This window comes from Trachinotus anak, unplaced genomic scaffold (genome assembly GCF_046630095.1).
Source record: "Trachinotus anak isolate AG129_WGS33_773 ecotype Australia unplaced genomic scaffold, CSIRO_AGI_Tana_v1 ptg000028l, whole genome shotgun sequence".
Lineage (NCBI taxonomy): Eukaryota > Metazoa > Chordata > Actinopteri > Carangiformes > Carangidae > Trachinotus > Trachinotus anak.
The window spans coordinates 17,068,910-17,287,825 of record NW_027273879.1 but is presented as its reverse complement, the minus strand read 5'-3'; the positions used below and the strand labels follow the sequence as shown (position 1 = coordinate 17,287,825).

The following is a 218,916-nucleotide window of genomic DNA, read 5'->3' as shown; positions in this document are numbered from 1 at the left end:
ACATGGGACAGAGAGAAAGAGTGACCTCTTACTGTAACCTGGTGGACTTTTACTTCAAATTTTCCCTCAAGTCCTCAAGTCTTGGTGGCCCTCTAGTGGACAGCAGACCAAAAAGCAGGGTAGTTTTGACTCTTCCTTATCAGACTGGCATAGCTGGATGAATACGATACGGTTGACTGAGCAGGAAAAACAATGTCAGAGGATGAAGAAGGTAGCCTTGTGAGCTGTTTACCTTAACAGGAAATTTGAATGCTGTTTGCTGAATGATGTTTGAATGATTAATTTGATGATGTTGATGATGATGATGATGATGAGAAATTTGAAATCAATCTCCTTTACCCTCTATCTTCTATATATTTACCCTTAAACATGATTATCTGACAATGACAAGGAGCCGTTGTAAAGAAAGTAGAGTGATTTCTTACTCTGTGTTGTTGTTGACAGTATCTTATTATGATCCATGGTAACATCATGTTGCATTAGGACAGCAGGAACATAGTTTAGTCCCAACATAGTCCCAAGGGAGGCTTGGGAACAAAATGTTACTGACAGCTTTATGGAAATTACATGTTGCCTTAAACAGACTCTGTATATTGAATTACTCTCACTGATGTATTGTCTACCAGTTTCTAAAACTAGGGGATGTAATTCATGCAAACATTGCACGGCTTCAGTCATGGATGAAAACATCCCAACAAGAAAGTCTTGTTTTTGTGCCTTCCTGCCTCAGACAGCAACACATGCTGCATTCAGCCTCAGAGGAAGTCAAGTTCGCCTCAACAGACTGAACCCTTGAGACTTAAAGGGTGAGTTCACCCAAAATGACCTTCCCATCAGCCTCAGCTGTGGATCTGCGTTTAAGACCATGCTAATTAGCATGCTAACACTCCAAACTAAAATAATGACCATGGTAAACATTATACCAGCTAAACATGCATGTTAGCATTGTCACTGTGAGCATGTTAGCATTAACTTTTATAGCTCAAAGCAGCACTGTGTATGCCTCACTAGCATGGCTGTAGTCTCGTTATTCTGCTGAACTGACATGGACAAGCGGCATTTGTGTTGCCCCAAAAGAACAGAAGGATATAAGGGAGGCACTCCAGTAGTAAGAGGACAAAAACCTTCAAATTTGCATTTTCTGAAGACTGTGTCCTGGTTATTCTGAATGATCCACAGACCTCAGTGTGAACAGGCGTCATTAGAAACTAGTCCCACAGACATGGTCCTAGTGAAAAAAAAGTTGACAGTGAGATCTGCAGATTACCCTCAAAGATGGATCGACATGGAAATCGAGCTGCCAGCTGGTCACTGCAGCTCTGAGGCTTTCAACACAGATGTCCATCACCCTCTCTGCTGAGAGTTTTTTGTGCTGTCCGTCTTTATGATGAGGAGCAGGTGCTGGGCCAGCAGACGAGTACAGTGCTGCTGCATGTGAGAGGAAGAATGAGGGGAAACTTGTGGCTGGGTACGTCAATTTAAGGGTTTGAAATCACTGAGAGGTGAAGTGGGTCAGAAAGCAGTGCCGGGGAGTGAACTGACAGCTTCGGTGAGACTTCACTGACTCTGGCAGGATATTGCAGCTGGCAGTTTACTGCAGCTAAACATGTTTCTGGTTTCTTTTCTTGTGGGCTCAGCCATTTGATGGTGTTCCTCACATTCCTGCATTTCTTAGCAAGCCACTGCTTAGGAATGCTGAATTTCTCTTTTCTTCAGTGGGCATACTCACTCTGAAAAAGATAAAGGATGTGAAGTGTCTATGTGGGTGGTGAAACTATCACTTACACATCTGAAGGCCTCTTTTGTGCCAAGGAGTCTTCAATCCTCTACAGAGTCCACCAACAGACTGTGTTTCCTTCACAGTGACTTACTGAAAATAAGATGAGGCAAAGACAGATGTATTGTTTAGAAATTTTGACAGGCAGTAAATGACAGATTTAAATTGTGGATTGCATGTAAATAACTTCCGAATGTGAATAGGCTTACACCATAATAATGCTGTTATATGGTGATCTGTGCACATAAAGTCCACACCGAACACATTGAACAATGACAGATAGATTTATTGTCAGATTTTAGTTTACTAATCAAGAAAGTACCAACAGGCTCCATGGAATAAGAATCAATCCATGTCTCCTCTCTTAGACTATGTCATTTCTCCTCTTTCTCTCTATGTCAGCTCACCAACTCAAATCCAGAGGAACCAGAGTCATTATGTCATTATCATTATGTCCATTGTGTCCATAATTGCTTGTTTTGCAACACTGGCATTTGCAAAATATCAAGTTGGATCTCACTGTCAGAGAAAAGCTAATGATAATACAAGGAGAAACAGGTAAGCTTTTCACAACCACACTTTTTTGTCTGAGATAAACCACCAAAACAGTCCATACTGTATCTTTAACACACTGTATGTGCTCTGTGATTTATTGTACAAAGACAAGACTGTTCAGTCCCACTGAACGAAATCTCTTATTGCTCTGTGTCACTTGTGTGTTTCTGATCCTCTCCCAAGAAACTTGAAAGGTTACGTTCTTCGTAAGATCATAAAAACGTCGGTAGCTTAACAACTATGATGGTGATGACGACTGGGCTCACACATTCATTTTGCTAAATGACTTTTCCCCTGGTTTTGTCCAATCGAAAATCAGTAAATCAATTTATTCATGAAGTACTTTTCAGCCACTTCTGGGAAGTCAAGAATCCTTCAGTCAGGTAGACTTTCTATTTAAATTAGTTTTGAATATCCTGCTCTTTCTTGTCATGAGGAAATGATTCAGAATCAAAATAAACTTTGTTAAATAATTTGTCCCTGGCTCTCAGTTGCTCTTTGACAGATTGTGACACAGGGATTAGTGACAGGCTGCAGGGCAAACGGGAATCAATGTCTGGGTACACAGAGGTGACTTATGGGTGGATTCTGGATACAAATTGAGAAAGCTTTCACATGAAAATATTATGACTATAGCTTTGGAAAACGTAACGAGCATATTGTACATTTTATTTACTACTTCTCAGCACAATGTGAAGTTTGGATGAAGTAACAGTGCTGCTGCTCCAGCAGGACAGTCCATGACACCATTATACTAAATCACACTGTTTCCATCCTCAGCCAGGTGTCCGTCGCCGTGAACGCGCCTGGGCTGTGTGTGCGCGCATTATAAAAGCCCTGTGGTTCACGGGCAGGGAGGCTGGTGAGGGAGGGGGAGAAGACACTCGTGGGATGTGAAGTAGCCGGCGGCAAGAGACACAGAGGGGGAGACGGCAGAGAGAGGAGCGGGAAAGCAAAGAGGACGGGAGTCATCAAACAACGGGTGTTACGGGTAATTAAGCGCCTGACGTCCAGGTCTGCGCAGACACTTCGGCGGAAGAAGAAAAAGTTCACATCCCACGAACCAGTGCGGGGGAGTGGGAAGCAGGATCGTGACTGACTGAGGCAAGCTCCACTGTCTGTCTCGTCATGGCAGGTAATTCAGTTCAACCGATACACGCGTAAACACCAGCGACAGGCCGGCGTGTTCGCAGCCCGACTGAGTCCCACCAAGCTTTCTGCCCTGACGGTTGCAGGGCTTCGCTAACACTAGCTACCGTGAGTGTCAGTTTAGCTAACCGCAGCTAGCTAGCAAAACTTAGCTAGTGCTATCGTTAGCTGGCTAGCGAACAGGAGTGTCGTCGCCCATCTGGCCTGTCTTTGCCGACCGAAGCTAGCTAGCTAGTTAGCTAGCTAGCTAGCCAGTTGCTGCTAGCAGACGATAGCTGTTTACCATTATCACTGACCCGGCACCAGTCTTGCAAGCTAACTCTCATTTCATGCTAGTCAAAAACAGCTATCCGTGACTCTCTAGGCTAACTTCTCCTAGCCGTAACGGCTGATTGTCAGACTTGTGCACGACTCTTAAAAACCGCTAATTTAAAGGATGTAGCCTTTTGTTAAGATTGGAAAGAGCTTGTGTTAAAACTGACGGCTTCCACTCCTGTGTACATATTTTTCAAACATGCCAGGACTGGCTTGACAAGCCAGGCGAGCTAACGTTAGCTCAAACTTTGACATTGCCCACATGCAGGCTAGCTCTCCGGGCCTGCTGCAGGTTGATCAAGCTGTTAAATATTATATGCAAGGAAAGAGAGGACTGAAGAGTCAGAGAGCGAGTATTGGGGACACAAATATAGTTAAGTGGGAAAATCTTCCCCTTAAATAAGACTCAAATAATCAAGGGAATTGTTTAGCTCAACGTAGCAATTCAAATTTCATTCATCAGCTGATACGAGAGCGGTGAATGTAGAAAATTATACTTCCTAAAATCATGGACGACTTAAGTCCCATTTCGCCAATTGACATTAATGGCTGTTTACTCATACATCGAAAATAGGTTACTAGTCATATATTTAGTACATGCGTTCCCTCAGTTTGGGCGGGGAAATGACACGGCTCTTCAGGCATTGCACATTATCCCCTTTTTGAAACTGATTGGTGAGATGATTTTCACATTGAAACACCTGTTTGCTTTATGCATTTTCCTCTGCAAGGGATACTGGCAACCTGAGAAGGCTACATTTTTCTTGATCAGTACCAACCATATCCTGGTAGTTTGTTTTAAATCATGATTCATTTCAGAGTACGTGTATGATGAAGCCTCCGTGACTCATAAATGTCCTTGATTATTCTGCAGAGCTTTTCCACTTTGTGCAGACATTGTTATTGACAAATCAGACCAGTTTCAATTGTGTAATAACAGAAATGATCGTGTGTTAAATATGCAGAATTCAACTACCTTCCCTATGCAATGATATATGTTGATGGAGAACCTGTTGAGGCGAGTGATGGAGGTCATTATCAATCAATGCCGCATGATTTGTCTTGTTGATGTTTAACACAGGAGAAACTCCTACTGATATAACAGTTGTCCTGGCCTTAAAAAAAGGATGCTTCAAGACTGAATTTACCTGTTGCTGCTATAATCTGGAGTGAAATCATTATTTATGAACAGAATTTGTAATCTACTTTTAATCTCAAAGTGAGAACCACAGTACAAAGGCAAGGCTCTGCAGTAAGGATTTGATGGATGCATTTATACACTCACTGAATGGTAAACATGTTTAACATCCAAATGGTCTGTGTGTTGTTGGCTACTTAACACTTAACATAACTAGCCTATCATGTATGCAGCAATATCTGAAGCTAGATTATAGTTTTAGGAGAGATTGAAAGGTCTCATGTGAGACTAATTTCATTTTTGTTTGGAGGCTAGACTTGCAGAAGTTGTGAGAGGATATGTGTACATGTGTGACCACACAAATTTTCACAACAGGTCTGCCATCTGTAGTTCCGACGTCTTTTCCTTTATCCTACGCTGCCTGAGAGTGACAATGAGCTGAAACAAAATCTTTTTTTTTTTTTTGAAGAGGTGCTTCTTTTGAACTGTTTGCATCTACTTGCAAGAAAGGTCCAAACACACGTATGTTTTGACATACCACCTCAAATGTTGCAGAGGAACCCTCTCTCATTATCGACCAAACATTTGAAACCTGGCCATCTTTATCTCAACCAATTGTACATCATAGTTCACCCTCACAGCAATAGTTAAAAGGTGACAATTGAAACACTTAAAATGAAAGTATTTGTATTAAACTTGAAATTAGCCTGAATTTTACTTAATTTTGTTTTTAATCTCCGCAGGACCTGGAGGTGACATGCAGTGGTGCTTCTCTCAGGTGAAAGGAGCCATTGATGACGACGTAGCTGAGGGTATGAGCTCTACCAAAAATGGAGTATTTATAAATGTAAAGTATGGATGTGAAAATAGGGAAAATGTTATTGGTAATACACAGCATCTTGCAGTGACTGAGCAGTTAGCAGCTCAACATCATGCTAATTTTTTCCATATCCACTAGCTAGATAGAGCATGATTTAGCTATGTTGTGATGTGAGGAGCTGTGATGCTGTGCATTTCAACTGCACGTTCCCTGCAGTTGGACAGTGAGTTGGAGGGTGTTAACCCTAACTGTAACCATGCTTCATGACTGCATTAAATTGACTCACTGTCCGTGTGTGGTCGTAAAGCAGATTACTAGAGAGAAAGGAGTGGTTGTAATTCCTGTTTTAAAGTAGTGCTAATACAAACCAAACACACACTCGTTACCAGTCAAGTTTTAGAACACCCTAGTTTTTTTATTTTTATTAAAATTTAAAAGTACAGTATATAAGTTGGTTTCTCAATCAAAACAATGATAAAAGATGGAGTTTGGTGACATTGTGAAGTAGCATGGGATCATTGCTGTCATTTTAGGCTGCTACTCCTGGTTAGGATTTGGAGCTGAATTATCTGCAGAAGTCCTCTTCAAAACAGATGGCCTCTCCTGCCATTTCATCTTTACTTGTTAATGATAGCTAGGTAGAAAAAATATTTTTATTCACTCTGCTGCTCAGAGGCTGTTGGCAGCTACTGGTAACTTTTTAAGGTGGAATGTTTTTGTTGTACCTGGGTGTTGCACTGGGGTTGTGGGTTTGAGATTTGCTGGAAACATTTGGGATAAAGTAAGTACACAGCTCAACAAAATATGGAGGAGGTGCACACATATAGTCATTCATATACCAGGGCGTTTACTGATCAGTGATGATTCAAATTGATCATGTGACTTTTGACATGTGGCAAACTCTTTCCTGCTAGACGAGGCACTGACCAAAACACAAAACCTCTAAACCCTCACTTTTTTTAAAATCATTTGTCATATACTTGATTAATTGATTTCATTGAATTATTAAAAATACAGTTTAACTTATTTCCACAAATCACAGTAAAGTTAATATTTATAGTTAGTGAGTCATGCATGGGGCTGCATAAGATCATTTTTTATCCATAAATCTTATTATTTTCTTTGTTTGTTTTTTTTTTTAATGTAAAATTTCAAAAATTGTGGAAAATGGCCACTATAATTTCTCATAGCTCAAAGTGATGACATCACTTGTCCTATTTTGTAGAACAACAGTCCAAAACCCAAAGATAATTAGTTTTCATGACATTAAGTCCCACAATTAAGAAGCTGGAAACAATATTTTTTGGCATTTCTGCATGAAAAAAATGAACACTGAGTTGATTATAACAAAGTTGGTGATTTTTTTTTTTTTTTCCCCCTCCTTCAGCTGCAGGATGACATTTTCGCTCTGGTGGAGCTGCTCCATCACTTCATTCACCTACTGCTGGTTCTTGTGCCTCGGTAGTCAGTGTTGTTGTTGTTACATGGTGTTCAGTAGGGCTAGGTTGAAAAAATAGATTTACTAATTCAAATCGAACTTCATTTGAATAATCTGATATTGATTAATAAAATCCAGAGATCAAACTTATATATGCTTTGTACAGTCTCCCATGGATGTGTGAAACTGTAACCCCATTAGTCTTGCGTGCTCAGCCTTCTTGCACAATGACATCTGGCCACATGAGAGACTAAAACACAGCAAACGTGGCTCCACTGAAGGCACCGGCAGATCGTGTTAAATAAAAAGTGTATTAATGTAACTGCTTTGGGGTCCATTCGTAATGGCAGCATAGATATTTTTAATAATGCACCAGATTAGAGGTACACTTTACAGCATTAGTTTTCTTAGAATCTCATTCATATCCAAGGAAAATTGGTATTGTAACTGAAATATCTCTATCGGGAATCACATTGAATTGGGACCTTGGGAATCAGAGTTAAATCAGTTTGGGGAAACACTGATTACATAACTTGCCTACAAGCTCTACTGTCTGTTTTCAGCTTTTCTACAAACTTATATTAAACCTATTTGGTTTACAGGTATCAGCGGTAGTGCCCATGTTCATCAAATAAAAAACAGTAATTTGTTATATACTAGTCATCAACACTTGGTCAGTAAAACCAGTGTTGTCAGGAGTTTATTCTCCAGTGGGTGGGAACGTATCCACACCCTGGCATCCCTAATTAATACGTCTTCATGTGTATTTGCGTGCATGTGCCTGCGTGTACGAATGTCAACTGCAAATATAACTTTTTCAATGACAAAAATTATGACCTGATTCTATTTACATTTTCCTTTCTAAAAATCTACACATTCCCCTTTAATTTTAACATGTTCTAACCAAACAATATATTCTCACATTCAGCAACCCCTGCTGATACAGCTAAAATAGACAGTCTATGGGAAATCACACTTCTCAAGACAATGAACATGAGACAAACTTGACATGTCATTTTCTCTTGAGTTGACTCGCTGGTTACCACTGCAGTCCCATAATGAGAAGTTGGAGACTTCAATCTTTGCTAAGGGTAGATAGCTCTTGGCTGGTTATCATTAACATTTTATAGGCTAAATTGTTGAGATAATAGAAACATTTAACAATAGCTGATAGAGATTAAATGGTTACTGGTTTCAGGCTAAATCATGGTGAAAATGCCGGACAGTTAGTATTACCATTTATATTTTAAATAAGACATTTACCATGGTCAATTACTGTGGTTAATTTAACTCATGTTAGGTACTGTGCGCCATCAACCAGCAACAGTCTCCTAGTCGTATGTGCAGCAAGCAATGTGGGTTTCTTTTGTGTTTCTGGACATTTCTCAGCCTTCTAATACTCTTCTTACACCAAAATTAGCTTTTTTAAAACGTGGGTAAACCTGCTAAAAAGGCGATTGACTCCGTTTACACTGCCAGATGAGTTTGCCTTTCTGTTCAGAGAGGATGCACACAAATCCAGGGAGAAATGTCATCACACACAAACAGATTCAGGAGAGAAAGATTATGCTGCTAGTTGCAGTGCAGACTGGATAAAATGGAGCTGTCTCGTCTCATCCCTGCGTTGGTGCTCCTGTCAGTGTTGGAGCCTCTGTGTGCTTCTATCGGTGATTGTGAGAGTCTGAAACTTATTTCAGGGCTGCGCTCCCTGTTTCATCCCTGAGTGCAGTCTAGCTGCAGTTTTTCTGGTTTAACAGCAGTGCCGGGCAGATGACAGGTCTTTTTATAGTGTCTGTGTGCTCTGAAAGATGTTACAGCAGACATGATTATAATAATAATACTAATATTAATTGATAATAATTATGATAGTATTTTCTATTCCATTGTTCACAAAGTGGGTCTTCAGCAGGCAATCCCAATACTGCTACTGGTCCCTTGTTCTCATCTGAGACACAGATGTGTCAGCGATGTTGTTATTTTTTAATGTTTAAATGCAAACAAAAAGTACTGCTAATGATTTATTTTTGGTTTCCATTATAAAACTTGGTGAAATTATTTCAGTCTGTGTGTTTTTACTTTTTGAACACTTTTGAACAAGCACATTTTAACTTAAATTTAAATACCACAATAATACTGATAACCGTGATAATTTTGGTCTCTATAATTGTGATATTAAATTTTTATACCACTTCATCTCTAATGACGATAAATCAGTCAGTTCCTGCCCTAATTTAAAAGCAGTTCTAAGTATGTCCCCCTAAGTATTCTAGCTACTAACTGTATATGTATTAGTGTTTGCATTGGGCCTCGAGGAATACAACGTTCACAAAGACCTCCTCCTACAACCTTTTGCAGCATTGTCTTTCTGCTTCAATGGGCGACAAAGGGTTGTGTGTGTGCATGCACACGTGTGTGAGTGAGAGAGAACAAGCGTGCTGCGTTTTATAAAGCAACACACTGCTGCTGGCGGACATATGTAATGCTGTCTGAGTGAGGGGGGAGAGAAAAGAGAGAAACTAGGTTACTGATCGTTTTCCGTCTGCTCTACATGCTCTGACATCCATCTGCATCTCTGGGCCTACACACTCATCCATCTAGTGTGTTCTGATTCCCAGACAGTTAAACACAGGGTTAGTTGGGATTAACTAAGATGTTCTTCATTGCCTTTAGTATTGGAATTTACGTATACCAATTTGAAAATAACTTTGATAAGAATGTAAGTTTAATGTCATATTTGTGTTTCTTCTGCAGCGGACATCATATCCACAGTTGAATTTAACCACACAGGGGAGCTGCTGGCCACAGGAGACAAGGGTGGGCGTGTAGTCATTTTCCAGCAGGAAATAGAGGTACAGCTGCATGTTTGTCTTCTCTTGAGTTTTATTCCCACACACTATCCATTTTAGAAGAGGCTAACCTCATCTAACATATGATTTTATTCTGCAAACCATTCTGTAAGCAAAAACTTAAGGAGTACGGGTTTTAGATTTTAATTAGTGATACCTTTATGTCCAATGCTTGTGGTTGTCAGTGTTATTTAAATATTGATAATGTTTTTGAAATGAAACTGATTGAAATAAATCAAAGGTGAAATAAAAATCATCACACTGGCTATTGCTTGTCTAACGTCACCTCCTTTTATTTTTGTCTGACACTTTGCATGGCTCCTGGCAGAATAAGAATCAGCCTCAGTTCCGGAGCGAATACAATGTTTACAGCACTTTCCAGAGCCATGAGCCAGAGTTTGACTACTTGAAGAGTTTGGAAATAGAAGAGAAGATCAACAAGATTCGTTGGCTTCCTCAGAAGAATGCCGCTCAGTTCCTGTTGTCAACTAATGGTGAGTTTGTCATTAAACAGCTTATTTAGTGTAGTAAAATGACTAACTGGTGACTACTGTCAAATGCACATTGGTGTAATTAAAACCATTTCTAGAGAAACTAATTATCTCTTCACCCTTGACAGCCAAATAAGAAAAATAACTTAAAAATTAATATTGCAGAAAATATGACGCAGCAATTTCCTCTCTTTTTCCACCTTGGGCAGATAAGACAATTAAGTTGTGGAAAATCAGTGAACGAGACAAGAGACCAGAGGGCTACAATCTCAAAGAGGAGGATGGACGCTACAAAGACCCCAACACTATCACGTCACTGCGGGTAAGTGCGTAGATCAAACACAACCTGAGGGGCATTTTTAAAAATGGGATTATTCATAAACAACCATCGTGATCCAAGTTGACTCTTTCCTGTGTTTGTATGTTAAAAGGCATCCATTATAGTCCATGTGACCTTTTCAAAACATGATGGAGTAGAATAAGATGACAACATGGGGATTCAAATAGCTGGTTTTAGTTTATACTGAGACAGTATTCAATCTGTTTGTGTGTCCCTGCCCTAACAGGTGTGACAAAACAAGTCTGTATATGACTAACTGACATGAGAAGATGTCTCATCAGCCGAAATAACTGAATGTCTGTGTGGGTGTAATATAGGTGTGGTCAAGCTTTACCTGTGGGTACTGTTTATTTATCACAGTGCATCCTCAGAGGTCATAGCTTTTAATTATGTGCAAGATATAAACATATAGATAAACATATTGGTTGGATGTCTAACTTGTAGGAGCAGCTACAACTTGTTATCTTAAATTGTTATTATTGAATACCATTATTTCAAAATCTTATGACAACCTTGGATGCAAAAGGCCTAAACATGGGTGTGTTAACAGTCAGGAAGGGCTACCAGTTTGGCTACTTTTTCTATTGTTAATGACAAAGCTAACTGCAACTCCCAACCTGTGTTACTACAGTTTACCTTTGAGCTTATTTAGGACTCCTGCCAGAACCAGACACCTTCTGGGTGCATAGTTATTAAGGCATTTAGCTGAAAAAACTCACATTTTACATTTGTGTGGGAAGAAAATTTAAAGAAGGCAATTAAGGTTTAAATAAAGGTAAGATGAAAGATTCCCACAGTGGGTCTTCTTCACCATGGATTTATCAGTTCTCATGCTGCACCCAACAACGGCTGCACAGACTGTCTCACATCTGTTATTCTCTTACGGCCTGTGTTGACAGCTGCATTGATTAAAAAGAAGCAAATATGTTTGTCAGAGTCACATGAAGCAGCTGACATGCATCTTGATAAAGAGGGTGTTAGTGCTTCCTTTTTCGCCCAGCTAATTGAATACTTGAAATACTGTGTTATACACTGGTTGCATGCTGTGGTAATTATAGTCTCTGAAAATTTTGTAACAGACAAAAAATGTGCCACAAATGTCTTTCAGAGCATCAAAATTCATCCTCGTGTTTGCTGTCAGTTTCAAGTTATGTCCTGTTTGTTCTTATCTCAGGTACCAGTTTTAATACCCATGGACCTCATGGTGGAAGCCAGTCCACGGAGGGTGTTCGCCAATGCCCACACCTACCATATCAACTCTATCTCAGTCAACAGTGACAATGAGACTTACCTGTCTGCAGATGACCTCCGCATCAACCTCTGGCACCTCGAGATCACTGACCGCAGCTTCAGTATCCTCAAATGCACTTGGGCGTGTTTGTCTATGCACCTGCCTAATCCATGAAACTCATTATTTAGCAATATTAATTAATGCATGGGGTAGCATAATACTGTCATACCAGACAAAGAAGACCTTTATGTCTAGCTAACTAATTTTCATCCCCGTTTCTTTTCTCTCCAGACTTCTTAAGTCTTTTGGACTGGTCCATTATAGTCTGATAATTTTGTATGCTTTTTTTTCCTGTGCAAAAGACCTGTTAAAGAGATTTCTATGATTTTTAGAGCACAACTTGGGAAGATTTTTGGTGCTGAAAAAATGCCCTGTACACACCATCATGCATACTTAAACCAGCTGTTTTGTGGTCCTATTCTCTTGAAAGTGTCATTCCTCTTAACTCAGTGCTCTTCAGATATTGTTGACATTAAACCGGCCAACATGGAGGAGCTAACAGAGGTGATCACAGCAGCAGAGTTCCATCCTCATCAGTGTAACACCTTTGTCTACAGCAGCAGCAAAGGAACCATCCGTCTATGTGACATGAGGGCTTCAGCACTATGTGACAAGCACTCCAAATGTGAGAACCCACTTGGTTCATTTTGAATCACCATATTTCTACCCCAACAGGTGGCTTAAGCAGTAGATTCATTATGCTAAGCCCCTTTAAATACACCTTCTCAGACTGGGCCTTTGGAGAATACAGCAGTTTTACTTGATGCCTTTTTACTTATGTTTGTATCATTCTCCATTCTCTTGACCAGTATTTGAAGAGCCAGAAGATCCCAGTAATCGGTCCTTCTTCTCTGAGATCATATCCTCAATCTCAGATGTTAAGTTTAGCCACAACGGACGCTACATGATGACCAGAGACTACTTGTCTGTGAAGATCTGGGACCTGAACATGGAGAACAGGCCAGTGGAGACCTACCAGGTGAGAAACAGATGCACAGTTACAATGTGTGTTGTCAAGCTACACGCTTGTAAACAGATTATGAGAGACCTATCATAAGGTCTGAATTAACAAACTGTGATGGCCCCATCGCCACAGACCCTATAAAATGTAGAGCAGCAGATATAGTCCAACACTTTAAATGACAGTTCCTGTTTATTCTCTGTCTGTGCTTTACCAGTCTCTTGTGAGTTGTATTTTAATGTCAGCTTTAGATACTGGTAATTTCCTGTCATTTTAGTGCCCCACTGCACAGACAGTGTCCGTGCATTACACCACTTGAATTGAACTAAAACATTTTTTGATTGTCTTTAAATTCATGTGGCTAAACATTTACATTCTCAGGAAAGTATGTTACCTTGTTTGAACCAGTTTCTGAAGTTAGCATTGTTCAGAATCAGATCATTTGTTCTCCTACAGTCTTAATAAAAATGACATCAATTTAAATCTAATACTACTGATAGGCCTATATATTTTTCTTTTCTTAACAGTTGCCACACCTTTTTTTAATTTATTTTTTTAAAATATATAATTCCTTGTAATTTCACATAGTGAACACTAGGAGGTGCCCTATATGTGTAGTTTTGCTGTGCACTGGCTTTTCTGTAGAAATAATTTAGTTCCATTATGGTAATCTTATAGATGATCTGATAAACAGGCCATCTACATAATTAAGGCTTTGCCTCTGATCATTACAGGTCCATGAGTACCTGAGGAGCAAGCTGTGCTCGCTCTATGAGAATGACTGCATCTTTGACAAGTTTGAATGCTGCTGGAATGGCAATGACAGGTGAGGACATGCAGGTGGTAGACAATTAACCTCGTGAAAAATACTTTTGTTGAAGGCACATATGTGTTTAGACTGCTGCCCTTGTATTAAATGTAGCCTTTTTGTTTGACTGATGCACCTGCAAATGAGGACAAAGATGCTTTAACTCTGAATCTCAGGCCAGTTCTTTGTACTCTGACACTTTCAGTTTAAGCCTACTACACTGAAAACACACATTTTTTGATCGGGACATTATCCTAAAAACAATTGTGTTCAATGCTCACAAACCTTTCCTATATCCTCCCATCAGTGTGGTGATGACTGGCTCATACAACAACTTCTTCCGGATGTTTGACCGCGGCCATAGGCGGGATGTAACCTTGGAGGCATCCCGAGAAAACAGCAAGCCAATGCAGGTCCTCAAGCCCCGCAAGGTGTGCGCAGGTGGCAAGCGCAAGAAGGATGAAATCAGCGTGGACAGTTTGGACTTCAACAAGAAGATCCTTCACACTGCCTGGCATCCCCAGGACAACATCATCGCAGTGGCGACGACCAACAACCTCTACATATTCCAGGATAAAGTAAACTAACTACAGGGGTGAGCTTGTATGAAATGTGGTGTGGGTGATGTCATGTGTACCACCTGCAGCCTCACAGCCTCATCCAGAGTGATCTGTGGTAACACCAATGACCAGCATCCCTGTCTGTTGCTACTTGGTGACCAGACTTTGCCACTTTGTTCTAGATGTGGACAGAGGAAACCTCGCTCTTGCCCATCATCAGCCTGTTTGTGGCAGAGTGACACCTGCCTTGTTGTTTAAGTGATGTTGTGCCAATTTTTTTTCCTTTGGTATGTTTTTTTTTTTTTTTTTTTTTTGTTGCCAGCCCATCTGCCCTTTTCTTCCCCTGGGGTAACATGGGTAAACCAGTTTAATTTACTTAAAATTCTGAACACAGACACACTTATTTTTATAACTTTTCCCCCAATGGCTCTGTGGTAGAAAATAAAAAAACACTTATATAGTATGTCCCCTTATTGTCCTGTGCCATTGTAGTGTTTATTTTTCTAAGAAAAATTTTGCCAGTCTTTTTTTTTTTGTGTGTGTGTACACATTTTATTAATTCATCCGTTATACTGTCATAGTATTCTTTGATTCTCTTCACATGTCTCCTCTTTCATTAAACCATGCATACTCAACAGTCACAAAAGTATGCTCAGTTTCTTTACACACTTGCTGCTCAAACTGGACAGCAACACCTCTGCTTGCCTCCAGGAGTTTGAGAAGTACAGTGTATTTCCACAGATTCAAAGCCCAGTCCAGTGAGACATCATCCCATTTACTGTCGCTGTGCTTTAGACTCTGGCTGGCCAGATAGGTCTAGTCTCCAGAAGAGTTTTTTTTTTTTTTTTTTTTTGGATTGGCTCTGTCTTGACATCTTTGTGCATTGGTTCCTCTTTCTCCTTTTGTTTTCTATTCTACAATAGTCAGGTATAAGAGATAGCCTATTCAAAGATAATTATTATGATTGTCATATTTATATTAAAAAAGTTAAAATGTCTCCAGATTTGTTCCGTCCTATTTTGTGAAATGAAGCTGGACCTCACATCTTTTTGAGTGATCTTAAGTATTGTCTTCCCATGGTGTACCACAGCTCTGAAGCAGTACTTCACAACAGGGAAAACTTTTGATTTGACACTGGACTCTCTTACTGCACCAATTAAAGTACTTGGATTTCTGTGTTGTAAGACTACAGTTTAAAAGAAAACATTATTTGAGGCATTAAGTCACTTAAAATGTTTGTTTTAACTACTGCAGACATTATTACTGCTACTGTATGTGATGGTACAATAAGCTGCACAAGGATTTGCAGCAGTTGATGTCTCCACACCGTATTTAAAATGTGGACAGTTCAGACTATATTGATGCCTCCAGTAATGTATAACTACAATTTTAATCTATGACAGTGAAGATAATAAAGGAACTACTTTTTGCATTCTTGTGATTGCCTGATCGTTCCTGGGATTTCATCAGTATTAAGCTCTCATTTTATGTGGTGTTACCCATGTTGATGCATCTCAAGGTTGTACATGAGCTGCTGAATCAATTATAAACTATCAGATCAATCTTTACACTATCAGGAACAGCTGATATCACTGATTTGGACACCTTCAGATGGAGAAGCGCGTTTTAAGGCTATAGCACAGTGATTCTCAATTCAGGTACCTGCTAGTTTTAGAAAAATAAATTGTCTGCACTTGGCATTTCAGGTGTACATCCAGCTGTGACTGTTACAACTGACCTGGTCAAAGGACATAATGAAAACCAGCCGCTTTCTGGTGCTTGGCGAACCACTGAAGGTTAATTGAGATCAGCTGGTGTGCTGTCTTGTTGCTGAAAACTAGGCTTGGGCAATGGGCACACATCTGCCTCATGTCTCCACTGGCGTGTTCCCATGTAGCCTACGTGTGTGCAAGCACGCCTCCTCCGGAGTGGGCGAACTGAGCTGGCACTGATCATCAGAAACCATACTCTCCGAATCTCCCGTTAATAATTGATGCTACTGGTACATGCATGTCGTCGCCTGTGCGGGTGTTTTTGTTTTGTTTTTCCATCTCATTATGTAACGCGACTCCCTCTCCCCCCTCTCTGTTGTCAACCGGACGGTGTGACGTCATCACCCAGCTCCGGGAAGGTCTGAGCGGCTCGCTGCTGCTGTCGTCACACCAGCTAACGGGCGAAAACAACCTGCGGCGGCGCTTCAGCTCAGCTAGCCGCTCACCGAAGAGACCGGGCGGCGGGCGACACGGCTCAGTTGTGCTATCGCAGGGTCTGAATGTGTGCAGATAAGGTAGTGCGCGTTTTTGCACTGACTTGAGCCTTTTATGCTACCCGCCCTGCTCACCAGGCACGACGATGTCCACCGCTGCTAACAGCGCTTCTACAGACAACAACGGAGACTCCGGGCTAAACGGTAAGCTAAACGTTTCCAAATTTCTTTACCGCACCAGCCTGTCAGTGTGAGTCAAGTGTCGGGGTACGCCGCTGTAAATTTACGTTAAGTTTATTGTGGGCTTTTAATCATTAAAGGTAGTTAAATTTGCTTGTTAATGTTTTTTTTCCCCACCGAAGCTACATTGAAGGGGGAGGAGTGAGAACGCTATGTTCCGTGTTTATTGACAGTGTGAGCACCAATGGCGTCTCGACCAGGTTGACTGACAGACGAGTAAGCCAATCAGCGATTCACGCGAAGGGGTGGAGGAGGGTCTAAGAGTCGTCAACAAGCCGAGATGGTCGAAGTCGTCAGAACTGACAGAAATGGGAACAGAAATGTTGACAATTTACACAAAGCCTAGTCGCAGTACTTTAGTCTGTAAAATCCCTGTAAACAACAAATACCAGCATAGATAGCTAAACATTATGTCTGCACAATCCCTTTCAAAGTAATTACGGTTTATTTCTAAATAGATTATTAATTCATTTAGCAATTGGCAAATGGCATTTTTACACTGTGCTTTCACGGCCTAATTCCATGTCTGTGGAAATATATTACCTGCAGTCCCTCAGTTATGTAAGTGGGATAGGATACACGTAAGACCTCGGCTTTCATAGGCCATAGAGACGTAAACAAAGGCATGTTTGTTACATTGACTCAGGGGTCTCAGAAAGCTGTTGTGGTTTAACTTTTACCACACTATGGGGGGCCGTGACTTGGCATGCTATTTATGGCCACAGTGACAAGGGGACAGACGTTTTGGACGTGCAGAGGGTGGGGAAAGTGTTAAAGCACAAGGCAGTGAAGGAACACGGAGGCTGGTCGAGTGGAAGCCAAAACCTAGACAGGAATCAACATTTCCAGCCACTGTTCTTACTGAAGAGACAGGATTTTTAATAGCATTGGAAAGCCAGCAATGGATAGGATCTTTTTAAAGATGAAGCTAGCAAGTTGCCAGCATTTGGCTGGTGGTTGGTGATGATGTTCTGCCCTGGTTTATGAATATGTGCACTCAACAGCATGTTGAGCTTTATCACCCTCCTTTTGTATGAGATGGAAAGCAACAAGTGTTGCTTTTATTCTGCTAAAACCTGGTTGTCCTGTTGTGTAGAGCAGTCTAACTCACTGGTTCTCAACCCTATCCATTGTCTAGCCCCTTACTGCCCCCCCAACAAATGAAATTCAGGCTAATTGTCTTCCCTAAGTATTAATGTTGATTATTATACTGTATGTAATATCTTCTGATTATTCTCCTCATTATGTTATACAGTGTATTTATTATTATTATATTTGGCATGGCAGTCAACTTCTGCCTCTTTTCTTTATTACAACTATTATTCTGTGTTAGATCATGAAACAGATAACAGATTTTATTTAAGTGGACAGTTGGTATATCATTGTCATTAGTTTCCCAAGGCACAAAAACGGCTTTCGGCTTTCAGGCTTCAAAACACCTGTTCCCACAATAAACACATTGGAAGTCGTGCATGAGTAGGAGAAGGTGTGAATCCATGGCCATTATATAGAGTGCTGGTGACAGTTTTTCTTGTTTTGTGTCATGTCATTTTGTTGTTATGTTGCTCTGTTACAAAAAGCAAAAAAAAAAAATTCACAAACATGTCCGACATGCCACATATTATACAGCATGTAACTTAATGGCAACTGAATTATGTGTGTTTGTGTGTGTGTGTGTGTGTGTGTTGGTTGTCTTGAAAATTGTAAATTTGTAACCACAGCAATAACACAGCGTTTACAATGTATTCTCTGGAGATACAAATGCTTTTAAGAGAAAGAAACTCTTAATTTCCTCCACAGGGAATACCAATGAAGGGAGCGTCGGTTTTCCGAGTTGACATGGTAAACACCATTTTGGTGAATTTCATAGACAATACTCTACTTGTCCCACTCCCCTGAAGGCAGCATGGAACTGCGCTTCAGAAAGCTGACAGAAACTCTGAAGTAAAGAGTCGTTACTACGGAAACCACACAATTATCATTGTCTAGTTGCATAAACTGGCAGGTTTAAATGTTGCAGATCACATTCTTTTGCAAATAGTTGAAAGTTTCAGCTCATCTCGTCCGTGAATATTGCTTGTAAACTGGCCCTTAGCAAATGCTCCGGAAGAACAACTCAATACCCCGTTTGAAAAATATTGCTTTCAGCACCCCCCAACGTTTATTGAAAGTCCTCTAGTGGGCAGAAACTCCCCCGCTGAGAAATGTTAATGTGACGTTTTGTATTCTGAGAAGACCTGTAAGCATTGCAGAAGTATCAGCCACCATTTTAATTTGTCAGGGGTCCCATAATCCCTTGCTACGACCTTAACCCAATACCATGATGAACTCACTTTTTGCATTTGGCTAAACTTAGTGGTTGGTATTACATCTGACTGAGCCAGAATAACTTGACCTATAAAATTCACAGCAGATTTTGTTGGTGGTGTTGGTGCACCACAGTATCTATAGGGACAATAAGACCTTGCACTTATCAGATGGAGTGGCCAGCAGTGAGCTCTGTTATCTGAGACTGTGTTATTTTTGGCATTTCCTGGAGCTCTAACACCAGTGTCATAAACATTTTTATCTAATACCTGGATCTTCAGGGGAGAAGCAGTCTCAGCCCTCCTCCCTCCTGTCTGAGCCTCAGCATCAGTGGATCAGAGAGGTCACATCACGTCTGCCTCCTCTACACCACCCAGCAGCTGATAGCGGCTCTGTGGCCAGAATGTTCGGAAGCGTCAGCTCCATGGTAACGTGGTTTTAGTCCACAGAGCGGAGACAATGGGCTGTCGACAGCAGCTTGGCTCGCGGTCCGCCGTGTAATCCGCGGGATGAGTGTGAGTGCTGAGTTGGTGGGGGGGGGGGGGGGGGTGCACCGCTTGGGTGGTGGGTATAGCTGGCCTGATGCCTGTGAAATGTCAGCCCTTGAAAGCTCTTGTAAACATGGTGTTTACTTACTGTTATGGGGTCATGTGCCCTGCTCAGGAGGCCATCCTCTTTTTATAAGGAGAAAGTGTTTTTAAGGCTGCATGAGGACGGATATTAAATAACTTTTCCCCCCATTCTCCAAATTCTTGCCCTGGCTACCCGGCCCCTCCTCTGTATTTCTAACCCAGCACTGGCATGTTGTGCCTCCTCAGCTGCCAGTCCATGCCAGAGCTGAAGTACAAACAAGGAGAGCGTCATATATCACAGTCAAGGTCTACAAGAAACCACAGCACATACATGGGCAGGCACTTTTACTGCCCTTTCATCACACAGCAGTAAACAGAGCTCTCTTGAACTTCTTTGACTGACAGTCTCAGGCTGTCCATCTTGTTATTCCCTCCCAGCATCGGATCAGGAAATCATTTTGACATTTCTTTCTTTGGTCTTTTTGCTCCACTTTGTGGCAGTGCTCTGGCTTCTATGACACCCCGAAGTGGAGAGGTAGATAACTTGACATGTCATTGCAGGGAACACACAGGCACAATTAACATGAATGATGGCTGTAAATCCATTTAAGTGTGCCAGTTCCCAGGCCCTTGTATTGTGCACACTGGCTCACCAGGACACTAACAATTGGGAGAGCCATCATTAATCTTACCCGTTTCACCTGTGCTTGTGAAATGCCTGCTGTGGAAAAGGTCTTTCCAGGCTCCAGCTACATCTTTCTGCTCTCATTGGTAGTTCAGACTGTCAGAAATCTGGACTAAAGAAAAGAAGGCTGACACTGGCACTAACACAAAAATGTTAATTCTGTTTGTTCTGGTTCTTCAACAAGAAGACAGGAGATCTTTTCATCTTAACATGTCATAGCAGCAAAAGCACAGGTGTAATTAATGTGATGGTAGCAGGTGTGTCCTCAGGCTCACTGTCATGATGGCCTATTGGGCCCATTAAATGTAACAGACCCATCAATAATTGTATTATTAGTTCCATCTGTGATTCTCCTGCCATGGCAAGTCAGAATATGCAGTAAACAATTGTCTATTGGAAGGTCAGTGCTATCTCAAAGTGAAATTATTTGTCAAAGCTTCTGATATGTGAACATAGTGAAAAATCAGTGGTTGTACCACAGCTTAAGAAGAGGTGAGCAATCTGCTGTAGAGGCACAGGCAGGTTATTATCCTGATATGCCCCTGCTCCTAGGGGCATATCAGGATATTAGCTTATTGGTTTATTGCCATTACTCTGCTCTGTCTTGTTGGACAATCCTGACACTTGTATCCAGACATGTTAAAACAGAGAAACTCTTTAAAAACAATACAAAATTTTATGATCTCTAATCTTTGTGTTGTAACATACTCAAACAGTCTGGATGCATCAATCGAAACATCACTTTACAAAGAAGTTGACTGCCATGCCAAATACTTAAGAGTTTTATCTTCTATATAATACAATATATACTCCTAATTTTGGAGCATAAACAATGTGGGCAAAGCAATCATACAAGATAGGATTTAAATAATGTCACTTGGTATGGAAACTCTGGTTGTAAATGTTTCTTTGTGTGAATTCTGGTTAATAGTCAAACTCCTGAATTTCACCCCAGTTTTCTATCCACTTGTTGCAAGGCTATTTTGTGTGATAGTGGTCAGTTTTTTTTGGAGCAGGGCACAACTTTTGGGATGAAAAATGGTATAAACTGATCTCCTCCTTTCAAAGAAAAAAAGTGTGTCTGAAAAGAATTAAAACCTGAAAACATTTAGCTGCCATGTTGGAGTTTGTTTCACTGCACAAACAGAGATGAGCGACTGAAGCTTATGTGTTTATCTGTTTCTCTCCACAGGGTCCTGGGTGGAGTTGGAGATGAACAGAGGTGCAGCTGGCTCGGCCCAGTCATCCTCCACAGGCGGTCCGGCCTCAGGCCTGCTGCCCCTTCCTCAGGTGGAGGAAGAGGAGGCCATGGTAGGGGGGCTGGAGCATGTCCCGTCCTCGTCCTCAATCCACAACGGAGACATGGAGAAGATCCTGTTGGATGCCCAGCACGAGTCAAGCCGCAGCAACTCCTCCTGCGACAGGTAATGTTAAAAATCCTGAAGGTTTTTCAACAGTTCTTCAACATTGACCCTAATCTGCCCTGATCTGCCCCGCTGAAGGGACCCAGAGAAGATGCTGAGTCCCCAGTTCCTCCAGGGGTGCGATTACATATCTGCATCTGATCCCTTACTGCAGTTAATGGGAAAATAATTTAAATGCCACCCATGTATTTAAAATCCATTAACAACACATGGAAAAACATGAGGGATGTTCATGTAAGTGCAGATGAGTACACAAGATTTTCCACCACAACAGAAAACTTCAAAGAAAGTCACGAGTTCTTGGATTCATACGAGCCTGTGTTTATAGCTGCGGCAGATTAGTCCACGTGGTGAAGTTGGTTCTCGTCTGAGGTTCCTCTTGACTTTCACTCAGTGTGGAGCAGCCTGTTTCAGGAGACGCAGCGCTGTTGATTTTAGAGCTAAAGCCAAAACAAAATCACTTAATTATAACCCTGGATCTGATGTGAAGCTCCTCTTTACAGTCTCCATTTGTTAACAAGTCTCAAAATGACACCCTGCCGCTCTATCCCCATGGATGGAGTTATAGAAGAAAAACAGTAAAAAAAATAGTAGAACTGAAAAAATGTAGTCATAATCACATGTATTTTTCACATGATATGTCTTAGCAGCAATATAATGATTGCATTCTGTGTAGGCTGTGTCTGAACTATATTTCGATATAAAGTCAACTTTCGCTTGACATTTCAAGTTAATTTTCTGCTCTTAATCACATGATCTACTGTGTCTGCTGTGTCTTAACTTATTTATACATAAAAACTGCATACTTTTTAAAAAAATTGTTTAATTGTTTTAATGTTCTCTTAACTTTCTGTGACTATTTGAACTACAAATGGCATCGTCTTGCAAGAGGAACCACAACCTTAATGAAAATGATGATCCTTCAAACGCAGAGAAAACAAGGGTGTTGAGTAGCTCTCCTGAGATAACTCTTATGCTCTCATCCTGGTTGCCTAGATGGCTGTTCATCTGCTAATAACCCAATAAAAGCTAAGTGGGGAAGCTGTAGCGTAAAAACCTTTTTATGGGAGATGTTTAATATTGGAGTTAAAGCTTTTCAACATCCTCAACTTTCCTTAGGCTTCCAGTGGAAAAAAGAAATGACCTCATAGACCACAAGTGGCGTCTCTGTCATAATTACACTCTCAACATGTTGAGTCAGCTTCGACTCTGACTTGACAGCTGCTCAGAAGTTGAGTTGGCCACTGAAAATAAAATGACGTCTTCTGTCACAGCATGCCTCCCATTTTATTGAGCATGTTAGAAAAATCCTGACTCTGTAGGTCGCAGCCATATCATGTGCTTGCGTGTAATCAGCGGGGCTGCGATAAAGCTGAGCTTATCAGGGAGCCGGGCAGTCAGCTGTCAGTGAGTCACCTAAGGATGTTTTCAAGCATTTGAGCCAAGAGCACTGAATCAACAAGCTGCTCTGGAATAAGCAGGAACACAAACACCAGCATGGCACTGTGATCCAGGTGTCGTATGGCACAGAGTAAATAAATGTTTCCTTTACTCATCCCTCTGAGACACACACCTTAGGACCCGTTTCATCAGAGGTCAGAGCACAGGAGAAGCTGGTCTTTACTTACTGTGACTAACCACTAAAAACCTGCGTTTAATGATGTGAGAGATGGTGGATTTATATTTATTGATTAATCTAATGTTCACTCATTAATAATAATAATAATAATAATAATAATAATAATAATAATAATAATAATGATGATAATAATAATAATCTTTATTTACATAGCACTTTTCTTTACAAAGTTATGAAGTACTTAACAGAAGAAACACAGAATTAGAAACAGCAATTATACACAAAAGAAAAACAAACAGATCAAATAACAAAGAATGATGAAATTCATATAAAAAAATATGAATCCTCCATATAGAGGGAAAATAAAACACACAGAGTTTTAAAAGACACTAATTTCGATAGATAGACTGTCTGATCTCAATAGGTAGACTGTTATACAGGCTGGGATTAAGGGACTAGTCCTGACTATTACTGACTATACTTTTGGCTACATTATTTACCTTATTTAGTAAAATAATAAAGATTTTATAGTTAAATTTTATGTCAAGTGTTTTTGGACATCTTTATATAACCGTGGGACCATGCTGGAAAACAAGTGTTCTTACTTTAACCTGTTGTCTTTTGAATTCAGGATATTTTGATGATTATTATATATAAAATGGTAATTCAAATATCAGTTACAGTATTTTCTACATCCTCAGTGTGCTTTCAAACTGTTATGTATTGTTAAGTACTCTAATAAACCTTAATGACTTAACTGGCAACAGAGATGTACCCAAGGCACTGTTGCCATGGCTACCTGTCATTTAACATCCTTTGTGCACTGATTTGGATTGGTTGTTAAACCTTTGATCTGAACTATGTTTGAGGTGTTCAGTCAGGTGATTGCATCGTACATCTGTCATTCAGTCAGCAACAAATATTCTCCATATTATAAAACCTATAAACTCCCACATGATCATTTTCATAAGGAACGTTTTGAATCATAACTTATTGTTTTTGACTTCACCTGCAGCCCTCCTCGGCCCCACACTCCACAGGATGACGGACAGATCATCTTCGACGTGGATGTGACCGGCAGAAGAGACAGCCAAGTAAGAGCGTGTGCGCCCCTCAGGTTCTCCATCCGTCTGTTGCCATGGCAACCTTGACTACTAGCCCCGAAGTGGTGTGTGTACATATGAATGACAGAGGCTGTCTGCCTTTAGTTTCCATGGCAATCACTGTTGCATGCAGTGTGGAGTACCGTTTCCTTGGCACAGCTCTCTTTGTCACCATGACTTTCACTTTTTTTCTTCTGACAGTTTTCTCTAGTGAAAAGCTGCTTTGAGAGTCTTTGCCATGAGTCTCTGTGTCGGTGACACACACATGCACAAATATACTGTACAGAAAATGTCCAGAAAGAATGGTCATAGACATAATCTTCGAAGGCCAAGGTTGCTAAACTATGGGTGTGTGTGTTTCTGTGTGTGTGTATGTTTGTGTGTGTGTGTGTCTTCAGTCAGAGGAGGACGTCTTGGACAAGGAGAGGGACATGGACATCTTAATGAAGGACGCAGACTGGGTTGCTGACTGGTCTAGTCGACCGGAAAACATTCCCCCCAAGTAAGTTACAACTCAGTAAACATCAGCATAGTGTTTCCATAGCGACTGAACGCACACAGCTGCTTGTTTGTCCTGTGACAGTAGTTAGTCATTACGGTAATAAAGTTGGTCTAATGTACAAATATAAAGCCAACTGGCCAGAGATTGTCTTTGAAACTTTGATGCTAATGTAACTTCTGAGGAGTTGAAGGTGAATAAATTCATAAAAGGTTATATCACAAAAATCTGGGGAAAGTTATTCACATTTTATCTTGTGCAGACCATTTTTTCTCTTGACAAAACAAAAAAAATCTGTTTTATTATACTCATAGCTCAGTATTGTTCTTGAGGTATATAGGAATCAAGTCAATGTACCAAGAGCTAACAGCAACAACATGGGTCATGGGTGTGTTTGGGTGTCAGTTTGCAACTACATAATCAGCAGCGCTGCTAAAGGCTCAAACATATATGGCCTGAGGCCTGGAATAAGAGCAGGTTCGGCTCCCTCATTCTCCTCAAGCAGCAGCCTCAATAACCACCAGCTGAAGTGTCTAAAGATGTAGCTGCTAAAGTATGACCTCAATTAAAAGACTGACTGTGAGGAAATGAGAGGAACCCTTCCCCCAGCATCTCTCTAGAAACCCAAATTCAATATGTTTTTCCTCCCCTAGATGGTGAGACTTAATAGCTACTTTCAGCTATTGTAATTGGTGTCTTGCTGGAAGCTTTAAAAAACTGCTGTAAGGTTACAATTAATTCATATTTTCATCACTGATTAATCAGTTGATTATTTGTCTGTTACATTTTCCCAAGGTGATGTCTTCAAATTTCTTGTTTTTTCAGATGATCTATCACACAAAATATAAAACGTTTTCAATGTACAATTATAGAAAACAGAGAAAAGAATCAAATTTTAACCACAGAATATTTGTTGTCTTTGCTTCATAAATCACTTCACAGTGAGATGTCTGTGGGTATGTTTACCCTGATTGTCGGGTTGTTTGTCACCTGCTCTGTGACTGAAGTGACTGATTTGTGCAGGGAGTTTCATTTCCGTCACCCTCGACGCTCAGTAACGCTCAGCATGAGGAAGACCGGGGCCATGAAGAAAGGAGGCATCTTCTCTGCCGAGTTCCTCAAAGTCTTCATCCCCTCGCTGCTACTATCACACATCCTCGCTCTGGGGCTGGGGTAAGAAGCAAACACCACAGATCACCTCAGACTGCCAGTAGTTTAATGAGCTGATTTCCATTTTGTTCAATCAAAACCAAAAGATTTTCAGATGACAGAAATGTATTCTTGTCAGAGAAGGAAACCAGTATCAACACAGAACAATAAACTGTGCACTGAGGCGGAAACTTCAGAATGAGCATTTAATTTTGTTAAAGAGCTGGGTATTTAGCTCCACTAATCAGAACGTTGGAGGTTTGAACCCCCTTTGAATACCCGGCTTTTCCAGTCCTAAGTGTCCTTGGGCACTGACACTGAACCTCAAATTACACCTAATGTAATATCAGTGTGTGAGTGTGTATATGGTAGAAAGGGCGCTTTATGTCCAGAAGAAAGTGCTGTGTGAATGTTGCTTGTTGTGTAGGGCACTTAGAGTGGTCGAAATGATAAGACTAGAAAAGCACAGTTTAAGTGCAGTCATTTACCATTTATTAAACATGATTTTAATTTAATTTTGACCAATATTTCCTAGTTGTTCATAGACCCCAGCAGGGGGAGCTGCAGAGCTGCAGACACATCAGCTATGTCCCTGTCTGACAAACTGAGCAGCTGCTGACTGAAAGGCTGCACACCTGCTGTCTCATAGTGAGCCCCGACACTCCCTGGAGCACTCTATGTTTGTAATAACCCATTTTAACAATAATCCCGGCTCCTCAGTCAGATAATGTCACAGCAGTGATATCTGAGACAGCCGATGCAATGTGCAATGCAATGACTTGATGCAATGTGCTCAGAGTGTCATTAGCAAACCTGTCACAATCACGTTGTCCCTGTTGGCCATTTGCAGGTTTATATGGTGACATAATGAGTCACTGTTGTGTTTTTTACAGAAATGTAAATGTGTTTTTATGTTTTTAAGTTGATAAAAATGGCAAAATGTTTATATATTATGTTTTATAATCTAATCTTATAATTCTTTTTTTATATGAAATTTTATAATTTAGCAGTATAGTTTTTCTTTTTCTTAATGTTACCTGTCTAAACCTCTGTAGTGTTGGATTTTAGTTATTTTAGTTTCTGTGTAGACAGGCTGATATAATAGCTTGTATATTAGTTCTGGCTGATACCAGCTGTCAAAAGCTATATGACTAATTATCCAATATCATTTTTACTCATGATACTAAAACCACTGAATTTATTTAATAGAAAAATTGGCGTATTAGGGATTTATTGGTATTTCCCCTCATACTACTGTTAAGTTACAAACACACAATGAAAGAGTCATTAACATTTCAAAGGAAAAAAAAAATATTTGTACAAAGAATTTAGACAAAGAAAACCACGATTGTGTTAAATCAGTGTTATGAGTGAACAACTGGGATTATAAACTGGCTTTAACCACAGAAACTATATCTGTTCCCCTGTTAGCATATCAAGATGTAATGAAAGAAAGACATTTTATAACATGTTGTTTTTATAAGTGGGATACAGTATATAGCATGTTAGCCTCACTCACATCAGAGCGCTCTGTTTTTTTTTCTGTATTGTTTCCAGAGGAAATGAATTGACATTGCATTTTTCGCTGCAGACATTTTGACATGTCAAAGCAAAGCACCAGTGTAACCAGCAACATTAATGAAGGCTGTACTCCATGACGGGTGGTTACTTCATCTTGTTGCACCCTCGTCTGCTGCAGTGGTTTAATGGCAGCCAACTGGAAAATAAGCTGTTGTGGAGCTAATATTTGCATAAGAGTAGTGGGGTGGAAGTGGCCTTTGACACAAATTTGCTGCTGCTGATTGCGAACGCATGTGTAGGACAAGTCCAAATCAATGCAGTGGAAAACGTCCCACAGTTTGGAAACCACTGGCTTGACATCCAGTTATTTTTAAGGAATCCACTGAAAGGTGAAAACCGAATAATGAATGCAACTTCAGATGATTCATAGTCTCAGATCAGGGTATTGGCAAGAGGTGAAGCTTTTTTCTTTTCCTTCACTGTAGACAAGGAAATGCCTTGCATGCCTTGTTGATCAACCTCCATGTTTTTCACTATAGTAGTAGTTTTACCAGTCAAATTCCCACACTGCTACGTTTGACAGTGATTAGTAACTGCTCTGTGTCTGTGTGCCTTCTTTTCAGAGTCTATATCGGAAAGAGGTTGACCACGCCACCCGCCAGCTCCTTCTGAAGCTGAAACTGAAGAAAAGTGCCTGAGAAGTGGCCATGAGTTGTTGGAGAAAGCTTTGCTGACGTGAGAAGAACGAACGCCCGTCTCTCCTCCCTCTGTCCCCGCCTGCCCCTGCTTCCCCTCCTCGTCCCTGAGATATGACATGTTCTCAGGAGAAATGCATCTGCCTTCTCCCCCCACCCCCACCCACCCACCCTTCCCTGTCCCTTTTTTTTCTTGATTGGCTGTTCTCTGGCTGTCTGTGAATACCCCCCCCCTCTCCCTCCTTATATCCTTCACTCATTTGTAAAAGCTTTTCAAAGAATGAATAAGGTCATGTTTCCCTTTCCTCAGTGACTGTGTTCAAATGTTTATATTGGGTGGGTTTTCAGGGTGGGTCGCAGCATGAAACCAAACTCTTCTATTACACACACTGTCCCATCGTCCTTTGATTGTCCGACAAAAGGGAGGACTGTCCAGTTTTAGAACTGACCACAGATTGTGCCACCTACACAAGTAGCCCAACACTCGACCCCGAAAGGGTTCGACCAAATTCAGAGTCAGCTACGCGAACTGAAAATGTGATCATGCCTTTTTGAAAGTAGCCATTTTGTTCATCTTCTTTAGGTAGGATTGCCTTTTTTAAAAATTTATTTCATAACTTTGGTGGTTTATTGAGGAGTTGTAATGAAAGGAGTTACCATAGTGGCCATCCCAAACCACAAGCGCTCATGAATTGCACTGGAGGAGTCTGTTTGCCAGAAGAGAGAGAGATACGTGACACTTTATCACCTTTTCTGTGACCGAAACTAGAAATTAAAATCAATTCAATTCTGCAGCTGAATGAATATTTTGCAAAGTGACAATAACTGGAAACCAGGGTGTAGGTGTGTGTTGTGCAAGCAGGCACTGTGTCCCTCTCTGTGTGTACACTAACAGTATTTTGTGGTTGGGTCAACAGCGCTGTACAGTCCAGAAACGTCTGTCCAAACTGTCTGTGTCCATGTTGTCCTTCCAGTGAGCCTCCTGGTCTGTCTGCAGCATATCCTAGAGCTGGTTTGGTCTTGACTGGTCGGTTCCCGCTTACCTTTACTCCAGACTGGGCTGGATATTACATGGGACTGTCCTGATTTGTTTCTCATTAGTGTGGATTTTATGTAATCAGAAAGGATTTATTACCAAAAAGCTCAAAAACGCGAGAGATAGATTGGTACAGACATTTGTTTTCATGATGTTTGAATGATTTTATTTAAAAAAGTAAAAATTATGAGTTAAATATTGAACTTGAAAGAATTAAAGAATTATACAATTTTACTTTCATGATGATAGGAGTTGTTTTTAGAGCCATTATTATTGTCCAGTAGTAGCCAGCCCTGGATCTGAACACTCCATTACATTTGCCAAAATTTCAAAACAAAACAGGTAGAAATTCTTCATCACGCTGCTGATGATGGGAACTGACTCCAGGGTCAGTCTGCGTTTGGACAGGCAGAAGGTACCTGGTGATCTTTTCTACGTATGTTTGTCTTCCTTGAGTGACGCCTCAGACGTGCAGCAACTTGTAATTGACTGAAGGGAGGGCGGTCTAAGCACAGGTACTTGGCTAGCATGTCCAGTAAGGTCCTGTACTCACACAGCATGTTTGAAAAGCTCGATATCAGACATCGGCTTCACTGCAGTATCTCTGAGGTTGGACTGTGGTCGGTTTTGCACAAGTGGACCTTCTGTAGCCAGACCTGGTTCAAATAATATTCTATTTAGAAGTTCTCATCGAAGCCCGATCTCCAGAAGTTTATGCATGACATATTATTTTTTTGCAGCAGACTTATTCAATGCAGAAGTAATTCTTAGAGATCTGGTTTGTGGTGAGGGAACTGGGGATTTCTCCTGAATTCCACCAGCTCTCTGTGACAGAAATATTTTCAGTCATTCAGGAGTAAACGGCTTGTAGAAGTTTTGAGGTACAGAACGATACAAATTTCAGGCTGACTCAGGGTGTGCCGTCTTCTTTTTTTAACTTCTCACAACAAGCTCATTATCGACCAGCACTGACCATGTTGGCGCATCGACTCTGCTCTCGTCGTCCATTTCGGCCACAGAGATACTGCACTGTTACTTTGTGCAACAGCCATGTTTTTGCCTGTGTTTGTACATGCAGCATTTTGAAATGGTGGATTGTTCTTTCCTGGCTGTTTCTTGTTTTTTCCTGATGTTGGAGGAAGATTGTGAACGCACAGAGCGGGAGTCAAGTCATGTTTAAAAAGTGTGAAAATAAAAACCCTATTGTTGATGGCAGGGCCTGATGTGAATAGGAAATGGAAAGTGTGGAAAGAGACCCCCCCCCCCCCTCAGATTGCTATGGTCTAACAGTAGTTATTGTAATGATGCATTTGCTTTAATTTTCTTTTTCCCACTACATTGGAAAAATTGATAAACATTTTGTCATTAAACATTACCTGAATGAAGCTATTCTGAGTGGGCCTTTTTAATTTTGACACCTGCCGGGAAACTCCCACGGGAAACATTCCATCTGATGATTATTGTTACTGAATAGCTTTTAAATGATTAGTAAAAAAAAAAAAAAGGAGAAATTAAACTATGCTGTTTAATAATTGTGTATGTAAAACTGTGAAGAATCAAATTTTGCTAAATGACTTTAAATTCCTAATTTAACAACTTTTTAAATTTCCTTTTGTTGATGTTCAAATGTGTGTTCCTTAAGACCTTCAACTTTTCTTTTTTTCTATTTAATCGTGATTTTTAAATTAACCATTTTGTCTATGAAATAATGATAGAAATTAATGATGCAAGTTATCAGCGCACAAAGTGATTAAGTCCTAAAAACTCATTAATTGGACAGGAAAACAGAAACTTATACACTTATCAATTCATAATATGTGACAAACTCCATCTGCTGAGGAACAATTTAAGGTAAAAGTCATAAAAAGATTTGCTGTAAAACACCAAAGCATGGTTTTAATTCTGTATCATCTTGTCATTTGCATGTGCTGTCATTGTTTTTAAGTGTTACAAGTGTTTTGTTTTTTCCGTCCACTCGCCTCCACACCCTGTCGCCCTCAGCAGCTGGCATAGTCCACAGCCCGTTGTTTTGGATGTGGCTCAAGTCCACAGCAGCAGAAGCTCTGTGCATGCCTGGTCAGTTAGCGCACGCAGCTGAGGACTGACGCAGTGGGCTTCACAGGAAGTCACAAGATGTTTCCTAACTCGCTGGAAATTCCTCGGAGATCTGCTTTACAGTTACAGCATGAAGACAGTGGGATCAGCCTGAGAAAAGCAGCTGAGGTGAGAAGAGGCTCTGGTTTGAGATTATTTGTCATCATTTGCCGTGACATCACTAAATTGTTTGTTCAAAGCTCTTCCTGTCTGTATCAACATAATGTTTCCAGAAGCAGCGAGTTGCTCCCAGCTGAACCCTCATCCATCAAACCTTTGACCCTGTGTGACCTGGATGTTTTAGCTGCAGAAACCAGAGCAGGGAGACCCCCAGGAAGACATCATGTCAGTACTGATTTTAGCCATTTGAAACTGCTCTGTGAGGCCCCTGAAGAAAACGGCTTCAATTCCCCCCTGTACACACCCTACTGTCACAGTAGCTGATCAGCTGTACAGAGTTGTTCTGGGGAAGCACTGCACTCCAGTGGTGGAGAGACTGCAGTGCTGACTTCTGTTATTTTCTTTTAGATGTTCATTTAAATAATCCATTTGTGTGTTTTTTTTCAATCGGGTCATAGCACTTCCTTCAGAAATGACACCAAGACAGGTACATCTGTGTCAAATCCTACCTGTAAAAGAACGAGGGGTGGTTACTGCTGATCTTTGTCAGAACCGGTAACTGCCATGATCTGTGTTTTTGTGAGCTTTGATTTCTACAATAGACTTAGAGGTGTTTGTAATTCATTTTTCTCTTGTTGCCCAAATGTCAGTGTCATCCATTATCATTCAAATATGAAGCCATTTCAGAAACCATCTTTTTCACATTCTCCTTCACTCATTCCACTGTCTATAGTGTGTCTACACAAAGACCTGGTTATTATTCAGTGATTTCACTGTGGTTTGTTTGCAGGTTTTCCTGTCAACCACTGATCAGCCCAGATGATGGATATTCGAGATACTTACTTACTTTGACCCTCCACCTCCCTCCTTTCTCTAGGGTTAACATCACATTTGTAATTCTCCCTAAATAACATTATTTGGATTTTATTTGCCAAAATCCCAAAGCTGATGTATCAAAATGAAGCATTTGCATCTTGATCACCTGAGTTGTCATTACTGAATGACATATACCTCTGCTGCTCTCTATTTTCAAGAGAATATTTGTAACTTTGTAACATTTCTTTGATGACTCTGGTTGCCTCACACATAGAAATTGCTTACAGAACATACAATGAGTGTATGGTTTGCTTTAAACTGCCCTAATCAATATAAAGTAGTTAAACCTATACAGTATACAGTAAAACATCTCTATCAGAAACCCTCTGTGGCTGCTGGTTCTCTAGATACACATACAAAACACAGTACAATCAGGCAAAGCACAAAGCAAAATATAGGCTGTTTGCTAGTGTGCTTGCTAAATATAAAACAAGAGGCAGCAGGTTAGCTGGTTAGCTTAGCTTAGCACAGCCTGGAAACAGGCAAGTTAAAGACTCCAAGAAATCCCTGCTCCCACCCACTTTCCCAGCTTAAAACCTCAGTTTGCTGTTGTTATACTTTCTGTTTCTGTACAGATAAAACAAACTAGTGAGCTGCAGAGGTGCTTTCATGAGGATTTTTTCAAACTTTGGAGTGAGCCTGGCTAGTTGTGTTGTGCCTCCAGTGTTTATGCTAAGCTAAACCAACATAGTGCTAACTGTAGCTCCATATTTAATGACCAGACATGAAAATGGGATCAGTCTTCTCATCTAACTCTTGACAAGAAAGTGAGGAGGTGTATTTCCCAAAATATCAAGCTATTCTTTCGAGCTTCTAATAAATCATTTCAAGATGTGTGATAAGACCAAAGGAAACTGGAACAATGTTCTTAAAAAAAAAACCCCAAACTGTTCCTGAGGTTAAACTTGTTGTTATTCTCATTAGAAAGAGAGTAGACAGCTCTGTGAGAAACAAAAATAATGAGCTATGACTGTGTGTATGTGTTCAATGGATATTCTAGTTAATCTAATTGATACAAAAGATATAAGGGTCAAAAGTTCACATAATTCAAGGTAGAAAAAAAGAATCTGAATACCATGTCAGTGTTGAATTATGTCACTGCTTATAGTTTTAATCAGGTAAACAAAGAGTGATCTGAAGGGACCCCCCCCCCCCTCACATTCCTCCCCACCCCAAACAATGCCTCCTCCAGTCCTCCTCCATCTTCCCTATATGGAACCTCAGAACACCTGTTCCCAACCAATCCAGACACAGAGAGACATGTAGCTCCTCCCACTGCAGCTGATGGCGTTACCATGGGTTACAGGGTGGTGGCCAGCTCCGTCTCCATCCCTCTGGTGAGGAGAGCTACCTCCTCATCTCCTCAGGATTCAGCAGCACTACGCTACACTGCAGCAGCCTCCACTGCCAGATAAAGATGAAGTGAGAGGAAGCAACCTGAACGCCGACAGTCTGTTCATCAGTAAAAATTCACTGTGACAGATCTGCTCCTTTAGATGCTGTGTCTGCAAATCAAGACAACTATTGTGTGTAGTCGGTGTGACACATCAGCTCTGTGCATGCTTTATTTATAAGGTCAGATAACAGCTGATCAAACAGCTTTAATATCTAAAATGAAATATGGAAATTCTAGACACAATTATAGCCATAAAATACAGAGAAAGCAGTTTCTCGTGATGCATATGTGTTTGACATCAGTGTCATATGGACAGGTCAGGTGTGTTTCTTTCCTCCTGCTCCACCTGGAAGCAACTCAGACTGAAGCCCGACTCAAATCACACGATCAAAACTCTGTGTCAAGGTCGTTATTTCAGATCCAGTATTAATAAATCAATCATTGCTGACAGAAAGAAAAAGATCTTTGTGGAAATATCAGAAAGGCTGCTGTTTTGTTCTCAGCCTGGGAGGACAGTGTAGCCACATGTTTGACTGACAGCTGAGTCAGCGAACACACCAAGATGCAATGTAAACCACCATGCTGGTATTTGTAGTTTATAAGTCGAGAACAGACGGTGTTTTGTTAGCAGAGGTGTTGAATTGTAAAGAACATAACCTTTAGTATCTAAACTGACCAGTGTTGATATTTGCAGGTACATTTTTAAGCTCTTCAGTGTACGTCAGCTTACTAGCTAATTAGCCATGTAGCCTGCAAGATGATGTTAGCAGGGGACTTTTTTTGGGCGTTGGACAGCTACGTTAGCGGCTCTGTCAGGCATGGTGGTGCTTCAGCTAAATGCTAACGTCAGCATGCTGACCGCTCACAGCATCAATGCTAATGTGGTGATTTTGAGATGATTAGCAGGTGTATTGTTTCCCATGTTCACCACATTACTGTGTCAGCTTGCTAACATTTGCTAATTACTACTAAACACAGCTCAGTCTAATGAGAGTGTCTTTAGTTCAGAGACAGGTCTGCATTATCTGCCATGCAAACAGGGCAGCTGCACCAGGGCCTGAGACAACAACCAGAGGTCCCCAAAGCTTCTTCTCCATCTCTCTGTCCCAATTCAGGGGCTGCATCTGAAGACCGACTGCGTCACAGCAGCACGACTAGGGTAACCTATTTCGAAGGCTCCTTCAAGTGTGGCCTTTTTTTCCTGGGCAACAAAGGCTCCAACAGGTGGATCCTTCATGGCTCAACCTACCCCAAGATTCATTGTGCACTGGTAATGAAATTAATATGCAGGAAACAATGTCGACAGAGAGCCATAAGATTACACTTTTAAATGTAAGAACTGGATTTCAGCTCAGCTGAACAGCTAATAGTACAACTGTTAAATAACCAAATGCCTTAAAACCTCAAGTTTTTGCAAAACAAAAAGTCTCAAGGTTGCTTGGTGACAGGAGTGGCACTTTGTGAAGCAACAGCAACGGCGAAAAGCAAAGTGGAAATACTTCCTAGGCCAGACTGTCTCATTTCAGTTCGGCCTTTGCAGTCTATGACACTACAAGGGCTACACCTTTGTAGAACTGCATCCCTGAATTTGGGAAACAGCTTGTGTGCCAGTCAGCCTGTTGTAATTTTAACAGCAGCAACAGTGGAGCTGGTATTGTTTTCATGTTGTGAGTCTATGTTTGTGTGTGTGTCATCATGGTAAAATGTTGTCCTGGAGACACCGACTGCAAGACAGAGGTGGTTTTGAGAAGCCTGCTTTGACAGGTATTTATATGTCTGTGCGGACAGATTTTGTCACCATGATAGTGTAGCAACTGTGCATCAAATCTTTACAGGTGTGTAGTTCAGATCAAAATGAAGGCCCAGTTCAAATACTTGTGTGCGCTGACACATGAGTACTGAGCGTTCATGTAATAATGTAGTAATGACATTAATATTGACAAGATATTGACAGGTGTTGCAGCTTGGTCTCTGTAGTTGTTTTATATATATTTAGTTTTATAGTTTTTTATTTTTATTTATTTTATTTAACTTTTATCCAAGCCAGTAAATAGTCTCGTTGAGGTTGGAAACTCCTTTTGCAAGGCAGACTTGGCCAACATAACAGCATTCAAGGTTGCAGACAATTCAGTGGGGGCCCACATCTCATGTTTGCCCCAGGGCCCCTAAGTAGGTTAATCTGTCTGTGTTCAGGCAGGAAACATTTCTTGGTTTTGGTTTCTTTTGAAACTTCAGCAGCAGCTTCATGATGCCTGCTGACTGATTTCACATTCTTACATATTTGGATCTGTTTTCCTGCATAATCCGCTGAAGTGGTGATATACAATGAATTCATATTAAATGGGCTTATCTCAGATTGACAAACTGTTGTGTAAACTGAGCTGCACAGAGCTAATAATGTAATGTCACAACCAGCTCCAGTAACCGATGTTTTCGGGAGGAGCAGCCGATTAGAGAATCCACACATACTGCTGATCTTGCTACTTGTTCTACATCTGTTCCTGGATGCCAGGACCGTGCCCTTCCTGTCCAGAGACCAGACTCCCCCTCCATCTCTTACAACTGTTTATCTGGCACGTTGCCAACTTTCCCTTCTAATTATCTAACACTCCCCCCTGTCTCTGCTCTCAGTGGGGGATGTTTGTTTTGTTTTGTGGAACGACAGTTCGGCAAGAAGCAGGGGTTGGGGGTGGAGGGGGTGTCAGTGCACTGTGTGGGCCTCTGGGCGTGGCTGCGCCTTCGACATTCACTTTTCAGAATCCACCTCTGACATTCAGACACACCAGACTGTGTTGACCTCTCCTGCAGACATGACCACCCACCCACCCACACACACACACATGCAGCAGCCCTCACAGCCCTCTGGGAGAGGAAATAGTAGCAGCAAAGCCATTTGCTGCCCACTACGTTGTTATGGAAACTGGGCTGACATGGACTCAGTGTTAAAATGTTTTCCATGGCCACTTGTGCAAGAGAGCTTTTGTCTGTTATAACGTGAGTCAGGAATTAACAATGTGTGTTAGAGTAAGCTGTTGCTGCCTGTTCTTATTGATCACCATGCAGCACTGATTTATTTATATCTCACAGCCATCTATTATAAAGCTCAGCTGTATATAAAAAAAACATCCATTACAAAGTATAATTAATGTAGATGCCTATGGCTTAAGATGATTATCTAACTTTACTCTGTGCAACATGGTAAGTTCATGAAGGTAAATGTGAATAGGACAGAGGATTTTACTGGTTGAGAGAGCTTTTCTAAATCCATCTGTCCATGTCATGTGATGATATTCTAACGTCAAAGGACTTTTGAGGACAGTTAAAAGCAAAGAAACACAGTAATGAGACCCCAGTGACAGTCACATGACATTTTCACAAAGGTTCATTATGCATGTTGATATATTGTGATATTTTCTGATTCGGCTATGATGCGTTGATAATGTGCTTACAGTGTGTGCTTAATATCTTGAAGGGCGTTAAAAACAATCATTCAAGTGCCGTTACAGAGGAAGTAAGAATGACAAGCTTTAAGAAAGCTTTAAGGATGGATTTGTAGTTGAAAACACAGACATGTGTGCAGAAAGTTTTTTTAAAAAGCTGTAAAAAAAAAACCAGCCTCTCTATATACTGAATGTACAGTATAGTCAGCATTTAGTTAGTATACTGTAACTGTGTGGAATAGGGAGAACACAATCTGGGGGTAAAAAGTGTCAAGTTGGCAAAGACTAAAAACACTGGATTTTGCAGGAGGAACAATCAGGATCAAAGTGGGTATAGTGAGGTTTATAGTTCTACTGGATTGTTAGAACTTGAACTATTATGCTGACAAATGTGCTGATTACTACCCCCCCCCCCCCCCCCCCCCCCCCCCCCCAAAGATATCCTTATAGCCTTATATTCCATAGTATTGGTCAAATTCCAAAAACACTGGATGCTACATTTCAAACCAAAGCATCATTTAATTTGACTGTTCCTGCCTGGTAAACGCACGTCCTTCAAACTCCATGCTTTCTCTTTTTTATTGTCCAAGGCCAAACAGAGATTAACCCTGATGGTTCCACAGTTTAACTTGTGATGAGAAACTTCACTTATACAACAATTTTTTATTTCATTTCATGGTGTAATGTTACAGTTCACTGCCATTTTACACACAATTTTCTGTCCATTATAATCATATGTTATTACCATGACATACTCTAATTTGTTTATGATTCAGCATTTTCTGTGTCTGTTCTCTGTGTGCTATATGGCTGCTGAGGCATTTGAGTTTCCCAGTGGGGATAATCTTATACAGTAAACTGGTCTGATACTGCACATACAGATACATACACACACATACTGTATCAACTTAATGAGTGTATTTTGAGTATTAACACTACAGACTAAAATTGAGAAATAATAGGTTTTGAAGCCAAGTTTTCAGGGACTGCAATGATTTACTAGATTTTGCTACTGCAGTCATGATGTCCTATTAATGCTAACTAAACTAAAATAATTTATACATTAAATAAATAAATAATAGACTAAAAATGCTAACTGCATATAAAGAATTTACTATTATACAGAGCTATTACACCTTCAAATAAGAGAACAGAAACCCATTCTGTTGCCAAGTGACTGACTAAACCTTAAGATTTCAACTCCTAGTAGATACTTATGATATTGGCTGTTATCGAGCCATGGAGCTCAAACTAAACTAAGTGTAAAACATGAATATGTGGAGTATGTGAATGTGGGAGAACAGGGTGTGGTGCTGAAGGGACAGCGCCTTTCATTGTTGGACTGGGTGTGACTTTGGGGAACTCTCCGTGGTGCTGATCGCCTATTGACCCCAAACTTCTGCCAGGAACGCCCTTCAGAGACACATAGGCTACAGACACGACATGTTTAAGTTATTAGATTACACAGCTTTTAAACTCACTGGCTGGCAGGTCACTGTACCCTGAAGCATTGGAGCTCCAGAGAACGAGTCTTTACTTTGGACAAGAAAGGACCGATCATTTCCGGACAGTCAGATCTGATGCGCTCCTGGCACAGCCAGTCTCTGAACGGGTTCACACAGGCTACAGGTAATCCCTCATCGGGAAACATCCTCCTCCCATAACCCACTGGAGCTGTATTTTGACAAAGCTAGGCTGTAGGTCTCTTCCTCATATGCTGACAAGGATATTGGCTGTAGGCTAGAAGCTAATTTAGACTCATGAGTAAGCAATTCAAAACTGTTTGCTGATCATAGACCAGGGGAAAAGAAGAAGATTTTCTCATATCGCAGACCTGATATCAGACAACATCGCGCAGATTTAGAGTGCATTCTCTCTCTCTACGGTGGGAGTGTTTTCATGCAGCATTAGCCTTACAGATTTGTTTGCGCTTTTGTCACAGTGCGACCACCTGCGCTTGAAAACCGGCAAAGGCGGTGGCTGTCCGGGCGTGCGGAGCTGGAGAAGAAGAAAAAAAAAGACACAAGAAGCTGAGACTCTGAGCATCTGTGCAGCTACACCCCGAGGAACCTCACAGCTCCCCCCGCCTGCGATAGGCATGTCGACCGCCGGGGAAGTGCCAGCCTTCTTCAAGAGCATGGGCTCTGACAGCCCCGCCAGGCCCAGGCAGAAATTCTGTGGCATGTTCTGCCCGGTGGAAGGCTCCTCGGACAGCAAGACGCTGGACTTTGATGCGCTCTCGGCGTGCAGGGGCAAGAGTGACCGGCGAGTCATTGACCGGCAGACCGACATCTCCCAGCCGAGGAAGGTGGAGATAAGGGAGAGCACGGGCAAAGAAGCTCTACAGAATCTGGATGATAAAAGGGTAATTTTCTTGTATTTTGCATGCGTGTTGCGTATATTTTTTTATACCCCACCTTGTCAGTCTGTCTCTTTTTGTCTCTCTGTCTCCGTCTTTCTCTCCATCTCTGATTGAAATCATCCATCATTCAGATGTTTGCACAAACCTGCGCCACTCATTTGAGTTTGTTTAAGCTTACAGCCTGTGTATACCAGACAACTTGCCTCGACTACATTTCCCAGAAAGCACTGTGATGTAAAGAGTCGATGGAGGGCCCATCATGCAGAGCTGCCAGAGGGAGTGGCTCCTGTTAGTTACCTAGGCCTTGTGGTGTTGATTTTTCCTCCTTCTGCTGCACAGCACCTACAGTTGTCTATGTGCTGAATGTATGTCCGTGAGTTTGTGGAATGTCCTTCTAAACACCTGCCGACTCAGCAACAAGGCGACTGTGTCATCCACCCAGGCCTGCTCATAAGTGAGACACACACATGTGAACACGTAAGACTGGATGCTGACGTGATGTAATGCATGGGTGCAGCATTATCATGCTTGTGCATTTGTGCTCAGGACTGAGGGTGTGGAGCTGATGGACAAGCGATGGCAGCTGTGACTTGCATGACTTGCAGGAAAATCTTCCAACTTTTAACCTGCTGGTTCACGTTATTGTCCAGGCTCTGCAGCTGGGCAGTAAACCATGGCACCAGTGCCTCCTTTACTTAATATTTAAGCACACAGGATGCTGTTAAAAGCTTTTGGTTGTGGTGTTGAGCCCTGGTATCATGTTACATATTGATTGGAAGCATTAGCCACACAATCCACTCCTTACTCTCTTACCTCTTATGTCTATTTAACAGCTCACTCTCTTCTTCTCTGATACAAGAATATACACATGGAATCAATGGTTTGTTCTTGTGTATCAAAAATAAAACAGATACAATTAAATGGTGGGATGTTTAAATGCTAGCTGACATCTTAGGACCATGCTTGAAAAAGACAAATGTGTCATTAGCAGACTGCAGTGGTGGAAAGTAACTGAGTACATTTACTCAAGTACTTAAGTACAACTTTCAGGTAATCGTAATTTCTTCAAGTACTTTTATTTCCTGCTGCTCTATACCTCTGCTCCACTACAGCAAAGAGACATTAACAAGACAGAATACAGTCAACAATAAATTATGTTTTATTAAAGGTTACAAAGAGAGCCACGCCTTTACTCATTAATGAGTCTATAATTAGAATACAATAACGAGTACTTTTACTTTTGGTAAGTATATTTAACTAGTACTTCTTTACTCTTAAAAATATTTATTGCGATGCTTTTTTATTACACAAATACAAGAAAAAAATAAGAAAAAGTACATAGTGTCACTTAAAATAATAAAATAAAACATTGCTGTTGTACATAATCTGCTATTTGGGTAAAGATGAAATTCATTAAACATTAGGATATAAAATTTAATTCACAGAATCATCTTGTTATTCATCGAACCAGATTTCACTCTGGGTTCTTACATCTGTCTTCGGTAGCGTAAGGAAAACAGTTTTCGTCACAGCAAGTCAGTTGGATATGATATTTATTCAAATTTCATTTTCTTCAAACACAGGAAAAGAAAAAACTCTTTATTTCCACACACTGATCCAAACAAGTGTCACTCATTGTTTCTGCTCACATCCTGAAACTACCCTGGGTCTCTTTGAATCACCAGTATCAGGGGTGGCTTTATTAGAGCTGGACACAGGTGAAATGATGAGGTTTTACTTGCTCTGGTAAGAATTCAGATTCTTTCCAGAGACAGCAGATAAAGTGAGCGCAGTTAAGATGGCTGCTGGTGTTTCTTCATTTGTTCAGCCGGTGCACTCTGCCTTCACTAATCCAAAGAGAGCAATTGATGGCATTAGTGGCTCTCTCCTGTCAATGGAGCAGGGCGAGGCTCTGCGCATGCTCCGTGGGGTTCTTTTATGGGGAAGAGGCTCACGAGTGGTCCCTCCCTCCCCTCTTGTCTGACTCCGTCTGGGAAGGAAAGCTTTGGTGCATCGGCGGAGACCGGGAGGCTGCCAGGACGCGATCTGGAGTTGAGAGATAGTTTGATTCTGTACATTTGTGGCCTCCCAAGGATCGGCTGCTTCCTCTTCTTCATCACCACCATCACCATCCTCGGTTCAACCAGCGGTAATCCCGCACATCCCGTTGCATTGATAGCGGTCCACGGCGCGGCGCAAGACGAAACACCGGTGAAAGATGTCTGGCTACCAGGGCAAGAAGAACATCCCCCGCATCACAGTGAGTGTTGGGACGTTTTGATTGTTGAAGTAGCCGCGGCTGAATCCAGCCTGGAGCCCCGTGTCGGGTCGTGTGGGCCTGCGGGTGTGGGTGCAGGATGTCACCGGGGCGGCATGGTCCCTGCGCCGCTGCGCTCCTCCGACAAATCTGAGCTGGAGGATCTGACCGCGTGAGTCGCTTCCGTGAATGCATTTTGCAGATGCACATCGGTGGTTTCGTGAAATCCGATCCACGGGGACTGACTGCACGTCAGGATCGGTGAATCACAGAGGCCCCCCCGGTAGTGTGGCGAGGCTGACAAAATGTGGTTTTTTTTGCAGCATCTTTGCGACAAGTGCTCATCTCCAAATGAACCCAGCTCTCGCTTCAGCTTGAAATATTCATTTCTGCTGCAGATTCACACTCAGGCCACCGTTCCTTTGTCCAGGGCATGCATGACAGTTGAGATTTCACGCCGGTGGTCTTTGTTAGGCGGTGTGTCTGGTGGCCGGGTATCAGTGCACACCAACTGGTGGGGCAAATGCTTCCCTGCATCTGTAACGCTCAGTTCCCGGCTGGATTTTCCCCCAAGCTCTCCTTTCACTTTGTTAAAAACAGGATTAATTTTTTGTTCCATTTTTAGAGGTGCAGAAACATTTAAGGACTCTTTAACTGTGTCACTGTGGGGCAGAGTGTTTCCCTGAATTCATAGCGGAGCTGCAGGGATGGTGGAGGTGGTTCAATGGAAAGTGGAGAATAGGGAGGGGAAGGGAGGGGAGCCAGGGGAAGGGAGGGGACAGTGGGTCCCATTTCCTTCCATGTTTCTCAGCTGTGTAATGAAGGGAAGATGCAGAGCTGATCAGGAAGGAGGTCACTGTCTTGCCGGTAAAGTGAAATAATTGGGTTAAAATGTCCAGAATGACTCAGAACGTGTAGATAGACTCATGGATGGAGCTGAGTGCTTCTTTTAATCAGATCCCAAATGTTGCATGTGAATATTTCAGGCTTTCAGTCTGATATGAGTAAATGCTTTGTGCGGATAAAAAGATGCATTACCAAATTAATCATTGGCTCATACTCATTATATAAGGGAGCAGGCTCAAGGGCCCAAGGGGTCAGGTGGCTCTTAAACCAGAGGTTCATGTGTGAAGTGGCTGATGTTACATTTGAGTCACCTCAGTTTAAACTACTTCTGAAAAACATCCTCACTTTGATGAGATCAGGACAAAGAAGCAACCAGGACACGGGCATGATGTGGGTGGGGTTGGCTGTTGGGCAGGATGAGGGGCCTTTTAAGGGCCCATCATCTTTAAATCCATTCATTCTTGTTCTTATTATATTAGGGGAGGCCTTAACCTCCGTCCATCCTGCACCTTATAGACAGAGTGGTCAGAGTCAACCATGACTGACGTGACCAACAACTTATCCCACATCAGACAGGACAGACGTCTTTACTGGGCATTAGTGCTGAAAGGATTGAAAGGCTGATTAATTGATTAGTCGACTGATAGAAAATCAATTGGCAACAATTTTGATAATTGGCTAAGAGGCTTGATTAAGCAAATAATCCAAACATTCGAGCTCCAGCCTCTCAGATGTGAAGATTTGCTGCTTTTCTCTGTTGTAAATTGAAAATCTTTATATTTTGGACTGTTGGTCGGAGACAACGTGTCATTTGTAGCTGTTACTCCAGGCTCTGGGAAGTTGTAGTGGGAATTATCCACTAAACAACTAATCAGTTAGGCAGAAAATAATCAACTGATGACTCTAGTCACTAGTTGGAGCCCTGTTTGGAGAAGAGATGTTGAAACGCACACTGTGTATATTTCCACATTTATCTCAATATGGAAAGATACTAAAGGAGGAGGGAAACAGATAAACTAAAGTTTTTCATGTAACAGAATCAGTCTGAAACTATTGTTTATAATGATAATAATTGGAAACATATTTTGGTCTGTGTTGACCATGGTGGTGAAAACCTCTCAGGTGAATTATTTTCTCTTCAGAGTGCTGACGATGCAGCAGCCAGTTGGTGGAGAGATCAGAGGATTAGTTGGAGTTGTAGTCCCAGCAGCGATTAAGTCAGACCTAAATGGATAGACTACCTATTCCTGAACAGTGCGTGGAAAAGAAAGCAGGTCAGAGACACAATCGACTTCTCTCTAAAACATCTTTTTTTCTGAAGAGTTTAGGATCTGCATGCTGTTTTCTCACAGGGTCTCAGTCATGCACTAGTGCACAATCACATCAGCGAGGAGCGTGATAAATGTGGTGCATGAGACTCCGGCTGCTGAACAGGAGGGTGTCTTTTAGTCACTTTATGGATTTCATTTGTCCAGCCTGTCCTGGGTCTCGACCCTGTGAGCTTCAGGTAACAAACCCACTTCAGTAGCAGCTGTGCTGCCTCACAGAGCAGGAGTCAGTGTGAGGGGTGGACGTGTTTGTTAAACCAACAGAAGCCGGAGAGGAAATGAATGAGGTTAAATTGAATAAGAATTAAACAGGAAAGGCTGCAGCGCTGACAAAGAAACGCTGTGTGTCCCCTGCCTTTTCATATGGACCCATCAAATTATCAGTTTAGATTGAATATAACGCAGAATTGATGCATTCTACTTCTTCCGCATTTGCCAACGCTGGACCATGATGTCCACACAACATTAGGGCCGACTGGTCTGTCTCGGCCAGATGGAGCCCGGTCAGCTGCACAGGCAGGGACGTACTTAAGGCAGCCCTCATCAAATATGAATGAACCTCTGCAAGTTCACCACCTGGGACTGCAGCTTCTCTGTGACTTTCTGATTCATACAGATTAACCAGAGCAGAGAAAGGGATGAAGTAGGTCTGCAACTAAAGATTATTGCATCTCAGTCTCCCAGAGTTGTTGTCTTCAAACCAGTCCAAAACCCAAAAATATACAGTTTACAGTTACTCAAATAAACATTTGATCAAATCAGCCATTTATCAAGCAAAAAAGTCAAATATTCTCTGGCTGTAGCTTTTCAAATTTCCAAATTGTAAATTGAATATCTCTGTTTTTTGGCCTCATGCTTGGACATAATAGACAATTGGACTCTGGAAACATGTGATGGCGATTTTTCACCAATATTTTTGACTTTTTAAATGATTTAATTAATTAAATTAAGAAATTAACTGCAGCATGATATAAAGGTGGGCCATCCCTCACATTTGAGAAGCTGGAACTAGAGAATACTTGGCAGTTTTGCCTGAAGTGATGAATGGATTATCAAAAATGTGGTCAAAAAAAGTTTCCTTCCATGAATCAATCAGCGAATCAAGTTATTTTTTCTCCCAGCAACAAGAGCAGTTTGTCTTCGCTTGCTTGGCAGCAACAAGAACAAAGTTGATGTTTTAGTAAAATCAAGGCCCAAAGTACAAAGTTAAAGGAAGGTAAAAATAGACTGAGGCTATAATAAGACTGTCCTGGATTACAGTCTCTGTGACTACAATCCTCAGAGGATGAGAGATCATTAGGCAGTCTGCTAGTATACCTGTAGTACAGTATTGTCCCTGGTAGCAGCTCAGTGTGTGTGTGTGTGTGTGTGTGTGTGTTACTGTTAAGGTCACGTCAGCCTGTTCATGCTGTTATCTCACAGTACACAGCAGCCCGGGGCGCTGTCTCTTCACACATCACACGCAGCGTGCTGGTGTCCAAATCACCCACCCACTGGCTCAGCCTCGTTCACGCTCAGTATCATCCCGAATTCCCCCATTCATAAAGCCAGAAGTCAGTGTGTGTGTGTGTGTGTTTGTCTGTGTTTGTGCAGAAAGTGAACTTTTTTTTTCATGAATCAGCACCTGAACAAAGGAGAACACTGTTGAGTAAAAGTCTGTAACAGGATCGTGGTGCCTCCAGCTGCACCACGTCCTCGACAGACTCCAGCGAGAGGTCAGTGAGTGGTTTCTCCACAGGATTTAAATATCCAAACGCCAGAGACAGACTTTAAGGGATTTTCTTCAGTGTCACAGCGAGAGTTGAATGTGATAATGACAGTTGTGATGAGGTGAATTTTTTTTTTTTTTTTTTTTTTACAGTAAATGACAGAATTTAGGGAAGTTTCTCACAGACAAACACAGAATTTAAGTTAAAATTGTATTTAAGTGAATTTTAATACTCAAAGACAAAATTTAAGGGAATTATTCAGTTCTAGAGAACAGCCAATGACACAATTTAATGTAGTCAATGAGAGAATGTAAGGGACATTTCCATAGTAAAAAAAATATTAAAGAGGATTTTTATCCATTTATATCAACTTTTTGCTGACAGAGGTAGAAAACAGAAAGGAATAGATAATTTTTCATTGATAAAGAGAAAATTTTGGTGAAAGATTCAGTCTAAATGATTATCTGAGTCAGTATTTCAGTCACAGAGAGATTATGAGGAAATTGTTTCAGGGTAAAAGAGAGAATTTAGATGAATATTATATAATAATACATTTTCAAATTAAGAGAATCTAAGTTGATAAAGTTCATACTCAAAGTGGAATTTTAGGTGAATCTTTCAGAATAAAAGAGAGACTGAATTCCTCTGGTGATGTGAACCAATATAAGAAGGTAATATTGATCCAAAGCTCAGAATCTGTTTTATATCAACTGTTTTATAAACATACAGACACAAACACAAAAAAAACACTGTTTTTATATATATATATATATATATATATATACATCTGTTCTGTATTTTTCAACCATGGTATTAAGTGAGAGATTTCCCCTTTGGGAACCTGTTTGATTCCTGTATTGAAAAAGCAAGCGTACTGTTTAGAAAAAAAAACAAAAAACAGTGAACATGTGTTTTTACAGCATTTGTCTGAACATGTATGGAGATGATTTTAGTAGCAGGCTGGTTTTTCAATAATCCAGGTCCCACATAAATAATAGTGCTGACTGTCTGACCTGGCAGCATTCTCCACCTGACTTCACAAATGTTCCCAGGATATTTTCCATTTGGACAACAACACACCACGTTGCCGGGTTACGTCTAACACTGGCAGACGTTTTCACAGCGCCCGAGCTGATTTTGTTCTGATTTCACAAAACTCTGTCCTCTCGGTTACCAGGCGCCTCGTCTCTTCTCTGGAGCATTTCAGTTTTCACCTGTGGTTCTGAGTCTTTGTTTGTATGTTTTTAATAATGGTAGCTTGCAGCAGTCATATGATACAACAGATTGATCTGACTGGCTGTAACAGAGGAATAATCATTATTCCCAGACTACATTATTGGCACTCTGTTTCTTTTTATGCTAAGCCGCCTTCAGCATTAGCACTAATGCTAATAGATGTATGTTTAAAGCTGCTATAATCAATATTTTTATACTCACAGTGGATCAGATGACTAAACATAATGTGAAGGGGTAACTTGTAATAGTGAATCCACAGAGAATTATCACCTTAATCTGCACCTCTCCTTAGCTCTATGGAGCATTTTAGTGTTTTTGACTCGTTTTGTTTGGTTTTGCAGCCCACAACTTGTTCTGGTTCACTCTCAGTTATGTTTAGGTCACCGGGACCCGAACAGCTGCCTGCTGCAGTTGTTCAGGTCCCGGTGACCTACCCAGCACCAAACAACAGTAAATGAACTAGGTAGTGAGCATGGTGGGGCAGCTACAGAGCCTGATATTTCCCCTAGGATGGCAGAAACAGAGCTAAAAGGAGAGGGATGTTGCTCTGTGTGTGCTGGATGTGTAAACTGGCAACTTCTTACTAATCAGAATCAGAATCAGAATAAGAATCAGTTTTATTGCCAAGTATGTTTTCACATACGAGGAATTTTTTCAGGTGATTGGTGCAATTGAATTGAGGATCAGGGGGATCAGCAACAGTGGGGCTCTCTAGCCTTGTTGATGAGGCTGATAGCAGATGGGAAGAAGCTATTTTTGTGGCACCTTAACCGTAGGAGTTTTAAAAGAGGATATAATGCCAATATTTTGTTTACATCTTATTATGCTGCCTCCCAGTGGCCAAACTATTATATCAAGTCAGTTTGAAGGATTAGAGCAGTGGTTCTTCAACTTTTACCCAACCCTGACATTAGCAACAAAACAAACTAAACTGAACGCTATTTAATTACAATAACATTGTCATAATGTAGCTTAAGCTGCCAGAGTTAGCTTGCTAACCTTGCTAGTATTGGTGCACTCACATTTTTTTTAAATTTATTGCTCACACATAAAACAAATTCATCCAGCTTTATTTCCTCATTCCACATTTTGACTTGAAGTTGTGCAGACACCTCCTTGCACAGCCTAAGCTGGAGTTTCCCGCCAAGTTTCAGAAGAACCAGGATGTTTTGTTTGATAAAACGTAGATGAAGGAGATTGAGATTGAGGGTAAAGGGAAGTTACTTCCTTCGACGGATTACTCAGTGAAGGATCCATTGTGCTAATTGTTTGGAAGACAGTGGCTTCTGCACTGTGCTGCCATGGCATGTACATTAGTGCGGTTAAGTTTTGTAGTCTGGAATGAAAACACAGCTCTATAGCAACAGTGAGCCCATTGAGCTTAGTCCACATCCTGTTTGTGAGGCTGTAAGAGGTTCCCATGATGAAAAGGTCACTGTCATGTTTGGCAATGATCCAGTTCAATCAGACACACTCTCTAACCCCTGTGAGCTCCAAAACAATTAGGTGATTATACTGTACACGTCTGGATTCAAGGCAAGTAATTGTTCCGCTAATTTCCCAATTTTTCTTTAAAGTGTTCTGCAGCTGGAACTAAGAAACTGAACCTTTTAAGACAAATCACCTCTTTAGCATGATTTCTTTCTAAATGATCTGCCTCTCCCTCACTGAGTAACCCCCAAAACCAGCCCTTCTTTAGAAAATGAGTAATTGTTTCTGAAAAGATAATTTTGCCTCCCAGTCTTGGCTCGCCTGACCTTGAGTCTGTGTGAAAATGTGTGTCGACTCAAGAACCGTAGTCTGTTGGCGAACTCCAGTACGTAATGTGATAATGACAGTCATGATGAGGCACATGATGTAACGGCAATATTTCAAAGCAGTTGTTGGGATGAAAGCAGGCCAGCTGTGGGCTGGAGCGAGGCCAGTCGCTCCACCAGAGCAGTCTGCTCTGCATAGATCGAAGATTACCACATGATCTATTCGCATTAGTTCCATCAGCGCTGTCAGAGCATCGCCACACCTTTCAGATGACAACTGCAAGGCATTTTCCAGACCGGCTGCAGTCAGCTGAAGTCCTTAAGTGTGTGTCTATGGCATGCATGCACTAGAGGTTAAGTAGCAGTTTCTCTCTAAAAGCAAAGAGGATGAGGCTTTATGAGATACATACGTCCTGAATGTGTTTGTCTTGTTACTCCACAGCTGTAATAGGAACAGATGGGATAGGATAAGATATAAGATAAGATATAAGATAAGATATCCTTTTGTGGCTTCAGAGTCTGATAAACCGCCCCCAAAAAATCCTGGGGGAGTAGAGTTAGAAAGACGTGCGCTTACCACTTCTCATCTCTGTTTGAGGCTAGCAGCTCCATTAGCCGCTACACACGCCACAGCACACCTGATTCTCTGACTGGACTGTCCGTGGTCGAGTTGAATTGTGGGTAATGTAGGCACCAGATTTTGAAAGACATCCATCATGAGTGACAGTAATGCTTAGTTGGTGGGGTGCTCTTTGAAGATTACTGCAACTAAGATGAAATGGCCAAGTTCACAGTGTTTATGATGAAAACACAGAAACAGAAAAAAACTGCCGCATGTCGTATGTTTGCGTGGTTTCTGTCTAAAGCAGAGTTTGCATCATGTTCCAAAATCAAATTCCACCTGCTCCTGGTTTTGCACCAATAAAGATGTATTTTGTTCTGCATCAGCTCCCTGATTATGGAAACAGTAGACTTGAAAACTGAAGAAAAAAAAAAATCATCATGTAAAAAAGAGCTGAGTCCTGCAATGCAGAGTTGTACATGTGCAGGGCGGGGCTCTGACTGGGAGCCTTTGCGAAGCGGCAGTTGTGCTCATGGCCAGAGCTGCTGGCCAGGCAGCAGCTAGTGGCAGTGGCTCAGACAGAGCAGCCTTTGTTAGCCGGGGATGCTGGAGTCCTTGTGACCAGGGCTGCCACTCCCTTTTTGGACAGAGGGCCCAAGCTGCTGGGGTGACTCGAGGGGAGGGACATGGGTTGAGGGGCTCAGGGAGGGAGGCCTTCCCCTCTCTCTCCCCTGCAAAGAGACAAGTGGCAGAGCAGCAGCAGGCATCGATGATTGATTACACAGTCTGCGCTCTGATTGGTTCTCTCATACGCCCGTTACCAAAACAGCTCAAACACATGAAGTGGACAGAGGGGTGTGTCTGGAGGCAGGCTGTTGTCTTTATTGTTGTACCACTGAATCGCTCCCCTAATTTTGTCACAGACGATGGTTATTTACATTTTAATAGCTACTGAAGAACTGCACTACTGAACTGCTGCTGTTACTAAGCAGAAAACACTTTGGTGACCATTTTCTCAAACTGTTAACATTTGTTTTAACACTCCCAACAACCCACCATAGGTAACTCACAGGGGGATTTTTGTTTCATGAATAAAAGATTAAAAATGAAAATAATTTTTCACGTCCTTTACAAAAAACTCAAAGATGCTGCTTCTAAAAGTACAAAAACACATCTTTTGTAAACTTATACATGTGTCTAATGTAGAATCCATCCGGCACTAGTATAAGTTGTTTATGTTTTGACACTGTCCTAAATTATCAGTTTTGTAGCATGAATATGTAAATGTGAAGCTACCTCCCTCAGCATGCTAACCTAGCTTAGCACAAAGTCTGGAAACAGGGGAAACAGCTAGCCTGGCCCTACGCCTTATCAAACTGTGCCTCCCAGCACCGTTTAAGCTAACTAATTAACACATAATAACATATTATTATTATACTATGTAGCAAAAATTTAACCAATAACCTCCTGTAGTTGCAGAAGAACTGGTGAGCTAAGTAGTTAGCGTTAGAGGTGATGGGAGGCTGTTTCCCCATGTTTCCAGTCTTTATGCCTTGCTTAGTTAGTTGCTGGCGGTAGTGTCAAATTTAGCATAAAGATGAGAGTGGGATCAGTCTTCTCATTTAACTCTTGACAAGAGAGGAGACGAGAGTGTTTCTCAAGAGGTTTTCCTTTAAATTAGAGAAGCTCAGGTTTATGCCTCTCCTAAGAAAATCAACTAAGGCTCAATGTTCAGTGACTTTATAAATGTGAGATGATTTTTTTTAAGATGGCCTGGGGTGGATTGCAGGGTGAATCAGACACTGTTTGTATATACACTTCACTTCTGTCTTAATACACTCATTCGTTCCAGGCCCCTCCTCACATCCTTCCCCATGTTTCTACTGTATCTAGACTTCCCCCCCCCGACATTATAAACAGAGTCACTGTTAAAACATCCACACATAAGCCTGGTACTGATCCAAATATCACAACTCTTTGTTCTCTGTGTCATCACGTGCTTTCTCCCCTCTGTACATAGATTATTGAGTACTGAGAGTGTGTTTTAGGTGTGTGTGTGCAGAGTGTTTGTGGGTAGCTGTTTGTGTGTGCATAAGAAGAAAGCAGAAGAAAGCCAGTATCAGTTGAAAGACATTGCACAGCCATGAGGTCCTTATCAGACTGCATCCTAAAAAGGTCAGACAAAGACTGCTGTGTAAACCGGACAGGTTCTGAGTATTTATATTTTGGTGGGAGGGCCAATGCACTGCTTTATGTGACATTTCCCAAAATGTCTTTTATCAAATGCACTTAATCCCACATCCAATCAAGCCAAGTCAGATACTCACCCTCATAAGTCTATTTTTATAGGCATCTATAAAATCCCAGAGCGCTCTGTATGTGTTCACATCTGCAGTGTCGGGTTCCCACTGCTGTTCTTGAGCTTTTCCTGATGAATCATTTAAAGTGTTTAAGGTGCAGTGACTAATCATCTTTATTGTTTTGCAGAGTGACCGTCTCCTGATCAAAGGAGCGAAGATCGTGAACGATGACCAGTCCTTCTGCGCTGACATCTATATGGAGGATGGAGTCATCAAGTGAGTTACTAGTTTTTCTTCAAGCTGCTGACAACTGAATAAAAATCCTCCTTTTATTATGGCTATATATATATATATGGTTATAATTGGTATATGTCTCTCTTCGTACAAGTGTTGATAGTGAAAATACAATGGTTTGTCTACTCTCACATGCAGTGCAGCTCCACAATAGACAATCAACTGAAATTAAAATTTAGTCTGTGAGTAAAGACCACAAAATATGGAGTTGGACAAGTTAATGTCAAGGTCTATTTAGTAGCTTTCCTGGCCCTTTTAATCATATCACACAGTCTTCCTCAGCAGAATAAGCTTGCCCAGTTGTTATGGAAATGTAAACATCTGAATTTCCATTTTCTGGGCACATTAATCCACATTTTCTTACTAAATTGGCCTTAAGACAAGAATCTGCTTGGAAAAAAAGGGTTCTTCATGCATCTATCAGCAGTATGCAGCTGAGTCAGGAGCTTCACGGATTGAAGACTGCAAAGTAAGAAAAAGGGGCTGGAGCACACTTTAATAAGGCAAACAGACCAACGTTTTGACACTACTGTGTCTTCATCAGAGTCAAAATGGACAAAAACATGCAGCGAACACATTTATTGTCAACCTGGGATAGATGTACATTTGTCACTGGATATTGGTTGGGCAGGATTTCAAATCTGTTAGATAATGGATCAATAGATCAATGGATCCCAGATTGGGAGTTGTCATAGCCAGTATCCAAGTGCCACACCCCATGCACTATAATCACAATAGAAACAAAAGAAAACACACGTATCTTGAAGTTACAGAAATAAAGTGCAAAAACTATAAAAAGTGCTGCATCAGTTAAAGGAAACGTGACAAATTTTGTCCTTAATTTCGGTCAAAAGGCTCAACTCTCTTAAGCATAAGAGCCCAACATGGCCTCTCTTTGGAGGGGTCAGTAATGAGGACACAGTGGTGTCAAAACATTGGTCTGTTTGCACTATCAAAGGCTACAAATCAATTGGTGAAATATTTTTTGTCAGCAGTTGTTTTCAAGTGCAAGAATGAACTGAATCTCAGAAAAATATGCAGTTACTACAGGTTTTGGATACATTCCGTTTATTATATGTTTAATTTGTCCATGATTTGTACAGTTATATCTTAAATCTACTAAGTTTTGTATCAAATATATAAAAATACCTGTTACGCAGAGTCTTTTTCTAACTATATTAATAAACCATGAATACAAATGTATAGCCTGGAGTAGTTAAATATAAAAGCTCAGATCTCTGTTATGTTGGCATTTAATTAAATAATTAAAGTTATTTTGTGTAACATACAGTATGTTCATTTTGTTCCAGGTTTTTCTTAGTTTATTTTTTGTTTATTTATTTCATTTATTTTGTGATTGTAAATTAAACCTGGGAAGAAAACATAACAACAAATTCTGATAAAAAAAAACCCAAAACAAACAACTAATAAAACCAAATCGATATTCATACATTCTAAAAAAACCCCAATATATATCCATTTGAATGAACACCCAAAGAACAGCCTGACTTCTCTTTAGGGTTAAATTAATACAAAATGAATCTATATTCCTGCTAATGTTTTAACTTTCAAGAGACCAATGAAAAAACTGTAAAAACATTTGATAATTACTTTTTTCCTTTTTATGCTTTTGTCTCTGTTTTTTTTAATTATAATTCATTACATTCTGTTTCTCAGACAAATTGGGGAAAACCTCATCGTGCCCGGCGGGGTGAAAACCATCGACGCCCACGGCCGCATGTTGATGCCGGGCGGCATCGACGTGCACACGCGTTTCCAGATGCCCGATCGAGGTATGACGTCTGCAGATGACTTCTACCAGGGGACCAAGGCTGCGCTGGCTGGAGGCACCACCATGATCAGTAAGTCACCGACCGGAAGGATCCTGCTGTTGTTTCTGAGTCCTCTCTGTGATCGAATCAAAGCTGAGCGTGGTGTCTGCAGAGCATCTTTCCCCACAGTGATCCTTCATTCCCTGATTGGCTTTAATTGAAAATTTCTTAATGAGAACAGGAAGGGTGCCAGGCCTCTTCATGACTGAGCCAAAATATAAAACTGTCCATCTGCTCTGAGGACTCAGAGCCACGAGGTGCTGACTGCTGCTGTTCAGACGGAGCCAGGAAGTGAATTACTTTCCCTTTGGACACAGATACTGCAGATTAGTCACTGTTATTTTACAAACCCTGCATGGAGTCTGTTGTTGATATATTTTAGGCTTTTTATTCTTGTACATCTAGAATAAAACAGGGCCCAGATGTGTTTAATACAGATCTCAGCCCTGTTTTCCTTTGTGCTGTTTACAGTTTGTTAAGGTTTCCTCTTATGTTGTGACATAGTTGTCTCTGTTAGTTCTGATGTAAAAGATAACAAAACTAAATGAAATTTTCCCTCTAACTGTCACACTGGCCCTCCCTCTGACTCAGCAGATGCAGCCTCTCCCTGACAGCAGAACAAACACACCCAGATTGTCGTGTCTCCCTGTCACCTCAGCCGAACACTGACTGCTGCAGCCTCAGACTGGTCTGAGGCTGGGAGCTAATGTGTGGCAGCCTGGTGACTGGAGCGCACACCACAAGTGGGCAGATATGATTGCACCAAAAATGGAAAGTGACAGAGGAACTGTTTGAAATGTAGTTTGAGTCAGATTTAAAACCACAGATGAGAAATCAAGATTAGAAGCTCATGGTCCAGACTTAACACAATACATCTGATGGGACACTTGTGACCACATGTATGACACAAATTAGTGCTCGGTCGATGGATGATTACACAATAAAAGCTCTGGGAAACTATGACAGGCCTTTTTAACTGCTCTGTCATTTTACAGACTAAATGATCAATTCATTGTTTTTAAAATTACAGTTGACAGATTCATTTAATGAAAGTAATCGTTAGTTGCAGACATAATGTGAACACATGCTTTCCTGACTGCACTCAAGGACCATTTAATCAACTGGGTCCTCTGTTTAAAGTCTTGCTATTGCTACATAGCTAACATTAGCATTAACAGCTGTTTACTCACCAGTCTATGAGAAACATTGTGAGTTCAGCATCAAACTTTATTCCTTTACTTTACCAAGAGCTGTCTTCAGCTGTGGAAAGCAACGCCAATGTTAACTCTTGTCTCTATCACGTCTTTTCTTCTACTGAAGTCCGCAGGCTAACCAGCTAGCTACCATCACTTTTGTCATGATAGCAACTTGCTGTGGCCTCCAATCTGCTCAGAGGACGTATTATAACCTCTTGTCTTGTAAACACAACAATGGCTTAAGCTTTTGTCAAGCAACAATCGCCACCACCTGGTCTAGGCAAGAAACCACGTTTGGCAGCAGAGAAAACTTAAATACAAAAAACTTTTAAAAATGGCCCCTTTAAATACATTTCGGTCATTATTTTCATTCATACAGTATGTGTCTGAAAACTCCAGATGTAATATCTCAGATATATATTTTTTTTCTTTTGGTGGTGGAATCCATAAACCGAGGATGCGTTTACTTTGAGTGAAGGCTGTGGTTTGGAAAAAAGACAGGAGTCATGTATCTGTGTCTTGTTTTCAAAGATCAATTCGATTCACAAGTGGTCACTTGAGACAAATTTGTGACACATTTGGCTGCCAAGTGTGAATCAGTCTCATTTGGGTCTCAACTCAACATCAGTAGAACTGGATAACAGATAATATCAAATATCAGATCACAGGGTCTAAGTCACTGTGTTTGTGCTTGACTGTCTTTTTGTGTGTGTGTGTGTGTGTGTGTGTCTAGTTGACCATGTGGTACCTGAGCCCGGCGTCAGCCTCATCTCAGCCTTCGAGCAGTGGCGCGAGTGGGCCGACAGCAAATCCTGCTGCGACTACTCGCTGCACGTCGACGTCAGCGAGTGGCACAAGGGCATCCAGGAAGAGATGGAGACACTCGTGAAGGATCACGGTGCGACCACACCCATCGCAAAGTCACATCACAGTTCCTCAGAACATTATGTTAAATATGACTCATGGTTTTTAAAACATAAAACATATTGAGCTGTAACTTTGGTCATCTTGTTCTGGCAGCAACAGAGTTTTGAAAACGTTTAATATCAGTTCACATCAGTCAGATCACGCGTGGCACACTCTCGTTTAAGAGCCAATTTTGCATTCAAGGATTCAAATTATTTTAGCAGGAAAACAGAAGAGCAGGAGAGAAACAACACTAAAGACCCTGCCAGCAGCCTCTAGAGGCTTCTATGTTCACTACAGCCCACAGTACAAAGACAACAACAAGTAGCCAACTTACACCAGTTTGTTTTGTACAAAGTTATAGTATTTGACCAGCCAGTTTGTTATCGCAACTTTACAGTCGGCTTGGTATATTATCTTTAAATAAATCCTTTTCACTTTCTGCTTTAAACTTACTTTTTCCTTGCAGATTTACATTGACATCTTTTATTTGTATTTTTTTAAGGTGTCAACTCCTTCCTGGTCTACCTGGCTTATAAAGATATTTTCCAGCTCACTGACGCTCAGGTGCGGCTTCCCCTCTTCTCGCTTTCATCTCATTGTGTCATGCAATATGTTATTGAGGAACAGAGGAGGCTTGAGGTTTACAACTATTGAATAATATTCATGTTATAGTGAAGTTAGAAGCAAAATCACACTTAATATCTTGGTTCAATTTAAATGAAACTCAATGACACCATCTGGCTGTGTAGAGGTGCAGCTTCTCCTTCACCAAACCTCATTAAGCTTGAATTATCCTTTAACATGAAACCTGCTGCTGCTCATGAATCTATACAAATACAATACTGCACACTTTGCTTCATGGTATGAGACATCACAGCACGCTGCGGCAGTAAGAGCACAGACAAAGATGACACTGGTTACTGTTAGAGCATTAGTTGGATTAGCCAACATAGCATCTAAATCATAATGTGTTTATTATTCCACACTGAGGGCTCAGCTAGAGGAGTAACAGATGTAAAACAAAAAAAAAGAAAAAGTATTTTAGATATTTTTGTCAGCCTGCCAAGATGTTCACCACATTTATATTTGCATTTGTTTTATCTGGCAATGCACTGTTCTGTGGCATGAAGTTATAACTTGAGACAAAGATTGGTAGCCTACAATAAGTCTGACATTATGATATAATAAAAGTCATATCTCCGTCCTGCTTTTGGCTCCTGCACCCGTCCTACAGTGTGAGTTACAGTTGCAGTCTGTTTGTCTTGGCGAGGTGACATTTCATAACGGTCATCTGTGTAATGAAAGCCACATCTCCATCTGAGTGTCCTTCTGAGTCATGGTTAAAATGAATTAATCCCGCTTGAAAGTTGTGTTGAAACAGATCTGTGTTGGTCCCTGCACCTGTGTGAGGAATGTTTGCAGGCCGGTGCAACCAGAGTTTATCATTCTCTCTCCCATGTCAAACTTTGATGGCTCTTTATTGCAGCATGTTTGGCAGCCGGGACATGATGACTCATTCAACACGTCAGTTTTCCTTCAGTCTGTGAAGTCATCTTATCGCTTAAACAATCAGAGTGTGGGACACTCACATACTGTTTCAAATTTTGGACCAGTGTGTTTCATTTCACCACAGATTTGGAGTCATTAGGGTTTGTTATTGTTGTCATACATCATTTTTTGGGCTTAACATTTCACTGTAATTAGAGAATTAGTGTAAACACAGTAGATCAGATTGTAACTGCAGTCTCCATTATTCAGAATTGATACTGGATAAAAGAGCATGTTTTTGCTAAAACCATCAATTGATAACCTGATTTGCAAAATGACTGAAAATTTACTGACAGTTTTGCTGACTGATCAATAGTCTTTAAAATGCCAAACCCTCTCTGGTTCCAGTTTCTCATATGTGCAGATTTGCTGCTTTCTTTGTTTTATATGATTGTAAATTGATTGTCTTCGGGGGTTTGGACTGTTGCTTGCATAAAACGCAATTTTAAGGCGTCACCTTGGCTATGGGAATTGAACAGGAAAAAAAACAATAGAGAATTTAATTAATGATGAAAAGGTTTTTAGTTACAGCCTTCGAGTTTTAAAATGATGTAACTGTTTAGAACAACATATCTGAGACAGTTACTACATCAGAGCCAAAGAACATGCTAGTCTAATAGAAATCAGTAAGAAAGTCCAACTTAGGTTAACTCAGCTGAATGACTTTTTTTTAGGTGCAAATAATAAGATAAAGCAGCAATATTTCATCAGAATAGTGAAGTGACAGCAGAAGAAATGGCTGGAGTCTACACCGGTTGCTTGCTATGCTATGCTATGCTATGCTATGCTATGCTATGCTATGCTATGCTATGTTTGTTAGCTATGGGAACTTTGAGCTAAATTCTAACATCAGCCATCGGTGATGGTGCTACATACAAAGTGAAGGGATAACTATTAAAATGAATCGTGAGGGGGACATGGTTGTCTTTACTAAATATTTAATGCATCTATCCAACAGTTGCTGAGACATTTTACTCAGAACCTCAAATTTCAAACTCATTTGAGATATGTCGGTGCCATCCCTGCAGCCATGTGCCTGGCATGGCTAAAGATCATATACAAGAGAAAAAACTGTGTTTTTACTGAGGCCTTCAGTTGCCTGACCTTGTGTTTTTTCTCTGTTGGATCAACTTTAATTACAACTAAAGGAAGATATCATCAAGATATCGACATTTTCTTCTTGTCAGTCAGAAAAAAAGAGCACTTTAAAAGAACATACTTTCTCCTGAAAGGACCATCTCCTGATGTCTATATGCCGTCTGGGCAGGACTAAATAGAGACCTTTCTTTGCTCTAATCAGTCAAGTATTCATTCAGGCGACCTAATGACTATAAGCACTTTTAAGGAAAGTACATCACTCACATATAACCTGTCAGAAATCAAAGAAAAAACTGGGTTATGTCTTTTTTTCAAACCAAAGCTCAGTTATTAGTCACAAGGTGTATAACATAAGGATAACATTAGGATTCTTGACTTGTGTTGCCATTAAAAAAGTTGTGTTTGTGCATCGAAAATCATATCTGTGTTTCCTTGTTGCAGGTGTATGAGGTGTTCAGTGTGATCCGTGATCTGGGAGCCATCGCCCAGGTGCACGCTGAGAATGGAGACATTGTAGCTGAGGTAAGACACTTGAATCCACAATGAGCTGGGAGCTGGAGGGACTTTCTGCTGGATGTTGCACTTAAAATTGGCTGCATGTCTCAACAAGGCGTTGCTCAACACCAGCACATGGAGCACAAACACTGACAGGCTCTCTGTGCTTATAAAAGTCTGTTTAAGCTGTGACACATCATTTCTCCACGTAAATGACGAAATGTTCAATACTGAGCTCCTAATAGCCAACAGATGAGGATGAATATTCATGGAGGTCATGGCCATGCTTTATTTTTCACTGCCAAGGCTGGTCATGGGGAATGTACATGCACCTGCACATGACTCAGTATCTGGTTTGTTTGTGTGTGTTCATCTGTGTGTGTGTGTGTGTGTGTGTGTGTGTGTGTGTGTTATGCATATGTGTCTTTAGGAGCAGCGCAGGATCCTGGAGCAGGGGATCACTGGGCCTGAAGGACACGTGCTGAGCCATCCTGAGGAGGTGAGACAGAGTTTCAGCACCATGGACTGACCTGTGTGGATTTTATTGTGAAAAACTGGTTTGACTTTGGGAAGTGATGAATCAGTACATCTCTGAGGATGTGACTTTACTTGAACATTCAGATAGAGAATGAAATTTGAAGCATGACATACTTATTGCAGCTGTTTTCTTTTGCTAAAACTTTCCTTTTCCTTCTTTTTACTATGAACTAATATATAGTACAGTAAGGTAAAATACTGAATGGTTTTTCACTACTGAGCAAAAAAATGCCTCTTGGACTAGTGATTAAAAACCTCTGGCAAACATCAGAGCAAAGGGACACAAGATAAAAAAAGGAAAGGAAAAAACAGAGCAATAATCCAAAACAGACAATGTGAAGAATACAGAGTTCTCTGTACTTGGAATATTTTGTCAGTGTTTTATCAATGACAAAGCACAATGCTGCTGTTTCATTTGTCAAAATAAGTTGCCAAGGTTTCTAAGTGTTTCATGTTATTTTTGTTGCTTGAGAGGGGAATTGCTTTCTTGTGGAGAGATAGCACTCTGATGTCTGCATAATGAATATGAAGCTACAACCTGCATCCAGTTAGCTTTGCTTAGCACAAACACTGGAAACAGCTAGCCTAAAATCTAAGCTCACTCATTAACATTTTATATCATGTTTGATTAATCTGTATTTAAACATTAAAACTGACAAGGAGCAATCACTTCTTTGAGCTAGCTATACGCTGTTTCCCCCTGTTTCCAGTCTTTATGCTAACCTCAGCTAAGCTGCATCTGGTCACTTCCTGTTTAGCTGAGTGGTATCAATTTTCTCCTCCAACTTTTGGCAAGAAAATGTAAAGGTGTATTACCCAAATACCCAATTATTCTGTTGAAGTATAAACCTAACTTTAAGGATAGTTCCTAAGGACTTTATTTAAATTGATTTACGTAATTAGTTTCTTCATAGGAAAACATCATACTTTTAGCTACTCTCTATGTTTACTATTATTTATTTATTATTTAACTCTTATTTTTGAAACAACAGAGGCTCAAACATGGTGTTTATATATATAGATATATGTATATATAGCCTGTAGTACCCTTCTCTGTGGAAAACACTTTGCAGCCATAGCCCCAAGTCTGAACCAGTTCTGTGTGCAGTTCTCTGCTGCAGTGATATGGGGATCCTAAAATGCTTTGCACAGACAGAATTAGAGCTTTTAAATAATGTATAATCTATCCAGGTTGTGTGAAGACTGAGTCTAGTAGAGATCTATAATTTTCAATAAATTCTGAGAGAGATTAGCTGTTACCGGCTAAAACAAAACCCCTGCCCAAAGGTTATCATCCTCATATGATCACATGAAATTTGGAAAAAATGTGGTGGTCATTACCCTGATGAGGATGAAGCAGGACTTCCCTGAAAAAGACTCAAAATACTGTTTTTTTCTGCCACTTCTCTCTCGATCAGGTGGAGGCGGAAGCTGTAAACCGCTCAGTGACTGTGGCCAATCAGACCAACTGCCCTCTGTACATCACCAAGGTGATGAGCAAAAGCGCTGCTGATGTCATCGCTCAGGCTCGGAAGAAGGGTGAGATATCTGCCTGATCTCATGCTAATTAAATCAACATTTGCTGCTGGGTTTGTCATTATTTGTAATGCCTCTTTAAAACAAAACCTCAGCGTACTACGCTGCCGCTGACATAAATACTTCATTTGTGGATTTCCACAGTTGAATTTAGGGTTTGGAGTAGAAAATGTCAACTCAGTTAAAATTGCTTCCAGTTCCAATCAAGTGTATTCATACACTGGATTTAACAGAAAACAGAGACACAAACAAGTGCAAACAGTAGTCAGAGCATGTCTACGAATACACAGCACTGGAAACAGTCCACATGACATGCATGTATCACATTAGGAGCGTAGTATCTGGTGTTATAGTGTGACTGAACTTTCAGGCACTGTGGTCTATGGAGAGCCAATCACTGCGAGCCTGGGAACAGACGGTTCACACTACTGGAGCAAGAACTGGGCCAAAGCAGCCGCCTACGTGACCTCCCCTCCCTTGAGCCCTGACCCAACCACACCAGACTATCTCAACTCTCTGCTCTCCTGGTGAGAGGATGATCCAAACATCCAAAATTTCATAATGACATTTCTTCAGCTTTGTGTCATAGTTATTTTCCCTAAGTATTACAATTAACACCGTGTCCTCTTTATTTTATTTCCACTTCTTGACCTTCTACGTAGTGGTGACCTGCAGGTGACAGGAAGTGCACACTGTCCCTTTAACACCGCCCAGCGTGCTGTGGGCAAAGATGACTTCACCTTGATTCCTGAGGGTGTGAATGGCACTGAGGAGAGGATGTCCATCATCTGGGACAAATGTGTTGTATGTACATTTATACTTTTTTTTTTTTTTTAAACGAATGAGGTATAGTGTGAGCTGGGTGTGCAATATGGATAAATCCCATTTATATCATGATGTCTATGTACAATGTATAATAATAATATAATACAGCTTATGAAAAATAAATTGAGAAACTCCTTCTGGATAAAATAACAAAGCTGTTTTTGGTTTATCCAGTGAATTAAAGACCTCACAAATCGAGATACTTCATCACATTGATGCAAAAATGATGTAACAACAAGAGCTTACATCCATGCACCAAAAGCAAAACACAGGCAAGAAGAAGGGAAAAGGTCTGTGGATATAACAACACACATAACCAAAATCACGTAACAATAAAACACACATTAATCCACGCAAGAATGACTGAGTAAACATGCAGGGGAATGAATGGCAGGAAGAGGACCAGATAAACAGACTGTGACCCCTGCTCCACTCTGACTCTCAGCTCTGATCCATTTCAGGTGACAGGTAAGATGGATGAAAACCAGTTTGTGGCAGTGACCAGCACCAACGCTGCCAAGATCTTCAACCTGTACCCCCGCAAGGGTCGCATCGCCGTGGGTTCAGATGCTGATCTGGTGCTGTGGGACCCAGATGCCACGAAGATTATCTCCGCCAAGAGCCACAACTCGGTACGATCTTCACTCATAAACACACAACCGATGATATTAAGGCCTCAGTATGCTGAGGCCTCATGTCTTCAAATGTTACAGCCACTATGTGTATTATTTTTATGAGTTTTTTTTTGTTCACCGCAGTGTCTTTTTCATATCACCACTGGGGCTGCTAAAGTGAGAGGATTTCACATTCGACACATTCAGCCCCAGACTATAAATTACACTAAAGTATACACAGGGGTGTCACATACTTTTAGTCATATAGTGTAAAGCTGGAGGCCATTGAGGTAGCATTACTCCAGATTAAAGGTGAAAGTAAAAAGACTGACCTTTACCTTCTTTTTAGAAATACCAGGCAAGGTTGAGATTCTACATAAAATACATTCTCACGAAACATTAAAGGAATCCTATTATATGATTAGAAATAATAAAAATAATAATGCATTTTTAATTGGTGGCAGCTAGAGCAACTGGTTTATTTGTCCACTCCTCCGTTGTGAGGGATGGCTCTGGTTTTATGGCCGTCTGACTGCTGAACAGGGTGTGGGCCTCGCACAGCGTCAGGGGAGTGATGTCATCCTTAAAATCTTCCAGAGAACTGGAACACATCATTTCTGATTGTTAGCAGGCAGATCACCATGTATTCCTGTGTGTGTGTGTGTGTGTGTGCGTGCATGCGTGTGTGTAAGTGAAACAGAGTGACTCTTGCTGCATATGTTCTTCTAATCCCGTCATGTTCTTTGGTTTCTTTTTATTCCACTTGGTCAGAAAATGACGGAGTTATGTATGGGAGAAATTGCTCATTTGGAGTGTTTATGAATGTGTGTGTGTGTGTGTGTGTGTGTGTGTGTGTGCGTGTGTGCGTGTGTGGGTGTCACAGGATAGCCCGGCCTACTGGTGATCTCATTTCAGGCTTTCAGAGTCCACCAGATTGCCATGACCTCAGCTTTAGCTCCAGTAGCTTTTAGGAGAGAGCAATTGTGCAGTACAGCTTCCAAACTAGTCACACAGCAACCTCCCCACCCTCCTGGTCAACACACACACACACACACACACACACACACACACACACACACACACACACACACACACACACAAACACCCAAACCACTAAAATGACCGCTCTTCTTCTGTCTCTGGCCTGAGAACTGAAGCCTCTTTGCCACATCAGTTGTTCCCCCCCCACAACGATTAGCTTTGCTTTCATTATTAGCATTAGAAGTCAGAGGGAGCACTTTAAACTCCGTGTCAGTTAAATCAGTTAAGCTTCTTTCACAAGTGCACTTTAATCCATAAACATTCTGGCAATTTTACATGGTGGCATCATGCGTGAACACAGACTGTAGTCTGTCACCATTAGGACTTGAGTGAGATTTTCCTAAATCTGTGATCTAAAACAGCAACATTCCCAGTTACAGCATGTGCTACGGGGAGGTTACATCATCCTTATGATAGGGAAAAATCAGCTGGAGAGGATGAATCATTGTATCTTTGCTTTGAAAGTATTTCTGTGATAATTTGATAAAACATCACAAGAACACAGCTGTCAGACATGAACTTCAACCCCGCTTCAAATCTAAAAACACAAACTAAAAATCTCCGCAGTTCTATCTTTGAAACATCTGCAGAACCATATGATGGATAATGTTGTGAAATATCCAGTGCATAAAAGCCAAAAGAGAGTTTTAAAATCCATCATTTACGCAGTTTGTTTGAAAAGTCGTCAGGGCACTCCTCTGTTTTGTCCTGAATTTCCAACTCAGTGCCGTTATCCAGCGCTGTTGCCACCACTGGCGACTAAAAAACATCCATCAGAAAATCATACGTAAACAGACTCAACAGGGAGTTTTTCTGCAGTGGAGCTGTTTGTTTGAACCTGAAACTTTGACCTTACACAGATAATTGATTTCCCCTGAGATGAATGTGTGTTAAAGAGTCTTGGGTCAGTTCTCTTTTCAGCAGCAGCTACAGACGGATGAAAGGTCACTCATAAATACCAAGACAAGTATTACAATACTTAAGAAGCCACTCATATCATGTGACCCACGAAAACTGAATTTACTCATTTATTCATTATGTGATGACTTCACACAGTAATGAATAGTCCTGATGCACTATAAAAAATGACTCACAATATACTGTAAAAAAGAAAATCAGATAGAAAGAGGAATTGATTAATCTGACCTTTTTTCTTTTGAGGTGTATACTGTATATGTATTTGTAATATGTATTTGTGGTTGTTGGGCAGTTTGTACTAAACTAAACTCCTTATCGTCATTGTTCTCCTCTACAGACTGTGGAGTACAACATCTTTGAGGGAACTGAGGTGCGCGGCGGGCCCCTGGTGGTGATCAGCCAGGGCAAGATCGTCTTGGAGGAGGGGAACCTCCACACCACCGAGGGATCGGGACGCTACGTGGCCCGTAAACCTTTCCCTGACCATGTGTACAAGAGGATAAAGGCTCGCAGCAGGGTACAATACTGTTTTCTTCCTGCTAGTATCTGCGTTTAGTCTTTTTTGATTGATACTGATATCGACCATCCATTCAACAGCCATCTTGTCAAGTTTGTACAGATCTTGTCTAGTGAGGTAGTGATTGTTGGATTTTCAGGGTTTCTAAAGGTCAGAACCATTTTGCATAAATGTTACTCTGCACACTCAGCGTTTTTAGAATGATTTATGATTGTTTTGTGCCAAGCTGGAGGGATGATGCAGCTTGTTAGGGAATGGCCGTAAATGTGCGTGCATCCGTCTTGGAATGGATGGATGGAATAATTCCTTGTTAGTTTTCACTGCCATGACTGTGGTGTCTTGTTTCCCAAAATGCAGCTGGCTGAGCTAAGGGGTGTACCTAGAGGACTGTATGACGGTCCGGTCTGCGAGGTGTCAGTCACCCCTAAAACCATGACTCCTGCCTCCTCTGCCAAGACCTCACCTGCCAAGCAGCCCAACCAGCCTGTCCGTAACCTGCACCAGTCTGGCTTCAGCCTATCTGGTCAGTGTTTTTTCCTTTTTTTTTTTTTTTTTAAGGCTAATAAATTTCTCTGCATGCTGTGTGAAAGTGAGCATTAATTATCAATATTAAGTTAAATAGTATATGCAATCAAGTATTGGGTCCAGTTACAATAGAGAAATACATCTGTACATATCTATAGATTAATGGCTGAGAAATTACAGATTGTAATTTATGCTAAAGTTGGGGAAGGTGTATTTCTCTGTTCTCGAGTGGTACTGCCTTATTGATGCCATGAACAGTGATAAATTGTTCACCATTCAGCCATATCATCAAACTGCAAACAGATGCATAAAGCGCAGCATCCATGAAATTAGTCAAAAGGCCTGGCCACAGAAATCTGGCACCAAATTCAGTCAGTTTGAACAGAGTCACCACAAACACATTGATTCTGTCTTTCTGAACATGAAATCCACTCACAGTTCAAATTAGGGGAACTTTCACATGTGAATTAAATTTGTTGATAAGTTGCAGACAGTTTTTAACCATTAATGTATTGTAAGTGGATATTGGACTCCAAGATGGCACCCATTTATCCCAAAGAAAACTGCTCACCCAGGGAATAAGATTGTTGTAGTAACACCATTTTCCACTGGGACAAATTGGCAGCAAGACTGACTCCCCAGGCAGTATCAGGCAGGCTCACTTCACGAGCAGGAGTCTAAATGTTACACTTACAATAGCAATTTATGAAAAGTATGTTTATAGTGTCTTCAGAAGCGATGACGTTGAGCTATCCACTCACTTCTCTGATATTTCTCCTGTCACATATGCAGCCATATTTTATGGGGAAATCTGTGATAATAAAACTGTAATTAGAAAGTAACTACACATGGTTTTCAAACTCTGGCTTCATGAATATTCACTAAGTGCATCATATTTTGGTAGGTTAGCTTGTTACAAGTCTCATTCATTTTTTTTGTATTGTGTCCTCTGAAATCTGCTTTGTTTTTTATGAGCAAGCTAGTTAGTTTGTGTCACAAGAAGCTAGCTAGTTTCTCATGCAAAATAATTTCACTCTGGCACTTTCTGGTATGAAAAGGTCCAGTTAATCATTTGGAAAATTCATAAAATATCCTTCAAAAAAATTTAAATATTACTTTGTATAAATACATCCTTGAATAGCCAACTTTCCATTCAATTTCACAGGTGCTCAGATTGATGACAACGTTCCTCGCCGGAACACCCAGCGCATCGTGGCGCCTCCAGGTGGCAGGGCCAACATCACCAGCCTGGGTTAGAGCTCCAGCCCCCGGCCGCTGAGGAGGAAACGAAGCTTTGAGGGCAGACGGCCGACAGGAGCTGAAGGGTCGAGAAACCACGTGCCGACACCGGGAGCCTCCCACCCTTCGCTGCACCTGACCATGGCCATCCTTCAGCCTCGATCTCTCACTTCCTCCTCTGCCGCTTTTTCACGTACCCACTCTCCTCTTCCCCAGAACCTGATCCTAGAGGACACAGCTAGAAATGAAAAAAAAAAAAAAAAAAAAAAAAAGTCTGCCTCATGATGAAAAAAGAGAAAAAATGAAAACACTCCTTATTTGAGCACTTTTGACAGCATTATTTCGTTTTTTTTATACTGTACTTTGTCCCTGCCATGTATCCTTTTAATGTTTGTTTTACTGTTGTTTTAATAGAAGGGTCAAGTGAGACATAACTGAATTAATACAGAGGATAATTTTAATGCAGGATGTCCATTGTATTTCCATTCTTTCTTTTTCATTTTGGGAGTAGTTTAAATGGAGCATGGGTACAAAACCAGTATTGTTATTTTCTTCTTTTGGTTTAAAATAGGCCAAACAGTAGGTTGCTTGAAATTGAATAATAGACGAGAATCTAATACTTCCTTCAAGCCATTGACTATCTGTGATTTGCATTATGTTGCATTTCAATCGCTTCGCTTTCCAGCACATCGTCATCTGTCACACTGCTACGATCAATATCTAATTGATTATTTGCCATGAATATGGCCTTAAGATTTGAAAAATTGAGCAACACAGCAATGTTTTATTAGAGCCATAGACTCTCGCTGCTCTGGCTCTCAGCTTGTGTTTTTCCGCCTGTGGCTTAGCTAAGGTACAGAAGTAAAAAAACATATTCCATATTTGGCAGCTGCCTTCGAGCTTGTGAGTTGGCGGGAAAAAAGTCTTGTGCAGCAGAGGGAGCTTTGGCAGGTAGTAAATAGAGCTTTATTCCTCATCTCTGAGCGTTCGGCCGTCGTTAAGTGGGAGGATTGAAGGAAAGATACAGGGAGGAAAGAGAAAGTTGTATTCGCTGTCACGTCATACTCAACCTTTCCTTGCCTTATTGCTTCTTGAACACCGTCCTTTTAGAGAACATTTAGAAGTGCGGGGAAGGTGCCATTCACTACGCAGCTACATATTTTCCGGTTTGTTTGCATCCTGTGAATCATAACAGTCCAAATCTCTGAATTAACAGCTGTTGAAGCATCTGATAACCGCCCGTCACCAACCAGTGCATTTACATTCAGAATGTTTCTCCTCCTCCAAATGTGACTGTTTTATACTCATCAAAAATCCCTCTTTCCTTTCTACTCTTTATGTGCCTGAACCCACAGAAGTTGTACTGATAGTTTGATTTTTTTCTTGTTTTGTTATTCTTATTGAGGTAAGTGAAGGATGTAAGATAAAAAGATGTAAAATAGCCAGGATTAACCGATTCAAAGGTGCCAGATTTTGCGCTTTCATAGGGCCTATTCTGCCGGTAGAGCCCCTGTAAAGACGAAAATTGCTCGATATCTTGAAATGTTCTAATGTTTTAGAGTTTTTAACTTGTTGTCAAACTGCTTTTTAGTGTCATTCTGTATCTAGGTGCCTAAGGGCTGAGCACTATTGATTTACGCTTGAAAGTAGACATGAGCTAATGTACTTCTGACTAGTGTGCAGTGTTGATGTGTGAGGGATGGGACACACACAGCAGGCTCCTGTACAGCACTCTTTACTGTTGTGGACTTGATGTCTCTGCGGGCTGTGCTGAGCGCTCATACGTTCTTGTTCCTTTTTTTTTTTTTTTTTTTTTTTTTTGCATGATCTGGCTTCCATTAAGCCAAGCAACTGATTTCCTGTGTTCCCTCTTATGTCAACGAGGTCTTGGCCTCCAGTCACAATCTCTCTGCAGCCTTTTTCTTCCCCATGACTCAACACGGAACAACAGGCTCAGCCTGACATGGACACAACCAGGGGCCAGTTACATAATTGTGAATTAAGACGAGTCTATGCTTTAGACTGGGCTTAAATTCCTAAATTAGACTTGTCTGATTAACACATCATAACCAACTTGTTAGAAAGCTGATTAAAAGTAGTTATGACCTACTTGCTGCTATAGCAACACATCTGAGGAGATGCCTGTTAGTAACTGAGAGATAGCTTTAGCGTTAATTAGCTATTGGACACATCAAACAGTGTCACAAGTTTTGTATTTTTCTGTTTTCCATCTGCTAGTTATCTTCTTTACCCACAACCATGGTCAGGATTTAAAAAATACTGACATCAGAGTCCAGACCAAACACAAAAACTGTAATGTTTTTAAAAATGTATCCTCTTATTTTTTGGCCTAAAAGTCTATCATTTGTCATTTTTATTATTTGTAATTTTGACCCCACGTGTCAATGTGCAATTACAATTACAGTAAACTCTTCACATTTTGAGTCAAACATACTGAGGACATGACCTCAGTGTCCTCAGGAGCCACGGCCCTGTCCTATCTGCTGTAAACCAGTCTTAATCTTTGTGTGTCAGAGCAAGTCTGACTTAAAATGAGATTCATGTCTGTCTTTATGCAGCTGGCCCCTGACTCATACTACACATATATACAATCTTACACCATCTCTGTGTTTGTGCTTTCAACCCCAGTTATCCAGGCTTCCTCTCCTCTGATCGAACTGGACGCCTGTAGAAGGCAAAGCCCGTCAGCATTACAAATGGTATATGTATTTAAAGAATCCAAAGTGGTGGGGGGGTTGGGTGGTTAATGCAACAAATGCATGCCTCTGAGGCATTCAAAGATGAGACAAGATAGGAATGGGAAATGGAAACTTGATCTCCACGGCAACTTACACATCACATAACAAGGTTTCTTTAAGTCAGGAGTGAGACATTTTACCCCGTCTGGCTTGGCTTTCCTTCATTCACTGTGGTCTGCAAATTCCTTTTTGTAGATGCTGTATTACTCACTACTATTACACCATTACTTTAGGCGGGAGTGTAGATGGTGGACTAAAGTCCTCAAACACTAATTTGGCAGCAAGCATCGCTCAACCGAGAGTAAGATGACACTACACTATTTTTGCACTGTCCATGTAACTTCTCCCTTTCAGTCTGTCTATCTTTCTTTCTCTTCCTTTCATTCTCTCTCTCCCTCCCTCCTACCCTCTCTCTCCTTGGCTCTTTCATTGTTTCTGGCTGTTGCCGTGGAGACAGACCCTCCACTCTGTCAGGGTTCTGCTTTTTGTTTGTCATGGCAACACTTGTCAGATTGCAGGTTGCCAATAGCAACCCATCCTGACCTGGTGCTATTAGTACAGCTTTGCACATACGCACACACTCTCACACACACACACACACACACACACACACACATTTTTATAATTAGTCTTTGACAGTGCTGCACCATTTCTACATAATCCTGTGCTGAGTTCTGTCGAAACCAGAGTCCTTCAGTGCTTAAAAAGAATCCATTGGAGTTGAAAGCACACTGCACATTATGGTGGTAACACACACACACACACACACACACACACACACACTAAACAACAAACAGCCGTTGCTGTGTTGCAGCACCCATGCCTGGAGAATTGACTTGGATATTAAAAACCAGCTGTCAACACTGGCATCCACGCTGTGTCCCATGCCTCCTCACTTTTCACACATACACACACACAAACACACACACACACGCACACACACATACTCAAACACACACTTATACTCCTATAATGCTCTGTCAGCTTGGATGCTTTTTCTATGCCATATTATGCTAATGATATATGAGTATGTACACTATGTGCTGCAGACTGAGAGGAGCTTCCGTCCGTTCTGAGGTTGTTGATGCTGTCGAACACCTTCTAACCCCCTGAACCCGTTCGTCCCCCTCTGTAAGCCTTTCCCCTTTGTGAAAGTGAAACTGTGTGATGGTATTCGTCTTGGTGGCTGTGGGGTTTCTGGGATGCTTGCTCACTATGGAAAAAGTGTCAAATCCCATGGATGGTGATGTAAAAAAATAAAAAGGAAAAAAAACAACAACAACAAGGACTTTAAAGAATTAAAAAATAAGAAAAAATGGAGCCTGTGTTTGTTTGTTTTTTGTTAGAAGCTTTCTATAAATCATAGAATATAGAGACAAGACATAAAAAGTCCGCAGTAGCCAGACTACACTACCTCAGTCCTCATTAGTTGATACCTAGTTTGAACCACTTACCTTTGAAGGTAATGCAGTGTAGTTTAGAGGAGTTGTAGCACGCACACAAATTGGTCTTTTAACCGAGTCTGGACTGAATATACTGGGTCATTATGGTCAGTGACCACATCATTATGGTCAGCAGCCACATCCCACATTGTCAAGGGTGATGAGAAAGCTTGATGAAAGACTGTGACACAATCATGATGTGATAACTCTGAAGCAGATAAAGAATACTGGGCCAGTAACCTTATAAACAGTACTTACATAGGTTTAAGGGCATTATGTATATATTATTTATTATGCAGTATGCTTCCAACAAACTAGGCCGACGCGTCATTCGACGACATCAAAAGTGTTAACACCTGTAACACCATCTGAACGGCCACATTCAAAGGCAGGGCAAAAATACACTAAGGTGCTTTCACAAAGTAGGGATGGGTGGGTGGGGGGGTGGATGCTGCTTTCAGCTCTTTTCCGCTGCATTCAGAGTTTATGACGGTTAAACTTTTTCAGCTTTCCACCACTTGCTTGTCATGTCACCATGGCAACAACAGAAACTACACAGGGCCACAATACAGGAGCATACTGTACTGGATCAGAGCGCCGGGAATGATGCACCTCCTCCGCAGCAGGGAACAATCATTCATGAAAACATCAATGAAAAGTATGATTGTGTTTGTGATGCCAGTGGGTAAAACTGGCTGTCTCAGTAATGCTAACCATTTGCTCTGTTTCAGATACAACCCACTCTATTTCAGCTGTGTGATGAGATTATACCAGGTATCAGACACTGCCCACACAATCTCTCTCCAGATACTCTTCTAGTCTTGTCACGATAAATTTTCCAAATGCCAGTGACACTGCACACTTTTGCAAAGTCTCTCTGTACTCAGTTGCGCACACAAAGAACGACAAAAAAGTTGTGTGTGAAGACTGAAGAGAGCTTGTGAGAGAAGTCTAAACCAGTCTATTGTCACACCTCCGCACACCTTTCCAGCTGCTGCGCAAAGCATTTTTCAATCAGAGAGTGGGTTTGAGACACTTAGACAATCCAACAAGCACTTTGTTTGAAGCATACTCAGACCTTATGTACTGTTAGGAATGAGACAATTTTGACCTGCAACAGACAACTGCATGGTCAGGGACTGTTTGTAGAGGGAGAGGGTCCTGCCTTGAACCCAAACTGACCGACGGAGACCTTTCTGTGTACAGTTTGCATGTTTCCCCAGTGTTTGAGTGTGTTTCTTTCATAGTCTAAGACGTGCAGGTTAGGTGAAAGGCTGAGTTGCACACAGATGTGAATGTATTTGTCTTTCTGTCTGTTAGCTCTGTGTAAAAATGTCCAGTGCCCCTGCCTGGGATAGTGTCCTGTCCTATGCAACCTTGTAAAGCAGCAGTTCCCAATCTTTTCCAAATCATGGCCCACTTCAAAATCTCAAAAATCTTGGTGACCCACATCGAACCTGACAACAATACGGAGGCCATTCTCATGTGTTCTCAGGGCACTTTTTATTTTGACGATGTGGATCGAGTAGTAAGAGAAACTTTTGACTGGAACTTTATATATTTGAATAATTCTAATTGATAACAGGAACCACTGCTGTGCAGGATTACCAAGTTATAAAATAGTAGAAGCACACTAATCCTTAAGGGAAAGACACTGACCCTATACAGTCTCAATGTCTACTGAAAAATGTGCACGTCTTTGTAATTGCACACAGTATGCACTAATTCTCGACCTTGTATTATATGTTTTGACACTGGGTGGCAGTGCTGTCATCCTTTTCTTGCAGCGCTCCCTGCTTCCTGTGTCCTGTTTCATGTGTGCAACAGAGAGAAACACTATGATTATCTTCCTGGAGACACTGTCTGAAAAAGTACGTCATTATCCCCATTTTTTTTGCTTGACGGCCGGCCTCTCACTCCACCTTATCAACCACACTACACAGTAAAATGAGATGATTCATATCCCTGACCATGTCCAAAACCATCTTCAGCATGTGTGCATATAAACTGCAAGCCCTGCTGTATTGATGCGCTGTATGTGTTCACTGATGGATTCAGCTCTGCTCTTCCTTGAGACGCTGCAGCAGCACCTGAGTGACAGTTTGAGATATGACCTCAGGATGAACACTATCCATCATTCAAAGCTATCTGACACAAAGGGAAGACTTCTGCACACATACACATGCACGCACACAAATGCCCGCCCACACACACTTATTCTGCACGCGCTAACTTAAAATGAATGTGTGGTGTGTGTATAGTTGGGAACAACAATATTCGTACTGACTGAAAAGAAAATAATACATTAATTTGAGTATAGCCACAAACAGATAAATGGAATCTCCTTTGCCTGAAATCATCAAATAAAGCGTCTGTGTTGTGAGTGAAGGAAAGAGCACATGGAGATGCCACAACATGCAGACGTGCTGATAATGCCTTTTGAAACCAGATTACTGACTGGTTATTACTTAATGGTGACATGTGCATAATGGCAATCAGTTGCAGGCTTTGTTGTGTTTTCATGTACAATTTATTTTCCAGTTGGTTTAGATTGTCTGTGGCACATCTTCTTCTGTTCTTATTGTAAGCCACTCGAGTTTGTGTGCTACCTGCCAAAATACGGTCATAAAACACAATCATCAAAGTACAGATATGTTCACCTATGATTGGCACAAAATTAGCCAGAATTGAAATGCGGAATAACGAGTGGTAAGCAGCTATCAACCTGTCAGACCTGTCTCCCAGAGCTTTAAAGTGAAAATGTTCTGCATTGTAATGAAACTATTTTCAACATAAAAGCATTCTTTGACTTAGGCACTTTCACGTACCGTCCTCAGAGGCAGATGAAAAAATGTGAGAAAAGTACACACAGGATGAATGAAGCGTTTGAGATTTAAATGCCTCGTTTCTCTTCTATGAAAAGACTAAACGTGCTGTCATGACATGAGGATATTTCTTCTCATGTGTGTGCTGTGCCCACAGGTCATAGCACACACGAGATGTGGGATGATACAGGGAACCCACACAGTATCTTGTGATGGAATGAAATCTGAATGTTTGTGTTGCAGAGGCTGTTTCACCACAGTGGTGACTCTTGTGTGCAGTGATGCCTCACAGAGCCCTCTAGTGGCTGCTTCATGACAAGTCGGGGATCCTTACAACAGGGTAGACAGGCTGCAAATCAAAGCTTTTTCCCACGCTCACCATCTCTGTCACCACACTATCATATGAATGATAGGCCACATTTGGCAGGAAGCTGGGACACGCAGGCAGACGGGTCACGGTGCTGACACATATATTGTCAATTATTTACAAAAACATTCACAACTAAAGACAATTTAAAGCCTCCATTTCCCCTGAGCTACATGCCTTGGGACTGTAGGAAAAAACTGAAGCACCCAGGGGAAACCCACACAGACTCTGGGGAAAGTCTACACAGAGAGCTCCCACCATGCAACTCAGGTTTGAAGTCAGATTTAAAAAAGATATAACTGAGGACACTTGTGACAGATCGATGTCCCCCTGTGACCCCTGACCAACCATACAGTATATCTGAATTACATTCAGTCTGCAGAAAAAAAGTGGTTTACTATTATATATTAGGTTCCTATTACTAATGCATAACATTTTACTATCGTAGCAGGTAGAGCTAGTTTTATCTACTTTATATACAGGGTCACAATATAAATCCAAAGGGTTTGTGAGATGATTAATGGGGTGGGAAAGAAGAAAAACCAAAGTTCTGCTATGTAAATGTGTGTTCATTTTCTTTGGACCGTTCTCCAATCTTTGCTTTTGTTGTGAAATATTGGGAAGTTGAACTCTTTGGACCTCAAACGGCTATTGCAGTGAAACCATCTGAAAACTAAAGAGGAATATGTACCTGTTCAAATTGCTAACAACTCATATACATCTAAAACGTTTTGTTTTTGTCGGGGGTCACAAGACAAACACGTTGGCGAGTGGCGACCTTTAACTTTTAACAATTATATTTTATAAGCTTATCATATGTTGTAACTATAGCTGTAGAGTAAATGCAGTTGACTGAAAAGTACAATATTAATAGCAGAATAAGGTTGCATACAATGGAAATTAAAGTAAGTAAAGCATAACCATCTAAAAAATTGTATCTAAAAATAGTAAATGTACTGAGGTACTTTATATATTATTAAAACATCTACAGAAACTACTTAAGCATAGTAATCCACCTCTCTGCTGCCCATTTGCATGCTCAGTCTGCACCAGTCACTGGCTAAATGCACTGCTTCACAGATGCTCTCCTTTGCAGTAGTCAGAGCCCTTCGCTTTTTACACACTTCACTGGGCTGTAGATTGAATTTTAAATAGACATAATTTTACCCATCAATCTAAACTCAGTTGTTAAAATGAAAAACTGAGATGTCTAATTTCCTTTGCTGCCAAACTGTGGTCATCCTGTTTGCTTGAATTATCCTTGAGATGTGACTAGAACATGCCTGGAGTCCACCTGTGCCAAACTGAACCGACTGGACACAGTTTAGAAAGGTCCCATGATTCACAGTACACGTGAGCCCAAAAACCAAACCACAATGTCCAAGGAACTCTCTGCCAAAATAAAATGTGTAAAAACATGTTTTCACTTTCTTATTAGGGGTTATTGAGTGTAGATTGAGAAAAAATTGCCTTTGACTTTGTGTGACCCTATGGATCAAACAAACTGCTTCACAGCTGACAAACTTAATTAGATTTTCTGATCTCAAATAACTGAAAGAGTAAAAATGAAGGTCAAGGTTTAATTACCCAAACACCTGATATGAAGTGTCCCTGAGAAAAGTTGCTGTGATTGACTCAAACCTCTAACAAGGTCCTTTACACTTCACCATCTGATTTTCCGAGACATGAAAAGGTCCACATGATGTGCTAATTACTTTTCCCACATTGTCAAGGGTGACAAGAGTTTTATACGCAAACCTGCCGTTAGCAGTGTCTATTTAAAAGGAACACTTAGGCTGTCACAATACAGTGGAGGACGAGATGGGGCCGCTGACCTGACAAGTGTACTGACCTTTGAACGAGTGTACTGACCTTTTCATTTGTCAGTCTGACTTTTAGAAATGAATCCGAACATAGCTTATGATTGTTTGCTGCCTGAAGTCAAACTATGGCTGTAATACAGACCACAGCATCGTTTTTACGTGCACAAGCTTTTATGACAGGAACTCGATACCTTGAAGTCCATCACTCTGCTCAGTTACTGTGAAATCATGTTTAAAATTTGACAGCTGCAGAATTTGAGGCAAAATAAAAAGATTTCATGTCCTGGGACTATATGAATAGCTGATGAAGTCAAGAGAGGCTTGAATGAACCAGGAAAGATAACTCAATATGTCAGACGGCAACTGACTGCTATTAAAACAAATGTTCAATGGCATGAGTATTAAATGCATCTCACATGGCATTGGCTCTGTTTCACATGTGTAGGCTTTAAGTCTTAATTAATTTTTATTTATGGCTGCCAACAGAAAATCAGTTATTACATCCATGCATACACACCCACTGTGAGCTTTAATAATTCCAAATGCTAGAGCTGAAAAGGTGTTAGGAAGAGGTAGATCATTCGCAGTCTGCAATAAAATCACTGTATTTCACCGCAGCACTGGAAAATTTTGATGAAAAGAACTTGTTTGTGTTCCTGTTCAGTCTGCTGTGTTTGCTTCACTATGAATGGAACAGCTGCAGGATTTTTCCTTCCTTAAGATCTTCAAGCACTCACACACCCACACAGCCGTTTAAGCTGTTCTGACTGATTAAACCTCCGCTCAGGTTGAAGTTTGGAGGAGCTGCCAGAAATAACGTGAGGTCACCAAACTCTATTTGAGAATGAGAAGGATGCATATACGGTCTGTGCAGGGCCCTGTAACCGGGTCTAATTAGAGAAAATAAGTGAAAACAACTGTGTAGGTGTTGTGTGCAATGGATCAGTTTTTGCCCACAGATTAGCGAGTCCAAGTTATTCCCAGCTCCATGATACACCAGGTTTTCTTATTTGGAATTAAATGACGTGGGAACAATGAACAATGGGCTCATACTTATTACTAAAAAAAAAAGTAACCTTCAATAGCATATTTAGCTGTTGGATTGATTGTGTTGCCACAAGAGAGATGGATGAACAAGCTGAAAAGCTCTGAGATTAATTCTGTTCAAGGCCATAGGACAGCACCTTGTCTGTCTAAAAGCACATGAAAGTTAGTTCATTTGGATTAATCTCTGTTTGACAGGCGATGGAAACTACACAACTGCTGACAGAAACAATGCATTTGTTTTCAGTTTATGTTGCTGAACTCATCATTTTCGCTGACGTTAAGATAATATACTTTGTCATTGCATTCAAGGCCACTTTGTTAGCTCATGTTCCCATCTCTCAGTAGGAACAGGCCGAGGTACAATCACATTATTCCGATCAGCGTGTGACATGCTGTGTTGGCATAGAATTTATTTCACAAAAATCTCTCGTGACAACCCTCTCCAGGCAGGCGTCCCCCTGCAGGAGCCTGATGGGTGGAGTTCTGTCGTCAGGAGGATTCAGCTCACCTGGACTGCTGCACTATATAAGCTGGTGGCAGTCAGCCAGTCTCCCACATGGTTTTCATCCTGTTGGAGTTTGTTGTGTTCGGGAAATCTTTAGGTTAATTTCCTTTTTGTTTGTGAACAATTAGTTTATTTTTAGTTGTAACTCATGTGGTCTTCCCTTCTTTGTCCAACCTTGAACCAGGTTGTGACAAACTGGGGGCTCATCTGGGCTTTGAAGTAATTTGTTAAGCCAAAGCTTAGCCTTTTGGGTAAGCCGTTTGGTGCTCAAGTAACATTCATTTGGGATGTAGAAATTTTTTTATTTCTTATTTTTTTCTTGGGGGGTGGGGAGAGCAATATTCTAGTCATTTTGTCTTTTTTCGGTTAAAATTTGATCTTGGTTACTCCATTGTGAATTTTGGTTTAAGGTGTTCATTTGATTACTGAAGTTTTCTCCCATTAGGTTTTGGTAAAGTTATTGCAACAGGATTTCTTGTAGTGGCAGTGAAAGTGGGTAGAGCTACATGCTTGGGATCACATCCGTGGCTTTCTGGGGGGTAACTGCATAGCGGGGACTTTCTGGACCCACTGGTTTTCAGTGAATAAGTACCCTGCATCAGCAGCTGCCTTTAAGACTAGGGTTGAGCTGACATGGTTAGTTGTACATCAGTTAGCTTAGGTTTAGGGGAGTCTCCATTTTGTTTGTGTAGGATACCTTTTGGCTTTGTTAGTGCACATTGGGAGTGTGGTCTTGTATCAGGTTTGGTAATGGTCGGGGTTGGCTGCCCTCCCATTCTGTTAGTGGCACAAGGTCAGGGATTGGGCCTTTACACAGACACTGTCCTGATGCATTGTCTTTGGGTGTTGTGGAGTCAGGGAGCTGGCCTTGCCAGACACAATTGTTTTGTGCACTGTCCTACATTGTTCTGCTCTGCCTTTTCCCTCTGCTCCCGTTCACTATAATCTGGCCTGTGTCCCTCATTTAGTCTTAAAGATGTTTGCAAGGTTGCGAGTGCTTGAGGTGGACAAGCTGGAGGAACCTGTGGTATGGATGAGGTTTCTGGGGCAGGGATTGGTGGGAGGTGTACTTGTGGTATTTGGTATGTAATTCAACCTTTTGGCATAAAATGGACAAGTGACAAAATGAGTCGCGTTTCATTGTGAAATGCTAATTTTAAATGAAAATAAAAATAATTTTTTTTTTTTTTTTTTTTTTTTTTTGGTGTGGGGGCATGACCCTCTCTAGGCAGGAGCCTGATGGGTGGAGTTCAGTCGGCAGGAGGATCCAGCTCACCTGGACTGCTGAACTATACAGTATAAGTTGTTGGCAGTCAGCCAGTCTCCCTCTGCCACAGATGTTCTATTTTGGGTATCTTTAGATTAATTTCCTTTTTAGGTGTGTGCAATAAACTTATTTTTAATTGTATTGTGGTCTTCCCTCCTCTGTCTAACCTTGAGCCAGGTTATGACACTTCATTATCACTAGAATACAATAGCCTAATGTTTTGGTTCTGGACATATTGGCTTGCATGTCCCCTGAAATTATTTGATAAATTATGGGAGAACAGACATAAAAACAGGAATATTCATTTTAGTTTACTTTTAAGGGTGCATCATTGAGTTTTGCCCAATAAATGAGCTCCAAAACAAACTAACAGACACCATGGCTTTTCATCATGAATGCTAACACATTAGCAAAAATGCACAAATATTCATTAATACTACTTTTAATATTATTAATTAGTACCCTACAATTAAAATAACCCATGAATTTCAGATGGAAGGGCAGAACATCAAGTTATTTGTATCTTTTTTTGTCATATTACAAATTTCTATGTAGCTGTCAAATCCATGCAAGGTTGTAAATTAAAGTAACTGTAGACAAGTTTTTGTATTCATTTACCATTGTGAAGTAAATGTTGTTTGTATAGTTTAATGGCTATAGAATAATTGTATTCATTTAGATATGCTAACCACAAGCCTTGCTATCACAAAGCAGATTTAGGGAAAGATCGTGGTTTGGGTTAAAATAAGTACTTCCTTAACATTTGACCATCTTTGTTGTCATGGTTACAATAATAACATCATTAAGGTTGTTGAACGGTCATGGATATAAGAAACAATGCTAGTTTCACATGGGAATTGGACTTTTGTCTTCTATGGGAAATTCCTGTGTTTTCATCCTACGCAGCCTCCTCCTGACTTTACATCCTATATGATCAGACATCATTCTTTTGCTCCTGTCATAATTACTACGGCCGCTTCAACAAAATGTACAACTATGAATCATATATAATAATCTGTGAACATAATCACCTGCTGCACAGATGACCTATAGACTTGTTTTATTACAGTATGAAGGAACGACAAGACCAGCGCCAACCAAAAACAAAACAAGCAAACATCTGGCTGCAAACATTAGTTTTTCCCTTGGAATTAGATGCTATTTGTAGTGGAAGGTGAAGAAAAGGGGTCAGGGGAGGGTATTATTATTCATACATGCCCTGTGTTGTTGGTAGTTGCTAGACTCTGAGGAAAACAGAAAACAGCCATAAAATAAAACTGGTTCGTCCAATTTAATTTCCTCTGGCAGACAGAATTCTTCACCATATGTTGTGTTACAACATGTTGTGTTACAACATATCTTCAATTCAGAGACAGAAAATAATTCAAGTAAACAACACAGTGGAGAACTCTGGCAACTTTAAAAACAACACTAATACAAGTTGCAAGTAGACAAGTCATTCTAACCAGAGGTGTAGTGCTACTTGTTGAGGTACTGGGGTAAGTAACTCGTTTCAAATGTGTAACCACTGATCCTACGATGGCAAGTTTACATACGTCAGTCAGCTATAACCACATGATCACATGGTAGACTGACTTTATCAACAGTTTCATCATGTTGAGAATGTGACGCAGCAGTCAGCCAGACAACAACACTGATAATACCATGAATAAAGTAGGTTGTAATTAGCAGGGCGGCAAGCAGCAGAGGTAGATTGTGTTAAGAATGATTTCACTTCTTACTTGTGCCAAGCCACATTGGAAACATCCCTTCTGCAGTGCAGGCAGAGGAAGCTAAGCTAACAGGCTAGGCCATGAAAACATAGCTAAGCCAGCTTTCATTTCCAGCAGCACTGTGGAAGCAGCACAAGTTTAGAAGGCTGACTTTGTTTCTGTGTAAATGCATCACAAATAAAGTAACATCAGGAGAGTGAAAGGATATTTTCAACCTTTTCATCTGAACTAATTAACAACTGAATTCACTGTGCAGCTCGAAAACCGGTAGCTACCGCCAACTTTTTAAGGTGGAATCTTTTCTTGCATGACTGAATTTCGGAAGTCAATCAATACACCTTAAAAATGTCAATATGACGACTGTGACCATTTCATATTTTTTTATTAGCTCTCTAGTATGACATATGCTTTAGTGATGATCAGATCTTCAGTGTCTAAAAATGTATATAACTCTTATTTTATTTCACGGCTTGAAGAAAAAAATGGCGTCTGCTGCGCTCTGGCAGCACTGCACCTTTGATTCTAACACATTTGCTCAGACAGTGCACACACCTGTGTTATGATGTTACACCTGAAAGCATTTTGCATATGAGGGTTTCATAAGTTCTTCAGCAGTGGGTGGATTAGGTGTTGGCATTTCTCCACATTCGTCTCTCAGTTATCAGTGTGGTGGGAAGAGTCAATTAAATTTCAGACTTGGAAGAACTGCAAGGAGAGAAAACTCAGAAGAGGTTTCAGGGAAGTCTTCCAGTTCGACGCAACGCAAACCATATTTTCCTTATCAGAAATAATGAGGCCTTGGACTTCCGGGTGGAGATGCAGTTCTCATCATCTGCTTCACTTGCTGTTCAACATCGTTATTAATCATAATTGCCATTTGTAATGAAACTTCACTTTGCCAAGTCAACTGATTAGGTTACAGAGCACAGGCTTGTCTTTCCAGTAATGGGAGCCTGGATCCATTTATCATGACAGTGTCTGCCTTAATATGACAGCCGCAGCAACACTGTTTGAATGTTTTTGAAAATGACAGCCGCATGTTTAACAGAAATCTGATGCATTTATTTCCATGAATTTCCATGAATATCTGAGCTGATGGAAGCAGACACAACACAGCCTGACTGCTCTTTACAAACACATTAAACCATATACAGGTGCACACACACACACACACACACACACACACACACACACACACACACGCTCATACAAATTCATTTGGGCTTGGATGTGCGCACATACACAGAAAACAAGCAGTGATTTTGACACTTTTGCCTCTACTGGCGCTGATATTTTGTTATGAATCATTAGTTTTCAAGTTTCTTTTCCCTTTAAAAGCAAATAGCAGACAGCAGCTGCAGTGTCAAGCTGTGAATTTTAACAGGAAAAGGCAAGGATGGTGTATTGTGTATGTTGGTTTAACATTCAAACTTGAAAAATAGTCACTGAAGATGAAAATAAATGTTGTATGAAGACACACAGACATTATAAAGAAGGAAATATTGTGAAAGGAATATAAAAAATATAGATGTGATTGTCCAGGCATGAAATGTCATAGTATTTAGTAATATATATTTTGCATTCAGTCATGCCTCTCTAATGAAATGTCAACATATCTTCTTCAGCTTCTTGTTGCCTAATGCAGCATAACATTGAGTCCTTGGCTGCATAATCTCCAAAAATGAGAGCTGCATGTTTATTAGTTATTAGTTGCTACATAAATGTAAATAGTTGGAGCTTACAGAGTTTACAAGAGTTTAAAGAGACACATTATCCTCTTGAGCAGTTAGTGTACAAAATGTCACTGTACAAACCCCAAACAGTAATGTAGAATGATGGAAACGTCTTACGGCGCCCTAACCTTAGGTGACTGTGAAGTGACAAATCATTTGTCTTCTAGAAATTCTTCAACAACCTGCATTTCACAGATAAGCATTCTCAGGTATTCATCACTGTTACGATGTCTTAGGGGTAAAAAAAATGCCTTTAATCCAAGCCCAGCAAAGGAAAAACAACTCTGTTCATAACTGGGGAAAGCAAAGGATTAGGAGCTAAGAAGAAACGTGTGACAACTTTTAGATAAAGACAACTGGAACATTTTTTCTTTAAGGCTGTTAATCAATGTTCATGACATGATTTTTAAATGAAACACTCACATTATCTATACACAGGTCGAATCATGTATTTTTATGAATTAATGTGATACGGTGGGCTTTGTTTTGATAATTAATGAAACCAGCTCATTTTAATAAAGACAGAGAGTGAGTTGGCACACCATAGACATCAATAGGATATAATGCAATCCAATGCAATCGACCTGCAATGAAATCTACCCTTCGTAAAGCTTTCAGTTTTTGTTGAGACTCATTCGTTGAACCCCCCCCCCCCCCCCCAATGTTGATGAAGGTCTACTTATGATAATCTTTCACCCTTTTTAAAGGTTGCAGTAATATATTTTTATAGCTTCTATTACAGCAGTTTATTCATTAGCCTACTGCTACTCCTTTTTAGGGTCACGGAGGGCTGGAGCCAATCCTGGCTGACATTGGGCGAGGGCGGGGTTCACACTGGACAGGTCGCCAATTGATCACAAGGCTGACATAAACAACCTTTCACAGCTATGAGCAATTTGGAGTTGCCAATGAACCTAGACCTGCATGTCTCTGGACTGTGGGACGAGGTACCTGGAGGATGCAGCAGTTTAGTTTCTTCAAGATGAATATTCCTTTCAAAATGTCACCTTTTATATTTGGGGTACCTTGTACACATCACAGAGGTGATCATACTGCTATTCTGTGAACTGAATACCAACAAACCACAGTAATGTGTTTTGATTAGAAAGCAGAGACAGATGGACATTTTTGTACAGTCACACTAAAATAAGAAGAAGAAAAAGAAGAAGAAGAAGAAGAAGAAGAAGGTTTTAATTAACATTCCATTAAGAAATGTGCCTGTACGGCTTTCTGGATAATGACGGGTGTCCTCAGTATAAACCTTGCAGCAACCTTGTCCTTCACTTTGTTAACAGTTTAACCAATGACATTGATCAGTAAATTACACTTCATTCATATGCTTTATACACTTCAATTTCATGTCTTTCTTCTCCTACAAACAGATGACGGTAAGATGCTTCCAAACTAACTTTTTAAAGTTAAATTAAAAAAAACTACACACTCCCACGCACTTTGTTTTTCTGCCATTTATATTTTATATTGCATTTCAGTGGAGATAAAGTGTGAGAATAGTGCACCCACACAGTGAGCCCCCACTCAAATTGTTGGCCTCTTGTAGCTCATTGTTTTGGTTTTACGGCATGGATAAACTGCCTGGCACCAAATGGTAGATTAAGTGACTAGGCTCGTACAGAAAGTGGAAAATCTGGCTAAAGAGGGAGATTTTTCCTTGGGAGTTGGTAGACATCCAACCAGAGCGAAAAAGAGATTGAAGCAATAACAGATTCATAAGGGCTGTGACTTATTCTGCACTCTAGTGGCCAAGAATCAGCTAATGCAGCTTTAATGACAACATACAGATGCATTTCACAAAAGAAGAACAAATACATCAGGTAGTTGCTGACTGAATTGTTCATGCATCAGTTTTAAACAGACAGAGAATGGTGTAATTTTCCAGTGCTTGCATGGGGAGGACACAGCCCTGGAGAACCGTACTGGCAGGAAACCAGTAGTCACAAATAGTCCATCACCAAGACCAAGAGAAAAGCATCTGACACTTTTTCATGATGTCAAACATTCAAGTCTCTGATACAGCCACCACAAAAACACAAAATGAACATGTTTACTGTATGCAACATTTACAATCTTGTATCATGTTGAAAGGTTATACTGTCATTTCTTTAGTCTCTTTTAAAACACATATAATATGCACACTTGTACTTCAGCTTCTTCTTTTTCAGTCAGTGAATGTTAATTATTTTGGAATTCATGTAAAAGTGTCTCTTCCTTTAGGGATTTTGTGCAATCTGCAGAAATACCACTGGTATTTAAAGAAATCATGTCTCTGGGGTTCTTTCATAATCCGATTTCAATAGGATGCTATTATCTCTTTTATTCCTTGCCAAACACAGATGGTTATCCATACTAACCTTGTGTCCATACTTGCAAAAATGACTTGAATTTTTTTAACCAAAGAGGTTTTAACACATATTCTTTTCCATAAGTCTCTCATGTGCAGTCATACTTCAGAGTCTTCTACTGGCTGAGCAGCTCCTCTTGAACATTTTTACATTAACAGAGTAGCTCGGTTGCTGTAGACTGTATCCTAAATATTTCACTCACCTTCCCAAGACACATTTTATTTGACACTCCAGGTGTTTAAATGTACATGAAGCCTTAATTCAACAGAGCTGCCTTCTGCTCTCTCTGCAGGAAAGCCACTTTCAGCTGGCCCTGTACTCTGATGCCTCTGAGGAATATATGACGAAGATTTTACATATTGTGTTTCCCCAAGGCAAAACTGACGTACAAGATTGGATACTCACAATTGCTACATTGCCTCAACATGCCAATCAAACGGCCTCTCCTTTAACACCAAAAGAAAGACGTAAGACCTTGGCTGATCCGTGAGTGGAGGACTTCTGCGGAACTGGAGTTCGACTTGCTGAGAAACACCAGGCCTTCAGCAGACTCTTACTCTGGATTTGTGCACTTTGAGCCTGATTTGGACCATCAACAGATGATGATGAGGTTGGCAGGGCCCTGCAGCAACACCATGAGGAAACACTGACTCTATTTTGGACTGAGGGATAGGAGGTATTAGCTGTTGGGCCTGAGCTGGACACATGGGTGGTGGTGTGTCCTTGAGGTTTGGCAGTTCTCAGGCAGCGACCGCGGAGCACGTTGTGGAAGGCCTTCTTGAACTCCCGACTGAAGCACGGGTAGATAACAGGGTTAATGCAACTGTTGAGGTAGCCCAGCCAAAAGGTTATTTTAAAGATGGTTTCTGAGGGCTTACAGGATGGGAAGATGGATCCTAGAGAACACACACAAACAGACATAAATCAAAATATGAATGAAAAGAGACACTAATACTTAATGTTCCAGAAAGAACCTGAAAGCACTTAAGACAGCCCATTTATCTTTCAAGGCTGAACAGGCCTCTGACTTTACAGTATTTTAATAAACTAAACAATAGTTTGAAGTCTGAATCATGTTGATTTTAGAGAATATATGTAAACATAATGAATTAAATAAGGAAGAATTGTTTAAAATTTCAAACTGACAACGGAGTTAAAACAATTTGGGGAGAATCTTACTACAGTGTACGATGATATTTTAGACAACAGTGTGCTTCAAACTTTGTGGCAACAGGAGACCCTTTTCTGTTTCAATCATCAACCATATATGTATATGTATATAATGGATGTAGCCTCTGTGAAGTCACCCATAAGTTTCTGAAGAGTGGTGTTGAACCCGAGAGTGAGCTGCTCCACCGTTGTCCTCTTGGCAGAGCCTGACTCCAACTAACTTCCAGGTAATGTGAAAAGGGGCAAAGAGGTGGGGTGCATGCAGAGCCGAGACTTTGGTGCGTGCCAGTTTGTGGCAAGCGTACACTCACCCACCTGTCAGTCAAAATGGCTACGCATTAATTCATGCAAAACTTTAAGACTTCAGAAAATTTAAACGGGTGAGTTATATATGAATGCAAAAAAACACCCAAAAAAACTCATGGGCAGGGCCACCAGGAGAAACACAAATGTGCATGTGCAGTGGGCTACACAATACACAACAAAAACCCAGGAACTAGAAAACTTTTTTGGCCTATGTGCTAGGTGATCAGTTTTTATTTGAACCAGTGGGTCCCATAATTTGACTTCAGTATCCAGTTCCCATAATACATCCAAAATGTAAAACATGTAGGATTAAAAATACAGATTTTTCAAACTTGCCTGAAAATGTTTTATGAGGATGGAAATGCATTCATAACCTCAAAGATACACACACACACACACACACACACACACACACACACACACTGTATTTTGGTGAGAGACACAACAGAAATTATGTCTGTTTATAGGAAAACTCATGTTGATGCTATTACATTTTACATGATTACTCAGAGTTGTAATGTGCACACTCTTCTACACAAAAGTCTACCCTCCAGAAATTTGGAAATAAATTATTGGAAAACACTTTTATGTATCAAAACAAAAAAGAATAACATTTGTAGGGCAGCTTATCTAAACCAATTACCACCAAGTGTGGCCAAAAAAATGTTTTGTAAAATAAAAAATTGAAAATGAAAATGAAAATGGACCCAGGCATGATTGATTTTTCTTGGGCTAAAGATTGCTTCCATCTGAGATGATGACCAGAAACTATGAAACTAACTAAAATCATAGAATTATCATTTTTGAGTGGCACATGAACTAAATTCATTTTCACAGAGCCATTCAAATTCCTGGAGCAGGTTTGTAGATATTATTCTAACAAACAAGCTCATAGCGCAAGACCAAAAACATCTACCTCCTTGGTGGAGAAAACAAAAGCTGTTGAATTCCAGTCACAGGTCCGATTTTTTTCCAATTTTGATTTAAGCAGTGCTTCATAGCAGCTTCACATACTGTACACTGCATGGAGCTGGAGCCACCTCCTTTTATGAGCTCAGTAAACATACTGTGCAAGTGATGGCTGCATGGTTGCACCTGCGGTTAAAGGTGGGCGGCCCCTAAGTGCTTCAACACAAAACAGGCTTTCCATCTGAAGAGCTCAGGAAAAATGAAAAATCAAATATTCAGTGGTTTTTCAAACTCCCTGTCTGGGAATCTCAGACTATCATTGCCTCAGAGCTTGAATCAGCGCTGTGCTGTGAGCCATGAAGGTCTGTCTCAATTGAAATGCATAACTATTCTCGGATGACCGTCTGCCGGGTGACTGAGGATGCCTCCTAGCATTACAGCCCATTAAGCCCCACACTTGTTATCTGTAACAGCTTTCATAAGAGCGAGCAATAGTTTGGTTCATTCCATTTCATCTCGCAGTGGAAGCCTATTCTGCTCCAATCTGGTGTTTCATTTGGTCTGTCTGGTTGCTTGTAATTGAATTTCTTAATGTCCCTTCTGAGAAACTCAAGCAGAGGAATTGAGGCGTGGTAGGGAGGGAGGATGGTCCTGCCTGATGTTGTGCTCAGAGTAAAACGTGTCATCAAGCAACATTATATGAATGTTTCAACAGCTTCTGTATCACAGTAGTTGTCTCCACAGGAGGGCTGCTCTGAGATCTACAGTGTGGCTCCAGATTGAAATATCTCAACAACTATTCAATGGATTGTCATTAAATTTGGTACAGATATTCATGGTGCCCAGAACCTACATCCTAATGACTTTGGTGATACCCTGACCTTTCCTCTAGCACCACCAGCTGGTCAAAGTTTTCTCAATATCTTCTGGATGGATTGGCATATTCATTTTGACTTGATGATGAATCCTGAAGACTTTGATCCCCTGACTTCCCCTCTGGCACCACCATGATTTGTTGTTAAGTATCTAGACAACTATTGCATGGATTGCAATAATACAAAATTCATGTTCCCCTCAGGATGAACTGTAATAAATCTTGTCCCATCATCAGATTAAAATTGAAACTTTATGATCAATTATGTGTAAAACCAGTGACATTTATCAGCCTCAGCTGCGCTTATAGTGCTAAGTAATGAATGTTATCACATTAGAAACATTAGTTTGACAATGCAAATCCCTACTTAAGGTCCACTTACTACCTTTTTCTGGTGCTTTCAAAAGAAAAGTCCTACAGTTAATAAGGATGAAATCATAACTATTAACCTCACGTGTCAACAGATCCAGCTCCATGACAACAGGGTAAACTCCATCCAGTGATGAAAACTACGTGGCACAGGTGAAAGCCATGGAGAAAGCTACAGTAGTAAGTTGACCTTGAGTCGGTATTGTTTTGTCAGAGTATAATAATTTAGATTTACTTATTGTATAGTGTTAAACCCTGTATTAAAACACCTGTTATCCAGTCTAGGAGAGTCGACAGCTTCCAGTCTTTGTCATCCCAAGTCTTTTGTTTACATTTGGATTACACATTCAGGTTTTAATATGGCTGGTTATGAATGTAAACACTGGAAAAAAAGGGCGAAAGGTAACACACATTATTTGTCCAGATGATGTGTTTAATCCATGTCTCCTCCATCTTGTATAATATATAGGCTCCTTTTTCAGCAAGATTAGAATTTGTGTGAGCGAACACGTTTCAACAATAATCTCACCATTTGTGACCTGGGAGGTAACTGCTGACAAACTATTACCCTTAAATACCCACTGGTCCACTCTGACAGTCACTTATCTCAGTCAAGCCATGAGAGTTATTTCGGAGGCAATTAAGATTTGAGATTAGGCCTCACAATGGTTACTTACATCTAGGATAATATCACTGTTACAATCTTCTTCGACAGAGTCTGACAAAATCTAAGTGTCATTTATCAAAGATAAAAGTTCAGACTGCCTGGCTTAGTGGAAATTTACCTATTTCCTGAGCTCCTGATGTTGTGAACTGAAGCTCGTACCTACTGAGAAATTTTACTGCAACAGCAGAATCAACTTCAATTAGTTCAGTTTTGCTTTTGCTAAAATTATAATTCACATTTTATATAGTAAAGCAGCATCAAAGAAATCATTAAACCTCTCTAATTATGACAGCAATTAATTTTTGAATCATTAAAATCCCCTTTTTAGATTCAGAAAATATATTATTTACTCAAAATTTCAATATCAGATAATTTTAAAGCCCATGTTTGTGTCTCTCATGTTTCATCGTTACATTCAGACTATTTTATTCTGAAAGATAAATCTTCCACAAACCCAGATTGGTTTGAAGTATGCACTTTCTGCTGTAATTGTTTCCTAAATTTTTCTGCATCCAAACAAAGATAGTAGAAACGTATCCCCTTGTTCACTCTGTGTGATCATCAAAACTGAAATGTTTTATTAGTACGTACATTAATCTATGGCTGGACTGAAAAGCAGTGTTTACGCCCTCTCTGGTAGGAAGTTTCATGCCTTGGTATTATAGGTGCGTTTGACTTGGTACGGCACTGCGGAGCTCTGATGTAACGTGATGCATGCTGGTCTTAGAACAATGCATGTTGGTCAGGAACACAGTCCGACTTTCACCAACACTGCAGAACATCACTGTGTCACATGACTGTAAAATCTCACTGGAGCCAGGCTGCTGCAGTTTTCTGAGTCAGGCTCTGCAGTTGCTCTCCTCCAGCTGAACCAACTGTGACCCACCTCTGTGACAACAGCATTTTGCCCTGATTGGCTTAAGGCTTCACTGACATACATGACGTGTTGTACGTTTTTATTCTAACAACTTCAGATCTGTTATCTCCCATGGTTCTGTCTTCCAGAGGGGATACAATTTAGTTGATCTCCTCCTTCTAGCAGCTCATTTTTTACACATGGGCACCAACACTGTAGTTTTCATTTCCTGCGCACTGCTCTTGCTCAGCATCACAATTTATTAATCTCTCTAGACCTCCGTCAGAAGTGATTTAAACTGTTCTTATAACCACGAAATAGATGACGCTCCACCCCTGTTTTGTGTGTGCCAAAGTGTGTGACAATTAATCTCCCTTTCAGTCATTGGCTGTGATTTCTGTGCACTCTTGTTGTGTTGTTGCTGAGCAAGAACAGTGTGTGGGGTCTTCTGTCTTTCAAGACGACATTCTCCAATGCACCTGCATCAGATATCTGGAAGTGCAAATATCCTCATTGACAAAGTTATCAGCTAGTAAGCTGTAAAAACAGTTTAATTCAGGAGTTTGTGATGTAAATGTAGTAATGCCGTTCTAGGTCATATTTCTATCCTTTAGATTTCTTTTCGTCCTCTTGGAAACATGGTGAGCCTTGTTTCTGATTCTCTCTCTAGTCTAAAAGTGTTGCTCTTGCAGGTATTTCTTGACTTTGCCCCCATACACCTTGAGCCATCGCCCTCGATGTTTTCATAAAACGTTACCCTGATTTAATTTCATGTGTGTCAAAAGACCAATGTACACTTGTGTCTGGCCTGAAAATGTTTTAGACCAGCTTTTGGGTGAGCAAACAGTATGTATACAGTTTGCAGGGCGGCAGTCTCTTCATACTCCACCCCTGCAGTCAACTGCACTATCAAGTCAGTCGAGGTTGAAAAACGAACACACCTGACACATGACACATCCTCAAGTAGCCTCTACATCACTGCAGCAAGGTTCAGTCACTGGTTTTTAAGTTGTTCTTTAATGTAATTTTATATTTTCAAACACCATAACACATTTATATTCATGGACAGTAACAGTTAATCTAGATAATTGTATCTAATGATGCGTTCATCTGCAAATTATTAAGAATTCAGGAAACAGGTTAAAAAGTTTTTTTACTGTGCTGCAGACAGAATATTTTTATTCTACAAACATATTCAAAACAGCACTATGTGTTCTTAAATGGCTGTCTGGGTTTTTGAAATATTGCCAGAGAATTATCCATCAGAAAAACAGACACTTAGCTTTGTGACTTGAATATTAAAAACTACGTGAGAGGTACAAACTGGAGCTGTGTCAGGTTCAGAGCAGAAGAGGTGAGGAGTTACCTACCGATGGGTAAGACCAGGAAGAAAGGGAGCCAGCACAGAATGAAGCACCCGACAACAATGCCAAGAGTCTTGGCTGCCTTCTCTTCTTTTGAGAACTTCAGTAGCCTCTGCAGGGAAAAGGTGGAGCGTTTATGCCTCTCGGTCCCCTCGTCATCCTCCTGCCTCCCCGTCTGAGCAGCGTTCCCTCTGTGTATCCTCAGCACCACCCCCTCCGTCTCAACCCCTTCCCCCTTACTGCCCCTCCTGATGGTATCGGTCTCCCTCTTCACCACAATATATACACGGCAGTACATGGCCAGGATGATGGCCAGAGGGATATAGAAAGATCCTAATGCTGAGAACAAGGCGTAGCCGGGCTCTTCTGTGATCCGGCACACGGTCTCATCCTCCGGGTCGGGCTCCTTCCAGCCAAACAGGGGGCCCACAGATATAGCAGCTGAGAGTCCCCAGAGAGCAGCCACCGCTGTCAGGCCTCGCCGGCCCGTAGCTATAGCAGGGTAGCGCAGAGGGTAGCTGACAGCCAAGTAACGGTCGATAGAGATCACACACAGGCTGAGGATGGAGGCAGTGCAGCAGAGCACATCCAGAGCGGCCCACACGCTGCAGAAGGAGCGGCCAAACACCCATCTGCCGAGAGCCTCTGAGGTGGCGGAGAAGGGCAGGACGGCGGAGCTGAGCAGCAGGTCTGCTGCTGCCAGGTTGGCAATGAAGTAATGTGTCACAGAGCGCCAGTGGTGGTGGAACAACACTGACAGGATGACCACAATGTTGCCGAGGACCCCGAACACTGCAAACACCACCAGCACCATCCCCAGAACCACCACCTTGGTTACATCCACCTCTGGGTATGTGGAGGAGCTGCAGTTGGGACAATGATCTGCAGCGGAGAAAACACTCATGTTCTCAGCAGGAACCATTGTAATCTGTTGGCTGCATTGAAGTTGTTAAGGGTCTTGCAGCTTGCCAACACTCATGTCACATCTGTTCCTCAGTTATCACAGGCTCAGCCCTCTGCCTTTTCCTGCTCCTCCTAATGCAGGAGATACAAGCTGTTTATGCTGCACACACTCGCTCTTCCAGTTAATTTGCAGATGCTGTGGTTCTTTCCAACTCTCCACTGATCACGTGGCCTTGGCCAGGCTTCCTTGGCAGAGTGGCATATTTACAAAAAGAAACGCTGCCACAGTTTGTCATATTTAGTCCAGGGAAGCTTAACAGAAATGACAAGTATTCATAGTTTAAGTTGGCAGTCACTGATGATTTTGGGATATCATGTTCAGCCATGCTGAAAGGCAGGTGTACCGCAGGGCACCTGTTAAAACAAGAAAAGAGATAATGTATATTTAACAACACATTCATAATTAAAGGTTTTACAAAAAAGGCTCATTATCACTGAAGTGTTGTTCTTTCTTTGGCAATGTAGGAACAAAGCAAAACTTCACATGTGAAATAGAAAACATTAAAGGTGAACTAAAAAAATATATTACACAGCATCCAGCTATGATTAAAGGGTAAAAATATCTTGTGTCTCTCTGTTTGCAATTTCATCTCCCATCATTACAGCCGTGTTAGAGAACAGGTCTTATGCTTGAGTGAACTAATTTCCTTTTCATCCAAAAAAAACACATTACAGCCTGCTTGTCTTTTTGGCTCTGCAAGCAACCAACTGACAGCCATATGACATCGCAATATGTTTTTGATTAACCTTTATTTACTCCCGTGCCCAAGACATTCTGCTTTTAATACACGTTCTCAGGACTGGCTGACTTTACATGTTCCAGAAGTAAATACCAGTCTTGGTAGGACAGCCTCGAGATATCACGACCCATTTGTCTGGAATCATTTACAGAACAGACTCAGACCTGACACGCTGATACCAACAGGCCAATTTAAAAATTTGGTTACTGACTTGGGGTGTAGCTGTTTTATATAATCTCTTTTCTAACTTGCACTTATGAGCATATGTTTTCTCATCTTATTGTCCTGTATCTGAAATATGCATTTGAATAAACACTCTGATTGTTGTTTATATGAACAAGTCTGCTTGTTTGTATTATATATATTGTTGTATTTATATATATATATATATATATATATACCAGGCAATTTGAAATCAAAGGAAAACATCTCTTTATGGAGACAGTGTTCTTCAGCAGAGTGGCAAAGATTATACGAAAAAAAAAAAAGATATAGGATACAAACAAAAAACAACTGAGATAAGACAAGGACACCACAGAGGCAATAATAATCCTTGAGGGCAAAAATGAAATCACGTGTGACATTATGAAAAGGCAGGCAGCCATGCAGAGAATACAAAGATAAATGAAAGCAGAGATCTTTTTTTTTTCAAGAGTAAACATTCAGCTGGAGTCTGTGATGACTTCCTTGAAGGTCTTGTGTCTGCAAACTGGGCTCTAACTCAGCCGCTGGATGACAGGCCAGGAATTGAGCCTTGAGGAGGGCACTATATTACGGCGGCAAAGGCTTTGGCCCACGATAGACGCACTCAGTAGTACTCTGAGTGTACGTGTTGGAGATCAGGGATGTCATCGTGTGAGATAAACGCCGGCGAGGAAGAACAGAATAAAAAAGCAGCTGTGATAAAGCCTTCAGAGAGCAGAGTCATGCTTGTCACATGTTCACGCAAGATCAAAGGCTTTTGCTCAGTGCACATCCCACCAAGAGGTGGAACGAAATTCATCCAAATAAACACTTGATGCCGGGATTTCCACGCCAGTGGCCGGAGGGGGAACTGAAATGAAATAGGCGGTGAATGGATATCGGATTGTTTCAGCAGAATGGCTTGGGGCAGTGATATTTGGAAAACATTTTGGGTTGTAATGAGATTTTTCAGTGTGACCAAGTGAGTGCGGAAGGAGATTAACCACATCTAAAAAGCAGACCTGTGTTTGAGGACTACTGTGAAACAGCACATAGATTTACGCTGACCTGAGGTGATAAAATAGAACCATTCCAACAATGACAACATCATCATTGAAGAAATGAATGATGCCATACATTGTTCCCAGCTGTACACAAGGCAGTGCAATAAAGACAAGTCTTTGTTAGAGCTTCAAACCAGAGCAGCAGGTCAGGGACAGGTGACACATTCATGCTCTGAGCCTAAACAAGTGAAATGTAACGTGTTCTGACACATGGCACACTTTACATTTTATTCACACACGCTGCATTGGCCCCTGCTGCGCAAAACACGGCTTAATCTCTACAGTAAAAACTCTACTATATGTCTCTGCACCTCATGTTTTATTCATGCATGTATTTCTATGGAATGGGCAGCGGGGTGATAGCAGAGCAGTAACAAAATGATGAAGTGGTGTAAGTTGTGTTAAATGACTTTTTCAGTCTGTACAATTATTGACTGCCTCCCCACCCGTTCCAGCCCCATCCTGTGAGTTTTTGGCATGTTTTATTCATCATTCTTTTTTTTTTCCTCCAGGAAAGGACGGAGAGACAAAATGCAAATTCTGTTGAGCTGCCTGTATTTTGAAAAAAGGGCAGGAGCAGTCAGGAAAGAGCAACACAAATGCAAAAATAAATATGGCAGGTTTTTATATTGAACCAGTGGAGGAATTACCATCCCCGTGCATTTCCCCAGATGTAAAGCTGGAGTGAGATAATGCAGCCACGTCCTTCAGTACTACAGTCAAGTCAAAACTGTATGAAGATTAAACAGAAATGAAGCTCTGACCTGTTTCCTAGTTTACAGATGGAATCACATTCAAACGTGAAGGTGTTTGATCAAACTTTTGGCAGCATTCATAATTGAATAATCACTTGTTGAGGAAATATGCCATATCTGACATTTATATATTTATTATTTATGTATTTGTCATTCCAGCTTCTCAAATATGAGGATTTGCTCGTTTTATTCATTCTACATAATTATTCATTGAATATCTTAAGGTTTTGCGTGAGCCTTGGTCAGACAAAACAAGTTGAAGATGTCAGCTTGTGATGGGCTTTGACTTTTTTCTGACTTTTTATGAACTAAATACACAATGTAGAGATGAATGGATAATGATCATCATCACTAGTCGCAGCCACAGGGGCATTTTCCACCTGCTGACCATCAGCGAGACCGCATACATCCCTCATCTTCTCAGGAGGATAACATTTGATTAAAAGCTATCAGTGGACATCATTACCCTCCCATTTACATCTGGAAACCAAAGGTGTACCACTCAGGTTATTGCATTAGTGAATCTGACGGAAAGTGGTCATTACAGAACTGGAACAAAGTCGGCCAATTAAATCTATGATTGGAATTACAATTAGGGTTTCGTTTTAGGAAGGAGGATGTTGGCAAGCACATTAAATGGCTTAATGTAGCCTGACAATGGGCACATTCAATCAGACCAGCAGCTCATAGGCATGGCTCCACATTATTATTATTACTACAAAAATGACATTCACAATATTATCTGCATTGCATCACACAGATTCCTTTAGTATGTTGTGTGACACATTCATCATGAAGGTGGTAGGAAAAAAAAAGAAAAAACAAAAAGAAAAAAAAAGCAGATTTAAGCTTTGGCACTTTGTCTGACTTGTTCACCTGTAACACATCTGATTTACTGTCCTTGTCTTTTTTGGACATGGACTTGAGTTATTTATCATTTGATTAATGGAAAATGGAGACATATTTCTGATTTTTACAACAATATAAAACAGAGGAAAGCAGCTGATCCCCACATTTGAGAAGCTGTTACCAGAAAATGTTTGCCTTTTTTTTCTAATCTGAGTCTCAATCAATGAATCATTAATTAAAATGACTAAAATCACTCTTCATGTTGAGACATTTGAAATATTTCTCCATTTCTGGATATCAAGTGGTGACTGAAATCTAAGTTTCCTCCAGGTCACAACTGAACAATAAAATCCAACATCCTCTTCAAGCACACACATGAATCTGTACAACATAGTAATCTGTTCTGCAGCCATTGTAGGGCCCCTGCAGAGTTCATCTATCACTGGTTTCTACAAACACTGCAATTTAACGGTTTGTGTCAGGTCTCTGGAGCGGTGCACTACCGTGATGAATTGAAGTCCATTTCTAAAATGCTGTGCACTCCTTTGGGGGGGTGGGGGTGAGGGGGGGCAAGCCATTGCCTGAAGTTCATAATTCAATACCCTCATGACATGAGTCATTATGTGTTATCAACCTTGAACATAAGCTACACACTGCCCTTCAGAAAGGACGAGAAGTCTTTTGTTTTCTGCTTTCAATCATCTAAAGAGGTTGTGTTTTTATTTTTAATCAATCTTTGATCTTTAATCACTGAGGATTTTTAAAACCACAGGCCTTTGCCATCTGCTAAACTAAAAGCATAATCAATCATCATTTTCTTTATATCTATAAAGTATTTAGATTTACTTCCCAATCCCTGTCTGTGTTTTTTTGATTAACATGGCCTACCTGTTGAGGGGAAATGTTCTGAATATTAATGTAAATGCAGCTGGAACAATCTATAAATAGGAAACATTATTGTTTACTTTTACGGTGTTTGAATACTTTTTAAAAAATGTCAGGAATAAACAAACACTAAACAATAGGTTGGATGAATTAGCATTAGCAACTGATGGTAAAAAATAAATCAGTTTTAACAATGTGCTCATCAGTGGTCTATTAAAAAAACAATCACCACATTCTCCATCCGATTAAAACAAATCAAAAACAATTATCATGATCCATTATGGAGATTGGAAGTCACTCAGCCTGTGAAATTTGCTGATGGGTGAAGGGAAAGGAAAAGAAGGGGAGTCTTACCTCTTCAGAGGGCTCATACATCACTGCACCGAGTTTCAAAAAAAAAAAAAAGAGTGGGGAAAAAATCTGTTCATTTTCTCTGAAAGTAAACATCCGTTCCTCTGTCTGCCTCAGACAGCACGGAGAGAAAAGTCAAGTGCTCCCTCCCTCCTGCCATCCTCCTCCTCCTGCCTCCTCCGGCCTGAGTTAAAGCCACAGTGGACCATCCCACCTGATCCTGCCAGGCCCCGCCCCCGCCGAAGTGGCTCATACCTTTTCATTAGTGGGTGTGCACATGCCCTGCTCATTTAGGCACTGTGTGTGATCTGGTAACCTCTGAGCCAAACGACCAAGGCTGTTACTGTTTATTATTAAGGAAGAATAACTGAGGCAAAGTGATACGTTTCTACATGTTTACCACAAGTAACATAGAGGATTTTACAAGCTTCCAATGATCAGAGTCGACCTTGAAGACATTTTTTTGTCAGATCACCAGAGTTAGAGCTCAACTCACTGCAACTTAAGACATGTGCAAATAGAGAAAACACAAGCAACCTCTGAAAACATGTTCAATTTGAAAACACACATGATGTAAATACTCACATCACAAGAAAAGCAAATACACAAACACACCACACCTAGCACAGAGGACAATGGTGGTGGTGGTATTCCATATTTGGTTGTGTTGTTAGTATTTGCAGGAAAATTGTTTATCTTTATTTTTCGCATGTGTTGTCAAATTGATGAAGATATTTTCTGAATTTGCTTGCGTTTTGCCTATTAGCATATGTTTTCTTAAGCTGCGGTGAATTGAACTCTCTGGGCCACCATACTTGTCTTATTCATTTGCGTATATGTACACACGTGTATATAAAAAGCCTGACTCTGCAGAGAGTTCACTTGAATTTATTTGTCAGTTGATACAACTTGTCTGAAACTGAACTTGTCATGTTTTTTTCTCTTATTTTAACAGATATTTAACTTTTTTATATTAGATTCTTATATTTATATAGAAAACCTTGATGTGATAGATTTGATTAAAGTGTAAAATTGTGTGCCCCTCTGTTTCTCAACTATATGCTGTGAGCCATGTTCAAATCTCAGAAATACACAAACCTGGCATCCTGATCTTACTGGTAACACAGTGAGTTACAATGAAAAGCTTGTGATAAATAGGTAAAAATATTGGTAAGGACAGTTCAGCAACACTCTGACATTAGTAGGGACATGTCCCTACTGTCCATAAACCAACCTACAAAAATGCAGTTTACTGGGTTTAAAACATACAGCAACATCAGTATTTTAAAGGACAAGTCTTGTGATATTATATATTCTTCATATTATCAGAAAATCCAAAAACAGCCACAAATTGATCAGACTAATATCTGTTTAGACAAACCTTGACATACCCTTTTCCTCTGTGCCATGGAGCTTCATTCACATCACTCACACTCTGTAACTGGACCCAGTAACTACACTTAAACATCCCAAACCATGACACCTTCAACCAAAAGACAGACCCATTACCCAAAACTGTCAACAGTGTCCTCCTGTTTTTACACATGATTCTGATTGGTTGAACATTTTGTCTACACGAAAATCTCACCACATTTCAGCAGCTGCACCATGTGCTCATTTAGAAATCACTGACACTCAGTATCATTCACTGAAGTCATCTCAGCTGGATCACAACTATCACACAATTCCCCTGGTGGAAACACTAAGACATGTCCACACTACTACGTTTTTGTTTTAAAATGATGTTTTAAAACGAAATGGATCTCTGTCCAGACAACCATTTTAACTCTGTGTCAGAAATTATCTCCATCCACACTACAAACCTGAGAACGCAAACATAAATGACCATTTATCCATGAGCCAGTGTAAACAGGAAGCAGTTGATTAGTTATACAATGTACAACGAATGAAGAAAAACAAAGGCAGTTGTGGCGTTAAAATGCAGAATTTAACTGTGCAACAGCTGCTAGCAAAGACAACAATGTCAATAACTCTTGTATTTCTTTATTCATGTTGCTTTCACCACTAATAGTCGAGGCTGATAAGACCCAATTAAGGTGCAGCTGGGGGTATCTATGTTAATGTGTCCAAAGGTCTCAGTTTTTATCCGTCCAGACTAAAATGCAGTTTTCAAACTAAAACGGGGCCAGCAGTATTTCCAAAAGTCTCCTTTTTTTGGGGGTCAAAAACTCTGGAGTAGTGTGGACGGGAGGTGATGCGTTTTAAAATGAGAACGTTATAGTGTGGATGTAGCCTAAGAGTCAAAATTGAACATTAGGATAGATAGATCAAAGGGCTGTGGGTCAGTTCACTTGCTGTGGAACAATGTATCCACAACAATGGATCCTCCATAATCCCATCAGTACTTCTATTTTTGGAGAGCTGAGAGATGACCACCTAATGGAGGTGGAAGACAGCTATTTTCAGGAGAGCAAGAGATGGAAATCATGGCCAACAATATCACTGGCTTGTGTGAGATACAAAGGAAAGGAGAATAACTTGCCACCGGGGCCATTGTGAATATCCCTGGCCAGCAGGGAGCAAATTTACATTACATTTACATTTGCTCATTTGGCAGACGCTTTTATCGAAAGCGATTACAAGTAAAGAACATCAGTAAAGCATCAGTGCAGTGGGAAACTTTAAAACGTTAAGTTCTACATCTATTCCATAATTGTTTAAGGAAGTTCACCAAAAGTGCACAGTTAATGCAAGTTAGACATGCTAGGTTTTAGGAAAGGAGGTGCTCTCGGAAGAGATGAGTTTTCAAGAGATTCTTGAAAATGCCAGACAACACTCCCTGGAGGAACGCAATCTGGACCATCTGTAGGGGCTTCATTGTGCACAGAGGAAGGCCCGCCAGAAGTGCATTGCAGTAGCCCAGGCAAGAGATAATGTGACCAATTGTGCTGCCATCAGCCACCAAGGGTCCCTCACCACCATGCCACCCTTGTCTGTACGTGGCATGGTGGCTCAGAAGGTAGAGGGGATCGTCCACTAATCAAACAGTCTGTGTATCGAAGTGTCCTCGGGCAAGACACCAAATCCTTCCATCACTGTATTAGTTTGTGATTGTATGTTTGTGTGTAAATGGGTGAATGTGGCACATATTGTAGGGCGCTTTGCGTGGTGTCTAAGTGTCTGAGTTACTAAGACTAGAAAAGCGCTATACAAGTGCAGTCCACTTACCATTTACAGAACAACACCATGTATCTGCTGACTTTCCTTGATGGTCAGTGAGGTCATATACACTGACTAGACCAGAGGGAGCCAGCACAACCACAGCAGCTGTACTACTCCCCAAGTTTCAGCATCATCCTCCCACCTGCATATTCTCCCTTCCTAAACCCAATAGAGGATTTTTGATTTTGGTGTGACGGTGGAAGGTTTATAACAGTGACGCTCACATCCGTATTCACCTCCTCCAGGCTGTGGAGGAAGCTTATTTAGAAATTACAGTTGAGGCTTGTCAGGGGAGGATAAGGCATACATACTGCCTGGCTAGGTCTAACATTGCCTGTGATGATGATGAGAATCTCTTTCCTGACCCAGACAGGTGACAGGATGCTAAGGCAGAATAAATGTGATTTGTTTCTCTGTGCACTTTTTTTTTTCATTGGTTTATATTGGTAAATAATTTTTTTACAGTAGATTTACTTTTCACTCAATTTCAGTTTACTTTACAGTACACTGAGGAATTAAAAATGTTAAATATATACATGTGCCTTATCTTTATCTTGTGTTCATCATTGAAAAAGGTTGTTCTTTATGAGGGCCATTAATCATTCAGTAACACACCAGTGTATAATGGCTATTTGTGTGTGTGTGTGTGTTTATGTGGTGGGAAGTCAGAGAGACAAATGATCACTTTGTAAGTTGGTGTTATTTTTAGTATTAAATTACAGTGATTTGATTTGAGCCCCAGATCTTTTCTCCAGCTGATTTTATAAGTGCTTTTTCCTCAAACACTTAAAGTGACCCATGTTTATGACTTTCTGCCTCTTGTGACCACTCAAGCCACACAGACAGGAGCAGTGTGAAGGCGTTTTAGTGGTGTGAAAACTGTGAAGGATGAAGGCAGGTCACTATGGGTCAAATGTCTTACTCTAAGCTGTTTTGTGTTTCCACCCATCAATTTATGCATAAAAAACTGGAGTGGAAAAGCCAGGAATTTATAAAAAAGTCAACTTATTGCAAACAAATCTTATGCTTGGCTGAGGTGGAGAAGTTGGTGTACTGATGAAAGCAAAATGTGACAAAGTGCATTGAAAAAGAGACTAATCATGACGCACATGAAGCATGTGACCTAAACATCCACTGAGGCTTCTTCTTCACTGGAGAGACAAAACATAGCAGCAGATGAAAAAGTTGTCATAGGACTCTGTAACCTTCAATATGATGGAAAATTCCTTTTCCATTATATTTTCTATGTTGCTGTAGTTTGCTTCTCTCTTTTAATTACATCATACTGTTGCATCCTCTTCTTCTGCACTGATTCAATGGTATCTGATAACCTTATAACCATGACCGTGGTCTTTTTCTAACCTTAACAAAGTAGTTTTAGTTTCCTAAAGCTAACAAAGTGTCACCACAGAGGTTTTTTAAGGAGAAAAAACTAATGTGAGTGGTTGTGGAAGGCAGTGATACACAACCTATTTTATCATTTATTTTGGAGAACTTGTTGGACAAGCTCCATCATAAGCTACTGGCTAGATTTCCATGAATTTCAATTTTGCATTGCATATATTCATTGTCTCAAGAGTATGAATCATAATATTTTTGGTGACCGCTGACTTCTATTTGTGTTGCCATTGGCCCAAAATCTTATTGGCGCACCAGCAATATCAGAAACTAATGGGCAGGATGCCAACAAATTAGGAACGGATTCATGCTACAAAACTGCAGTGAGCTCTCCTGTTAGCACCAACATCAGGCCAAATCTCTGCACACAGGACAGTTCAAAATTTAATGGGCTCATTGTAGTGAAAGAACACATTCATCCTCCTGAAGCTATGAACTCCCTTGACTTTGATAAGCTCATGACTATTCCTTTCATTTTTACATTTTAAAGCAGCTAGTGAAAAAGTTGTAGTTTCTGTTCTGTCTTTATGGTCTGTGCATTGTCACATCAAAAATACTGGGTTTTTAAAAATGATTTTTTCTACGGTCCCCCAGACTGTTGCCATAAAGCTGGAGGCACGGTTTTGTCTAAAAATATCAGTGTATGCTGAAGAATTAAGATTTCTACTCACTGGAACTAAGAGATCCATGCAGAAGCATGACAGAGTTGCCCACTTTGTTCTGTTGCTCATGTCTCTGGCTGGGACAGTTAAGGTATTGTTTTGGGGGACTTCTGAAGGACTAGGACTGCTCCAGGGGCTGAAGCCACCTGTCTTTTAATTTGCAGAGGGAACCCAGATGTACTTAGGCAGAAACTGAAAGGGGTTGGGAGGGGTCCAGTGCATCAATAATACCTCAAAGATGACAAATAGGCTATTCCTTGTCCCGGGTTATTGTTTCAGGCTGTGTTATTTATGGTTACTGCGACGGCTCAATGACCTGACCACAGGTGTCACAGATCCTGCTGAGGACCCGGGCAGCAGCGCTCACTTTGTTATTTTTTTCCTCTCTACTTTTGTCTCAAATGCCTGGGTGATGCATTCATGTTTAAAAAAAACAGAGTTGTCTCATAAGCCCGCTGCTGCAGGGTGTATCGATCTAGGGTATGGATCTTTCCAGTCTAAAGGTTTATATTGCAACTTTCAGTGTTCATTTGGGGCCACCTTGAATTCTCGTCCCCATCTCAATGACAAAAAAATGTTGTGTTGTGTAGAATCTGTTGCATATACTGTACATTAATGGAGCAAATCAGAAAAAGTGGAAATAGTTTACGCCTAAAACCTGTTACATCTTCAATTTAATTGGTCACAAAGTAACACAAAGTATTGAGCTCACCAACATTTGGATTATTATGCTGAGAACACCGGCCTCAGTCAGTGAACTGATATTTATTCATGACTGTGAGCACAGTAAATAGAATCCATCATGTAGTTAGATTCATCTCATGGGTTGCAAGAAAGGTACAAGTGCCTCAGGATGAATATTTGTGGATGCACCTTGTATATTACTGTACTTTGTATGATCATAGAGCCAGATCTTGCTTGTGTGAATACTTACTGAATGCACAGTGTAAGAGCATGACTGTATTTTGCCCGAGCAAGGCTATGCAAAGCTTTAGAAAGTCTGTTGGTTTGTGACTTTAGTCCAGACTGAAATATCTCAACATCTACTGACTAGATTGGCACAAAATCCATGCCTTTATGATTCCCAGATGATGTGCCATCGTGACTTTGTTGATCCCAAGACTTTCACTCTACGTTGTGTTAGATGCTAATTTTTTAATAAAAACAAGTTAGCATACATGCATGCTCGCCTAAGGCAGTGAACATGGTAAACATGACACCTGCTAAACATTAGCATTTTAGCATTGTGACTAAGTTAGCATCATGAAGCTTAGCTCAATCAGGAAGACTTTCTTTATTTCCCTTCTATTCCCAATTTTCTTGTTTTCTCCCTCTCTCAGCCCACTCCTTGAAATCAGCTGACTTCAGGTATTTGGCAACCAATCAGTGATCCAGTATTAGGCAGTATAGTGTTACTCAGTAATGAATTACTGTAGTTTTCTTAGAGTAGTGTAAGGGATTGTAATTTCTGAAACAGTAATAATATTACCGGTACTAATCCTATCAGCATTGCGTTACCAAAACAGTGATTGCTTCTTGCAGCAGCTAGTTGTCCAAAGTTCAAACTCCAGTGGCTGAGAGATGAGGGCAGGAGAGAGCTTGTAGGGGAGCTTCTGACAGCAGTGTTGGGGCGGCATCTGTGTCCACTATGTCAGACAGCAATGATGAAAGTGTCTGAGGGCAGCTACTCGGCAGAAAAAGAAGTGAGGGACTTCTGATGGAAGTGATGGATTTGAGGTTGAGGAGATCTGAGGTTGAGACTCTGAACCAGTTCTCAAATGTCAAAAGCATTTATATGAAGTACAACACTCCGACTCTAGCTTACCATTTTTAGTTTAGGAGGTTTGGTGCTCACCCCGACAAGGAACAGACTGTCTGATCAGAGGTTTGAGAAGCTGCTGTGAGATATGATCATTATTTCACTTCTGAACATCGGGGCCTTGTTTAATTTGTCAAGGCTGAAATAACAAAATAGGAAGATATGGCATCTCCATTAAATTTGCAATGTTTAATATTTTTGTAAAGCAAAAGTAATATAGTAATATAACGAGTAATATAACTAATTAGTAAAGTAATATCATTACTTTTAAAGGAGGGAGTAAGTAAAAAAGTAACTTATTACACTTCCTGAGCAGAGGCGGACAGTAGTGGAGTACATTTACTTGAGTACTGTACTTAAGCAAATTTTTCAGGGATCTGTACTTTACTCGAGTATCATGTTGGGGGGAGACTTATGACTTTTAATTAACTACATTTGAAAGGCAAAATTTGTACTTTTCACTCCACTACATTTCTATCCATAAGCCAAGTACTTGTTACTTTTTCTTATAAAAAAGTGGAAACCCTGTGGATTTAGTGTTTTGTTGACATTTTCCTTCCAAAAAAACATGATTGGATTGTAAAGATGTCACTAACAGGGACAGCCTATCAGCAATCACGTTCATTTTTCCTTGCACAAACACACTTGGTTTAGTACTTACTTGTTGATGACAGGATGGCGGACGAGGAGGCAGGTACATCTCAGCAACGCACAGGCTGTGCCAACCAATGGCCATATCTCCCAAGTTTATTAAAGTTTTGTGAAAAGAATAGCGACAGTTTTCGCTTTCAGTGCTTACTTTGCTTGCCAAAAGCAAACTACATTGTGGCTGTCTAACCTGAGGAAGCACGTCCAGGTATGTATATGCATGCTATACCTATGTTAAGCCTAATGTCTAAGTCCTGAAATAGAGTTGCCTTACTTTTTCTACTAGCCATAGAGATGGTTGATAAAGTGGATCGGCTGGCTGCCATTATGTGATAACGCTTTAGCATAGTGTAGTTGGATAGTCAAAACTATATTTGCCCGCAAACTTCAGATTGCTGCAAACTTCAGATTGCTGTTTGTAGACTGACGTCGATTAGCATGTAAAAACGGAGTTCAGCTAATTGTTAACATGGATAAGTCACCTGAAGAAACATGTTTTAGTGTTAAATACAGTAACATTTAAAATCTAACTTTTTTCAATTAAGTTGTTTCATTTTTGTTACATTCTTCAAAGGTATTTACATTTTTATCTACAAGATTCTACAAAAACTCCATCCAGTAGGTTTCTATAGGTGAAGATATTGTGCTAATAATAATCAATATTTAGAAAATTTACTTTTACTTTTAATACTTAAATATTTTTAAAAACAAGTACTTCACTACTTTAACTTTAAAAATTTGACTGTAGAACTTCCACTTGTATTGGAGTAAAACTGAACACACAGTATCTGTACTTTGACTCAAGTAAGGAGGTTGTGTACTTCATCCGCCTCTGTTCCTGAGTAAATTGCCCAACACTGGTCGGATCTTACCACAATCTCAACCAGCTTGACTCTCATCATCACTCCATCAATCCAAACTCTTAGGGTAACACTAACCCTAACTGTGTCCATAAACTGAAAATAACTGTCCACACATTAAATATGTCAAACATTAATTGTATTTTGTAAAATGGTATTTCCTGTTTGAAACCCATACTTGGCGTTTGTTTTAACCATGACCATTCCAAAACTGTAACTGCATGTTTATTATTGTAATATGACAACAAATATCCTCTAACCTTAAAGAAGGGCTTATTTAACCCAAACCATCATCTTGCTATTAATCTGACCAGGTTGCTTTTTTTATGTTAAAAAACCTAACCAAATGGTGATTGATTAACTTAACCACCTGTTTCATAATGTAATGGCGAAGGTCCAGTGTACCCGCCGCCATGGGGGCGCTATCTCAGGAGACCCTCCTGTGGGTCATATTGAGAGTGAGGACTTGTTACCTCACTGATACAAATGAAGTGGACACAATTTTAAAAAGACCTCAGTTCAACAGCACCACAAGCTAGAGCTCCAAAATTGCCATAATGTTGAGTCAACACCTCTTCAGTGAAAATTGAACTTTATAGGCTTCATTGAGGGAGGATTTACTGAAGGACTGCAATACTTTTAGATACCTAAAAACTGGCAATGAAGTCCACTCCTGTATTTACTGAAATATGTTTCCTTTTGCAAAGCCACATGACTAATCAATGGTTTATACAGAACCTATTAACAAAGGCAGGATAGCTGAAATGTTTGGAGAATAAATCACAGTACAGGAAATTGGAGAAGAAACAAACACTTTATTAAAGCCTCTGAACTAAACCAAAAAAGTAATTTAAGTGCCAGTAAACATGAATAACACCGTCTCAGGACACATACCATTTCTTCAATTTTGTGTCAAGTTTCTCTGAGGTCTAAACACTGAGAAGCCAGAGGCTGTTTTTCTTTTTTAAGGGGGAAAAACGCTCATCTTTAATCATCTTTCTGAACTTGGTTGCTCATTTTCATGGGTCATGAAGCTCTATCAGAGTATGAGGAGAACCCTGTGTTCCTTCCCTGAAATAACAGCTTGACAGTTTGTCTCAAAGTTTAGAGAATGACTCAGGTACTTAAACTACACTTTAGACTTTAGTAAGAGTTTTTCAACAAGTTTTTCTGCTTCTTTTCTCTTTTCCAACTCTCCCTTTGCTCGATCTGAACGATTAAAAAGGATAATGATTGCAAAAGGAAACTCACTCTTATGTTTATGTAATGTAACAGAGGGCTATGACTCTGTTGCTTCATATATATATATATATATATATATATATATATATATATATAAATATATATATATGAAGTGTGGGATGGTCTCAGACTGTATATTTGTATATACTGTATATAATGAATAAAGTCTATCTCTTTACAGGTTAGGCTCCTTTCCCTGGGCAGACAGGCATCTCAGAGCACCATTACTGCACCGTACTGTTCACGGCCTCCTCTCACAACTGATGTTCTCTCACATTTGCCGAGTTCAGACATTAAACTGATTACATTTTGGGAAAAACCCACTCTCTCTTTTCATTGCCAGCAGAATGCAAACACGCACAGCTCCAGCCTCCGCTTGGCAGAGGGAAATACATTTCGTTGTTATCAGCCTTCAGTTGGTTAAATGTGTAAATTATTCATAGGGAGGTAAAGGCTTGCCCTCATGAGATTAGTACGCCTAATTGTTCATCCAGTTTGCTGCTTGAATGCAGGAGGGAGGCTGGCTGAACACCAGCATCCTGGATGATTTCTTTAATGAGAAAATGAGACATGGCATTCAGAAACTATTTACAGAACTCCTTAAACTTTTAATATACTGTACACTAAGCAATAATGGCTGCTTCCAACTTTGTAGGTTGGTGAAATTAAAGGGAAATTAGACATTAAGTTGAGAGAAGGTGGCTGTTTATCTTGACAGAATCTAGACTATGTTCATGCTTGTAAAATTTTATTGACATTCAGGAAACTAATGCTCGTCTTATTTTCAGTGTAATATAAACCTCACATCCCAGAGGGCCTTTGAAACTATTTATAGCCATTGTATCTCTTTAATTCTAAAGAAGATCTCCAGCATATTCAATCAGTATTTGATGCACTTTTCGAAAGTCTAATCATGTCCTCCAGATCGTATTCCTTTATCCGGTCTTTATTCTGTCTTGTTGTGCTGTGTGTTGGACTGTTTTCAAGCTCCAAGAAATACACTGAGATTCTGCTTGCAAATCTGTTGCCTTCTCAGTGCATTTTCATACAACTGTCTTCTGGTGAACAAAACATTGTACAATTTATTTCTGTACTTTCTAAATATCACTGACATTCAGCTGCATTCATTTAGGTCAGCAAAAAATTACTCTCATTACTCTTAGTGTGACGTTTCAATGTGTTTCTATAAATATAAAATTGGCGTCCTGGCTGGAACTGATGGCAAGAACATATTCAGACCTCTTGGTTGACTGCTCTGAGACTTATTTGTTTTTGCTCTTTCTGTGAGTCAGTCTTCAACAGCTCAGTGCACAAGGCTGTGAAAAGGGGGAGGCGATACTGCGGTTACACTATGTCTGCAGGAGGTGTGTATTCGTATGCCACACTCAAAAACGTTCCTGAATTTGATCCAAGTTGTATTCTGCCTGGTTTCCAAACAAGGACTTTGTGTCTGCGAAGAAGATGTAATAGCATCCAAATGTTTTTGTTAAAGTGTGATTCCTTAATTAATCATTAATTACATAATAAATACATAATTATTCATGAATACTGGTATATTAGTATTTAATAATTCACCAAATCAGCATTGAACTGTCGCTCTGCTTTTTAGCCTCATTTAGCTCATTCTTTTGATTTTAAGGACAGACAAAGTCAGCAACTAGCTGCTGAAGAAAGAGGAACATGTCGAAATTAAAGAGCCAGATATTTTTCTTAAGAGTTGATAGAGACTAATATAGAGAGAAAAAAAAATGTTGATAATATGTCGGGGCTTGTGTCTGTCAGCCTATATTAAACTTCTTCTGCCCCCTAGTGGCCAAAACTCAAATAATGCAACTTTCATGTCATGGTATAGGTGAGCAGAAAATTTGGTTTTATATGACAGGCTGCAGTTTTGAAAATAGTCTAATTCAACCATAATACGCCTGTTACAATGTCTCTAACATGCAGGCATTAATGTTTTCCCAGCATGCCCGGCTGCCTGTGTGACAGCAGGTCAGGACACTAAGCTGAAGATTGAGCTCTGATAGCTGAGCAAGGAAAGTGACACACATTTCTGGGCAGCCTTCCTTGACCACACAGTTCATTTTCAAAGCGAGACTGGTGGAGCACTTCCATCCATCAAGTGTATGACACACTGTTTTGCCTCCCTGTGTGGACACAGCAAGGTAGGCGTTTCAAAGAAATGATGTCAATGTTAATTGAATTTTCTGTGCTGGCCGGGGCTCTGCAGAGGATGCTGGAGAATGCCTGTGATACCAGGGGCTTGTTTGGGAAAAAAAGATATGGTGGGTCCAATTAATCATGGAGTGCACTTAGAGATGGGCAAATGGAATTTGAAATGAGCCCTTTTGTTTCATTAACGTATAAAGCCTCTGGGGTTGACGGAAACCCAGGATGGATACATCAACAGTCAGGGCAAAAGGGGGAGAAAACCTTAAAGGAAATGAAATGATAAAACAGCCCATGGCATGAAATTAATGACAGGGACTTAATGAAGACAACTCGAGGAATGTCCTATTGATTGCTACAAATACTGGGGCTGCAATATCTGAGTAACCAAAGAGGTAACTGGTACTTTAACTTCTTTCATGTCAACTTTAGACCATCAAATAAATCTGTTTGCCCAAAGTAAATATCGTTCACTTTGTGTTAGAGATTAAGCTTTGAGATGGGGTGATGATTAAGAGATTTCTAGCAACATTTGATTAGGGACCGAATGTTCCTAATTTTTACCACAAACTGTGGGTTAATTTTTATTTGTGATTATTTCATTTGCATTTTGCTACAGATATGTTCACACAGCTCATATAAATAGTCACAGACCACACTACAGCATCAGCACATTCACTCAAACCTCAAACCAATGTCTTTTTCAACCTTCAAGATGGTTATTATGTTCATTTTTTATTGATATTGTTTTGTTATTTCAACTTTATAGGGATTTTGGAGGCTTTGAATATTATTGTGTTTTACTGAGAGGGGTCTCTAGTGGCAACCCTGTCTCCTGGAAATGATGTTTATACACAGCTAATTTGCCAACAGCAGATGTGTTTTGAAGGAAACATAACTTTGACCGGATAGAAAATGTATTTGTTTTATGCAGTACGACATCCATTTGTAGTGACAACTGCATGATCCGAGTTTTATGGTTATGTTTAGAAACTCACAGAACTTGGTTATAGTAAAGAAAGTCTAAAATGTTGCCTCTGAATGTAATCCAGCGATTACACCACAACAGCGTAATTGGGAAAACAGTTTATATTATATGAACCCTGACACAGGGTTGCTAATTCCCAGGCTGGTGTGGCCACTTGCGACATATTGTGGGAACCGTTCCCTGGTGGTACCTGGAGAAGTTAAATTCTAACTGAATGGGTGTGAGGTGTGATCATGTGGGAGTCAGTCCTTGCTTTTCTCCTTTAGCAGATGTTACCAAGGCAGTGGCACAAATTAAGGCCAAAATATAGCCTTAGCCACCGAAAGCACCCGCTGTGAGTCTGCTGCTCTGCTGCAGTGATTCTTTTAATGATCAGCTATGTGACCTTAAGCGCTCACAAAGCACCTTGACTGAACTAGACTGGCTTGTTTTAAATAATTGTCAAAATCAGTTTAATTTATTGTGATTACTCTGAATTTTTATGAAAAAGAAAGATGTTCATGATGAAGCAACATAACTGGTTCTGTCTGTAGATAGACAATATTAATTCTAAAAGAGGAACAGGCGAGGCTTAGTCCCTCTTCACTCAAGAACTATGAATTGTATTCACCATAATCACTCGGGCTTATGTAGATTTGTAGTGTAAACTTAAGTTTTGTAGTGTGATACTGTCTTGACTATGCGAGGTGCTTCCCTACTGAGCCATCAGCCAAAGGATACTGTGCAACAAGGCCCCTTGAGTTTACTCTATTGTTCCCATTTCATCAGCACTTCCTGTATTTTGTGGTAACAAGACAAAATGCCTTTGCAATGCAAGAAGAAAATGCGCAGAGCAAAACGATACAACACAACAGTTGATAGATTATGGGTCTGCCACGGTGAGCAGGATGTCCTGCCAGCTCTGCCACGGCAGGCGAGGCAGCATGTACATCTCAGTTTTTTTTTCTTTATGACCGCTGGAGCAGCAACAGGAGCGAACATCTTGTGAAAGTAAAGAATAGGATGGTGCAGGCCATGTAATATTTTCTATGGAAGCAGGAGAGACTTGGCATCGATTCTGGTATTAATTTTCAGCAGCAACTTTTCAGCACTTTCTGATGTCCAGAGACAGAAACAGGGGTTTGTGTTATTAAAGTGCCATGAGGTCTTTGATAGATGGTTCACAACATGTGCGCCGTGTGCCTCAAGACTTTTTGTTCATTTGATCATATCTGTTTTATTAAATGCATCAGTCTGGCCATTAAATAATAGAGGAAGTTTGGGACTGTCAGACTTTGTTTTTAACTACTGGCTGCATGGTTGACCAGAGGAATTTGTAAAACTCTTGGAGATCACAAGTCCTGAGAAAAGTGTTTTCCTGAGGTTCTCCAGTGTGTGCTGAGCAGTTGCTTGAATTTTAGCCTGCTCCCAAACTTTAACACTGTTCATAAATATTTCAGTTGTTGAAGGGTGTAGTGTTTGATTTAATATAGAAAGAATGGAATGATGCTGATATGACATTTGGAGTTTGCATTATATTTTATTCTATTAGTAATAGCTTGGTAATAATATAAAGCTTTCTCCAGCAGTTTTATTACTTGACTTTCCAAGTTCTATTTGTATTTCTCGTAAAGTTCAAAGCAGAGTCATCTGAACTGTGTTGTCTTATTTATAGTATAGAGATAGCACAGAGTTCATATTTGAGCGCAGTAAGTTCTCAGCGAAGGTCCCTGGTTGCCTGACATCAGTAGAAAAAGACGATTGACTCCAGGCTAATGTTTCAGTCTTACTGCTGGGACTTCCCAGAATGATGTGCCTGTGGTTGTAAGGGGGCTATTCAGATTTGTGCATATGAATAAAAAAATGGTCGCTCTGATAAAAATTACACTGAATTTGAATCTGTGCTGTGACTTAGTGTGTTTTGTATTTTCATCAAGAAGATTATGACCTACCATCATTTCAAAAGTAAAAACAATTATCTATAAAAATGCCTGTGTCACCTAAAAACTGGAGGATCAAAATGAATAGCTGGTTATCAACAGGAAGAGGTAAAAGGGAAGAGAGTCATGAGACAGACCATCCTGCTTTTTGTTCAGTCCTTCATGCTCCATTGTTACCATCGAAGTAAAAAGTTCTCTCAAATCTGCATTGTTTGGCCTCCTAATTGTTAAGTGGGCCGCCAACATCTTTGAGATTTTCAAGTGGGCCTGGAGTTGGAAAAGCTTGGGAACAAATGCTATAAACATTACTTACTAAAATATAGCACATTAGCATTGTCACTGTGCATATATTAGCATGCCGATGTTGTACAGTCTATGGTATTGCTGTATCTAAATAGTGCCTCAAACAGCTAGCATATACTCTTAGTTCTGTTGTTACATTTAAACTTTATAGACAATGAGCTCAATATTATTATATATTAAGATAAGTACACAACTAATGACTGGAGCTGAGGTGCTGCAGCTTCATGGCTTGTTTGCATGATAAATTATAATTGTATCGAGATTTCCTGGCCTGTGTGAACTCTCTTCCTTTTCCTGTCTGATTCTGACTCTCACTGATAGAAGAACTGCTGCCTGGAGGAAGGTGGCTGATGCTATTGGTAGTCTGCACAGGCTGTTAAGATTATTTATGCAGTGAAGCAATCATGAGTAATATTTCTCAGTTGATACAATTTGATCGGAACATACTGTTTTTTCTCTAAATCAACTTGATAAGCGTTGATAGCTTTCAATCTCAGTGTCTGTGTCTAACAAAGCCGATAGACTCATTGTTGATACATGTGGTACACACTCTAACAAGCAGCCAGTATGAAGTGGAGATTAATGCTTTATTGAATTTTAGCATATAATTCTTCACATACAGCAGATAATAATGATAAACAGTGGTGAACTACCTCACTGCTTCTGCATTCGCATATCAGAAAAGGAAGTAGCTTACATCAGATGATGGGGTTTCCATACAAACAGAGGTTTCTTAAAGGCTGCAGTGTATTCAGTTTCTACCACAGAGCCTGAAAAGAGAGTCTGAGCTCACACTATATAAAGAATATGAATAAAGATATTTCTGAGAATTTCTACTCTCAGCAGCTTCTCAACAAAAGCGTGAGCCATGGTCTCAGCTTTCAAAAACCAATAGCATTTCCACAATAATAGTGTCACTGGCTGTCATGATCGGCAGAAATCAGCAAATGAACAAAAAGACAGGAATGTGATTACGAAGAGTAGTATGAAAGACACGATGGATTTTAAAGTAAAGGTATTGATGTGGAGCTACAAATGAAGAAGAGTATAATGGACACTTACCGTAAAGAAAAATAGCAGTGAAAAACCCAAAGATGCTGTGTTTTTTCAGAGCTGCCTGCCAGACGTTTTGAATGGAGGATAACATTCAGAGACTATATATTTATTGTCTTATATGCCTGCAAATTTCATGGACCTACAAAAACCTTAAAGACAAACATGCACAGCAAGCTAAAATGCACAATATAATATAAGATAGCAATATAAAAATAGTTAATGAACATGGTCTTATGGCTATATTTTAGGATGCAGATTCAGGAAAAGCAGAGACCAAGGAGAAGAAATTAGTCTAGAGAAGAAGAAGAATATTTTTGGTCACGTGTTGCGATGACTGTGTACTACAACAGGCTTTGTTGTGCTTTTCTTGTAGTTTTGATATAAAGCACTGATAAACAACTAAACAATCACAAATAAATACATTTACTCAATTACTGTACAGTTTTGAGGTGGGCTACTTACTTACGTATTACCATTTTATTCTAATTTATGTTTCTACTCTACTACAGTTTAAAGAGAATTTGGTTTTTCATTTTTGAACATTTACTCCGCTATCGCCTGCTGATCAAATGACCAAAGAGTCTCAAAACCGCCAAAAAGAGATACAAAATCAACACAACATTAAATTACTGCTTGCAGGGTAATGTTTCATTAACAATATAATACAACATAAAAACACAATATAGTGAAAGAGATGTTTCTGCGGCAAAACTTTTTTTTAGTGAAATTAAACAAAGACAAAGAAAGTGACATAACATAAAATGTTACAGAGGGACTAAACAACCGACAGCTTTTTCTTATTCCATAGATTCATATTTAGACTTATTGAGAGGGAGAGATGAATAGAGAGAAGGAAACAAACTAATACCATACTTTAATTTGATTTAGCTGATAAAACTTTTATTAAGTTAAAATTTTGAATGAAGATCTTGCTGAGAGTGAATATTACAGTGTGGGATTGCTGTTATTACTTAAGGAAAGGATCTGGATTCATCTTCCACCACTGACTATTAGCCAACTTTAATCAGACTGGACAAGTTGGACATGACGCCTGAAAAACAGCAGGACAAGAAGCAGTGCGACAAGATTGATGTACGCATGCGCACTGTGGGAAAACAAGGAAGTCGACGCAGATTTTCCATCAGTGAAAACATTGTAGATGTGGCAGCATAGAGGAGCAGTTTACACTGGATAACAACATTTACTGTTTTTAATTATACCTCAACTTCAGGTAAGAACGGGAATAGGAGAAGAAACGAGCTTTAAATGAATGTGTTCGGACAAGTCACTTCGCATTAGCTTGCTTTTGTTAGCGCCACTTCTTCGAAGATAACGCTCCAGCTAATTAGAAACGCGTGTTTCTTATCCATGAATTCATGTCAGACATTCACTCAGCAGCTTCACAGCTTCACTTCGACGTGTTTGCTGGTCAAAAGCCGTGGTTACATAATGTTATTAATGCACAGAAGCGACAGCATTTGCTGTTACCAGTAATTAGCCATAGCCTTTGTAGTGATTTTAGACTACACAGAAAAGTGGAGGATTAAATACTACCTCCCACTTCTGGGGAGGACAAAAATAAAAGTGATTTCTATTACTTTCTTTTTTCCAGGGTTAAGGTTTTATAGTGTACAACTTAATGACGATACAGTAAGAAATGGTACAGTTAATGGGGAGTTAAAAAGTGTCATACAGTATACAACTTTAATGCATGGGGTTGTATTACTGTATTACTTGAACTAATGCATTTTTCCACGTAATTGACTAAAAATAAAGTAGTGAACTAAAACGTTTACCATGTACTGCAATGTATGGTGCATCAAAATGTTATTAAGGGAATCAGTGTAGCCAAGATTTTAGAAATAATCACAAGTCCAGATTCCTCCCTTAAAATCTATTAATATTGTGTTCACTTCTCAATTTTTTCAGGTGTAGAAATAAATCTCTGTGTTGTATATTTAAAAAATAAAGTCTTTTAAACAAACCATACAATTTGTGTGTGAGTGTAGTGGAGAAATATGGAATTGCTTTATTTTGATATGCTAGAAACCATCATCAAAATCATCAAAATAATCTTATGGAAATTATTTGCACAAAAGCTTCTGACTCACTCTTTGAAATCAATCCAGGTGAATTTTAATAAATACTCCCACGTATCTGTACATGTTAGCTCCCATGCTAAACTGTATATTTTTTGCTCAGATAAAATGGGGACATGAGAAAATATGGTCTTTCAAACACTTTCTTCTACTTTTGCGAAATCCGCACTATTCCCTTGCTGCAGTAAGTGCTGTAACTGCACAGCTTCTTTCACCTGGAGCTTTCCTCGTCTCAGGGGCTTGGTGGTGAGTTGATGCGACAGCTGCCAGCAAAGTAAGAGAATGCTGAAAGCTCCTCCATCCTTTGCTCCTCCATTCTTTAAGGAAGAACAACATTTTTTATTCATGGACTTAGTCTCCCATGGAGGGTGGCTCAAATGCAAAGATGCACAGAGCTGCAATATCTCAACATAAACAAAACATAGCCCTTGAAGAAGATCAGATCATATGTGTTGCCACACTTCTCTGAGCCCCCCTGGGGGACGTCAGTGTTGTAGTATTTTTCTTTTTCTGTTTGTTTTGTTTAATAATGCTGACTGGCTTGTGTGTAATAAAAAAAAGAAATAGTAGATGGGATGAGACACAGTAGCAATCATAGCTGAAAAACGAATGCTAGATTAATGCTATTCGTCTGAACAGAAGCATCACTTGAAATGATTCTTTTCCTGCTGTGTGTGAAAAAAATACTGTCTCTGTTCTAGGCAGACTTTGCAGAAAAACAAGTTTTTTAGAGAAGTAGAAGGATCAGAAGTTCCCCAAACCATTCAGACAGCGTGCTGTAAACATCTCATTTCACTAAGAAATACTTAAAACGGAGACCGTCAGTGAACTTGCCCTAGTTTCAACAGTAAAAATGATTGTTGTATCACGCTTTGGCTGAAACTTTTGTTCAGTGTTTACATGCTTAAGCAGAGGTAACACAGTGGAAATGAAAGGAAGGGATGAGAATCTTCTGCTCCCCAACCTCTCACTCTTTCTGACATTTTTTTTGGGTTGATTTTCAGAAGTTGTGCTGTAGCTTTTTGAAAATGATATTAACTCAAAGTAGGGTTGTGTGACAATATACACACACTGAGCCCTTTACTAGAAACGCCATACTAACACTGGGTAGAGCCTCAGAGCAGCTTCAGTTCTTCATGGCATGGACTCCACAAGATGTTGGAAAGACTGCTCCATGTTGACAGTGTGACAGTGTGACTGTGTCACATCGTGTCTGCAGATTTGTCAGCTCCAAATACATGCTGCCAATCTCCTATTCTACCACATCCCAGGTAGTAGTAGTAGTAGTAGTAGTAGTAGTAGTAGTAGTAGTAGTAGTATTAGTAGTGGATTCAGAACTGGAGACTGGGGAGGCCACCCAAGTCCACTGAACTCACTGTCATGTTCATGAAACCAGTTGCTTTGTGACATGGTGCTTATCATTATTATGAAAATCCTAGGAGATCAGCAGGTTCAGAAATACTCAAACCAGGACTTACAGTTTGTATCCTGGTAGATATTTTACACTTTAATATCTCTGGATGTATTGGGATGTATGTTATACATAAATAAATGAGCAGCATTGTTAAAGAGCAAAGCTGAGAACTGAGATAGAGCCAAAAATCACTAATGATTGTGGTGATCATGGATGATTACCATTCTGCATCTCCCTCTTTCCGAACAGCTCCGATGCCATAATGAAGGCAGCCAGAAGCAATATGTTGGGTGCTGGAGTGTCTAACAACAAGGTCAAGTATTCACGTCTGGCTGCTGATGAGGATGGTTATATAGACTTACAGGTGAGAGACTTGTTCTAACTCTACAAACTCTACAAAACTGACACAGTCTCTGGTGTTGTGTCATGTGGCTGCATAGATTGTTCAGCAGCCTTGTAATTAGTAAACCATTTATTGCCACAAGCGATTCATTTGAATTAAATCCCAATTAATGACTTCCTGGTAATGTGCCAAAGCCCTCTGTGGTTTAGCCAGAGGACATATGGGTGACTGCCTGCAAAAAAACAGTGCAGATAAAGTTTTTCTTTCTGTTTAACAGGCTCTGAAATCATAATATTTATCAAAAAAAAGTGTGTGTGTGAGCACACGTAGAGTCAGTGCCACAGCTGAGCTTTACTGTCTGCAACAATTAGCCACAGTCCTGCTAAAGCACCTAAAAAAACTAAATGTATTTTATTTCTTTCAACATTTTCCAGTTCAAGAAAAGTCCACCAAAGGTCCCATACAAAGCGATTGCACTGGCAATATTCCTGTTTCTGATTGGCTCCTTACTGATAATCTTTGGGGCCCTTCTTCTGGCAGGAACCATAAAGGTCGAGGTGAGGTTGGTCATAAAATCTGTTGAAATGTTTACATATATATAAACTACCGATTTCTGTGCAGAGTCAATGATAGATGGACTGTGTCTTTAAATGTATCCATAAGATCTGTAACACATGAATTGAAATTCAATCTCCTGTTGCCAAATAGCTCATTGTTAAACATGTCACATTGTCCCATAATGTTTGGGTTCTGACAGTAAGCACCTCAGGCTTGTTCCCAGAATACACATCTCCTCAACATCCACTTGTGCCCAGAATGCCTCTGTTTGAAAGATGCACAGTGTTTCTGTTTATGCTCTTCATATATGTGAAGTAGCAGAGACGCTTTGCGTTTACATTTTTGTCTTGTGGTCAGAGTGTGAGTCTCCAAACACCTCTGTTTGATTAATGAAGTCTTCAGCTCATCTTGGATGCATCTTGCTGTTAAAGGAATAGTTGACATTTTGGGAGATAATGCGCAGTTGCTTTCTTGCTGAGAGTGAGATGAGAAGATAGAGACTGTTCTTATATCTGTATGCTGAATATGAAACTGCAGCCAGCTGTCTCTTAGCATAACTTAGCATGAAGGCTAGAAACCTGGAGAAGAAAGCCCTGCTTTGTATAAAGGTAACAAAATCAGCATACAAATCTGCATACAACTCACAACTTTAACATGTTGTGTCTAGTATGTTTAACATGTATTAAAATTATACTACAGATAATAATAAAGAATTTTAGAGCTCCAGTTTACAGGTACAGATCCTGTCTTGTCTAGGGTTGGATTTGCTTTTAAATGTTTGATACCATGTTTCAGCACCGATGCATTGCTCCATACTTAAAGTTGAGAACTACAAACATGTTTTCAGCAAAACAGTTTGTTTCTTTTTAGTATGAGATGATCAAATGTTAAATGTCGTCTAAACATAAGCAGCCCTACATGAGATCTGCCAAAATGAAATAGTCTAAAATTGGGAAAGTTTTCCTTAAAATCAGGAGCTGTTTGATCATAGAGTAAGAAAACAAGAGAGTGAATCTGACCATACACGCGGTTCCAGCTTTTGCTACTTGATAGTGCTGCAGAAACATTTCAGTCTGTAGCCTGCCCTACTTTTGACACATATCGAGAGAACCGACCAAAACCTTCCAAATTTCAACTCAAGGAGTAATTAAAACACTCACACTGCAGCTAATCATGTCTGTAAATAGCTGTAATTGAACAGTCATCCTGACATTTTATTGCCCTGCTGCCAGTTTCCTGCTGCACTCCCGCTTTTCCTGGCCATAATGGTTTGTTGTGTGTTTGAATATGACTAATGATTTTGATATTTTATACCTTGGAGTGCCAGCTTTGGTGGATTCCCTACTGCGGCTTCAGTTTCTGAAATTCATGACTCCATGTGGGAGATAACAGAGCCTGCACGTATTATATTTGTAATTATCAGTAGGAGGTTAATGTGAATATTTTTTCTCGTCTGCAGATTGTATTTGTAGAAAATTGGATCTGACGTGAAGGCAGCATCAGAGTATTTGAGCCTTCTAGTTGCCAGTTAGCCCACGCGAGTTTAAAATGGCATGTCTAATATCACAAATTACACAAGGTTCAAGCTGTGGATAATTGAGAAATGGGATGCAGGCAGGTTCTGCTGCAAGAGGTTGTAGGAGTTTTGGAATATGATTTAATCAGTTTTTGGTTTCAGCTGGAGATATAGTGCTTTTCCATTCACACTTTTCATCTGCATCACCTGGTCTTCACTGACTGATGGGCTTTGATCAGTATGAAGATTAGTTGTCTTAGTTGTCATCACTTGACCTAAGTATGGAACCTCTGTCGTGTGATGACACCTGAGCTATCTAGATCACAACTGAGCAAACTCCATTGCCTGATGAAGACCATGAAATGCAGTTGAAAGCTATGAAAAAAGCCTGGTGAGGTAACAGTTTATCAATTTTTTATTTTATTTTTTACAAAATCATATATTTCATATATCTCTTTTTGTATCTTTTTGTAACTTCTCCTTTTTTGGGGGGGGACTTGGGTGAATTCAACCTTTAAGTGCCACCTCATATATATGTCAATATAACATCTACATGTCACAGTCAAACATAATGTTTCAAAATAAGATGATTCGCACGCCCATGGCTCATGCAGCAGTCACCTTCACGGTGAGAGGGCTGCAGTAACTCGGTGCACAACACTGCCATCTGCTGGTGAAATGAAACACATCACTGTGGTGTCTGCTGAGACAGCCGGTGCCTTCCGGTGGTTCTCTGCCCTCTGTGTGATGATGATTTACATGAAACCAGATCTCAGACAGATGAAGTCATCACGTCTGTGTGCCTCCTGCACACCCTTTCCATTCAGAGGATGTATGTGTTGTGCTAGCGGGCGATGTGGAGATAAGCATGTTAAAGCTTGCTGAGTACATTAACGACTTTGTGATGCTTCCTCCAGCGTCTCATTAGAGAAGTGATGTCATAGTGAGTTAATAGCAGGTCTGACACACACCTGAAGAAATATCTGCTTATAATCCTCTCTGTTCTTTTCAGCATCCAGACCGCACCATCCCTGTCATCATCATAGGGACGCTTGTTTTCCTCCCTGGGTTTTACCACTTGAGAATTGCCTACTACGCTGCCAAGGGTTACCGGGGTTACTCCTATGACGACATCCCAGATTTTGGTGACTAAACCCAACGACAGCTGCTGATTGGTGGAGAATCTCCTCCTTTTTGCCACACTGTGTATCCTGAGACTGTTGCCTGCTGTTTACTTTGAGTTTCTGAATGTATGTAGCAAAAAAGAGAGACACAATTTAATTGTGTCATGTTGCTGACTTTTATAATTGTGTCTTATTTATTCTCTGCTCCGTGCTGTCTCATCCTCCACACAAAAACAAACGTAATGAGTCGAGGATGCCACGAGAGCACAGCTGCATTTTGCTGTTCAAGGAATGATAACAAACCTTGGAAGAGTAGTGAAACATTTTTAGAGTCTACACAGATGCCTTCAGCTTAGCCTTGCTAGAAAGTCCTTGATCTGGATAACTGAGAATCTTTGTGCTTATTGCACAGTTGTGCAGTGTATCTTAAACAAATATTTATTTGTGACTGTCCTCTCCTGGAGGATTATATATTTACAGTACTAAAGATTGATTATTTTGTCAAAGTACAGTATATTTTTGAATGAAATGTATTACTTCCTCTATGAAGTATTGGTATTTGTGCATAGTTGTTTGATTTTAAAATATCAAAGTAAGATGTATTTTTACATATATTTGCTTGATTTACAAAACAAAAATGAAATAAAGTAGAAATCTGAACAAGATCATGACGTTTGGTTTATTGTGATGTTGTTGATGACATGACTGAGATGGCAAACTATGAAAATAAATTGTGACTCAGCATTTTCTTAACAAAAACATCATTAGTAATACTTAAGTATTACATAAAGAACATGTGCGCTGGGAAACAGATACACACACAAACACACAAAAAAGCACACACCCAAATTAAATACATAAATGGACACCTGTTGAAATCAATACACAAATATGTTGAAGTTCTATCCAGAACTTATTTACTTCCCTCCTTGTGATATTTTTCTTTTTCTGGAGAGAAAAAACACAAGACAATAGAAGAAAAGAATCGAGTAAGAATAGTGAGCAAATCATACAAATTAGTTGTATTTATTGAAGCTATTTTGTTCAGAGAAGAAGAAATGAAATGGGAACGTTGGCTTTTGATTAAAAAAAATTTAAAAATTAAAAAAAAACTAATCTCTTGGTGAAGAAAAATCAAAACAAAAACAAATGAAAAACGAGACACAAAAAGAGCAGTTTGCTTTGTCATTTCTGAGACACTCTTTTGAAAGTGTAAATATGCTTAGAAACAACCTTATTAATGAGGAAATACCTCTTTAATACATGTTTATTTTGACTCACTGATCCAGCAAGTGTAACTTTTTCTCCTGGTTTGGTCACAAACAAAAGGTAAAGGACACCCTCTTGTGGTTACCACCAAGCTGGATGCCATCAGGGGATTCAGGGATAAAAAAAAACAAGCCCTCGCCTTTCATCCTCTGCCTGCACAAACAAGCTCTTTTATTAAATATGCATCGGCTGAAACATTAAAGGGCTCACGGGACGCTGGTAGGTAACTTCAGTTTGATGTGGCTGAAATCTTTTGATCACAACAAGGAAACAGGAGCAGCCGGGGTGTGGGGGTGGGGGGGGGGTTGGACTCCGCAGCTCGGCGAGGACGCAGCGAGGTGCGTCGAGTGTCACCTGTACGTGAAAGAATCACCTGTCGCCGGTGGGCTCTTAAAACGGGAAACGCTCGTATTTCAGGGAGTTTGCAAAGCCGCAAAGCAACAAGGCCCGGGTCTAGTTTCCCCAGACAGTGACCCGGTGCCCACACCGAGCGAGCACAGGCACCAGCGGGACTAAAACCGGACCATGCGAGGGGTGTGTTTCTAACAGGAAATCCACCGCCGGCTGTCAGAGACTGTGCTACAGGTAGGATGAGATATCTAAAAAAAAAAAAAAGAATGAGGTAGCTAATGATTCTGAAAGTTTCTGACTTCCTGCAGCTTTGAAAGGCTGAGAAATTAATGCTCAGAGCTCACACTGTGGAGTGCGAAATTTCCTCTCAATCCCCGGAACTATGCCATGCATTCGAACGTCAGTAATGAAGTTTCTGTGGGGATTTTTCATTATAATGTGAAATATGAAACTGACAGAAAGTTTGTGAAGCCTGAACTCAGCCAGCAGTCACTTACCCGGACCAGTCCAAGCCTCCAAATGCCACTTCTACCGTTGTTTATCATTTCCACTGCGCCTGGGATGTTGTTTTCCCCTCTGGCATTGATGGTTTTAATTGGTTTATAGTGGTGTGACAACCTCAGAACAAACTAATGAGCTATTTGAACCCTAAAGCAGTGGTAAAACAGAGGTAAGATGGTGTAAACTGGAAAGCTTTTCTTTCAGGAGCTGAAAGAAATTATGCAGGGACTCTTCCCCACCAGTTAAAGTCACACAGAGGGCTTTAGAAACCCAGGATTACAAACTACAGTTTCATGTATTTTCATAACAATCATATAAAGTATTTTTCATTCAAATTAATGTAGCTCTTTTTAATAGTTTGTGATTCTAAGATGAATTCTGATAAAGCCCTCATGACTTATCCTATTCACAACTTTTCATGAGGAAATTATATGAATACATGTATAAACTTACATTACAATTGTAAAATATGTAGAGCCCAGAATATGAAATCTTTTTGTGCTGTTGGAGGCCAGAGTCGATCTGTCTTTCACCGATTTGGGAGAAATATTCTCTTAACTTCTTCCTGACAAGGTTCATTGACTGATTTCAAATTCTATTTCTGGTTCTGACAGAGTCTGCTGAGGTGCCAGATGGGCATAGTTCCCACAATATAATATTTTCCATAAAGTTTTACATCATCAGAGGGAACTGAGTGGAAATTAATTTAGTGTACTTTCTTTTGTGAAGGACAAGGATTTGCCTGACACCAACTGCATTTCACATCTGCTACTTAAAGCAGACTGAAGTAGATGCAAATTATTACTGACAAAACCCTATTAAACCCATACCAGCGTTTTTGCATGCTTTATACTGATGCATTGCTCATGGCTCTTTTAAAAAGCCTGCTGAAGTGTTTGGATAAAGAATATTTGTGAGGGGAGATTCTGCACTGAATCGCCACTCAACAATAATTTATCCTTGACCAAAATTAAAGGAGACATGATGATCTCTGTGATGAATTATACATCTCCAGAAAGTCTCCGTAACACTGTAATGACATGAACAACTCCCAGAATAGTCCTTAAAAACCCCCTTTTTCTTGGCTTCAAATCCCAAGTGTTTCCCTGTGACACGTAGTCATGACCAAGCAAGAAAAAAAATCATCAGTTAAAAACATTTTTAAATATTATTTATAAAAATCCTTTAATTGAGCTGTTGTCAAACTCAAATGTTGCTAAAGTCTGATTGGTGCACAGAAATGTGTGATGTCACCTTTTCCCAATGTGGCCGCACCCACTTCAAACTCCAAGAAAAAGTGAAATCTCTGATGTGTAATAACCAAAAATGTCTAACTTTGGCAGAAAATAGTGAGTTCATGTCGCATGCCGTCACTCATAGCAAGTTTAAGCTACAGTTGGTTGCGCACAGTTAAGATTGTGTCCTGACTTAGACTTGAGTCATGAATCTGATGATTTAAGACTGGACTTTTGAGTTGAATGAATTGACATGGTCCCAAGCTTAAACATTCCAACATTAAAAAAATATGTTTTGAAATCCCCTGGCAACAGATATGCTTTGTAGCAATTTGACAGCAGCCAATTACCTTGCAATGCAAAGTGGCCCCTTGTTGGCAGCAGGCACACAACAGGTGATATCTTCCATCATCAGGCACAGATGTAAACACTGATAGTGACAAGCTAAACATTGGGCAAAAAAAAAAGCAAATACATGTAATGTACAAGTAATTAATATTTTCTTTAGATTTTTTTTTTTTAAATGATAACACTAACTGTTAGTAAAAAAAATGCTTGCTACTTTTGTATTAATAGCCATGACAAAACAATGACTTTGTACCATCTGTGCTTCTGAAATTTCCTTTTTCTGTATGTGATTGAAGTATACTTCATGAATTAAATCAACAAACAGATTGTTGCCTTGTATGCCCGCCTGCTCACTGATTCATAGAAAATGATACTTAACATTTTTACTCCGAGCGTAGATGTGCAGTAACCACTTAGTTGAAACTTATTTTTTCCTTCTTTTTTTCTTTACTCTGCTTTTTAATCTGTCCTATTTTCCCTTAAGTGCATAAAGCCGAGCCATGCAGAGAAGCCCAATTGAGAAATCTTTTGTTAGAGATTAAAACATGGGCTTTCTGAAGCTATGTGTAGGACACAAAAAAATAAAATGTACATTTACAGGGGGCAGAAGACATAACATAAGCACTCTTGTGGAGCAGAACTTAAGCTCTGAAATAACTTAATCACAATGAAAATTACTACTGCAGAGGTAGGTTAGAGCAGGTTCAATGCCAATGAGCAGCATTTTTCAGCTGTGAGAGGCGACTGGCAATCAGCACTGATGCAAGATTTCAAAGCACGTCAGCTAACAGGGCTCTGAAGAGGTGGAGTGAAAAAATAAAAAATAAAATACTGACAAATGTTGACTGGGTCACAAAGAGTAGTCTCAAATCTGAAAGAAAGCAATTGGTAAAGAGGAAATGAAGCTGAATTTATCAGGATATGGTTGACATATACATAAGAGATTAGAGGTGGAAATACCTCAGGAGCAATTTCAAGTCAATCTCAAATCTATCAGGTCTCTGAGTGCTGATATATTTTCTTTATGCGGTTGAGCCCAAGGTCTTTCATTGCAAAGGCCTACAATTTAAGTATTCATGCTGTCAGACTGTACAGTACAGGGCTTGTATGTCACTGTTGTACCTATGCTTTATTTTTCTGAGTTTTTGAAGAGATCAAAACCTGAGACCTTTGATTTGAAGTTCTCGATTTCAAGTCAAGTCTTAAGGGAGTAAAGTAAAAAGTAAATCAAGTCTGACAGTGGTCAGGTCCAAGTAAAGTGTCAAGCTCCACTTTTTAGCCATGCTAGCAACACGAGATTAGGGACGTTAATGTTGACGCGTGATACTCGCTCAGTCTCCATGAAAAGTGTTTAAATTTAGATACGTATTGATGTGGTAATAGCAGTTTGAAAAATAATGATAAAGCTCAGTTATGTCTACTTTGACTTTATTTCTTTAACTCAATGATGTGAAAAATTTGGGATGGCTTTATGTAAATACTGTAGTTACATTATGACAAATCTGTTATGCAAATTAGCATGTGACGTCATCTTGACGGCATATGTTAATTTCAACAAATATTGCATGGGCTGATATGAAACTTTGGTTTCACAAAACTATTGACATTCACATCATCCTCAGATGCATTTTGTGTTCAGTGCTAATTATGTCAGCATGCTAACAAAGATGGTCAACACAGTAATCATTATACCTGCTAAACATTAGTACGTTAGCATTGTCATTGTGAGCATGTTAACGTGCTGATGTTAGCAGCAGCGTTTAGCGTTTAGCTCAAAACAATGCTGAGCACGATCTGGAGAGCCGCTAGCATGGCTGTAGACTTTGAGTCCTGTTATGACTTAATGACCATATGCACTGTATAATAACAGTGACCTACATTCACGGCATGTCGCACCGTGTGTGAACAGTCTAATAAACTCTTCTATGTGGTTTGGTGAACTGTGGTGTAGAAAAAGTACATGCAGAACATAAAAAACATGTATATGCCTGGTTCTACTTTCCCACCAATGGCAGTGTCTGATACCCAAAGCTAAATCAGCCATTGGTGGATGCATCTCATAGTGCGACCTAGGATTGTGTCGTTGGATTTCTCAGCTAAATATGCCACCACATTTCTCTTGCAAGTCCGAGTCTTGAGTCTCAGAAGACAGATTTCTTAGCGAGTGTCATCAGTGAGATGCGTGCGCAGACATGGTGCCATAAAAACCCACAATGACTGAGTGCTCATAAGGAGATCAATATGAGAAGTTGTTTAACGAGCGGAAAATGTTTATTATCCCAAGAAGGAAACTTGTCTGTTCGAGAGCAGAGTTAGCTGTTAGCTCAGGGATCTGGTCAGAGCCATGGATTTTATGGATGGTGTTATACTGAAACTGCAGGAATAAAGTTTTACTGTAAGACAACTCACACGGCTCCTGTGGGCTTAAGGCTCTTTAACAAATGAGGCTCTGTGTTTGACATGTGTTTAGGTTTTCAGTTTGGGAATGGTTGACAGCTGATAGACGGGCAGGCTGATGGCTTTGGATGGAAAATTATGCTGTTATGCTTCTTTCAGGGAAACAGACAGAAACGGAAGAGAAGTGAAGAGTCCCTTTTTAAGTCTCTTTTCTCCTGTGTGGCCGATCAATAATACAGATTGGATCCTGTATTGACATAGTTTGTCAGGAGTGAAGCTGCCTGGTTACACTACAGTCACCTCTAATCTGAGTCTTTGCATTAATGTAGCACATCTGCCATTTATCCAGTGTCTGTGTATTCTGAGGGAAGAGCAGGATTTTCATAAATGTTAATGTTATGATTATAATAACCACAGTGAGTGCACCAGAGCTCTTAACTTGAGCAGCAGGCAAGCAGTGTGTCAAATTTAGTCTTTTTTAATGCTAACATTGTGCTTTTAAGTTTACACACACTGTGGTCATTCCTCTCTACCCACAGAGCTACCCTCGCTTCATTTGGCATTATCACGTAGCTGCCATTTCTCACTGGAATACTTGTCATGCTAGATGCCAGTGTTGACAGATGTCTATCAAAGGTGGCGTGTGTTAAAAAAAGAGGTATGCAACACAAGGATGTGCTTCGCATACAGATTCAGATTCCCAGAAAGAGGCCTTATTTCTAAATAGTGAAAATGTCCATATATAAGCTGTTACGACGTTGTGGAAACCTGTTTTCTACCCCAGTGCTGTGCATGCATCCTTGATCATCTATAAACGGGAAATCGTCTATTCTGCAGCTTTGTAGCAAGGTAATGTTTTTAATAGCGCCTTTGCAGCAGTGCTTACCATTCTTATTTTGGTAGTTCAAAGTTAGAAGCAGAGACATTATTTGTCTGTCCTCATTGGGTTGTGACACATTAGGAATTTGACTTTTTCCTCCGTTACTGTACTCACAGGTTAAAGTCCAATTTAGATACAAACAGCACTGAAACAATTCTAACCCACTGACCAGCCATCATGTTTCACATCCCCCACAGGATACAGTAGCTGTAGCTGTCCAAATCAATAGCTGGAACATTATAAAGGACAGGTTTTGAGCAGAGACACAAACAAACACAGACCCCTGGCAACACTCACGGGAAGGAAATGGAATTTGAACAAAAAACTAATGTGTAGGAGCCACTTTATCTTTTGGTTTCAAGTGTGGTGGGGTAAGAGGGGGACAGAGCTGCTGATAAATCTGTTACTGTGCCTCGGTCACAATTGATCAGCTGGTCCCCATTCCTCTTCTTATGTAGATTAAAACGGCAACGCCACCGAATTTCAGCAGCATGCCTGTCTCTGACATTTCTATTTCTGTCAGCTGATAAATCAGCGTGAGACAGGGCGCTTTCTTTTGTGAGCCACTGGCTCATTTATTACAGCGTTAAATAGTTTTCCAGAGTGTGGAAGTTGTCACTGAGCTTATGTTTATGCATGTCCTCACTGAAAGGAAGGAGACGTCTGTGGGAAATGTCTAGAGACCATCTGTGTTACCACGGCTGAGTGTTTCACCTGTGCAGGCCGCTTTGTTTGGCAGCTCTCTGAGTTTCTGGTTCAGATTTAATGACAGAAAATGTCCTGCAGCTTAAAGAGATTTTGTCGCCTCTCATCTTTCTCCTTGCTGTGTTTGCCACACTTTCCCTGCTCTTTTTCCTCTCCTCACAATTGATTTTTTATTTTTTATTTTTTTAACCACCTTTTGTTCCACTTTATTGCCTTGCTATTTCACCAGACAATTAAGTCTTACCTTGACAGAGCCGTAAAACTATAAACAACATTTTAATTCATCAGTAGCTGTCTGTATTTGGACAGCAGTTGCAGACTAGAAATGTCTGGTTATATCTTTTTAATCAGGGGCAGGAACATCATTACAAGGTAGTCAGTCCTTATTGTCATCTGTCTTATGAGTTAACAAGAGGCAGTCGATGAAGAACAAGGAGGAGCTGCTGAGCATCTGTTCATTATGTGCCATACAGGGAAGAGTTGCCACTGTGAGTCTGTGAGTCTGTGTGTGTGTGTGTGTGTGTGTGTGTGTGTGTGTGTGTGCATGCTATTCTTTCATCTTCGCCCACTGAGTGAGGATGAGAAGCAGCAGAATTATAATGTTGACGCTTTACCTTGGCTTGCCTGGCTCAGCCTCAGCAAACACTCAATACCGGATTCAAATGTAATAAGTTCAGGATAAACTCTGTTGTTGTGCTGCTTTGCATAAAGGCACACGGGTGAAGGACAGGGGGAGAGGAGTCGGTTGCTGTTCCAATAGATGTTGCGATCAGCAGACGAGCTGCAGATTGAGGAGTCTTTTTGACTTTCTCTTTGATTTTTGTGGAAAATCTGTGTATGCCGTGCTGTTTGCTGAAGCATGGGAGTGTGTTGGAACAAGCGCAGCAGCTGTTGACAGCCTGCGTAATTGTTTTTCAATGGTTCAGACTTTGCCCCAGCCATGAAATGAAAAATCCCATAAAAGCCTTGTGGTTAGGGAGAGCAGATATGGCCTGTGCTGCTGCTGGGACGAGGGTGTGCTCGTTCATTTTCAGGAAGTGTAGAGATCACCAGCGGTGACGAGAACATCATTAATCTGACCATCCACATGTATTCAAGTCAGTTTTAGAATTTCTAACAGACTTTTTATTTTGTATATCAAAGCTTCAAAACATGTAAGATTACATAGATATAAAGATGGACAATGTGCACAGTATCACAAAGTCACCTCACTAAATTCATTTCAAGAACCCTCAAGGTGTCACAAATACAAACCAACAAGCCAAGTATAAAGTTCTGCAAGTATAAAGTAGAAGGGACTGTTCAGTGTTACTTTTTCGGCATGCAGCGTTTAGCCCTACCGCCTCACAGCAAGAAGGTTCTGGGTTCAAACCCAGGGCCTGGGGCCTTTCTGTGCAGAGTTTGTATGTTCTCCCCGTGTCTGCGTGGGTTCCCCTCTGGGTTCTCTGGCTTCCTTCCACAGTCCAAAGACATGCACATGAGGTTGATTGGTGACTCTAAATTGCCTGTAGGTGTGAATGTGAGTGTGAATGGTTATTTGTCTCTATATGTCAGCCCTGTGATAGACTGGTGATCTGTCCAGGGTGTACCCTGCCCTCGCCCAATGTCAGCTGGGATTGGCTCCAGCCCCTCCGTGACCCTGTGTGGATAAGCGGTGTAGATAATGAATGGAGAGATATGACTTTTTTGTCTTTAAACGTACAGTAGATTTGATGTGGTTCATGTCTCAGGTGACGTTATTGTTACTGTGCATGTTGTCGTTGCCTGTAATGTATCATGTCATAATGTAGCAATGTTGCTACATTATGACATGAGCTGAGGTGGAGCTGAGGTGGAGTCAAAAACAGATTCCACGGTGGACAATGGTATTCTGTATTGTATAGCACTCTGTGTGCTCATGTTGACGTTGCACTATTGTTGTCGAAAATCTTACCATTTTGAAACAGCCAGAAATGATACAAGCTGTGAGCTGTGGCTTCCAATTTCAAATTTTAAAACTTCAACAGCAGTATTTTTTAAAACTTTTTTTTATTTTTTATTTTTTATGAGCTGTCATTGGAGCTGTTTTACCTCCGCCGACATTGTTTACTTCTGTCCTGCTGTGAGTGGCTCCTTCATTTCCGTTGCTCCTTGAGGAATAAAAGTGTCCATCAACATCACAATCAAGACTTACTCAATTGGCAGTAGGAGGTTTACCTTATTTAGTCAGTGTCTAGAGGCACTTCTCTCTGCGGCACTGCAGTGGTGGCACACTAAGCAAGGCCTTTCATATTTGAGGTGCTTTACATTTCCAGGTCATGCTGCTCCACATCACTGTACATTTAGTTACTTACTTATTTACTTTTTTTTTACTTACTTACTTTGCAGATGTTACATACAAAACATACGATCAGCCTATGGCCAGGGCTCCAGATTGTGCCCACTTTGATTACACATGCAACCAAAAATCTGTCAAGTACGGCTAAACATTTTCATTGGTCGCACCAGTGCGCCTGACATTAAGCAGGTCCGTCTGCGTATGTGTGTGTGTAGCATTACTTTTTCAGACATATGTGTATGTTTGAAACAGCACACTGTACTGAGTAATCAGTAATTCAAAATAAGGAGAGCAAGTATATTATTTTTTTTTCGTAAAGACAAATGCTGCAGTGTGCAACATCTGTCGTGAGCCGTGAAAGGCCCAGGTCAGGCCCAACATCATTGGCAGAGGTAACCGCTCCACCACCTTTCCAAGCATTTAACTTATATTGCGTAGTAGTCACAGGAAATGCAAAGTGTTTGTCAGTGAGTTGAACACTTACTGCAGTTGCTCATCAAAAAATCCATTGACAAGACAACACAGGGGCCGTTTTTTTGCGTTTTCTTACAGTGGACCAGTCTGAAATATTACTGGGAGTAATTGAACAAGAAGGAGCAGCCACAGCAAGCTGTTAGATGAAGAGCTGCAGGCGACAGGCTGCACACCTTCAACTTCTCAGTGAGGTAACCAACTCCTTTCACTGTGCCCTGCTGTTTGCAGACTCAGGCTGTGTGCAGAATGGAATCAGATCACGGATGCTGACAGAATGATGGAAAAAGGCCAATTTTATTTTGTTTTGTTGTCCCCGCAATTCTGTGACCTGCAGGGTTCAGTTAAACTGCATTTTTGGTGCATTTCTTTACTTGATCTCCTTTCACTTATTGAATAGATGTATTACTTAATACTTACACCAAGGTTTCCTACTGCACTGAAGCTTCAGTTTTGTCCTTCACTTGTCCTTGCAAGTTGCTTTGGAAAAGTGTCTGCCAAATAAGTAAATTTAAATGTAAAATTTGCTGTTATCACCAGTAACTACAGGTATCACTAAATCTTCCAGATTGTCACAGTACTTGAGAAAATTTACTTAGTTACTGGGTAAAATGCCTAATCCTGACCCAGCATTTTTGGCAGAGATCGCCTCATCTGACTCATCTGAGCCACAGCCAGTATCTACAACATTCAGAGAGACCAAAATATTTGCCATTTGCAACAAATGGCTTGTCCAATTTCTGTGGCTTAGATATAATAAAGGCAAAGTGAAAAATTTTGGGTGGACCCAAATTACGTGCTGGTGCACCAGCGCAACCATTGTAGAAATTTAGTCTGGGTCCCTGGAAGAATATGGAAAGTTATTTATGATACTTATTGAACTTAACCATGTAACTTTTGAGAGAAGCAGCAACACACTCTGAATAGTTAAATGAATAAGGGACAAAATACACTGCTGCCATACGTTTGTTTTATGATCAGCAGCTCATAGTGGCTAATGTTAGCATGTGTTAGCACGTTAACCTGTATAACAGACATCAGAGACTTTATGACTCTGCTCCATTTGTCCTGTTGTTACAGTAGCTTAGCATTATAGCTAAATGCGCATCAACCAGTAATTGCTTTAAATGAAGAACATTAATAAACCACCACTGTAAACACACCATACACTCAACAGAACCAGTTTCTGTTTGTGGCACACTTGTTGATGTTTGTCTTTGTGGGTGTGTAGCTGTGTTCACCAAGTGCCTGTAGTATTTATCTGTTCTACTAAACTTTAGCCTTTGCTCTTTATATGGCTGTAGCACATACTGTCAACTATTGCACGTTCCCTCAGTCCTGTTGCAAATTGTACATGATTGTATATATATTTAGAAAATATATTTTTTCACAATTGTAAATATGTTATTGAAAAATGTTCTATTTATATTTAAGCTACCTCACTTGCAGTACTTGCTTTTGCTTTATCCGTCTTTACATTTTTTCTTCTCACTGTGTTTACTGTTATTCACCAGAACCCCAAGCAAATTCCTTGTATGTGAAAACCTTCTTGGCAATAAACCTGACAACCTACAACCTAACAACTTGACATGTTGTTTTAGCTATGGGCTAAATTTAGTAAGGCTTGTAGGCTGATGTGTTCATTATAGAGCTGGTATAGACCTTTACCAGCAGTAGCCATGATTAACTTGCATGTTCTCAGGACACATATGTAAGAAAAGAGACGACCTTGCAGTAACACATGTGATGTTTACTGATTCAGAGGCTGATTTCATACAATAGCTGATGGTTTCTACCACAGAAGGTGATTGATGGTTTAGTGTGAATCTAAAATCTGACCTATCATGTTGATCTCCTCACTCCGTTTTACAAATTTGATAAAACGGAAGCAGGGATTGTCTGGACCGGATCAAATCGGCCGCTGTGTCCTGACATTAAGTTGCACTCCTGGACGCCTTGCTGCAGCCTCCGCCTCCTATCAGCTCATCTTATCTCTGTCTTTGAGTGCTGAGTCTCCTGGCTGCTCCAGCCAAATGTCTTCATTGATGTGCTCTAAATAAAACACTTAGATGTCACTCCACACGTGACTCTCAAAAGATTTATGTGACATTTATGACATTTACTTTCAGAAAAGGATATAGGGCTGGGGAGTTTTCTGGCAGCAGAGGCAGCTCTGCCCATTTGTGTAATGATATGGGATGAATTCCAGTTATTGGAAAGCTGTATAAAATCTGAACGCTCCTCTCCCCCCCATCTGTAAAATTATGACAGAAGCGGCAGCTCTGCTGTAGCCTTTAGTTTGGAAATCTGTCACAGATGGCTGTCTTCTTGCGTGCAGCCAAGGAAGTAATGTGATTGTGACAATTGTGTCTCTTTTGCCAATAGATTGAACATGCTGCAGGTTGCATGAGTGACAGATATGGGGCCAGCGAGATCACATTTGCAGACTTTCACTATGATGGCAGCTTTTTGCCTACTTTGTAAGTATTTCCATTCTTTTACTGGAAAGATATTTTGCATCCCACTGTCCTTTCAGTTCATCTTTTTCCAAGATGTGTGCACATTATTGTCCATATTAATTATTATTTCTGTTTAAAAGCAGACTAAGTGTCATTTTGCCTCTGATAAACCCAGCAGCGACCACTGAAGGTGCCAGGCTGGAGGTGCATGGGAAGGTTGGAGGTACGGTGGAATTGGAGTGCAGTTTTCCTCCCTCAGACCCAGCTGCTGTGTCCTCTGCATCTCTGCATGTGGTGGAATGGGTTCGACAGGGACTCGACATCCCCGTCCTGATCAATTTTGGATCCCACGAGCCACGGGTCCATCCACAATATGAGGGTATGTGCTCCCAACCGAACATTGTAATGTTACACACACCCTTACTGTTCACTGTGATTCCTATAATTGTCTGCCTCTTGCACCGCTCTACATGTAGACTATAATTGTGATTATTTTTAGCCTAGACTTTGTTTTTATATGGCATGAAAGCATTTAACTATGTTCAAACTTTTGTACTTTGCTGCGTCACTCACGCTCTTCTTTGTTTACCGAGCTTACTGCTGTGATGAGAAAAGGTGAAGAGAAATGGCATTTTAACAGTTATACTTGCACAACATACCTGTCTAAAAGATCATGGTCAATATTACCAGCAAATTATAGCTTAATCACACTCTCGACACATGTGTGTTGACATATACGCTGGCTGGTAAGTAACAAGGAAATTGCAGTACAGTAATGCCAAACATATATAGAGGTCATTTACAAAGAGTGTGATAATGACATCCACATATGTTTGTCCAGCAGGGAGTTTATTTCTCGAGTGTATGTCCTCCGCACATCTCTTTGTCACAACTCTCTAATAACCCCCCCCCAAAAAAAGTCTGATATCATTATAGGGTGGTCCTGGGTCCTCTGACTAATGTTCATATACATACAGTAAATAATACTCAGTTGTATTTATGAATTAAACATAAACTGTGGAAGCGTAGAAGCTACTGGAGTCTCAAAGATATATCACAAAGATGGCCTGCAGGTACTGGGTTGCAGCTGATGGTGATCGTTGTTAGCCATGCTAGCGGCAGGTCTCTGTGGATGGCAGTCAGTCAGTCCAACACTCTGAAATCAAAAACTGTTGCATGGACTGCCAGGAAATCTTGCAGAAGCATTTGCGGTCACCTGAGGATAAACTCTACCGAGTTTGGTGACTCTGCCTTTAGCGCCACCATGAGGTCAACATTCATGGTTTCGAGGACAATGTCTCTACAACTAATTATCGCAGTTTTTAACCACAACAGTCGTCTTTGCGACAGAAATGAAGAAATTGAAGGCCCAGCTGGAAGATGATAGAATGAGGCCTGTTATGCTCCAGTCCAAGAGTGAAACCAGTATCTGGGTCTCAGAGTATATTCAACACCACACCTTGATGGCCTTTCAAACCAGCCTCGGGGGGAGGTACTTTTAAAGGAGCTGAAACTCTCGCATTGCATCATCATCTATTGTGCACTTTCTGCCCGCAGCTCTGAGAACAAAGAGAGTCTGTGGGGAAAAAGATCCTCAATGGACCAAGAATACCTTTGTGTAGGTTCTGTTATCCTTTAAAGTCACAAACAATGGGGACTAATGTGAACAAAAAGAAAGCATCTCTGGGTGGCTCACATCTTCCTTTTGTCAGTTGTTTTTTCTTTTCCACAGAGCTGAGAAATTCAGCCTATCGACCTTTGTGCAGGCTATTTGAATTTCTGCATGGGCACCATGTATAGTTTTAACTAAAGTGCACTCTCAGAAAGAAAACAGCATCTCATAGAGGGAAATAATTCTGACTGCAGGCCATCTTTAACACTCAGGTGGCAGGAGACGGTTACCAGTCCCCAAGTGGTTAATGTTGTCATTTATTTTCAGCAATGTGAAAACTGGTAGATGGTTGATATCAGCAGTCAACATGTCACACAATAAATGCTGCTAAAACAATTAGAAATTTGACCTGTTCTTACCCACTGTTGCATCAGTTATTACAAAGTCATGCTGTGTAGTCAGACGTTGTTCAAACCCACACAAACTCATTTGAAATTCTAGTGAGGATCCCAAAGTTTCCAAAGCTTCCAAAACCAAATGTGTCAGGTTGATTTTTTTTTTTTTTTTGGTAAATGTGTATAAAAAGATGAATAAATCATGCAGAATATTTCCATTTGATGGAGTTTAAACTATTTCACCAATGTTAAAGCTACAAAAGAGGAAATGAAAAGGGAAACTGGAGGTTAGTGTAGTGGCAGTATGTATAAATGTAGTTTAACAAATGACATAGATCTCAATGTATTGATAGGCAAGGCAAATTTATTTCATTCAGACACAAGGCAATTCTAAGGGCTTTACAGAGGCATGAACATATATGAAAATAAAAATATTTTATGAAATCATTTTAAATAGATTAAAAAAATAGTTTAACACTGTTATGATGCACAGTATACAACTAAAACCTCAAAAATATAGTGCCTCCATAGAGGCGGGTTAATCACAAAAATCATGAACACTGACCTTTTGTCAGTCATATCACAGGATCCACATGAGCAGATGAAGTTTGTCCATATTAGTGCCCAAATAATAATAATGGTAATATGAATACAAGATGTTATATGCTATGGAGGTACAGTAAATTAATAGACTGTCAGTGAAGATGGACATAGCCTGATGTGACCCACAGGTTTCTGAAGAGAGGTTTTGAAGCTCAGAGGGGGCTGCTTTGCTGTCGCCATCAAAAATGGGCAAAGAGGTGAAGCATGTGGAGCCGAGCTAGCACAGCAAGCAAGCACACGCGCAGCCACCTGTCACTCAAAGCAGCATGCCCTCAATTATGCAGAATTATAAGCCTTGATAATATTTAAACAAGTGATTTATATAAAAATTCACCCCAAGGAAGAAATTAGCTATAGAGACCAAAACAATTTGTTTTACCAGGCTGTAAACATGTTTATTTCTGCTGTAAGTTGGACAGTTTAACCTGGGAGTCTGTAGGGATTGACTCGCTTTTGTGGTGGTGGTCATTCGAAGAACTGCAGTTTTTAGCACTTTCATGTTGGTTTCATTTTTCAGCCCTGATAGTTGCTGCTTGGGTAAATTATGGTTTTCAAAGGATGAGGCTGGTGTTATTCTATAATGTATAAAACCAGTACTACTGTACTTCCCTACTCTGACTGAGGCACTCAGCCCCAAGCCCCAACTGAAGACATAAATCTTTAGACATGTCTCACAAATATATAGTTTAATATCCTAAAACACCTGGGCACTGTGATTTCTTTTACTTTACCCAAACAAGAGCAAGTTGTGCATTTTGAGTTGAGTATTTTTAGCAGTGGATTAATACACATTCGGTGTGCTACTGAGGATTTACAGCACCCGAACGATATAAGTGGGATCGACTCAAAATAAACATCAGTGTCCATGTTGATTGTAATAAAGGAACACTGTCAGCCAGTGCACCAGTGCAGCTCACTGATGTCTTTTTAATACTTTTGGTCAACAATGGACCTCTATGGCACAGAGGAATAAGATATATCAGACTTTGGCTACAAAAACAACACTTGTTAGGAGGATTAATTGATACAATTGATGCAATTTATTGACAATAAAAAAAAAATATATAATAATACCAGCCTTATCCTTTACGTCAATATGTTAGTACAATCTAAAAAAGATGTTTGGTATCACAAATTCATTGGTTGTTTGTGCAGTAAAGAGCACTAATCAGTGCATTTATGTGTGTGTTTGTCAAAGGATCAGAACCTGCTCTCAGCTGAGCTGAGGCCTTTCTCATTTGAGTTGGATGCCACTCCCTCACCCGAGCCGAGCAGGAAATACGATACAGACATTTACATAGCAATAAAGTCAGGGTGAACCTTGGCTGATGAATTATCGTAAGTGGGAGAGGTGCAGACTTTAATTCCAGCCCGGGCTCATAAAAGACTGTAGCCTTTTGTCGCTGACTCTGAAGACAATCCTTCAACGTACAGTGATGTCACACCTCATTACACTGGATGTTAGTTTCAGCAGACGCGGGCCAATACACTGGTAGTAAAAACCCTCAAATTTGTCCACCCTTTGGCCCGTGAATCACACTTTTTGTACACTTCACTCGACCATAAAGCATCCTGCCTAGATAAGCACCTTCTGTAGGACAGGTATGCTAATCACATGCCTCTCCAGTGACAGGAGGAAAGCTGCTGTTCTTTGTGGACACAAAAGGTTTGAAAATAAAATGCTTTGTCCAATCAGATGCTGATTGGACAGGCTTTCTCACAGGTACTGGCTGGTGTGGGAGGAACAGGTGCAGCATGGGAAACTAACGCTTAAGAGATGGAATGGCCGGTGTGAATTTCACCTCCTCAGGCCATGCCTGTTCTCAGGTGTCTCAACAGTTTGGCTTCAGGACCCAGAATCCATAAGCATGACCCCCCCCCAACCCAACCCCCACCCCCCTCCCTTTTGCGCCTTAAATAGATACAAAATTGAACTTTTCTGATTGCAGGCCATGTCCTCCATCAATAATCTTTGTGTGTAGCTTCACAAAGTGTGAGATACATTAGATCTCCTCTAGATTGCTCCCCTGGGAGTGTTGAGCGCTAAAGGGGTTTAAATGTATTTGTTGTAATAGAGCAGTAAAGATCAAAGGATTAGCGTCTGCTCTGTGCACAGGATAGAAAATCCCTCCGCTCCCATACAGCTGCTGACTCCATAAAAAGTAAATACAGCTGTATAAATCCAATGTTTCCATGTAAATCCCATCACAATCGGCCAGAGCAGACTGTGCAGGCGTAACACATCATACGCAGCTAACATGGCTAATATGCTTCCTTTTCCACACGGACAAACATGCGAGTTTGCACTGGGATTACTCATGTTCGTTACAGCGGTGAGTAGGCCTCAGCCTCTAAAAACAACAGAGCTCTCAATTCAAATTTCAAACGATGACACACAGGAGCTCAATGGAGCAACAAGCAAGCGAGGAGCGAAACCTTATCTGCCTCTTTCTCTAACTGAAACCTGAATGCCTGTGTGCAGCGTGCCAAGAGCTGACGACATCTCACAGAGGCGATGTGGGCTTCCTGCCCGTCAATATCACATTCTCAGGGACATAAACGCCCGGGTTGCGCAAAATGGTATTGAATTTAAATAATTTTTCATATAGAGCCCTGTCAAACCAAACAAGACACTTTCCAGATAATTCCCCAGAAGACATTTTTGTTTTATAATTTAAAAACCTCATTTCCAAAATGCTACAGACCCATTTTAGAAGAAAGAAAATCAATATCTTTGGTGCATCCTTCACTCTGAATAAAAGTGAGAAGGGGGGGGGGGGCACAACCCATAGCGCTCAACATGAAGGGGCCCCCTTCTTAGTGAGCTTTACAAAAGATCTGAAGCCTCTAATGGTTTCATAAGAGCAGTTCAAAGCACGATCTATGCTTTAAACCAAAATTTTGAGAATGAAATCAACAAAAGCAGTAAAGCGGTGACCTGACCGAGTATAAAACACAATGAAGCAGGAGACGTCCTGAAATTATTAAGGAACCAAGATTAAAAATGAGTTTCAATAAGTGTTTAAAGAAGATATCATTTTGCATATAGGCTCTCGCTTCAAAACACTACTCGATCCATCTCAAGTAATGTTACACAAAGGTTTTTTAATTAGCAGTTCAGTCGGACGAAGATTATTTCTAAACTTTCCTCTGAAAGCAGCTGTGTATCGTAGAGGATCATGAACATCACACGTAATAATCTGTTCTGCTGTGAAACCAGCAGAGGACTCCTGTCAGAGTCTGCAGACGTTTCACACTGAACCTTTTCATTTGTGAGGATTTGGATTTCGTCTCGTTGCTGAATGGTTTTGTGTTTCTCTGTCACCCGAGAGTGCGTGTAGGTGGGCGGGGGAGGGGGGTGGGCTCCAGTTGGAAACAGTTTGGCAAATAAATGCATTGTGTAACTGTGAGTTTGTGTGTGTGTGTGTGTGTGTGTGTGTGTGTGTGGTGTCAGTTTGTGTGGATGAATTGAACTGATAGAGGATATTGTTTAGCTGGGACCAGTGAACAAGCGCCTCTGCTAAATTAATGGGGTCAGTGGGCGGGGGGGGGGGGTAGAAGGAGTGTTTTCAGGGGTGGGGCTTCTACCTGTTGACAGTATCATGTTCAGGCCTTATTTGGTTACGTGCATTGTGATCAGTGGAGTAAGTCAGTAGCCTATTCTCTGTTTCAGCAGAATTTAGAATTATTTTGTTTGATTTTCATTATTTTTTTGTAAGTTTATTTTTTTTTTTATTTGAATAGGACAGTGAAGAGAGACAGGAAATGCTGTGATAGAGGTCAGAGGAGTGACATGCAGCAAAGAGTCGTGAGTCGAACAGGGGGACTCTGTGCTCAGGGCATTTGCGCCCATAACCACATGGCTGTTGGGCTGTATCAGTTTTCATTATGTTTAATGCAAATTTTAATGACAGATTGTGTTTTGAATTTATCTCTCAATTAATGAATTTATTCTTATTGGGGTCCCACAGGAGTTTTATTGAACACAAATATACTATGGCTGAAAGTGCGTGGACACTGGACGTCACAGCCGTTACAGTTGAAACGTCTCATTCTGACACCGTGGGCATTAATCTGCTGCTGTAACAGCCGGACACTGTTCTGGGCAGGAGAGGATTTGGGACCTGGCTGCAGGGATTTGCTTTACATTAGTGAGGTCCAGCACTGATGCTGGGTGATGAGGTCCAGCTCACAGTCAGTGTTCCAGTTCATCCCAAAGGTGTTGGATGGGGATGAGGTCAGGGCCAAGTTAATAGTTCCCAAACTGGGAAACCATTTCTGTATGGACCTGGATTTGTGCACAGTGATTATCAGTGATTATCACATTGAAATGGGAAAGGTTTTCTTCAAACCCTGCTACAAAGTTGGAGGAACACTGTGAAAAAATATTATATATTAAATATTAAATATCACAGTATGCTGCAGTATTAATTGGAACTAAGGGGCCTAACAGCCCCAAACCACCAGGACGCAATAGTATGTTTATCCTGTAGTGTTAGTAGATGAACATTTTCAAAGAGAACAACTAATATTAAAATATAAACAATAAACTGCTGATTAAATTAGCTAAATAAATAAAGTAAAATAGCCTCCAATACTAGTGAGTAATACAGTCATCAGTGCTGCAGCTTATTGTGCACAATAATAACAACTGTTGCTGATCAATTGCACCAATCACCAGAAAAAAATCCTTGTATGTGAAAACATACTTGGCACACATTACAATCAATGATTGCCAATTAACAACTCAGCTTACAAAAAACTACAAAGAACAAAACAGTCCTACTCTGTTATTACAGTATAATAAACTTACCTGAACTGCCATTCATTGAAAATCGGTTAAACTGTTAAATATAACATTCATATGCGGCTTTATGATACAGAAATCCTGGTAACCAACCTGTACATAACAGTTGCCAGGTGTTTTTTTCAGGGCAGGACTGAGATTAGATCGAAAGGAGAAAAGGGAAATGTTGTTTTTCTACTGACATCAACAATGCAAAGCAACATTTACCTAAGGTCACCACACTCATGACTTGTTTGCACACAGAGAACTGACTGAATCCTGTGTCGCATGCATGCGCGCACTTGTTTTTACGCTGTCAGACACGGCGCAGCACAAGCAGCCAAACGTGGACGGTGCGCGTTGAGAGGCAAGAAGCTCTAAATTTCCCTTGTCTGTTTCTCTCTCTTGTGCTTTAGCTCTTCTCCGGCCTCACGCTCCATTTACCTCGCATTCAAATCTTTTGCAATCATGCATTTTTCACACGGTAACAGCTGTGGCGTAAGGTCGTGCTCTCACTCCGCCTCCACCCTTCCCCTTTTTTCTCTATCTGACGACACGCAGGTCCGCTCTCACAACATCCCTGCCTCAGCACTACCTTTCCTCCCAGGTGCCGCAGTGACCTATATCACTCTGAGCCAGTACACATGAGAGAGGGGGAAAAAAAAACTGCCAGGGGTCAAAGGGTAGGATTTTGAAATGAACTAATCCCTGGAGTGTATGCTGATGTGTATTTTGCTCTACTTTAACCCCCCCCCCTTCCCCCCTGTGGATTTAGTCCCCTTTGGCGGCTTGGAAAAGCAAATAGGGTATGTTATCACTGCCAACATGCCTAACTCCAACTTCCTGGTTCTTTTTGCCTGACAGGACTATCCCTCCCTGCCACCGGAAATCAGAGCCTGTTAATAATTACCATCACAGCAGACATCCCAGTGGCACAGAGGCTTCCACTCTGCAGTGTGTTTGCTGTTTCCATGTTTTTACTTCAGAGAGGAGACTCTGTGTCCTCGTATGATGCTATCATTGACAGTTTCCTTTCAGCCACGCTGTCCCATGATGTCAGGTCACTGGACAATTGTCTGTCTGATTTTCTGATAAAGTGTGAAAACCAGATAGGCGCAGTGGGCTCCAGACTTGAAAATATAAAGGTTGATGGTGCGAGCTGCGCGCCTTCTCCAGGGAGCCGTCACCTGGCAACCAGGAGATCACATTTCTAAGTTGGCGTGTGCATGTGTTGACTGTTGTTTGTGTGTGTCTGTGTGCCTGCGCTGGTGTGTGGTCGTTTCAGGCGACGTTAGAGGACAATGTTCTTTTTCAGCACAACAAAGCATCACCCTCCAACAGTTACACACTGCTCAGACCTGAGAGATGACAAGTGAAATCAGCATCACCTGTGGACGGCCTCTCTCTTAGCCCACAAACACACACACACACACACACACACACACACACACACCCTCTCACCTTTTTGCCTGCACTCTGTTTCTGCAGGGCGGGTGTCTCTGGTACGAATCACTGCCCTGAGGCTGGAGGCCCTGCGACTGGACGATCAGGGCTTGTACGAGTGTCGAATCCTCTTACTGGATAAACCGACAGATGAGCTGCGAAACGGCACCTGGACTCTGCTTTCTGTAACTGGTGAGGTTTGTGGATAGTGAGTGTGTGTGTGTGTGTGTGTGTGTGTGTGAGTGTGTGTGTGTTTTTGCTTCATGCCTTTATGGCTGGTGTCGAAGTGGATTATATTTAACGTCATAAGACAAAATCAGCGATTCAAATGTTAATGATCGCCCAGTTTGTCAATCAAAATACAGGAGATGAGGATGGATAACTTTTACTCTCCACAACACACAGCAGAGAGAACCAGTCTCAAACCTTAGCACCTTTTTGCCCCTTGTAGCATCTTGTCAGATTTGTAGTTTTTATTTACACAAAGCTATTTTTTTGTGATCACTTTTTTCATTGTTTTGAAAACACTTATATGGCTTCTTGGGTGCATATACAACATTTAACTTATGACAAATTTGGCTTCTTTTGTTACATTAAAAAAAGTGGGGCTGTAGAAAACCGGTTAAATATACTTGTAATTTATAGTGTCAAAAGTAAAGTTTCTGGCTCTGAAGCTGAACTACAATTTGATTTATCCTCTCTTTTTGTGTGAGGAAATATAAACTATAATTAGACTGCAGCTATATTGTGCATAATTTCCATTTTTTTTCAAATAAGGATGAACTTTTTTTTTTTTTACATACATACACTGTGGAAATAGCATCTAAGCTTCAAGCCTCTGGGTGGGCGTTTCCCATGGCAGCAGCTGACTGACATGTGAGGGCCGCCGTTGCTAGGAGATGCCCTGTAGCCTAGGAATATAAATACAAGATAAGTTTTCCCTTTTGTTCAATAGGCTCACATGGCACTGCTTTTAAGTTTAAGATGTCTGTTCACATTTAGCATTTGGGAAAAGCCAATTTGTGGTTACGTTTGTATTCCACATGGAAGGTTTCGTTTACTCTGCTATATCATTTCTTGACAGGAGGTACATTATGTTGTATACTCTTTTTTTAAACTTAAACCTTTTGAAAAAGCTATTACAGTATGTTTTTCGGAAACTTTTTCCAAGACAAAAACTGTTTAAAACTGAAGACGGATCAGGTAATTTGGATTAGACTACCTCTGACTTTCCTTCACACAGGTTTTGGAAAGAATCATCTCTGACTCTGAGTTATCATCACACTTATTGACAGGTTTAAATAATAAATCTAAATATGAAATATGGATCATTATTTTTAAGCTTTGAAGTATATTTGGAAAAACCTTTGCTATGGCTATACACACAAAGTATCAGTGCACACAGCAGATCAAAGCGAGGCGAGACAGTTTCACCGAGCTGGTCTGTGTGAGCGTCAGGTTAGAGATGAGAATTATAATAGAGTTTGACTTTGTACTTGAGGCGTTGGATATAACTTCACTGACATGCCCTGCAGGTACACTCCTCACATCCTATTGTTCGCTCTCTCCCTCAACATGTGAGACTGTCAGTGGCCTTCACAGGCTGGGGAAACGTGGCGCTAAAAGAACAGTATTTTTATAAAAATACCCTCGTGTTTGTGTGCGACTAAATCTATTAAATAAGCAAAAGCTTTTTTTTTTTTTTTTTTTTTTTAAGGAAGAAGAACTGAGAATGTTTATTGTAATTTCGCCAGGTCTCTCCTCTGCACAGACACCAAAACAAACATCTCATCTGTAATTGAGGAAAAAATTAAAAAAAAAAAAACAATTAGTCCTGTAAAAAGAAAAAAAAAATACAAAAACTACTTTCAAGTTCCTAATGAAAATCTCTGGTTATTTATCGTACAAAGCTACAATAAGGAAATGAGGCTGAACCTGCAAGTGGCTTTGTTTATGTTTGGAGTGTTTGCAGACGTTAAAAGGCTCTCTGCATTCTCTCTGATGACATCTGAGAGTTTATATGGCAGCGACGTGTTCATGTTAGCAGATCTAAAAGACGCAGTTTGTGTCTGACATCTCCACATTTGGATGTGAAATAATAATGCAACTTTATGTCAGTGAACTGCACACAGGCTGCAGCCGCTTAACAAGCAAGGCCGAGCTGCTGTCATGCTGCGTATGAATTGATGAAAAAGGGACGAGAGAGACAAAAGATTTATTGTGTGCTGGTCTGGCTTTTTTCTGTTCAGTTTTCTTTCTTACTGCTGCTGCTTGGAGGGCAGTGTGGACCTATTCTCTTTTGCAACAATGGGGGGTCCATATCTGCCATCAGCGCTATTCTCATAAATGGGCAAAATCTATTTGAAGAGCATGATTTTCTGTTTTTCATTCAGTTAAAAGTTCACCTCAATGTTTTGTCAGCTCCACCCACCTTTACCAAGGACCCACCTCCTGTGGTGGAGGCTCTGATTGGAGGTCACCTCTCTCTTCCCTGTGTTGCCAATGGCAACCCTGCTCCAGCCATCACCTGGTTCAAAGATGGCAGTGTGATTCAAAGATCGAATGGTCAGGTATGTCTGAACTAGCTATATAAGTGTGAATCTGTGATAAACTGAACATATGAATTTTTATATGTCTCTAAATAGCCACCATATTTATTTAGCTACTGTATCCTATGTTAATACTGATGTATCAGTTTATAAGCACCATTTTACTTTTGTATCTAGTTGAGGCCGAGCTAGTTTTAACTACTTTAATTAGAGTTAGGTAGTTACAACATAGGCCCCACCAGAGGGTCACAAGATAAATCTGAGGGCTGTTTATTGGGGTAGACAAATCAGTATTATTATTATTCATTATTTGTTATTATTATTTTTATATAATGATGTGTCTTTTTTAATTGCATATGAAATGACGGTTAAATATAACCATCTGAAATGTTTAGAGCGGAAATCACTGGAACCCGAACTGAAACTGAAAATGTGAAAAGAAGCCCACACTCTGAAAAAAAGGGCGGGAAACAGTGGTTTCATGTTTAAAGCTGAATTTGAAAATGCAGCCGCCGTCCTGCAGCTCTCTTCTCGCAGGCATATGCACGCACCTCATACATGCACAGCCGCAGCCTTTAGCTACGGTTTGCAGAAGGCTAAACTATCAGCGGCATTCAGCACAGCCACTTGTTGCCTGCTGTCATGGTGACTCTCCATACTCAACCAACCACTACGACACATTCAGATATTACAGGGAAATGAGATTAGCAGCCTGTTACCTGTCCAGGAAAAATGCAGCAAGACATCAACTCTCTGAAAAGAGATTGGCCAAAGTCTCATTTTTTAAAACAGATAGTTACTATGAGTGACAGGATGCTACCTGAACACACTATTTCTTTGTTGGTTATTTCCCGTTCAAGATTTCTTTCTTTTCATTGGTTTAACGTTGGTGGGGCTCTATTGAAAAATTATGATGTCATACTCTCACGTGACTTGGAATCAGTTCAAACTACATCCACACAGTCCTGATGAAGCAGATTAGCAGGGTTTTTGTGTTGTGTTAAACTTGTAACTTTGATTTTTGCTCATATATTTAAATCATAAATATTTCCTGTACTTAATGTTTTCAGGAGCTCTTAAATCGAATTCGTTGTACAGCATCACATTTGTTACATCTGCAGCCTTATGCTAAAATAATTTTTTCCCCTCATCAATCTAACCTCAGTGAGAACAGGATTGTAGATATTTATGCGAATTTATTAAAAAAGAAAAACTGAAATATCACCTTGACATAATTATGATTCAGAGCCTTTGCTCAGAGACTTCAAATTTATCTCAGGTTTCATTTCTCTTGGTCATCTTTGAGATGTTTCTATACCTTGAGTAGATTCCACCTGTGGTGAATTCAATTGATTGGACATGATTTGGAAAGGCACAAACCCATCTGTACAGGGTCTCACAGCTGACAATGTATTCCAGAGCAAAAACCAAACCATTTCTTCCTTTGTCATTTTGGGGTATTGAGTGTGGATTGATGAGGGGAAAAAATGTTTTTTTTCTTTTTTCTTTTAACATGAGGCTGCTGCACAACAAAATGTGAAAAAATTGAAGGGGTCTGGACACTTTGTGAATGCGCTGTATATAATGCATATAGATACGTATGTATGCGCCTGTATGTATTGTTTGCATGCATCCACCTCTCACTTTATCTGTCACATCATGTTTACCAGGAGGGAGCCTTATCTCTGCGAGCAGTGAGCATGCAGTCAGCAGGTCAGTACACCTGCCACGCCTCCAACTCTGAGGGAAACGTGACTCGCGTGACAAAAGTGAAGATCAAAGGTCAGTTGTTGCATGGCAGCCTGTGTGTCTCCCTGTCTGTCTGTCTGTCTGCCTGTCTGCCTGTCTGTCTGTCTGTCTGTCCGCCTGCCTGCCTGTTCCTTCAGTCTCTGTGATGTCTGTGTGCCTGACTGGCTGGGAGCCACCGTAATTTACATTTCTGTTTCTCCCTCTTGCATCATTTGACAGAGTTGTAGGGGAAACTTAAACTGAATTAAACTCGCATTCTCTCCCCGTGAAGATAAGGTTCATATCATGATATGGGACGAGATATCACATGGGATTTTTTTAGGCGTGTTTTTATCGTGATAAAGCTCCATGGTTTGCTCCATTTTTAAGGCTGCAGTTCAGAGATGTGACAGTTTTCTGAGCTTGTTCAGCTGCTGTAGACAGATGTCTATGTTTGGTCATGAAAATTCACATTATTCATTCATTTTCACCTATTGAATGAAAATGTTTCTTTAGGAACCCGACAGGTTCACAGAAGTCTTCAGGTTACAGATTTGCAAATGTGCTGTCCAGTTTAAGGACAAACACATGTAGAATATGCAGATTCCCTGCTGTGTATCATTGGATTACACCGACACACCACTGCATTCTATATTTCTGACTTCTTCCTGTACTCCTACTCGTACTCCTACTGCTGCTTTTCTCCAGAGAACTCTTCCGGAGTGTGGTGCATGGGGGGAAAAATTTAGTTTTGCCATAATGTCTCCGGGAGGTTTGACTTCATTTTGGAATCTCACAGTCGCAGTGGTCACATTTTGAACAATAATCATCATGAGCTCACACTGCCCTAGTACTTTTCAGTATACGTCACGTTATCTGAGCTTTGGCTGCGTTTTTCCCCATCGCCGCCACATGGATGGATTATAGTACACTAATCGCTGATCTGGATGAAGTCGGTTCTAAATGCCTTAAGTAACCCCTGAAATGTAGCTCATGCATATATACGTCGAGCATTTTAGATTATCAGTAATTACAACTGCGGAGATCATGTGGTTTTTTATACATGAGACATGTGGCGTGTCAATCCTCCTTTATTGGCTCTTTGCAAAAAGCACATGTGTCGACAGTTGGCACGGCAGAGGTACGTGATAAATGTAACACGGTAGCGGCGTGATTACATTGACAGCACAGGATCTGAGGGCTATTGTAGTATTACTTTTTATTATAATTAATATTTTTTATTGCTTTTGAAAAGGTTATGTTTGACAGCTTTTCTCACTTACTTTGGCGTAATTGTTAAGTGAAAATGATGATTGTCTGTGCACCCACTTCTCAAATCTCACACCACTATACATTTCCTGTTGCTTGTTATGCAATGACTTTTTTTTTAACTCTTGAGTGTCTTAACAAAAGGGTTTTTTTTGATAAAAGACTTTTTTGTGTATTTTATGTGTATTTTACTGTTAGAGAAAATATCACAAATATGCAATGAACAGATAGATTGGGGTGTAGAGGGGGCTTAACAATTTAAATGGTTCTTACGTTGTATTTGATGCTTGACATTACTTTTGTATTTATTGTACTATTAATTATTTTGGTTGTTTTCACATTTTCCCCAATTCTTTATTATTTTCATTATATTTAACAGACGATACAAAGATATTATCATATTAATCCACGTATTCCTCATCCTTACATATACAGTTTGTGTAACCTTCATCTATCTGATTCTGAGCTCAATGTCAGGTTAATCTAGAATGAAATGAAATAATTGTTAGTAGCAGCCATACATGAGTTAAATGTTTTGAGTAGGGTTGAACAGTTAACTGAAATATTATCATAATCGCATTATGGCCAAATGCAACATCAAAATCTCAGGAGCTGGAGTTTTTTCGACAAAGTTAAAATCAACCATAAATGTAACATAGTGGTTCAGAATACAGGGACATGCTTTGTTGGTACAAGACCCAACAAAATCAATCATTTGTATATTTTTGTCAGTGAAACTTAAACACAAAAATGACCATTCCAACCGAAATTGTGACTCATATCGCCATCACAATATCTGCCAAGATAATCACAATTTTGCATATCATTCAGCCCTAGTTTTGAGCATGACTGTATATAAAGATGGATGACGTGTGTCCACTTCCTCCCTCTTTACAAAAATGAAGATATGGGCGCTGCCATCTTGCTCCGTGGATTTCATTTGCGGCCAGCTGTCAATCATGACTTGTTATAGCATCAAATAACTAATTAAAACCAAACCTATCAAAAAAATGAAACCCCTGAATATACATCAGTGTGATAGGACAACCTAGTCCTACAATGATTGAAACCATCTTTACAGGAAAAAGGTATTTGATGTGTTTTGTTTTTTTTGGCCCATTTCCCATCTGCTAAAATGGAGGGGGCGGGGTGTATGACCTACACTGCAGCCAGCCAGTATAGTTGTAAGGAGTTGTCATGTTGTCTGTCTTTGTCATTGGCCTTTTGTTGGACAAATTAACTCTTGTGCTGCACAATATAAAATCATGTGGTGTTGAGAACTGCAGCAGTGTTTCATTAAATGACCTTAGGCGAATGAAGAAAACTGTAACATTATACGCTGCACACAATAATGATGGAATTGTGATGGATAAATCAAAGATTTTATAGATCAAACAATTAGATGATTAAGGGAAAAAAATACAATAAGCAGATTAATTAAAAATGAATTTAATTGTCTTATTGTGAATTAATTCAATATATTTTACATTTACTCATTCGGTTATCTGATTTTTATTTTATAACCTGCCTCTCTCTAGGTCCACCTGTCATTGTCGTCCCTCCCAAAAGCACCTCTCTCAACATGTCCCAGAATGCATTTCTCCAGTGCCAGGCTGTGGCCGACCCCCCCAACATGACCTACGTGTGGCAGAAAGGTGGAGAGAACGTCCATCACATAGAGTAAGTGCAATCATCGCTCTTTGTTCCTGTGCAGTCTGTCATGACACTTTTTATTCTAAATGTCGGAGCACAGGAACGGTTGTAATGTTGTAATTGCTTTGTGTTTTTTATAGAAGGTTACAAAATATTGTGTTTCAACAAAAAAAAAAAAAAAAAGTCAGCAATAGGAGAAGCAGCACAATTGTAAAAATCTGTAATGGACAAAGGACAATCAGAAAGAAAAAAGATCTGAACATTTAGTTTGAAAGTGAAAACCAGTCCCACCTAAAGCCTTGTGGCAGGCTGCACCAGAGGTGTGATCTGCCTCCTCAGGTCCTAGTTAGTGAAGCAGTTTCCCTGTTGGCATCAATACAATTTTTCTGATTCAGATTCTCGTCGTGGCCCATGGAGCTACAGTTCATGAAAGCCGGGCTTAGAGGACCACACAAATCTAGAAGCAACATTTCTAAAAAGCCTGTCAGACATGTCCTCCTGTGCAGAGTGCACTGAATGATTTGATGACAAATGTTTTGCTCAGACTGACCTGGAGTAAGCGTGAGCTGCTGTGCTTTCAGGTCTTGCACATGTGCTGCTATGCTCTGGATAAAATTTTTGGTGACCGGGGGTCAGGTTGTAGAGCCTGCTCTGCATTCGATGACCACATGAGAACACAAAAAGCAAAAAGCACTCAGAAAATCTCCAGTTACTTAAGTCAAAACCATCAATTTTATATGTTATTGTTGCTCGATAATTTATTAAGCTCTCAGAACACTCCTGCCCCTCAGGTATGAAAAAGTCTCTTTCTTTTGAAACTCTTCACACTCGTGCTTTGATGTCGATCCATGCATGATATTTTCTCAGCCGTGAGTTTGCCAGTTAACTTTAGCTTGAACTAAAATAGCAACACTTAACTGGGGACTGGAAAATTTCGATAATGCAGCTGCGACGGCCTGGAAAGCTTCTCGGGGAAATACACACCACTCGATATGTTTTCGTTTTTCACAAAGACAGAGTGGTGTGTCTGACCTCAGGGAGTGTCTGTTGTGGGTCCTGCTTTGGTTACCACAGTATGTAGGTGCTAGTAAAACAGTTAAAGGGACAGAACCATATTAATCATATTAACGTTTCTTAACTTTGGCTGATCCGAGAGCCACGTCAGAGAACTCAAGAGTGAAAAGTTTAGACCAGAACAAAAGGAGCTTTGCAGTTATCAAGCCAGCCAGTAAAGACACAATCCTTTATTCCTCCAGTATCTGCCCAGGAGAGCGAGAGCTGCACGTCAGCATTACTCCTCACATGGTAAAAGTTGGATTTTTCTGATCTTCTGATGTGATATTCAAATCAGCATGAAATAAACAGACCAAGGTTATTTGCTTGGGGCTTGACATTTTTTGCCAAGGATTTTAAATGAGAGCACAGCTTCTTGGCTTTTTTGGATTTTTCTTGTAATGTTTTGCACCGCAGTGTTATCTGTGCTCACTTGCAGGGAAATACTGGGAAAATAAGTTGATATGAGCAACAACATCATAGCATATAGAGGTGTACATCTGGTAGGAAAAGGCTAAGAATATTTTCTGAGAAATCTGAGAGCTGTGAGCCTTGGCCATTAGACCCCATCGGGATGTCTTCATATTTGTAAGAGGGAGTGATGCTGTCTGTAGCATAGGAAACCCCGTCGGGATCTTGACACTGGTGGTGGTGGTGGTGATGCAATGAGGGGAAGTGGAGCGGAGGAGGGTCGCAGCAACACGCACTGACATGACAGCTGACAGCAGGAGAGAGGAGAACAGATTTATAGTCTGACAGCAACAACATGATTGGCTGATTGACATTGTGCCGAAATATGATTGGTTCACCGAAAAAAACAGTAGTCAGCTGACTGGAAGTAGCGGGGAGAGAAAGAGTGAGAGAGAAGAACTATGGATGAACGAGACATCAAGATTCTTCTTGACTGAACTTATGCTGAGCTTCATTTGTTGTCGCAGTGGCAGCGTGCGAAAGAAACGTAGTAGAGCCTTGGTGTATCCCGAAGGGCAATACAGATAAAACCCACCATCATGAAATGTGTAATTTTATTTTATGATATTGACATAGTATCAATACATCATCATTGTTCGGAACAATCTTATCTCACAGTGTATGTCGTCATATTGGCAACCAAAGAATGACCAGCTCGACACCTTGTTTTTGCTGACCTCCAGTGCCAGTGGTTACCTGCTATTCACAAAATAAAAACAATTGAAAAACTATATGAATCATGAAAATCATCCTTTGCAGGTTTATTTATTTGTTCCTCATAAGCCAAAAGGCTTTTCTTCTTCTTTTCTTATATTAAATTCCAAGTTCATCTTAGTTTATTCAGAGAAAATATAAAAAAAATATACAGCTCCAGTCTGATACAGCCACATGGTACAAATGATAATATGAACCAGAGTGAAAAAGGATGAAAAGGATGTCAGACTTATTGGACACGTGGTCTTTCACAATCCATTTAGGCTATAGATTTTATTCAGAGTATTTACAGCTGACTTTATTGCTCCCTCACATCGGTTCTAGTCTTTCAGTACTGAACAAAATGTAATTGTCTATTTGTCTCATTTTTACCTGTCACGTTCTATGGTGCCCTGATGCTGCGTAGGTCTATATTAAGTGTTGGAGCAGTAGTGAACAAGCAGCAGGTGTTTTTCTTTTGTTACTTTTACTTATTATAGGCTTTGCTTAGTTGAGATGTTGAGCATCTTTTGGCGCCAGAGGGAGCAAGGATGTCCTGTTTGGTGAATACAGTCCCTTCGTCCTCGCACCTCCTGTTCTCATCCCTCTGCCTACGAGGAGGTAGAGATGTACGGTGGCTAGAAAAAGTATGTGAGCCCTTCAGAATGACCTGGTTCTGCATTCATTCGTTATAAAATGTGGTCTGATCCTCATTTAAGTCACAATTGCAGACAAACACAATGTGCTTAAGATGATATCACAAAAATAATTCAAATCTTTTGTTTCTTATTGAACGCAGCTATAAACAGTCAAAGTCCTGATGGGAAAATTAAGTGAACCCTTGGATTTAATAACTGGTTGAACCTTGTTTGGCTCCGGACCTCAAACAAGCTCTTCCTGTGGCTGCTGATCAGAGCTGCTTGACGTTCAGGAGGAATTCAGCTGCTTCAGCTCAGATGTATTCTTAGCATGTCTGGTGTGAGCGGCTCTCTCTAGGTCAGTCCACAGCATCTCCACTGGATTAAGGTCTGGACTCTCACTGAGCCACTCCAGAAGGCAGATTTTCTGTGTTTGAAGTCATTCTGTAGTAGATTTTCTTCGATGTCTTTGCACTGCTGCATCAGCTGGTGGACAGCCAGCCTGATATTATCCTGTAAGATTTGTTGATAAGCTTCGGTAGTCCTTTTCCCCTCTGATGTGGAGCTGTCCAGGCCCAGAGGCAGCAGAGCTCCCTCCACCCTACTTCACCTTTGGGTTGATGTTTTCATGTTGGTATGCAGTTCCCTGTCTACACCATATATGTTCCGCCCAGACAATTTAACCTTAGGTTCATTAGTCCACAAAACATTTTCCCAGTAGTGTTGTATCGTTCAGTGATGTCTTTTATGACCAAGGACACCGTGCTCCACGTGGCTATGCCCCATGACTTACATATGGAAGACTCATGAACAGAGATGTTAACCTGCACCAATGATTCCTTTAAGCCTTTGGCTCTGGGCTTTTTTTATTTATTTATTTATTTATATTTTTACACCTCATTGAGCATCTGTACTGTGCCTCTGGCATCATCTCTGTCTGGCATCAACTTCAAGGGAGAATATTAAACCGTCTCCATTTAAAGACGGTTTTTTCTAACAGTCGACTGATGAATATCTAAACTCTTTGAGATTACTTTGTAACTCTTCCAGCTTTATTCAAATCAACAATTCTTAATCACAAGTCCTCTGATATCTCTTTTGTGACACATGGTTCGCTTCAGCAGATGCTTCTTGAGAACAGCAAACTCAAAATATTTGAACGTATATTTATAAGTCAAACTAACCCACACCTCCATCTGGCTTCATTGGTGATAGAAGCCACATTAGCCAAATGGAAACCAACCCGAATTTTAAGTGTTTTTATTGGTGCAGCTAGGAGAGGTCATTTTTCAGCTTGGTGTTAAAGGTGCCCTGTGGAGTTTTCTTGAAAACAACCAAAGCAATGTTTTCATTCAGTCTTATTTACCAAAACTAATTGTGTGTGTCGTTGAATCTAACAAATGTTTCTGTCCTCATTTGAGTTGTGCATTGTTTACATACACTTTTTGTTAGCTTGCAGTCCTCTTCGCTGTGATTGTTGGCACTTTACCGCATTGGTTTGCTCACTGTTGCCACCAGCTGCCAGTGGAACAGGAGAATGTGTGTTGCGTTACCTGTGTGGGGACTCACACATGTAAAAAACTCCACAGCGCACCTTTAAGTTTTTATAGCAAGTAAAGGAGTGGTCATTAAAATGTTTTTATTAACAATTAATTAACTGACTATTTGTAATGTTGGTGGTTGCACAATGGTTACACAAAATGCACACATAATTATGACAAGCCTCTGCAGTGTTTCAGAGCTGTTTTAGTTCATTATTTTAGTTTTATGGTACATTAACTGTACAATTCAGCCTCAGGGCTCTCATCAGCATCGTTTCCACTGGGTGCTACAGCTCAACACCAAATGTCAGACAAAGTTAGTGACTAGCTGCTGAAGAAAGTGCCAGAGAGTTGTGTCAGGAGTTAGTGGAGACAAAACCACTGATACAACTATTGGACTTCCATTCATCAAGTAGACAGACACACGACTCCAAATGAATACTAATGCTAATTGCCCTGTGTCTGCTGGATGTGTAAATACAGTAGGTGATCTGGCGTGCCAGACAGTTTGTTTTTGCATTTGTCTTCCTCTAATTGCCAAAAAATAAATTCATGCAGACTTAATGAAGACAGTCTCTGCTAAAAGACAAAAAACTAAATACCTACATAAAATCAGAATGGCACTCAGTTGAGTGTGTACATCTGCCAAGGCCAAACAATCCTACACTGTACAAAGTCACAGATCTCAACACTATAAATATGACTGACCTTATTTGCAATGTTAATGAAAGTTATATAAAAAATTCCTGGATGTTCACCTTTAACTGGATCGGCGTCAAGATTGAATGTCTCCTCCCCTGGCCCATCTCCTCACCGCGTTTGGTGAAAATCAGTTCATTGCTTTTTGCAAACAAACCAGTAGAGCAACAAGCAGATACAAACAGTAAACGTGGTGGTGGAGGTAATGAAGGAGAGAAGAAAGGCTTCACTCATGTCTCTTTAAAAGAAAAAAACATGAAATTGGCCTGAAACTGTGAAGCACTGAATGAGCTCTTCTGTCGGAGAGGTTTCACAATAGCAGCATTTAGTGCCAGAGAGAAGATCTGAGTGAAGGGGAATGGTTCCTGATTGCTGGCACATCATCCACCAGACAATTCAACACTCTTAAAAAAAATGGTGGCTGGGATGGGGTCAGTTGAGTGTGTGGAGGGCTTAATTTGCATTACTCTATCACACATATCATTATTCATTACAGTTACACTCAGGTTAATACTCAACCCGATTTTGGTAAGGAAAAAAGTTTCTGAGAGGCTTTTTGGAGCTGATATATAAGGCTGTTAACAGCTGAGTAGAGCACAGGAGGATTATTCTGATTATCTGTTACTAATTTTGGGAAATAAGCTCTTTTGTAATTGCTTTGTTAAAAATAGTGAGGTTCTCTGTGAGAAATTGACTTTCTGATTAGTTTTTCTCCATTTACACTCAGTTTTTTAGGTTGAACGGTGGTTTTCGGTTTTAGTTTGAAGGCGTTTGTTTGATTCTTGTGACATTTGTTATGAGGGGTGGTATTTATATTTCGGACATTAAAACGTCCATGTTAACAGAAATCTTATTTTTGTTCTTTCATCAGCATAAATGACATACTAATTAACGCGATTTACTTGCCAACTGGCCGATATGAAACTTTTTGTCGTCTGATTAATGTGCTGTAAGCCACTGTTTGTACTCAGCCAGATATCATTTGTGTGGTACAAAATGAATCCCTCTATAACCTCAGTCTCATATTGTGTGTAGATGGTGTTTTTTTTTCAGTGAAACAATGCAGCAGCTTTTTGTGTCAGTTTCAGTTTGCAGAATCTCTCTCTGACATTTTCTCTCGTATCACGTCAGTATTTTAAGCTGATCCACATAATAACTCTGAACCAGGACCTCTGGTATTTACAGCAAGCCGCTTGTGAAAAATAAGGTGTGAGAAGTCAGGCTACAGCTTTTATTTCAGTGAGGCAGATGCATATTTAAGGAGTGTTTCATATTCTTTTCTTGGGAATTTTAAGGTTTAGGTTTGATCCACAGGTTGTGACAAATGATTTTGCTGCCTCTCAAATCTGTAATGTTTCTGCCTGCTCAGCCAACAAGAAGTCGACATCTCAATGAAATCTTAGAGTGTCAGTTAGTTTTTCTTACAGCTTATGGATGGATTCAAGTTTCAGATTTGATAAAATGGTATCGACCTCCGACCCAGAAGTAATATTACACAGGGTTACCTGATGACTTTGTTTTTAAATGTTCTAAAATGTATAAATAATTTTTTGTTTTTAAATTTGCTACTTTAGGACTCAAAACACAAAGTGTAGAACTCAGGACTTCATAGCCAAGACTTGAGATTTACATACAAAATAATAAAGTTGCTATGGTTAATGTGTTTGGTACTGAAAAGGTTAGTTACTAAATCAGTTAGTCAGAAAATTTTGATAATGGATTTTTTGTTGTAGTCATGTATGAAGCACAAATGCCAAACATTCTCCATTTCCTGCTTCTCAAATGTAAAGATTTTGGTCCACCGAGCTCTGGTTTGGTCTCCAGCAACTACTGAGAAACAACTTGTTTGCTGATTAACAGCTGCCTGCTGCAGATGGAAACAAGGTTGATGAGCATGCTGACACTGAACTATACAGTTAAAGTGCTATAAAACATTAATGAGCTTGAACAGGATAAAAAGCTCTGCAGAGTGGCAGAGTTTGCGATAATTATTTGTGAGTTTGTCATTGCGAGCAGCCCCCTTCAGATCAGTCATTTGATTCACTGTTAACGTAAAAAATGTTGGTAAATGGAGCTTAAATAACAGCAGCTTTCAGTCACACTGTGACATTGATGTGAGTGCAAAGAGAGAAAAACTGTAGTGGTGAGACATATCCAGGTTGCTTACAGTACATGAGTCATCTGACCTCCATGGTAATTAGCACAAATGTGTGACTGAGAATCTTCCCACGAGCACATACATTGCCAGCATGCATATGTAACCTGCTTGTTAGGTGTTGCAGCCTGGTAGAGTCCATAGCTTTTCCCTCTGCTTTCTCTGCAAATGCAAGACTGTATATGAGTGGGCACTTCTCATCCCACTCCAACTGAAATGAAATGAAATTTCCTAAACCTCCATCTGCTCTCTCCTCTCACAGGGAAAAAAAAAAAAAAAAACTCCTACACTCTCTGAGAACCTGTTTGACTCAACTTGAACGGAAGAGCTGAATTACCTCTCGCTGCTATTCTGAAGTAACTGGTTTGTTGTTTACCTTTTCAATAATTCCCATGTGTTTTCCTCAAGGTCTTTGAAAAAGCGAGTGAAGATCATGGTGGATGGAACTCTGCTCATCTCCAGTCTCATCCCAGAGGACTCTGGGAACTACACCTGCATGCCAACCAACGGCCTGCTGACCCCGCCCACTGCCTCCGCCAACCTCACAGTGATGCGTACGTATATCTGTGTGTAGTCTGCAGTTAATGCAGAGTAAGTGAGTCCTAAAGGGACATTGTGTGTATGTATATATATATATATATATATATATATATCTTTTTTTTTTCATTCAGTCTCATTCAGAATTTCAACACATTATAGTTTAACATTTAACTCATTTTTTTAAATAATGTTTTTGTCTTTTCTGCACTAAGATTCTTATGAAACATTATTCTGTAGAGTATTATCTAATGAAATAATGAAGTATAAACTTCATCAGCGGGGACAGATGCTGGGTGGGAGTCATCTCCAACAATTTTCAGCTCCTTTGTGATGGAGCCAAAATTTATAAATTAAAGAAAAAGTTGGAAGCAGTGGCCAGGCATCTTAGATGTAGTTTTGAACTATTTTCTCTTATGCACTGTTTTCAGCGAAAGTCAGAATAACAGACTAAAATGTACTAGCAAAAGTCAACACATTTACCACAACATAGTTTCCCTTGAAACTGAATTTCTGAAACCTCCTTAAGAAGTATAATTGACAAGGCAACTTAAAGATTGTGTATACAATGGTATATCATTTAAAAGTCCAATGTTATATAAAGTGTGGTTTCCATTTCTTTTTTGATTAAAGATCAGGTCTAGGTGTAATAATGATATTTATACTGTGAAAATATCAAAGTGCTCAGTCCACAGAGAAATGCACACAGCCTGTATTCAGAAACTGAGCCTTCTGTAACTTTGTGATGTCACAACAAAGTAGTCACTGCTCTCAGCCATGACCCAGCTCAGCCCACCCAGACTCTTCGTCCAACCTTGCAGGATTTTGTTTCTCTGAGTGTTTACCTGAAATCTGCTATATTTTTATTTGATCACTCAGAAAACCGTCAGCCAATCAGAAGAGATACTCAGAGCCTCTCTTCTGATTGGTTCACCAAACTGTTGTTGCTAGAGCTCCAGAGAGAAGCCAGAGAGAGGAGATGTAAAACTACACTGAGAGGGTTTTTGGTTCTTAAAACCACAAATATATCTTCTTATGGATACAACACTTCAAATTAAACACTGGAAAAGTGTAAAATATGAGACCTTTAAGTTTAGCAGAAATTACAGTGCCCAGACCACATATTTACCACTGAAGCCTTACAAACAAGCATTTCTGAGTTTATTAACTACTCATAATTGAGAATATAAGCCTGTTTAGAGATGTAAGCAATTTTCTAGTGGTGTCAGAAAACAGTCATAACTGTTTATTTATTGTAAAATCAGTAGCAGTTGGCAATGTAGACTTTTCCTCTGAATATTTTACTGTTGCTTGTAGACCTGTAAAAACCCTTCAGACACGTTCAGTCAGCTGTAAATACAAGGAGCAGCTCGTGTAGTAAAAACACAGGCACATAGGAAACAGATTGCAACAAAGCAATCTGTTCTTAAAATGAATCAGAGGTTATGGATTATCGTGCAGGTTTTCTGCACCAGTAGGTGTAATTTTTTTTTTCCTATGGTATTGAAACACAGATAAATTGTAGTAGTTGTTACAAAGTAAATGACTTTAATTTCTTTCCTGTACTCAGACCCAGCACAGGCTCTTCAAATGCCTCAGGAGACATACCTCCCCACAGGTATGGATGGCGTGGTTACCTGCCCAGCAGCAGCTCAGCCTCCTCTGCTCCACGTGGATTGGACCAAGGATGGAGAGCCACTTGACCTGTTCTTGGTAATAAAAAGAATAATTTCCACAGGGACACGCAGCCACTGTCAGACCTTTATTCTGTGCCCAAACTCAAATTTATGCCCCACCACTCTATTTATTGATTCCTGATGCTGCAAACATCACAGGGGACCTGCGGCCTCCATTTATTCTCTTTTAGCAGAGATATGTCAGACACCGCTGCAGACTACAGGCACCTTTAAAGCAACTGCCATTAGCAGCCCGTCACACGAAAGTTTTTCTGACAATCAATCCACTCAACTTGCCTACGGTGCAGCAGAGCAACAGTTTTTTTTGCTATTACAATGTGAACATTATGATATTTTTTTTCTTTTTTCCAAACATTTGCATAGGATGTTTCCTGTGTTCATGGGTGGAAATATCCTTTCAGGTTTTCAGCTGTAATTGCATTCAATCACATATATCTTACTGGACAGGGATAATGTGTTCAACCTTAAAAGCTCTGGAAGCATTCCCTAAGGAACCTCTAACGGCCCCCTTCACTCTTCTCTTTTCTTTCTTTTTTTTTTTTTTCCACTTTTGCTTCAATCGACCGCTCACCTCTGGCATCTGAGTGATGGGTGAAGGAAGCATCATAGATGAGGAGCAGGGAGTGGGGCATCCCAACATTTTTTACCACAGAGTCCACAGTGGCAGCTTCAGGAATCATTTCCTCTGTTTTGACTGATCCACTCACCTCCCCCTCCCCTTCCTCCTCCTCTTCCTCCTCCACCTTCACATGCTGCGTTGACCCCCCTCCTCAACACTTTGGTCTGGGCGATGGACATGATGGTGGATGAGGAGCACCACAGGAAATGTGATAGATCCCTATAGTGTGGCACACAGGCGTTGTCAGGCTGTTATTCTGCCAATTATTCCAATTTCACCCTGGATGTCACTAGCTCTTATACCCACAGTAATACTTTGTCACATCCTCATTCTAGGGAGGATAATAGCAGTTTTGACTTCATTAAACTGAGTGGGAACCTTTTGCGCAGTCAAAGCGCCACACAAACCTTTCTCTGTGGCTTAATGGGGGAAAAATGACTTGAAAATTTACCTGCTTTTAATGCAAATGCTTTAGAAAGTGATGTTGAAAGCACTGCAGAGCATTTCTGTCATGTGTGTTTGGACTCACCTCAGAAATGATGATGAGGAGGAGAATATATTTTTCTTTTATTTACATGCAATTTTTGATCTCATCTTCTAAAAACTGTGACAACATTAACTAATAATGCACGTTTTTGAAGAAGTTTGGAAATAATCTGCCCAGTGGGGACTTAAGTACTTAACCACTGCAGGACTGTGTTAGGCAGATATCAGAAACATTATTTCAGTAAATCCTTCAAACACAGCTGAGGAGCTCATACGTGGCCTTGGAGTGGTTACAGATTCCCCTGCCTTTTAGCTCCTAAAGCTTTCTGCACACTTATTACTTTGCTATTAATGGTATGCATCAATCCAGACTGTGCTAGCTCCTGTTATTTCTAACTCTCAGAGTATATGTGAGCATTGTGCTTTTCCTCCAGTATCCAGGATGGACCTTGACACCGGAGGGCTCATTATTCATGGCCACAGTCAACGACGATGCAGCAGGCATTTACACGTGCACTCCGTACAACAGCTACGGCAGCATGGGCTCATCTGGCCCAACCAATGTAATTCTACAGGTTAGTGAGAACTCCAGGCCACCTGGGTCACCCTGTGGATCGATACTTCACAGTATATGAAGTCATTTAAAATACCTAATGTAAGGCAGACTGCATTCCCTGCATTGTTAATGCCAAAGTGTTGGTCAGTCATACCATGGCAGCTCAGAAACTGCCACTGAATCTGTCCGTCTAGTTCTGCTAAACTGTCTGTCCACACCACTGTGTATTTTAATTAACCACCGCTGCATCTGTCACAGCGAATTAAAAACTTAGCAGAAACGACATTTTATTGACCTTTTCACTCTGACGTGTGAGCCCTCTGGCATTAATGGGAGTCAACTCAGACTCACTACAATGGCAGCACTATTTGGGAGTTAATTGTGTGGCTAATCCTTTTGTTATTAAGATAATCTTGTCCAAAGCGGCAGTAATCCAGTCTTAAAATCCATTGTTGGCAATGCTGAAATCTCCTTGATTCAGCTATATTGTTTTGGCAATTCACAGGACCCCCCAACATTCAGCGTCACTCCAGAGAAGCAGTACACACAGGAGGCTGGAAGGACCCTGCTCATTCCCTGTCAAGGAAATGAGGACCCAACAATTAAAGTGACCTGGAGTAAGGTAAATAACCCAGAAGGCTACAGGTTATTCAATATGGTTACTTGGACATTATGTTTCTGTTGAACTTAGCTCGCGCTCCAACAGGAAAAGTCGGAAATCTTCAAACTGTGCACATAGTGGCTTCAGTATAAAACACAAACATGCATGTTAGCATGCAGTGCAGTGCAGTAGATACAAGACTGAAGATAGAAATGTCACTTTGGATAAAAGCATCTGCCAAATTATTGAATGTAAATGTAAATGTGCACATACTAAAACATACGATGCAGTCCAGATGTAACTACATCAATTTTGGGATTTTTCATGGGTGATAATTTCTGCAGCATTCATCCACCCCTGAACACTTTGAAGCAGAAAAAAAAAACATTTCCAAGTTGTAATCCTGTGTCCACTGTACTTAGCTGTTAGGTAGTTGGTTGTTGTCGCTAGCAGAGTGGTAGCATGTAGGAGGTGCTTTGTTAGCTTTGTTTAATTCAATTCAATTCAATTTTATTTGTATAGCGCCAAATCATAATATACTTTATCTCAAGGCACTTCACAGGGTAAGGTCAAGACCTTACTTTGTTACGGAGAAGAACCCAACAGTTCCCACAAAGAGCGAGCGCTTGGCGACAGGGGGGAGGAAAAACTTTAGATTTCTAAAGGAGCATGGTTGAGGTCTAATTTATGATTTTTTATTTTTAATTATTATTATTTTATTATTTTTCAGTCATCACACAAAAATTGAATCAAATCCCTCTCATCACTATGCCCCTTGCCTGTGCTGTTTCACTCAGGAATACATGATATTATTGAAGTGAAAGACCCTCTAACTGTTCTATTGTGACTTTGAAAACCGTCCCAACCCCGCAGAAAGTCTTGTTTTTGCAGTACACTGTGACATCGTTGTTGGGTGTGGTCACATCTACAGCAGAGCACAATTTTGACCCCACCCGACCACATCTATCTGAGTATGGTCAGAGGCGCAACAAACTTTAAACTTTCTCAGTAACAGTGAAACACTGCTCAGTCTGGGTGTCGTTGCTCTTTAAGGATAATTCTATTTGTGCTACCATCTACTGGCTGCCACATCATCTGTACACAACCACACAACGTTGCAGTTGGGTGTGTTGTGGTCAAAAGTAAGGCCGATCGCATTTGGTGAGTGCGCTGATGAGTATAATCACAAGTGTATTCTTCCAGCTGATGGAGATAAGTGCAGCAATGTTTTTCCTCCGTATAGATTTTACTGAGCAGTTACTGCTGCAAGTCAATACTTTAAAGAGCAAACAATCTTAGCCTGAATGTCTGAATTTCTTCCCTTTACCAATCATGCAATCAAATGCACACCCCTGATGTATGGACCAGATCAACTGATTGTATAACAAGGTGACTTCAGAAAAGTGGATTAAGTGTTAATGTATTCAGTCAGTGCAGAATCAAAAACCTGCCGCTGTCTAATACTTTCTGCCTGCAGTGTACATTAGAGCTGGACAGTCTATATCACTGTCAGTACACTGTCAGATATACTTTGTTAATGATGTTTATACTGTAATGAAAACCTTTTTTAATCCGTAAACAAATCATGTTTCCTTACTTATGTTGGCTCACTTTTGATGTCTGATCTGTCCGAATTCATTACAGTATGGTCAGTTATGAGCTGATGGGCTTGTTAAACTTCTGGGCAGATGGTTGTTGGATCAATTCTCAGTTAAATTATGAGATGTGGACGGTTATGTGAACTTGATCGAGAAGAGATCTATTATATTGGTAATTTAAAAACGTTTGATTATTTTGTATAGACTGTGTATTTAAACAGATGTGGAGACTTTTGTTCTATCTGTGGATGATCTTTGTACGTTTGGTAGGTCGACCTGGCTCGTCGCATCTCTTACTCCATACAGCCCAACGGGTCTCTGCTGCTGCAGCCTCTCACCAAGGACCACCAGGGTTCCTGGGAGTGCAGCGCCACTAACCGCGTAGCCTCGGTGAAGGCCAGCACACAAGTCTTTGTCCTGGGTGAGAGCAAACAGGAGGATTCCTATCTGAGAATACCATAGTGCCAAAGTCTGTTTTGCTATTACGTGAGCAGTCAACATGTTTATTTTGTTATATTGTTTTCTGTGATCCCCTATTACACCCAGCACAGGACGGATGCCTGTGCCTCCACTCCGCCTCCAATGGATAAATGTGGCACATCTAGAGCTGGCCTCTAAACTTTAGCGGTATCAGGTGGTTGAAGTGCTGGCTGATTTCCATCAACTCCTCTCCGTTCCCTCCATTACAGGAACCAGTCCCCATGCGGCTACCTCTCTGTCCGTCTCTCCAGGGGTGAGGCAGGCCAACTTATCCTGGGAGGCAGGCTTTGATGGAGGATCAGCACAGACATTTTCAGTTTGGTGGGTGTAAAGCCTCCCACTTTCTTCTCGGGCTGTAACCATGGCAGCCATCGACAACGCTGGTATTACTCTATTGATCTCCAGGATGAGGAATTCATTTATCTGTTATCACTTCTTGGCAGCTACAATAAAAAACGTTGGTGCAGAGCATAGCTTCATAATGCAGTGGCCACGCTAGCTGCAATAGGAGGTTGCTGGAAAAACAGGACGTAATACATTTGTTTCTGGTGAATCAGGGCTTTTACAATATATTGACTTAGAAAACACAGTGATATGCCTGTGTTGGATTAGAAAGAGAGTGATAGACAAAATAAAAGGCATGTAAAACTACAGCCAGCTGGATAAGAATTAACCAGAACCATAGTGTTAAAATTGTATTCTCCCTGCAGAACATGAGTGCAGTATAAAAGTCCTTGTGTCACAGTTAAAATGCATGAACATGGACAAATTTTTGTTTTTTGTTTTTTTTCCAAATAGCGTTCACTAATGGAATGATAGAAAACTGTATTTAGATGATCATGTTTTTTTGATACCTAAGAGTGCAAGTGAGGGCATACAGAAAACTTCTCTTAATGCTCATCTTAATCACATTGTAACCTGGGAGTGCTACATCAGATGAATATGAGATGAGCTATCTTAATCCCTGAGAGGGAACTGGGTCATCGCTGCAGCAAGGAGCGGCATCGAAATAAATATAAATTACATCAGAAATATATAAATAGATCAGAATAACAGAATAAAGAACCTTCTAAAGTCTCAGTTACTTGTCGCTCTGACAGCCTGACATGTTACGGCCAAAAATTATGAAGTGAATACTCTCCCTGTTATGAGAAACAAAAGTCAACACTTTAGCTTTTTCTGCACTGTATGAACTAAAGCAGGGTGTAAAGCGAATGTTTTCCCATTGATATTTTAACTGCAGACTAATAATGATAGCAGATGGGTCTTGTTAGGACATCGAGTCTTTCTGCAAATAAATTTTTAACCATCATGCTTTTGTTTTACAGCTGTGAAGGCTCTATGGGAAATTGTTCACACCATATACTTGAAAAATCAATTTGCTACAGACCAGAATAGAAAAACACCCACAGATCGTGTTTTGTTTTTTTTTTTTCTTTAGAATGTGCGGTCTGCTCTTGTATTTAGCTTTATGAATATGTCCTTCTTTATGCACCATGATAACATACAGTATCTATGCTTATTCAAATTTCACCTAACTATTAAGTGGACCATGTAATATTCTGTCATTTTACTGTTTTCTCATGAAGAACAGACCTATTTTACTGAGCCAAAGCCATCATATTGCAATGCTCTGTGTAAAATAGATGTATAGAACCTCAGCTTCGATAGGAACATGAATATCACTGTAATTGGAGTTGCAATAGCAGGGATACATCAGTGTCGCTGCCACAAAATCTGGAGATGATGATGAGTATGAATGATTAATGAAACCTACTTTTCTGTCATGTTTCATAAAACCAGACTCCCAGAATTCCCCACCGCTCTTTTGTTCTCACTTCTTTTCTCTTGGTCTCTTGGTCTCTCTCTCTCTCTCTCTCTCTCTCTCTCTCTCTCTCTCTCTCTCTCTGCAGGGTGAAGAAGATTTCAGCGAGTGATAATGATGGGAAAAAGAACTGGTTGTCTGTGCCTGTGCCCCTGTCCTCTGGCACCAGGATGCAGGTGACAGACCTGTCTCCTGCCACCAACTACCAGTTCAGCATCCTGTCTCGAAATAAAATGGGCACAGGACCCTTCAGCGAGATGGCCACCACGCGGACCTTGGGTCAGTACGATCCCCCAGTTTCCTCTAAATCAGCGAGATCCGATCAAATGTTGTAATTCTCCTCGGTCTTTGTTATTAGCAGTGAACAGTGAACAAAACATTCAGCTAGTAGGCTTTTCATCTTTAAGCTGGTGTTGAGGGTCTTTTTGATCAGTGACAAATGTTGCCAGAAGCAGATTATATCAGCATATAAAGTTAATTTCATGAATAACTTCCCCAAAGGTCAAAATGAAACTTGTGTCTTCATACAATGATACAAAATAATATGAATACAAGATAAAAGAAGAACAATCAATTAAAACAAACATATAAATACATGTAATAAATTATACATTACATTTAATTAAAGCATTGAATTATTAAAAAAACTATTCAAACAAACAGAATTTAAAAGGTTTGAGATTAAGGTTTTAAAATTACCAAGGGGGACCAACAAACTAATTTTTAAAGTGCTTTGGTGCAAAGAAGCCAAAAGCAGCTCCTTCAAGCTCAGTATGAACTCAAGGAACACAGAGCGTAAGCCAGTCATTAGTCCCGCTGTAATGTGGTCCAGTGGACCAAACTAGCATGGAAGTAATATATGAGGGCAGCTTTCCAATAAGGGCCCTGTAGATAAGTAAATATGCCGTGTAGCCTTGCAAATCACACCTCTCAGAGAGAGAGGACCATCCAACCTCTTTGTACTTGATGCAAGGAGTGATGTCTGCATCACTGGTAATGAACCTAACATCAAGAGGCTTTAGAGTTGCAGCCGATGCATGTCTGCATAAGATGTCACCATAATGTAAAACTGATAAAAAAAGGTTGCTTCAGCAAGCAGGAATTTTTCCTAAAAAAGCTAATCTTTCTCACCAAATTTGATACGTGATTTTTGGAGGTTATTTCTCATCAGTCCAAGGTACTTTGATGTTGTGTGTTGAATATGCTAGCATCAAGCCAGTACTCAGCGAAAGATTGTTTGTTTGAAAAGGAAGAATCAACACTCTCACCACAGATTTATTTTTTGTGGTTCTGACTGTCTCGAGGACTGACCTAAGTACTCTAGCTCAAACCTAGCTAGGGACTATATTGGTCTGTCAGTCGTTCGGTTCAACACTTTGGTCATCTCTCAACAACTGCCAGATGTACCAAGAAATTTGGTACGGACATTTGTGAACCTTTGACGATCCAGTGATCGTAGATCAAGCAACTCCGAACCCCCACCTAAGCACAGCCTCACTGAGCTGCTAGTGTGACTCCAGACACTGAGGCTTGTTTGACCCGTTGATCAGCAGTGAGTTTTATCCTCAGATGTATATTTGTGATCTTGTAGATGTCAGCAGTCTTCCTGGAATGATCAAATTTCCATCCAGTTGCAAAAATCAATACTTCAATCCAATATTTCCACACGCTGTGCCACTGTGCACCTTTCTTCTCACCTGAATGTACAGAACATTTTTGTGAAATCCTTTGCTGCAGACCACGGCAGGTCAGGCCAGTGGATGACACAGCCTCTGGAAATATTGTGAGTTAAATGTTTCTTTCGCTTCCCTAGAAACATTTTATCATTGCGAGCAGGGAGTAGACATCAGTCAGACATTTGAGAGGTCATGAAAATACCTTTGATGATGAAACCCATTACTGGATAAGAGGTAAACAAAACATACTGTCAGATTTTTTTCCCCCTCAAACGTTCGTGTGGGGAATCTCCCACACAGTCTCCCAATTTAACGTTTATGCTTAATCAGTCTTCATCAATTCTTCAAGCTCATCAATTAGTTAATAGTCCAGGAAGTAATTTGTGAATAGGATGTGCCAAAGTAATTATGATGCTGTTATATCAGCGTGGCAGCAAGGATGTGTCAGTATCACATTTTCATAATGTGGTTATTGTGGCCAAATTTTTTCGCAAAACATTGCTGTTAAAGCACGTTCGCCTTGGATTTTATCAAACAGACCAAACCAGACAGTGAGCTGTATATTCATGATTATCCATGTCCTTATTTCCTCACACCCTCAAGGTTGAACATCTGTGACAGTAGCAATTTTCTCCGCTGTAATTTAATTTTTCCACCAGAACGTATCTGGCTGATCCACTGAAGGTCTTTCTTTTCCCCCCTGCATCAGATCCTCCACAGAGAAGAAGTAAACTAAAGCCTCCTGCATCGCTGTCAGCTAATCAGGGCTCAGCAGGAGTTGTTCTGCAGTGGTCGCTTCCTGAAGCTCAGCACCCTCCCATTACAAGCTTTGTTCTTCAGTCCCGAACCCAGCAAGGGGAGTGGTTTAATTTGGTCGAGGACATCAGTGCCAACAGTAGCGAGATAGTCGTTCCGGGTCTGCACAAGGTAACAAGCCAGGCGCACGGCTCCCTCTGAGACTAATCAGTCCGCGTTGCTTGTTGAATGCCCTGGAGATTTTTATCTAGGCTATACCTCCTTGTACACTCCCAGTTATGCACACTACATGGCAGCCATCACTTTTCTGTCGTCTTTCAATCTGTGTGCGCTGCCTTCTCTTTTTTTCTGCCCCTTTCATCCTCCTTTTCTCTCCTATATAGGGCCACTCGAATTCAAATCAACTTCATTAGCATTGCAGACACAGTCTTGTGTTGACAAAGTGTGGCTTCTTCTTCTGTCCTCCCCACTGTGTGTGTGTGTGTCTGTGTGTGTGTGTGTGTGTGTGTGTGTGTGTGTGTGTGTGTGTATGGATGCTGGTCTCAGGACTGTGTGTACGAGCTGCGGCTGCTATCTTGTCGCGGGGAGTTGCTGAGCGAGCCCAGTCCATCAGTCAATGTCTCCACCATGGGTAGGTGTTCGAGAGCAAACCTTGCCCCCTTCACATTCTCACCCCACCCTCTGTTTCCACCCGTCCTCCTCTCTCAGTCTCCTTTTCTAAATCTTTTCTCTCTTTCTTCATTTCTCCTCCCGTCCCTCTATTCCCAGCGTTAGACCAAAATTAGAGCACGGCCCCGGGGAACGCTGTCCATTAGAAGCCAGAATGATAGAAATAGCTCCACTAATAACTTCTCAAAAGAGTTAGTGATAGAATTTAAACTGGTCTTTTCTGATTCCTATGTGAATGTGACATGAATGCAAATTAGATATGATATTCATCATACACTGCTGTTACCCGGGGACTGTCACAACAATCTGAGCCATAGATTGTATATTGTTTAACATAACTCTGCTGATAATCTCAGCTAGACGTCTCGCTGAACTCATTATGCAAAACAAACAAGTTTATGATTTAATGATAATGATCATCACAGGGATGCAGATTGGAGGTTAGAGACACTTAAAACTGTAAATACAATACCTTGTAGCAATCTTTTGCGAGTTTCTTTCTTTGTGACATAAATTGCATTTATTGTAATTGTAACACACTTGGCATGAAAATGGCAAGTGGCATGAAATATGTATGTACTGAAGGTAACACAGTATGATCAGATGCTTGAACAAAGCATTTTCTTCTTTAAAATAAAAAAAAAGAAAATTTTTATTACTTTTAAAATGTATAATAATTTATGAATAAATGATTTATACATTTAAAATTAAAATTTAAATGTTTGAAATTATAAAACAACATTTTAAATAATGTAAAATGTAAACTTTATGTCCTATAGGTAAAGAATTACATTAGGAATAATTGATATTTATTTAGAAATATGTACTTTCTAATAAAAAACGTAATGTAAGAAATGTATTTGAAAATATATATATTTGAAATATATTAATAAATTGTCTACAAGTACACAAAATAAAAACAGAAAAAATAATATTTCTTGTCTTGTATATTGTATTTTTTAACTTAACTGTCTTCTTTTTTTTGTTCGTGTGTGTTACCATTAGAGCAAGCAACTGTTTAGTTTTTCTAGCTCACCCTTTGTTTTTTTTTACTAATATATATCACTGGTGAAATGATGTCACAGGCATGGAGATCTACCCCAGCACATCCCGCCGCCTGGAGTTCGTCCCGGAGCCATTACTGGCCGGTGTGCTGGGCGGGGTCGGCTTCATGTGCTTGGCACTGGTCTTGCTGCTGGGGTCCGCCTGTGTCATCAGCCGCAAGAGGGACCAGCGTCGCAGAAGGAAGGATGATGGTAAAATGCTCCTCACTCCAGAGACTCAGCAGACACTCACTTTGATGAACTGCATCATGAATATCATCATTTATTCAATAAAATATTGAAGGCACTTTCAATCCATTATATAAATCATACCCTACTGCATGGATTTGGCGCTCCTCTTGTCCCCTGCTCGTCCATTCAGTTGTAAAAGTTATTGATGTCATTTACATTACTTGCTAATTAGGGTAATTTCTCATTAGGGGCTGATAAATGTAAGTGTAATTAACTTTTTGGACAAGCCTGGGTGCCTTGGGCCCTTTAATAGGCTCTTATTGGGGTTGATTATGTTTTTTACTTCTTGGTCAGTGTGGTTGTATCCTAATGAGTCAGATACCATCTTGCCCCTCTCCCTCCCTTTCAGAGCCCCCTCCAGCCATCTATAAATGCTCCCCATCAATGTAAGTATCCCGTTATCATTTCATTATAATACCTTCCATTGACCTTTCCTGCTGCTTCCCATACAAACTAATATGGTGAAAAGGCCAATACTTCTGTTGTTTTCTATGTCATATCTTCTTTTTCTTCCTCATCTTCATGTATTGCTGCTGCTGCTGCTGCTGCTGTTGTTTTGGTTTCTCTCTGTCAACATTTCTCCCACCCCCTCTTTCACTCTCGCTCAATCTTATTTTCTCTATTTTTCTTCCTCTTACACCTTCGGTTTTTCTTACAACCCCCCCTCTCCCTATCCCTCTTGCCCTCTCTCAAACACAGAAAGACTTCAGGCACCGGGAGTCCAGACAGTGTGTTGAAGAAAAGCCTACTTCCAGCCAGCACCCTCTATCCCACCACTTCCTCTACCACCACCTCCTCCACCTCACAGACAGACTGTTCTTCCTGTAGCACTGAGAATCATCATCGGCGGAAGTATCTTTCATCAAACTACAGCAGGGGCCGCCATTCTAGAACAACCTCTTCTCCGATTTCTCCTTCGATTGAGTTGATCTCTAGAGGTCCAGATGGGCGCTTCATACTTCCACCGTATGACAACGACACCTTGAGTGTTCACAGCAGGAAAAGTGTAAGGTATGACCAACCTACCAGAGTCCGAAGGTCTGTGTCACTGCACTCTAGTGGGGAAGACAGGAAACAGCCACCTTTTGTGCTCTCTGTTGATCTCCCACCTTCCAAACCAGTGGAGACCATTTCTCCAAGCCAAACCTGCAGCATGGCCCAGCACCTCCCCCATCATGATCCTTATATCTTCGATCAGAAGCCAATTTACAATGGCTTTCCTGACCTTAGCAGTCTTTGCTCCAACAGTAATTTGGCCACAATTCCTCATCAACTTCAAGAACTAACTCCCACATTCCCAGTGCTCCCACATATCCGATCTAGCCTAGGTCAGCCATCTACGACTGCCAGCGCCCTGGTGCTGCAAATGGAGCACGAGCGTGAGAGAGGGAACCTGAGTCGCTGCCTGAGACTGGCTCAGGAGAGGGAGGCGCTGGAGAGGGAGCTCCACAAGTACACACTAGAAAGAGGCTCTGTAATGGAAATGAAGAGGGAGCAGCCAGACTTGGAGAGAAGAGACGATGGTGATAATGAGTTTGTCTGGGAATATAAGAGCAGTACCTTGCCACACAGATACCCCAGCAGTAAGAAGAGCTTTGGTCTGTCCCCAAGCCCTTTCTCTTCATCCTCTGTCCACTGGGAAGCCCATCCTCTTGTCTCTCCTCGCACTCCGACCCCAGCCGAGACTTGTTTCAGTGCGTCTTCAACTGCGAGTCCATCTCGTTTTAAGCCTGACAACCATCATCTTGCTTCATCCTTCACCAAACAGACCCCCCACCATTCTGAGGAGCCTGGCGGTTTTTCCAAAGACAGATTAACTTCCCCACATCTCTCCACAAAGCAACAGCAATATGAAAGGGCAGAGGCAGCACCAAAGGGCTATAATAATTCGCCACAATCTACATTCTTAGAGATGCAAACGAATGATTCATGCTCTGAGGCACAGGGACAGAACAGTCTTAGTCATGGCGGCCTTTCAACGTTGACTTTCCACAGCAATAAATACACTGAAAGCTCTAATTCAACTCTTGATGCAGTGCCAGACTCTTCAAAAGTGGAGGCATTGTTCCCCGGGCCCACTGATGAGGACGTGTGTGTTGAGATGAGTGTGGATGAGCCAGAGTTGGAGATGTGTGCAATGCAGCCTACAAAGCCGATGCTGCACCACAGAATCGCCGCTCATGTGCAACATGGTCGCCCGCTGAGTTGCAGAGGCCGTTATGATGATGTGTGGAGGAGCACAAGCTTTAACTGCCGTAGTCCTGCTTCTGTGGACCATATTTTCAGGTTCCCAGCTTCTCCACAAACTCCAGACCCAGAACTCTGGAGAGCTGTGACCAAAGGCTCTAAATTCTGGGACTCTAAACAGCGTAGTCAGAGCCTTGACTTGAGGAGACGTAAAGAGAGCAGTTTTCTGACCCCTGATGCCTGGGTAGACTCACTCAGCCAGGAGAACTGCTCAATTGCATCTTCCTGTCATCCAGACACTGTGTTCTGGGAACCCCAGAGCTTTCCTACCAGGGAGATCTCCAAGTCTCCTGCAAATTCTCCTTCTGCTACCCAAGCTGCCTCCCGTTCACCTCCTGCTGTGGCCCCTTTATCTGCAAGGAGCAGTCCAGAGAGGCCCATACCACACCCTGATGTGCCTTGCCGCCATGAGCCAAGAAGACAGCCATCCATCATTCCAAATACTGCCAAATGGCCAGTCACCTACCACAAGGAGGCCATGAAAGAAGCAGAACGTTACTTGGAGGCCATGAAGGAAGCTTCCAGATCCTTACCACCCAACAACAATGATAAAGAGCTACTGGAAGTGGAAGCAGGGGGCTACGAGGGAATACTCGAGTCCGGGAGCAGCTACAGCAGTTACGCCAGCAGTGGGCGAGGCAGCATGGAGCCTACTAATGGACGTCTGTCTTTGTGTCACCTTTCACCAACCCTCACCAGCTCACCTGAGACTATAGAGGAGAGCCAGGGGACTACAGAGGACAAGCACAGTCACCGAATGGAACCAAGCCAAAGGTATTAAGCCCATAATGAATGAGGGAAATTACGTTTTATAGAAGAAAATGTGGAGGCTTGCATTTGTAGAGCAAAAGGAACCTGTGTGGTCGATATAATGCTTTCAAAGTGAGTCTTGTATACATTATCTAATATAATTTATAGTAGGAAATAAAGAAAGTAGAATTTTCCAATTGTAATTATCTTTCACATACTCAAAGTTTATTTTTACAGATTTTCAAGACAAACTAAATCTTCGTAATTAATTACCATATTTTTGTATAAACTATATTGAAGAACAAAGGTGTCCAAATCTGTTTGTATATCACGCTGTGATTTGAAATGCAGCCTGAGCAAAGTTGAAACAACATAAAAAGCAATGAATTCAATAGAAATGGCACAACATTGATTTATTACATGTTTCATGAAATGTTCAAGCCATACACATTCATTACTGTGGTGTAAATTAACATAATATAGCGTAAACTGTCTTGGATGTTAAAAAGAAACATTAGCAAACATACCCCGAACAATCTGCTCCTTTTTACGAAGTATGAAGCAAAAGTTAAAGTGTTTGATTGGAAGAAAAAAAAAAGCCAAGTGTTTGTCTTCTATGAGGGAAAAGTCTCTAATGGATGTGATGTATAGTTTCTTGGGAGTGCTTTGCCATTTGCAGATGTTAATGAGCGTGCGTGTGTGTGCAGTAAATGCCCAAACTGTGTCTATATTCAGTATTAAGTGATGTTTTGTGACCTCTCCAGGAGAAAGGCCTCTGTTGATGAGAATTATGAGTGGGATGCTGCTGATATCTACATGCAGCCTGGAGACCGCGATGGTGAGGATTTTTCTTTTCTTATTAATTCAGTTCACATTTATGTTCAAACACTGGTGTTAAAATAGGTACATTTGTCTGTTTAGAATCATTAATTGAGGTAACGCGATGCAGTGTCAAAGCTAAATGGGCGATTGCTGTGTAGTTAAAGACTGTTCACTCTCACATGGGATGCCATGCTCTCTAATGAATGAGGACATGAGTGGGGATACTGCATGTCACTGCTCAGGGATGTGGCCTCAGCTGATGAAGGGACATTGGATTCAATTAAAAAGAAAATACTAGCAACTAGCAAAACTAGATCTGCCATTTAGTTGTGTTCAGGGGAGGGAAAAATAAAACTCAAGTTCAGGGAAACGTTTTGAATTTTTAATTAAGGTTATATGGCCTTCATCATCATGCTGACATTAATACTGTTACTTTTTTAATGTTATGGAACGACTGTGGTCATGGTTAAAAAACAAAACAAAACAAAATATCAACTCGTTGAAATCAGAAATGTACACCTTGTTTAAGTCTGATGTTTTGTTGACCTACCTTGACTTCCTCCCTACGCCGACTTTGTCATTGTATGATAGTACGATAACAACTGAAACTGAACGTATCATTTAGTCTGACTTCACTCTGCTGAAATAAAGTCAGACAGTCTCAATATTGATATTATTCAGCCAGTACTTCCCTAAATCTGTGAGCGAAGCTGCACACAAGTTGTAGCATACTAGGCATAATAGGTTTGTGTTGGGCCAGTGAGCGACGTTAAGCACAAAAACTCTGCCCCAGTACTTGGTGACACATCAGAATAAACAGCCCCTGGAGCAGAGAAGACCAGTTATTATGGTTTAGGAGCAAATTTTTGTCCTTGGTGTCTCTGCATAAAACACAGGTTAATGTGCCTGATTTCCTGAAATGCTTTCTGGGCTGCTGGAAAATGTGTAGATGCAAATGTAAATTCGAACTAGTGGGGTTATGTATCTTGCCAACATTTTTTAAATGTTAATTTTCATACAAGAACTGTAGACTTAAATTCAGTGGCATGCAGTGGTTGTGTAGTATGCATGGTAGAAGTCTATTTTAATCTGATCTAGGTGACATTTGTTACTCTAAGTTCAGTAACAAATTAAGAAAAAGGTCTTACATGTTTTCACTGTTTTGCTTCTCTGAATTAACTTGAATTAAGCAACCTAACCTGTATTTGCAAACCAATATTTAATATCCAAGCCTTAACCTCTGTGGTGCATATCTGTGGGAGTTCAGGATGGAGGGGACAAAACTGGCGGGGCGTAGACATTTAATGAAATAACATCTGCAGTAAGATACCAGAAAAACTCAAAGATAATTTCACAAGTTTCTTTTGTACCCACAGGCTTCCTTCCTTCATTGAATCTGCCGAAGCCTGCTCCGTACTGCAGCCTTCCCAGCATGCAGTGCTCCACTAAGGCACTGAAAAATTGCACTCAGCTGTCTCTGCTCCCAGGGCATCAAAGCAGCTGCTCTGCTGAGCCAGAACCAGACACTGTGCTGTTCTGACAGCGACAGCCCTCGGCTCATCTCACTGGTGTGTCCTCTCACTTATTGACTTGCATCACAAGGCGACGAAAAGCGCATGTAGCAGAAAGTGAGCTTTTGTCTGATCGATTCAAAATTCTTTTTCAAACCAAAAGAAAGCAAAAGTACCAAAATAGCTTTTTTGGCATATTCTCTTTGGTTTCTTTATGAAGAAATCAAGCGATATGGGTCTTAGTAAAAATAATACAGACACAAAATCACCCTTATTCAGAGTTTTAAAAGTTGTCTTTGCTCTGTGACCCATCATCATCAGGCTTTTCGACATTTCTTTGGAGACAGGCCGCCAATCTGCCGATTTCAAAGCATTTTTCTGTGCTGATGGGTTCACCACGTTCTCTGGTGTAGTCTGATATGCATTCATTATCCTGGGTCGCCACACAAGGAACAAAACGATCTCATACATCGCCAAGTGACAGGTTGATACTGTGGATGATTACATTTTTAGATATCATCAGTCGCCACTGAGTTTAACAAAAGAGATGTTTATGAAATGCCAATAAAGAAGATGAATAGACTAAAAAAGGTTATTTTTGCTACACTGTTACTGATTTTCTTGAGTGGAACACTGTTCCTCAAAGTGTAATTTCCCAACAGAGATCATTATCAGCTTTTTTCTGTCCTTAAAATACTGTGAATTTTTGGAATCCAAACATCTACTCAGCCTGGATGAAAGCCCAAGTTTTGTCTCCAGGCACTTTCCTTGTTCAGTGGAGCAAGACCTCTAATTGTGCTCTGTAATTGAAGAAGGTCAAGTTGACTTGTTGGGTTTGTCCTTTAAATTTATTTTGTATTTTTTATTTTGACTTGAATATACCAAGGGTCAATTCTTTGAATGATTACAGCTTTTTTCTCTCCCAGCAACACTTGCTTCATACTTATACAGTCATTCAAGAGACACTAACTGGCGCCAGTTGAGTGGTTAAATGGCTTCCATGTTGGAGGGTACATCAACACATCCTCCTCGGGCTGGGCAGTAATTTATCACTGTCGTCAAATTGTCAAATTGTGAGTGCTCAGTCATATCAGTATTTATAACAGCTAATATTCAGACCAAAATCAGTTCATTTCAATGGGATCCTGGTGATGGATTCAGTCACAGAGGGGAAGTAAATTTGTTATGCTGTGTTCATGTTTCCACCAGTTTCCATCATTTAAAAAGCACAGTGAACTGTAATTATAATTTTTATGAAAGATCCAATGTATCTGTCTGGGTGATTTAAAGAGACAGGCGCAAATGCCTCACATCAACTAAACTCCATTGTTGTATGTGATTAAACCTAAATTTAATGGAGTGTTATATTGTCTATGTATCGTATTTTTAACTCTCATGCAATACAACAGTTTTGAATTGTGCTGCATGTAAATGCTCTTAAAAAAAAAAAGGAAATCTTTTCCATTTCTAGCATCAATTCAATGAGACGCGTAACATTAAATCTTTGCGATTCGCAAATGTGTGCTTTTGACCAATTGCAAACCATCTTGACACTGCTTACCTTTGAGGGATTGGAAAGAATAAGAGAATCGGAAATGAAAGAGGCCATCCTATTATCTGTGTTATACCGCTCGCTCAGCACAGGTTTTTTTTGTCATGCAGTAGGCAAGCTAAAGGGTGCCAGGGAGGAAGGAGAAATATCACTGCTCCCACAGCTCTCAACACCTGATACTGAGGCAGAATCTGAAGGAGGACACAATATCATACTGTTAACTAGATGTTTGCCCCTGGAACGACAAAAACAGCCCATTGACCACACAGCGCTGTAAGTGAGTGACCTACTCTGCCTGTATATTTAAAAATAGGGGTTATTAGTTTCAGTTATGACCCTCAGAATGTAACCCCGCTCTACTGAATGAGAAGCAGTGCTGACAGAGCTTTCCTCTCTTTGCCACAAAATCTAGCAACAACTACAACGGTAGCCACTGCCCTGTTATTGTTGCTTAAGCAAGTTTCCAACACCAGATATTTGCCAAGAAAGTGCAAATGAATTTTGCTGTCCTACTCTCTGGTTTGACTGGGCACTCACATATTTGAAGAGTTTTGTTTGTTGTAAGGCAGAACAGTGGAACACGGCTCATTGCATCCAGCATTATTTATTTTATATGTTATATACAGTGGTTTCAGAAAGTATTCAGACCCCTTCACACTTTATTGTGTTGCAGATTTTGTTCTAAAAAAAACTTCCCATCAATCTACACTCAACAAACCATAATAACAAAGTGAAAATGAATTACAGCTTTTATTCTACTGGGGTAAGTCTCTACAAGCTTTGTACACCTGGATTTGGGCACTTTATCCCATTCTTCCCAGCAGATCCTCTCACGCTCTGTCAGACTGAATGGGAAGTGTCTATGAACTGCCATCTTCAGGTCTCTTCAAAGATGTTCTATGAGATTTAAGCCTGGGCTTTGCCACCACCATGCTATTAGCCAGGTGATGGACAGTGCCTGGTGCTCACCAGACGTAGTGTTTGAAGTTCTGTTCGAAAGGTTAATTTCTAGTCTCATCAGAGCAGAGAATGTTTTTCCTCATGCTCTCAGAGTCCTTTAAATGCTGTTTGGCAAACCCTAAATGGGCTGTCATATGTCTTTTACTCAGAGTGGCTTCCACTCCATCATAAAGGCCTAATTGATTGAGTGTCGATAAGATTGTTGTCCTTCTGGGAGGTTCTCCTCTCTCTGCAGAGGACTACTGAAGCTCTGTTACAGAGGCCGTTGGGTTCTTTGTCACCTCCCTGACCAAGACCCTTCTTGCTTTGGTGCTCAGTTTGTCTGCAATGCACTGCAATCATATTTTGATTTTTAATAAATTCGCAAAAATAAGTGTAGATTCATCATTCAAAATGATAATTTTCTCAATTTTCTCCAATTAAATCTATAACAATAAAGTGTGCAAAATGTGAAAGTGACTGAAAACTCTCTGTAGTCACTGTATGTCCTGTATTGTGATACATAATGATATTGGAAAATTGGACACACTGAAAGCATTGATTTTCACTAAGCCCTACATCCCAGTGCAGATAGAGATGGTTCCTGTTAATTCTGGCGGATAAACCCAGCGACTACCCAGGCACAAATCTGCCACCACTGCCCTAAACCTACTGTGAGAAACATGCTTATGCCTCATGCTTTCTTTTCTTTGTGAACAATGGAGGAAAAAGGAAAAAATGTTTTTTGCTTGCTGCTGTAGCTTAAGGCCTTCACATTAGTCAACCAAATAATTAACTCAGAACTCCACAGTGTAGCAGAGCATTGTGGGGTATCCATCCTATAATTGAAATTCACTCATAGAGGCCACATTTACTGCAAATCAATGTTTCACTTCTGTAGAACATTTTCATTTTCTCGTGTACACATATTGTACCTTAAGTCCATAAATGATCAAACCCCATTTGCTGCTCTGGGGATCTGTAGTCAGCACTACTTTTTTGCCCGTGTTTTTGAAACTGAATCTAAATATTGTGCTTCCAATACATCAAACACAGAAAAGTATGTGAAAATATATATTTTAGTGTACTGTATATTATGCTTTAAAAGAAATAATATTGCCTGTTTTTGACAGTGAGGGTTAAAACCTGAATAACAGAATCCTTTGGGAAACTACAGTATGTTATATGTAGAATACTCTGGGGGATTCACTCATGAAATGTTCTCGCAGAAAGTGAAAAACATAATATTGATAGAAGTGTGGATAAACTGCACCAAGAATACAACAGCACAATGGAATAAACATCACAGAGTAAACCTGTTCACAAAGAGGTGTGGACAACAGGGAGGGCTCATAAAGATGATTGTTATACTGCTACCTTTTTCAGTTATTGTGTGTACTTAGGGGGATTAGCTTTAAGGCAAGCACACTTTTATTATGCCCATTAAGCGGTAAATTAATTATTTGCAAATGCCAGGAAGTGACTCTCAAAGCTAGAAACTAATCAAGGTCTTAGGAAAGGAAATGTCATGTACAAATTGAAAAGTGTAACCATATGGCGCTCATACCTCCGAATAGCTCTAAACTGGTCATATGTAATGTGTAAATGGAGGTTTTATGTGAGTGAATGTCAACAGGAAAAAATTCTCAGAGTGGATTCTCTGTATTTAAAGCATTTAAGTGAATAAAACATTATTCAGAGTATTGAGATGGCAAGTTTTTGCTTGTAGACAAACAGTCCCAGTGAATATTTCTGTCTGCTGCAGTGTCTCTATAAGCCACCACTGGAATGTTTCGTATAATAAAAATTCCACATAAAAACGGAGATTAAAAATGCAAACAAGCTACTAGTTTAGCACTTGAGTCCCCTCCCCAAAGTGTTAAGGATCAGACAGGTTGACCTACAAATGATATTTTAGATAATAGTCTAAATCTTACCCTTGTTTTTGTATTATTAATTTTGTTAAAATTTGATTTTCATACAGTTTAAAAGTTTAAAAGACTGATAAAGTTGCAGATTTTAAAGGTGCTGAAAAGATCTTAAGTATTTCTTTACCTTAGATATTCATTTAATGTTAATTCATTAACTTAAAAAAGCTATTTATTCAGGTAAACTCTCAATAACTTGTTTCATTAGGACTGAGTGAAACTGACAGAAACCAAACAGCCCATTAACTGTCATCAGCTAATGACTGAAATGTTGCTCGATCCCATTGGGTACAAGTACGTGACATCAGAGTTTTACAACTCACCCACTACAAACCAGCGAGAAGAGTTCAGAAGAAAAACAAAAGCAGAAATCTCTCAAGTGAAATCACCAAAACTGTTTTACATTTGAAAGAAAATGTGCTGCAATTTAGCGCTCCGTCGCTCATTGTAAGAGGCTGATAGAGAAAATAGGTTTTTGAAGCCTTCAAAATAAAAATGCAAATAACGAGCTCATTCCATCGTGGTGTTTTCCTGCTGGATTATGTGAAGTTATTAATGTACAACAATGAATCAACATCTCTTTTAACTTAAGAAATTTTGATTTTTTTTTTTTAAACAGCTTCATTCTATCTTTTATACATTTGTAGGGGTAAACAAACGTTCAGTGCTTGTCACAGAGCCTCATGGCAACAACAGACGCTCTCTCTCCTTACTCTGCTCCTTTTACGCTGTGTAAACCAGGGAAACATCCTGTGATGGCGTACAAATATACAGCTCCACTCTGCTGTTTTGACACTGAGTGGGCAGCTGACTTCATTGACTGATAAAATACTTGTCTTACATCTGAACCAGCTTCCGATTATCCTAATGGTATTAGTACCATAGCACCAGATAACCCCCTTTGCACCAAAATGATCAGAGGTAACGCCACAGTCATCTTTATTAATCCTCTGCAGTTCCGTTTATTTAGACTTTTATATCACTTTGACAGAGATTATGGGGTGGGACAAACACATATTTCTTGTCTCCAGCTGTGGTGCTGTGTTTTCACAATGCTGAGAGCAAACACTGAAAGCAGTAATGAGTGTGCCCCAGTGGCACAGGCACTTCAGCAGCTTCTTTTAAAGGTCAACACTTGTAGCATTCAAACAACAAAACCATAGTTCACATCGCAGATGGCGCTTTTACTCTTTTTTTCCCTGTATGTGTACACGGCATGATTTTCTCAGCCGTGTGTTCGCTGGGATTCAGGCAGCATCAGTCTCATGATTCCTTTTGTTAGCTTTTTTATACAAGATGTGATAAAATGACAGCTTGAGATCACTTTTGTATGCAGAAGTTGCATAATGGTGTATTATGCTACGTATGGGTTCATAGTTAATTAACCCTAGCACACAAATCTGTCAAGCTATGATGGTTTGAGGTTGCAATGAGAATCAGGCGCTGTTCAGACCTGGTATTAACATAGGTCCTCAGTTCTTTATTTATCGAGATCTCTAGTTACCTTTACCTCCTGGAGTGGAGTTCTGCTTACTTAGAACAAACTAGAACTTTTTAAAGGAGCTATTTGTACATTTTTCTATTGCTACATAGTGAACATTAGCATGAAGTGCTGTTTACTTATCAGACTCAAAGAAATGTTGCGAGTTCAGCATCAAATTTCATGCCTTGAGTCACCAAGAGTTTTCTTCAGTGGTGGAAAGCAATGGTACTGTTAACTCTTGTCTCTATCACGTCTTCTACTGAAGTTAGCATGCTAACCAGCTAACCCTGGCCCATCTTGTCACTTTCTGATAGTGGCTCCCTGTAGCCAGCAGCTGCTCAGAGGGCGTATCATAATCTCTTGTAGTATGAAGACCACGATGGCTAAAGCTCTTGTGTCAAGCGACCATCATCACCACCTGGCAAGAAACCACATTCGGCGACAGGAAAACGTACATATAGCACCTTTAAGTTCAGTCCGTAATTGGTCTGTTTCCATCATGCCATGAGTAACTGCGATCTGGTTTTATGAAGTGTGAGTAATTTTCCACACAGCGTCCTTGTTTCGTTACTTGCTGCAATTTATGATGAATTATTGCTGTCAGTGCTGACAAAGGTAACTAATATATTGTGTTTCACAACAAAAGCCGACATGTGACTTAACTGTATATGCATAACTTTTAATGTGAAGTGTCAACGTCAGGAAATGCTGGGTTTGCATTAGCACTGAGTGGAATGCAATTTTGAATCTTGTATGGCGGAGTAGCCACTAACAATAAAACTACTGTGTTGTTAGTAACAGAATGTAAAAACACTGATTGGCAGTTGTTGACCATAAAGGGTGTCAAAAAACAAAGGGAGTCGCTCATAGTGATGATCCTATATGGAGAATTATCACTTGAATCTGCAGCTCACTTCAGCTTTATGGAGCTTTATAGTGAGTTCTAGCTCATTATTTAGCTGTCTGACTGTTCACATATGGTTTTCAGCTGCAGCAGGCAGCTGCTTTCAGCAAAAAAAAAAGCTCTAAAAAGCCATTGTCCATTTCCTGCTCAGCAGCAGACAGCAGACAGACATAGTTAGTGACTAGCTGGTAAACATAGTGGAGCATTTTTTAGCTGCTGAAGAGCCAGATATTTCCCCCGAGAGTTGGCAGAGACTGAAAAAAGAAAAAGAAAAAAAAAAAAAGAAATCAGGGCTAATATAGAGTGAATATTCAGTGCTAACGTGAAAAAAAATGCAGTAAAACAGCAAAATTACGTTTGCCACATTGTGATAAATCTTTTACATGGGATTAAACAACCTAAGCCTTTACTACAACTTACACATTATTCATTAATTGCACTCATGATAGGTTTCTAGCTGCAATATGGTGACCTTTACATGCTCTGTTCCACTGAGATGAGTTGTTTATGTTTAATTTAACCTTGCAGACATTCATAATTGTTTTTGTGTTATTCTGTCCTCAAGAGGACCACCGCAGGTATTTTTTTTTTTTGCATGACAAAGAATGAGGATGGCAGGTAAGGCTTGTTGCTGAGAATAATCAGCGCAGTTATTATCTCCTGCCAAGTGTAAAATTAGAGTGATTATCAGCAATATTATCATAGAAATATGGTCGGACGTGGATAATTTAAAGAGTGAAACCTAAATGGGAGTTTTTTAATCAGTCTATCTGCACATCCACAATTCAGTCTGAGAGGTAAGAATTCACAACATGTCAGTGAAGTTAATTACTTCAACGATTGCCTCCCAGCAGAGTGTGGAATAATAGCATCAGGGGGAGAGTGACTTTTCCTCTGTTGTGGTTTTATAGTACAGCAGAATCTTTCTTAACCCCTATTTCACATTAATTAGGTGTTTGCCCAAGAGACAGAGTTTTTGAAAAACATCTGTGTTATTGTTATCCCACAGGCAGTAACCTTGCAGTGAGGGTTTCTTCGTCTCTCAATGCTTCCAATGCTTGTTCATCCAGAATTGATGACCTTCTTATAATGGGTGGTTTTAGTGTGTCCTTGAGAATGCACTCAAAAAAGATAATTGAGCCCAATTTTACACAGCGCCTGTTGACATTATGAAGCACTTTTCAGGGTTTTGATTTTAGACAAATATATTCAAACTAGCTCTTTTCATTACCTGAAATAACTGTAGCTATAAGGTTTGCTTTGCCCATTTTTAAAATTTCTTTTTGTATAAGAAAAATATAGGCTTTACATACGTTTTATATTATTATAGAAATAAGTACATTTACAGATTTATATGATAAGAATCAACCATATATTTGTGAGTACCGTTTGTTTTTGCAAATTATTATAAAATTATGCATTTGTTCTTGTTTAATGATGCAACAATATTTACAACAATAACAACATAATGACACAAAAGAGCTCATCATCTGATTCAGTTTTCTTATAAGGTGCTACTCTAGTTCATGTCTAGATGAAAAAGGATAGTTTTTAAATATTATTAAGTTTTCATATGATGTTTTGTTAAGATTTGTATGTTAACATTTGATTTATGATGATGAAGAAAACTTTAGTTTATTAGTTTTTGTATGTTTTGTGTACTTGTGTGTCATGTAAAAATGATAGCTTTGAGACAGCTGTTGAATTAATCATACCTACTGTATATGCACTCCCTGAATCAGGGTTTCCATTGTTTGAAAAATTCATGTACAGTAATATAAGCTTCTTCACATGATATCTTTGTAAATCGCTTTGATCCTTCACTGCTTCTTCAAAGTGATCACGCTTTACCAACATTAATCATAATTTAAACGCTGTATGTACCTATTTTTTTGTCATATTTTAATAAATAAACCTGAACCCAGCCTCTGATTTTTCTGCTTCAGTCACTTTACAGGCTATTTACATCACAGTGTTTAAGAAACACCAGATGAAGGGTGTTCACAAACATTGACTTCACTCTCCTACACCAAAGAAGAGAATGTAAACTGATCGGTATTCCCTGATGCTCATTCGAAGTGTTTTGCATACACAAATACTTTCTAAATCAATAGAACTTTGTTGATCCAAACCTCTTGAAAACTGAGCTATTTTGGGAGAATGTAGGTGCTCACTGGCATAGACATGAATCGACAAAGTTTATTTTCAAACTAAAACAAAAAGAAGTACATGGTGAGAAACTGTGGCCTAGAGTTTGAAAGTTTCCAAAGAAGGAAACTGATGCTTTTCTGAGATCATGGTTTTCATTTTCATCTGCTTCAGATGACACAGCTCCCTTTTCATCTGCTTTTCTCCATCTCATTTGGATTGTTACCATGACTGGGTGTGATTATCCTGGATCACTTCTAGAGATGCTCTGCATTCACAGCATTTAAACTGCTGTTTGTCAGCAGGTGAGCCCTTTAACTGGCATATTAAAAATATGCTCACTTCTCATTGGATGAGATGTGCTGAGTAGAAACGCCAACAAAGACACACACACACACACACACACACACACACTTGTAAGCACTTTTCATTTAAATTGCAATAATGCTCTAAGTGACAAGCACCATTTATATTAACACTTTGAGTATTATATGGCAATGCTGTAGCTCCACAAACTTAAAAGCTTTGTGAAGAAATGAAATATGACCATCATTATTGCTCCTACTGTGATTACTGACTTTTTCTTCATTACAGTGATGCATAATAAGCCTCTCCAGGCTGTGCTCAACAGTTAGTGTGCTTTATGTGGTGCCTGCAAAACCTCTTTGTTGTTCTAGAAATCACTTTGATGCTCACGTCTATCAAGTAATTCAAGAACTGTGCTGGATGAGAGGGATTATTTAGCCTATAATTTTCACAACATGAATTTCAAATTAAAAGTTTAAAACATATACCCACCCCCTCCCCACAACAGACACACATTCACATAATAAATGAAATAAAAAAAGCAAACAAAGAACAAATTGAATTGCTGGTAAATATCTACACTACCGGTGAGGTTGAGTGGGCATTTTTCACACTTGCTCTGTAATTATGGCAGTAAACCTGGCAAATGTGTCTTAATTATAGCACAGTCAGACAACAATGCAGTAGATCAGTAAAAGGGGCTACCTGCTGTGTCTCCTATATAAAAAGAAAACTGGAGTCAATGTGCAGGTAACTAATCCCTATAATGGCCATAAAACATTTAGCCATGTTTGTCTAAATACCTGACATCTTCTTAGTGACAGAGTTACATTTGTAAGATTTTGTTGCCTGTGTGGTTACAGAAAAAAAGTCTGTAATAGTAATAGAGATATCATGATCAAGCGAACCAACTTGGACCAGGTCCACTCCAGTCTGGGCCAGGACCATCAGGAGATACAATCTCACACTTTGTTTTTTTTTTCAAGGATCTGATAGATAGCCTTCTGGTCCATTCTCATTAAGCTTAGTAGAAAATGGTTGATTTTTACAACTTGAATTGACATCATCACAGATGTTGATAGGATCATTAATAGCACTTAAAAATCCTGTCATCCAGGTTTCAGTGCAGAGCCACAGCTCAGTGGGCCATGCACTGAAGTTCACCTTCCCCTTATAAATGAACTCACCTTCAACATTTAAACTCTTTCTGTTGTCATGATTATCTATCCAACCCTGTCTCCTAAAAATGACTTTCAAGCACAATTGTTTTACAGTAGTGAATATATTTTGTAGGAAATGTATTGCTTTTATTTAATTTCAACATAAGAGGGAAAGATTTATTGTGAGGGTATCTGCAAAAGTCTCACTGTGTTTCATTCATTTTCTTACATGATCCACTTCTACAAACTAAAACATGTTTCCAGGGATGGCAGCATCGGTCTGTTGATCCACCACTTTGGTCCAGACTGAAATATCTCAACAGCCCCCTTAAGATGAACTGTAAAAACTTAATAATTCTTCATCTAGCATCATCATCAGGTCAAAATTCTAATATGTCCGGTACTTATGGCCAAAACCGCAAAACTAAGGAAACTCACATCATCTTAAAGCTTCAGTAGGCAACCAATTTTTTTGTCTTATTTGCCGAATCTTTTGCTATATTCTGACAGTCGTACAGGAAGCAGGTCATTTTGGAAAAAAGCCGGCTCATCTGGCTCCACCTACAGCTTGTGATGCGATTTGCAATAATCCACCGTTCCTGGGTCAATACCACCAGTCAGACCCAAGGGGAGTGTTGGCTGGCTGTCAATCACAGCTCATGCACACGCTGCAGACAGGTTTACCCCCCACCCTCCTTGTGCATGCTGCCAGATGCGCCGACTACACGGCTCTTGCTAGGCGTGTAGAAGCAGCTGAGGGGATGTACACTTACCAAAGTGCCAGTGAGTAAAATGCTGCAATGAATGCTAACTGTTACTTACCTAGGCCATGTAAACAAGCAGTACTTTCGATGTGCACTACCTCCTCTGTAGTCGGGAGACAGTTTTGGAGCTTGGCGGAAAGTGGGGGAGGGACCTGAAACTTGTGTCTGTTCAGATTTTGGGATTTTCGCAAGCCTGCTGACTGCTGCTTTAAGCTTCACTTTACAGTTTGTGGCAAGTTGGCAACCTGCTAAATGAAGAAGATCATGATAAATATTATACCTGCTTAACATCAGCATGTTAGCATTGCCAGTGGAAGCATACTAGCCCAGTGCTAATGACACTGAGGGGTACTATCTGCATTCAAAAAGAAGTATCTGGTATAAAATATGGATAAAGTTGAATAGAGTCGGTACCATGTGGTGTAAAAATACTGTTAGTTATGCTTATGTTTAGTCTGATAACTGACCTTTTGGCCACATGGGAGCAGCAGAAACAAGTTCTGAACACAAAAGGGACATTAGCCAGACAGCTAAAAATCAAGGAGAGCCGCAGATACAAGTGAGGATTCCCTATGGAATTATTACTACAAGGGATTTCTTTTACATCCTTTGACATTGACATTGACATTTTGACATTATTTCCACATTATCATTTCATACATTATTACACAAGTTTCGACTATGGCTGCTTTAAGGTTAAGGAATACCACTGTCCTTGATAAATATTGAAAAAATAAATGCCGAATACAAGAACCACTTCTTTTAAGTATTTTTGTAGCAACAAGCAGAAAGTAGGACAGGCTCCCAGTCTCCAGTACACTGCCAACCAGCACCACAAACCTCTTCCCTTTGTCCTCTTTGTAGTATGACAAGATCATGCTTCCTGGACAAAAGTTGGCAATGAAAAAGCAAATTTGCAGGAGACAGGCTTATTCCACAAGAACCATCCCTCAGTTTCTTTGCTTTTCAGTCCAGATTCCAACATGAATTAACAAGGACAACTTCTGCTCAGATACACTTGAAAATGTGTGTTATTTTAGAGACACATGTATATTGTCCACCGTATTTATTAAATCATTTCATTTGAGCTCCTCTCTGGCAGTAAAGATTAAGAAACTGTGTGTCTTGGTGGAAATAAAGCACCATATGTGGGTGTTTAGTTTTCACAAGTTTCAATAATCCTCAGGTCTGTTCCCAGCTTGAGGTGTTACTGTGATCCCTTGTGACGTCACTCCCATGACTGCTTGCCCTCAATCAGACGGAATGGATGCTGCCTGGAGCTGGGTATTTTATTCAGAGCAGCTTCACAACATCACATGTTCACACAATCTCCATATTACACCTGTTGATCCGCCTGTCGTCCACATCCCTCAAAATGACTCCACTAGCAGACATGGAAGCATGCGTGAACAGATTGTCCTTGACAAGTAGTTTGACTTTGGCTGTGATATCCATGGTGTGTAATGAAATGAAATTTTTTTTTTTGGTTGCAGGCGGTGTCGAACAACAACACATTTGCACTCTTCAAAGACAAGAGTGCCACATGTTAACAAAGTGATGCCAAATGTGACAGAAAAGAGGGAGTGCAGTGCTGTCAGTGTTCGCTGTCAACCAGACACTAACGACAAGCAAAATGTCCTGCAGGAATGCACAAAGGCACAGCTTGTTTGTTGCCTCATATTTTATAATTGCTAGTCTGGGGATGAAAATACATCACAACCTAACATTTTCTCGGATTTCTATCAGACTTTTTTGATGCAATGTCTGAGGCCCGAAGTAAAAAATATGATGATTACAATGTAAATTGTTTTCACCTCCAAATACAGTTGTCAATAGGCTATTTTACACAATGGATGTTCACTGTTTCAGACAAATAGATTATTCCATTAGTCAAATTGATTACAAATGGGCTGGTGGGGTCGAATGCGTTGGCCAAACAGCAAATCAGATAAAAAGTGAATGCAATCAGTCTAGTGTGCTGAAGTCTATCGAGTTTAATTCGTCCCAGCATAGTGCTATTGTGTACTGCTTTCTCATTTTACACCATATATATAACTGTCCATTTTCATCTGCGTGTACACATTTCCTTGCTTTGGTTTCTTGTTTAACATTTGTCCCTGGTTGTTAATCAGTGTTTACATCTGTCTGATATACCTACCTTCTCTGACACACGACTTACTCTTTCCAGCTGTCCATTCTTACAGTCGTCTGAGTTTGGTCTTTCTCTCCTTTGAGTTTGTCCATCACCTCCAATGTCTGAGTTTGTCCATCACTTTTTGCTGTTGAGCTCGCCTGTCTTTTCTGTCTTTTAACTGTTTTGAACACGTCTGTCATTTAGGTTTGCACATCACTTGGAGCCTCTGTCAAACAGAGAAGACAACAGATGTCAGTCCATATTACATTACAGTTTAGGACATCAGACACATACAAAAGACCATTTTCTCACAGATGGTATTAAATCAGATTATAACAGCACTCTTTTAGGATAAATTTAACATCAAAGTGGGAATTCTGAATGGAGACTGCTGTGACTACTGCAGGTCTCAGTTTGTATAATCTCTACTAGTCAAAGTTGTCCATAGTTGTCCTCATCTGCACTGTAGTTGGCACGGCTCTGCTGGCTGTAAGAGGGACAAAAGCCATTTGGCACTACTGACAGATAATTCATATGGTGCTGTGCTACAGGATTAAACTAGGAACCACTAATGAAATTGAGCACAAGACTTTGTCGAGGCTATTTTCAAAAATGTCCTTGAGCAATCACAGTCACAATTAGGACGTCATGGAGAGTGGGCGCATACATGCTCATAGTCGAGCTTCCCCCAAACTTGATACTTTCCTTACACAAAACATTATTGTTATTATTTCTAGTTAACAAGATAATGACAAACAAAATATACCTGTAATAATATTGTAGACTGCAAAATGGTGAGTCCAGTGTCTTGCCCAGAAACATAGACTGTATATCAATATGGACATAGACTCTGGGTCTGCAAAGTGAAGCCAATGCAGAGGTGCCTTAAACCTGAATTCTATCTGATGGCCATCAGGCGGAGACTCCAATTTTTGCAAAAACAAGTCAGATTCTATTGAACTCTTTGGAAAAATGTCCCTAATTCTCACTTTATCTCAATTATCTCAGTAAACATTTTCCTAATGGTCTCAATCACTAGTTTCAAGTCTTCTTCAGTACAACATGAAGTTTATTTTTTAAATTACAGTCCCATTTAGAGGAAAATAGACAACACAGCAGGGTATGCATTGGGGCGTGGCTACCGTGTGATTGGCAGACTGTACCACATCTGCATGACAATCAGGACAGAGCACAGAACAGATCAGATCCACCCATCACTCCTCCTCAGCTCCACCTTCTAAATATAGTTTCTTCTAGTTTCAAAAAACCAAGATGGTGAAGGCCAAAATTCAGACTTGAGGCTTCAAAACAGCAGTTCTAAAACCAATGGGTGACGTCACGGTGGGTTGCCATTGTTCAGAAAGCACAAGAAGTTATGTCATGTAAAATGAAGAAGAAATATCTAAGATTCTGTACTATTTCTAAGTCAGCAATCAAATTAAAGCAAGTTTGGGGCATTGACCAACTTAACTTCATTGAAGCGTACGTTCAGATGACACTCCACTCATCAGAGTTAGTGTTGACCTGTTATGAATAATGCTATGCCTCAAGTTTCCAGCAGATCATTGCTTACTAAGCAGCCTTGTGATAGTAAGAAAAATGGCGTTATAACTAAAAGTGTCAAGTGGAATTGTTATTCTAAGCAAAGAGGGGCTTTCTCAGCATCAAGTCATTGCAATTCTAAGGGGTCCGTGCATGGAGTTCTAAAATGCTGCAGGAGACCAAAAGTGACCACACATCAGAAGATCAATACATCAAGCTGAGTTTCCCAGAGAGATAGAAAAGCAACTTCATCACAGATACAGAATTTGCTGAAAAAAAAAAAGAAAAAAAAAGAAAAAAACGTAAGCCTCCAATCAGCGAAAGTACTGTCAAAAGAGGGCTGTCTTCTAGTGGTCTCACAGGATGAGTGGCAGTTTCTAAACCACTTCTCAGGAGAGGAAAAGCGGCCAAACGCCTGCGGTGGGTTATAAAATACTAGCATTTCACAGTGGATAACTGGAAAAAAAAGTCCTATTTATTATAAGTTTGAGATTTATGGCAGTAACACAAGGGAGAAGAACAGAGGAGAGAATAATACGACAGTGTATCAAACCGATAGTGAAACATGGTGGTGGGAGTATTCAAGTCTGAGGAAGTTTTTTTCTTACTCTGGAGCTGGGCACCTGCAAGGAACTACATCAATCAAGAAAAGCGACGGGTATAAATGATCATTGGACAATAACACGAGTAATATAAGATCAGTTTGGACCTCACTCTGACCTGAAGTGGAAGAAGAGCAACAAGTGAATTTACTTGGTCTCCACTTCTTTTGCAATGACAGATTGTCTCACTCCCTGAAAGGTCAACAGTTTAGTCAGTACCTTGCATCACTTCTGTATGGGGAATGTTATGACTGCTCTCAAGTTCCAGAAACTGTTGGAGTTGATGGCGGAGGCATCACTGGTGATTCCTCTGGGCCTGTCGAGACATTGTCTTTTCACTTCCATCCAAAAAGGGACAGGAAGGTGAGGCTGCTCATGCCATGGTTCTGCATGCAAGCCCTGCTTCCCTGGAGCGACAGGGTCTTCCCTGGCTGGGAATCTACCCCCCAGGGGAACCTCCCACATAGAAAATCATTGATAACTACATCCGTGATGGGTTGGGGAGCAGTGTGGGAGGGCAGGACAGTGAGTGGCATATGGGAGCACTCTTGATCATTGGAACATATAAATATACTGGGATTAAGGGCTGTTCATTTTGCTGTCATGAACCTGTTGTCATTCATATATCACAAGCATGTGCTGGTGAGAACTGACAGCAAGGGATCTGCTGGCATGGTCCTGACCTCGACTGGCATAGGGGCCTCACTGGTCTGGGCCTCACCTGGGGGAATGGCGGTTACACCTGCAGGTGGTATCTTGTATCTGAACAACCAGTCAGTCAACAGTTTAAGGGTTAAATCACATTTCAAATGGTGTGTGTGTGTGTGTGTGTGTGTGTACACACACACACACACACACACACATACAAATAAAATAGTACAAAGTACTAAATTGTACAAATGCTTCATCCGATGAGAAAAATTGATAATTACACTATTGCAGACTTTAAACAAGACACACACATTTTAAATTGCACAACTACCATCTAAAGTGTGACCTTTATTGCTTTCCATAATGCAGACAATCAAATACAACATCATATTAAATCTGCCGCTGCTCAGTTCCATGGTTAATACTGGTACTGTACAGAGATAAAAAGTGTGCTAGATGGCTGGATTCACCAGCTCCAGTGGGGAGAGAGTGGGTCAAACTACCCCGCCTTTTATTTTCTTTTTTGGTGACCTTCCTTGCCACCCCCTGACAAGATGCCGCCCATGACGCCCATATCTAAATCCGTCATTGCCCCTGAGTCTAAGAAGCCACTGCTGTGAATGGTTACAACATTTCAGCTTGCAAACGATGGTAAAACATAAAGAGACATTTCTTTTCATAGTCTTGTAGGGGTAAACAGTAGTGAGACATGAAAAATAGTCACAATTCCTTACTTGTGAGGATTTTCTAAGCAATGTGAGCTTTATTGTGCAATAAACTAAAAAAGGACACCTTGTTACTGAACACCCACAGTACAAAGTGGGGCAATTCTTTTACGGCAGCACAGAGATGATCAGACTGTTGTGCTATGGCAGTGGACGAGTAAGTCAGTCCACGGTAATGAGGGTGCTAAGTTCACAGTAATTGGCACATTGTGTCATGAGGACGTCAGATGTGCTCACAGCCACATTCTGTCACATTAGCATCTCCAGAGCCAAAGTGTGCCAGGCAGTGCAGAAGCAGCAAGCAGCTCAGCATGAGGCATGACACACTGTTAACTAGCATTTCAGCAGCTTAGAAATCCATGGTGGCTTTTTGTGGTTAGTTGTGAAGAAGATAAAAGCAATGAAAACCTGTGGCCTCAAAAAGACCCCCTTTCCTCCCATCACCAGGTGAATGTGAGACAATGCTGGCAATAATTATGTTTGTAGTCATCAGGCATTCAACAAGTGGCAGCAAACATTAGAACACAAAAAAGCTATCTAGCTCACCAGATGTGACTGTAATCTCTCAGGAGATTTCATGAGGACATTTCTATGAACTGCATGAAGGACATATTCTGGTTTGTCCATTTAGATTTAAATATAGAGATGAAGATAATTTGTTATGCTTTCTATTTACAGTATCTTAAAAGTGGAGGGTCAACATCAATGCGCCATATGGAGTACATTCATTTTAAGATGCTTTGTAAAAAACGTTAATATGTTGTCATAAGAAGAAATATGTGCCTCATCTTAACCCCAATATAGTATACACTGTAGAGCCTGGAGACCACTTGGGTTTTGACAACTCATAATATCAAACAGTACGATGTATTTTATATAATAAGAACTTTCTTGTTAAACCACGATTGTGATATGTCATAATAAGAAAGATATGTCATAACATTTATATTTGTCATTAAAGTCTACCTCAATATAAAACTCAAGCCTACTATTATATGCCTTGAGACTATGCCATTTTTTTGCAGCCCATCAACTGCAATGCAACCGGGAATAAATGGGTTCTGTCACAAACGTAGAGAATCTGCAGACCTTTTCCGAGAATAGTGGAGAAAGACGGGAGCCACACCACCTGTTGTTCTACCGTGTGCTAAAGCGGTTATTCGCCAGAAAGGTCACCGACACACTGTTGGAACTGAAGGAGGACATGAGGGTCCTCCCAGTGAAGGAGGACAGGGATTTACTTGACCTTCTCTGACAATCTGTGGCTGGCCAGATTAATTTACTTCATACAGATTCTCAGAACCTCAGTGAGCTAAGCACAGGCCTCCACAGGGCAAGAAATCAAGCGTTTTGGAGATGGGGATGATACTCGTGGCATGTCTGAGGTTGCGATAGGCCTGACCTGACTTTTTCTTCTCTCTCTGTTTACCCCAAGAACCATCCACCCTGTAGTGAGACAGAGAACAGACATAACTGAACATCTTGTTCGAGTGAAAGAGAAGTTTGAATACTGCTTTTCTATACTCAGGGGGAACTTGGAACAGGGGCTATCCATTGCAAGCTGCAGCTCGTCCTGATGCCATCTATTCTTATACAGGTGGGATCTTTAGTGATACTTTCACCTCGAAGTAGCAGCAAGATCATCTCTAAGACAAGAGTGCTCACACAGATCTGAGTTTTTCTGCAGCATAGGCCTTTTTTTTAATATGCTTGTCTAAAATTAAAAAAAGTAGCATATGATCTGATTCAGTTTGTCACTTTACATCTAGTGAACATTCAGTGACCAGATAAAAAGAAAAGCATCTACAGTGTGACTCCATTCAGTATAACAGCCTTTAAAGAGATATGACTGCACCTGTGTAAAGCTTGTGATGCTCACTTTTTGTCGTGGGTGTGTTAGATTCGTTTAGATTCAGCTCTATGATAGTTTTGGAGGCTGCTGTTTGTGGTACACTGAAGAAATGCGTTTTCATTCTCCTGCATGTGGTTCTGTATGTGGAAATAATGCGAATAAATTCTACCTTTGAACCGTGAGCCATGGTGGTGGTATTGTGTGTTACATTACATTAAAAAGTGTTTCCTCAGGCACATTTGACCAATTTCACATAGGAAAGTCAGTTCATTTGTGAAGAGGATTGTGACTCAACCTGTGAAAACAGTTGTGTAGGATCTTCTGTGGCTGGGGAGAGGATAGTTTTTAAAACAGAGAATGACTTTTTCCTCATTTTATTTCATGAGGATAAATTAATGAACCGTATTCAGCAGTGTTTCATTTTAATTAGTAAGAGACTTGCTATTTCCACACAGACAAACCAACAAGTAATTTATCCAAACAAAACAGTGAAAATGTCTCTGGAAAGGCAAATGACATTTCTGACATAACCTGATAAAACATGCACTTCACTCATAATTAGTTTAGCAAACACTTAAAAACACATTCTTGCACATAAAATCAGCGCCATGTAAATTTACAGTTATCATTTCTAAACTGTTGCATTAGCTTGTAATCAAATTGAAAGATAAATAATTCAGTTTTATTTTAAATATTTTAAGTGACGATGATACATTCAATCCAGATGACTAAGAAAAATAAAAAGATATTTAATGTAACTTGCACCTTAAGAAGCTATTTGTAAGTTTTGCTGTAGCTACCTAGCGAGCGTTAGCACCAACATCTGTTTACTTTACCTGTCTTGCTAAGGGCTTCAACCATTGTTGCACTAACTGTAAAAGAGGTTATAATACGCCTTCTGAGCAGCGCTACTTCTTTAGGGCAGACATGACACTACAGTGATTCATATCAGAAAGCGACAAGATGGGCTGAGCGGGCTGGTGCAGGCTGGTTATCATGCTAACTTCAGTAGAAGAAGTAGACAAATAGAAATAAAAGAAAAACAGGAGTTAATATTGGTGTTGCTTTCTGCCATTGGAGACAACTTTGGGTGAGTATAGGAATGAGGTTTGATGCTGAGCTCACAAGGTTTCTTCTAGACTAGTAAGTAACGGCTGTAATGCTAACATTGGCCATGTAGCAATAGCAAAACTTGAGCCACAATGGGAGCAAACACAAAAGGAACAGTGATTCAAATACAGATGATAAGTTCCTTGTGGCTCTTGATGGGCTGTTTGCTGATGGCTGTCTTTGTTTTTGTGAGCGCTTGACAAGGGATTATTTGCGTATTTTTGATGCTGATATGCAATCAAACAGTGATTGCTGCTGGTCTTTTATACAATTTTTTTCCCCATTTGATTGTCTAAAGTAATGTGAGCTAATTAAAATGAGAAAAGAGTATGAAATTACAAGTGCAATTCTTTAAAGGGAAATCTTTGAAGCTTTGACCCCAAATATTGTGTGACTATCTAATTTTCACTCATTTTCAGTCACTCCATCTCTCCATTTCTGAGCTCTTTAGTCCACTCTTCACTCTAGCATTTCAGAGGACAACGTCAACAAAGCCATAAGGAGCACAGTTTGGTGGGTGTTTTGTGAGAAGGTGCACACAAAATGCACATTTAATGCCAGCATTTATCTACTCACCTGAGTTTAGTAGAAATGCTGAAATCCTCGCTGTTTGATGGGTTGTCATGGAGGACAACAACCCTAGGTTAGGTTTTTAAGAGGTACCCCCTATGTTTTGATATTACAATACATGTGTGCTGAAGACTAAGTAATTGTATTACCAGCTGTTGAAGTAATTGAGTACATTTTCTCTAACTACTGCATTTAAGTACACTTTTGAGATACTTTTACTTTACTTGAGTATTTCAATTTAATGCTACTTTATGCCTCCACTCCATTACATTTCAGAGGGAAATATTGTACTTTCTACCCCACTACAGTATCTTGCTTGTTCGACTAAAGCTGTCAAATAAATACAAAGACTTAATACTTCAGTTCACTGAAGCTTGTACCTGCACTGCTCTGCACAGGAAAAGTTGAGTCCACCCCCGATTATCATTGTATAGTTTGCACTCTGGTCAACATGGTAAACATTATACCTGTTAAACACCAGCATGTTTGTCATTGTGAGGATGTTGGCATGTTGAAATGAGCCTTTAGCTCAACAGAGCTGCGAGCATTACAGTTGAGTCTTGTTTTTTCTTTGAATGTATACAAATTATACATTATACAAGTTTTCAGATGGCCCAGATAGTTGTGTTTTGAGCATTAAATGCACACTGAATATGCTATACAGTTTTAACTTTGACCATGAAACTATTTTCTGTGTGATTATGTGTAATTATGTATAATTATAATTATTCAAAACTTGTGTAACTACTCTAACAAATTACAATTATTTGTAATCAAAATGGGTATCACATGTAATTAGAGGATAAATCAATGACAGTATTTTTCTTCTGTGTCGGCCACTGCCCTTCTTTTTCATTCTCATGGATGCTCACACGTCCAACACACACACACATATCCTCCCTCACTGTGTTTCACTTGTTCTCCTGCCACCCTGGAGAGTTCACTGTTCTTGCTGTTTTAACCTCAACCCTGGGTTGTCCATGCTGCGTACGCTGCATGTGACACAGTGAACTGTTTGTTTGCCACTCATCGCTCACTTCCCTGCTTCTTTCCCCACATGGCTCCCTGCAGGCCACAAACCGCTGGAGTGATTTCACATCGCAAGCCCTGTCTACATTGACTACTTCCCCCACATAGCAGCTGGTAATTTAGTCCAGACAAGACATCTCTGCTCCTATTAGTGAGATCACGCTTTATTCTTCCCATCCTAATGCCCCCTCCTTTCTTCTGTCTCTCTTTTCCCCCTATCTACAGCAGCTCCACATGCTCTGCAATGTAATATGACTCACTGTGCAAGGTGTTATCAGTGATAATACTGCACCAAATAAAGCTGCATATTACTCCTCCAGTATGTGATCTATTTACACTTACTAAGCAGCTTGTAATTAAAAGTCTGTCTGTTTGTTTTGACTTGTCAGCCTCACAAGGTCTGTCTGGTCCCTTGCCTCTCTGAAATCTATATAGTTGCACTGAGTCTAAAGGAATAATGACATGCAACACAATACGTACAATACAGAGAGAAAGCCATGAGGACTGAAATCCCTGCTTGGTTTCATGCCAGTGCAACAGTTGCAATGAAGAGAATTAACTGAAAGTTGGCAACAGGGCAAACACCGACTATGAATGCATGCTGTCACACTGACATGCTTCAATAAATAACCTCCATTTACAGTCTACTGCTCATAGTCTATTCCTGTTCCCTCTGTCTCCACCTCAGCCCTGCTCCTCTAAGGTTTCCTTGCATCAAATTGCTTTTGAATCTTCACTGAAAAATCACCATCTCATCAAATCCTTCCTTTCTATAACTGAGCCCTGAAAAGTCTTAAAACTTATTTTCTTTATAAAAGTGAAAATGTGAGTGCAGTAAAATATTGTATCTTATTTCCAATCTAAAACAACATGCTCTAGAATAAGAGAGGCTTCTGCATTAGTATCAAGAAAGATGTTGTTTTAGACGTTACTTTTAATTGATTTGCAGTCATAAAAAGTTGAGGTATTCTTGGTCAGGACTCAAAAGTTTAGTGCGGATCAGTCTGTCTGAGAAAATGAAGTGTTTTTCTGGCTCTACTTTCTATTTTCTTAAACAAGTTGCCATCCACTACAGCAGTCACTATTGGAAATCAAAAATTTTTTTTAATTTTTTTATTTGATTTTACCAAAGTAAAACAAGCATTTTGTTAGCACCAAAAAACTACACCTCTCACAAAGAAACTAAAAGTAAGTGTAACTTTTTCATTTACATCCATGAAACTCATAAAATTACAACTAGAGAGCTGAAAAACTTTCTAGTTGTAATTTTTCCTGCTAACCATGACCCCTATATGATGTCTAGCAAGAGTTAGACATCATATATAGTAGCATATATCTAATGCTTGAGCCTCTTGAGCTAAAGGTTAATGATAACATTGTCAGATGTTTACAATGACAGTGTTAACATATTGATGGTATTGATGTTTACGATAATCAACAGTTTTGCATGTTAGCATGCTAACATTTGATAATTAAGACTTATAAAGAACAGCTGAGGCTGTTTGTCATGTGCTTCAACACATTTTGCTAAACAGTTCTTGCAGCTAACTTTGCAGACATGTGCAAACTCAACATTTGATGCCAGCTTTCAATATTTCCCAGTTTTTGATATTTGATACCATGATAGACAGTGGGGTGTGAGGTGCAGCCCCGGCTCCAAGAGGAAGCCTTCCTCTTGGCCTGCATGGACTAAGACTGAGCGCTTGTAATCAAACGCACTGCGAGATTGCTGGAGAGGCCTTTTCTTGGAGAGACGATTTCTCAGGCCCATTTTAATTTTGTTGTGAAGACAGAACCCACAATGTGCTGCTACAGTGGAGACCGGAATTGCCAGTCATACGTCAGGACACTAAGTCTGCTACAGGTGACTTATGTGTGGTTATTGACAGTGCATGGTTGTGTGTGGGCGGCCTCAGTGTTCTAATCTGCCAAAATGATAGACGGCCTAAAGAATTTTCCATCATTAATAAAAAAAAAATTCTGTGAATGACGTAAACTCTTCAGTTAACGCATCCCTGGTGTGGACACACATTACTTAAATTTGATGTCTCACCAATCTCCAGAGCTGTGTTTTTTTGCCATTGTATTTGTGGCTCATACAACTCTTTCTTTTTCTTGATACAGACAAGGGACAGCGACAGAGACAATTTCTCTGGAAAAGAAATGCGTTTTTTCAGGAGCGACGAGGTGGAAAATAGGACAGCGGCGTGAAGTATCGAAGGACACAAGTTGACCACCTTTGTTTTGGCTAAGCCAGACCTATTCCTCTACACTGTCAGATTTTTCACTTGCTTTAAGAAAATACAGCCAAAAGTGACTTTTTTTTTTTTTTTGCAGCATTCCAAGCTGCCGTCTAATACATTGTTGATCTCCACTGAGTATTTTCATGTCCACATATTGTGACATTTAAATGCCACTGAAATGTTCTCAAAAGTTGGATTTCCGTCTCACACATAATTACAGTCGTGCAGAGGAAACTGAAACTTACTTTAAACTTTGAGAGTTGCACAACCTTCTCTTCTCTCACATGAATAGGCTTACAGATTCATTTCACATTACTGGTGTCACCAAATGTGACTTAAACTGTATATTGGCCAACCACGAATCTTCTCCTTTATTATCAGTCTCTACGTGTATTGAGAAATATTGCAAGGACGACAATTAAATGGATTCCTCAGGCTGTCATGGCAAAGCATGGATGTCTTTATTATTCAGGGAGGAGAAACCCAATCTGTGCTAATGGCTGTGCATGCTAATCATTTAGTAGGTTACTGCTAGTTCCACCGCATATTGGATTACTAAGATTTCACTTGGTGTTGTTTCATGTGGATCATCAATGCATGATTATACTGTTAAGTACTTTCATATATATGGTGTGTGATTATTTCCGCTGTGACAGACCTGTATTATAATATGGAATGCTGGTTGGATCTGTTTCTTTTAATTACTTATTACCTATATATGGAGTCACATTTCAAGTAATTGTGCATCATGTTTTGGATTTAACAATTGGTGATGACTTAAGTTCATTTTTATTAGCTTGCATTTCATCCGCAGTTATAAACAGACGCTTACTTTAAATTAGGGAGGTGTCACCAGATTTTGGCTCTTACTCTCATGGAACATTTTTTTAGAGACAGACTGAGAATGTTTAGTGCCATTAACAATTGTCTTGAATTTTCAAGCCATTAAATCTTAATTAAAATCTAAATTAAAATGGCAAATTGTATAAGTTTATTATTTCTATTAGGAAGAATTGTGTTTTTTTGTGTTTTTCATGTTTTTGAAAAGAGGCACGGACTAACTCACTCACATTTTTATTCATTCATTCATTTAATGGCCGTATTTTCCATATCAGACAAAAACTTAATAACATTTCCATTCCTCTAGAGAAAAATGTGACGTGATTCACTGAAAGCAAAATGCAAGTGTTGTATGAAGTTTCTGGGCATAACAAGGAGCACAAGATAATCTGTTTTGTTTCCTGAAGCTGTAGTGATGGATGGATGAATGAAGTGAAACAAGATTCTCAGGATATGGCCTTGCTTTCTGAAAACGAGGGAGCATGATTATATGCACATCACACATAGAGTTAAGGATACTGGAAATCAGCACTGATGAAAAGAGCACGATTGCACAATGTATTATTTACTATAAAAAGACACGATTATCACAGATTTCAACTGAACACAATCTATCCATTTAACAGTCCACTTGTCCTTGCTCCTCTACCTATAGCTTTTAAATTACAAGGGCAAAATACAGTGAATACAAAGTCCTCATCCCACCCACGATAAACAGACTAAAAATATACTGCAGTAGTGTCCCTGTTCAATCCGAACCTACAGATGAGCAGAGAAAGGCGATAACATGCTGTCATGCTTAGATATTTACCCTTTCCTTTTCCACAGAGGATTTTTAAAGAGTCTCAGCTCTCTTTCTCTCTGAACTGTCTTGTGTTGTCTTACTAATAATTAACCTTGTGCATCTCAGTGTAAAACGAACAATCACAGAAGTTACGAGGGATGGCACAGAGGTAATTAGAAATTCAGTGCTGTAGAAGGTTCTTTCCCTAACACCACAGTCAATGCCTCATTCTCACAGTGTTAACACACTGATGTTTAGCAGGTATAATGTTTACCATCTTTACCGTCTCAGTTTAGCGTGCTAGCATGCTAACATTTGCTGATTACAGCTAAACACAAAATGCAACTGAGGCTGATGGGAATGTCATTAGTTTTTTTTTTTTTTTTCTGTATTAAGAATTTGAACCTAAATGAAAGTATTGGACAAATTAGAAGTTACCATTCATCCTGTGGGGGACATGGATGTGTGCATCAAATTTCATTCCAATCCATCCAATGGTTGTTGAACCAAACCTGAGGGAAAACCAACCTCTTTGTAGAAGGTTGTTTCCAAAACATCACAGGTGTACTCACTTTGGTGGTTCTGTCACTTTATCTTCATATAAGGCTGCATTATGATATATCACATGGAACATGAATATCATACAGAATTTGATGCCAGTTTCACAATGATAATTTACAACTTTATCCTGCTGAGAGTTCTACAGGATCACCACGGTCATTAGGATTAAATTCTCAGGGGATCATGTAGAGAAATTCATAGGTATTTCACTCATGAACCAAAGTGGTAGACTGATTAACAGAGTGACATTTCCATTCCCAGAACCACACTGCTGGCTAGCATACACCGACATTTTAATTTTACATTCAGGCCTATTAGTGCAGGATAAGGTCACCAAGGAATATTGCCCTGAAAACCTACAGTATGTTTTAAAAATCAAGCACCTATGTAGTGTGGAGAAGTGTTGCAAGAGGGTTTTGAAATGTTTGAATCGACATTTTGATATGTTCTCACTTTTTTTTTTTTTTTTGACATGATTGTCAACCCTATCCTTTTCATAGGCAGTTTTTAACTCTAAAAATATAGATGTTCAGTGGGGTATTTCTTTATAAAAATGTTTTCCGGAAAGTCTCCATCTCATGGGCTGTCTAAGGGCCACCCAGAAGCCTCCCATTCTGCAAACTGTGACACTGAGAACAAAATGTGTCCTTGTTAGGTGACTGTAAGTGTGTGTGTAAGGTGGGCTGTGTGACAGCTTGAACAGCTGAGGGGTCACGGACTGACCTTGAAATCCGTCTCTTCAGACAAGATAAGAGAGTGGATGGGAGCCGCAGGCGAGGAGCAGCACTTGGTCTGGCTTATCCTCTGCTCTGTGATGTCTACTGTTAAATGTCCAGTTCACTGGGATTTTTGTCCTCTCCTACATCAGCCTCCAGCCTGACAGGGTGACAGCTCTGCATCAAAGGCTCTAATCATTACTATTATCACAGGCAGGTAGTTGGATATTTCCCCTTTGTGACCATATAGCTGCATCGTCAGCCGGCAGCATCTTTTGATAGCTGAAGTTTGGTTGAGTGCATATGCATAATGCCGCACGTCTATGCTAACCACACAACTCTTTCTCTGTCTTATGCGGTTGGATTATGACAAGGCATCTTAAGACACAAGATGATAATTATTTTACCTCTTTTCTGTTGTGGCTCGTCAACTGGAGAAACTTTGATACACGGAAAAATAAAAGAGGCACAATTCTTTTCTGAGAAAGAAAGAGATTTATTAAATTGCATTTAAAATAAGGGAAATTACACCCTTTGGGGAGATAGATTTAATGAATGCGGACAGAAACGTCTGCGTGTTTTGATTTTTCTTCTACTCCCAAGGGGGGGCTTGAATTTACAGAGTAATTAGTTGAGTAGAATACACCCTCTAATTTACCCCTAGCCCATCCTGCTCTCCTCTGCAGCAAAGTTTACATTTGGTAATGAATTAAGAGCCTTGCGCTATTAAAAGGGGGTTTTGCTGACATCTCTATAAGCTTAAGATAAGCTGGGCCTAAATCAAGAAAAATGCAGACCAAGCACATTGCAGTCCAAGGAAATCTTAGCGAGAAGAGCTTTCAGCGGAAGATAACAGTAGGTATATTTGCCTTTGCATTACCCATAAAACATCCTGGTTTGTCTTAATTTGAAAATGCTTTTAGAGGGAGTCAAATGAAAGTGGAAGAATAGAATCATTTTATGTTGCTGCTAGGATATAATATACGAAAAGTGATTGTAAATACAGTTTAGTTGTGAAAATTATAATTTAAGATAATTTCTATGATAAATTAACCTAAACATTCATGCTTTTCAATTTATTTCATTCATTTGAATTAGATTTGAATGATGTAAGAAAATTTCAAACTCAAAATCCTACCTAGAGAGCATAGAGAGCATTTCAGTATAGTCTCCAACACAACACCCATAGTGCAATCATGTGTTACATAACTAGAGTCTGTTTCTATCACTTTCTTATATATACCCTGGAGACGGAAGCTCACAAAACAACAGAGGGTAGGTGATAGTTTGAATTATTTTTTGGAAAGTCAGTTATTTTATGCTCTGCAGGCTTGGTCCCTGATCTTACTTTCTATCCCTCAGACTACATGCACTGTAGCCTGTATTGTACATTGACATACAAGCTGACGTCTGGCAACTATAGTCCTCTGTCTGCACCTCTCTGCATCTCTGTGACGAACAGCAGGCTGCTTATAAAAAAAAAAAAAAAAAAAAAAAAAAAGAATAAATCAGTGCAATATGGATGTGAATTAGCTCCACTGTAGGGGTCAACAATGTTAATCATGTGAGAAACAGGCAGTAATGAGAGTGTTGTCTTAAAACTTAATCTACCTTATAGCAAAAACAAGTGGTGGTGAAGGGTAGTGTCCTGGCAAGACACAGGTTTGATTCACACAATAATCAAACTGTCTAAAGATCCTTGTTAAAGTGTCTTTGAGCAAGACACTCAACCCCCATTTGTTAATAAGGGTTCTCCGGCTACAAGTCAGAGCAATGTAACAGTTGAATTATATACAGGGTGATACAATATGTATAGTATATAGCCATATACTATATACTGATTTTCACAACATCCTTTTTTTTTTTTTTGCAGTTATTATGCAACAAATCAATGTTGTTTTCTGTTTTGTACAAACAAGGCATGGTACAAGACATTTGCCAAAGAATGTCAATCAAACTGCGACCTTGGAGATTCACTGCCACTTAAAGTTATGGAAGAGAAAGTGAAATGGTTTTTAAAAAGATTAAACAATAGATTATGTTATTAGGTTTAGCTGCAGCTGTTTCTCTACCATCTGCAATTTTTTTTTTTTACTGGTGCGAGTATCTCCTAAATTTCCTTTGTGTTCTTCATCAACAACACTCTAAGAAAACTCTGACATCTTTGAGTGTATTTTATTATATATTTAAACCTCATGGGAGCTTCTGTATTTTCCTCAAGGCTAAAATGACCAAGAGTTATTTGATTTGATCTGCCATGTCTGTCTTTAAGGTCAGATTAAGCAATGTAATATGTATTATTACAATGTAATGTAATATAAGCAATGTTTTGGTTAAGTTGAGAGAAATATCACCATAATGGTTAAAGAGGCTACAATAAATAGTTTTATAGTATCAATGTGTCAAATGACGATATGAAGGTAGCATGACTATGCAGCTTCCTTTGGCTTTCACAGCTGTAAAGTGAGTTTCAGCTCTTGTTTTTTGGTGGTCACAACTTTACTTTTTTGGTTCTCTTGCTGCTCTCATAGTTTTGTTTACAGTCACAGCAGACACCTGTTATTAGAGAAAAAGCTCGAAAAACCTACTGTGCACTACCTGCTACAGCAGCAAACAGTAAACAGTCACAGTTAGAGACTGTTCTATTATCCATGACTGGTGAAAATCTGGTGTGGAGCAGCTAAAGAGCCAGATATTTCCCACAGGAACTGCTAGAGACCAAAAACAGAGCTACAAGAGAGAGAATATTGGACTTGTATTCAGTAGATGGACAGAAGCATGATTGTAAATGAATGATAATGTTGCTCTATATCTGCTGGATGTGTAAATAAGCAACTGTTTTAACTAAAACTGAGAAGATGTGTCAGTGTTGTGTTTATAACTTCTTTCCACTGCTGAAAACCAACTTTTGGTAGGCGACACGACATGGACAGCAGTCTCTGGTTAAAAAGTTACAGCCTTTTGTTCTCCCCAACCAACTGTGCATATGTTAGCTGTAGCTGTTACACAAACTGTACACAAAGACTGTTCCTGTCAGTGTTGGCGTGAATGTTCAGACTCAGACTGTCCTAAACACAGGATCCCAGTTCTTTGTCATATTCCCTCAGTTCTTGTCCTTGTTCTCTTGTCGCACTTTGTTCATGAAGTAGTCTTCATCATAGTTTGTGTGCCTTGAGCAAAACCACTTGTTTGAGTCATATCTTTTCAAAGGCTTTGTATGTAACTGCAAATTCAATGTAAACACAAATTCACATATTTTGCAGCTGTATTATAACACTACAGTACTGTACTACTTTTGCTTTGCTAAATAGAGCTCACAGTTGATAGTCACACAACTAAACGGCTCAAGTGGCTATAATCAATATTTTGTGTTAATAGTGAAACACATGATTATTTATTCTACTGTAAATTCACTCTTTCTTACAGAAGCTGAGAAAGGCACATATTTTTTTATCCCATTATCTTGAGATAAGGGAGCATTGTTATGTCGAGATCCCGGAATAATTATCCTGTTATCTTGAGATAACGTAATAATTATGTTGTTGTCTCGAGAGATGATGGGTTGATCATTACGTGATCTTGAGATAGCAAAGCTTTGTCATCTCGAGATAATGGGATAAAAAAAATAAAAATATATTTGCGAGCATGGCCTTTCTTGGCTTCTGTATTTTCAGTATTTTTCAAATGCAGCAGGCAACTTAGTAGAAAATATAGCAGCTAAGCCAGGTATTTCCCTCAGGGGTTGGTGGAGACTAAAACAGAGTTAAAACAGAATGAATACCCAGGTGGACACAAACAGACTTGAAATGAATGCTAATGTTGTTCTGTGTCTCCAGGATGTGTAAGTTTGCCGTATTATCAAATGTTGTATTTCAGGTTGATGAATTTAAGCAAGATACTGTCCTTTTTTCCGGTGACTCCACCTCTTTTACCGTGTCTTTGCACTGTATAATGTCCCAGTGCCTTTAAGTGCACAACATGTGTGTCATAACTGTTTGTAATGCAATTCATTCAAAATTAATAAAGGGTGCACCTACTGAATGGCAACAAGTAAGAGCTGAAGCATATTTAATTTATTTACTGTATTAACAGGATGCAGAGAGGCTTTACTGTCCTTCAGTTGCTTAATTCCTGCCAGTTCCAGCAGCGCTGACCCATCTGTGGAGGGGCGAGCGATAAAAGGATTTCCAGAGCTCAACAGAGGATCACATCATCCTAAGACAGTTCTGATAAGGGTTTGTGCTCAAGTGCTGCTTTTTCATTGCACTGATGCTGCACAGTGAGGATAACAGTTTACTCACCAGGTGAAAACTAAAGCATTGTTGTTTTTTCTGTTAAGTCTGGAGGCTCTTGGTAATAGGGGCAGTTTAATACAAAACCTGCACTCTTATGTGTATATTTATAATATTGTAGTTTTTAATGGAATAATTAGTTTTAACAATTGTAAAAACGATAATTTCAGTTCACTGCAAAAAAAATAGTTGTAAATTAATTGTTAATTGTTGAGTGCTGTAGATACAAACTGACAGCTGTGAGTCAGTCATGATGTTTGTTTGAGCAGTTGCATAAGAAAAAAGCAGCTCCAAGTGAAATGAGGACCAGGCTTCATATTGTCTTATCATATATACAGATCCCTGACTGCATCGAATATGTAATTTAAGTAGACAAAAAATGGCTACTTAAACATTACAATATGTAATTAGATTATAATTACATTTTATAATATGACCATTATAATATTACATTATTTTGTAAGCAGCATTTTATAGTTGTATGGTTGGAGGTCATATTTAACTATTTAACATATGACTGAAACTAATTTATTATTTTCCAGATTAAATGATTTAATTGATTGTTTAGTTTGTAAAATTTCAGAAAATGGTGGCACCTTCACTGCGCTTTTTTTGCCCAACCAACAGTCAAAACCTCAAACTGACTCAAAATTTAATTCAAATAATTGAACAACTAAAAAAAAAAAAAAAAAAGCAAATCCTCACATTTATGAAGCTGGAAGCATGAAACATTTAGTATTTTTACATGAAAAATTATATAAACCATTATCAAAACAGTTGCCATTCACATTCTGTCAATCATGAATTGACTAATGGTTTCAGCTCTCCTCCTCATCCTGGGTTTTGTATGCATAAAAAGAAAATACTTAAATACAAATAACTTAAATTCCTTAAATTTGTACTCGTAAATGTACATTGTTACCTTCCACCATTTACATATAAGATGAAATGACATTACTTACACACTTAGAAGATATGTCTAGAAATAATTAACAGTAGCTATTTGGATTAGAAATAAATAAATTTAAGTATTATAAATAAGATTTTAGAGATTATGAGGAAACTGAAAAGGAAAAAGAAAGGGTATCCTTATTACAGAATTATCAGCCAATACAGTGCAGTACTGTAGTATTCATCAGCTTACTGTGTGTGCAGCATGCACTATAAAGTACTCCATGGAACCAGCTCATAAAAATGCTCAAAGAGAACTCAACATCATCCTCCTTGAGATCTGTAACCTCGGTTTTTTCCTCCTCCTGTTTTCTGCCGGAGTGGCTCATTCATGTTTCAGCCACGCAGCTGATTGGTCGACCAAATCTGGCAACTCTTCCCAACTCACATAACCAACATGTTATGTGAGCCAGCAGCGTTATGTGAGCTGGAGATTTGTGAGCAGGCACAAGTAGCTGATGACTGCTGAAAATGTCACTGGATTTGTTGCTTGGCTCTCGTGTGATATTCAGTCACTAAAAGGAGTCTGAAAAGTTGCAAGATCTGGTGAAAAAGTAGTTGGCATCAGTGGTGCTTGGTGAGCAGTAAGTTGATTTAGGAAATGTGAGCAAAGATGGGTAGATACAGTTTTATGTTTACGGGCCTTTAAGATACTCCTGCTTACATGTAACTATACTGCCAGGCCCAGTAGAGTGTAAGACTGTGTGTACTGTAGTATTACTGTTGAGACTATAGTGTTATTGTTGAGATGGAACATGTGCTGTACACCAGTTAAATCAGGTACTTTGATAGAAATCACCTTGTCAAATTACAAAGAGTTCCTCTTTTTCTTCCGTAAATCAAATCTCCACAAACGTCTATCTACACCACCCTGTGCTGTTACAAGTTCTCTGCAAATGCATTTTTGAAATTTCACATCCATTTCATTGCCATAATATACATGCTCATCTCATCCATGCAGTGGTGGAGGAAGTACGCCGATCGCCTTCGGTTAAGTAAAAGTATCAATACCACACTGTAAAAATACTTAAAGTAAAAGTCCTGAATGCAAAATTCTACTGAAGTAAAAGCACAGAAGTATTATCAGGTGGCACTGCAAACAGCTCATAGACATCTGAAACAAACCAGTCCTCCAACCTGAACAACCACACAGGTTGTTTTTTTCAACCCTCTGATACGACCCATAAGAGTGTCTCCTGAAATTGTGCCCCTATTTGACCAACCATGCTAGACCCTTGTTGTCAGGGTTACAATAATAAACACACATACTCTACTGTACCAAGAGGGGCATGTCTGCCTCTGTCACCATGGTTACTATAGTCATGGCTTGGTTAGGTTTAGGAAGAGATTGTGGTTACAATAATAAAGTTGTTAACTTTGTTGAATGGTCATGGATAATAGAACCAACATAAACTGCTACTTTCACATGGGAATCGAACACCTCTCTCCTGTGTCACATTCCTGTGTCCCATCCACCCACCCCAACCTCCTGCTGATGTGGACTTTGTCACGCTACATTTTACATCACCGCACTTTTTCCTTTGTTCCTGTCATAATAACTACGACCGCTAGATGATGCCGAAACAGAAACAACCTATGGGCTTGTTTTTTTTTTTTTTTGTTTTGTTTTTTACATGAGGACAGTCTTGAAACATAACAAGGGGTAACAACCAGGTGCTGCTTTTTGAAAGGGGTCATAAGTCAAAAAGGTTGGGAGTCACCGCATAATCGTTACCAGTACGAGCTTCTTGTAGCTGTCAGATACATGTAGTTGAGTAAAAAGTGCACAATTGTACTTATGTACCACACTTGAATAAATCCACCACTGTATCCACTCCAACTATGTCTCCTGAAAAAATAAATTATATATATAATATATATTATATATATAATATATTCATTAATATGTTTCATTAGCTGAATATATTTTAGAGGTAATACTGCCTGAAGCACATTTTTGATCAATGCACTAACTAAACATTCATGTGATTATGTTTAGGGAACCTAAAACCTGTTTGAGTTTAGGAAAAGACTGTAAACATGGTTAAATACAGACAGAGTTGAGAGAAAATAAGAAAAACTTCTATATTAACCTGAAGGAATACAATGGTTTCATCAGGGTACTGGTCACCCTGTGCAGCCATGTGGCTCTTTTATATATATAGACAATAATAGAGTTGTATAACACTGAATCACGAGCTGTATTAGGCTGTGGGTTCATGGTCAGTTTATTTGGTCTCTTCAGAGGATTTGTCTAAGCTAATAATAAAGGGTCCTTTTGTTGTTTGCCACCGGTCCTGAAATTGCTCAAATTTATTTTGAAACACACAATGGTCAACAGACATTTTTCTTTTGTACCTTTGATTGACCGAATACCTTTTTTTCACATTACACAACAAAAAGAAGTCTGGCTTTCTTAAGGAAACGCCATCAGTCCACCTTTACGTATTTAATTATTTGGCTGGTTTTATGTAATTTTCTGTTATCCGTCTACCACATTGTTGTGGAAGTTACTGTTAAACAAGAGGGATTTTTAGGCTGGTCTTGCACTGTACTGAGTTCTTTCTTGTTTGCTTCTTTTATGCCGGTAGCTCATCATTAAAATGATTTTTTTCAGTTGCTAAAAGGCACCTGTGTTTGTGTTTATCACAGTAAACAGAGTGCAGGACTTGACAAACTACAGTACCTACTTCAGACTGCATCAAATAGAATAGAAAAGTAAGGATTCCTAATTGCCGTCTTTAGAAGAGCGAAAAAATATTTTTGTTTTCTTACTTTTTTCTTTCCTACCTCGGGTTATGCATTTTAACATGACTGAGTATTTCTTACATTTCTGGAAACACGTTTACATAAACATGTAATCTGTGAACGTCCACACCTTGTTTATTTGTCCTTTGTTTGCATCATTATTTCCCATTAATCTATGCATCAAAATGAAATGAGCATGCCCTCTGATAGGCACAGGCTAAAAAACAGCTCTCCTATTCTCCTGCATTGTAGCTGTCAGGCACTGTGTTGTGTGAGGCGATGCTGTAAAATTGTTTTTCTAAGAACTATGCGATCGAATTTAGAAACATTTATGTAATCGTGGTCTCATTTGCATATGACCATGTGTAGTCTGCGAGGGTGGGAGTGAAATCACTCCACGAGATGATTGTGTGCCTCCCTCGGGGGAATTCAGAGCTCGACTCAGACCCCGCCTCAGCCTTTCAACGGTGGAAATAGATTGATGTCTTTGAAATGCCCTCCAGAGTCCCGTTCCTCACCCCTGACAGATATGATGAGGGTGTCGTGACTTGAGATGCAGGCTTTTACCGATACTCCCAACACCTGTTTTGACATCAAACCATTCATTTTGGTTAAAATGCTCAAGGTATTTCAATATTTTCTGCACAGCTCGGTCTGGTGAGAGATGCAGCGTATCATCAGTCCAGGAGTGAACGGACACATTTCCGCTAATGACAGTGAAAGCAAAGCACCAGGCTTATCTCGCTGTCACCCACTTCAGGATCTGCTGACTCGGCTTTTTGCTTTTTGTTTTTTTCCCAGGTAGAGAGGAGCTGTGGGGACCTTTCTCATTCTGAACCGAACAATGAGCTCAGACAAACGTGTGATTGTTAAACTCGTATTGTCAGCACATACAGTGCACATAGTGGCTTTAAGAGGTGAGACCTTTGTTATGACACCTGTACATGTAATTTATTACCAGTAATTTCACAGCTGTCATCAGAGTGCTTGTAAAATTAACTGTCACATTTAAAGGCTTTAAATACCTCAGATCTCCAGCAGATGAAATGAGCATTTTTCTTCATACACCTTTACAGAGAAAGTTGTGAGCATTGGCAACATTTCAGAAGCTTTGCATCATTAAGGCAGGCTCCGAGACAGTTTCAGCAATTAGTGTCATTTTCAAAGAGAACACACCTTCTGCATAGGGATATGAGATGTTGTGTTTTAATGTTTTATATGTGTAAGACGCCATGTGAATTATATCAAAGAAATGTGGCCACTTCATTTACCATTCTAGAGTCGCTTTAGTTTATTTTTTTATATAGTTTTTTCCCAGTATTACTGGCTTCTTTTGCAACATACAGGACATGCTGCAGCAGGTATATGTTCTACAGTTAGCTTGTAACATTGTACAAGAACATTTCATTTCTAATATAAGTCTTTTTTGTTTTAGTCTTGTCAGAGTCGTAATCTTGACTTTAGTAAATATTTTACCATTTAGGTAAATTTACACATAAAATGCCTCAGTTTATAAAACATGAAACAGTAGTTTACCAGATCAAACTAACTAACTAACAACAACAACACATTAAGAAGACAGTATGAAGAATATTGAATGGGTTCTGTTCCTGGACTGGGGTTAGGATCAGGTTCAGGGTTACTCACAGACCCGTCTCAGACTCAAATTAAAAGCTGTAGACTACAGCCCTGCACACAGTGTAATTTGGTGTCTCCTCTCTCTAATAATTCCTCTGTCCTCTCAGTAATACAGCGCTCACTACATGCCTGTCATGACGGTTCTCCCAAGAATAACAGAAGTAAAATGCGGCCATAGTTATTGTGACTCTTGACTGCTGAGAGAAAAGAAGGAAGTCGGGTGATTTTAATATACAGTGACAAAATGTTGGATCTCAGAATGGGAGACTGCTGTTTGTTTCCTGTTTCCTGCTGACAGTCAACATTCGTTTCTTTCAATCATCACCACAGTCAGTCCCTAACCTTAACCATGTGACTGTGACGACGACGGTGCCCCAGGTTTTTTTATGCTTCTTTTTTTCCTATGAGCTTCATGGAGCACAGGGAGCTCAATATGGGCTCAGGAAAAGGAGAATTAAAACAATTACTGTTGTTAGGCAAAAAGAGATGAAAGATACATGTTGTTGTTAGGTAACTTATCAGTATGTTACAGCTGCCTGTGGTGCACATCAGTCCAAGAGGACAATGTCAGAGCAGTCAACAGCGGCATCAGAATTCTTTGTACGATGGAGGGCTTGAAAACACAGCTGCAATTTTGGAAATGCATTTTTTTTTCTAGCCTGAAAAGAGTTTGAATGATTCAGAACAGTTCCTGGAGTTGTGACACCTCATAGACATGTCAAAAGAGTGTGAAATCAGGGCATCTTTGGATACTCTCTGATACTTTATGGTGGATTAAAATGTGTGCTGTGAGTATGGATTTGTTTAGTCTCTTTCACAGGCCTGACGTGTACACAGAGGTGGAGCATGAAGTATGGCCGATATTCTCAGTGCAGAGTTGAAACTGAAATATTCTTCATTCTTCAGGGTCAAGCCATTTGTTAGTCCTATGGAGCTTGAAAGAGGGATAAACATTTCAGAAAGTTATGTGCAGGATTAACAGACTGTTGACATCTCGGGGGACAAGTAAAGTATACAGAAAAAACACTGAGTTAATTCCTCTGTGAAAACACCATTAAAGAGGAGACTGGGTCGTGCCATTAACCAAGAAAATTAAATGTTTGTAAAAAAAAAAAAAAGGTGAAGATACAAAAATCCACAGTCATATCTATGAACTACTGCTAATCCACTCAACTAAAGGTGAACAGGTCGAGTTGAACTGAGAGCAGTGCTTCTGTCGCTGACGTCAGTTTTCATGCAGTGGTTTCAATCTAATCATTAAAATGTGTCAGTAAAAGAAACAAAAAGCAGATCAACATTTTTTCTTTCTTTCTTTCAGACGCGGTGCCGAGAGTTGAACAAACCACACGGCAGCTCTGCCTCCACAGCTATTTTTAAATGTCATTGCTTTCACAAACACAACATGACAGGTATTTCTAATCCACAACAATGACCCTTGATTAACACCTATTAGCCGCCCACTCTTTTGGCAGTGAACATGTAACAAAGAGGACAATTTAACTGTGGTTTCATTTACCACACAGCCAAGCCAAACGTTTCTTTTTTCTTTTTTCTTTTTCACATCTCAGTATCAAAAAAAAAAAAAAAAAAAAAAAAAAATTAGTATTCATGAACTGAATTTAAGCACAATCTGCTGATTTTAGATAACAAGAGCTGCATGAGCTGACTGGCACCAGAGAAATGACATGTTAACAGGTTATTCCACAGATGCAGCTAAAGGTGACTGGGAAGCCTTGAAGTGTAACAGGCAAACATGTTCATACATTCAGTTGAAATTATCCACTCTGAGGGTTTTGTGTGCCTGTTTTGTGAGTATGAGCTGCCCTTGAAAGCACAGGTTAAAGATTATCTACTTTAAATTATATGGCATCTGTCAATACTATTTCATGTGATATTTCATGAAGAGGAATAGAAGGAATGTAACCTTGTCATCGCTCTCCTCTCATTTGCTGTAGTTTTTCTGTCGCTGTCGCTACCAACTAAAGTGAAAAGGCACTATTTCAACAACGGAAAGATGCTTTTAATTATATCGCTGTGTGGAGTGTGCAGAGATATGAACACAGCACCACAAACCTGCAGCCAGAAGCAGATGGTTTGGGATTTTTGTGCTGCCAATTAGCACACTGACGATGGAAATGCATTTAAAAAGTTTGTTTGGTGAAGCCGTTCAGGCCTGCATCAATCTGACGCTCCCTCAGTCATAATTCTGCTGCATCTCACCACCAAGATGAAATGGTCACATAATTTTGTCAGTGATGTGACACAGCGGCAGTGAAATTCAAGAAAGAAAATATTAAACACAACTTTTGCTAAATAAAGAAAGAAGACAAAGTAGGATGGGGGCACAGGATGGATGAGCACGAGGCAGTGCACCCAGTTACAGTATGACTGACCAGTCTGATGTGTGTGTGGTTATTCTGCAGCAGCCTGGTGTCATTCACATGTCATTTAATCAAATGAAAACATGGTAGAAAGCTGTGCACGATGGCACTCCTGATACTATAGGTTTGTTAACATTACATGTCTTACCGTCCTCCGATGCCTGCCAGGATATGATGAGCTTAATGAGAAGCTTTTCATACGGTGGTCACCAAATACCGTAACATATCTTAATTGGTTGATAAATATAGACTGCTTTACTGAGGCTCGATGCATCCACTGGGTGAGTGTTTAATTATAATTACTTATTTACACTTGAAACATTGTGCAATTATTGCTGCTCAGTTGCTCAGCGAGGATGTGCCAGAAACAGATGTAGTTCTAAAGAGGTCCAAGATCCAATTTGAATCAACATAGCAACATTTAATTTTGCACTGCCTCATGTGAATGAACCTGTACGTACTGTACCTTCCACCTGTTTGTGTCTCTCCTCCCACATATGGAGAGATTAAATTAAATGTCATTGCATAAGCAGTAGTAGCAGCAATACAGTAATTAACCACATTATGAAGTGTAATTAAAAGCCTTGGTGTTTCCTCACACTTGTTAATGTGACGGACCTGCCAAAGAAACCTTTCAGAGGGCAGAAAATAACCACTCTGTGCAGGACACCAGTTCATGGCAGGGCTCTATTCATTATGTACGTAAATGCTCTGAGGTGTTTCATAAAGGCAACGGTCAATGAGCCACTCTGCAGTGGTTTGTCGATGCCTTTGAACTCCTCTAAAATCAAAGGATTTCCTTAATCTAACCTGGCAGGTGATTCTACCCAATTACCATTTTTTAATGCATATCATCCAAACAAAAACAAAGTGTTTTAAAGAGGAATCATACACTTGTCTTTCAACCTATTCCCAACTTCTTGCACACATCTCAAAATCAAGACAAGTGGGGAAGTGTCAGCTTGCGTGTCAGGGGATGTGGCTTTGTGACAGGAAAGCTCAGAAGCAACCCATTTGGCTTTATAACACCATGAAGAGTGGCGTGGAAAGCCAAACCCAGTTGGGGGTGTTAAACTGTTTTGCCCCTTGATGTCACTCTTCTTTTAACTCCCAGAGACTCCTGTAGGAAGTATCTGGCTTTTCAGCTGCTGAATGTCTGTTTGGTTCTGGGCTGGTGATGTTTGTTTTTTTGTTTTTTGTTTTTTTCAAAGCAAAAGTGAACCAAAAAAAAAAATTCTCTGTAGGTTCATCAGTATGAGGGACGCCTTGCACATTACACATAGTCGTTAGATCTATTGTTAGTATAACAGTTTTGTTTAATTACTGAACTATATTGGTCATTTCAGAATCAGTTCACAAACGTCCAAACTGGCATTGCAAAAGAAGAAAAGTAGCAGTGGCTATGATTTAAAAGGCTGAACTGATGGAGGTGATCATAAAGTACTTTGTCACATTATTTATTGTAAGATGAGCTTCCAAGTTTCTATGAGATGTTGATGCAGACTGAGTCAATTAAGAGATAAAATTATGCTGCAGTTTACATTCATGCTAACACTGACTGATTCATTATGACATGAGTCACAGAGTTAGCAGATTACAAAACAAAAAAGAGAGATCCAAACATGAAATGCTTCCTGTGGCGTCGCTTAGCTTGAAATACATCACTATTTTGGCAGGAGGTAGCCACCCTCGGCCAAGAAATTTGCTGTGTTAAGCTGTGCCCACTCCCCCCCTTGCAGGATTCCTGCAAGCTCAGAAGCTCCTGCCTTTGCTTTGTTTTTTTTTTTTTTTTTTTATAAAAAGCTGGTGGCACCCTCTGAAGTACAGGTTAGCAAGCCTAATGTTTATACAGTACTTACATCCAAAACAACAAAGGACTCCTGGGGGCTTCTGCCTGCTTTCTGGCCAAGCTGAGGTGACAGCCTGTAGCCAGTTCATAATGCACATTATTGCCCAGAAAAGTAAGCATTATTTTTATGCTGGGAGAATTATGCTTTTTATTATAGGTGTGCAGGTTTGTGTGTGTGTGTGTGTGTGTGTGTGTGTATGTGTGTGTAAATGCTGATTGGCTATAACTGACTGAAAACAGCGTTTATGACTTTAGGCATTTATGAAAGAGATGAGATAAAGAATTTAATTTTAGGACCAGTACACTTTTGTTGGTTTTGACATTGTACATTTTCTGTGTTAACAAAAACTACCCAGAAGGTCACTGCGTGTTGCCTGCAAACCTTGAGGTGCCAGTGACTAACAGGAAAAAACTGGAAAAAGAGAACATGTCAAAGGTAAGACCTTGCAAATGACAAAAAGAGGAAGGATGAGAGAAAGACAGAAATATTAATGTATCAAATATACAGCACTTTCAGCAGTAAAATACTGCTTTTTATATCAGATGGAGAAAAACTGACACGAAGTCTGTGCAAGATAGCAAGTATATGCAGCAAGTTTGTTGCTGCAATACTGATGATGATATTGTAAAAAGATAATTATTATGTATTATTGATAGCTGTGTGTTATGAAATCCTTAAAAACAAGAACACAAATAGTAAAAGTAAATACAATTGTATTATTTTGATTGAAATATGTAGAGTTCCTTACCTTCATTTGTCCTCGATTAAAGTGTTTTTCGTGTACACACAAACACAGAAAAACAGTTTTTTTCAAGAGCTTTTTAAACCCCCCACCCAAAAAAAAACCACATTGCCACCCCTAATTAGAGACATCAATCTCGTGGGATGTACGTCAGGCAGAGTATTTCAGTTCGTGCTCAAGTTGCACCTTGTGCATTGAATTACTGAATTCTAAGGACCCATCCACCGCTTAGGAAATCACAATCAAGATTGAGCAGCATTTTAATGAAGAGGCAGTCACAGGGTGAGAGTGTTTTGTTGTCAAGGTTTTTCTCCATAGTATTGACTGAAATGTACAAGTAACTCAACTTGGAACTACACAATAACTTACTGTAATTTCTTATTCACTACTTGATTATGGTAATGACTTTGATTTGAAAGGCAGCGAGGGTGTCCCTGGGAACTGGAGAGAAAGAGGTGAATAAACGAAAGTTATATGTCAGGGAATTAGATGCATACATAGAAGAAAAGTAGTATGCTCAGAGTTGTATATTCTGTCAACATGTGAATGTTGTCACTGATGCTACTTGAGAGAAACAAACAAGGGACCAGATTTATTCCAAATGAATGATTAAGAACATCGATTTACCAGAGGCACAGCATGACAATGCACTCAGGCTTCATTACTTTTTGAGCAGCTGTGAGATCCTGCTCTCATTCAGGGCTAAAGTGCGGTAGACACAATAACTTCTTCACTGAAGTTCTGTTTTGAGTTGAGGCGTTCTTTAAAAAAAGATCAGTTTGTGAGTTCAATCAGTACATTCCTTTTCAGTTTGTTTGAGGTACCATGTTCCACAAGTTGCTTTTTTAAGTGGCACTAAACGACATTGTTTTGCCTAAAGTGCAGACAATCTTAAAGTTCAACAACTGACTCCAGAGAGTAAAGTTAAAAAAGGCAGCAACAGGACGGGGCTCACGGTGCCCTGGCGGTGCCCTGTCAGACCAGTAAGTGGCACAGTGAAAGTCATTCATGCGGCCTTGCAAAAGAGGTGACTACTTGGGTCTTGGGTTTTACAACACGGCTACTTCACTCTGGAAACCTGTCAAAATACTGTGTACAGATACATTTGTATGCAGAACTTTAGAGCAAATTGAACACTAGTCCCAAGGTTGTACACATGTCAAAGTGTCCTTGGGCAAGACACCCAAACCCCAAAACATCAACCAGCAGCTCCTCAGTCAAGTAAGATTAGCAAAACACTAAAAGTAATGTTAGCATATACTGCTGCACAAGTAAAGAGCACAGAATGCCCTTATTCTGGATATTATATTAATAATATAAGCACGTATTCAATTCCTCCCTTTTTACTCAAATTAAACCAGGCACACTACAAGCTGGACACATAGATTAGTATTATTTTTTTGCAAACACATTAACAGCTAATTGCTAAAAAAAAATAAAAAAATCAAAAAAATCAAAAAAATCAAAGTTACAGGTGCTAGATTCTCTATTTTTTCGTACCAACTTTGCATTAGGCAGGGAGTGTAGAGTGGGTATTTTCACAGCTTGTTTTCTGAAAATTACCTGCTGCTGTAAAAAAGGTTTCATAAGAGCAATGAGACTGCACCATAAAGTAAATATCTTGTAAAAACCAAAGCAATTAGCTAAAAGAGGCTTGTGAGCTCCATAGATGTGTAGAATTGAGTGATAATTTTTTAGTGCTACAAATCATTTTTAACACAGCGTGACATAACTCTGTCTTACCACACAAAATATTAATTCATGCAAGCACCTTTCAGGTAGTAACTGCATTTACTGTTTACTGTGATTAGTGCATCTTCACTTTTTCACAAGGTCAAGTTTACCCTGTCCACTCCTCATAGAGATGTTCAGCCCCATTAGCATTTTGCTAATGACACTTTAGACATCCTGCTTTGACATAATTTGCATGTTCCAAGCAAAATCCAATTTCTAGCCATACTATGCCCTAGATTAGATGGTAACCATAACAACTGCCAAAAGCTTCAGCAACTAGACAGTGCTATATCCAGCATCAAATGGAAGAGCGATGCTCATCCACATGTCTCCCTGTGCCTGTGTTTTCCTGCCTTGACAGCATCTAACACTGAGATGTGAGATTAGAGCTGTTTTCTCATATACTCAGCCATCCTTGGAAACATGCACTGTTTATGTTACCATCCTTTCATCCCCTACTTCTACCCTGCACTGGGAATTTTCCAAAGCGTCTTGTGAGAGCTACATTTGAAGTCACATCATCCTCCAACCCTCCCAGGACTCTATTCAACATTAAATGGTATTAAATATTTCATCATCTCTTGCACTGTCATTGACACTGAGTTGTGGCTTTGTCTTGACAAGAACTTTATACAGCGCTTCATGCATGACTGCCTGTTCAATATTCCCCACATTCACTCAGTGTTCTCAGAACTGTTAGTGTGTTTCTGTGTATGAAGTATAATGGGTTCCTGTGTGGGGTGAATCCACTGTAAAGGTACAGCAAAACACAAATTAATTAGTTATTCTTTCTAAACTGTATTTCTATGTCCATGTTAAGTTCATGCTTGGATTGTTAAAATATCTACAGCATATTTCATGTGCTGGTGGACAGGAGGGGAAAAAAGCTGCCTTAGATCAAAGCGAACGTACTTCACAACCAGCTCACAGAGCACCACTCAAAAGCTTTTTTACTCCAACAAGCAAGGATGGTACTTTGAGGTTTTATTCAGCTTTGTAAATGTCTTAACAGTTTGTGTCCTGTAGAACAACAGTCCAAACAACCAGGCAAACAATCAGAAGGACAGCTAAGAGTCAACAGTCAGTCAGCTTTGGGTCATCTCTCACCCGACCGAGCAGGGATTAACTTTCCACTGGACAGCTTAATGTCTCCACTTGTCTCACCCAGACAAGTAAAATAAATGGGTTTGAATACGTCAATTTATTTAGAGAGGAGAAAGGCCTCAGCAGCACATGCCAGGCAGCTGTTTCTGCACTGCAGTGTTTGTCACATCAGAACAAGTAATAAATACCGTCTTCATCCAGGAGTCTT

General features: G+C 40.1%; 6 protein-coding genes and 2 long non-coding RNA genes across 11 annotated transcripts; 7 read left to right on the top strand and 1 right to left on the bottom strand.

Annotated features, from left to right (window-relative positions):
• The first annotated feature begins 3,181 nt into the window (after nt 1–3,181).
• ppp2r2ab (protein phosphatase 2, regulatory subunit B, alpha b) lies at nt 3,182–15,919 on the top strand. Its single transcript, XM_071465276.1, has 10 exons — nt 3,182–3,467; nt 5,678–5,746; nt 9,944–10,041; nt 10,367–10,532; nt 10,739–10,851; nt 12,044–12,221; nt 12,621–12,785; nt 12,970–13,139; nt 13,856–13,947; nt 14,237–15,919. Exons 1-10 carry the CDS (start codon nt 3,461–3,463, stop codon nt 14,514–14,516), a joined length of 1,338 nt encoding a protein of 445 aa, XP_071321377.1. The 5' UTR covers nt 3,182–3,460; the 3' UTR covers nt 14,517–15,919.
• A 466-nt stretch (nt 15,920–16,385) lies between these two features.
• On the top strand, nt 16,386–30,890 carry bnip3lb (BCL2 interacting protein 3 like b). Its single transcript, XM_071465283.1, has 6 exons — nt 16,386–16,899; nt 21,692–21,923; nt 24,518–24,596; nt 25,004–25,107; nt 26,128–26,277; nt 28,398–30,890. Exons 1-6 carry the CDS (start codon nt 16,842–16,844, stop codon nt 28,444–28,446), a joined length of 672 nt encoding a protein of 223 aa, XP_071321384.1. The 5' UTR covers nt 16,386–16,841; the 3' UTR covers nt 28,447–30,890.
• Nucleotides 30,891–39,393: 8,503 nt separating this feature from the next.
• On the top strand, nt 39,394–67,214 carry dpysl2b (dihydropyrimidinase like 2b). Of its 2 annotated transcripts, none has more exons than XM_071466209.1 (14): nt 39,394–39,796; nt 51,976–52,064; nt 53,760–53,944; nt 55,844–56,008; nt 56,522–56,583; nt 59,107–59,187; nt 59,591–59,659; nt 61,116–61,236; nt 61,604–61,760; nt 61,896–62,037; nt 62,520–62,690; nt 64,969–65,148; nt 65,506–65,671; nt 66,839–67,184. In XM_071466209.1, the coding sequence occupies exons 1-14, from the start codon at nt 39,530–39,532 to the stop codon at nt 66,928–66,930; spliced, it is 1,947 nt and encodes a 648-aa protein (XP_071322310.1). In that variant the 5' UTR covers nt 39,394–39,529; the 3' UTR covers nt 66,931–67,184. The 2 variants fall into 2 exon arrangements, with proteins under 2 accessions (XP_071322310.1, XP_071322311.1); XM_071466210.1 differs by lacking the exon at nt 39,394–39,796 and adding an exon at nt 41,772–42,053 and having other exon boundaries at nt 66,839–67,214.
• Nucleotides 67,215–83,213: 15,999 nt separating this feature from the next.
• On the bottom strand, nt 83,214–92,597 carry adra1ab (adrenoceptor alpha 1Ab). The gene is made up of 2 exons (XM_071466248.1): nt 91,295–92,597; nt 83,214–85,669 (listed from the first exon to the last, which is right to left on the bottom strand). The coding sequence occupies exons 1-2, from the start codon at nt 92,208–92,210 to the stop codon at nt 85,206–85,208; spliced, it is 1,380 nt and encodes a 459-aa protein (XP_071322349.1). The 5' UTR covers nt 92,211–92,597; the 3' UTR covers nt 83,214–85,205.
• Nucleotides 92,598–104,707: 12,110 nt separating this feature from the next.
• LOC139611796 (uncharacterized) lies at nt 104,708–109,610 on the top strand. The gene is made up of 3 exons (XR_011686361.1): nt 104,708–104,996; nt 107,072–108,254; nt 108,856–109,610. It is a non-coding gene; the product is annotated as an uncharacterized lncRNA (long non-coding RNA).
• A 4,785-nt stretch (nt 109,611–114,395) lies between these two features.
• Nucleotides 114,396–121,044, top strand: tmem230a (transmembrane protein 230a). The gene is made up of 4 exons (XM_071465285.1): nt 114,396–114,556; nt 117,088–117,202; nt 117,616–117,738; nt 120,268–121,044. The coding sequence occupies exons 2-4, from the start codon at nt 117,101–117,103 to the stop codon at nt 120,406–120,408; spliced, it is 366 nt and encodes a 121-aa protein (XP_071321386.1). The 5' UTR covers nt 114,396–114,556; nt 117,088–117,100; the 3' UTR covers nt 120,409–121,044.
• A 945-nt stretch (nt 121,045–121,989) lies between these two features.
• On the top strand, nt 121,990–183,456 carry igsf9a (immunoglobulin superfamily, member 9a). 3 transcript variants are annotated; one of them, XM_071465269.1, is made up of 22 exons: nt 121,991–122,233; nt 130,935–131,047; nt 133,239–133,333; nt 133,488–133,691; nt 142,197–142,343; nt 144,573–144,721; nt 146,371–146,482; nt 149,236–149,377; nt 157,009–157,154; nt 158,708–158,850; nt 160,374–160,514; nt 161,001–161,117; nt 162,965–163,115; nt 163,384–163,495; nt 165,088–165,278; nt 167,385–167,602; nt 167,978–168,062; nt 169,186–169,356; nt 169,745–169,781; nt 170,095–172,416; nt 173,157–173,230; nt 174,591–183,456. In XM_071465269.1, exons 3-22 carry the CDS (start codon nt 133,273–133,275, stop codon nt 174,752–174,754), a joined length of 4,887 nt encoding a protein of 1,628 aa, XP_071321370.1. In that variant the 5' UTR covers nt 121,991–122,233; nt 130,935–131,047; nt 133,239–133,272; the 3' UTR covers nt 174,755–183,456. The 3 variants fall into 3 exon arrangements, with proteins under 3 accessions (XP_071321371.1, XP_071321370.1, XP_071321369.1); XM_071465270.1 differs by lacking the exon at nt 130,935–131,047 and having other exon boundaries at nt 121,990–122,233; nt 133,491–133,691; XM_071465268.1 differs by lacking the exon at nt 130,935–131,047.
• A 14,191-nt stretch (nt 183,457–197,647) lies between these two features.
• LOC139611866 (uncharacterized) lies at nt 197,648–198,652 on the top strand. Its single transcript, XR_011686368.1, has 2 exons — nt 197,648–197,988; nt 198,249–198,652. It is a non-coding gene; the product is annotated as an uncharacterized lncRNA (long non-coding RNA).
• Nucleotides 198,653–218,916: the final 20,264 nt, after the last annotated feature.

Excerpts from the sequence above, each read along its gene's own strand:
- adra1ab (XM_071466248.1), bottom strand. The coding sequence starts at position 92,210 with ATGGTTCCTGCTGAGAACATGAGTGTTTTCTCCGCTGCAGATCATTGT. Across the intron at positions 85,670-91,294 it reads CTTCCTGGTCTTACCCATCG|GATCCATCTTCCCATCCTGT; the intron begins GTAGGTAACTCC and ends TGTGTTCTCTAG.
- igsf9a (XM_071465268.1), top strand. The coding sequence starts at position 133,273 with ATGGGGCCAGCGAGATCACATTTGCAGACTTTCACTATGATGGCAGCT. Across the intron at positions 146,483-149,235 it reads GACAAAAGTGAAGATCAAAG|GTCCACCTGTCATTGTCGTC; the intron begins GTCAGTTGTTGC and ends GCCTCTCTCTAG. Across the intron at positions 163,116-163,383 it reads CACACAAGTCTTTGTCCTGG|GAACCAGTCCCCATGCGGCT; the intron begins GTGAGAGCAAAC and ends CCTCCATTACAG.
- ppp2r2ab (XM_071465276.1), top strand. Across the intron at positions 10,533-10,738 it reads GTTCCTGTTGTCAACTAATG|ATAAGACAATTAAGTTGTGG; the intron begins GTGAGTTTGTCA and ends CACCTTGGGCAG. Across the intron at positions 13,140-13,855 it reads GGCCAGTGGAGACCTACCAG|GTCCATGAGTACCTGAGGAG; the intron begins GTGAGAAACAGA and ends TGATCATTACAG.
- bnip3lb (XM_071465283.1), top strand. The coding sequence starts at position 16,842 with ATGTCCACCGCTGCTAACAGCGCTTCTACAGACAACAACGGAGACTCC. Across the intron at positions 24,597-25,003 it reads CCGGCAGAAGAGACAGCCAA|TCAGAGGAGGACGTCTTGGA; the intron begins GTAAGAGCGTGT and ends GTGTGTCTTCAG. Across the intron at positions 25,108-26,127 it reads CCGGAAAACATTCCCCCCAA|GGAGTTTCATTTCCGTCACC; the intron begins GTAAGTTACAAC and ends TGATTTGTGCAG.
- dpysl2b (XM_071466209.1), top strand. The coding sequence starts at position 39,530 with ATGTCGACCGCCGGGGAAGTGCCAGCCTTCTTCAAGAGCATGGGCTCT. Across the intron at positions 59,660-61,115 it reads TGCTGAGCCATCCTGAGGAG|GTGGAGGCGGAAGCTGTAAA; the intron begins GTGAGACAGAGT and ends TCTCTCGATCAG. Across the intron at positions 61,761-61,895 it reads CTCAACTCTCTGCTCTCCTG|TGGTGACCTGCAGGTGACAG; the intron begins GTGAGAGGATGA and ends CCTTCTACGTAG.
- tmem230a (XM_071465285.1), top strand. The coding sequence starts at position 117,101 with ATGAAGGCAGCCAGAAGCAATATGTTGGGTGCTGGAGTGTCTAACAAC. Across the intron at positions 117,203-117,615 it reads ATGGTTATATAGACTTACAG|TTCAAGAAAAGTCCACCAAA; the intron begins GTGAGAGACTTG and ends AACATTTTCCAG. Across the intron at positions 117,739-120,267 it reads CAGGAACCATAAAGGTCGAG|CATCCAGACCGCACCATCCC; the intron begins GTGAGGTTGGTC and ends TGTTCTTTTCAG.